General features: G+C 47.7%; 23 protein-coding genes, 2 long non-coding RNA genes and 4 pseudogenes across 35 annotated transcripts; 16 read left to right on the top strand and 13 right to left on the bottom strand.

Moving 5' to 3' along the window:
• The first annotated feature begins 726 nt into the window (after nucleotides 1-726).
• On the top strand, nucleotides 727-1143 carry LOC120702231 (zealexin A1 synthase-like). Its single transcript, XM_039985956.1, has one exon. It carries the CDS (start codon nucleotides 727-729, stop codon nucleotides 1141-1143), a length of 417 nt encoding a protein of 138 aa, XP_039841890.1.
• Nucleotides 1144-4492: 3349 nt separating this feature from the next.
• LOC120704023 (receptor like protein kinase S.2-like) lies at nucleotides 4493-7480 on the bottom strand. The gene has a single exon (XM_039988263.1). It carries the CDS (start codon nucleotides 7265-7267, stop codon nucleotides 4682-4684), a length of 2586 nt encoding a protein of 861 aa, XP_039844197.1. The 5' UTR covers nucleotides 7268-7480; the 3' UTR covers nucleotides 4493-4681.
• Nucleotides 7481-20516: 13036 nt separating this feature from the next.
• LOC120702230 (translation initiation factor IF-2-like) lies at nucleotides 20517-22852 on the top strand. The gene is made up of 3 exons (XM_039985955.1): nucleotides 20517-20565; nucleotides 20672-21343; nucleotides 22758-22852. Exons 1-3 carry the CDS (start codon nucleotides 20517-20519, stop codon nucleotides 22850-22852), a joined length of 816 nt encoding a protein of 271 aa, XP_039841889.1.
• A 4831-nt stretch (nucleotides 22853-27683) lies between these two features.
• On the bottom strand, nucleotides 27684-29535 carry LOC120704022 (ent-cassadiene hydroxylase-like). Its single transcript, XM_039988261.1, has 2 exons — nucleotides 28582-29535; nucleotides 27684-28492 (listed from the first exon to the last, which is right to left on the bottom strand). Exons 1-2 carry the CDS (start codon nucleotides 29482-29484, stop codon nucleotides 27869-27871), a joined length of 1527 nt encoding a protein of 508 aa, XP_039844195.1. The 5' UTR covers nucleotides 29485-29535; the 3' UTR covers nucleotides 27684-27868.
• Nucleotides 29536-53345: 23810 nt separating this feature from the next.
• Nucleotides 53346-55825, bottom strand: LOC120704021 (zealexin A1 synthase-like). The gene is made up of 2 exons (XM_039988260.1): nucleotides 54747-55825; nucleotides 53346-54409 (listed from the first exon to the last, which is right to left on the bottom strand). Exons 1-2 carry the CDS (start codon nucleotides 55641-55643, stop codon nucleotides 53759-53761), a joined length of 1548 nt encoding a protein of 515 aa, XP_039844194.1. The 5' UTR covers nucleotides 55644-55825; the 3' UTR covers nucleotides 53346-53758.
• Nucleotides 55826-58934: 3109 nt separating this feature from the next.
• Nucleotides 58935-62629, top strand: LOC120704019 (elongator complex protein 4-like). Of its 3 annotated transcripts, XR_005687363.1 has the most exons (9): nucleotides 58935-59148; nucleotides 59934-60187; nucleotides 60276-60351; nucleotides 60840-60996; nucleotides 61111-61255; nucleotides 61393-61552; nucleotides 61632-61723; nucleotides 61798-62176; nucleotides 62289-62629. XR_005687363.1 is itself a non-coding variant. In XM_039988257.1 (8 exons), exons 1-8 carry the CDS (start codon nucleotides 59001-59003, stop codon nucleotides 61960-61962), a joined length of 1197 nt encoding a protein of 398 aa, XP_039844191.1. In that variant the 5' UTR covers nucleotides 58935-59000; the 3' UTR covers nucleotides 61963-62219. The 3 variants fall into 3 exon arrangements, 2 of the variants coding, with proteins under 2 accessions (XP_039844191.1, XP_039844193.1); XM_039988257.1 differs by lacking the exon at nucleotides 62289-62629 and having other exon boundaries at nucleotides 61798-62219; XM_039988259.1 differs by lacking the exon at nucleotides 62289-62629 and having other exon boundaries at nucleotides 58936-59148; nucleotides 61177-61255; nucleotides 61798-62219.
• Nucleotides 62456-66199, bottom strand: LOC120704018 (E3 ubiquitin-protein ligase KEG-like). Its single transcript, XM_039988256.1, has 5 exons — nucleotides 65859-66199; nucleotides 64992-65359; nucleotides 64789-64880; nucleotides 63956-64429; nucleotides 62456-63674 (listed from the first exon to the last, which is right to left on the bottom strand). Exons 2-5 carry the CDS (start codon nucleotides 65355-65357, stop codon nucleotides 62714-62716), a joined length of 1893 nt encoding a protein of 630 aa, XP_039844190.1. The 5' UTR covers nucleotides 65358-65359; nucleotides 65859-66199; the 3' UTR covers nucleotides 62456-62713.
• Nucleotides 66200-76898: 10699 nt separating this feature from the next.
• On the bottom strand, nucleotides 76899-86607 carry LOC120702229 (methyltransferase-like protein 22). The gene is made up of 12 exons (XM_039985954.1): nucleotides 86484-86607; nucleotides 81010-81207; nucleotides 80819-80893; nucleotides 80671-80741; nucleotides 80482-80584; nucleotides 80296-80346; nucleotides 79568-79721; nucleotides 78657-78801; nucleotides 78420-78525; nucleotides 78098-78336; nucleotides 77294-77994; nucleotides 76899-77035 (listed from the first exon to the last, which is right to left on the bottom strand). The coding sequence occupies exons 1-10, from the start codon at nucleotides 86605-86607 to the stop codon at nucleotides 78185-78187; spliced, it is 1179 nt and encodes a 392-aa protein (XP_039841888.1). The 3' UTR covers nucleotides 76899-77035; nucleotides 77294-77994; nucleotides 78098-78184.
• Nucleotides 86608-95457: 8850 nt separating this feature from the next.
• LOC120704017 (APETALA2-like protein 4) lies at nucleotides 95458-98750 on the top strand. Of its 2 annotated transcripts, none has more exons than XM_039988254.1 (10): nucleotides 95458-96160; nucleotides 96316-96341; nucleotides 96460-96490; nucleotides 96568-96685; nucleotides 96799-96944; nucleotides 97028-97072; nucleotides 97183-97274; nucleotides 97382-97500; nucleotides 97615-97785; nucleotides 97911-98750. In XM_039988254.1, the coding sequence occupies exons 1-10, from the start codon at nucleotides 95793-95795 to the stop codon at nucleotides 98142-98144; spliced, it is 1350 nt and encodes a 449-aa protein (XP_039844188.1). In that variant the 5' UTR covers nucleotides 95458-95792; the 3' UTR covers nucleotides 98145-98750. The 2 variants fall into 2 exon arrangements, with proteins under 2 accessions (XP_039844188.1, XP_039844189.1); XM_039988255.1 differs by having other exon boundaries at nucleotides 95462-96160; nucleotides 96598-96685.
• An 850-nt stretch (nucleotides 98751-99600) lies between these two features.
• LOC120704016 (probable E3 ubiquitin ligase SUD1) lies at nucleotides 99601-105748 on the top strand. Its single transcript, XM_039988253.1, has 9 exons — nucleotides 99601-100032; nucleotides 100818-101495; nucleotides 102007-102774; nucleotides 102882-103093; nucleotides 103182-103553; nucleotides 103904-104061; nucleotides 104177-104340; nucleotides 104481-104627; nucleotides 104749-105748. Exons 1-9 carry the CDS (start codon nucleotides 99796-99798, stop codon nucleotides 105262-105264), a joined length of 3252 nt encoding a protein of 1083 aa, XP_039844187.1. The 5' UTR covers nucleotides 99601-99795; the 3' UTR covers nucleotides 105265-105748.
• A 2054-nt stretch (nucleotides 105749-107802) lies between these two features.
• On the top strand, nucleotides 107803-111420 carry LOC120704015 (leucine-rich repeat extensin-like protein 3). Its single transcript, XM_039988252.1, has 7 exons — nucleotides 107803-108028; nucleotides 108171-108275; nucleotides 109823-109949; nucleotides 110036-110107; nucleotides 110175-110223; nucleotides 110300-110678; nucleotides 110777-111420. Exons 1-7 carry the CDS (start codon nucleotides 107995-107997, stop codon nucleotides 110812-110814), a joined length of 804 nt encoding a protein of 267 aa, XP_039844186.1. The 5' UTR covers nucleotides 107803-107994; the 3' UTR covers nucleotides 110815-111420.
• A 23162-nt stretch (nucleotides 111421-134582) lies between these two features.
• Nucleotides 134583-138352, top strand: LOC120704014 (probable LRR receptor-like serine/threonine-protein kinase At4g37250). The gene is made up of 2 exons (XM_039988251.1): nucleotides 134583-136950; nucleotides 137433-138352. Exons 1-2 carry the CDS (start codon nucleotides 135087-135089, stop codon nucleotides 138146-138148), a joined length of 2580 nt encoding a protein of 859 aa, XP_039844185.1. The 5' UTR covers nucleotides 134583-135086; the 3' UTR covers nucleotides 138149-138352.
• A 2093-nt stretch (nucleotides 138353-140445) lies between these two features.
• LOC120704012 lies at nucleotides 140446-149416 on the bottom strand (annotated as a pseudogene). The gene is made up of 12 exons (XR_005687362.1): nucleotides 148434-149416; nucleotides 147300-147360; nucleotides 146940-147057; nucleotides 146535-146831; nucleotides 146221-146327; nucleotides 143496-143760; nucleotides 143201-143245; nucleotides 142833-143120; nucleotides 142607-142743; nucleotides 142045-142522; nucleotides 141330-141948; nucleotides 140446-140975 (listed from the first exon to the last, which is right to left on the bottom strand). The product of XR_005687362.1 is annotated as a glycerophosphodiester phosphodiesterase GDPDL6-like (transcript).
• Nucleotides 149417-149671: 255 nt separating this feature from the next.
• Nucleotides 149672-152763, bottom strand: LOC120704013 (UPF0047 protein YjbQ). Its single transcript, XM_039988249.1, has 7 exons — nucleotides 152386-152763; nucleotides 152184-152244; nucleotides 151161-151255; nucleotides 151034-151067; nucleotides 150636-150690; nucleotides 150517-150559; nucleotides 149672-150016 (listed from the first exon to the last, which is right to left on the bottom strand). The coding sequence occupies exons 1-7, from the start codon at nucleotides 152728-152730 to the stop codon at nucleotides 149945-149947; spliced, it is 705 nt and encodes a 234-aa protein (XP_039844183.1). The 5' UTR covers nucleotides 152731-152763; the 3' UTR covers nucleotides 149672-149944.
• A 938-nt stretch (nucleotides 152764-153701) lies between these two features.
• On the top strand, nucleotides 153702-156796 carry LOC120704011 (protein TIC 21, chloroplastic-like). The gene is made up of 4 exons (XM_039988248.1): nucleotides 153702-154053; nucleotides 154937-155194; nucleotides 155665-155868; nucleotides 156297-156796. The coding sequence occupies exons 1-4, from the start codon at nucleotides 153793-153795 to the stop codon at nucleotides 156396-156398; spliced, it is 825 nt and encodes a 274-aa protein (XP_039844182.1). The 5' UTR covers nucleotides 153702-153792; the 3' UTR covers nucleotides 156399-156796.
• On the bottom strand, nucleotides 156759-165016 carry LOC120702228. The gene is made up of 11 exons (XM_039985953.1): nucleotides 164847-165016; nucleotides 161638-164753; nucleotides 160345-161532; nucleotides 159857-160061; nucleotides 159612-159759; nucleotides 159103-159187; nucleotides 158652-158739; nucleotides 158299-158569; nucleotides 158178-158220; nucleotides 157980-158083; nucleotides 156759-157507 (listed from the first exon to the last, which is right to left on the bottom strand). The coding sequence occupies exons 1-11, from the start codon at nucleotides 165014-165016 to the stop codon at nucleotides 157073-157075; spliced, it is 5853 nt and encodes a 1950-aa protein (XP_039841887.1). The 3' UTR covers nucleotides 156759-157072.
• Nucleotides 165017-170303: 5287 nt separating this feature from the next.
• On the bottom strand, nucleotides 170304-172312 carry LOC120705224. Its single transcript, XM_039989692.1, has 2 exons — nucleotides 171883-172312; nucleotides 170304-170504 (listed from the first exon to the last, which is right to left on the bottom strand). The coding sequence occupies exons 1-2, from the start codon at nucleotides 172246-172248 to the stop codon at nucleotides 170496-170498; spliced, it is 375 nt and encodes a 124-aa protein (XP_039845626.1). The 5' UTR covers nucleotides 172249-172312; the 3' UTR covers nucleotides 170304-170495.
• Nucleotides 172313-182597: 10285 nt separating this feature from the next.
• Nucleotides 182598-183984, top strand: LOC120704010 (transcription factor MYB44-like). The gene has a single exon (XM_039988247.1). The coding sequence runs from the start codon at nucleotides 182778-182780 to the stop codon at nucleotides 183705-183707; it is 930 nt and encodes a 309-aa protein (XP_039844181.1). The 5' UTR covers nucleotides 182598-182777; the 3' UTR covers nucleotides 183708-183984.
• A 4549-nt stretch (nucleotides 183985-188533) lies between these two features.
• Nucleotides 188534-190940, top strand: LOC120705223 (annotated as a pseudogene).
• Nucleotides 190941-191990: 1050 nt separating this feature from the next.
• LOC120705222 lies at nucleotides 191991-192723 on the bottom strand. Its single transcript, XM_039989691.1, has one exon. It carries the CDS (start codon nucleotides 192640-192642, stop codon nucleotides 192355-192357), a length of 288 nt encoding a protein of 95 aa, XP_039845625.1. The 5' UTR covers nucleotides 192643-192723; the 3' UTR covers nucleotides 191991-192354.
• A 9942-nt stretch (nucleotides 192724-202665) lies between these two features.
• LOC120702227 (collagen alpha-1(I) chain-like) lies at nucleotides 202666-203796 on the top strand. The gene is made up of 3 exons (XM_039985952.1): nucleotides 202666-203205; nucleotides 203429-203533; nucleotides 203617-203796. The coding sequence occupies exons 1-3, from the start codon at nucleotides 202666-202668 to the stop codon at nucleotides 203794-203796; spliced, it is 825 nt and encodes a 274-aa protein (XP_039841886.1).
• An 18775-nt stretch (nucleotides 203797-222571) lies between these two features.
• Nucleotides 222572-225359, top strand: LOC120704007 (biogenesis of lysosome-related organelles complex 1 subunit 1-like). 5 transcript variants are annotated; one of them, XR_005687358.1, is made up of 5 exons: nucleotides 222572-222752; nucleotides 222843-223048; nucleotides 223156-223454; nucleotides 224669-224793; nucleotides 224894-225359. XR_005687358.1 is itself a non-coding variant. In XM_039988245.1 (3 exons), the coding sequence occupies exons 1-3, from the start codon at nucleotides 222638-222640 to the stop codon at nucleotides 223243-223245; spliced, it is 411 nt and encodes a 136-aa protein (XP_039844179.1). In that variant the 5' UTR covers nucleotides 222572-222637; the 3' UTR covers nucleotides 223246-225359. The 5 variants fall into 5 exon arrangements, 1 of the variants encoding a protein (XP_039844179.1); XR_005687357.1 differs by having other exon boundaries at nucleotides 223156-224027; XR_005687356.1 differs by having other exon boundaries at nucleotides 223156-224793.
• A 1094-nt stretch (nucleotides 225360-226453) lies between these two features.
• Nucleotides 226454-229368, bottom strand: LOC120704006 (mucin-2-like). The gene is made up of 4 exons (XM_039988244.1): nucleotides 228471-229368; nucleotides 228158-228350; nucleotides 227456-227522; nucleotides 226454-226928 (listed from the first exon to the last, which is right to left on the bottom strand). Exons 1-4 carry the CDS (start codon nucleotides 228829-228831, stop codon nucleotides 226800-226802), a joined length of 750 nt encoding a protein of 249 aa, XP_039844178.1. The 5' UTR covers nucleotides 228832-229368; the 3' UTR covers nucleotides 226454-226799.
• A 594-nt stretch (nucleotides 229369-229962) lies between these two features.
• LOC120704008 lies at nucleotides 229963-231222 on the top strand (annotated as a pseudogene).
• A 3160-nt stretch (nucleotides 231223-234382) lies between these two features.
• LOC120704009 lies at nucleotides 234383-236696 on the top strand. 2 transcript variants are annotated; one of them, XR_005687361.1, is made up of 2 exons: nucleotides 234383-234870; nucleotides 235078-236696. It is a non-coding gene; the product is annotated as an uncharacterized LOC120704009 (long non-coding RNA). The 2 variants fall into 2 exon arrangements; XR_005687360.1 differs by having other exon boundaries at nucleotides 234979-236696.
• Nucleotides 236697-238366: 1670 nt separating this feature from the next.
• LOC120702226 lies at nucleotides 238367-244734 on the top strand (annotated as a pseudogene).
• Nucleotides 241416-244354, bottom strand: LOC120704005. The gene is made up of 4 exons (XM_039988243.1): nucleotides 243863-244354; nucleotides 243386-243688; nucleotides 243210-243293; nucleotides 241416-242804 (listed from the first exon to the last, which is right to left on the bottom strand). The coding sequence occupies exons 1-4, from the start codon at nucleotides 244030-244032 to the stop codon at nucleotides 241943-241945; spliced, it is 1419 nt and encodes a 472-aa protein (XP_039844177.1). The 5' UTR covers nucleotides 244033-244354; the 3' UTR covers nucleotides 241416-241942.
• An 807-nt stretch (nucleotides 244735-245541) lies between the features above and the next one.
• LOC120704004 lies at nucleotides 245542-251228 on the bottom strand. 2 transcript variants are annotated; one of them, XR_005687355.1, is made up of 6 exons: nucleotides 251000-251228; nucleotides 250543-250908; nucleotides 250322-250459; nucleotides 249386-249532; nucleotides 247719-247770; nucleotides 245542-245819 (listed from the first exon to the last, which is right to left on the bottom strand). It is a non-coding gene; the product is annotated as an uncharacterized LOC120704004 (long non-coding RNA). The 2 variants fall into 2 exon arrangements; XR_005687354.1 differs by having other exon boundaries at nucleotides 249386-249609; nucleotides 251000-251226.
• A 136-nt stretch (nucleotides 251229-251364) lies between these two features.
• Nucleotides 251365-254673, top strand: LOC120702225 (RNA polymerase II transcriptional coactivator KIWI-like; the record flags this gene model as incomplete). The annotated part of the gene is made up of 4 exons (XM_039985951.1): nucleotides 251365-251499; nucleotides 251598-251703; nucleotides 253534-253556; nucleotides 254404-254673. Coding segments are annotated over 4 exons (324 nt in total), but the record flags the coding sequence as incomplete, so codon positions are not given.
• Between the last annotated feature and the right edge of the window lie 25707 nt (nucleotides 254674-280380).

Raw genomic sequence — 280380 nt, 5'->3', positions numbered from 1 at the left:
TTTGAATTCATCTCATGATAGAAAAAGTGAAATAAAGTATTTATTACCCGGGCCATTTTATTTGACTATTGGAACATTCATAGACAAGAATATATTGCAAATCTGATAGATTTCTTTTAGAAAATCTTCAATAATCCCTGATTTTTAAGAACATTAATTTTATTTCTCTATCTATAACATTTATTTCATTGCTAATATATTTTTTCTTAGGTTGGGACATTAATTGCGAATCTAATAGATTTTTTTGTCAAGAATCTATGGACAAATACATATCATTTCTCTGAAAAAGTATATCTTATAGATAGATGGGAACATATTAGGTGCAAACCAACCTCTCCGTACAAATTATGGAAACTTCAATCTGAGCCATTAGATCAATATCCAAGGGGAGGGGTGCACAGAGGTGGGAGGGGGGATTTGCAAAAGTGTGATAACCCAATCCAAGGGCAGGTCCAGATTGTAAATATTACCCAATCCTCCATACCCCTTAGATGTTGATCCAATGACTTAGATTGAAGTTTCCATAGTTTGCATAGAGAGGTTGGTTTGTACCTGATACGTTCCCTAGATAGATATACTCTTCCTCATATAAGCATGCCAAACATGAGGCGCACACACACAAAAAAACGTGCATGTTAGCTGCGTTAGATGTCGTCAAAGCAATGGCTAAACTTTGTGCCCTATAAGTACTTCAAGTCACTCGCCACTGGAGGACCTATGGCAAAGATGGCGTTTCCGGTGTATCTGCTTCTCCTCCCTCTCCTGGCCATCCTTCCGTTCGTCTGCCTGCGCCGCGCCGTGTCACGCCGGCGAGGCGCCGATATTGCCCAACTGCCTCCATCTCCGCCCCTTCTGTTTCCACGTGAGTGCAGGAGCGCGTGCCAAGTGCTTGGATTCAGTGTTCCGAAGGGCGCCATGGTTCTCGTGAACGCATGGGCTATCAGCAGGGACCCCAAGTATCGGGACACGCCTAAGGAATTCTTTCCGGAGAGGTTCAAGCGTTCCAAGGTCGATTTCAGGGGAACCGACTTCGAGTACACGCCATTCAGGGCAGTGCGTCGGATGTACCCGGGCATAGCGTTCGCGTTCGCGTTCGCGAACATGGAGCTCGTGCTGGCAAGCCTCATGTACCATTTTGACTAGGAGCTACCCTTAGCGATAAGATCGATCGAGTTCAAATTCAAATAAGATGGCTGCAGCACGAGGAACTAAAAATCGGGCGCCTGTCTTACTCTCTCGCTAACGTATCAAGGCAATAAGTTGCTAACAGCATCCTGCACGCATGCAATCCTAGCTAGTCTCCAGGAGATCTCGAGTGGCCATGCATGGAATCTCGCCCAATCCTAACTAACCTAGACTGAGTTTACAACAGACTGTATCGATCGGAAGGCCTGAAGGTGAGAGCTTGTTTCTATGAACAAGTAATAAGACACTTTATTCATTTTTGTTTGAATATATATGGTTCATGCACCAATATTCGCATGAGGATCAATAGACATTGGTTGCTGCCACTGAAAAAACTAATCACCCACTCTAGACTCTAGTTTTTAATACTCTACGCTCATCAGTAGGCCTCAGTAGTGCTATTTTTTTTTGTCATGCCTTTTGTCATGCCAGCACCTATTTATTTTTGTGATATCTATTTGCGTTGCTCCCTTCTTAACTATATATGTGTAGATTATTTTCAAATGTATTTTTCTATAATTTTTTTTGCCAAAAATTGTTCCTTATGGTGCTAGATATATAATTAACAAAGCCTTGCATGTCCGTTTTTAATTATTTTTAGTTAAATATCTGTTGACAGATATTTTCAAGAATGTTTGTTGAAAGATATTTAGTAGTCAACAGATATTTTTGAAAAAAAATCTAATAGTTGTGATCCAATTGTTTAACACCTCTCCTACGAGGCCACGGCCCACGGGCTGCCGTTGCTTGGCATTACTGCTCCGTACATGCAGCCAGCAGACAACCAGTGCTGGCTACAGCGATCCAGCTACACTGGTTCCAACTTCCAACCCCTAAAAAAAAAAGCTACACTGGTTCCACTGCTATTCCTAATGCACTGGCATTCCTACTGCTCAGCGTCCTCTATTTCCGAAATGTTCAAGTTCAAGTCACACCACATATAACAAAAAAAAAACCTGTCCCTCTTCGTGGTTTTTAACAAGAGGACACGGCCGCATTATCTATCTTCAGAGTTCTGAGTGTATTAAGATGCGATCGGATGGGCTATTCAGATGATTGGCAAATTAGTACCCTGTCCGAAACCCGGACTAGCTTTAGTCCCCTGGCAAATGCCAGTATCCTGCTGCCAAACTCATCTCGGCAGAATGGCTTCTCGAGGACGAGGAGTAGGTCTGTTTGGGCTGCCCTGCCAAACACCCATTTTTGCTCCAGCTCCAAACAAGAAGCTAGACTTGGAGCCGTTCGCGGCTTCCATACGGGAGGCGGAGCCACATTTTCGTGGTTCCAAGCGGCTCCACCCCCCTCGGTCCCAGAATGCCCCTCCCCTAGTGGCAACGGACGGAGCGCACACACAAGGTGGGGCCTGAGCGGCCGGCGGCGGCAGAGGCAGAGGAGGATGCCGAGGAAGCCGGCGGCGTGGAGAAGGACGGCGGCGCACGGCGGAGGCGGGACTCGGCCAGTGCGCGCTTGAGGTGGCCGTGGCGGCAGAGGGAGCGCGCGCCCGGGGCGGGCCCGAGCGGCCGGTGGCGGCGGAGGGAGGGTGAGCATGAGGGGCGTGCCGTAGGTGATCTCGTCGGCCAGCCAGGAGTGCTCGCCGGACAGGTGGGCTGCGAGCGCCCGCGGCGAGCAGACGAGGTAGCAGCCGGGCTCCGGGCAGTGGCACGGGGCGTGCCCGCACGCGTCCCTGTGCTCGTCGTTGTGGAAGTAGGGGAGGAAGCTCCCGCAGCCGTACTCGGCGAAGTGGCACGACACGCGGAGGTCGGCAAAGAAGAGGTCGAGCCCCGGGCAGTGCGCGTAGGAGGAGGCAGCCAATGCCGTCATCGTCGCCGTCGCCGTTGCGGAGGGAGGAGGATGCCGGCGGAGAGGAGGGGCCCGGCGGCGGTCGTGGGGAGGAGGATGCCGGCGGCGGCCGCGGGGAGGGGCCGGGGGGAGCCGGCGACGCGGGCGAAGGCCGGGAGGCGGCGGCGCAGTGGAGATCGGGAGGCGGCAGCGCAGCGGAGATCCGGAGGCGGAGCGGACGAGAGGTCGGAAGGTGGACGATTGGATAAGGAGGAGAGGAGGAAAAAAAAAGAAAAGAGGGAGGGAAAAAAGAAAAGGAGAGGAAAAAGAAAAGATAAAAGAAAAATATAGAGAATGACAATTTAGACATTTCACAATCTCAATCCAATAATTGAAGCTATTTTGCCAAATGTTTTCCAAAACGGCTCCAGCTCCACCAGAGAAGCCGCTCCACCAGAGGAGCCGGAGCCATTTTTAGAGGAGCCAGAACTCTGCCAAACAGGCCCGTAATAGGTCCCATCTCCTCAATAATGGAGTAGGACAATCTTGGTGCAACCTACTCCCTAACTGCTAATCCCATGTTTCACGAAAGATCTATATATACCAGGGTGTAGACCCATAAGAAAGTTTGGAAGCAGTGTTTTCGACCCAATAGTTTGAAAAGCAGTTCATCTACGAGAACAGATAGCCTGTATTCACCTACCGCACAGGCTACTGCAACTGCAATGCCGCTTGATTGAGCTGTTATGTAACCCCAAACAAGTGCTTCGAACTGTGGCTAATGGCTAATCTTGTATCGCGAGATTTGAGTTATGTCTATTCTTCTTGAACTCGATTATCAGATCTGTTACGTATAAAGTATAACACCTTTTAACAGAGGTCATATGAAATTTCTTGCGAAAATGGAAAGAAATTCTTGCGGTGAATGGAAGTTTCATATTTCAAAGAAAATTTCAAACACATGCCACTAGCCACCAGAGCAGTAGCACGTTCCTGCAGACCGGACCGCTGATGATATTAGTGTTTTGTAATCTGGAGCAAGAATCAAAACAAGGTACTCCACAATAGCCATCAGCAGTACTTTTCTCTCACATCAAATCAGCACCAGCCACCAGCTAGCGAGCAGTACTTTTCTCTCACAGCAAATCAGCATCAGCCACCGGCCACATCCAGCCAAAATCTCCAAATTTCAGCTGTGCAATGAACGGGAATATTTTCTGGGCCACTTATTATCTTCTCTCCGTTCATCAGATATTCAGATCAATGGTAATGGCGCGACGATATTGCAAAAGGATCGATAGTGGCTTTCACATGACAAGACGCTATTGTTGGTTAGGTGGTTGCCTGATGTGATGAGTGGCGTGTTCAGTGGAGCTCAGCTAGAATTATTATTATTATTCGCTGGAAATGCCTGTGAGATAAATACTGTAACTGAATTTTGAATTCTCTAAACTTTTCCGCTTAATTTTCTGGATGTTTGGCGAGGATTAATTTATGTATAGTAGGGTCGAGGATTCGATTGTCTAGGAGGAAGAAAACATTCTCGTGTTCAGTACTAAATACAAGTATGGTGGTCTATTCATCAGCTTCATCCATGCATCAAGATACTGAATTGCTGACACATGAAACACAAATACAAACAGTATATACATCAGATGTTAAACTCATAGAAGAAGTTACATGTCTCCAGAACAACCAAAGATGTGTTTCAAAGCATTCAGTGTATGCCAAGAGCCTGGAATCTCCTTACCAAGGCAAGATTAGCAGCGTTCCTTCTCCGCCAGTCCTCTGCGCTCTCTTTCCTCTGCTCAAACTTGTCCAGCACCTGGTCGCTGCCGTCCAGAATGCTCACAATCTTCCTCATGCTCGGCCGCGCTGCCGGGTCCGACCGGGTGCACACGATTCCAAGCTTGGCCAACCGCACAAGCTCCCTGCGGTGAAACATGCCGTCCAGCCGCCTGTCCGCCAGGGCCTCCACCGGTCGGTTCAGCTGTTCAAACAGCTGAACCTTTCTGACAAGAAGAACCTCCGGCAACCTCCCGTCCACCGCCATCGTGCCGGTGACCACCTCCAGTACTAGCACGCCGAAGCTGTAGACGTCGGCCATGGTGGTCGCCTCGCCGGTCTCCATGTACTCCGGCGACATGTATCCGAAGATGCCCCGCGCCGAGCTGCTGGCAGATACCACGGCGTGGTGCCCGCCGTGCTTGTTTCTTGAGAGGAACTCGGCCAGCGCGAAGCTCCCGAGACGCGGGTTCAGGTCGGGGTCCAGGAACACGGCTGAGGAGGTGATGTTGCGGTGGATGACCTGCTCATCCCACTCCTCGTGGAGGTAAAGGATGGCCGACGCGAGGGCCTTGACGATGCTGTACCGGTGGCGCCACGGGAGGGCCGCCGCCGGCGCCGCGTCGCCGCCGCCGCGCCGGATCAGGTGGTGGCTCAGGAGGCTCCCCGGGGAGTAGTCGTAGACGACGAGCATCTCCCCGTGATCCGTGCACCACCCGCGCAGCTGGACGAGGTTCCTGTGGCGGAGCTTGGCCAGGTTGCAGAGCTCTGTGGCGAACCGGACCCGCAGCGCCGGGCATGTCTTGATGCCGAGGCGCTTGACGAGGACATGAACGCGGCGGCCGTGGCCGGTGTCCAAGAAGCCCTCGTACCCTGTTCCGAAGTCGAGCTCGGCGACCACCTGGGAGTCGGAGAAGTCGTTGGTGATCGCGACGATCTCCTCGTAGGAGATGGCGCGCGGCGTGTCTACGTCCGGGATCGCCACCGGCCGCCGGGTGTTGCCACCTGAATCGGCGGACCTGGAGCTGGATCCTCCATCTTCTGCAGTGTCGTAAATGGTATCTGCAGCAGCGGTGGCGTACAAGATGGGCTTGGATTGTGTTGTTGCCGTGCTGTCGTCGGTGGTGCCGGTTGCTGTCGTGCCGGAGTCGTCAGAGGATGAAGCAGTGAGAGAGAAGTATTTGGGATGAGCCGCAAACGAGGGGAGACGCGGGAGGTCGCCGGAGCAGCCGTCGGACAGGTTCTCCACCACCCATTTCATGGTTGGACGAGCCTTGGGGTCATGCAGCGAGCAGAGGAGGCCGAGATGGATGAAGCGCCCGACGTCGAACAGCGCGGAGGCGCCGTCCGGCAGCTTACCATCTGCGGCGTTGAGCAGCTTCCCCTCGTCGGAGTCGGACAGCCGCCGCACCCAGTCCAGCATAAAGATCTCGTCGTCGGGGTACGCCAAGTCGACCGCGCGCCGCCCTGTGGCCACCTCCAGGAGCACGATCCCAAAGCTGAAGACGTCGGATTTCGCGGTGCCCATGGCCCGGGGCTGGAAGCTCTCCGGCGGCAGGTACCCGATTGTTCCGCTGATCCGGCTAGTCGTGTCTATCAGCCGGAACTGATGATTGTTCGCCGATGCAGAGGACGACGACAACCGCAGGGACGGTGACACCACCAGGTTCGGCGGCGGCGGCGGCGCGCCGTCGGAGCACACCGCGTGCTCGAGCCACCGGGCGAGGCCGAAGTCCCCAAGCCGGGCGTTGTACTCCGCGTCGAGCATGACGTTGCTTGTCTTGACGTCCCGGTGGATGATCTGCTTGTCCAGCTGCTCGTGCAGGTAGAAAAGCGCGGCGGCCAGCCCGGCGACGACGCGCCGCCGCCGGTCCCAGCTCAGCACGGGAACCACCTGCTGCTTGGCGGCGGAGGCCGGCGAGAAGAGCAGGCGGTCGAGGCTGCGGTTGGGCATGTAGTCGTACACCAGCAGCAGCAGCTCCGCCGCCTCCTCGCCGCCGTGCACGCACCACCCGCGGAGCCGTACGAGGTTGCGGTGCCGCAGCCTCGCCACAGCCGCAAGCTCCGCCAGGAAGGATTTCTCGAACCGCTCGCCGCGGCTGGCGATGCACTTGACGGCCGCCGTCGTGCCGTCGCTTGGGAGCACGGCGCGGTACACCCGCCCGAACCCTCCGCTCCCGAGGATCTCCTTGTCGCTGAACCCGTTGGTCCCGATGTAGAGCTCCGAGTAGCTGAAGATCCTCGGGCCGCCGCCGGACCCCGCGAGCTGCTTCCTCCCTCCACCCGCATCCACGCCAGCGATATCCTCGAACGCCGCCATCCCCGGCGAGTCGGGGGCACCGGCGCAGGACCGGCAGCGGAGGCACGACAGCACGCGGCCGACCGCGCCGCGGACGCACGACCGAACCGTCTGGCGGGCCGTCACCCGGCAGCGCGCCTCCTCCTCCGCCGCCGGCGCCAGGACGGCGGCCTCGTCGACGTCCATCGGCAGCACGAAGCAGAGACGTCGCAGCGACATGTGCCACCACCGGTCCACCCACGCATGCTAATCGGCGCGCTTAGTGCGCGGGCGGGGAGAAAATAAAGCGCGGGCTGGTGCTGGCGGAAGTGGGAGTGAGGATGGATACGGAGGTGGTCGGGGCAGGTGGGGAAGATCGGCGTGTGAGAGCGAGGCGAGGTGGCGGGGAAAGATCGGCAGGTGGAGTAGGCGGCGGTTAGCGTGTGGATACGTTTGGTGGATGCGGCTGGTGTGGGTGGCTCGCTCGGTTGTCTTGGATGGCGGCTGGGCCCGGGATCGAGAGAGCATTGAAGAATTACTAGGAGCCCAAAAGCGTCAGCTGTTTTTAATTAAAAAGTCAGATTTTTTCTAGTACAAATCAAAAATCGCGTTGACCTTTGTTTTTACTTGCTTTTGAACACAAAAATTATCCACCTGTCACTAATTATGTAGATACCTATATAATTTTCTCCTTCTATTCCTCCCGCTTGCTCTCCGTCGCCGCGCGCCCTTACTCTGCTGCGGCACTGACGAGCTCCCCAAGGGCGCCGCCGCCTGTAGCAGCCACGTGCCGACGAGCTCCCCCCGGCGAGCACGGTGGGTGCAGCACGGCTAGCCCCGGTGCGGCGGCGGCGGCGACATGGCTAGCCTCAGCAACCTGCCCCGTGCCACCTCCGTGAGAGAGAGAAAGAATATTGGTGAGGGAGGAAGAAAAAAAATGAGGTGAGAGGTGACGAAAAAGTAATTTGTCTTTATGACGTGTGAGGTGTGCCTAGATTCTTAAGTGACTTTGTTTGTGTCAGGGTCCTGACCCTTCTTAAGTGACTTTGTTTGTGTTAGGGTCCTGACCCGGCGGTTCGGACCCAACTAGTAATGCTGCGTGTTTCCTCGTCCCAAATGTTGATGCAAGAGTCAACACAGTAACGCACGAGTTTATCCTGGTTCCGGCCGCGGGGTCGTACGTCCAGCAAGGGGGTGTGCGAGGGCACTGTATTATCTTGCACCGGATGTGCCTGTAGTAGGGGGTACAGGCGATGCGAGAGAGGGAGGGAAGCTCCCAAGTCTCTGCTAGAGGAGAAGTTGATTGATGCGAGTGCCAATATCGGGTGCTCAGTGATGCTGAGTGTTGCGTTATATCGAAACGGATCTGACTGCGCGACGACCCCCTTAAAGGAAGCTTGCCTCCTCCTTTTATAGACACAAGGAGGGACGATGTACATGGGCAGGGGATCGTGGAAGTCGTCGTATTTCCCCCGAATCGCGGGGGTGCAGTGGTCGAGCACTGTGAGAAGTACACTGTGGGGCATGGCGTCGGGCGTGGCAGTCGTCCTGGATACCGTCCTGGGTCTTGCGGAGATCGCGCCGACGTCCTGCTAGCCCCAGCAGGCGGCATGGTCGTCGCTATAGGATGTACCGTCTTCTAGATGTGGCATAGTGGCGTTCCGTGGGCCCTGCAGGTCAGGGTCTTGCATATATATGTGCGCCAGTGGTAGTGGGGCACGTGGCAGTCCCAGACCCCCCCCCCTCGGCGGAGTGCTAGCGCGTGCACTAAAGGGGTTCGGGAGTCACGTGGAGGCCCCGGACCCCTCGAGGGGGGAGGTCCAGTCCTCCGGCTGCTAGTGCTGAGCATCCCTTCTTGGGGGACACGTGGCGATGCCGGACCCCTTCCCGAGCAGGGGACGGGTCCGGGGCCGTTCGTGTGGTGAGGTGGGGTCCGGACAGTAGGAGTTGGCAGAATAGTGACGGGAGTTGTGTCGAGCATGTCTCGTACCGCGTCGCAGGTTCCCACAGTGTTATCACAGCGTCCGGCATGGCGGAGCAGTGACCGGAGTTGGCGGACGGGACTCCGGTCACAGCCACTGTGGGGAATGGCGGTCTGACACTGTCTGTCCTGGGCGCTGTGGAGGAGTGGTTGGCATTTAATGCCTCCGTACGACGGGCGGGTGAGCGGAAGGGTCGTTTGTCCTTTTTGTCGAGGGGTGGCCTCGAGCGAGGCGGAGACGATTCTCCTCCCCGAGGGTAGATTCGCTACCCTCGAGGGAGGCAGAGACGTGGGGCGCGGTCGAGGGTCTCGATGGGAGCCCTCGAGCGAGACGGAGATCACCCCGCAGGTCCGAGGGGGATGCGGATGGGCCGCGTGCTGGGCTTCTTTGAGTCATTTCCTTTCTTCCGGATTGGAAGGAGGTCGTAGGCCTTCGTGGGCTCAGTTGCTTAATATGTGTTTGCATTTTTAGGGTGAGTTTAATACCCCGATTAGGGTGTCCCTAATTGTGGTCCCCGACAGTAGCCCCCGAGGCTTTGGTCGAGTCAAGGGATTCGGCCAAAGGGTATTTCGGCGATTTTATCCCTTGACGTGATCGATCGGTGCTGCGCTCCTACCAGGCGCACCTGGGTGTCGGCCCAGCAGATGCGACAACTCGTCGGTCGGGGTAGTGCACCTGCGGAGAGAGTATTCCGAGGCGCACGCCCCCTCTTGTTTTATTCCGGGGACAAGACGCGTCAGCGTGCTGAGCGGGCCAGGGCCACGATGGCGCCTGTTGCTCTGCAGCCAGTGCTTTTGCCATGCTGTCCCGCGCTCAGGGTCTCGGCCCCGCTTTCCCTGGTCGCCTTGCGACGCGCCGTTCGAGGGCAGTCGGCCAGCGCCGATGCTGCGCCGCTCGGTGTCCAAGGGCTCAGCTTTGCTTTGTCCCGTGGTGTCTCAGCACGGTAACCGAGGGTAGATTCGCTCGTGGGCCGCGCCGTCATGGGCAGTCCAAGCCTTCGCCCTTCGACAAGCTTGAAGCTTGGCGCCCGACACAGCTATAAATAGGGGTCGTGGGACTCCCTTTCCTCTCCAACTTCCCTGCTCTTACTTCTAGCATCGCCTAAGTCTCGTAATATTTTCCTTTGCCTTTCACGTCCGGCCCCCAGATGGGGTGGCCTGGTTTTTTAGGCTTTGATGCTAGAAGAATGCTTGCGAGCGGCGGGGGAAAGCTGGAGAGGGCGTGCACACCATCCCTTAGCTTCAGTGGGACTAGCAGAAGAGCATTGGGCCCATGGGGTCCTGCCTCTGCGATGTCCCTCAGCCTGAAGGGGTGTTGAGACGCCTGACCACGGCGTCGGCGCCAGGTTTGGTGGCCGTTCTTCGCATCGTCCCTGTTGGCGACAACGTCGCTCCTGGGGAGATGGTGTGGAGGGTGTTGTCCGCCAGCTTGACCCCCCGCAGGGTATTTGGTGGAGGAGACGCTAGAAGAAAGCTTGCGAGGAGGGCATCCCACTGGACCTGTGCGGTCTGGGGGCTGCTCCTTGCAATCCTGAGCAGCCTGGCCGTCAGGCCGGCCAAGGACTCGGTGCTCTTCATCGGCGCTCGCTCCTCCCCAAGACAGGGAAAATTGCCACGCAGGTGGCAAAGCATTTGTACTTTTCGACGGCTTTAAGCCGGTGACCCTTTGTAATCGTTGTTCGTAAAGATCAATGAAGTCTCCTTCTCCTTCGCGGAGAGGGCGACCAAAAATGTATGGGTGGGTACCACCCCTGCAGGGGATTTTGGTCCTCGAATGTGTGAAGTTTCCTCCGTGGGGGCGCGTCAGCGCACCCGCGGGTGTAGCCCCCGAGGCCTTGGAGGAGTGTTTGCACTCGTCCAAGGGCTATAAACGTCGCTCCGCTTGGTTGATTCATTGAGGTGACCGTCCAGCGTCTTTTTCAGCCGGCATCGGCACTCCTTTCAGCCGGCCTCGGCATCGGCACTCCTTTCAGCCGGCCTCGGCGTTTTTCGTCTGGCACAACGACTCAGTGTCCGGCTGAACCATCTGGCAGGCGCGCGTCAATAGTGGGGGTTTTGGTTAAACACATGGGACTTCGTAATCGATGGTCGTCGACCCATTCGAGGGTGCGTCCTGAGCCGCGGTGTGCGAGGAGCCCCCGAGCCCCGGCCTACGTAAAGGCATTCGGGGAACCCTCGACTTTTGTTACGGCCCTCGTCGCCCTTCCGCAGGGAGGAGGGGTGAAGCGCACCATGCTACCCATGCCCGGGCCGCGAGCTATGGCTGCTTCAGTGAGCTGTTACCGAGTAGTTCAAGTGGACGTCCGTGCCCTGTTCGATAAGGGTCGGCTCGTGGTCACATAAAGCGCTTGCAAAGGTTCACTAGGCGGTGCTCGGACCCATTCGATAGGGTCCGAGGGCTCAATGCTCTCCCTCGATGGGACCCCCCTGCTAGGCACCCTCGACCGACTTTGAACACTGTGTAGGACGTCTCGAACTCTGTGTTTGAGGGTAGCTTGTATGGCACGTCCATGCAGTCCCTAACTCTGGCGATCTGGGGCGCCTGTCGAACCCTCGATGGGCCAGGCTTCGAACCCCTAATCAGTAAGGCCTCAGAATAAGGTTCCCTCGAGGGTGAAGAGCCCCCGAAAGGAATATTCCGTCCCGATTCGCAAGCAGCGCGGAGTCCTGATCGTGTGCTCGGGTCTTTCGCTGGTCATGGGCGACGTGGGCCAGTTCGTGCGGTGCTGTGCGGGTGCGCCTTTTCAAGCGACTACCTCGGGTAGACGAAGCGGCGTGGGCGGCGGCTGACGGATGGAACAGTTCTAGTCACGCCGCGCCCATCGGTTACCGCGCCGTAGTTATTGCCGAGTGCGCGCGTGGGAGACTCCACGGCCATGGGCCCAGCCGTTAGTGACGACAAAATCTACCGCATTGAATGCGGCGGATTCGGGCCATGGCGGTGTATCCGCGCGTCGTGGTGAAATAAAAGCGAGAAAGGGGGGATCGTTTGGGCTCACCTGGCCATTTGCCTTCATCTCCCTTGCCTTCTCCACCTCCCCTGCATCCTGAGCCCATAGCCGAGAGCGAAAGGAGGAAGAAGGAGAGAACGAGAGCGTACCTTAGGCATCGCAGAGCTTGCCTTCCCACACCCCCCCGTAATTCGAAGCAATGTCGGACGTCTGGGAGCCATTGCCGTGGTGGAAATCCACCGCCACAAAAGCGGTTTTGGAGCAGCTGGTCGCCGACCGGCTGCTACCGATGAACATCAGCTCGGAGCGGCCAGCGTGGATTCCCCCGCGGCCGGAGGAGACCGAGCCGAATCCCCCTGAGGGCTACGTCGTGAGCCTCGTATGTCTCCTCGAGCGGGGATTCGGCGTCCCCGTCAGTAGATTCATGCGGGCGTTGTGCGAGCACTACGGGGCGGAGCTGCACAACTTCGGCCCCAACTCCATCTCACAGGCGGCGGTCTTCGTCGCTGTCTGCGAGCGATACCTGGGGATCGAAGCACACTGGGATCTGTGGATCCACCTATTCCGCGGCAAGCTCTTCGTCGAGAACGTGCGGGGCCAGCCGAAGAGGTTCGCGCGTGCCGGCGGCCTGATGCTCCATTTGCGCCCGAGCTGGAAGAACCTGTACACCCCCAACAAGATGACCACGAACAACGCCGGGTGGTCTCGAGGGTGGTTCTACCTGCGCAACTTCGGCAACAGGCTCCCGGCATTCACTAATAAGGTGCTTCGGGAGAGACCAACGAAGTGGGACTGGGGGGTATCGCCCCCAGTGCACCAAGCCAGGCTCGGAGTGCTCACCGAGGCGCTGGTGCACTTGGCGAGGAAGGGGCTGACGGCGGCTGTCGTCATCGCGAACTTTCACCGGCAGAGGGTGATTCCTCTCACGGAGAGGAGCCTGTCGATCTTCGGCCTCACCCCTGGGGTCCCGGCCTCGGGCTCGAGGACGACGATGGTGCTACTCCCCCGAGGCATCGCTGCCCAGAGGGCGAGGAACGCGGTGGTGGAGTTCACCGATGACGCGAACGATCTCTGGGAGATCAAGATGCGCCCCGAGCCGGGGTACCTTTCAGTGGTGAGTCTCGGTTTCGATCCGTTGTCGATTTGTGCTATCACTTTCCCCACTCCCTGACTTTGATTTGATTGCATTTTGCAGGGGGTGAGCCGCAAGTGCCACCCCTTGAGGCCTCCGATCCCGGAGGAACGCGAAGTCAACCACCTGCACGCAGAGGCGGTGAAGAAGCGGAAAGAAGCAGCGGAGGCGGCTGCCGACAGGAAGAGGAAGAGGAAAGAGAAGCACGACAAGGCGTGCAAAATCGCACGCGCGGAGGAGAAGCCGCGGCCCGCTACGCCCGAGTCCACGGATGAGGAGGAGGACACCTCGGATGCCGAGGTCAACCTTTCGGGTGATGACGAGGCGGCAATAGGCGCGGATTCTCCGCTGATGCCGAGGTCAACCTTCCGGGTGATGACGAGGCGGCAATAGGCGCGGATTCTCCGCTGGCCTATCAAGAGGCTGGCGACGAGGACGCGCCAGTGATGTTGCGTGAGGCGAGGCTCGCACCGGGGTTGTTGGTGGACCCGCCCCTCGCGGGGGCGGAGCGGAGGTCGCCCACGCCAGCGGCGGGGCCAAGGTCGCCATGCCGGCGGTGGGCAGAAGATCGTCTACGCCTGCAACAGATCAGAAGTCGCCCTTGCCGGCGACGGGTGAGGGGATACCCGCGCCCGCGATGTCGACGGGCGGCGACGGGTCCGCGGCGAGCGCGGGGACGCCCGCGCAGACGGCCTCGAGGCTTCAGGCCGATCCGAGGATGACACCCTCGGATTAGTCGTCGAGGGGCGTCAGTGTGCCGCGGGCCCGAAGGAGCGGCACGGGCAAACGCAGCATGAGCGTCCGGTCCGGGTAAGAGGTTTTGGTTTTTTTCTTTGCGTTTGTTTAATCGATCCCCCAATCCTGCTAACCTCAGCCTTTCTTCCCCGATTTCCAGCTCCGGGGCCATTGCCAAGGATGCAACCCCGCTCGCACCGGCCAAAGCCCTCAAGACCGGGGCGCGCGCCACACCGCACTCGGCGCCGCAGCCCCTGCCCATCGTAGATATTGTGGCGGAGGCCGCGAAGCTGCGGGAGGCCATGGCTCGAGGGGCCCAAGTGGCCCAACAGGCTCGAGCGCAGGGGAATGGGGGCGATGCCCGCCAGAGTGGCGTTGAAGCAGCCTCTCAGGCCGACGCCGTGGGGGAGGCCGGCCGGGGCGGCGTAGATGACGCCGCCCGGCCGGACGTCGAAATCGAGGCCAGTCGGAGTGATACGGATAGCGCCGCCCGTCCGGTCACAGAGCAAGGAGCTGGTGGGGACGCGCAGGAGCGCCCCGCCAGCCAAACGGAGATGGAGACCCTCGTCCCCAAGCCCCCGAGGGCTGGGGTCTAGGGCGTCGCGGAGGAGGAGTCGGCGCCGAGGGCACCGGTGGTGGAGGAAACCCGCGTCTCGGTGCCTGCAGAGGCCCGGGACGAGGGTGTCGTTGCGGCAACGACGGCGCAGTTGGCGCAGGAAAGCATGGTGCCGGTGGTGCAGCTGCCAGATAGCAGCGACGAGTTCGGGGACTCGAGGGACATCGACCCCGCTGCTGCGTCAAGTGCCGCCGACAAGATCGCCGAGTTTACGTCGGCCCACGAGGAGGTGCTCAACGAGGGGACATCCGAGGGGCCCCATCACGGGGCAATCATCTAGTCCGGGTTCCCCCCGGAGTTTCTCCATGACGAGCGGGAGGAGGAGACCGTCTGGCAGGCGCAGATCGAGGCAGGCTTTCAGATTCTGAACCACCTCGATCGCACCCTGGAGCTCCATAGGACGACAGATTACCAGATCAGCCAGGTAAGCGGCTCCCTCCCGGGAATCGTTCATATTTTGGCCTTGATTTCATTTGTTTTACCCACGCCTTTCCTCTTGCAGCGGCTGAGGGACATCACGCGCAAAAAGAGCACCGAGATGACCCGGCTGTACTCTCAGGTGCGTTGGCTTGGGCAGCACAATGCTGGCTTGGTGCTCCAGAACATCGACGCCAACACCAAGATGACGGATCTGGGGGCGCGTCAGCAGGCGCTAGTGGAGGAGCTGGCGTGGGCCGCCGGTGAGCGTGACGTCCAGAGGGCCGCAGCGGAGCAAAAGGCTCAGGAAGCCGAGGCGCAAACCGCCGAGCTGTAGCGCACTAGGACGGCGCTCGAGCAGAAGGAAGCCGAGCTCCAGCGCAAGGAGGCCGAGCTCCAAGGCAAGGAGACTGAGCTCCAGCACAAGAAGGCAACCGTCGCCACGCTCACCGGGACCCTCGAGGAGAATGGCACAGCCCTCGAGGGAAAGGAGGTGGCCATCTGGAATGCTGAGGCCGCCCTCAAGGAGAAGGAGAACTCCTTGTCTTCACTCAAGGAGGCCGCCCGAGTCCAGCAGCAGGAGGCGCAGAAGAACATCGCAGGTGTGTGCTCGAAATTTCGCTGTTGTTGGATTATAGTTTTTCGCAGCTTATCTTGGTTCCTTTTATCAGAGCTGAGGCAGAGAGTGGCAGACGAGACTGCGGCGAAGGAGGCGGTCAACACCGCGCTCATGGCGGCGCAGGCGGAGTACGCTGACCTGGAGCGAACCGCTGTGAGCATGTGCCAGGAGATCGAGGGGGAGGGCGCCGTGTCTGGTAGCTCGGTGATCAGCCACCTGCGAGCGCTAGGTGGCCGGATCGCCGAGCATGCCAAGAGCACCTTCCGCCTCGGTGTCCTGTGAGCCCTCGTCGTGGCCTCGACGCACTATATCATGGACCTCCAGAGGGTGTCGTTGGGGTACGCCGTTCCCAACGACGCCGATGCGGACGCCGCGTCGGCCATCATGGACGACGCCGACGCAGCCGCCGAGGAGTTTGCCACAGTCCTGGCCGGGAAGCTCGAAGCTCACATCCCCCCGATAGCCGAATTCGATGCTCCTGCAGACCCGCAAAGGGGGGATGATAACCTGTAGGGAGACTGGGCCTCGGAGCCCATGTAATGAATTAGTACTTGTCATGATTGTACTTGTAAATTAAGAAATTCGTTATCGTTAAATCGACAGTGTGGCCCATCGAGGCCTTGTGCATTCAAGCCCTCATTTTCTTTACTCTACTTCCGTGTTCTCGTATGCGACTTTGGCAAACTTCTGCGAGGAATTTCGCGTTCATAAGTGACTTAGGCGTGGGGTGTTGAGGGAGGTGCCATATCCCGGAGGCGTAGGCGGCCCCACGACTCGTCCGGCCCCGTACAGTAGTTGCTTATGCCTCGCGTCCATTTTTTCCAAGTGTACGAGAAGCTTAGAAACGGAAATTTTTCGAAAAAACGTTGGCGATTTTTGGGGACGTTCGGGGGTTCCCCCCGTAGTAGCCCCCGAGGGAGGCTTTGCTTTGCCGAGGGTAAAGCCAGGCGTACCTCAGTGTTCGTGCGCATCCGAGCCCCCGAGGGTCCGGAAGGTTCCCAAAAAATAAATAAGTAAAGCATACTCCTTTATTGTTTTGGGAAATCGAAAATGCGAGTACAAATGATGTACAAATAGCTCGGAACTCTAAGGATAGAAGCGACGTAGCTGCTGTATGTTCCAAGTATTGGTGAAGACTTCGCCGCTCTCGTTTGCCGGCTTGTAGCCCCCGAGGGCGCCTTCGACGGTGTAGCCCCCGAGGGTGGCCCTCGAGGGTACATGCGACGGAGAGGGGGACCTGTAGAAAGTCGGTGGCTCGTAGAGCCCATGCAGTCGGATTAGCAATTTACCTTGAACATGTTTCTATGCGAGAAGACAGATTAATGTAAACCGACAGTGTTAGCCGCTCGAGGCCTTGTGCGTTCGTGCGCGCCATTTTTGTTACTAAGTTTTCGTGCTCTCGTATGTGACTTAGATAAATTTCTGCGAGGAATTTCGCGTTCATAAGTAACTTAGGCGTAGGGTGGTAGTGGAGATGCCGTATCCCGGAGGCGTAGGCGGTCCCGCGGCTCGGCCGGCCCCGTATCGTAGTCGCTTACGCCTCGCATCCATTTTTCTAAGTATACGAGAATCTTAGATACGAAAATTTTTCATAAAATGGCGGCGATGCTTTGGGGACGTTCGGGGGTCCCCCCCGTAGTAGCCCCCGAGAGAGGCTTGGCTTTGCCGAGGGTAAAGCCGAGCATACCTCAGTGTTCGTGCGCATCCGAGCCCCCGAGGGTTCGGAAGGTTCCCAGAAAATAAATAAGTAAATTGTACTCCTTTATTATTCTGGGAAATACGAGTACAAATGGTGTACAAAAGGGTTTGGAATTTCAAGGATAGAAGCGACGTAGCTTAGCCTGAACATTCGAAACGTTAGTTTTGGGCGTGGTTCGTCGGAGTAGCTGCTCTGGGCGCAGCGGAGTTCGTTGGTGGCTCAACTGGTCGGTTTGTCGGTGAGTACGCCGTGTCGTTTGCCGCGTCGTTGCCCCGCTCCGCCAGCTCGACCATGGAGAACTTCCAGGCGAGATCGTAGTCCTCCTCGCTGGAGTCGTCGGAGTAGGCGAAGCAGTAGTCTGCCGCAGCCTGGAACGCCAGGAGTGCTTCGCGATCGCGAACTCCGGAGAAGTCCGGGGCGACGCGTTCGCGCACGAAGACGTACCCCTCATCCGAGCAGTCGGGGTACGAGCTGTCAAGTGGCGGTGCCGCGAGGTCGTGGATCGAGTTGAGGCGATAGCCCGGCAGATCCTCGTGCGCACTCACGTTGGTGCTGACGGATGAAGTGTGGGTCACAGCGGGGTTGTGCGTCCCGGAGGAAAGGGGTGACGTCGCGGTCGCGCTCTCCTCGGAAGGCACCGTCGCTGCAGTCGGTGGTGGTGAAGTGGTGACGTCCTCTGCCACGGCGCCGGGCTGCGACCCGCCAGCCTCGACCCGTGTGGGGGAGGCAGGGCGAGCCATTCCCGCAGTCGGTGATGGTGAGGTGACGACGTCCTCCGTCGCGGCGCCGGACTGCGATCCGCTTGCCTCGACCCATGTGGGGGTGGCAAGGCAAGCCACTCCGCGCCTCGCCATGCGCACTCGCTAAGCGTGTCGGCGCGGGCGCCTCCCGCGTCGGGACGGTGGTGTCGGCGTGTCGGGGTTGGCTCCGGACGGGAGGATGTCCGTGCCGTGGCCATCGCCGGTCGCGACGAAGTCGAAACTCCCGAACCAAATCATGTATCCCGCTGGGAGCGGATCCGAGACGCCCATGGGGAATGGGTTGGATCTGCTCACCATCCCTGGATATCAAATGGGAACAAAAGAGAAATGTCACGCAGCGCTTCCCCTACCTGGCGCGCCAACTGTCGGCGTCCTGACCCGGCGGTCCGGACCCAACTAGTAATGCTGCGTGTTTGCTCGTCCCAGATGTTGATGCAAGATGCAACACAGTAACGCACGAGTTTATCCTGGTTCCGGCCGCGTGGCCGTACGTCCAGCAAGGGGGTGTGCGAGGGCACTATATTATCTTGCACAGTAGGATAGTAGGAGTTGGCAGAATAGTGACGGAAGCTGTGACGGACATGTCTCGTACTGCGTCGCAGGTTCCCACAGTGTTATCACAGCGTCCGGCATGGCGGAGTAGTGACCGGAGTTGGCGGACGGGACTCCGGTCACAGCCACTGTGGGGAATGGCGGTCTGACACTGTCTGTCCTGGGCGCTGTGGAGGAGTGGTTGGCATTTAATGCCTCCGTACGACGGGCGGGTGAGCGGAAGGGTCGTTTGTTCTTTTCGTCGAGGGGTGGCCTCGATCGAGACTGAGATGATTCGCCCTGCTCGAGGGTAGGTTCGCTACCCTCGAGCGAGGCGGAGACGATTCGCCTCCCCGTGGGTAGATTCGGTACCCTCGAGCGAGGCGGAGACGCGGGGCGCGGTCGAGGGTCTCGATGGGAGCCCTCGAGCGAGACGGAGATCACCCCGCAGGTCCGAGGGGGATGCGGATGGGCCGTGTGCTGGGCTTCTTTGAGTCCTTTCCTTTCTTCCAGATTGGAAGAAGGCCGTAGGCCTTCATTGGCCCAGTTGCCTAATATGTGTTTGCGTTTTTAGGGCGGGTTTAATACCCCGATTAGGGTGTCCCTAATCGTGGTCCCTGACAGTTTGGATTCTGTTTATGTGTTTTTTCTGGAATTGGTATGTTGCACTCGTGTTCTATAAAGTGTGCTAAAGTGGTATGTATGTGCCTTATGTTCTGTGCATTGCGGGCTTTAATTGTGTGATAGTTTGTTTTTCGGACAGATAACTAGTAAACAGCTTAAAAAAGAAGGTCATGTTTAGTTGATGAAAAGTTATTAGTTTTGGTATTGTGGCACATTTCGTTGTTACTTGACAAATAATGTTCAATTATAGATTAATAAGGCTTAAAAAATTCATCTCGTGCTAATCAGTTAGACTGTGTAATTAGTTATTTTTTCAACTGCATTTAATGCTTCATGCATGTGTCCGAACATTCGATGCGACGGATATTATAGAAATTTTGTTGAGACTAAACAGGGCCTAAGGCAAGCTCCAACGTAGTGTTAAAGCGAACAGTGAGGAGAGAGAAATAAGAGTGAAATCGATTTCAACGCTGCAGCAACCGAACAAAAAAGGAAAAAAAATTCTTCGGTTCGCATCTCAAACTCGGTTCGATGTTTGAGGGATGGAAACAAATAAAATAACAGCACACGGAGGAAGAGGACAGCAAATCGTGAGAGTGCAGATACTAATTTTTTTTTTCACATTGTCGTGGGTCCCCATATACCGAACAAACCACTAGATGCATCGAATAGATAACAGAATCGAATTTGATGGACCCACCAGTATAGTTCGGTTCCAACCAGCACTCGAGCTGGCCTAAGTGAAAGAAGGTTTACTCAAAACCAGCTGCTCAATCAAATAGGCTTTCAGACAATATTATATAGTAGTATTTAAAAAATTCACAGTTTATAGCAGTTTTTTTAAAAATCGCAGCCCAACCAAACACATCCTTAGAACATTTCCAACAATTTATATATTATGTTAATTAAATTTAAATATTGTATTCTTTTATAAAAATGAAAACTACCTAATTCTGCAGAATAATTCAAAAAACTAGGTAAAATATGATGGCTATATTCAAAATGAGTTCCACGTCATCTATTCCATCGGGACTCTTGCGATTCCACGCGCCCGCCGCCCCGATCGCTTCTCCACCCGCCGGTGAGCACTTCACGCCGCTGCCGCGGTCGCTTCACGCCGCCGCCCGATCGAATGACTCCGTCGCCGCCTCGAAGCTGCGACGCTTCCACCGCGCCCACGTCATCCTATTACGGCGCTCGGTGCCGCCGCCAACGCGTCCCGACTCCCGAGCAGCCTGGCCGCGCGCCATGTCCGCAAGGACTCGTTGCCTTATTGGGGAGGGAGGGGGATCGAGGGTGGGGGTGGGTATAGAAAAAAGGGTTTTTTTGATTGGTGCCATTACAATTTCTGGAGTTCGGATATATGCCATTACAATTCACCTATTCCGAACAATGCCATTACAATTCGTTTGAACCCTCAAACATGCCATTTTCTACGTATTTGATTCTCCTGGACCCACGTGCAGGCTCTGGTATTTTCGTATGGACCAAAATGCCCCTGCTGCCTCTCCACCCTCCACTCACTTACTTATGGGCCCCACATGTCAGCATCTTCTTCATCTTTCCTTTCTTCCCCAGCCGCTGTCGCCGCCCTCCACCCCCAGGCCCCAGCGCGCACCCCCCGGCCCTGTGCGCGTGCCCCGGCCGCATCGTCGGAGGTGGAGAAGACGGCGGTCGTCGGAGCGGCGCCGGCGCAGGCGCCGGAGAGTCCGCCCGCCTCGCGCGCGAGGTGGCGCGGGTACTTGACGACTGTCGCGCCTCCTGCTTCGTCGCGGCCGAGCGGGGCGGGGCCGGCGCGGCTGTCGCGGCCGAGCAGGGCGGGCGAGAGCGGAGCGGAGCGGCAGCGCACGGGGCAAGCGCGGAATGGCGAGGCCGCGTGCGAGCTCCCTCGCCAGTTCCAGCGGAGGCGGAGCGTGCGAGCTCCCTCGGCAGCGCAGGCGCGCCCCGGGGCCGCGCCGTTCGGGGTCCACGCCCGCGCTCCACCACGCTGTTCGGGGTCCGCGCCCGAGCTCAGCGTCCTCCATCGCCAGCGCCCCTCCGCCGCGCCGCGCCGCGCCGAGCTCGCCCATGCGGAGCCCCTCCTCCCAGATCCGCCCACGCTCGCCGGCGCCGTGGCCTCGCGCTCGCCGGCGCTGCGGACACGCCCGCTCCTCCCTCCGGCGCTCGCGCCCGCCGCGGAGCCCCAGCACGGCGGTATCAGGCAGCACGGTGGCGCGGAGCGGGGGCGGCGGAGCAGGGGCAGCGGCGCAGGTCGCGGAGCAGGGCAGCCGCGGAGCAGGTGGGCGGAGCAGAGCAGGGGCAGCGGCGGAGCAGGTACGCGGAGCAGAGCAGGGGCAGCGGCGCGGGGGCGGCGGAGCAGGGGCCGCGGCGTGGAGGGGGAGCGGGGGCGGCGGAGCAGGGGCCGCGGCGTGGAGGGGGGAGCGGGGGCGGCGGCACGGAGCAACGGCAGAGCCGGGGCGGCGGAGCCGGGGCGCGAAGCAAAGCAGGGGCAGCGGCGCGGGGGTGCGAAGCAGAGCAGGGGCGCGGAGGGGGGAGCGGGAGCGGCGGCGGGAGCAGGGGCGGCGCAGGGGACGGACGGAGCTGAGCAAGTATAGAGCGAGGGCATTTCTGAGGAAGGAGAAGAATGGATGGGGGAAGGGGATGACATGTGGGGTCCCGATGTCAGTGAGTGTAGAGAGAGGATTACAATAAGGGCATTTTGGTCTATACGATAATACGGACGTCTGCTTGTGGGCCTAAGGTCGTCGAAGACGTAGAAAATGGCATGTTTGAGGGTTCAAACGAATTGTAATGGCATCGTTCGGAATATGTGAATTGTAATGGCATATATCCGAACTCCAGAAATTATAATGGCACCAATCAAAAAAACCCTAGAAAAAAAGACGCGGATTCGGTGGGTCGACAAACTGTTTTTTTTTAGCATGTGGGTCGACAAACTGTTAAGCACGAACACGGACGATGGAAGAAGCACATATATCAAAGCACAAATCCAACGTTCTAAAATTCGATAAACTTTCTTCTAAGAATATCTTTTGACAGATATTCAGCAAAAGTCTAATTACAAAGATGTGTGGCCGTACCTACGACGATCAACAGTAAGAAGAATTCACATTATTATTAACCAATTCTGAGAATAAGTTGCAATGCTTGGGAGGCAAAATATGCATAACTGTCGACTCCAAATATTGGCATATCCAAGTATTACAGATGCCTCATGATTCACAAGTCGTTGATGCAATACCTATAACCAAAGCCATTATGTCTCCTCGAATAAGACATGTAGAAAAGTTTCTGAATGATATCTTACTATTACTAATGAGATTTACTCCTTGTCAGTCGGTTGAAATGTTGTTTATCTGTCAATCTCCGTTCGGAACCGCCAAATCGAGAATGGACGCTTGTATTTCATTGAAGTGTAATCCATGTAAACAGGTCCGCCTGTGTGAGTTGTTAGCGCCAGTTCCAGTGTTATCAGGTTGCTTGAGTGTTAACGGGTTTGGCCTGTTGTCTTCTCTTGTTTTGTTCATTTCCCAATTCCCCGATGGGCTAGGGTTCCGCTGCAGCAAGCCGCCGCCGTCGCTTCCTCTCCGGCAGCAGCACCCTTGATCCTGACTAGATCCAACAACCCCATGTTCTCCTCTCTTATTTCCACACTCTCATTCAGAAATCGTGCATGTGGAGGTGCCTTGGGTGACCTCGCTCATGTGGTGCGCCAACCCGTTCGTGTTCTGGATCCCCAAGTGTCCAAATCCTCTGTGATGTTGCCCTTGCGTTTGAGTTGGCCGGCGGCTGGGTCATGTCATACCAACGGCTGAACTCTTCGCCGTTTGCACCCCTGCTAGTGTCAACTTGAGCCCGTGGCTTACAGACCCTGCCACCCTGGTACGACGCCGTAGGTAGCACTATGGATACGTTGTTGATCAACCACTTGATGTGCTTGTCCTGTCTTCTTTTGAGTGTTTAATTTGGGGCTTTCTTTGTTGTTTTTTATTTGGTTCGTGGTCTATAATTATTCAATTGAATTATACAGGGGCTTGATTTTGTGTGTTTGTGATGGTTTCAACAATCCCCTCGCTTGTCTTGTGTGGCCGAGTTAGTAGGTTGGTATATATCCAATGTTCCTCCCTGATTTTTTTTATTTATATTTGACAGCTGCTTGCTTTGCAACTGCAGGTATGCGTTGAAGAAATTTGCCTTACAAGGCAGATACAGGGATGCCTCAAGTCTCCTCACCAAGGGGTCAGCAATTTTCCCTTATCTGCTTGCTCTGTAGAGCAAAGAATTTGCTAGGACAGTGCTAACTATTGTGAATAATCCACAAAAATTGCTGAAATATGGGTTCGCTCAACTGGCATTAGCTGTTAACTTGCATTAGCTGTTAACTTGCATTCAAACTTTGTTTTGCATCGAGATCTCAAGATCACTGACTATTAATATTGTACAATTTTCTTCTTTTTCTGGCAGTGCTCAAACATAGTTCTCACTAAAGAACAAAACAGTTGTGTTGGTTAATTTCTCATGCTAATTCGTAACTTCACATTACCACATTTATTTTGCAATGCATTATTTTTGTAGTTTTAATATATATTCCATTTCTAGGAGATTTTGGCCTAGCCAAGACTTCAAAAATAGATGATTTAGCCTCTTAATATTTTTCTCTTATTTCCGTTTTGCTCTTGGTTCAAAATATTTCTAGCTATGTTATGTTTGTTTTTATTTCATTTCATCCTACATAAGAAACTGAACCATATATTTGACTAATCTTTTGTATATGTTCTATTTTTATTATTTTATCTTCCTTGCATATCCTGGTAGTCTTATGTTCTAGAATGATGCTTCTTAGGTCCTGGGAACACCAAATTACATGTGCACAAAGATCCTTGCAGACATTCCTTATGAATTCAAGTCAGACACCTCAGATTCGGTCTCTTGGTAACAATGTCTAGTTTATGTAGAGATATTTAAATAAATCAATGTTATACACCTACTTTTAACTGATATATGTCTGTGCAGGATGTTGTATGTATGAGATGGATGCTCACGTACTCATGGACATGCTTTTCAAGGCTTTTTGTGAGTTCTTATTTGACTTGCACCCCTTGCATTGGTATACTATTAGTTAATACTTATCCAGAGAAGATTTAATATTTTGTCTGCTAGTGGATGCCTTAGTTGCCAACTGTGCTCAGGTCCTATTTCCAACAATGTTTCATTGCTTCTCCTTTGTATGTGGAGAGAAATCGATAATAAATTTTGAGACACATCCATCTATAACATGTAAATCAATCAACTAGGGAAAATGTGCATGTGTCATTATAGATTGATAGAAAATGAGAATCACCAATTGATGCAAAAATCCCTAAGCTGCCTACTCTTTATAGTAAATTTTTGACATGTGCGTTGTGTGAGAAGATTTCATTTGTGTTGGGAAATATCTACTTCTCATATTTACCCATTTTATTGGGTGGTGAGACAGCTAGATGAACCAATTTGTTGGACCAATGGGGGCCATCTCTTTTTTGGAGGATTCCTCTTCTTTGCAGTGACTAGCAGTATGCTAACCAATGAATCTCAAATATATCAACTAGTCACTTGTGCTTTAAAAATTTACATTATCATTATACTAAATTCACAGGTAAAAGATTTTATTAATTTCAATATTCTTCATATGTAAATTTTCTGTATTTATTAGATTTTATGTGTCTATTAATTATTTTGTTAAGTACTTATATCCTCGCCCAATCCTCTGGAAAACTTGCATGGTCGTTGTATTAAGTTATTTTTGTAGTGTTTTTTATCCCAGTTTTTGTGTATGCCTAGTAATTGTAGATGTTTCCTACATTTTTTATTACCAATTGTTATTTTGATATCTTTAACTAGAATTTTTTTCTTACATTATAATTTTTAACTTGATGTCAGATTCCTTTTTCTATAGATAACATTTGGCAATTAATTGCAATAAACTATAGTATATATTACTGGAGGGAATTTTATATGTTTTATAACATTTCTATCGTTAGTTGTAGGATATTTTAGTGTGATAATCTAATCAAGTAGATAAATGTATAATACCATACATCTAGTGCCACTATTTACGTCCTTCATTAAATCTATATGGAATGTATGGAAAGTGGACCTCCGCCTGTGTCGATTGAGGACCGTACCGTTGTTGGCACATTGATCGAGGATTGAACAGTACTAACCACATGCCGGAAGTTGGAGGTAGTCGAAACCGGTAAGCTGTAGACCTGATTTACAACGATAGCTCGAACTGCGACCTGCTACTCTGGGAGTGGAATGATGGCGGGTGTTGGAGTGTATGTCGCCTCCGGGTACTCCGGGAGTTCACCGAGAGGGGCCCTTCACCCGGGTTTTGCAAGCGTGGTTTAGGTGTCGTGGTAATGATGAGAACAGTTGATGCGTGTGGCCCGGCGTGGTTTGCATGTGTCGTGTGAGTTAGGTCCACCTTGCAAGGTTAAATCGGATCGATTCGCCATGACTCGCGGTTATGAGAGCCTTGATCTCTCTGTCACATTGTAGTAAACAAGTGGAACGAGAATGGCAATGTGATAAGATATGTTTATGATACTCAAAGAAAATATAATGTGATCAACCATGTTTGCTTTAGATGTTCAAACAAATCTAGTTGGTACTTATGAAGTTAAATTTAAGCTAAAATATTGAAAGTAAGGATCCACTATTAGTAGCTTTTCCACAAATTAAACTCCAGAGCCAAAAAGCTCACATGTCTAGATAGTGGGCTAAGTATACCCATGTCGGGTAAGTCTTGCTGAGTATTAGTATACTCAGGGTTTGTTGTTACCCTATTTTCAGGTAACTACTGCTGGCTGGAGCTAACCAGTATTCACATCGGTGGGCTCGATGTGACGTCCTCACGTCATCGTAGTAATCGTTGTTTTTCTAAACAACTTCTATTTAATTTCTGCTGCATTTTGAACTCTGATATTTTACATAAACTTGTTTGTAAAACTCCGTATTGTAAATTAACTTTGAGAACTTTTGCCTGCTTGTAATCATCTGTGCTCGTCTTCGTGCGAGACTTCCAGTGTTTTTTTATCCTTAACCCAACAGACGACCGGATTACATCATTTTAAGTACACAGTAACTTAATTAATCATTAAGATGATAGTTAGTGCACTTAAGCCGGTTTAATTTGGGCGGTTCTGTTACAACCCAACACCAGATCAACCAGTCAGACATGGGTGAGAGGATGGGGGGAATAAAGAGTCAAGATGAACCAAAGCATGAAATTCAGTGAAGATGCGCTAAAAATTTTGAGTTCTGTTTGTGTGTATGTGTAATATTTGTTTATGTGTGAAATGGTTGTAAAAATTGAATGAACATAAAAAATATATTTGTTATGCTATAGGTAGCTGGGACTGTTATTGGGTTCAAATTTTTGTACTGGCAGTGGCAGCATCAAACAGGTACAAAAACAGCCAAATAGCCTAAACGGGTCTGAAATAGACAGAGGACCCGTTAGTATTGCTCAACTCCTTACCGGCTTTGTAAACTACAAAAACGTGCCTAATATTTGTTATTTCAAATCTTTAGTAGGCGAGCAATAGTGAGTTTTGCGGGCCCGATAACACAGTGGAGCAAACAAGGGACATGCCAAGAATGTTGGACACAGTCTGAGCAAGTGATTGACAGATAACGAGATATCAATCGACTGATGTGGAGACACATCCATTAGTAATTGGATTATAGATGGAGATTCTAAAAATATAGTGAGGCCACCTATGATTTTAGGTGGACACTCTAAAAAATAGAAAAAATTTAGAAATTCTCACAAAAAACAAAAAACGGCCAATCGTCAATCCAACAACTCTAATTATAATAGTCATTGGATACGTTATCTTTTCTAATAAAGTACCCACAGATTAAAGTAACCCCTAGACATGTATCTAAAGTATCCACCTCTGCCATTATAAAAGAATCTAAAGTAACCTCCTAATATTCGTGTAGATTATCCACCTATGCCATTATAAAAATAATAAAGTAAACCCCTAAATTTACATATAAATTATCCAATTATATCATTATTAAAATTTAAAGTAACTTCTAAATCTAAATTATATAATTATAACAAAATATTAAAGTACACCAATATAAAATTGTAATTTAGTATTTAGATCATTATTAACAAATTATTTATGTTATTGCTTGTATAAAAATACTTTCTACAATATGTGTCACTATGTATTCATGTATGATGGTAGAGACAAGATAACCAATTCACAAATAAATGGTTCGATTAAATATATATCAAACATACGTGGAGGTGTGATGCAAAATGAAATCTATTGCAACTAGATAATGATAAATATGTATTTTAGAGTATGTGTTAGAATATTTAATTAATAAAAGAGGGTTAATAGGCTCATGTGGGAGCGCGGGTTAATAGGCTAGTTTATCAAATACATTATCGTTTCTTAATAGGTATACGTGGCCTAACAAATTACTTAAGCTTCTGCCAGTACCTTTAATCTATTGTCGTTGCTTGCATATTCCACTGATAAAACAAGTCATTAATATCTTAGGACAGGCAGTTCCGAATGCATAACTCTAAAAGAACACGGCGCTAAAGAAACTTAGCACATACTAAGGATTTTAGTGGTACAAATTATAAACAGGGACGATCTTATTAGTAGTTTCGGGTCTCATGTCCATACAAGAAGTGCATGCGTCTCCAAACGCCGCCAATGCTGCTGCTTCACCAAGAAACACAGAAGCACCACACCCGGCGAACCACTAGTCCACCGGCACAGGCACTCGGACGACGGGAACAAGCCGGAGGTCTTGAAGCCGTCGTGCTGTGACCCCCATTTCCTCAGCCATGTCCAGATCCGCCGCCTTCGTTCCAGGCGGCATTTCCCAGTCAAAATGGTAAAGGAGGCCGGCGAGCGCGAGCTCGACGTGCACGAGCCCAAACACCATTCCCGGGCACATCCTCCGCCCGGCCCCGAACGGCAGGTACTCGAAGTCCGTCCCCTTGAAATCCACCTTGCTGCTCTCGAATCTCTCGGGCACAAATTCCTCCGGCCTCTCCCAGTAGCTGGGGTCCCTCGCGATCGCCCACGCGTTCACGAACACGATCGTGCCCGCCGGCACGTCGAACCCTAGGACCCGGCATGTGTTCCGGCATTCCCGTGGGAGAAGAAGTGGCACGGGCGGGTGGAGCCGGAGAGCCTCCTTGATCACTAGTCGCATGTAATGCAGGTCGCCAAGGTCATCCTCTGTCGCTGTGGGCCGTCCGGCGAGTGCTCGCCGGACCTCGTCTTGTACCTTCCCCATCACTCTCGGGCTCCTCATGAGCTCCGCCATGATCCATTGCAGCGTCGTCGCCGCCGTCTCGCTGCCCCCGGCGAACATGTCCTGCACGGCACACACACACACGTAGCCAAATTTCGTTACTCTGCATCACTAGGGGGCAAAAAAAAAAACACCATGGCGCGAGTGCTTACTCCGACCACTGACTTGATGTTGTCAGTGGTGAGCGGAACCTGCAGATCACCTTGCCTCTGGATCCTCAGGAGCACGTCGAGCAGGTCCTCCTTGCCGTCGTCGGCTACCCTGCTCTCCTCGTGCTCGCGGACGAGGGCGTCCATGAACGCCACCGCCTCCTGCCGGTGCCGCTTCATCCGGCCGGGCATTCGGCTGACGAGCATGGCGAGGCGCGATGACGGGAAGAGGTCCGGCAGGCTCATCTTGGCGAACAGCTTGAGCCCGCGCTCCAGCATGCCCAGGAACGTGTCCCGGTCCTTGAACCGGCTCCCGATTATGGCGCGCACCGAGGAGTCGGCGGCGTACACGGACAGGAGCTCGCTCAGGTTCACCGCCCGCCGCGGCGCCGACGCCGCCGACGCCACGGCGCGGAGGAGCCGGCCGGCCTCCTCCTCGCGGACGGGCCTGAAGGACTGGACGCGCCGGGCGCTGAGCAGCTCGACGGTGCAGATCTTGCGGATCTGCCTCCAGCCTTCGCCGTAGGGCGCGAAGATGACGCCCTCGGCGCCGGCGGGGATGGCCAGCCGCACCATCCGCGTCACGGGGCGCGCCGCGAAGTCGAGGTCGCGCGCGCGCATCACCTCCCGGGCGGCGTCCGCCGAGGAGGCCACCACGACGGGGAGCCCGCCGAGGCGGAGCAGCATGAGCGGGCCGTGGCGCGCCGCGAGGTCGCGCATGGCGCGGTGCGGGAGCGCGCCCGCGAGGTGGTGCAGGTGGCCGATCACCGGGAGCGCCCACGGCGACGGGGGCAGCCGCGCGCCGCCGCCTCGCCGGCGCGACGCCGCGCGGTTGAGCCACCGGAATGAGACGGCGGCGAGGAGAGGGAGGAGGAGGAGGAGGAGGAGCAGCGGGAGCGCCGCCATGGGCGTTTGGCTCGGTGCTCGAATGATTGAGTGGATGGAGGAAGCAGAGCACAAGTCAAGTGTTGCCTTGACAATTATCCCAAAAGGCAGAAAGTCCTAGTCTGATGCAACTCTTTTTCTCACAAGAACAGGTCTATGATGTTGATCTTATTTTTACTCGCATATACTAGTGATAGTTTAGTTTTTTTTTTCATATTTAACGCAAAAGTTTCGTGTCATTTTAGCAGGTTTATTTGGATTGATCCCATTTCTTTAGATCATCTTGTGTTGAAATGCTTGAATCGGCTTTCGTTCATGTCGTAGGAATTTGATCGCAAAACTCCATTGTAGTCATTTTCTGTGCCTGTTTGACCAAGTATAATGGATTGATTGGGGCGTAAAATAAGCTACAAAAGATCAGATCAACCTGGGACGCTGTCCTCTTTTCTGAAGCCATGACATGGATCAGAGTTCACTGTTTAAAAACAAAACTTTATCAAGCAGATGGCACAAACGAAAATATTACGCACTCCGATTACATCTACGGGCAATCACTTAGGCAGAGATGACCAATCACTCGGCGTCAGCGCTCACAAGGGCATACTGAAAATAGTCTTGTTGCGTGGCTCAAAGGATCAGCCGTGCAAGGACATGGGGGGGACATAGCGAATCTGCAACCATCCGAACAGGGAGTGAAACTCTCTTGAAATCCTTGACTCTTTGTTGCGTACATCACCATTCAGTAGCGTTTCTCTCCTGAGTTTTCTTGCAACTTTTGAGGGGGCCATAACCATAAGGGTCTGAAAGTGATCGAGTACTCTAGCGTAAGAGGGGGGTGAATTAGTCTCTCTAAAAATCTTAACCTAAGACTCCAACTAGTTTGCACAAAAAACTTAATCTAAAACATACTATCTAGATGTACAACTACGGTTCTTCTAGTGTGAAACCCTCGTCCCAAAAGAGTTTTGCAACCTATAGCCAATCTTAGCAAGATACTACACTAAGAAAGCAAAGGCACACAAGATTGCAATATGAAATGCGGAAGCTTAAAGAGGGATTAGAGAAAGCAAACTCTCAACGCGAGAATTTATCACGTGGTTCGGATTTCCACCAAGGCGCCCCTACATCCACGTTGTTGAAGCACTCACGAAGACTATCGCTTCCAGCAATCAAGTCTCTTCTGTGAACATAATCACGGTCACCTTGATCCCGCTTTTCATTAAGGAGCTTGCCCATAAAGGAGAGGGAGTCTCCACGCCCCCTGTATAAAGTTGTCGTCGCCGCTCCACACCAAGCCGAAGGGTCGATGACATGCCGGCGAGCCACCAAATGCTCCAAGGGGCCGGCGCACCGAAATACTTGTTGGTTCACTTCTAGAACCAGTCACAATGCACAAAACCTTACTCTCACACTCTCTAGAGAGTTAATCCTAGCACTAACACTCACAAAACTTGTGCTAAGCCTAAGAATTTGATCTATTTGCTCTTGTATGGTTTGGAAGTGTTCTTGGATGTGTATGAGGCTTCTAGGAACTCCAGCAACTCCAAAATGGCCGGGGGGACCACATATATATAACCCTCAAACTTGAACTAGCCGTTTAGAGCTGTTGTCCAGTTTTCTGCGTAGGAATCGGTTCTTCCGGTGCTTGACCATCGGTTCAACCGGTCACACACAGACTGATTCTAGCCGTTGGCTTCACTGACACAGCTGCAGCAATTTCAGGGACCATCGGTTAAACCGATGCTAGGACGTCGGTTAAACCGGTGACACTTGATCTTCATGTAGCCGTTGCACTTGATCATTTCTTACGAACATCATTGCTCTGACGCTTGCTCCGATGGGGCATCGGTTAAACCGGTCTGAAGGCTTGGCTGCTGCGCACTTGACATCGTCTCTGGATAATAGTACTTTGATTACATCGATGCTTGTTTTTGATCCGCCGGCTAAACCGGTGCTTTAAGGTTGTCTTGACTTGAACTCTTCTGGCACCAAAATTTGCACCGATGCAGCCCCTCCACCTCGATCGATCTACGGACTCTGTTCTGCAGCAAACAACCAACAGTATTTTTCTCTCACACCAAATTAGCACCAGTCAGCTAGCAGTATTTTTTTTTCACAACAAATCAGCAACAACCACCAGCCACATCCCAAGCATCCATGCAATTCGGATTGCACGGCCAATTCCACCTGACCACTTCATCGACCGGCCGTGCTAAACAGTTTCAGGGATCATTGCGTTTCCCTCAGTTCTGTTTAGCACTGGCCAACAGTGTCCAGTGATCCATGAAACTGCACACCATGTAAGCTGATTGGGTAGTGTAGCGCGCCACTGGCCGTCTACTTCCAAGCAATTTGTTCGGTTGGTCAGGCAGCCAACGGAGTGTGATTCCCTATGTCCCAATCAAAATATCTCTGTTGGAATTGTTTCTGAAATTTCTGGAGGTATTCTGTCGTCAAAACTAAACAATCGTTGAAAAGTCAGTCCTTCTGAATCTTTGACTGGGATTTTAAGAGTTGAGGAGGGCCAAATGTGGACTTAAACTATAAATCATTTATTGTCAGTATCCCTCATGCAAGTTTTACATGTTTGACTTTGAAGGGGCAAAGTTTTCCATGTTTGCTGAATGTTTGGTTTGCTGAAGCGCATTTCATGGGTCTCTCTAGCGTCTAGCCTCGCTCGCTCTCCCGCCGCGATTCCATTCTGAGGATCGCGCGCTCCTTTGCTTCTCAACAATCGATCTGACACGCGTCCGACCAAGTTTGCTGCTCACGATGCAGGTTTTCGTGGCCCCCGATGCGCAGTCCCCACCCGCTGTTAATTTTCACCCCCCCCCACGTGAGTGACGTTATTTTCTCTTTTCATTTTTTCCTTTACGTTCCATAATTGTTGTTTTTTTTCAATTTTTTCTTTTACCTTCTATATGTCTGAAGTTTTCTTGACAACTTTTATATGGAAATTATACTAAAAAATTATACCAAGACTTTGTGCTTGGAAGTTGTATGATAAATTTGTGCGTACAAAAGTTGTGTGAGAAATTTTTCGGATAACATCTTCGTACAATTTGTGCTGAAAAGTTATCCTCTATAAGTTATTTTAGAAAACTACACATTAAATTTTGTATGCACTGTGAAAGTTGTGCTAAAAAACATTAATTTCAAATTGTTAAGAAAAAATTATACGTAAAAGTTATGTACATCATAAAAAGTTATGATAAGAATTTGGCTTCAGTGAAAATGTGCAAAAAAATTATACTTGCAAATTATATATATAGGTTATAATGTTCCAAAATTGTAAAAAATTGTCCGAGAAGTCTTCCTAATTATATTTTTCCATAGAAATTGTGCTGAAAAATTATCCTCTGCAAAAAATTTTAGAAAAAGTTATCTCGATAAGTTGTATTTTTATAAGCTTACGACGAACTTATGCCCCAAAGTTGTGTAAGAAGTTTTGGTGAAAGTTATGTTCAAAGTTATCATTTAGTTAGAAGACTGAAAAAAAAATTATGCGTAAAATTTGTCCCTGTCGTGTTAAAAGATTATCCTATAAATAGTTGGTTTGAAAAATTATGCGTAAACATTATAAGTATCATAAAAGTTATGCTGAAAAAATGTTATTTTGTAGCTACGTTGAAAAAATATCACTTGATATTTGTCTTCAAAAAGTTGAACACATATATTAGAATTAACTATCTAAAAGTAAAGAAAGAAATTTATTTGGAAAGAAAACAAGCGTCGTACGACTCCTGGCGGCTGGCGCGAAGCAAAAAATGGAAAGAAAATGACGACACGGAATCCAACAATGGAAAATTTTGCCCTGTCCGAAATCGTTTGTTAGTTTGGCTGCTGGGGCGCGCGCTCTAACTAGCAAGCCCGCTCTCCCGCGTAGGTAAATACAAGCGTGCAGAAGAAGATCCCTGAGCCGCTCGTTTCGTTGGCTCCGTTGGCTCCGCGACCGTTGCGCCCGCCTAGGCCGGCCGCCGCTCAACCACAAGCAGCCCTGCCGCTGCGTAGCCGACGCCTTGCCAGTCAGTCTCTTTCGCACGTCCCAGCCTCCAAGTGCGGAGAGGTCTTGCTCATGAAGCGCCTCGGTCTGGTGCAGTGCAAGGGGAGCATCACATCAGTGCTGACGCTCATGCCTCCTACGACCGCCTCTACAAGGGGAAGCTTCCCTCCGAAGGAGATGACTGCCGTTCGGGAGCTGTTCCCCGTTACCGGTCGCTCGCCATCCCGGCTCCGGCGGCAAGCTGCTGCAGCTTGGAGGCCACGCCCTCTTGCGTGCCTCGTTGTCTGGGTCCATGGATAATACAACTATCCTCTCATGGAATGTGCGCGGCCTCAATGACCGTGCGCGTCGTCACATTGTTCGTACTCTAGTTGATGAAGAACAAGTATTTCGCCGGATCTCAATTACGGTGATACAGGTTGTGGCTGTCTTCACACAGCATGGCCAGCTTTGGATAGATGCCAGAGCTCGGAAACTTGGTTGGTTAGTACGGGAGTAGTCAGCTTTGACGGGCCGATGGCCACTGTCCTTTTCCGGTTGTTGTTCTTGCTGTAATCAGTTTGATGTCACGGTAGCGCACTTGCGCGTTGTATGAAACCTTTTCTACCTTAATTGAAAGATACGCAACTCTCTTGCGTATTCGATAAAAAAAAACTGTGATGGCACAACTCCATACTATCACAGACTTCACACTTTCACAGTCGCTCGGCCCAAAAAAAATATATATACAAAAAGATCACACACTCTCTCCCACTTAGTATCTGTCTTTGTCTCCTCAAAACAAACTCATTAGTTGTTAATACTACGATGCTAGCAGTTGTTACAATGTACTAAAGTTTGATCAGTTACAAAAATCATGATGATCAGTTAAAACGAGTTCAGCAAAGTGTAAAGAGTAGCTACAAAGATAACTTCTTTGATAATATTCATGTCAAGCGGTAACCGGCTGCCGACACCGTTCTGCTTCAAACAAAGATGATGTCCCCGCCGCCGTTGGTGAGCACGCGCACGGTGGCGCCCAGCGGCCGCGATGCGAGCGCGCCGTCGTGCGTCTTCCACCACCTCGCGCGCCGCCTCCCGGCCGGGACGAGATCACCACGCCAGGTCCAGTTTCTCCATACAATCAACCAGAGATGGAGCCAACAACAAAAATAAAAAGTAGCAAATATATGAACGAAACATGATCAACTGCAGAAATAGAATTTCTCCACTGTATTTACAAGAAACAATTGCTGCAATACAGTAGTGGACGGATCACATCACGGCCCGTCCTCCTATCCTGAACTAGCGCACAAAGCAACATGCTTTACTGCATCAAGCCTTTGGTTGGCAACCACACTGAATCACTAAGCCATTGCAAGGAATCGAACGCATCGCTACCAATCGCGGCCTTGGCCATAGCATGGATCCGACGACGTTTCGCTCGCCGTAGAGCCGGCGTCATCGTCGGAATAGTATTGGGACCCGGACGAGGACTCACTTTCGGCGCCGCGGCGGAGGTACTCGCCGAGGCGGCACGAGACGTGCGCGTCGACAGCCGCATACCTCACCTGCGCTCGGGACAGCCGCGGCCCGTCCCAGTCGCTGGCGCCGATCTCCGGCCGCTTCCGCACCCCACGCATTCCGAGCAGCCTGGCCGCCATGTCGGCCAAGGACTCGGTGGCCACGCCGGCCGCGCCGCGGAGCTCGAGCGCGGACCGCACCACCAGGCCGTGGTGCGCGTGGAGCTTCCGGAGGTCCGAGCGCAGGTTGTACGCGGCGAAGGTGATCCGGGCGTCCGCCAGGAACCGGCGGAGGATCCGGGACACCGTGCCGGCCTGGGCGACCTGGAACACCAGGCAGGAGTCGCCCGTGCAGAGCTGAATCGTGCCCGGGCGCGGCTCCTCTCCGGCGGGGAGTCTTCGGAAGTGCGGCGTCCACTGCACGCCCAGGCCCACGGTGAGGCCGCCGGCGGAGCGGATCGCGCGGCGCTGGCGCCAGAATGCGGTGTGGAGCCACCTGCGCGCCACGGCCGGCCGGGCGGTCACCGTCGTCAGCAGGGGCGGAGCGTGAGATAAAATTAAGGCTCAAAGATCAAATAGCCGACATGCCGCACTGCAGGTAAAAAGAGCCACATGTTATGGCGCCCTAGAGTGCAATGGAGAGAAAACTTGGCGATGATATTAGATAAGTATACGTGATGCATCAAATAATATAAACCTAGCTACCTAAGCTTTTGAGGGTAGCAATTAGCATAAAAATCAAATTATCACAAAAAACTATGAATCTATGAATTTGCAAGGTTAAGTTTTAGAAAAGAATCGACAAAGGGACTAGCTGTAGCCCCTTAGGAGCCCTGTGCTCTTCTTCCTATGTCCAGGCGACAGTGCCCAGTGAGCTCCGCAGCCGGTGAGGTAGCAACAGCTAGCGAATACAATAAAAAGATAGCGTCGCGACGCATTATCCAGCAATCACAGTCAAACAATGCAAAATGCAAGAAAAACAATAGACATGATTGCACGTGGTCCTCTCTGCATAGTCCTGCAAGATCCAAGAATGAACTCGGATACGTGAGTTACTTGTAATAAGCGGACTACCAAAATAAACTAAAGCCTCGTAAATTCTTTGGGAGGAAGGGGGGCCGGGACCAGGTTGGCCTCCAAGAGGCTCCGCCAGTGCTCACTGGTAGCACTGGTGGAGAAGGAAGAAATCATTGCGACTTGCGAGATCTCTATATACGATTTGTGGACCAAACCGCGGGTGCCCGATAGGGCCACGTCACCCGCTAATTCTCTAGTCATCGGATCAAGCTATCAAGTGATCTGAACCATCAGATCGGGATCCTTGCCGGACTCGCGCCTGTTAAGCTGTGAACCGGGCGCTCGCGAATGCTCTAGAACCCGCGCCATCTCTGCCTCTCCGCCTAGCGCACCTCTCTCCTCACATTGGCCGCTAGCCTCCGCCCTGCGCATCGGGCTCCGGCGGCACGCTCGCAGCGAGTGCGAGGCCTCTCGGATTGGCGGCGCACGGGCAGCGACGGCTGAGGCTGCGGCGGTTAGCAGCGTCAGAGAAGGCGAGACGCGAGCTGCACGGCGAGATGCGAGCGTGAGCAAGTGCGACGAGATGCGAGAGCGAGCAGTGGAGGCGCGCTAGGAGCTGCAGCGCGGCCTTCACGGGGAGCAGCAGCGTGGGCTCGTGAGGAGCGGCGGCGACGGCGACGACGACGCGGGCTCGTAGGGAGCGGCAGCGGCAGCGGCGTGGAAGCAACCGTGGCGGCCTCGCCTGCTGGCTACAGGGGCTCGCGAGGAGCGGCGGCTGCTGCGCAGGCTCGCAGGGAGCAACCGCGAGGGGCGGCGAGCGGCGGCGTCGGCGTAGGAGCAGCCGCGGCGGCCTCGCCTGCAGGGGTGCTGCGGCGCAGGGGATCGGAGCGCGGCCTCACTGGCCGGCGCAGGCGCACGGCATGGGTAGCAAACACGCACAGCATAGGGAGCGGCGGTGGCGCGGCTGCGCGGTGCACGGGGGGCTGGCTATGGTGGCCGCGCACGGCGAGCTGCAGCGACCGGCACACGTTAGCTGCGGGGCGAGTGAGTGATGCACGGGCGGGCGGCCGCCGGGAGCAGCTGAGCAGACCAGCACAGATTGAAAACACCGCCCGTGGGGGATCAGCTCCAGGAGGAGAAAAGCAAAGAGGGATATGCAACAATATTACTGAAGAAGAAATCCATTGACAATGTTGATTGAACAAATATGCTTCTATCAGGAATTGGTGGGTAATGCATTGGTCCTGACAGCTAGAGTATCTCAACCATAGATATTTTTCCACTTCAATATTAGTACAGTTACGAGACTTCTGAATACTGAGTTTAGAAAGAATGTATCTACTGCTACATAAGAATATAATGAACATCTACAAGACTGTTGTTTGCTTCAGTTCTTTTATTACCATTTTTCATTCCTTCACAAACTTGAATAATCTCCCAGTCCTAAAGCTATTGAAGTTAAGTGACACAAAAAACCTATGCGAACTACACCACTTTCTACATTTAGAGATCTTTACAAGGTTAGTTCTTAAGCAGAAGTTGCATTTCAATATTTCATTATTCCTTATTCTTTAAGTTGAAGGATAGCTTTCAATCAGAAGTTGGTTTTCTTCTTCTTTATTTTAAGGGTATAATTTTTTTTGTTTATCTCATCACAGAAGGTCCTCTGCTAGCTAAATTTGAATTTGGCAATCCGTTTGCTTTATTGACCCTATCTGTCTAAATTCAGCAAAGAGAAGAGACCATCATCCATTTATTTGTGAACCATAACTATCACCTGACCAATATAACTTACATTTTTAGCGAGCACCGAATAGATGGGCTATACAGCCATGGTACAGTTTTTCATTAATCATCACGTGTCACATTGTCCTATTTGTATCACCCTTTCTAGGTTGTGCATGGGGACTTGACATCAGTAACAGGAGTACTGAATTCAGGTAAAAGCGAGTGCATAGCTGCGTTGTTGTGCAATATGAGAAGACAATGTGGGTGGAAATTGGTCCTGTGCCCGATGGAAAATATTCAAAAATCATGGTCTCTATCAATGAATAGCTTTATGTGCCATATTTATACATGTACGGATTCTCCAAAATTGTTTACCAAGAACTGCATATTGGCAAATACTAATATAATTTTACGTTTCTTCTTCACTATGACTAGGTGATTTATCCAAAACATGCCAAACCGGATGCACGGCTCAAGTAAGGGTCATCTGTCTATCACCAGGGTTCTAGAATCTTGATAAAATGTTTTAGGTAGGTTCTAAAGCTTCTCAGCGATTATGCCAGCCAAAATGCTACACTAAAACAACTGTAACTCCATGGGGCCAACCCATGGGCGGGACCCAAGGCCCGGCGACCCTGGTCACTAGCCTAGGCTCCATCGCCAAATCTGGAATAGGCTAGAACCAGTTATGTAACAGCTGCTAATGTTGCCATGCCAAAGGTCCGTACGTTGTTCTATGGTAAGTATGTATTTGATTTATACAATAGAGACCAAATCATTAGAGTCTAGAATCAGTTCTAACATCTAGAATTTAAATCACGGTTGTAATCCTCTTCGGTTAGAGATAGGAAGATAATTGTATTAGACTTGGCGCAGCCTCCATGCGCTATGTGGATCCGCCACTAGGCCAACCCAAACGGGCGCGGCGTTGCCGCGCCCAGCTTTTCTAGTAGGAGTACGATTACTCTTGGAGCAGCCCCCCTTGCTACTGTGCGCAAAGGTCTGGAATTGCATTACTACTGCCGCTTGGTTCAGTAACAATGCACACTCTTTTCTTCTCTACTACTAAGGGTGACTTTTTTTGGTTGGTCATCCGAATATTCCTTCGTTGATTCGTTCGTCCGTCCCCTCCCACCCGCGGCCTTCGTTCGTTTCCCCGCCCCCGCGGCCTGATCCGCACGCCGCACCCCGTCCGATCCGCGCGTCTATCGACGGTTCCGCTAACCCGCGCCTCCCCCTCCAACCTTCCCCGTCCGACCCACGTCTCTCGACGGTTGCGCCGACCTGCGGCTGCGCCCCCTTTTCCTCCTCCCTGTGCACCGCCGGCGTCGCCCTCTCCTCCCTATGCGCCACCGCCTGCCGGTCCCTCAGTTCCTCCCTATGCGCCGCCACCCTCCACGTCCCCCATTCCCCAGTTCCTTCACAGTAGTCGTGACGCACGCCCATCGAAGTGGAGCAGGAGGGAAGGGACGCAGCGCGCTTGTCATAGTTGTCGACGAGGAGTAGGAGGGCAGGGAAGCGGCCCTCGGATTCAAGCAGGAGGGGGAGAAGGTGACGCGGCACCACCCTCGGAGTTGAACAGCAGGCCGGCGGCACAGCTCCTCCACTCCGGTCATGGCTTCTCCCCCTACCTCCTGCCACGTCTCCAGCCGCAGCGGCGCAGCCCGGCGCGGAGGCAGACTGGAGCATCACAGCGCGGAGGCGGACTAGGAGGTGGGAGCGGCACGGATTGAGGAGGCAGCGCACCACAGCCGGTAGGAGTCAGCCCAGCAGCCGGCACCGCCATCTGCAGGAACAACAAGAAGCAAAGAACAACGGATCCTGAAGTGTAAGCCTTTTATCTTCTAAATTGCTTTTCGATCTGAAACTATGAGCGATTTGTTAGCTGATACAAATGGTAGCTGATTCGCATCTTCACCTAGACCTGAAAGCTCGCCGGCCCGTGATGTCCATGGTGGATGCTCGGCGTTAAGTTTTAGGGATCCAAACCTTTTGAGAGCCATCCATGGTATGAATAATATCCTTGGGCACCCAAATAGGCCGGTTCCATCCATATGTTCTCCACCCCATGACATGAGCCACCACCTTGCCATTCTTCTTCTTTTCAAGTATGTAGTGGTTGCTCTTTTGCTTGTTTTTGTGGGTGGGCTTGGTGTACATGTATGAAGCCTTCAAGTATGGAGATGTGTTTTTCTTGATCTCCTTAGCCTTCTTGTATCCCTTCTTGCTCTTGTTCAAGTTTTTGGGCTTGCCATTTTCTTTGCCCTTTGCTTCGCCCTCTTTCTCCTTGTATTGGTAGGACTTGTGGCCTTCTTTGCAACACTTGAAGCAAGTCACGGTTTCTCCCTTCTCAAACTTCTTCACGCCCGCGGAGGTGTTATCTTGAGAAGGTTGGACTTGCCCTTGTGTGCCTTTGTCTTTGAGCTGCCTCAAATCCGCCATTAGCCTTTCTACCTCTTGTTTGAGCTCATCATTTTCCTTAGCAATGAGATCATCACATGTTTCTACAATCACATCCTCATTGCAAGGGGTTAGATCACAAGAGGTAGACGCATCTACCTTGATGATAGGTGTTGCACAAGGAATATTGCAAGGAAATGATTTATCCGATGATGATTCACTTTTAGATTCAAGACTCTCATATTTCATTTTAAGCTTTTCATGCTCATTGTCTAACAAATTAATATTGCAAGTTCTTATATCTTGAGACAAATGAGGCATGCAGCTTTTCTTTAGCTTTGAGAGTTTTGATTTTCTTATTTTGTTTAATGAGATGTTCTTGTTGATTATGGAGGAGTGTCATCATCTCACTAGTTTCATCGGTTTCAACATCGGATTCATCATTTGAGGAGGAGTCATCACTCACATAGCTATTACCTTGTGCCATAAGACACATGGGTGGTGGTGATAATCTCCGAGGGCGACGCGTGGTGGAGCTCTTGGAATCTTTGATGTTCTTGCTTCTTGAGCTTTTACCACTTTTCTTGGGCTTGTGGATGGCGGAGAGAGCTTGAGCTCTTGACTTGCTATTTTTCTTTGCCATCTTCTCCATCCCTACCACACTCTCTCTAATGAGAGTTCTGTACCCAAGCTCATAGAGCTCATATACATGATTGACTATCTTGCGGTAGTGATATAGCACGGCGCTTGGGTATTCTTCATCCTTACTTGAACTTGATTCATCATCACTTTCTTCCTCATCCTATTCTTCTTGTTCACTTGAGCTTGATGAGTTTTGTCGCCTTGGTTGGTGCTTGCATGAGTGCTTGGCGGCGAGACTCTTGCAGCTTGAAGAAGAGGTGGACTCTTGCTCCTTCTTCTTTGTCATCCCCATACTATATTCATGGGCGATGATTTGATTAATAACTTGGTTTGGTGTAAGCTTGATAAGGTCTTCCTTTTGCAAGAGTGTGTTGATGATGTCGTAGTCAGGCTTACGAAGGCTTCGGAGAATCTTGCGGTTGATTTCTTCATCTTTAAGTTGATTGAGACCTAAGGCATTGATTTCATTAACAAGAGTATTTAATCGTGAATACATGTCATGAGCATTTTCATTGGGAAGTTGCTTAAAGCTACTTAGCTCCTCGCCGAGAATATGATATTTTTGATTGGCAACATCATTTGTGCCCTCATGATTCTCGACAATTTACTTCCATAGCTTATGAGCATTTTCACAAGCAAAAATACGATTAAAAACACTATCACATAAAGAAGACAATAAAATAGATTTAGCAATGGCATCATATTGCTTCTTGGCCTTAGTCTCATTCTTTTTGCCCAACTCGGTGACGTGCCAAACATCAAGCCCCCGGGCTTGAAGATGTGCTTGCATAAGCACTTTCCATCCTGGAAAACCCGTGCCATCGAAAAACGGAGCCCTATCGATACTCATCTCTTCCCCTGACATGATACTCACTAGACGGTGAAGTCGACACGTCTCCTACGAGCTTTCTCACAAATTTACTAATGGAATTAGCTAATCCTCGTAAGAGGTGTGAGACCAATCTCTGATACCAATTGTAAGGATCACCGGGGTGTCCGACCCTAGAGGGGAAGGGGGTGAATAGGGTCGCTAAATCGCTTTCTAACCTAGGGCTCAATCTACTTGCATAAGATAAACCTAACACGTCCTACACATGCTAGTTATGACTAAGGTTTATCTATGCTACTCTCTACTTACCCCAAAAAACTTGCAACCTAAGCCAATCCTAATCAAACTAACTAGGAAAGTAAAGGCACGCAAGATAGAGTAAATGCGGAAACGTAATATGGTAAGTAAATAGGTAAGGGAGAGAATATGCAAACTCTCGTGAAGACACAAAGACACACGATTTAACATGGTTCGGTTAGGACACCAAGTCCCTCCCTACGTCCATGACCACTTGTCCACCAAGAACAAGTGTGATGCCGAGTCTCTTCGCTTGATCATCATCTTGCGTTCGCCACCAAGGCTTCCGGCAAGCAAAGGCTAAGTGATGCCAAGTCACCAAGACAAGGCCACAGCCACCGTCTCTCTCGAAGCGTCACCAACGGCACCGTCTTCACTATCGGAGCTCCTCACCAAGAGGGGTCTCCTTCCCCGCACAAAGTGTCATTGCCTCTCCACACCAAGTCGGAGGGTCACACGACTAGTACACGGTTGCTTGCTGCAGCAAGACTTTGGTCAAGGTTGATCTTGCAAGATCAAGTCCTCTCAAGCACTAAGCTTCTCAAGCTCACACTTGCACTAAGCTATTCTAAGCTTGAATGTGGCACTAAGCTCAATATGGTGGATGGAGTTGATGTTGATCTTCAATAGAACTTCTTGAGTCTCCAACCTCTCCAAATGACCCGGCCTTGGGGGTATATATAGTCACATACCCCAAAAGAGCCGTTGGAGGAAAACTGACAGAAAAAGTACGTAACGCCGGTTAAACCGACGCTCCTCCAATAGCCATCGTCGGTTCAACCGGTGAATGTAAACTGCCCACTGAAAAACTATCCGTTACTTGTACGGGTAATCAACCGATGTATCATCGGTTTAACCAGTGAATGTAACTGTCCCCTGATTCCCGAAAAACCAACTCTCTAGACAATTACACCGACATTCACTTTTCCATCATCACAGGTTCAACCGGTGCCCCTCTGTGTCTGACTTCACTTCAGTCATTGCACCGACGTATGTCTTTTCTTTATCGTCGGTTTAACCGACGCAAAACCCTAGCCTCAGCTTCTGAGTCCATTGCACCGGTGAGTGCAATTTGCTCATCATCGGTTTAACCGGTGATAGCAAATTGTTCTGTCTTGTTTGTTTTGACTTGATTTCTTCACGGTCTCTTCAATTCTTATCCTTCGGGCCTAGATTCGCCTTCCTTCTATTTGTCATCACTTGAACCTAAAAGCCTGAGGATATCATCTAAACAATCGCATTAGTCCAGGTGTTGTGTTGTCTATATCAATCACCAAAACATTATATTGAAATGTGGCATAAGAGGCCATTTTTCCTACAGTGGAGATGAGGATGCGGTGGCTGGCGGTGCGGACTCGAGGAGGTGGTGACGGCAGCTGGCGGCACAGAGTTGAAGAGGTGGCGGTCGGCCCGGCGCTGCGGAGTCGAGGTGGTGGCGGCCGGCCCGGCGCCGCGGAGACGAGGAGGTGGCGGAGTCGCGGGCTCGCGGCAGGCAGGGGCGTGGGGCGGAGATGAGGCGATGGCAGAGTCGCGGGCTCGCCCTCGCGCAGTCGCGCGGTCTCACGAAGACGATGCGGCGGCGGGGTGAGGGGCGAGGCCGCTAGAGTTGGTGGAGCGTGGGGCTGAATGCCTGAATTGTTTGTTGGGCCAGCCGGGAATATATCCCGCTCCCCTGGCCTGGCTGTGGGCTTGGCAGATTTGTTTGTTGGAGTTAGCGGGCCGCCATTGGGCCGGCCTGCTAACTCCGTGCCGGGCCGTGCCAGCCCATGGGCGGGGGTGGCGGCCCAAGCCCGGGCACGGTTGACGTGGGCCGGGCCAAATTTGCAGTGCTTCGGGTGGATTATCGAGCTGCGGGCTGCATGGACAACTATAGTCTCCACGCATCTCGTGGAAGATGCTTAAGGGAGACATATATAAAGTCCAATAAAATCTGATTAGCAAAAAATTGACCCATTTATATATATTACACAACGGCACAGTACACATGGGACATATCTCTACATCATCTACTGCCGGTGTAAGATAAAATATAGAAATATATTTAAAATATAAATTACAGTCCATTGACATGACATAAATTACAGTCCATTGACATGAACACAACGGCACAATACACATGGGACCTATCAGGAGACATAAATTATACTTTTGTAGTTTTATTGCATTCAACATTTTAAAAAACTACATCCAACATTTTGTGGAAACTATTTCAAAAACTAAGTCAATATTCCACAAAAATGTTGAAATTGTATTTTAAATGTTGATTTTTATAAAAAAAAGTCAAAAAAATCAAAATATATCATATTGGATCTCATTTTTATTGGATTAATTCTGTAGAATGTGATGGTGCTAACAGATTTAAAAACATATTTACCTTTTAAGAGGAGAGTGTCGGACCCGGGACAGCGGGATTGCCCACAGGCACAGAATATTCTAGAATATGGAATAGCACATGGGTACGCCCTACCTCTTTTTGTATCTATCTGAATAGAAGTGGAACTAGTCGACGTACACGAGAACTAGTCGAATCTCTCGGACTAGGCCCCTAAACGCACTCGGCTAAGACTTTCCATGTAACCCTGCTCTCTCAGATTATATAAGGGCGAGCAGGGACCCCTCCAAAAGATCGAAAAATACCAAAGGGAATACAAACCACCACACATGACATAGGGTATTACGCTCCGGCGGTCCGAACCGGTCTAAATCCTTGTGTTCCTTGTACCATCGCTTTCTGATCTCGGCGAGTCCCTACTCATAACTACGCTCCTCGGGATACCCCTCGGAGAACCCGACGGTAAAACACCGACAGCTGGCGCCCACCGTGGGGCCTCTCGCCAACGATCCTCAGAAGAATTCGATGGCTTCTCTCGACGACAAACCTGCGCTCGAAAAAGGCACTTCCCTTCGCATCGGCTCTTGGATCTTCATTGCCGATGGATCAGGCGGCTTTGAAAGCTGCTCAATCGACCGGGATCCTCCAGAAGTTTCAGAAGCTGCAAAATGACGCGAATTCAATGAATTCATTGATCAAACCGAAGAAATTGGAGTTTCGGACCTCAACAACGAAGCCCGAATTCAACCCAAATTCGATCCAATCAAAGCCAAAAACACTTTCCGAATTGGAAGAGGATTTGAAGGAACTATTGGAAGATTCCAAGAAGGAAACTTCCATGAACGGAAAGACCACACTTTCTGATTGCATCCGCGTCTCCGAACCAAGTTTTCGGAAGAAAAAGTCAAGGACTAGTTTCAAGAAAACTACTCGCAAAAAGAAGCAGTTGAAAAACACTTTTTTAAACATCGATGATATCGAGGACAAGATCGAGCACTGCCTCCAGAAAGCAGAAGACATACTCAGCATCAACACTACTCTTGAAGAATCCTCCACTCAATGGACTCTCAACTCTGCAGAACTAGAACAAGACCAAGCTTTCATCAAATATCTTGAACAATTGGATGAACCAATTCCCGAAGACGAATTAGCTGATTGGTCACATGACATCGACTTGTTCATGGAAGGATTAAATAATCCTGACAAGCTTGAAACTCTCTGGAAGCAGTCCAAAGCAAAGAAGTTGTGAGATGACTCGCACAGGTCACTGGATCAATACTTAGCTCAAAATCACCCCGCAGAAGACTCTGTTTCAATCGAAGACTACATGTATCGTTGGTGCAACGCCATCCAAAACTCAAAATTCCCCAACTCCGCAAGAAGATTACCGCACACCATGGCTATTCTCTCCAAAAGAGCGGGACAATTTGGAAAAGAACAATAAATTCATAAATGAACTATCAGTTCGAATCGAAGATGGATGGCCCCCAGCGGATCACATCCCACATGACGAAGACCTTCTTCGACATACTCTCAGATCCTCTCCAGATTCGGACCAATTCCTTAAAGGAAACCAACTCACAGTACAACCCGATTCGGACAAGAAGACCGAATCCGACAAGAAGTCAACTTCCTCAATCAATACAAAAAGAGATCGACAGTCCGCAAACCAAAGAGAGAGGCAGCAATTCTCAGAAGACGAAGAACTACCGTTCCAGCAAGGCTTTCCACTCAAGGAAAACAGCGTCAATTCAAAAATTCGCAGCCACAATCGCGAAATTTTCATGGCTTTCCTTTCGGATGCTTCAAACCGAGAAAATGATTCGACAACACTGGAAGACTTGGACTACGACGAATTCCTCTCTGGACCGGAGACAACTGAAATAGCAACAGCCACCTGCAAAAATCCCCCTCCAGGAATCACAGTCACAGTCCATCTAGACAACAACCCGAAGCAGATTCTCAAGACAGAACATCAACAACAACTCGGCAACTCGTTCAACCACTCAAACAATGACTTGCACAATGTTATCAATGTTGGCCACAACGCAAGAACAGTCATCATCAACAAAAGAGAAGATCATGAGGAAGTCGAAGTCTACAATCCGACATCCAATTACCGGATACCTGATATCCAAGGGCACAATTCGCGAAAACGACGTCGCGACAAGGTAGCACCTCCTTCTCAACCAAAGCAGTCGACAACTGACTCTGCTCATCAGAAGATCCACTCAAAATGCTTCCTGCACCCAAAAAGAAAGCATTTGACCTTCCAATGCAGCACGCTTCGCAAAGCACTCGGAGCACCTCCAACTTCTGCCAACAAAGACAACAAAGAAAAAGTCAACACGAACAATACACCCTTCCAACAAGGAATTCAGCATGCCAGTTACTCAAAAGAGTCATCTATTGGGCTTACCACCGGTCTTACACCCAATAAAGGCTAGGATGGGTTCGCCCGAGCTCTGACTCGAGTCATCTATTAGGCTTACCCCCGGTCTTACACCCAATAAAGGCTAGGATGGGTTCGTCCGAGCTCTGACTCAACCCCAAAGTTACTCGCACTGGCAATCGAGTCATCTATTGGGCTTACCCCCGGTCATACACCCAATAAAGGCTAGAATGGGTTCGCCCGAGCTCTGACTCAGTTCTCCACTCGTGCTGACAGAAAGAAAAGACCAAAAGTGGAGTCATCTATTAGGCTTACCCCTAGTCTTACACCCAATAAATACTAGGATAGGTTCGCCCGAGCTCTGACTCGAGTTATCTATTGGGCTTACCCCCGGTCTTACACCCAATAAAGGCTAGGATGGGTTCGCCCGAGCTCTGACTCAATCCCTAAACTACTCGAGTTGGCAGAAGAAAAATATTTAAATCATTGAATGGTCTTACACCCAATAAAGGCCAAGATAGAAATCGAGTGCTGCTAAATTGAAGGAAAGAGAAGATCTCGTTGCCGGAGAAATGAGCTCCCTCCTCCCAAGGGGTTACTTCTTCAGGAGTCCTCACTCCATCAGTTACCTCGAATACCAACCTTTCTTTGTTCACTCAGAGTCAAAGGCACGGCGAATCGAGTAACCGGGGCTAAGGGACACGTGCCTTGCGGCCCTAGAGACAAGCTCTCTACCTTCAGGAGTAAAACCTATGAGACATGAGCTCCCCCTCCCAAGGGGTGGTAACTCCTTCGACTACCTTGAATACCAACCTTTCTTTGTTCACTCAAAGTCAAAGGCACGGCGAATCGAGTAGTCGGGGCCTTCGGCCCTAGAGACAAGTTCTCTACTTTCTCGTCCATGAGACGACCTAATCGACTACTGCGGTATTCGATTTCTGGATGGGACCAGCTCCCTATTTTTCTCGTCCATGAGAAGACTTATTCGACTACTGCGGTACTCGATTTTCGGATGGGACCAGCTCCCTATTTCTCTCGTCCATGAGAAGACTTATTCGACTACTACGGTACTCGATTTCCGGATGGGACCAGCTCCCTATTTTTCTCGTCCATGAGAAGACTTATTCGACTACTGCGGTACTTTATTCCTGGATGGGATCAGCTCCCAATTTTTCTCGTCCATGAGAAGACTTATTCGACTACCATGGTACTCGAACCCCGGATGGGACATGCTCCCTATCTTCGTTGTCTATGAGACGACAACTTATTCGACTACTTCGGTACTCGATTTTCGGACGGGGCCAGCTCCCCATTTTTTCGTCCATGAGACGACAACTTATTCGACTACTTCAGTACTCAATTTTCGGACGGGACCAGCTCCCTATTTTTTCGTCCATGAGATGGCAACCTAATCGACTACTGCGGTACTTGATTTTTGGACGGGACATGTTCCCTATTTTCCAAGATGAATTTCTTCGTCCATGAGGCGACAATTAATTCGACTACTTTGGTAATCGATCCTCGGAGAGAGCATGCTCCCTATCTCCCAAGAATGATTTCCGTAAGGGACATGCTCCATATTCCTACAAAGGAACTACTCGTCCTTGAGATGACAAACAAATCGACTACTACGGTACTCGAAGATATAATTTAAGACGGCCAATGACAAGCTTCATAAAAAGGCAACCAGCCAACCGGCCGTCAAACGAAAGGAAAAAGTACTATACATTACAATGATAAAAGTACTCCAGTAGACTCACATCTACACAAAAACCAAGAGGATATTACAACAACTGTTTAAGCCTCTGACAGTGGCTCCAAGCTACTGATAACCTTATCTGCGATGGGTTTCATCTCCGCAACATACTCAGAGAATTTCTCCTCCGAGTAGCCAACGGCAACCCCATCGCCAATAAAGGACAAGTTCACGGAAGGGAGAAAGGACTTAACTAATCCTAAGACATGAGCCAAGTAATCTCTAGAAGTGTCGGAGAAGAAGCTGTCGAGCCGCTGGGGGGCCTCACGAAGGCGATCTAGCAAAATCTTGCCACCAGCCTCCTCGGCCTCGACCATGTCGACGACTACTTTGGCAGCCGCCTCAAGATCAGTCAACTGCTGGGAGAGCTCCCTGATCTGCATCATATCACTGACCGTCTGTTTGTCTGCATCAGCTTTGATCATGGTCAGCTTCTCCACAGCATCTGCGTGACGATACATAATATTTGTCAGATCAGTCACATCATTATCCTTTCGCAACAACAAGCTCTTTAGCTCTGTCAAAGCAAAGAAAAAATAAGAACATAAGAAAACTACTCGAAAGACACAAAAGAAAGAAGAAAAATACCTTTCTTCTCCTTGGCAGCAGTCTTGACTCTCTCCTCTAGCTTGGAGGCCTTATCCTTCAGAGCAGAATTGTCCTGCTCCAAAGCTTCGACGAGGTCCTCCAGAAGCCCTTCTCCGACTACTCCCGAGAAGACTTCTCAAGAGCAGCCATCTTCTCAAGCTGCAATGCTTGGTCAGCCGTCAACTGGAGATCCTCTCCAGTCCGTCGAAGGAAGTCAGCCTGCTCCACGACTTGTTTGGTCAGATTCTGCCAACAAAGCATGATCAAGACAAGGTATTCGACAACTACACACAAAGTACTCGAGTACAAAAAAGCCACTTACAACGAGAGCAGAATGACAGCCCAGAATCCCCTGGGCAACACCGGTAGAATGACCGACCGATTTCTCCACCTCCTGCTGCGGCACACCTAGCGTGACCAGTCCAACATTAGCAGCAGCAGAGGGACTCTTCGGTCTATCCTCGCCCTGTTTGTCTGAAAGTACAAAGACATTAGCAAAAGCCCGATGAAGAAACCAGTCGATCGCAACCAAAGATACTCACCAGCGCTAGCAGCAGGAGGCTTCTTATCCGCCTCCCCAATGACTAGATTCCCCGCATCACCAACGGCAGAATCAGCCACCCGGTCACCCTCATTTGGCGAACTAGGAGGCAACTGGGCGATGTTCTTAAGTGAACCAAAAATGCCTTTCTCCGACTCATCAAACCCAAGAGCATCGGGAGTGCTACAAAAGGAAGAAGTACTCGACACCTCAATCACAGTATCAAAAGATCAAATAAGAACATTCGATCAACAGACACACTTACTGAGAGGAATGCTTCAGAATGAATCTCTTCTCCTTGACAAACTTCGGGACTACGGTCTGCCCCGAAGCGCTCTGCCCCCTAGCAGAGCCGCTCCCTCCGGACTCAGCCAGCGTAGCAGGAGTCAAGTCGGCAGGGCTCACGACAGAACCCACCGTCTGCCTCTTAGAAGAGAAAGGAGGCCTGAGAAGAAGAAAAGCCATCAAAAGAAGGCAGCAACTCAGAAGGGTACCAAGCCGTACTCACCTGTCAATACTCCCAGCAGAGGCGGCGCTCCGCTTCCGAGTCCTCACAGACTCGACGGATGGCTCATCCGCCGCCCGCTCCTGGACGTCCGACGTCGTCCGACTCGCCGAAGGACCTGCAAATAAGAATCGACTACGATTAAACAAGGACCCAAAGGCAATATCAAATCAGTATATAAGGCAAAAAAAAAGTCAAATGCACACTTGAGTCAGTATGCGCCAAGAGCACATCTTCAGGCAGCGAAGGCCTACTCTGATAATTTTCGTAATTAATCTGCATGAAAGAAACCAAATCAACTCGACTACTCGACAAAAAGTACTCGAACTACAACTTCAGTCGACTACTCGAAACAGTACCTCCCGAGGACGCCTGACAGTGCTGAAAGTCCCAGCAACATTGGCCGTCTCAGGGACATTCTTCAGCAGCCCCAGCACCCGATCCTTCAGATCATTCTCAGTAATCTTGGTTTGGGTATAACGGGATGGATCCACCTCTCCCGCGTACTGAAAACCCAAATTGATCCACCGCTGCAGCGGCTGGATCCAGCGCATCGTCCAGCTCGCAATCACAAATGCACCACAAATCTGGTGATCTGCCTTCAACCTCTCAATCTCCCCGAGAAGGAAGCTAACCTGATCCCCTCCACTCCCCTTGGAATTCCAATTTCGACTTCTTCACAGGAGGGCCAGGATTACAAAGAGGAAGGGAAGAAGAAAGATTCCTAATATAAAACCACATTGACTTCCAGTCGATGACCTTGTCACTCAAATCGTAAGGGATATACTTGGGTTTCCTCCCCTGATGAAACTGCAACCCGGCTCCCCTAACTGCATCCACCTTGGACTCATTGGGATGAGGTTTCAGATGAAAAAAGTACTGAAACAAATCAAAATGGGGCTCGATCCCCAAGAAGGCTTCACACAAAGTGGACAAAAATAGAGACGCGAAGGATGGAATTAGGAGTCAAGTGATGCACTTGAACCCCCCAGTAGTGAAGGAGGCCACGGAAGAAGTCAGAAACAGAAAAACCAAGGCCCCGAAGAACATGAGGAAGCAAAACAAAAGATTCGTTTCCCCCCTCATGAGGAAAAGACTCCCCCACGGATCCACACCAATGGATCACTTTCCGAGGTTGAAGAAGATGACTCTCAATCAGTCTCAAAAGATGGGAGTCGGCGCACTTACTCGACATCCACCCGTGGACCTCCGCCTCACCAACGGCAGCATCGTCCACCTTCCCCTTCGAAGCAGATCTCTTCGGCGCCATTGGAATGTCTCTCTCACCTCACGCCCGGGGGCTAGCGGTGGCTAGTTTCTCGCGGCACTCGAGGGCGAGAGCAGATGAGTCTTGCGGCGGCAGAGAAAGACGAGGCTAAGGAAGAGTGCTAAACCTAGAATTACTCAAACAGTTAAATAAGCAGAGCCAGTGGCAGTACGGTAAAATGACAAGAAGCCCAAACGTCGCGCACCGGCTCCAGAGTTATTTCAACCAATGAATCCTAGACTTCTCCACGGAAAAAGCGGAATAAGAGCAAATAAACAGAGATTTCCATTCTGGAATTACATTCCGATAAAGGAGAATACACAGATCTCAATGGTTTCACCACTCGAAACCACTCGATCCCAACTACAAAGGAGACAGCCCAAGGGCTGATACAAAATACAAAGCTTGTTACTCCCAAAAGGGCGTAATCTAGATACATTCAGGGAGAAAAAGGCTTGTTGTAAGAAGATATGGATGGATCTAGAACATCGCAAATCCTCTTCTTGCACCTGCTCCTCTCCCTGATATGTTTTGCTTGCAACAAAAACAATGCCATCTCCCCAGAAGCCATCGGGGGGGGGGGAGACAACCACAGTTCCCACCCGAAAAAAGCTTCTGACACGGCTTCCACCAGCTCACCACAAAAACAACTAGGATGACTGCGATATGAGGAGCAAAGGCGGCAGCCGGAGAGAAAAGTGTTTGTGCTGCTCGCAAACACAGGGACAAATCGAGTACTCTCATCAGGAGGTGTCGAGTACTCTCAAGTAAAGAACTCCACTTGGAAATCATGTCTGCAACTGCAAGGATGAAGACTCAAGCGCATCGGACCCTGCTTAAATAGAAGAAGCAGCAGAGCCGTAGCTCAGCCCGTGACATCCAAGGACAGGGAGGCTCACAAGCGAAATAGAAAAGATTCTACAAACAGTACTCGCCACCTGAACCCACTGGCAAACAGTACACCGCACGACCACCTTTTCAGAAGATTCGCTGCAGCACTGACGAGCTCAGAAAGATCGCAGAGGACACGATATTATCTCTTGGACCCTTAACCTCAAATCAATGATCCGAACTCAAGGCCGGGGGGTGCGGGATACGTATCATAAATTGCAACTTTTTCGAAAAAATTCCAAATTTTAGACGGAAGGTCGAAGAACCCAGAAGACTAAGTTGACCCTCAGACTGACCCATCGGTTCACCCTAAGGCTCGGGGGCTACTCCATATGGAGTGCGAGTCCATCGTGCGCCATATCAGAAGGAGAAATTCGGGGCAAGAGCACCTCATAGTCTCGACGCAGCCAAAGAAGTACTCGGAAGACTACTCGAGGCGCTCGAGGGACTCCAAACCTGAGCAATGGATTCCAGATGCACTCAAAGGCACTCGATGAACACCTTCAGAAGTACTCAACACCTGCACAACTCGACTACAAAGAGCTCGGGGGCTTGTCGGACCCGGGACAGCGGGACTGCCCACAGGCACAGAATATTCTATAGGGAATAGCACATGGGTACGCCCTATCTTTTTTTGTATCTACCCGAATAGGAGTATAACTAGTCGACGTACATGGGAACTAGCCGGACTTTCCATGTAACTCTGCTCCCTCAGATTATATAAGGGCGAGCAGGGACCCCTCCAAAAGATCGAACAATACCAGAGGGAATACAAACCACTACACAGGACATAGGGTATTACGCTCCGACAGCCCGAACCTGTCTAAATCCTTGTGTTCCTTGCACCATCGCGTTCTGATCTCGGCGAGTCCCTACTCATAACCACTCTCCTCGAGATACCCCTCGGAGAACCTGATGGTAAAACACCAACAGAGAGACCATTTAGAGGCTGTTTGGATCCTCTTATTTTGGAGGAATTAAAATCTACTTAATAAATTTGGCTATTTGACTTAGAATTTGACATCCCACCACATTCCAAAATCTAGATATAAGCCTACTCTAAATTCATAGGGTGGGAGATGAAAATTGATTCTATATAACGCCAAGCTATGTTTCTATTCTATAACTTATAGCATGTTCTTTAGTTCGCTCATCTATAGTAGAAACATAGCACATAAATATATCCCTCATGTGCCTAACAATAGTATACAAATATATTTAGTATGCAATTTTTTTTCTGGAAGATACACAGGAATTCTGGCTTGTCAGAGGCCCATACGGCCTGAAACAAATTCAATTCCATGCCGAGTTGGAAGAGGTCCACGAGCCATTGGACTTTCCGACCGCCACCTCCGGTCCACGCTTGCTCCAATCATTTAAAAGCCCATGTCCAAGTAAATCAGCCCATTCATTATCTAGATGGGCTTGGACCTATCAGTCTTGCACTGATGACAGGTTATAGAGCCGGCCCATGGCAAACAGATACCACTCCTACAGACCATGGCCGCCGCCGGTGTCCAAAACATCGGCAGGAGCACACCGACACACTGACACAAGAGACGAGCAATGAGCAATCCATAGCCTCGCCGGCGACGGCGACGGCGACTAGACACCGGGCACGGGCACGGGCACGGGCACGCGGAGGACGGGGCGGAGCAGGAGGTTGGCCTTCCGCTTCGCGGTCATGCCGAACGCCTCGGCCATGTCCAACTCCGCGGGGTCAGCCACGCCGGGCGCCTCCCAGTCGAAGTGGAACAGCAGGCTGGCGAGCGGGAGCTCGACGTTGGCGAGCCCAAACGCCATCCCGGGGCACATCCTCCGCCCGGCGCCGAAGGGCAGGAGCTCGAAGTCGGCGCCCTTGAACTCCACCCCGCCGGCGTCGGCGCCGGCCTCGAAGCGCTCCGGCCTGAACGCCTCCGGGTCGCCGGGCCAGTACCGCTCGTCGCGGCCCAGCGCCCAGACGTTGACCAGCACGGTGGCGCCCCGGGGCACGTCGTAGCCGAGCACGCGGCGGGGCTCCTGGCACTGCCGCGGCAGCAGCAGCGGCAGCGGCGTGTGCAGCCGGAACGTCTCCCGGATGACGAGGTGCAGGTACGGGAGCTCGCCGAGCGCGTGCTCCGACACCGCGCCGCGCGCGCTGAAGGCCCCGCGCACCTCCGCCGTCGCCCGCCGCATCGCCTTGGGGTTCCGGACGAGCTCCGCCATGGCCCACTCCAGCGTTGTCGCCGACGTCTCGCTGCCGGCGCCGAAGATGTCCTGCAGGGAAGAGATCAGGATTCAGGAGTGGTCAGCGCGTCGGGTCGCGTTATGCCGGCGCACGTGATCGAGTGTTGGATTCAGACAGAACATTGGGGCCTGATGCAGAAGGCCACTACAGTTGAATCTTTTGTTGCGTTATCACAGAGTTTTGTTTTGGACTGTAAAGATAAGATTAAGATGCATGTCTGATCATCAGCTGGGCCAAGCTCTCGCAAGCTGCCAACTGACGCGAGAAAGAAACATCCTTGTGATTTTGCCGCGTGCAGTGGCATCTAAATTCTGTGATTAATTATCACGTAATTGTAATTGGAACGAGTAAGCGAAGAGTGCTTACAAAGATGACAGCTTTAAGCACGTCCATGTCGAGCGGGATCTGGAGGCTGCCATCCTTCTGTATCTTGAGCAGCACGTCGAGGAGGTCCTCGGCCTCGCCGGCGCCGCTTTCAAGCGCCTCCAGGTGCTCCTTGATGATGCCGTCGAGGATCCCGTACACCGTGTCGCGGCACTCCTCGGCGTGCCGCACGGCGCCGCTGAGCCAGCCGACGAGGCGGGAGGACGGCCACAGGTCCGCCGGGTTGAACCCCGCCCCGAGCTCGATGGAGCGGTCGAGCTCCCGGATGAACACGTCGCGGTCCCTGCACCGGTCGCCCATCACGGCGCGCACCGTGACGTCGGACACGAGCGCCGACAGCCGCGCGCGCATCTCGACGGGCGCCGCGGCGGCGGCGGCGGCGGCGCACGCGCGCAGCATCGCGCCGACCTCCTCCTCGCGGATGGCGCGGAACGACAGCACCCGCCGCGCGCTGAGGAGCTCCGTGATGGCGACCTTCCGGAGCTGGCGCCAGTGCTCCCCGTACGGCGCGAAGATGATGTCCCGGCCGCCGTTGGTGAGCACGCGCACGGTGGCGCTCAGCGGCCGCGACGCGAACGCGGCGTCGTGCGTCTTCATCACCTCGCGCGCCGCCTCCCGGGACGAGACCACCACCGTGGGCACCTCCCCGATCCGGAGCAGCATCACCGGCCCGTGGCGCCGCGCCAGGTCCCGCATCGCGCGGTGCGGGAGCTGGCCCGCGAGGTGGTGCATGCCGCCGATGATCGGCAGCTGCCACGGCCCCGGCGGCAGCCGCAGGCCATGGCGGCCGTGCGCCTGGCCGCGCCGGTGCTTAGCGATCACGGCGAGCAGCAGAGACACCAGGGCCAAGCCGAGGTAGAGGTAGTGATGGTCTTCCATTGTTGTGTGCCAATGATGCTTCCAAGCCCAGCTATGGCGACATTGCCGGCTTGCCACTTTATGCTCGTGCTTGTAATAACTTGGGTGTCGCTGGGATGGAGTCTTCCACCAGCTGCTGCATGGAGGCCAAATTATAGGCCCTTGTGGTGCCTTTTTGTAGGGGAAGCACCCAAATGTTTGGATGATTCACAGATGCGTCGTGGAGCAAAGACAAGGCTTACACTTACACACATGCTTATCTTCTGTTTTATCTTTTTTGGGTTGTCATGGACAGAGTTTAACCACTATCTTCAAATAAAAAATATGTTTGTAAAATCAGTTTACCGGAGCAATTTCCAAAACCCGAACATATGATTTTTTTTCAAACTAAATAATTTGAAAATACTTGACGGCTAAAATTTAAAATTGGATCTAACAACACAGAAACATTGAACATTTACTAAGATCTCCGGTCGTCCCTTAAAAATCAAGGAATTTAGACCTCCAATGCCGAACACAAAAGGAGGCCCTGTATTCAAAATGCCCGCAACCAAAGTTATTTTTCATTACACAACTGCAACATACCTTCTCACAATAATAAGAAATGCATTAGGTGATCATGCTAAAAGAGTAAGGAAGTAATCTGCAAACAGTTATTTACTCCGTAACTTGAACTGCAAAACACCATCCCTTTGGTATTGAAATGAACTCTTTATTATACTTTCAAAAATTAATCGCCCCTCCGGCCCCAATTCGAGCTTTTGGAATAAAAAGAAGGAAGAAATGTACGAGGATGTGAGAGGATAAATCCATTGCCACCAACATTATCATTTCTCCATTCAAAATAAAACATTATCATTCTGGAAAATTAATTAGAATGGTATCAATAGGACAGAGTAACGGTTGGTTGAGCATAGACAGAAAGAGACTTGGAGAGACGAGGAGAGGAAGAGGTGGGATGGGGAAAGGTTTGACTAATGGTTGTTGCTAATCGGTGAGTGCTATGTGCTACAGTGCTACTGTCTCACCCAATTTTGAGGGCTTCAAATTTGGAGGCCCTTTCTTTCAAAAAAAAATGGAGGCCCTGGTCGAACTTTGGGAAGCTGCTACCCATATCGGCCTGTGAAGACCAAAGGGAGTACATATATAGGTCAATTTAGTAAAGCGGCTTATTTCTTTATTATTAGTACATTTATGTTCACAGCTATAATACATTGAGCTCTTTTACAATGATCTTCGTACAAATTTTATAGTATTTTGTTTGGAAAATATGTTAATAAGCTGTGACATGCATTCTGAATGTGCATCTCTCCCTCATTTTGTTTTCATTTAGTACATGGGACTTTACTGCACTGCACTATTTTAGTCGTGACAGGACCGTAATTGGTCACATATATTATCGGCAATTTTGTGTCTTGAGCAATTGTAAAAAATAGCACTGCTATAGCGTCCAAAAACAACTGTCGCAATGATATTGCACATTTTTGCGCTATGGGCGCTATCGCAGCTATAGCACGCAATAACACCGCTAAATGGAATAGCCTAGCGTATCATATAGCGGCGCTGCTACCTGCTGTGTACTGAAGTCTTTAAACTTTAGAGTTTTAATCTTTCTTAGTACTTTATCAGTTTATCTGTTTATCAGAACTTATTAGTATATGACTGTTTGACAGTTACTATAGTAACTGAGTATGAGTGTATGACAGTATGCAACTTATGAGGTATGTCGTTATGAAGTATGAATTATGTCATCTTATCATGATGATTTCTTAATTCTTAATTATGTAAAAAAAATAGCGTGTGTGGAAATAGTGCCGCTATAGCGGTCAGAAGCAGTTGGCGCTACTGCATAAAGCTGACGCTATAGTGGAGCTATAGTGGCGCTATAACGCCCACTATAGCGCCTATAACACTTTGCTGAGACTTCCGCTAAATTTAATATTCCGCAATTTTAAACATTGGTCTTGAGTAAGACAAGCTTCATTAGTCAAATGCAATCGTTTACGAAACGGTACCCGAAGACAGCAGGCATTGGCCGGAGTAACTGACATTTATTTTGCCCCCTCCTCCTCCAAAACGACAAGGTTTGGACGCAGTGACGCTCCAAGAATATTGCACCAAATAGATGCCGATTCGGACGACTAATGAGATCAACAGCAATATGCCACTGTTTATGCACGACAATGTGCTGGTTGTCGACTAAATTATATATACGCCGTAGCAACCACTGTACTGTCACGGTTGGCACCAGGGGCGGACCTAGTGGAGGCGAAACTGGACATCAACCACCTGCTTTCTCTACTCAGGCCTTATTTAATTGCAAAATTCAAAATTCCTAATCTATCACATCGAACAGAGTATTAAATCTAGATGAAATAAAAAATTAATTGCATATTTTTCTTGTAAATTACGAGACGAATCTAATGAGCATAATTAGGTCATGTTTAGACACTAAATTGCTACAATAATTGCAACAGTAACCATGAGCAAATAACGGATTAATTAGATTCATTAGATTCGTCTCGTAGTTTACAGACGAGTTCTATAATTAGTTTTGTGATTAGTCTATATTTAATACTTCAAATGTGAAAAGATTCTATTTTAAAAAATTTACACGTGCAACTAAACGAGGCCTCATTGCACCACTGCAACTGCAAGTCTATGTTTGTGTGTTGTCCGGCTGATGTCCACAAACAGAAATTTACAAGAGTTAGCTCAACTTGCCCCGGTTTCGTTTGGCTCCACGTTCCTCCACGCCACGGGTTGGCACACTAGGATTCGGTGAGGTGTGACCTCATTTTCTTTTTGTCACGATCCATGCGAAGAAGATGCCGAGCTGCGATTGTCCAAGGACACAAGAATCTTGGGCTGAAGCAGTTACTATATGCTGAGGGTTTTTTTTCACTACTAATGGTGGCTAAAGAGGACTGAATGGGGGAAAAATAAAGAGCAAAATTCACAAGAAAATACGCTTCATTTAATCATCTGATATTTAATATGTCTCGGTGGAAATTTTACGCGTGATCGCTGGAAAATCTTGGGTGCATAACTCGAATGCAGATGTAGGAAGTTGATCTTTCTTAATCTCAAAAAAAAAGTTGATCTTTCTTTTTCGTTAGAACTGGGAACCTATTTACTAAAAATAGAAATAAATTGATTTCATTTGTATTTTTTTTGAGAATTAATTGATTTCATTTGTATCTTCGCACATCGGCATTGTCAGTTAGAAGGCCCAGGTAAAAGGAAATAGGCCCATACTTTAGATGGGCTTGGCCCAAAACTAATCTGAAAAGTCCTACCCATCCGTCTGCCGGTAATGGGGCCCAGGGGCGCAGAGGAATCGAAACGGAAACCATCATCGCCGCCGCCGCCGCCGCCATGGCCGCCGCCGGTGGCCAAACCCTCGGCCGGAGCAGCTTCTCCCGCGCCACATCCAACCCGGCTGCCTCCTCTTCCGGCGCCACCGGCGTCAAGCTTAGCCCGAACGGCGTCGCCTTCGTCTCCTCCGGCATCCCCGACCTGGACAGTAAGCGTCCTCGTGCTTGAACTAAAAATCATCGCTCGCTCTTTTGTTCCCGGATGATATGTAAGATCTCCTCGTTGAGGAAAATTTCATCCTTTTGACACCGACGATGCTTGGGAGTTTCTTTAGATGTATGTTTGAGCGTTTTGACGGAAACATGCCAATTAGAATATTGTGAGACCTACATAAAAACTCTACCCGGGGGTGTGAAACGGACCCCACCGTTATTTCATTAAGAGGAAGCCTAACCGCTAGAGAAACCCCCCGAACTCTGGCCCATGCCCGAGAGGGCCAAGCCTTGCGGCGAGCACAGCGAGGGTTTTTTTTTCTCCCAGCAGCCTGAAATTCGCTTCTGATGAGATTCGAACTCAGGACCTGCTGGGAGCGCGACGCTACCGGGCCGGGCTTGCCATCTCAACCGCCCGGCCTTTCGCATTGTGAGACCTACATATATTTGCAAAATGTTTAATTTGCTCCCATCTTTATATTTTATAATCTGCCTTGCCTCTGGGCTTGTGAAGGTACCTCCAGGCTTGGGATGGGAGAATAGATATGCTTTTTATCTGGGATATATGTGGAAGTGGAACATTTGCGTGATGGAATTAGGATGGTAGGAATATCAGAATATGTAGAAAGAAAAGGTATCCATGGAAGTTACTTAACGTGATGAAGAGAGCATAAGAATCGAACTTAGAAAGTCAAAAGGAAAAGGATGCTCATATGAAAAGAAAAATTATGATGTGCATTGGTAATCACTGAATCACCATTTATTTGGCCCTCTCTTTCAGGGATTTTGGGTGGTGGATTCCTTCTAGGCTCAGTTGTAATGATCATGGAGGACAATGATGCACCACATCACCTTCTGCTTCTTCGCTGCTTCATGGCACAGGGTGTTGTGCACAAGCAGCCCCTGCTCTTTGCAGGGCCTATGAAGGAGCCACGGTTGTTCCTTGGTACTTTACCTGCTCTGGTTTCATCTTCAAAGGAGGATGGGCGACACATAGCGATGGGGGCCGGGGCAAGTAGTGATGGACGAGCAAATGTAGGTCTCTGGAATGATTTTATTCCACAATTGGAGTTGCCGTGGAGTATTCTTCTTTCTATATTGCTCTGAATTTGTCATTATGCAGGATGAGGGATTGAGGATAGCTTGGCAGTACAAGAAATACTTTGGAGATGAGAAGACTTCTCGTGCTGAGCATAAAGGTGGTCCTCCGCTCCCTCTATTAGTCTCCCATTTGTTCTATTGTTGGTGATTTTCTGCAGAACCATGCTTTGTTTGCAAGTTTTCTTGCAAGGATGTGATACAAATCTATTTAAAAAGAGAGAGAGATTCATCATTAGCACGCTGATCATTTCTTTGCCTTGTGATCAGCTCATTCCTGAGTATCATTGGTTGCGACCTGATGCTGACACTATAAACAGCTATTCTTTTTTCCCCTAAAAAAAGGTTCCCCTGCTTTTAAAGAAATCATATAGAGTTTTTGTTTATGATCTACTGGTGCTGGGATTACCAGCTTACAGGATAGCATCTCAGCAAAAGATAGTCTAAAGACAACCATACAGTACTAGGCACATAATATATATTATTTTGATTCTATTAGCAAAATTTCTAGTACTACTATTTAACATAAGCTTGCTTCTAGTCCCTCAAGATATTCATGAAAAATCTGATTCATTTAGCATCATTGCAGACAATAAGCAGGAATTTAGCAATGATTTTGATTTGAGGAAGCCCCTGGAAAGGCATTTACTTAATGGGCAGAATATTGAATGCGTAAGCACTCAAGAAGCAGACACTCTAAGCAACCTCCAGGATCGTTGTTCTGCTTTCTTATCCAAGCTCCCAAGGTGAGCTTAATTCGTGATTCGATGTTCAAAAATTGCATTCCTTGAGGAATATCATGGTATAGTTGCAGTGCCCTTTTATCAGCATCTGATATATCTATACTCCAATAATGATAGTTTGGTTCTACTACCATGCCCTGTGCCTAGTATTGATTCCGGACCTCTTTCGTTTTTCGCATTCAGAAAAGATGGTGGAAGTTTAACTGCTGGGAGAATTGCTATACAATCACTCTGTGCACCGCATTGTGGATACTTTGAGAAGGTAAGCGTTTAGCTCAATGATATCCATTGGCTGGTGACTGCAGTTTGTTGAAAATTCGAAACCTATTTTGGCTTCTTGTTTTCTATCTAGTTGTGATGATGTTGCAACTTGCACGTCATTTGATTTATGAACTATAGGACTGGGACATGGTCTCATTTATCAGATCAGTGAAGGCCATGGTGCGGTCATCTAACTCAGTCGCTGTTATAACATTTCCGAGCACGGTTCTATCAAATTCATTCTGTAAGAGATGGCAGCACCTGGCAGATACACTGCTGTCGATCAAAGCAATTCCAGGCAAGCTTGACCCTTTTTCATAACCATTTCTATCATCTAATTTATCCTGCCTTTTAATAGCCTGTTTACATGGTTACAGATGAGGACAAAGACTTGGCAAAACTCCTCACAGGATACCAAGATATGGTTGGTTTTTTGCACGTCCACAAGGTGGCGCAAACTAATAGCCAGGTACCGAAGTCTTACAACTGCTGTAAAATAAACTTTGTGCTTGTTTGTTTAACGATTTTTATGTTGACAATCAGGTCCCTGTGATCTTAGAGGCGTCCACACTTTCTCTGAAGCTGCGAAAGAGGAGGTCGCTGGTGCTAGAACGGTTGAATCAGGCTCCAGTGGACGGGTCAAGTGGGCCTTCTGCTGCTGCATCTGGCAGTTGCTCGTCGTCACAAGGCCGACAGCTTGATTTCTAGTTTGGATTCAGATGGTATGGCCGGTTCTACGAAGAGGAGCTCGGCAGTGTTTTGTACTTGTTACTCTGGGTAAAATGCAACCTTAGGAGGCTCAGGTTTTAGATAGGAGGCAGTTTGATGGTTCCCCCGTTAGTGTATCTATCAGCTTGTTGTACACCACTTTCAATAGCATTCGAACAGGCTAAAGTTGTATATTACTATCTCCTGATGGAAGGTAAATTTTCAAGTTAGTCGACTTGTCTCGACACGTTACTGAATTGTAGATTTGCACATGTTGTCTGTTTCGAACGATGATATTTGCTTAATGTGATAGCATGCTGATGCAGTTGAAGAATTAATGGTCTTCATGAAGAGGAAACTCGAGGAAGGAGCTATGACCGACTGCATATGTAATGCCAAATGCAAATGGCAGTTTCAGGCTTTCAACAAGACTCAGAATCTTCATACAGAAGCACAGAAGCATGAGATACCAAGACATAACACATGCCTAGGATGGCATAAACAGTCGACCAAATAGGAAATCTAGTCTATCTTCATATAATTGTATATTTAAGACATCTGGAGATGATTGGGAAGTAGAAGTACAGAATCCGAGATGCAGAGTTGCAGAAGATAGAGATATTTACAGATGTTTAGATAAAACATTTTAGGCCTAAATATGCACAACTAGGATTGGTTGCAGCGGTACATGATCCTGGATTCCCCATGTGATTTTCAGGATATCTCCATCTTTACAATGACCTTATGGTTCTTATCCAGAAGACGCAACACCTTCTCCGAAAAGCATGTTTGCAACTGGTGGTGGAAGCCATGCTGCATTGGCATTGTTTTGCACTACCTGCTGTTGGTGCTGGTAATCGTCACCCTGATCAGATATGCTCGCAACCTTCCGACTCCTTGGCCTCACAATGCTATTCCCAACAAACACACCCAGCTTAAGAGCGGTGAAGAAACCAATAGCAATGAACAGGGGCCTCACTGCCCAATGAAAGTCTTCCAGATGCTCATACTTCTTCACAATTCCCTCACATTTGTCAAAGCTCACCACCTCAACCTCAGAGGGATCTGCCAAGCAACTGCATGCTTCACCAAGGCTAAATTTGCCTGGGAATTTCACAACAAGACACCCATTCGGATGTATATGTGTAATTCGACCGGTAGCTAATCCTCCACCCCTTTTTCGCTGCCATTCGAACCTTGGGCTTGAAATGTTGGCTTTCAGCCTCACAAACTGACCTACACAGTAGGCTTCAGCCATTTGGAGATCTGAATAATTACCTTTCCAAAGGGTGTCCATTCCTATCAGACCAACAGTCACTGTACCATCACGGTCAATGCTATGAAGAATACCAACCTGAGAACGCTTCTTGTCCTCCTCCCTCAGGCGTACCCAGTCTCCGGCAGCAAAACCATATGTTACCCTCTCCACAGCTGAGCAGCGAACCTTCAAAGGGTCGTGTAACCCATGGACTCGTACAAGAATGAAACCATCACATTCCCCATCATCCTCCATGCCAACTATGGTTCCATCAGGGATTTCCATAGTTTCAGGACTACATGAGCTTTTAAGCTTTCTTGAGCGGACCTTGTCTCCCACTTGCAGCTTGTCCTTGAAGAGCAACCAATTAGTGTGATTTGCCATGGTTGGCCTGTCCACTGTTACATTTTCAGAATTGTCCCAGGCAGTGTTGTCATGATCTGCATCTTTAGCACTAAGCAATGAAAAATAGAAAATAAGTTAGGTCAACTGTTTCCAACATTTTGATCAAAAGAAAATAGAAGGGGACAATACTACGACAGAACCACCACAATACGTGAACACATTTCTATGCTTAACAAGTGAAAAGACAATGCTCCAGTAGAACTTAGCAGTCTTAGATATAACAAAAGCTAATCTTACAACAAACCATGCTGAAATTACTCATCTAGTTGAAATTCAAACAAAACCTGCATGATGCTGATAATGTGAAACCATGATGTTTAGCGATGTTACCTCTCAAACGCATGCAAAATATCTTCCATCGAGGGACGGTTTCTAAAGTCATACTCAAAGCATCCAGAAAGCACAGATTCAACGCCTGGAGGCAGACTGTATGGGAACATTGGTTTTTCTTTCTTCAGGACAACCAACTGATAAATCTCATCTGGTGATTTTCCACGCCACGGCTGAATGCCACTCAACATCTCAAGGATGCTGCAGGCAAAACCCCATGAATCAGTCTCATAACTAATCGGACCTCTGATGTTTGGTTGCCATTGTTCTGGAGCCATGTAATTTGGAGTCCCAAGCCTTTGGATAAGGTCAGGACGAGGCAACGAAAGTCCGAACAGCAGGGATGGGATTCCAAAATCCCCATGCACACCACGGTCATGTTCATCTATGAGAAAATTGCAAGGTTTAAGATTTAGGATCAATATTCCCCTGGTGTGTAACTCTAATACTCCACGTGCCAAATCAGCCCCATATCTGCAAATTTAAAAAGTCATTAGAAAATATATTCAAGGAATAGGCGAACAAAAAAATACACTGAAGTTATAGTACAATGAGAAAGAATAACTGACAGTAAGCCTGCACATAGATTTTAGATCCCCTACAATTGCAGTGTGATGGTAAAGAGCAGATGCCATGCTGCTTCTTCGCTTCTAGCCATCAACCAAAAGATTTATGCCGCAGATGATTTTTATAACAAATTTCTAAACTCTATAATACAATTATTGGTGCCTCATAGAAACTACTCGCTCAAGTGTAAAGGTTTTATATTCTACATATAGATGGCTCATGGTGTACTGGATGCGTAAATTAATCATTGGGCTTTTCCACCACACCTTAAAACTTCTGACAAAGAGAGCCTTCCACCTTTGAGCCGCGCCATCTTGTCTCCAACGGATCCTTCATAAAATTTCATCGCTATACAAATCTGAAAATTCAAGAAGCCAAATAAGCTGAGCACTAACCTTCATTACCAAGGCAACAACAGTGAGACTATGCATAGCAGTCTATACAGATCAGCACATTGCAACCAACATACCCTTCCATTCTGCGTGGAGATGCCATGCAGGAAGCAAACATTGCCGAGACCCTGGCATTTGCTGAAGATTTCATCAAACCTCGCTGAGAAGAGCTGCAGCTGGTCCTCTTTAATTGGATGCAGCATCTTCACCGCGACCTCATGGTACCGGTCGTAATCCTCTGTCCTCTGATGGTGAGTTGCTATCCAGACATCCCCAAACAGGCCTCTTCCAATCCGGTGCTTCAGGTTCAACACGCTTGGGTCGATCCACGGGCTTATATGGCTTGGACCAGAGAAGACCATCCGGTAGAGATCAGGGTCCTTCTCAAGCAGCATGTACTCAAATGCATCAGTGGGTTGGGAGTCGGAGCCTTGACCTGCCATTCCTGCAGAGCAAATTTCACCATTACAAACCCCAATAATTTTTTGAGCAGCAAAGTCTCGGCACTTCATAGTGTTCTAGCCACGCTTATGGTGTTCTATCTAATCGCCGAGATTTTCTTGCTCCGAATTTTAGTGGCGCTGCTAAACAGAAAAGAGTCGCCGTTTGCTGCTAATTGCAGTTGTCCAGTTGAACTAGCACCGTAAGCAAGCAGAAAGTAAAGGTTCCCAAATCCCAACTCCCTAGCAGTCGTAACATGACAAAGAACTGCACGAGAATGTAGAGATCTAGATACCCGCTGAACGGACCAGTATGACCGCGCAATCAATGGGCAAGAGAAGGTTGCAATAGAATCAAGAATCCAGCGAAGCAGGAATCACGCAATCTAATATGCAAGAATAACTGCAATGACCTAAATAAAACCGAAAATCTGATAGCAAAGAAAAAGGCAAGAACTTGGATCAGGAACAAATCAAGAATCCAGGAAACAAGCAGTTTCTCACCTGTCTCGTCTTCTTTCCGCCCCTACTTTTCCCCTTTTCCGAAGTGATGTCGACGAATTGGTTTTGATAGACCTATGAACTAACAAAAAAGCAACAACAAAACCTAGAGACCCACTATCTCAATGGCTACTGGAGCAATTTGCAGAGGAAGGGATTGGAAGAAACGGCGAGAACTCGGCAGTCCACGGGCATGTCGGTCGGTTGAGTGGTGTGCGGCGGCGGGAGCCTGGGAGGGGAAGCGTGCGCAAGGGAGCTGGGGCCCTGGGGGGTGAGCGGTGGAGAGCGGTTTTATATGGGAGCGGATTTTCTGCGATCATTGTTTCTTCCTCCTTCCCGTCCGTGCTTTTCTTTCCTCCGCATGGCCTTTTCTTTTTTGACAAGTAACTTAAACGGAATGAGTAGTTTATATACTATTTTCTTGTGTTTTTTTATGGTCTGCCGTATCTATTTAGTTACCTGAATTTTCGTTCAAAAATAATTTCTATTCATATTTAAATGTAGATGATTTTTAAGTACCAGGTCAAAGGAAGCCTAATTTTTATTTGAATTTTGCTCTTCGCGAACGTCATTCAATATAAGGAGATTTCAGATAATTTCTAAAAATTTGAGTGGGTAAGAATGCAAAACTAATTTAAGTTGTATAATAGAGCTAATTCAAAACTAATTTTATAGTTCCTTTTTTATCTACTATTATGATGTTCTTTAAGAGTTGTTCTATATATCTTGTGCTTGATATTTTCTTGTAATGAATATCAAATCTCTCGTTGCTATATAGCATCAACGGCATACTATATACTCCCACCTCTCATGAGAAGGTAGCCTCTGTTTCCTTCCAAAAAATGAAGAAGGTAACTCTAACTTTCTTCACCCACAAACGTTACAACAGCTCTCCTTAGAACATCTCCAACAGATTTGATATAAATGGATATCTAAATTTTGTTTTAGGTAAAGGATATATAGAGATGATTTAAATTATGATTTGTGCTCCCCTCCAACAGATTTGGTATAACTGGATACTTATAAAGTTTTTTAAAAATACTCTTATGTTGTAGGGATTTCGCAAAAAGTCCAAGGCATAAAAAAAACTAGAGTAAATTGCACCCCAAAACCCTAAATTTGTCTTCAAGTTTTATCTAGGTTTCTAAACTCTCAAATCGTCTATTTGGATCCCTAAATTGTGTTAAGTGGTTCATCCGAGATCCCAAAACGTGCCACGCCAGCTTCCGACACCGACGTGGTGGCATGCCATGCTGGCAAATAATTGCAAAAGTCCCCCTACTTCGGGACATGTTTTATTGAGAGTTTTTTTTTTCAAAACATCACCTGCACATAAAAATCCCCTTCTTCTCTCCGGCCAATTCCTCCTCCTCACCAGCCCCTCCACCTCCTCGCTCCCGTCGGAGCTGCGCACCGCTCCTCCGCCACGCCACGCCGCTCCTATACGTGGCTGTCGGTGCTGCTCGTGCAGCGACGCTCCTCCACCACGAGGTTGCCCACTAGATCCCACTGGCGTCCTACTCGACCTCTTCTGACAACGGCGTGTTTACTTCCCCCTCTCCCTCTCCCCGCGTTCTGCTTGGTCGACCCGCAGATCTCGACCTCCACCATGAATCGAGGTCCCCGCGGTGGAGCACGGCCGCGCTGTAGTGGAGGCTCGCCATGCGGCCATTCGAGCTGCTCGTGCGGTGGTGCTCCTTCACGTCGTCGAGCTCGCCTACGGGCGGCGCTCGCCCGCCTGGTCTCACCGTGGAGCTTGATGCAGATTTTCATGGTGCCACTGGCGGCCGGAGGCAAGGAGAACGCCGGCGACGCGGCGCGTGAAGGGGACAGAGGCGGCGCGGAAAGCTCCGACCAGGAGCTGTTGGCCTCGGAGCTGTTGGCCTCTTCCTACACGCGCCTCCAATTTAGCAATCCAGTCTTTGCTTTGGTATATTTGGTTTAAGGAGAGAGAAATTTAAGCAATTTGCTAAAAACATTTAGGGACAATTTTTTTTTGTGGATTTTAGATATCCTGACAGTTTTTTTGGGATAAATATCCATTGTACTAAATCTGCTGGAGATACTCTTAGACCAATCTCAATGGAAGTGTGATGGGAGTGTGGGCATTAATTTTACTGTCATTATGAAAAGAGAGCATGGGAGTATCATGAAATGTGAGATGAGTGTCATCACCATAACACTCTTTCGGCTCAATTATTTAATTTAGTGTATTGGTGACTGTATCGTGACACTTCTACTCGGACTGATCTTAGCTTTTCTTTTATTGTGCAAACCCTAACCTAGCTGTGTTTTGGTCTGTTGACAACTTCTCTGCCACCTCCTACTCCACCGCTCAAACAACAAGGAGCTACTGGCTGCCTCAGCACTCAGCAGTCAGCAGAATCCATCTCGTTACGGCGTTAACGCCACCACTAGCTACTCTAACCATGGTGCCATGTCAACTATCAGGCTTTTTTACGTCAACTGATGAACACATAGTCCGAGGAAAGTGTTGGTACTTGGGCCATATAAGTTTCCTATGGATTCCTAGAACGTGCTACCTCAACTTCTAGTCCTCATTAGTCTGTCCCCTCAAAGGGACAAAATAATTTCAAGGCCAATTGGCCAAATCCATAAAAAAACACTACGTGTTGAGGGAGAGATTGGCAAACAATTAAACTCGTAATAATCCAATTTTTTATAATGTTCGAATATGATTTAAAAAACATTTTTTTCAAAGTGATTTAAAAACCATTGCCGTTGGCATTCCCTACCATGTGCTCTGAACAGGTAGCACTACACTCTGTAGCACTTCTAGGTCGATGCCACCACAAGTGCATGCCAAAAGTCCAGAGGGCAAGCAACCATCTTTTCAGCTAGCTACCATCATTTTGGTTTGCAACAAAGTTTCAAACCAAAGCACCAATGCTCCATGCTGCTCCAAGGCTGGCAGCCACATTATTGCGTCCTAGAACACTGATCCTCTGGACTGAGACTTCATTGAGCAACCGCTCTCCCAGATGCATTGATTTGTGCAAAAGAAAAAGGGACAAATTATTCCTCTTATTAGTGGGAGTTTTATGGGCAGAATTATTTAGATTGAAAACTAGGTAATTGTGTCAGAAGAGTCACATCTCATAAAACTTCATCATTTTCTCTTATTGTCATATCAGCAAAATTGATGATATTTAATGTTATGAAATCTTCTATAAAATTCCCATTGAGATTATTCTAAAACAAAGGGACAGATTATTCCCCTTTCTTCGCACAGAATTGGCTCCTGATCTCACAGCAAAATTGTTAATTTCATAGCACAAAGCAAGTAATGGTCAGTCAGATTCAGCAAAACAAAACAAAACAAAACAGCTGCTCATTTGAATTTCGTCTGATGACAGGCACGATTACTGTTCCAACACATTTTATTGCCGTTCGCTCTTCTTTATTCCCACCTATCTCTCTAAAAAGACAAAGACAAACTAAAGGTGAGTCTTTCTCCAACCCCCCCCCCCCCCCCCCCCCCCGATTCATTCTGATTCTACCTTCAAAAATACCTAAGCATGATTGCTTGCGTTCGAAAGAGCTTTGGATTGGAGCCAACTGCGACAAGAAAGGGATCAACCCTACCCAGTCTACTCAACTGAACTTGAGTGAAATATTGAGGGATTTTTTTAAAATTCCTGCCACATCAAAAAAATCTTACTATTTTGGATTATCAAATAAAATCTATTTTTTTTACAGTTGAGTGCTAATTCACGAGACGAATCTAATGAGTCTAATTAATTCATAATTTGCTACAGTGATGCTACAATAACCATCCACTAATCATGGATTAATATATCTAATTAGATTCATCTCGCAGTTTAGCCCCAGAGTTCTGCAGTTAGTTTTATAATTAATCTTTATTTAATAATTTTAAATACTAAGATTCATAGACTAAAATTTAGCCCCCACAACCAAACAACCTGGGCAATCCTGAAACCAATTGGCCATTGGCCACTCCATTTTCTGCAAGGGCCCTGCATGTGCGGTGGGCAAGGACACCAGATGCTGCACTCTTCGGCAACAGGTTCTCTGCTAGGGCACTCCACTGGTTTCCCCTGCCTGCACGCCTTGGACCAGGACTCAGCTAGTACAGGACACATGAGGCATGCAGAAAACCAAGCCCTGGATTTTATATGAAAATCTTTTTTAAAAAATCTGAAAATACACAATAATGGATTATAGAGAGAAAATAGAGCACCAAAGTGGTGTAATCTCATCTCATGAGCTGCTGGAATCATGGAAAAAGCCTTAAATCATCAAAGTGGCAAGCCTTGGACATAGAGTCCTGATCCCCAATGGATAAGATGGGCAGTTGCAGCATTCCTTTCCTTTTTTTATGCTGGGAAAAGAACAAAGCACCAAGGTATCTTCACCTTTTTCTGCCCATGTTCGTTGCTGAGGGAGCAGGTCGGTGCCATAGGATATCAGTGGACCCTTCATCCTTTTGATTAGCGAAAAAGATAGTGAAGTTGACCCACCATCCATCATCAAGTGCGCTGCACGCACAAAAAATCTAGGCGAAGCCGTGTGAAAACTTGCAGGATTGCAGGTAATGTTTGGTTTTTACAGTAAATATTTCGCGAAAAGGGAATCTTATATGTATGAAGTAATAAATATAGTCTATTTGCAAAAAAAATTCAGAGATGAATGTAACTTTTTGCGACGAATCTAATAACGGTAATTAATCTATAATTTGCTACATTGATGCTATAGTATTTATGCTCTAGTCGTGCAATCGAAGGCCTCATTAGATTGGTCTCGCGAATTTACTAGGGTCCTGCAGTGGTTTTATAATTAAACTTTATTTAATACTCTAAATTAGTGGACAAAAGTGCAAAAAATTCTCGTGAAATTTTTTTCATCCCACACCAAACATGGCCGCAGGCAGGCAGGCAGCGCTGGAAATCAAGAGGAACAAACACATCCCTGGCTCGACGAGCCCAGCAGTTGCGGCACGCTTGTGCATCTGGACCTGGCGAGCCGAACGGGACGCAAGGGATGGCGAAGCCTTTGTCCGTATACGGTTCGGTTCCTGTCTCAGGTTTTTTTCTTTCGAAAGATGGTTCCTGTAAAAGTGAAGCTTTTGTCCGTACACGGTTCGGTTCCTGTCCAAGTTCAGAAGTCTCGACGAGCTCCGTCAAACAAAAAAGTACAGAGTACGTTGTTGCTTGCTTCCAAAACTCTGAACGCTGTGGACATTGCTCGAGCATCTTCCGGAGAGAAATCTTAGATGAAGAAGCTGCTCGGCAATCTGCGAGGAGACTCGTCTGCCTCGACGTCGTTCTCGCGTTTCATTCTCCTGGGCCACGAGCCCACAAGCCAGCCCAGCCTTGCGTGTCGCGGGCCGCGCGCCCAGGATGGCCATCTTGTAATCCATTGAGTTGGCAAAAAAGGACCCAAATCATCAAAGTGGCAATTTTTGAGCCAGCCCAGCCCAGACTTCCACGGCCTGTGACGGGCCACCCCATTCGAATCCAGGTTTCCCTCGACGTTTGTTACGAACCTCAGCTCTCAACGCGAGCTCTAGCTCTCCCTGCAAATCCAAAGACCTCGGCTACGCCGGCGGCGGCGCAATCTACGGCCAAAGTAGCCCATAATCCTCCCGAGCAGCAACCCGCGGCGGCCGGCGAAGAAGTCCGGGCCTTCGTGCACGGGCAGCAGCTAGCTAGCTAGCGTAGCGCACGGTCGGCGACCATGGTTGGGCACTGCGCCGCGGCGTGCCACTGCGCCTGCTCGGCGTCGTCTACCTTCGTCCCCGTCATGTACAGCCCGGCGGTGTTCTCCAGCTCCACCTCGTCGTCCACCAGAAGCAGCAGCCGCCCCGCGCGGCCGCCGCCGTCCCTCGCGGCCGCGGCGCCGCTCCTCGCGCCCAAGCCCAAGCCCAAGCCAGCCGTCGTCGACGCCGAAGACAGCTCGGAGCGCGGTTGCCCGGTACGCGTGTCTTCTTTCTTTCTTTTTTTGATCGACCGTCGGAACGCGTGTCATGATCCAATCGATCACCCTCGCCCCGGGCATGATTTTAATTTGTGTTCTTTCGATTTTGGTGCAGGGATGGGTATGCGCCGTAGGGCTCGCCGGCCTCGTGGTGGCGGCGGTCATCCTGGTTTTCTTGTTCATCTGATCAAATCCAACACAACATCAAATACTAACGTTCGCAATACAAAAAAATTAAAAAAATTGTTAGTTATCTGTTGATGACGAGAAAACCGCCGCAACATCTGTTTCATATGGGACGTTTAAATATGTCATTAAAGGCAGAACACCTAAGTAAACAATTGCATCATCCATATAAAACATTTACCATAAATGCAACAACGCAACGTTTAGATATGCTTTTGCAACATCTAATGAAGCACGTGCAATATTCCAAAAATCTCTACTGCAACACCATAATATACCTATTACAACATGACCATCCGGTGCTCGCCACAGCCTTCAGTCATCTTCAACCTCCAACAGCTGACTGCCATGGACGCCGCTCAGAACTCCTCCGTCGGCCTTCGTGGGGGAAGCTGCAGGGAGCGGTAGCCCGCCATCGGCGAGCTCCACCACGCCCGCGCCCGGACGCGCCCTGAGGAGGTTCTCCGCCCGTGTGGGAAGCAGCGGGGAGCGGCGACCCGTGTCCTTCCTACCAGCGAGCTCTGTCGCGCCCATGCCCGGTCGCGCCCTTAGGAGGAGGTCGTCGTGGTGGGTGAGGACGCAGTTGCCGGCCAGAGAGACGCGGAGTGTGGGAAGACGACATCGGAAGAGACGAGAGGCGAGCGAGCTGCGCGGATGAGTGGAGTTGAGGGGGCAGTGGAGGGCGGAGGCCGCCGCGGATCTCACACCGGGGCGCCGCGTGGTGGGTTGCGAGAGCGGCAGGAGGTCACGGCCGGCGAGCAGCAAGCCAGCGAGCGAGCCAGGAAGGGAGGAGAGTGCGAGCAAAAGATCGATTTGCTGATCTGGTGTGGAAGCGTCGTCCAATCTGGTGCCGCAAAGGCGGCGGCAGCGCGATCAGAATTCAGAGCCGCCACGACACCTCCAGTCTCCAGCCGAAACCCGCGCGCGGCGTGATCGTGTAGTGCTGCTATAATCCATCCCCGAAGCCGCAGCCCGCGGGGAGGGCGCAGCAGATCGATCGGCCGGCGCAGCTTCCGAAATCCCGGACCTCGGACCAGAGCCGCCATGGATCATCATCATTGCCACTGTCCGCCGACGGACCACCACGCCCCCCCGCCCTGCGAGCAGCCGCAGGACTCCTCGTGGAACCCGGCGCACCACTGCCACCCGCCTTGTCCGCCGCCGCCGCCGTGCGAGCAGGACGACTACTACTACTACTTCTGGAACAACCCGGCGGTGCGCGTCGAGATGCCGGCGACGGGTGGCAGCAGGGCGCCGCTCCTCGAGAGCAGCAAGCCCCGCGCCGCCGACCAATCTGCCACGGTACGCACGCACGCATGTATCTATATCTATCTCGATTACGATTATCTGCGATCTAGCCAGGCATGCGTGCGTGTACGCCGGCTGATCAATTTAACCTTGGCGCGTCTCTTTGATTTCCCGGCGCAGGAGGCGCTCCTCCTCGTGTTGCTCTTCTTCGCCGCCATCGCCGGGCTTGTCTACTGGTGCTGGTTCCGTTGATCGGAGCGCGCGCGGCGGCGCCGGCAAATGCGATTACGCGGAGTCAGACTTCAGATTGATCTTGTGGTTTATTTAGAAACTTGCTGTCGACTTGATGGCGAGCATTGAGAATTCATATCCAAATACTGAAATTTCTCCTGTAAACCGAACAGAGCACACAGTAAGATTCGATTTGTGGTGTCACAAACCAAAATTGAACCGAGTTTTCTATTCGAACCGTAAGCCACGAACCGATTTTTTGCATTTATCATTCTTGTTGCGAATCCCTTCGAAGCGATTTTGCACTGCAGCCTCTGAACGGTAGCTAGCTCATCAAACTCTGCTAGTTCAACTGGCGCAGCACTGGAACCTAAACTTACATACCCATAGGCATTGTTGAATTGATGCCTGATGGCGAGCAACTGAACATTGACTAGTCCAACTCCACGCACTATTTTTCCTTTTCCTTGTTCATGCTGTGTGTAATCCACGGCCCGCGGATCATCGGACTCCGACTCCTAATCCGACGCATTCGCGCGGAGTCCGATCCGGGTGGCCTCGACTTCCTCTACAAATTGCCGATGCCGCAGGCCGGCGGGGCACCGCAGCAACAGGACGCACCGCCTACACCGCGCGCCGATCCATCCATCCATCCATCCATCCATCCATCCCAATTCCCAAATAGGACTCACCACCACTGCCACTGCCACAGCAGCACGCCGGCGCCGACGACGACGATGTTCATCCACCCGGCGCTTCTCCCGGGGTCGAGCGGCTTCTTCTTCAGCAGCAGCTCGTCGGACTCCGACGACGTCGGAGCCGGAACGCAGCCCATACAGGTGCGCTTCGAGGTGCCGCCGTCGTCGACGCCGGACGGCGCGGCGCCGCTCCTCGAGAAGCCCACGGCAAGGCCCGACGCCCCCGGCTCATCCCCCGCGGTACGAATGCATTCTCTTTAATTTCCAGCTCGATGGATCTGTCAGTTTGCAGTTTGCCATCAGAGGACTGACCTCGGTGTGCTTGTTTTTCTTGACGGTGCAGGCTGTGGCCTTCGTCTTGCTCTTCTTAACCGTCGCCGTCGCGGGGCTCGTCTTCTACGGGTGCTTCTTCTGATTCGAGCGGACACGACGACCAACGCACATCCGGTGTTGATGCTTGATGGGTGCTCGCTCTGCTCGCTGCAAATACAAACACTTCTTGCGAGAATTGAGCTCAAGTTTAGTCTAGGAAAATAGTGGTTGTACTAAATCTTGTGAATGCAATTTCACTCTTCTCCCATGTCGTGCCTGTAAAGTTTTTTTTTGAACGATTAGGCAGGAGCACTGCCGATGCATTTAAGAGAAAAGCAGCAAAGGTTTACAGTTTAAACAAGTAGACAGCTAATACAGAAAAGATCAAAGAAAACTCCTCTTACACACATTAGAAACAAGTTAAAAAAGAGAGTGCCTGTAAAGTTTGTGCACCGATCAGGAGTTACATTACTGATAAGATTTATCAAAGGTCAGGGATGACAAATTTTCGTAAATAAAGACTAAACATAGCAAAGTGGCAAGACATGAAAAGAAGATTGAATGTCCAATGCATAGTCACATAAATCGGGGTCGAGGGTACCGTTCCTCAACCCAAAAACACCGATCTCGTCCTAGAAACGCGGGGTCATTTTCGTCTCCGCTTTGTAAAAACCTCTCACAAGGACTGTATCTCGTTCCTCGACCCTGTCCCTCGATTCCATCGCCCCCGAATCTTTGTGACTATGGTCCAATGTACTTGGGTGGAGGGAACTCAAAGTATATCACAAGAAGTTATATATATGAAATATTTTCCATTCAAAAATATAAACATGAATTTATCAAGACGTGTAATAACAATCGAACATCAGATATTTATGTCTTGGCTAAAGTCAAGATAAAAAGGTACTACCATGGATTAGCATTTGAACAGTACAGATAACCCAAACACTCTCTTTTTTAATTGATTTAATATTTCTTGAAAATATTGAAGTAGTATTAGAATTATATTTTAGTCCTACAATATATTTCAAATCTGTATCAATTGTTATAATTTGGGCCCATGTTGATCCACTCATCCACAATGTTGATTATTACTCTTTTTTGCACTAATTAACATGGTTGTTTCTTGGTTTGGAGAGTGAAGAGGTGGCGCGATTAACTTTAACTATAGTACTTGTATGTATGCATCCTACAGTGACTCTTAATTTATTTATTTTTTAAATATGAAATTCAAATAATTTTTTTAAATATTTTTAGTTTTTCAGTTTGGCTATTTATTAATTGCATTTCACATGAACTATTTATTTAGATATTTTATGCCCCAATCCAAATGGAGATCAATCATCAAACCACTAACTTTTATATTTTTATTTGAATCTTGCCTTTGCTAATTGTGTTTTACATGAAATTTTTATGTAGGTAATTTGTTCTGGAAAATCAACTTACTATGTCTTCCATATATTTTTATTATGAATTTATTTTTATTAATTATCTTAGGGATGGTGTCTTTGATACTCTTCACTCCTCACTGTCGAATTTTGAGGGCCTGTTTCGGAGGGCTCCGGTTCCTACCAAAAAGGGTGGAGCCGGAGCTGGAGCAGGTGGAGCTGATTTTTGTGGCTTCACCTGCTCGCAGGCAAAGCCATTTTTACGGCTCTCACATGCTACAGGGTGGAGCCGCTCCACCTTCAAACCGTTTGGTAGAGCTCCAGCTGGGGCTGCGGTAGGAGCTGGAGCATGGCCCTGAATAACATTGAGGAGTCCATCGGCTTTTTTCCCCTTGTAGATGGTGTGTGTATAATTCTGTAAACCCTGGTAGCTAGCGACCCATACCCAGGCCCAGGCCCGGCACGTCCGAGTCCGAGTGCCCGACACCGAGGACATGCGTCTTCCAGTCCGGCGCCCGATCGCGGACTCCGACGCCGAGCGCGATCCCGCCTCAACCCGTCGATAAAATCTCCGACGCCGCCGCAGCCCAGCCGGGCAACAGGCCGCCTACCGCACGCTGATCGCATCTCAAGAGTCAAGCAGACTGCTCTTCCTCCTTTCCTGCCTTCCTGGGCTCCTGGCACAGATGCCTCACCACCATTGCCACTGCCCGCCGGCGCGCCACTGCCACACCTACACGCCGCCGCCGCCGCTGACAATGTTCATCCACCCGGCGCTTCTCCCAGGATCGAGCAGCTTCTTCACCAGCAGCTCGTCGGACTCCGACGACGGCGCCAGAACGCAACCTCTGCAGGTGCTCGTCGACGACGCCGACGGCGGCTCCGCTCCTCGAGCCCACGCCCAGGCCCGACGCCGGCTCATCCCCCGTGGTACGTACGCGTCCTCGATTCCTCTCGAGAGCTCAGAGACGTTCGATCTGTCAGTTTATTTGCAGCTGGCGCTCGTATGGCTGACTTTGTTTCTTGGCGGCGCGGGCAGGCCGTGGCTTTCGTCTTGCTCTTGTTCGGCGCCGTCGTCGCGGGGCTCGTCTTCTACTGGTGCTTCTTCTGATTCGAGCGGACACAACCAGCGCGCATCTGATGTTGATGGGAGCTCGCTCTGCAAATACAAACACCGCTGCAGGAATTGAGCTCAAGTTTAGCTTAAGAAATACAGCGATTGTTGTAGTAAATAGGGTGAACTCATTTTCTCTCCTCGCATGTTGTTGCATGGAAAGTTTGTGCAGCATTCAGGGTTGCAGCAATCAGGATTTACATGACCGATTAAAAAAGGCCATGAACGAATGATAAACTGAATGTATATACCAAATTCAAACAGATTCAAAATAAAAAAAATTAGCAAGTCGATCATGGTCACCTATAAACAGGAAGCACCGGATGCATCTCCGACATCGTGAATTCGTGATCCGGAGACCACGCACGCGCGGCGCAATCGTTTTTCCATCCACTACAAAATCGGCGAGGCCGGGGCAGCCCGCACGCCGCGGCGACGGACCGATCGATCGACCCCGACGCGATCTCCCCCTCTCCTGCCAACCAGCGGCGGCGGTGCCAAGACTTTGGTTGGGTTCCTCCGGCCGGGCTCCCCGCCGCCATGCACCACCACCACTGGCACTGCCCGCCGGCGGACCACTGCCACGCGCCCTGTTCGCCGCAGCCGCCCCCTCCGTTCGGGCAGCAGGAGCTCTGGTGGGACGACCCGGCGTTCCACCCGTCGCCGCTCCCGGCGAGGTCCTGCAGCAGCTCGTCGTCCGACGTCACTGACGTGTCCTGCACGGTGCACGGCGAGGCGCCCTCCACGGCGGCGCCGCTGCTCGAGCCCAAGCCCGGCGACGGCGCCGTCCCCGCGCCGTCTTTGCCGGTACGCGCCCATCACGACTCGCAGAACCATGCCGCCGATCAGCCAAAATAGATGCGTATTCGCCGCATTCATGATCGATCTTTGGTGTGCTTGTCCCTCTCTTTTCCGGTGCAGGTGATACTCTACGGTGTGCTCTTCTGGACCATCTTCGCCTGGATCATCTACTCGTACTGGTTCTGATTGGAGCGAACACATGCCTGCAATTGCATTTACAGATTGCAATTGCAAATAATTATTGAGATACTGCTGGAATTGGCGAGTGAAAAAACAACCTCAAACGAGATTTCTGGATGTACTGACTAGATTAAATGAATTCAAGTTACTCTGTTCTCTTGTTCCTGTAGAATACTATAGCATGGAACAGAGAGTCGATGGCTTCTGCACAAGTTAGTGCAGTTCCTGTTCTGGACTGTACTCGATCTCCCAAATCTCCAAATCCTTGCCCCTCTCATATTCTCTGATATACTGAGGAACCTCTTCGAGATCTATCAGCTTTCCAACGAGACCTGGTTTATCTCCGTCGGGTGCACCCTCGTGTTCTGCAGATAAATGGGGTCAAAGGTATAGATAGCTTAGATGGTTTTGTTAACTGCAAGCAGAATGCTTTCGGAAAACAATTTACCTTGTTGAGTTGCGAAGAAACTTCGGAAGTGAGCATAACCATTGGCCACAACGTCTAGTTCGTCCAAACTGAAGTTGTATCTCTTCTCCAGGGCCAGGTACAGCACCTACATAATACAAAGAAGAACCTGGACTCATCCATTTTTTTTTTCAAACACTCTTAACTCCAAAGTTGGGAAAGCATTTTAAATCAAGACCTTGGGGCTGAATAGTGTATACATGCTGAATATGACGATACCTTCTTAGCACCACTTGACATCAGTTTCTTCACTGTGTCGAAGAACAAATCAGTGAGATCATCACTATAGATGACATCTGCTGCAAACAGGACGGTAGCTTTCGCAGCCTCCTCAATATCATCTGCAGACCATAAGTACCTTAAACTGCACAAAGAACATAACTTGAGCCCAGTGCCAAAAAAAATGTTTACCAAAACTGAAATAAAGCAAAAGGAAGATTATACAGAGGAGTTGGAAAAGTCCATCTAATGTTTGTGCACAAAATACTGTATTGGGTGGACAACCTCCCTGAGCACACCCTTTCCCAAGAGCGTGTCGGGTTCACAATAATTGTATCAGCTCTCCTTTGGTAGCCAACCCATGGGGGAACAATACTTTGTAAAGGATGCTTCTGCCCTGGGTTTAATCTGTCCACCGGGGCGTACTCCAGCCATCTTGTGACTATCAAATATGAATGAATATTACATCTGTAGCAACTCAAGTGCTGCTGTGCTGGAAAGGCTCCCATTCCCTAGAGCTAAAAGCCTCCAATGATTAAGCTGTGTGCATGTCAGAAGTAAGGTGCCTTCATTTACACCCTGAACTCCGTAAATTCCATGTCAATTTGCAGCCCATGCCCATCACACATATGATGCTAGCCTTTTGCTTCTGCGATCAATTTTACATCTACTCAGTTTTCCTGTGTGATGATGCTAGTAACTCTAACTTACACAATTACATTCATATCATGTGTTCTGCTGTATGGCAAATACAATGCATGAGCGTGGGATATTTTGTTCATAAACAGTTAGGGGTAAACCAACACGTGATCTGATATTCGGTGTCCACTCAAATATGCTGTTTATGGATCACTGTTGTCCGCTGCATCATGAACAATGATTAAACTGAGATCAATTGGTGTAAAGAAAACCTTGGATCAGAAGAATCATATGTACCCATGGGTGGAGGCCATGACATTTTCCAGTCCAGTTCCCGTACACAAACTTTAGCTTCATCAAACTTTAGCATGCCGGAGTTGATATGGACATTTGCCAAACAATTATCTAGGATATCAGCGCCTCTATCTGTTCATTCCCATTGGTAAATAAATTTTATAAGGACTGAAGACAGCAAAGTCTCAAAACATGAAAAAAAATGAATATCTAATATACTTGGGTATAGTTACTGGAGAGAACTGAAATTATATCATAGAATGCACAAGTTGTAACTAGAATTATTTTCTTCGAAAAGGTAATCATGAATTCATAAAGTCAAGTCATGTCATATCAACCCAACATTCAGATATTTTGTTTTGGCTAAAGTCATGAGAGCAATAGGTACTAACAGGGATTAACATTTCAACAGTGCAAATGACCCAAATATTCTCCTTTTAAATGATATTAATATTTTTTGAAAGTAATCAAGTAATGATGATCGTAATTGGAATCATAATCCCACATTGTATTGAAGTTCTTATTCCAACTAAATTTTTGTATCTCGAGATTGGATATCTCAATCAAATATATTTGCCAAACAGAAGCCAAAAGGATCAAACTACCATACACGTTTGGTTGATATGGAACATGAAATTTATTCAATGAGTCAGAAATGGGAAGCAAACAACTCTACCAAATTGGACTATAAAGGAGTCAGAAATACCTGTAATGAAAATCTTTCTAGCAACTCGAGCTAATACCAACCCTACCAAACCTGAGAAACACTGCTGAGTTAAGGGCAGATCATGCAGTGGACTCGTATAGTGTTTCAACAAGTAGTAGACCAAGAAAGGTACTATCGCACTGAAACCCCAATCCACTGGATTCATACAAAATCATGAATCATCACTTGTTCCAGCACCAACCTCTATGGCAGTAACACCATCAAAGTTGGACGATGTGAAGCTTTTGTGCAAAACAAAGTCAGCTAATAGTAAGGCAGCTTTCCAAACCTGCAAGCCAGTATCACCATTGAATCACACGAGTACACGAAGGAAAAGGACCACGCGTTCAATAAGCACCATCAACATTGTCCAACCTGAAGGCCAACGCTCTTAAGCGAGCTGGTAACACCATGCTGAATGGTGAGCAGATGGTAGTCACTTCTAGCTGCAGTCCAAAAAAGCTTAAATGAGCAGCACGCCAATCACATCAACACATTGTGTAGAAATCAGAAATTTATGTACCATATTTGTTTCTTCTCCTCCGGTCAAGAACGAGATCCCCATCCTCATCCACGGCAACAGAATAAGGCAAACCACCTTATATCACCACAAGAAGAAATTCGAATACATATACACCACATCAAACCTCTACGACGCCACGAACCACCGCAATGAAACATCCACTCTCACAGACTACAGAACCCCTCACTTACAGTTACAGGAACCGCTCGGCGCCGCGATCAGCGAGCTCCCGCCGCTGCCATCGCCGCCGTCGTCCACAGATGGACCTGACAACACCGAATCAAAGTTCAGGGCGGTACAAATCACGCCGTGTCCCAACAATCTCACCTCGTCTGGCACCACGAGGCGCTGCAGGGAAGGTGTACGGCGAAATCTCAATATACCATTCACGGATCAAAAGAAGGCACCACATCATGCCACGTCATCTAGAAAAATCGGGGCCGTCGATCTGGCGACCAACAGCCGGCGGCTGGCCAAGCCCCTCCTCCCCACGGCCAGCTCCTCGCGGCCGCTACCCGCTGGCCGAGGCCACCCTGTGCCGGCTCCTCGCAGCGCCGCTCGCGGCCACTGCCCGCTGGCCGAGGCCACCCCACGCCGGCTCCTCGTAGCGCCGGGCCGACACTCCTCGCGCACGCGGACAAGAGGACAGCGGCCGCGTGCTTCTCCCTCGAGTCTGCCAGCGACTGGGGCCGTGCTGCTCCTCGCGCCCACGCCCGCCCGGGGATGGAGCCGGCGGCCACCAGGATCCCCACCCTTGAGGCCGGAGGCGACGCAGATTGCGGGCTCGGGCAGTGGGGTTGCGCCGGCCCACAGAGAGGCCCTCGCCCGGCATCCGGCGAGGCCGCCCCAGATCAGACGAAGTACAACGTCGGCAGAGCGGGCTCGTCACAGGCAAACTCTAGCCACCACGGTATGGCCCCACAGGGCGGTGTGAGTGAGCTCCAACCCTGGCGCAGGCTGGGCTCGCGCGAGCTCCAACCCCGGCCACCAAGGGTGCTAGCAGAGATGAAGGCCAAGGCGGCGCCGAGGCTGAGACGGAGGCTGCCGATCACCACTGCTGCAGACTACACCAAGGGAGAGGGAAGGAGGAAGGGGCCTCGACGTTTTGCCGGCCGACGTTGTGAGAGAAGAAAGAGAGAAGAAGATGACTGAGTCTGGGACATAAACATGGCCTTGGTTGTTGATGCCCAAGCCACCGCGTCCGATTCGGTGGCCGCGCACAACAATCCAATCATCTCATCGCTCGATCCGATCTCCGCGCGCGCCCAGCTTCGTACTGCCGCCCCCGCCGACATTGGGGCAATGCTAGTTCGCGCACGCGTGCCAGCAGGAAAGCTAGCACACGATCGGACATCCTAACATATTCTATTTTGGGCATCCACTCAATTCCCTTTCCCTTTTCGGACTAGCCGCAAGCGCCCACGCCATTTTCCTTCTCCTTTCACTGCGCGAGTCCTTCTCTTTGTTGGGCCGTGAGCACAATTATCTTTCAGGTCGCATAATTTTTTTCGGGAACGTGGGAAAGAGGGAGTAGTATTTCGGGTAGGGGAAGTGAAATAAAAGTTAGATTCAAACCGAAAAATTATTTTTAGAAAAATAAGAAAAACAATAATTTTAGTAAAAACGTTATTTTCCATTTTTCCAAGATGCAGTAGAAAGTTACATATATAGGTTATACGAAAAAGTTGGGTAGACAAATTTTTATATAAATCATTCATTGTTCTACGTATGTAGCATAAGTTATATATCTAAATATGTTCGAACAAAAAGTTATATACATAAGTTTCTATTTTTTTCATGGATGCACTGCAAAAGGTAAAATATGGGTTATAACAAAAAGTTATGTATACAAATTTTTATATTAATCGTTCGCTGTTCTGCGTATCTAGCATAAGTTATATATCTAAATATGTTCGAAAAAAAAGTTATATACATAAATTTCTTTTTTTATATGCACTAGCAAAAGTTAATGTGGGTTATAAGAAAAAAGTTGTGCATACAATTTTTTATATCAATCATTCACTGTTCTGCGTATCTAGCATAAAGTTATATATCTAAATATGTTGGAATAAAAGTTATATACAAAATTTTTCTTTCTGGATAAGTTATTACATCCTTTTTGCATAAGTTTAATATATAAAACGATAACACTGATGATATTGAAACAACTTGCTGGCTGACATAGCATTATGATATATAAGTGCGTAGAGAAAAATAGGTACGCAAGTTTTTACAAAGTAATTACAAAACTTATGTGTATAACTATTTTGTAAAAAGCGAAAATTAGGTACGCAAGTTTTTACAGTAAAAAAGTTTGAATAAGAAAACTTTGCAAAAAATAAGGCAAACAACTTAGGTAAATAACTTGTTTATATATACGATGGTAAAACGTTAGTGGATTTGTGCTATATGTATAAGTTATGTGACCAATTTTTATGAACTTAGGTGTAAATCTTTAAATGAGATATATTTATTTTCAAAAAATTTAGTCGTTATAATTTGTATGAATAAATAATAAATTTTGCATTTTTTGGTGTAACAAAATAGCATATAATTTGCGTTTTGGGAAAAAAATAGATCCATCACATTCCTAAAACAGTTAATGGGAGAAAAGATCCAGGTGTATCTGCACCAACCACTCCCCACACAGGTCCTAACTCGTTGGGCCGAGTATGACAATATGGCGTGACTGACCCTAACCAGTTAGGACGAGAATGCCAGTATTACGTGACTGACCCTAATCAGTATGGCAGGTCATCCTTAGTATATAGAAAAAACCCATTATACAAAAGTATATGGGTCATGGAGTAGAACCCTTAAAAATCCAGAGTACCCTAACTCGTTGGGTCGAGTATGACAGTATGGCGTAACTGACCCTAATCAGTTAGGACGAGAATGACAGTATTACGTGACTGACCCTAACCAGTTAGGACGAGAATGGCAGTACTACGTGACTGACCCTAATCAGTATAGCATGTCACTATTAGTATATAGTTAAAACCCATTATACAAAAAGTATATGGTCATGGAGTAGAACCCTTAAAAATCCAGAGCACTCTAACTCGTTGGGCCGAGTATGACAGTATGACGTGACTGACCCTAACCAGTTAGGACGAGAATGGCAGTATTACGTGACTGACCCTAACCAGTTAGGACGAGAATGGCAGTACTACGTGACTGACCCTAATCAGTATAGCATGTCACTATTAGTATATAGTTAAAACCCATTATACAAAAGTATATGGTCATGGAGTAGAACCCATAAAAATCCAGAGCATCCTAACTCGTTGGGCCGAGTGTGACAGTATGACGTGACTGACCCTAACCAGTTAGGACGAGAATGCCAGTATTACGTGACTGACCCTAATCAGTATAGCAGGTCATCCTTAGTATATAGTAAAAACCCATTATACAAAAGTATATAGTCATGGAGTCGAACCTAAAAAAATTCCAGAACACCATAACTCGTGAAGGAGAGAGGGAGACGAAAAGGCCAGATGAGATGAGAGGGAAAATGAAAAGGCCAGATGAGAGAGAGGGAAAAGAAGGCACAGATTTCAAAAATCCACCGCCGTCCCTGTCTGTGGTTTGGAGAGCTAGATATTTGTGGACCCCACATATTTCCAATTTCTAATATCCCAAAAATCTGGGTTGTAAAAAATGAACTAATGACACACATAACGGGCCACGCCGGCAGCAACAAACTAGGCCAAAAAAATAAACCACATGCGAACTGGGCCAGACAAAAACAGAATAGTGGGAAAGGGAAGGAGAACGCGCTCCCGCGCCGGATGCCGGCCCGCGCCTGTGGGGACGCAGCGGCTGTCGGATCATTTGTTGGAAGGAGAAGTAGCGAGCGATGGCCAGAATGGAATCCGCCCGACATTGCCGCCGCCGCGGCCTCCTGGCTTCCGTCCTCCACGGATCTGCTCGCAGGATCGTCGGACCCCAGTGCCCCCTGCAACCCTGCCTCCATGGAACTTGGCTCGGACTCCTGCAGCCATGGAACACACCGACTCGACCAGATCGATGGGAGCCTGAGTTCTGGATCGATGGGAAGCTAGAGGGAGCAGATGGGGAAAAGAAAGTGTGGTGCGGTGGATAAGAACAGACTCTGGATGGTTTAGGAGGCGACTGGAAAAAGGAAACCAGATGCGGGCTATTTTTTACTCTGAAAATCTGATTTTTACTCCGAAAATCTGATGATGTGGGCCATGTTCAGTGGACCACAGGACTTGTGCGTGGCTTCCAGCTCCCATGGGCAACAATAATTCAAATATCTTGCAGTTGGTTCAAAGAGCTACAAAGGTTGATGTGCAAATCTAAAATCAATTGACGATTCAATCAAAAATTATTAAAAACATGTAAGCATGCATCATTAATACAAATGTTGTTGTTTACGGATGATTAGCTCCCAATGCACATACTTAACATCAGAGATATTACCGCAAGCAGGCCATTGGAGGTTCCCACCAGGATTATTCCAAATTATATTTATCCGCAAAATTAATTTTTGGTTTCGATATGTAGGGCAAACCATTTTTATTGGAAACAATTCTATAATAAGTTCCTTAGTAGCCTCCATAATAAATGGAATATACCTAATTGTGATCAAACAAATATTGCTAAGTCATGATATTTACTACCGCTCCAGGTTAGACCTACAAATCTCGGCGCCGGCGACCAAACAAGGGATGGGGATAGGGTCGCACTGACCTGGGCTACCAAGAATTTTGCGTTCATTATTGCTCCAACGATCCACCCCAAAGGGTTACATTTTGTTAAAATTTATTAAGATATGATAAAGTAGCTGTTTTTAGCACTGTTCTAGCCTCGAACAAATAGCAGTAAGTTGACTACAAATCGTGGTCATCAATCTGGCGACCAACAGCTGGCGGCTGGCCAAGCCCCTTCTATTATGAATTCCTTATGAACCTTCATAATAAATGGAACGTACCTAATCGTGATCAATCAAATATTACTAAGTCATATATTTACTACGACTCCGAATTAGACCTACGGCCTCGGTGCCGGCGACCAAACAAGAGACGGGGATAGGGTCGCGCTCACTCGGGCCACCAAGAATTTGCGTTCATTATTGCTCCAACAATCCACCCCAGAGGGTTACATTTTGTTAAAATTTATCAAGATATGATCAATTAGCTGTTTTTATCACTTTTCTAGCCTCGAACAAATAGCAGAAAGTCGACTACCATTCTTAGTTCTTTAAATTTTGTTTAGGAACACTCTTCTGCCATCAGCTACATATACCCAATCCATCTACAGGATAATATTGTGGGCACTAAAAAACTAAAATTGCATTAGATAAGTATTATATGAATCAGTTGAACAAAACAAGTTGCAAGTAGTTGTTTGAGCTTGATCCATATGCATTATCTCATAATCAAACAGCCGGTTGCATGTTACGATATTATCAAGTAGAGAGCTGACTAACCATATATTCAATTTATGGTTACTACTCTAGAAGTTCATGTGCCTTCTTAAATTGAATTTTTTTAAAAAAATCTCTTCATGCCAATCATCATAAAACCAATAAAAAACTTGTATATCTATACTTTTGTTCCCATCAAATATCATGTGTACATCCACCGCGGCAATAACGCGGCGTTTTCTAGTGCGCGCGAGGAGCGCGAGCTGCTGGTACCTAGGGGCCGTGAGGAGAAGCTGAAGCGGGAGACGTGGAGGCCGGAGAAGTGCGGCGGGCAGCCCAGGTGCACCTCGCTCATCACCTGCTCTTCCTCCTCGGCTCCGCCGCCTCCGGCTTCCATCGCGGGCGGCGGTCGCAGCGCAGGTGGTGGTTCCCCCTGAGCCCCTGACGTAGTGACGTGTGCGTCGTCTTTCTGATAGAAGAGCTGCAGACCACATTGGGCTTTGTGGGTTTGTTTTTCCTCAAAGAAAGAAACGTTGGGCTTTGCTTCTCTTGGGCCCAGTTATGGCTTTATGCTCTGGGTTTGTGCCCATGTCAGAAGCGATTTATTTTCATTTTATCTTTCTCATCTTCAAACTCATTTTTTAGATAAAGGAAAATCCAGACTTTGAATATCTACGGCCAAAGTATCTCCAAGACCTCTTGTATTTATGAATAGCTAAAATTCTGATATAGCTATTATGTACTCTCTCCATTCCAAATTATAAGTCATTCCAAGAATTCTTGGAATGACTTATAATTTGGAACGGAGGGAGTAAAACGAAATGGCTAGCGAAAAAGGGATGAAATCCAACAGCTTCTGCAAAAATCCAAAAAGGGATGGCTAGCGTTCAGCGCTAGGCAAAGATGCACAGTGGCACTCTCTGGATAGAAAACGAGGATAGAAGACGAGGTAAATAGAATTTCTGTTGGATGGATGTTTTTTTAGCTAACTCACTCAAGATACAAGAACTCTTGGAGATGCTCTTAGGCCTGCTCCAAAGGAAGGTGATGTGATATCGTCAGCTATTGATGAAGTGGCGGAGAGAGAATACCTAAATTTGATTACGCTAACTGCTATCCCATCGCTAGGTGTTGTCACATTAATCAAAGTCTATTGAGAGCGTATCTGCCGGAACTACAATTACCAAGGAGAGGAGAGAAGGATTTTTGGTTTCTTTATTGTCTGTCAGCTCCATCACAACCAATGATATCGCTGGAATTGTTGGAGGAGGTCTTACTATAGTTGTCCATGCAACCCGCAGCCCGTTGGCCCGCCCAAAGCATGGCAAATTTGGCCCGGCCCAAACACGGCACGGCTCGCTTCCCGCCGTGCCCGGTCCTGGCACGGCCCGTCAACCGTGCCGGGGCTTGGGCCGCCACCCCCGCCCGTGGACTGGCACGGCCCGGCACGGAGTTAGCAGGCCGGCCCAATGGCGGCCCACTAACTCCAACAGCCAGCCCAGCCCACAGCCCGTATGTGGCGCCCCAAACCCTACCCCGTCCGCGCAGCCCCCCGGCCCCCCTTCCTCGAGCAGCCGCGCTGCCGCGCAGGCGCATCGCCCACCTCCCCCAACCCTATCCCCTGAGGCCCCTACCGCCGCCTCGTCTCGCGCTCCGCCTTGCCGCCTCCTCGTCCTCGAGTCCACCCCGCCAGCCGGACACGGCCTCCTCATCTCCGCCCCGCCCCGCCGGACACCGCCTCCTCGTCTCCGCCCCGCCAGCCGGCCGCCGCCTCCTCATCTCCTCCCCCGCCGGGACACCGCCTCCTACTCTCCGTCCCGCCAGCCGGCCGCCGCCTCTTCATCTCCGCCCCGCCTGGACGCCGCCGCCTCAACTCCGCCCCGCCGGCCGGCCGCCGCCTCCTCAGCTCCGCCCCGCCGGGACGCCGCCTCCTCCTCTCCACCCCATCGGCTGCCACCTCTCCCCTTCGGGCGGCCCGGCTTTTCCTGTAGTACCGAGCTTTCTCGAGCCGGCCCGGCACGAAACAGGCCCACTGGTGCCTAGGCCGTCGGGGAAGCCCGTGGCGAGCACGGCACGGCCCGCTATGATATAAGGCCGGGCTAGGCACGGCCCGGTAAAGAGCGGGCTAGGACGGGCCCGTGCCAGGGCCGGGCCGGGCAGCTCGAATGACCATCTATAGGTCTTACAAGAGTTTTTAGACTCTAAACCAGATCTTTACACTCATAGTCATACCGATTCTGCATCGACTGGCGATATTCAGTTCGGCCACGGCCGAGTAGCGAGTACTGGCAGTGGAGGCGTCTCCGGAGCCGTGGGGTCGCGTGGAGCTCGAGCCGCCTTCCTCTGGCGCAGGGCCGCAGGTTACCCTTCTCTTCCATTGCCTGATCGCCCCCGGTTGTGCGCGAACCATTCGATGAAATGCCGCTCTCGACTGTATTCGTTTAACGGGTTTAATATAGCGCTACATCATCCGTGCTCTTGATCTAGTTGGCGTTTCCAGGGGACGATCTGTTCCATGAGATAGTGTTTGAATACTGTCTTCGAGATTGGTGGTGATCCGAGCCTGTGAGGTACGGCACCTGCCTCTTGTGTCCCACACTCCTACTCGGTACAAATGCAGGCTTTGAAATTTGCAGTTCTGGAAAAAAAAAAGATGTATGCGCTCCAGCCTTCAGAAAAATAACAGAGTATTGAGTATATAATTTTGTGGCACTTGTTTTGTGATTCTTTTTTCTTAGCTGTTTTTGAGGAGTCCGAAGTTGGATTTCTAGTCTTCTGTGGCCTTGCCTTGTGCCCTTAACTCTGCTGACTCTGCTGCACAGGAACATAACTGAATCTGATGGTTGATGCTTCCATGTTTTGGATTTTTTGAGTTTCTTGTTGATTAAGTGATAAAATAGTAACTTTTGTTGATCGATATTGCTACGGTGATGCAAAAACATTCACTTGTCGGCCGGGAGGCTCCCACCCAGGGTTCGAATCCTGGGTGCGGCACCTTAAACTTCAGAAGTCTCCCTTGAGGTATTTCTTTCGGAAAAAAAACATTCACTTGTCATCCATGGACATGGGAAACATATTCCCGTTCCTCGAAAGAAAAAAAGAAATATACTCTCATGTCCTTGTTGGTCCTCCCCTAACTGTTGTTCATTGTGCTCTTTGTCACTTTTTTCCTGGCTGCTGCCCCTGTAGGATTCTGAGGTTGCGCGACAGGGAGGACCTCAGAAAGTTGAAAACACCTGTTTCCATTTGGCATGCTTATTATCCTCTGTAACTGGTTCAAAGTGCATAGTGCTGATCCAGTGTCATCTGGTACTTTCCACAAGGCATATTGATGGCTACATGCATCATCTTTATGAATGTATGTCTAGTTCCTGTCCTGGATGGTAGCAAATTAGCAACACTAAGCTAGATGCTTGGCTTTTCCATGAGCACTGTAGGATTGAAGGTGCAACTAAGATCCAATTCAACGTTTTGCAGAGTGACACAGTTGTGGCCTGAACGTAGGGGACGACAGTGAACGCCCTGAAATCTTGATATCTCATGATCTTCGACTGACAGACGATGGCGAAGATATCAAACAGAAAGTGGTAGGCAACTGCAGGCCAGTCAAACCTTCTCACACGAATAGCAATTTTCAAAGGCATTCAAGGAGTTTCTCTGTTTTCTGTGACCAATTTGTTTCTCCTTGGCGCAAAACATCGTACTCATATGCTGGTGGCTGCAGATGCGCGTCAGGCCTCGAACTATTTTGCTGAAAGATGGTTGGTCCAGCAGACCAACACACCACGTGAGAACTCCAATGAGTGCTGCCCTGGAAAGCGGAAAATGCCGGTTTCCAAGATCCAACGCAGTTTGATTTTTTTTTTTTTTTGATAATGAGTAGGCTCTCCTCTCTGTCTCCTTTCATCAAAAGGGTATACATCGAAGACTAGAGTAGCAACTGGCAGAGCGTGTCATCTTCTGAATCTTATCGTTTGGTGTCACCTCCATCACATTCACAGGAGGCAACGATGCTGGCCAGTCACACGATATTTTGGGGCTTTTGATGGGAACGTTTTGGGGGCTCGTTTCTTCACTGGGGAATGCCGAAGGATCTAACCAGCGTCTTCCTTTCCTTGTGTGCTGCCGTTGGTCGTCCAGACGGCATCCGAATTTGAGAATTTCATAATTGATTTGCTCTGCATACCATGAGTGCTTTACTTTGTTTCTCATTAAAACAACTTCACTGAACAATCCATGCTGACATTTGGTTCAGTTAACTGGAACGAACGGATCTTAATTTAAATCCTGCACAATGTACTTGAACCGACCAATTTTAAATGCTTGATGGATGCCATCTCAGGCCTGTAGATCTCTCTTCTGTTTCAGGTTTGGCAAGCTCTGTGGAGTTGCACATTGTCCCTAACTCGAGACTTTGGACCAGCCTCTGCATCTCCCGAATCAGGTACCATCACTGTCAAGATCAAATAGTACACGAATTCAACTTTGTTCCGAATGCACCCCTGTGGGCACATCGGGTTTGGTGGCACAGGTAAAGGAGAGGGGGTCTCTTCAGTACTGTTGCATTGCATTGGCTACTTCCCGGGAGCTCCTCCCTTCGCCTCATTCGATCCTCGCATCTCGTGGCAGGGGGGCGCGTAAAGGCGCGCTGCTCCCCGGCTTAAGTGCCTGGCAAACTGTTGCTGCCCGCCCCGGCCCCCTGGCCCTCTCCACGTTCCAGTCCTGGATCTGACTCGCGAGGCAGCTGATGCGGAGCAGCGGATCCTACGAAATCCTTCCGAAAATGACTTGAGAACAACCATTTGGACAAAATTTCTTCTTGGATCTTGGTATGCTTGCACATTTTCTTTTTTTCCGAATACGCGCGCAGCGTATCATTGTATTAAGATGAAGAAGAAATTAGTATTCGGTTACAACCCAGATGGAACGGACTCCAGATGGACACAAGCCGGCAAGCTAGCTGAACACAACCCGAAAGATAAACTCCAACATAAACTACTCACATTCCGCACAACCTAACGACTGGCTCTGAGCGTAGCCCTCAGTCAACGCTCCATCCCACGAAGGGAGAGCTTTTGCTCATGTTCTTCAACATCGGAAATAAGTCATGCAGTGCGTCCACATGGCGCGGTGGAGGTTCGCGAAAGAAATTCTCCACCGCTTGCTCTACCGAAACCGCCAAGGGCAGAGGCGTGCCAACCTGACCGAGTCGGCACATCAGGAGCACCGAACCTCAACATCGGAAATGCTTGCACATTTTCAAAAGGGGAGATTTGATCTAGTAGCGTCTAGTTCATGGGACAGAGATTTTTACCATTCTATTCCGAATATCTGAGCCCGGGCACAACTGAAATGGGATTGAAGTGACTGTTGGCGCCGGCTGTGATTGTCTGATTGATGAGCAGTAAACTCGGGCTGGCCTGCAGCGACACCTTGCCAGTCGCCTCAAGGGAAGAGAGAGAGTTCTCCTCATGAAACACGCGCCCAGGCGCGTTCTAAAAAAAACGGGGGGGGGGGGGGGGGGGGGGGGGGGAGAGAACAGTGGATGGGGGGGGGGGGGAGAGAACAGTGGATGCAAGAAAAGGAGGAGCAAGGACCTACAAGGTACTCGTGGATTGGCCACTTATGGAAATACTCTGCTTGCTCGCATTTGATTCCCTACCCCCTCCTCCCCAGCTGTTCATGATGATGGATGATGGACACCCAGCACTGCTCGGAGATCCAGCACAATAAAAGCATCCGTCTCTCACACACACGGTAAAACACACAGGCCCTACGACTGCACAGGGCTGCCCTTTTTTACTCGCGGTCACTTTCTTCATCTCGCAATGTCTGTGCTGCGCCACTCTTGCGTAAATCGTGTTTGGCTTCTTCGAGGAAGTCTTGCACTGCGAAAAGGGTAAGGGGAGTTCATGGCAATAAGGCATGCCCTGCCTGATATGATTGTATTCTAGATCTCTTCACTGGCCTTGCATTTCATCTTGGCCCCTTTAGGCTACAGTAGTCATCTTTTTTTTTGCTTTTGGGGAGGACATAACTTGGGGCACCTACCGCAATGTTGACTTCTCAAGGTAACATTAAATCCCAAATGAGCCTTCATGGTTGCCTTTGGTTTTGGAACAGCAATATAAGAATCCCAACAACTTTGGTCAGTGGGCAGGGATTGTGATGGGTAATGGGTTGAGTAATTTGGTATCCCAAGTGGTATTTTTTTTCCTGCAATTTGGTATGGCATTGAGCCAACCACCTGCTTTTCATCAATCTTGTAGCTCATGATCTTGGGTTGTCCTGTAAAGAACATGGCACCAACTGTTGTCACTCCTCAACCACAGTAATATATCTGAGGCTATCCATGTTAGTTGGACAATTAATCCGCAAGCAATCTTACCTGTTTACCTCAACTCCTGCCCAAAGAAGCATGCTCTGCTCTTGTTTGGCAACGCATATACATCCAAGACACTTCCACCTAGAGCATCTAGCATTGTGCACTACTTGAGACACATGAATGTAGTGATTGTCTTTTTAATTCAGTGATTTTGACACAAGGATAGAATACAAAATACTAGCCCCTCCAATTACAAACAAATGCAGTATTGGGCATCGACACGATCCACGTATAGAAAAACTTTGGCTGCTAATATTTGTGAGTTTACTTTTATGGAACAACTTTTTTGATAAAATTAATTATACTCATACCATTTTCAAACATGAAACATGAATACATGATTACTGCATGCGGCCCAAATATCAGTTATTTAGATTGGAGGGAGGGAGTATCAAACTTCTAATGTATCCTGGTAGAAACATGCCAAAATATCACAACAATGCTGCAACAACCAGATTTAAAACAATAATGCTGCACCTGACCAGAATTAAACTAAGGGGCAACCAGGCAAGGACACAAGATCGACCTATGGAACTTTCTCCAGTCAACGTGTCTTCGGCAGGAAACATTAAAGCAGAAAAGAAATATCTCAACCACTTGCCTCATTAAAAAAAACTAGTTGCCTCTTTTAATTTGATTTGAAAAACGTTCGACCTCCTCTCTCTCTCTCTCTCTCTCTCTCTCTCTCTCTCTCTCTCTCTCTCTCTCTCTCTCTCTCTCTCTCTCTCTCTCTCTCTCTCTCTCTCTCTCTCTCTCTCTCTCTCTCTCCCCTTAAAACTAGCTCATCGATAGCTATCAGTAATTCAGTATCATGGGAAGCAAGGCTCAGATGCACGAACTAGCTCATCGATACGACACTATATACCCACATTCCTTTCCAAACTCTATCGCTATTTTTTCTGCAAAACATTTCCAAACGCTATCGACGAGCATAAGCTAGACAATAATACACCTAGGCCCTGTTTGTTTACAAGCAAAGATTATATAATCTAGCTTGTAGGTGATGGATTATATAATCCGGATTATATAAACTTGAGAGAATAATCTATGAGCTGTTTGGCAACATAGATTATTTAAGTTCTAGATTACTATAATATGAAATGAGCACGTTTTCAGCAGCTTATGGATTATTATAATCTAGGTGTGTATATTATATAATCTAATGAATAAGCTAGATTGTTTGTTTTTTCACGTGAGATTATTTTTCAGATTTTAGGCTGGATAATATAATCTTATAGGGGCGAAAGGGCACTTAGCCAGTGTTTACATCTCAGGTCCTGGTTCGACTCCCCGTGGGATTTTCTAGGATTTAACGGTGTTGTACTTTCAGTGGTAGGCGATGTTCCTGTCGACAGCGATGCGCCTACAGTGACTTCGTCAATCTCGAGAATTTGTCAGCTCAGTCTTCGAAGAGGCTTATAGAGATAGGATTTACGTACGTATGTTCATAGAGGTGAGCGGGCATGCGTTGTGTGATTATCAGAGTTGTACATGTAATGTGTAATTTTGAAAGATGTAATCTTACGGCAAATAAACAAACAAATGGGGCCTCATACGTAAGGATGGATTCGGATGTTTATTCGAATGTCAGATTTTTGATCATTTTTCTTCGATTATGGACAAATAAGATATAGAATTTACTATGTAAATTCATAGCCTTGTATTTAATATTGATCTTGTAAAGATTCATAAAAACTAAACCTCAAATTTATCATATATATTATCAAATAATAGATATAAAAATTCGAATACGGATCGGATACGGATTCGAATCTTTTTTCACCTTTTTAATTGTAGGGAGCAAATAATACATAAAAAATCTATACAAAATTTTATTCTTATGTGTAATAATATGCTTGATAATATAAAAAAATTAGCATAAAATTTTAAATATATCTATTTTAAAATATCAAATTTGTTCTAAGAATTCAGATGTCGAGATCCATCCTTACTCATACGGACAGCCGGACCACGCAATTAATGGCGCGCGGACACGCCATGCACGGTGCATGATGATGCCTTTCGATCTGGTTAACGTGGGACTCGGAGCCGGAGGTAGATAGGAGAGAGGAAGGAGATGATGATGATGCCATCTGCCACCGCATTTGCACACGCTGAGGCAGGCCAAACACATGGCCGCCGGCCGGGCCTTGCGCTGGTATTGAAAGCCGGCCACTTTCACCGGCGCAAGCAAGAGGTCGGGAGCGAGCGAGCGAGCGCGGGGGTGGAAGGTGGGGGGCCTTTACGCTGCGCTACGCGCGCAGCGAAGTGAATGCGGACAAGGGGGCCAGCAGGCAGGTTTACATCGGAATAGGCAGGCACTAGTGTTGGCCGAATGCCAGGAACCTACGACCTCTAATCCCAAACACTCCCTCTGCTGGCCATCCCACCCATGCCATGAGCAGTCCTTGCTTGCCAGCCACTACTGCACGCACTGGGTTTCGGGGGTATGATACCCTGACCCTGGTCTCCATTTGGCCAATGAAGTGAAGTCTTGTGGTAAGGTGAAATCCATCTGTCTGAACTTTTTTTTTTTGAAAAGGGCCTGTCTGAACTTTTGAAGATGAGAAATTGTCAATAGTACCATCCGGATTCGAGTCCTAAACTCGGTTCTTGGCGAGTATCATAGTGAATATGGAAATATCTTGTTTTCTGAATTATTTAAAAAATGGTATGTGTATGTATAGTTTATGTTCAGTTTGGAACAAATTGGCATGGATGTAGATGCTGTGGCATGCATGTACGTACACACTTACAAGCTAGTGGTATGTAAATGTGCACCATGAAGAGACAGACATGATGGGTGATGGTTAGGTGACAAGGCCAAAGCACATAGGTAGACACATAGAGGAGGGTGGTGTGGCGTGTGTGGGAGGGGTCCCTCTCGCTTGTGGCTGGACTGGTGTTCTCCATCCTTCCAACCCCCATAAAAAGAAGACGCATGACATGAGGGGATAGCCTGCAGATTCTTTGACAGGCCGCAACGAAGTGCTAGTGTTCAACACACACACGCACATCTCTCTCGCACACAAAGAGAGAGAAGCCGATCTGCTGGTATCATATCATCTAACTGCACAAAAGGAAAAGTTCCAATGATGCATTCCATCACATAGAGAGAGCCTCGAGCCAAGAACGCCGCGTGCTTGTGTGTGTGTGTGTGTGTGTGTGTGGGACTGTACGTGGCAGCACGCACGGCCATGGCAGCCACCAAGAGATCCTTCCACGGCGGCGCCGTCGGCGGCGGCATTGCGCGCGCCGTGGCGGAGGACGAGCTGCAGGCCGACCGGCAGGAGGAAGGCGCTGCTAGCTGGATGATCTTCGGCTTCCCGGTGCCCGGGCTGCCCACCACCGCCCGGGCGGCCGCCGCCGTCACCCAGCAGTTCTTCCCGGCCGCCGCGCCGGCGCCGCCGCAGGCGGCGGAGCAGTGCCACGTGTCCGCGTCGGCGACCGACCAGTGGGCGCGGTCGGCGTCGCGGAAGAGCCGCCGCGGGCCGCGGTCCCGGAGCTCGCAGTACCGCGGCGTCACCTTCTACCGCCGCACCGGTCGGTGGGAGTCCCACATCTGGTCAGTCCCCTGCACCTATGCGCGCGCTCCCCTCCGCAGCTGGCCGTGATAAAGGCGGAGATGCAGCAGCCATTGCAAGTAGCTCTGCTCTGCTGCGCGATCGATCTCCAATCTCCTGTTCCGTTTCATGTTCATGTTTGTGCTCTGATTGGCAGGGACTGTGGGAAGCAGGTGTACCTGGGTGAGTTCCTGTCCGTGAGAACACTGAAACTTAGTAGCATGATTTATTGGCATTTAATCAGGTGCCAAATCGTGTTCGCGGATGCGGGGTTTTTTACTTCTTTTCCCTCTTTTTTTAGGTGGATTTGACACCGCACAGGCTGCTGCGAGGTTAATAAAAACAAAAATTCTGCAGAATTTTTATCTTTCAAACTAAGAAGGAATTTGTGATTTTCATCTGAATACAGTTTGTTCTCCGGCCCCTGCCTTGATTCCAGGGCCTATGACCAAGCGGCAATCAAGTTCCGCGGCGTGAACGCAGACATCAACTTCACCCTGAGCGACTACAAGGATGAGATAAAGAAGGTGATCACTGATCAGATCAGAGGCCATCGCGAGCAGTAGTGTAACAAAGAAGATGCTCTGCTCATCCGCATCTCTCCCATTGTTTGATTCTGCTCTTGCCATGGCATTGCCAGATGAAGAACTTCAGCAAGGAGGAGTTCGTCCAGGTGCTCCGGCGACAGGGCGCCGGCTTCGTCAGGGGGAGCTCCAGGTTCCGGGGAGTCACCCAGCACAAGTGCGGCAAGTGGGAGGCCAAGATCGGCCAGCTCATGGGCAAGAAGTAATACCCAACAATTACTGCATAATCCTGAACTTAACTTGAGAAATTTGGCTTGATTTCCTTGTCATTGCATTGCATTGCAGGTATGTGTACCTTGGCCTCTATAACACGGAGATGGAGGCTGCCCAGTATGTTTGCTCGCTGCACTCCTCTGCATTTCTGTTTTGCGTCACTGACTGTTGCAGAATTGTTTTGTTAGCTTGTGCCATCAGTTTCTGGTTTTTCCCATGCTAATCAGGGCTTATGATAAGGCTGCCATCAAGTGCTACGGCAAGGAGGCAGTGACCAACTTTGAGGCCCAGACGTACGACGAGGAGCTCCAAGTGCAGCGTGAGTCATTCTCTTGATGTTGTTTTTCTTTTCCTTGATCGTAAATAAAATGTAATCTCGAAGCATACTCTTCAGGTGTTCTGACTTTGGATTGTCTGTGACTGCAGCTTGGGACGGTGAGCTTGACCTCGAGCTCAGCCTCGGCTGCGCCGGCGGCGACCCTTCCACCGTCGCCGTCGAGCCGTGCAGCTCCGCGCCGAGCAGGCAGAGGACAATGACCCTCACGGTGAAAAAAAAAACACACCACGCTATTGATGAGCTTGCTAATGTCCATTGATCACCTGACGACTGAACTCTCTCGGACACTGACACTGAAACTGTTTCCATGCCGGGAAACCAGCTCGACCTGCCGGAGGACGACGAGAAGACGGGCGCCGGTCACCCTCACGGGAGCATCCGCACCATGCCTTCCCCGGCTCCGGGCACGTTCCGGCTCCTCCCCCCGGCCGGCGATCACGCTCACGTCCCCGGCACCGGCGTCAGGGATGACACGGCGCACATGCTCCAGATGGTACGCCTCCCTTACGACCACCGATCGATCAGCCATGAAAAAAAGATGCTGCGATCTCGATCGCTCGCCCGGTTTCCTTTCCTGTGAACACTGACCGACCCGGCAGCACCTGACCGGTGGCGCAGGGCCAGGTCGGCAGCAGTGGAGGCGCGGCAGCGGCACACATGCGCTGGCCCAACGGCGGCAATAATTGGGCGCCGCCGTACGCCACCGCCCGGGCCGACGACGACGCCGCCGCCGCCGCCGCCGCTGCAGCAGCATCATCAGGATTCCCACCGGGGCAGCTGGGTCGCAGCCGCCCGCGGCGTCCAGGCCCGGCCGCTGCTGAGCGTGTCCAGCACCAGCAACAGTGGCACTGAGCGCCACTGGAACGGCCACACTGGCGGCCTGAAAGATTCTAGCGAGAGGCGCAGTAAGCCTCGGCCGCCGGGTCGTTCCCTTTTCCGGATAGGCAAGGGTGGCAGCGAGGCGAGCAGCCTCATCCCTGCGCGCGTGGCAGGCGCGGCGGCCCACCGCGGCCGGCCGGCAGGAACAATTCCGACGCCGGGATGTAGCTGGAGGGAAGACATGGGGGTCACTGTGGCTACAAGAACGCTGACGGGTCGTCAGGCTGGAAAGTTTGGAGCAGTTTTGAGCAACGAGAGCTCGAAATTTTCTGACCTGAAATAGATCGGACTTGGGTGACCGCCTACGTTTTTTTTTTTTGCAACTTGGCTTCAGTGATTCTACTAATCTAGTACTATTCTTACATGCGTGGTGCTGCTCTAGGGATGTTCAATGGATGAAATGGAAGTGGAACCCTCGGTGTGTCTGTGCCTCTGTGGTCCACGTTCAAAATTATTGCTACAATGCATTTAGACTTGGGGCCGGAGAATAAGACCAGTCTCGGTGTATAGTATTGCTTTTGTCGCTAAGACTGTGAACTTGATAACCAGTCTCGGTGTATAGTATTGCTTTGTCGCTAAGACTGTGAACTTGATAACCGACTTGGGAAAAGATAATCATCGCACGCGTCAGCTGCCTCGGACACATCGGAGAAGGGGTTGCCATAGCTCGCACGTCTTGTTTCCGTGGATCCAAAAAAAATGTTCTATCTCACAAATGAGTTATCCAAATTAAATTTTGATTGCACTATTGTGTTTCTTACGACGAGATCTTTAAAACAAGATCACACTTGATTATGTTTAGATTCGGAACAATTTCTATCTCGAGGATATTTTTATCTTGTTTTGAAACATTTTATTTGATTATGGAACCATTTCCATCTCTAGATTCTGGAATATTTTATGCGGGTTAAAGTTCTTGACTCGGCATGAGTGCTCACATTTTTCTAAATTTATTTTAGAATTTAACCACTGCTATTTTTTCAATGTAGACGACATGCTTGTTGAGAGCGAAACGTCTATGCCTTTATCGGCAATCTTAAAAATCTGCCGGCTTAGTCTCTCAGTAGTGCTAATAGGGTAGAGTTGCGGTATGCCATGGCACTATATTTTCCTATGTGATACCCCAACCAAAACTCAATTTCTCTCATTCTAAATTCTAAAGCCATGCCACTATATTGGTGTGGGGGGGGGGGAGCCATAACAGTTGCTCTATTGCTATTTCTAAATTTCTTTGCGAGAGAGTGGGAACGAGAACTTACATTACAACTAGAGGGCTAGCCCATGTTGACCCATGGAGGCCCATCAAACTCAGAGGGTGAAAAGCGCGTTGTACCAAGGCCCAAGCCCAAGCCCCCAATACGAAACGCTCGACGGATCGAACCCTCCGGAGAAGTCCGGATCTCCTCCGACCCCCACGGCCCCACCCACCAGAGGTCCAGAGCTGTCCCATCCAGACCCGCTAAGCCGCCCGCCACCGCCTCGTCACTAGCGCGTCATAACGAGGCTCCCAAAATCTCCACGTTTTACTCCTCGCCTTTTCCCCCATCGCCCTCGCCCCCACCCCTATCCGCGTCCCCCGCGCGATCGATCGGCCGCCGTCGCCGCCCTCCCCAGCGAGCCAGCCATGGCCGAGATCGCCGAGCGGGCCGCCGCGGGCGAGCTGCCGGAGGAGCCGCGGCCGCCGCCCGGAGAGGAGGAGGACGAGGAGGAGGAGGAGGGGGACGTGTGCCGGATCTGCCGCAACCGCGGCGATGAGGACCACCCGCTCCGCTACCCGTGCGCCTGCAGCGGCAGCATCAAGTTCGTGCACCAGGACTGCCTCCTCCAGTGGCTCGACCACAGCAACTCGCGCCAGTGCGAGGTAAAGACCGGCGCCCCTTCCCCCGCGCTCCCCCGTAGCCGGGGGGCGCCGCTGCGCTGTTGATTTTAGGGATTTGATTGGCTCGATTGCGTGGCGGAATCGGTCGATTGATTGTTGAGCTGGTGCTCTGGGTGCTAGGGTCACGTATGGCATGTAGGTTGGGGCAGGACTTGGTTAATGGCTAATATGCGTCGGTACTGGATAGGGCTAGTAATTCTCGAGTTTCTTTTTTATGGCTTTGAGTTGCTAGAATTAGGTGATTGGGGATGACAAACCATGCTGATTTGATGGTTTTTATTGATTATTCTGAAAACAAAATGAATTTCATACTGATGCATTTCTGTTGTTATATTTGAGCTTCTTCTATGGTTTTGAGCTGCTAGAATCAGGGGGCTAGGGTTGAGAATCACTGGCTTGCTGTTCTGCTTTCTGTATTTTTTCGAAGGCATAATAGTTCTGATAGCCTGCAACTGCACGAGCCGCGTAGCATCGAAACTAGATGTGGTGTTCACATATGATTTTTAGTTTCGTTGCCTAATGTCCTTTAGAAGGAAGCTCCTCCTGACTAATTTCTTGGATCTTTAAAGCATCTTACTTTCTGGTGGTTTAGGGTAAATGAGTGAACGGGTATTAGTTGGTGGTTATTCTAACTTCCATGGGAAACTCTAGGGCTGGGTGGTAATTGCTTGAATTGCAAGGGGAAAAAGTGAGAGGATGGTGTGTTTTGTTTGTCTTAATTCCAGTTTCTTTAGATAATTTCTGATCCACGAATCTGGGCACTGCAGGTTTGTAAACATGCATTCTCCTTCTCACCTGTGTACGCTGACAATGCTCCGACAAGACTTCCTTTCCAAGAACTGATAGTTGGTGTTGGAATGAAAGCATGCCATGTGTTTCAATTTATACTCCGGCTTGCCTTTGTTCTCTCAGTTTGGCTCATGATTATCCCATTCATTACCTACTGGATATGGAGGTTAACATTTGTGAGAAGTCTTGGTGAAGCGCAGAGGCTGTTCCTGAGTCACATCAGTGCTCAGTTGATCCTTAGTGATTGCCTTCATGGATTCCTTCTCTCAGCTATCATTGTCCTTATATTTCTTGGAGCCACCTCATTACGGGACTACATAAGGCATTTGCGCGAGCTTGGTGGACATGATGCTGAGAGGGATGATGGAGTCCGTGAAAGGCATGGTGCTCGGGCTGTCAGGAGGTTGGCGGGTCCTAATAATAGGGTTCCTGCAGATGGAAATATCGATGAATTAGCAGAAGCCCAAGGAATTGGTGCTGGTGAACTTCTGAGGAGAAATGCTGAAAATGTTGCTGCTCGATTGGAACGACTTGAGGCTCAGGTTGAGCAGATGCTTGATGGTCTGGATGATGCAGATGGTGCAGAGGATGTTCCTTTTGACGAACTTGTTGGTATGCAAGGCCCTGTCTTCCACTTAGTTGAGAACGCAATAACAGTAAGTACTTAAGTACTATTCTTTCCTGCAACACTTTTTGTAGAACTAATGTGTCTGCATGACTATTTTGAGTTTTGGAGTTGTGTTGCCTTGCTTTCTAATAAGTAGTCAAAACCTTTATTATTAGGGCCCACTGAAATTGAGTCTCAATAAGCATGTTCGGATATCATATTGTTGATAATTTAAGATCATTTCACTCAGATTTTCAATTTAAATAAATGCATATCATTTTGCCAATCCACTTGACATGTCTGATCTGTTGATTTTTATTTCTGAATGCTTTATTGGTTACTGTTGATTTTTATTTCTGAAATATGAAATGAAAGGGGCATGAGAGAAGCTTGATAGTCCTAACTTTCAACAGCATCTATGATCCAATTTCAAACATTGCAATTGGTGCTTTTAAAATCATTGATAGTCTTAACTTCGTTTTATTTTTGCGAGTAAATAACATAATTTTTTCTGGTCCTAGATTTGCAAAACACTGACAAGAATGTGTCTTTTCCTCCAGGTTTTGGCCAGCAATGCTATATTCCTCATTGTTGTGATCTTTGTTCCATTCTCATTGGGAAGGATTGTCCTGTACTATCTATCATGGTTTTTCTCTTCGGCCTCTACTCCTATGCTAGCAAAAATGATGCCCTTCACAGAAACAGCTATTTCTATAGCTAATGATACATTGAAGAGTGCACTTAATGTCGTGAAGAATTTTTCTTCCGATAGTAACAATGAAGGTGTTATTGGGCATGTGATTGAGGTTGTTACTCAATCCTTGAAGATAAATGCCACTGGTCTTAGTGTAATTCAAGGCACTGGAAAGAGCAGTCTGATAAAAGGAACAACCATTGGCTCATCTTATCTTTCCGATCTGACAACTCTTGCTGTTGGATACATGTTCATCTTCTGCCTTGTATTTTTGTACATCGGATCACTGGCTTTACTTCGATATGCTAGGGGAGAACGTTTTACCATTGGAAGACTATATGGTATAGCTACTATATTAGAGGCCATTCCATCTCTGTGCAGGCAGTTCTTTGCTGGAATGAAGCATCTCATGACGATGGTCAAAGTTGCATTCCTTCTGGTGATTGAGCTCGGTGTCTTTCCTCTTATGTGTGGTTGGTGGCTTGATGTCTGCACTCTAAAGATGCTGGGCACAACAATTGCTCAGAGAGTTGAGTTCTTTACAATGTCACCCTTGGCGAGCTCTTCTATCCATTGGCTAGTTGGGATTGTGTATATGCTCCAAATAAGCATATTTGTCAGTCTTCTTCGAGGGGTATTGCTCAGTCCACTTAATATCTCCAGCAACTGCACTCAGACATTTAAATTCTCCTATATCCTATATCCCATTTGTCTGACATTCTTTTTACCTTTTTGTGTTAGGTACTGCGCAATGGAGTTCTTTATTTTCTGCGGGATCCTGCTGATCCAAATTACAATCCATTTAGGGACTTGATTGACGATCCTGTGCATAAACATGCTCGACGGGTTCTTTTGTCTGTTGCCGTGTATGGAAGCTTGATTGTGATGTTGGTCTTCTTACCTGTAAAACTGGCCATGCGAGTAGCACCTTCAATTTTTCCTCTGGACATCACGTGAGTTAGCTTACCCAACATATTTTCTGGGTTTTTTTTTGTCACTTGGAATTTCAAGTCTAAGTCTTGTTTGCCTCTGGAATTGCAGGATATTTGACCCATTCACTGAGATTCCAGTTGATGTCCTTCTGTTCCAAATATGCATCCCATTCGCAATTGAGCACTTCAAGCCTCGTGCAACTATTAAATCTCTTTTGCACCATTGGTTTGCTACGGTTGGTTGGGCGCTTGGATTAACTGATTTCTTACTGCCAAAACCTGAAGAAAACGGTGGGCAGGAAAATTGGAATGGCAGGGCAGAAAGAAGAGATAGGGGCCATGGTGGGCGGGAAATGATTGCCCCACAGATTGAACAACGCATGATACAACATGTTGCTGCTGAAGATAATGGCAGGGGAAATGCAAATGAAGTCAATGATGTCGCTGAAGAACCTGATGTAGATGATCAGGGAGACTCGGAGTAAGTATTTTTATAATCTCTAGTTTTGTGTAAAGAATAAGTAGCATGGTCTTTCCCCCATACGTTATGCAATCCTACACATATTACATTATCAAAAGAACTAAAAAGCTTTGAACATAACTGAGTTTGTATAGAAAAAACTGAATACAACTGTGGCTCAGTTATCTGCACATGTTTTCTGAATTATAATTTGGCAAATAGATTATTGACATAATTGAGTTATTTATAGCAATTTATATAACAAATACTCGAGAAAGTTGAGTGTATGAGGTTCTAAATATATTTTTCTGAATAAATCAACATAAACTATGGTTTAGTTATCTTATCCCCCCCCCCCCCCATTTTTGAAGGTACGGCTTTGTGCTTCGGATTGTGCTCTTGCTTGTACTGGCATGGATGACACTACTAATATTCAATGCTGGAATGATTGTTATTCCTATCTCGCTTGGCCGTCTCGTTTTTGAGGCTGTTCCCCGCCTGCCAATCACACATGGCATCAAGTGCAACGGTGATTTACTTGTGATTCTATTTTCTGAATTGATGTTATGTAGCTTCTCATGTTTATGAATAACGAGATAAATTGTGTAACACATTTGCTGACACCCTTGGGCACTCTTGTCTAGATCTCTTCTCCTTTAGCATTGGGTGCTATATTCTCTGGAGCGCAGCAGCTGGAACCAGATATGCAATTGATTATATCAGATCGAGGCAACTAGGAATCCTGGTACAACAGATCTGCAAGTGGTGCTCTATTGTTTTGAAGAGCTCTGTTCTCTTGTCAATATGGGTAATCTTCTGGACTTAACTGTGCTGTTTCAAGTTTCTACTATCCACCTTTTAAATTTGTGGCATCTCTGTCCGAAGAGGAGTTTCCTGAGTACCTTTTGTGTTACAGATCTAACTAGTAGCATTTCTTCTTTCTTCCAGATCTTTGTCATTCCTGTGTTGATTGGACTCCTTTTTGAGCTACTGGTCATTGTACCAATGAGGGTGCCTATCGATGAGAGCCCTGTCTTCCTATTATACCAGGATTGGGCGCTTGGGTTAATATTCTTGAAAATATGGACTAGACTGGTAAGATTATAGATGACTCTGATTCTTGCCCCCCTGCCTTTTGTTTTCCAGTTGTTTATCAACCTTGCTTTGTACTAGAAGAGGTTTTGAGTTAATTAACCTACTTTGAGACTATTTCCAGGTTATGTTGGATCAAATGGCACCTTTGGTTGATGAAAGTTGGAGGTCAAAGTTTGAGAGAGTTAGAGACGATGGCTTCTCCCGCTTAAGGGGTCTGTGGGTCCTCCATGAAATTATAATGCCGATTGTCACCAAGCTCCTTACTGCTCTCTGTGTCCCATATGTCCTTGCAAGAGGCATCTTCCCGGTGCTTGGCTACCCTCTCATCGTGAACTCAGCAGTGTACCGCTTTGCCTGGCTAGGCTGCCTGATCTTCAGCGCCCTCTTCTTTTGTGGAAAGAGATTCCATGTCTGGTTCACCAACCTCCACAACTCCATCAGGGATGACCGCTATCTGATTGGCCGGAAGCTGCACAACTTTGGTGAGGACACACCTGAACCAAGCGAATCAGGAGCAACTATTGGGTCAGATGACCAGGACAGGGCACTAGTCCTGCAAGATCAAGAAGAGGAAGTGGGGCTGAGGCTGAGGCGCAATAATGTGCGCGCAAACCAACAAGCCAGGCTGGCATTTTAAGCAGGCTTTCGATAAACAGAGCATAACCCTGGTATAACCTTCACCCCGTTGGCCTGCTGCTTCTGCTTGTGGTTTGTCTTTGGGTTGTAGAGTGAGTTTGTGTGCTAGTGATAGGGATGAGTAAAGACCGTTGTACAACAAAGCCTGGGAGAAAGCTAAAATGATTGGCGACAGTAATACTGAAGGTATCTCACTTTCCTGTGGTAGTCTTGGCTGACTGTAAATATCGTTTGACAGAGCACTACCAGGCCAACTCAGTTTCATGTGATCCTGTTGTAATGGCTATTGAATTAAGTTATACTATATCGGTCTGGTCGATACAAGATAGAATATAGCATCATCGCCCTTTTTTGGATTGTGTGCCAATCTATTTCTTTTGGCAACTGTAACATTGCATTCTGTGTAGTGGTGCCCATATACTGATATAAGCCTAAGAGGTTGTCTCTGCAATTATTCAAGAGGCCACTCGGTGGTTTTAGGCAAATTTTCCTTGTTTCTAGAGGACACGTTTTTTTTTCCTGAAACAAACTGTACGCTTGGCAATCAATGTGATCCCATTTTACAGTAGTGAGTCTAACTGCACACGCTCCCAGCTTGATGCTGTGCATGTTCAGCCTTCCTGGCGTGGGAGGTTCCTTGCAGCCATGTGCTTGTGACAGTATTTTTTTCTCTCTATCGTAACTTTAGATCATTTGTTTTTTTTGTTTTGTACGGTCACGGTGAAGCATGTGATGGTCCAGATGGTGTTGATTTTGGCAACTTTCCTCTTCTTGGCGAGCACCCCAGGCCCCGCCGGCACGAAGATGGAGGTCACGAGGAAGTGGATCATGCGACAGTTTTCGTGGGATCCATTAGGGTTGCTCTCTAACGGCGCCATGCTTTTTTTTTTTTTGAAAAAAATCTAAATTACTCCCCTCAACTCTAGTAAAAGTCTGGATAATTTTCTAAACTATCGTTTAATTCATTTTATCCTCCAAACTATGCCCTTTGATTCTAATTACTCTCTAATACAATGTCTTTTTCATTTCTCCATACATAGATGGAGTTTTAAGTTGAAATTTTACAAGATTATAGTACAGATAACAACACATGTTAGAAAAACATCATAATTTTTATCATCATAATTTTACAAGACGATAATACACATGACAAACAACTGAAACTTTGACAGTGCAATCAGCAGCAATCTGCTGGCGCCCTCGGGAGAGAGGGGAGGGAGGTGGGATCCCGGCCCATGTGTACTCCACGTGAGGGCCCAGCCTAGACGGGCCCAGCCTTTTCGGAGACGCGAGGGGCCGGCAGCTGGCTGTGGTGGCCCAATAATCTTGGATAGGCCTGAGCTCCACCTCCACATAGTGGTGGGCTAGGGGCCCAGTTCAAGGTGATTGGGGGAGTGGGCTGTGCAGGAGAGTTCTCTCTCTCTCTCAAAAAAAGGAGCAATTTGAACAGAAGAGAAAAAGATGGCGTCGTCGCTCGCACGTGCGCTACTACTCGGTCGGGCGCATGACCGTTGGTTCCCGCGGTTGGTTTCAAAGGACTTGATGCAACACCACACAAGACACAACTACCATGGCGCGTGCGAGTCCAATCTTCCATCATTCTACGAGACGAATCCGATCCCGGTCTGTCCGAGGGCACCACACGGTTCCTCCTCGCCGTCCAAGTCCATTAATTAAGCACCGCAACGGCACTACGGCAGGGACGACGACGACGAACATGCTAGGCAACTTGAGCGTCGTTGCCATCCTCCGCAGACGTGCACGCATCGCATGCAGTTGGCCGCTGCTTGAGTTTGCCAAACTTCATTTAGCCTCTTCCCCTCTCGAGGTGGGCCGTTGATTAAAGGAAGCGGATCACAATGTTTATAGTTCTAAAAAAAACTTTCCTATAATACCCATCACATTGAATCGTCGGACATATGTATAGAGCATTAAATGTAATTGGAGCATTAAATGCAATTGAAAAAATAATTTATTACACAGTTTAACTGTAAACGACGAGATAAATCTTTTAAACATGATTAGTCTATGATTAAATATTAATTACCAAATAATAACGAAAGTGCTATAGTACAGTATTAGAATCTAAAAAATTTCGGAAACTAAACAAGAAATGAACAAGATTTGTTTGGGAGGGCACGTTGACCTTGGGGTTGTTCGGCTGATCCAATTTCGACTTGTCTCGGCTTATACCCTCTCACATAATACTATTTATTCTACCAGCCAAATAATATTCCTGTATCAGCCGAACAGACCGCTTGACCGGGGACACGGCTTTGTACGAGAGACGCGCCTCGGCCGCTGCCTGTGCACCTTACCTCGAGGAGCGTCGTCAGCCACGCACGCGTCTTCGCATAACTAAGCGTCACGTGCGGCAGGCATGTGTATGTTGCTCCGAAATGCGGAACGCTCCATCCGAATTTCATTTCCAAACGGCTCTTTATTGCCATGGCAGCTGACGGAAGTTTATTGGAAATTTTGTCCCGTCCCGTGGCATCATCATCACGGAGTAATAAACAACATGACGTCATCGGCCCTATATTTAAGACGCCACGGAGCCGGAGGGCATCGTCATCGTGCCCTGCTCGCATCGCATCGCATCGCATCGCCCAGCGTCAATCTCTCAACAGCAACCCGGTCTCCTCTCCTCCCGCCCCCCATTGGCCATTCCCTCGTTCCTCGGTTCCTCCTCCTCGGCCCTCGCCCAGCCCGGCCGGCGCCCGCGCTCCGCATGTCAATCCATGGGCTGATCCTGGAAGTCAGAGGTGAGCCGCTCCGCCAGCGCCCCCCTCCCCCTCCCTCAACCTCCCTCCCCCTCCCACAGTGGAGCCGGCCGGATCCCTCGGCCTTCGGGTAGGGCGCGGCGCCGAGACCTAGGCTCTAATCCCCCCTCGCGCTTGCCTGCAGTCACCGGGTGCCGGAAGCTGCGGGACACGGAGTTCTTCACCCGCCAGGACCCCTACGTCGTGCTCGAGTACGCCACCACCAAGCTCCGCACCCGCACCTGTACCGGTCGGTACCCACCTCTCTATCTGTTCGTTGTCTTCTTTTTTTCCCCCTCCATCTCAATGTCAACGGCGGACCTGATTGTGGTTGCGGGCAACCGAGCCTGAGATTCAATTTCAAACTGGGACGTGCTACACGGATTCAGACTGCGGGCGGGCGCCGGAATTCGGCAGTCGATTCACCTCAGCCTTTTGGGCATACTCGTTCAATTCGCCTGATTCAGAGGCATTGGCTGAACGTGAACTGTCGGTATTAACAAGGCCGTAGTAGGTGGGTGGGTGAACGGGTCAGCTGCTGCTGCTGCCGCTTCCCGTTAATCTCGATGTGGCTGCTGCCCGCTGCCTCCTCCTTGGTCACCTTACATTACATGACTCGGTAAGAAAAAAGAAATATTAGGGGATGGGAGCATTTTATAAGAAACCCAGCTAGAACATTACAGCCAAATTAAAACAAACGGCCAAAGGAAGGTGAATCAATGAACAGGAAAAGGCGGCAAAGCAAAGCAATAGCTAACGGGAGAATTCACAGCTCAGGGACCATAGGGAACAAATACCACTGATGGTACACAGCTTCGATACGGAGGCCAACAGCCTACCAGCTGGGCTGATTCTTTCTTACTTTGCGAGTAGCTTCTTTGTGCCTAAGTTATATGCCCTGTCGATGCTCTATATAGCCTTTAGCTGGCATCTTCCTAGAATCGGTATAATGTGCTTGATTCTTGATTAAAAAGGAATTCGGTTCGGTATGGATTTTTAATGTAACCTTTTGCTATTCCCACACCATTGTGTTTTCTAATCATTACTGGCTGACAACTATTACAAAGAGATGAACATACCCCGCTGCTGCTAGAAGCACTTGCTTTGGGTACTAAAATCCCTTGTTCCTTTTCCGTGTCTTGGTGTCTTTATTTTTCTGGAAGCTTGCTGTACGTGTTAGTGGTTCCATGGTCTAAAAACTAATTGCATTTGAACAACACCTAAAATAATGAAGATGCTAGAGTGTGATGAGTATATGCAAATCATGCCTACAATTTCTGTTGAAAGTTGAAACAGATCACTACTTTTTTGTCTGGCCATCGCCAATTCATCTTGGGTTGTACACATTTATGAGCAATTCGCACAATCATTTTTTTGTTTCTACTTCTTTGCCACAAATACAGTACATAAAGTTCTAGTTCAATAAAATCTTAATGCTGGAATAGGAGGCTCGATTGGAATGGATCCAGAATTATTTCCTCTAAGTGCAGTCTAGGATATTGAATTTAATACTATGGAAGAGAAGTTTTCTGAACACTGATATATGCACCCTTCCCTTGGTTCCAACACCCAATAAAGTTCTTAGCTTCATGCTCTTGTAATAAACGAGACTAATCTCCAAGCGCGGAAGTTATCAAGCATCAACAACAATGATAAAACATTTATCTTGCTGATTATTTGCCTCCAAAATCTTCCAATCTTTTCATACTAACAGGCGTCTATAGAACCACGCTTACTATATGATATATGTTAGTCTACTTCTCTTTTTTTGAACCTAAAATGTGATAATGATGACAGATGGGGGAAGAAACCCAACTTTCGATGAGAAGTTCCATATACCCCTCATTGAAGGGCTCCGCGAGTTGAATGTTATCGTTTGGAACAGCAACACATTATCCCACGATGACTTCATCGGCAGTGGCAGGTCTGTGCTCTTATTGTCCATTAGTATGGTAAATAGCAGTTACTGTTTAGTGAGTAACCATTGGCTTTGGCTGTGCTTTCTTGTAGAGTATATCTGCACAAGGTGCTCGCAAATGGATATGATGATTCCTCATGGCCACTTCAGACACGCCACATGAGGTACTCCTGTCTCATATACATTGACTGCACTGGCCTTATGAACTTTCTAAAAGCGGGAAGTTTGCAGATCTGCTGGGGAAGTGAAGCTCATTATGCATGTTGATGTCTCAGCAATGGTGAGATATTGATTTATTATTCCTTTTGCCTTCTTAGCACTGGTGTGTGCCTGATTGACTTAATTATGTCTGACAGAAGAACAAAATGGGTAAAAGTATCGGTGCAGCAAGTACACATTCTGTTCCTCCACCTTCAGTGCCAGCCGGAGTCCCAGTCCCAGCTGCAGCCGCAGCACCAGCACTAGCATCAGCAGTTCCATACACTGGGGTTCCACCCTCATATCCACCTGCTCCAGCATATCCTGCGGCATCTGCATACCCTGCTTACCCAACTCCTAGCCAATCACCATATACCACTACAGAATATCCACCACCTCCGCAGCAAGCATACCCACCCCCTTCGGCAGGATATCCTCCATCATATCCACCGCAGCCATATGGGCAACCATATCCGCCACAACCATATGGTCAACCATACCCACCCCCTCCAGAAGCACAGTCCCCATATCCATCTGGTAAGATTCAACTGAGCAGATATAAATTCACCTTTTTCAAGATATTAGTCAGTGCTCTAACCAGATGATCCCTCTTTGCCTCAATTGATCTTATGCAGCGCCTTACCCTGGTACCTATCCACCAAGACCTTATTGATGTATCAGCTTCAGTAACCACAAGCAGGGGCATCAAAAGCAGCAAACAACAATGGTTATTGCTATATGATGTGTGCCCGTGTTTGGGTTCTTTGTTTCTAGTTATTTGGTTATTCTTCCTAACTGAATTCTACATACGCTGCTGAACTGTTACATCGATCTCAAGTCAGGTAAAGGTCTGGATGGGAAATCAAAAAGGAATGTCATGAATTCACTTGTCTGAAGCTAAGCTTGGCTCAGTGCAACAGATGGAAATTGCTTCCTTTTTGTGAATCATGCGAACAGCCCAGCGACCATCACTCCACCAGTTATATTTACCCTCTCCAGTATGTACCATAGGCAGCTTGCAGAATGTCTCGATGAAATCCATCCTATAACCTATATTGCTCGCTGTGTGTTTGCCAAAATAGAGATCAGACCCAGCTTGCTTCTATCTTGGAGTCTTGTCTGACTGTTCTGTGTGACCAAACAATTGTACATAGTAGGGTATTTCTAGTAACTGCAGACACGTTAGCTGCGAAGATTGCAGCACCTCGTCTACTTGAAACTTGGGATGTATCTGTAACGGTCAAGATGGTGAAGATGTAGAGCTCTTTGATTCCTGCAATGGCCTCCTCCTTTTCCGTTGCTCTCAGCCTGGTCCTCTCGAGGCCGACACGCCGTTCCATTACGCTGTGTGCAATCCCGCGACCCTGAAGTGGGTGGTGTTGCCGGATCGCAGTTTGGCTAGTGGCCGGGGTGGCACAGCCCGCTTGGGGTTTGATCCGTCGGTCTCCTCGCACTTCCATGTGGTCGAGTATGTGCTGCACGAGGATGAGGATGATAACAGAGTCATAGGGGTGCAGATCTATTCATCCAAAACTGCATCATGGAACTTGAAGGAAAGCGAATGGGACGGCGAATTCTATCTAGATCCATTTGCTCATAGTTCGAGAAGTGTGTTTCTTAATGGCTTTATGCATATGATGCTCAATGACAAGACGATAGTGGTGGTGGACATGGAGGGAACAACATGGAGGACAATTCCTGTGCCGTCTGATGATGATGAAGATGTTCAGTCTGGCTGCATTGATCAAGCCGAGGGTCGCCTGTGTATTATTTATGTTCATGATGCTGATGCCGTCAAACTGTCGATCTGGATCCTTGAAGATCATGGTACTAATGAATGGACACTGAAGCATTCTGTCATGACTCCACAGCTGTTTCCACAGAATAATCCTCGACTTGCGGAGGATGCGGAGGATACGGAGGCGTACACAGTGATTGCAGTTCACCCAGAATGCAACAATTTGATTTACTTTGTTTATGGGAGGGTTTATGGGAGGGACAAAACACTGATGGCATGTGAAATGGACCGCCAGAAAATTCATGTCATCGGTAATCTCGGACATTACATGGAGCCCTGTCTTCCTTATGTTCCCTTGTTCTCGGAGGCATTAGCAGATGAGCCGTGAAACTGTTAGATTTACTGCAGCTATGTGTTTGTTACTGCAATGATGAATTCATATTGGTGCAGTAAGGAGTATGTGGCGTTCCTTCTAGTTGTCTAATTGTTCTAGCAATCAGTAAGTTTAGTAGACTGTCAGAAAAGTCAAGTTCTGTTTTTCTTTGTTTTATGCATATGAGCATGCATGTGTCTCTTGTGCTATTTTGATTTGGACCAATGTAGTTTAATTGTTGAGATCTCATGAACTGCCTTTAGGAAGGGTAACTGTGTATTTTTTCAGTTAAACAGCTATGTTGTTAAGACTAATTGTGCCACCAATGTTCACATTTCTTGCCCTGAATCCAAGGTGATACATATTTCGAACCCGTCCCGCTCAGGCCCCAGCAGGCCAGCACCCGCTCTCCACTCCTGACTCTCCTCTACAACTGAAGCTAAGGACCCAAAGCTAGCGCGCGATTCGCATTTCGCAAGGTGCTTGAGATCCTGCGGCCGGGCGTGGCGGGCAGCCGGGCACTTGCCTCCTCCTGGAGGCAAATCGTCAAGATTGGGAGGGATATCTAATCCCTAGGAGATCGATTTCACCAAAGTTCGCAGGATTCCAAATTTTTGTTAGATTTTCAGACGATGGTTCAAAACTGCCAGTCGTTGGTAGCGCTAATGCAATCTCAGCGCAGATCATCTTTCGTAATTGGTTTGTGCAAGTGTTTCTGTTCAGTTTATTTATAAGTTTGATTCATTTGCACAATTTATGTTTGCTCATCGTGTAGGGATGGACTCGCTATCAGTTTCTTCACTTGATTAATTGATATCTGACATGCGGTCATTTTTTTTTAAAAAAAATGAAGTATAGAATTCTCTTTCTGTTCGAAAAGTTCAAATCCAGTCGTCGGCCTTATTGACCTTTTCCACACTACAAAATCCTCTTATTTTCTCTCATTGTATAGTTAATTGCATATACTGAAGAAAAGTTCAGTATCAAGCATTGCTAGCTTGTTGAATTACTCCGAACATGTTGCCTCTAAAAGAACGCCTCGGGGTCAGTTGTTTGTCTTTCTAATTTTTTATTTGCTAAACTATAGATACTTGTTTAGTTTGCCAACATTTCCGTGACATTTTAAACTATTAGGTGAACTGCCAGTCATAAAATTCAACATGCCATAGGTCATAACAAAAAGATATGTCTACCTAGCCAAAGACTTGTTTCAATCAACAGGTCAGACATGGGTTTTAGACTTTTAGTCTTTAGATTTCAGCAATGATTAAGATTTCAAGCAATTTTGAGAGTCCTACAGGGGTGAGCGAGGGAGCTTTTCCGGATTTGTCAATTTATATTTGATAAAAAAAAAGTATGTATACTCAAGTAAATTTTTTCTCACTTATAGCAGATTAAGCAATTGATCTTGTGATTCCATCGGTGGCAAGCCATTTGTTATTTTTCCAGCAGTTTGGCAGTAGTTATTCACTCTCCTTTCAAGTAGTAGTTCCTTATATGCCGCTACCTTTTCAAACTTTCTAACATCTTTGCTTTTTCCTTGTTCTTAATGAAAGAACAGAGCTCTTGCCACATTGATCTGGACAAATCATAGGAAAGTAATGCGGTAGTTAAAGGTATTGAGGTTATACTTTTCTTTGTTATCGTTGTCACAGCTTTGATCAAGTCTAAGGTTGGTTGAACCTAGATGTAACTTTCGAGGGGAAGGTTGACATGATGTGGCAAAATCATCCATTTTTTTGTGAGAACCGCCTAATTTGCACTCGGTTTAAGTGAAAATTATTGATTAATCTATTAAGATTAGAGTTAACACGTGTCCGTCTCTCGACACGTCACGTGTTAATCCACATCTTAGAGACACTTAATCAACACAATTCACCTAAAACGACCGCAAATCCGGTATTCCCGGTACGTGTTTGCCACATGCCCAGGATTAAACACACGTACCGTTATACAAGCACGTACATTGTCGATGATCCACAAAGAGCAATTTTACACACTTAATATTACAAGTTTGATATAGGTGGGTTCAAACTAACTTCCAGCACAAGCCTTGGGCTCACGAAATCTATATTAAACAGAAACTTAAAGTTTATTGAATTTACATACTCTCACAGAGCTCGACTACGATAAAGACCTACTAAAATAATGATGTCTTGCTCAAGGACATCACCACAGTCGCAACGACCTACTCCTCCCCCGCATTGGGATCAGTGGGGTAGAAGTGGCCGTACACCATTTCCGGCTCACCTGCAACTAGGTTTAGAAAGCAACCTGAGTACAAAAGGTACTCGCAAGACTAACGCGATTAAATAAGCAAGGATTATGCAAAGGCTCAAATGAAAGCTTTAGGGTTAAGTAAATATTGCACAGCCAGAGCTCTCTACACTATCACCTAGCAAGATTAATTATTCTTGCCCAAACCCCAAAAGTTTTAGTTGATTAAGAGCATAATATGAAATACAATTGATTCTAGAAGCGACATGAACCATTTCCAACTGAACCGAACTTTCTACGAAGAGTTCAACGGACCAAGAGCTTGCTCATAACCGAGAGCGCGGCAATTCGAATTGATTTAAACCTTGCAAGGGTGTACTACTTTACCCACACGACGCGAGGACCATGCGACTCACCCAACCGATCACGCCGGGCAAAGGGGTACTCACGTCAACCGTTCCCAACAAAGCTCAACCGTTGAGGGTACGCCCAGCTTGCGCGTGGAGTAACTTAGGTCCACTGGAGACACCTCTAAACTTTCCTACACATGGCTCCAGTCCACCCGGGGACACCCCTAAGCCTCCCTGCATAGCCCGTTGGCCACGCATCTGGGACCGAGACTCAATAATCAAGTCAAAGGAGATAATTGGCTCATCCGTACCATTATTTGGATATGTGGTAGCACGGAAAGGTGCTCAAAGCCGATGTCATCCACAGACGGTCCTTAAATGATCCAAGCGGACTATGCCCATGTGACTTCATTCTCTAGGCCCTACCATTCCGCTCGAATCTTAATACTACCAAACCCTTAACCAAATCGAACCAGTGCGATCAAGGGTAACCGGTAAATGTGATCCTCCAAACTATTCCTGTCTAGCGAGCAAAAGAAGTACTCTAAGCAGGGCTAAGCATCTAGTCAGGTTAAGTAATTAACTAACTAGTGCCAAGAACAAGGATGACAAATCAAGAAAGGATAATGCACACAGATAGGTAGAAGAATGCAATATATACATACTATATATAACCCGACATTACCTGGTGAGATAACTAATTAAAACAGGTTAAATAGGAGCAAGAATTCATGCTTAGCTGCTTGCCTTGGTTAACTTCCGGCTCGACCACGAACGGGGCTCCGGGCTCGGGCTCAACGAACTCGACGGGCTCCACGGGTTCGACCTCCGACGGTTCGGTCACTATAATGCATGAATGCGATGCAAGAATTAAGAAATGAACTTACACAACAAGCATAAATCTCAAATTAAATTGAGCATGCAAAGAACATTACAAGGAACTCATGAAAATTGGTTTTGCAGCAAAAGCATTTTCCTATAATTAATCATGAATATATATTAAGTTTCAGCTATTCAAAACAAAATAAATTAGAAAAGGCAACACTTAACCAAATAAATCTAAAAAAATTATCATAGATACTAGGCAAGAAAAAAAAAGCTAACAAAACTAGTTTCACCATTTTGTCACTTTCCAGCCAAAAGTTCTGCATTAACTCATTTTCGAACAGAACAAATGAAAACACACTAAAACCCTAACAAACAGCAAGGAAACATACAAAACAACATTTTTCCTAAGTAGATCCCAGTGATACGAACCCAACAAAACAAGTTTTATAATTTTCGGAGCTATACACAAATTTCTAACCATTTTTTAAGATTGCAGATATAATAAACATCACAAAACCCTAGCTAAATTGCTAGATCCACCCGAATCTGGCCAGCCCAGAGGCCGACAGGTGGGCCCCATGGGCGGTGGCCCTCCCAGGCCGGGTCAAGGCGAGGCCAGGGGCCTTGACCCGCGCGGGAGCGCGGCCACGTCGCGCGTGGCGCGTGGCGCACGGCGGCGGCGCAAGGCAGCGCCGGCGAGGCGGGGCCGGAGAGGGGCCGGGGGCGCGAGCACGGTGTGTTCTAGGGCGAGGCGATGCTCACCCCGCAAGCGGACGGCGAGGAGAAGCGACGGGGAGGCGGCGCGACGGCGGCGGGCGGCGCCGGCGACAGGGCTCCGCCGAGGGCTCTGCACGGCGAAGGAAGGGGCCGGGTGAGGAGGGGAATGGGTCGAGGAGAGGTAGGAGATGCTTCCCCCGCGAGGAATCGCCCGAGGGAGGTCGCGCGCGGCACGGCACCCGTGGATGGCCGGCGCGTGGCGTTGACGTCCTGTGCGCGGTCACGGGATGGGCGCAGCTTGCCGTGGCTCGCTTGTCGATGCAGGGCAGGGCGGTGCATGGCACGAGGATGGCCGATGGCGGGGCTAACACGCGGCACGCCGCGATGTGCGCCACGGCGAGCTCACCGGCTCAAAACTTTGGGGCCGTGACATCTTTCTTCACACACCTTAAACTGTTATGATCCTGACATGATGGCCTGCGCTGCCAATTACAGGCTTTCTAACTAACCAGTTGATGAATGGTGTTAATTAAGATTTAAGAAGTTATTTCTACTATTTGATTTTCAAGGTTTCACACTGACTGCTGTAGAATACTACTCACGGTATCAATGAAAAGGTACTCAAAATCATGGACAAAGCACATCAGTACTTACTCCAATGCTTATTGGTTGGTGATTTTGTGTTTTAAGACAAATGTCTATGTTTTTTGGGGAATAGGAAAAATGGCTTCTGTTAGTGCGAGATACAGTTTGAGCTTTTACACTAGAAATATTATACACTGTATAGATATAGATATGTTGGTAATTTTTTATCTTGAAAGAATATGTTGTATCTCCATGTCTGTTTGCATTATATATCGGTTCCCTGAAACTTTTGATATACGGAGAGCTCTGCAATGTAAAGTACTTTCAGTAATGTACTCCTCTCAAATTCTGAACCCCCAATGGAGGTGCACAAGTCGATTAAATGTTATTTCTGTACAGTTGGAAATATGTTCTCACTCTATATTAGTTTGCTGCATCAAACTAGTACCTTCCACTGGATGGCTGCATTCTGCACCTATTTTCACCTGTTTTTGAAACATGCGGTGCCTACTCAAGTGACTTGCTGCATCCATGCCTTTTAGAAATGGGAGACACAAAGTAGTAGTCCACTAGTCCCAGGTCCCAGCATCTCAAGCTCCAGTGGCACACACATCTACAGAGATAAAAGGAAGACCCTCAACAGTTGAGATCTCACAAATGTAATTGTTCATACTGACTGGTCTGTCAATCATTACAAGTCAACCTTTCTCAAAGGATGCCTCGCAGCTTTCCCTCAGGTTTTGCAGGGCTGCTTTTTTTGGGTCTCTGGGTGAGTGCAGCCATTGCACGCGTGCTCAGGTAGTCAGTCACCGGAGCACAGGAAGAAAGACTCTGCGCTCCAGGGCTACACATAACAAAGCTGTGGTGGTTAAAATGCCAACGCAGACTTGGCCTGATTCTTTTCAGCCTTGTTCTGTCTATATGTTGAACTGGTGGTGATTGCTGAAGAACGAAGATGGTAGACTGACCTAACCTCGGAGCAGGTGGGGAAAAAATCATTTCAGCATGTAACATCATTGGGTCCGTCTGTTAAATTATTGACGCCTATATTGGTTAATGATGACTGATGAGTCGATGCAATTGCATGTGTGTTTAGTGTTTACACACTGTTCCTTGTGTTCTGGTGTCAAGTTTATAGGTGGCGCATTATAGGGGCTAACAAATCTGGGTAGGCTCTTGGGTGGATCTGAGTTGTTATATGTGACAAAATCTGTCTAACCTGATTGTCTGAACATGCCCCTGTTTTGTACTTTGTCCTTCCTTCCTTTCTTTTTTTTTCCCTGGGGGGAAATAGCTGAAAAATAGTAGGGAGGTGTGCTACTGTATGGTTCCTTTTATTTTAGGTAACAAATAGTATCTTCTCAAAGTCTTACTTCCGTATTTCTTGAACCAGCAGGACATGCCCAGATTAGAGCAGTACTGCCTCTGTTCAAAACAGAAAAAAAAAACAGGAGGTACAGTGCACATGCCTTGTGTGAGACTTGCATTATTCTTAAGCTAATTTCTTGAAAGATTTCATCAGCTGGTTCAGTTTTACTGAAATCCATGACCTTCAATTATTGTCTGAACATGATGGCTGGGTACTAAGCACTAACCAACACATGCCATAGAATGTAGATCATTAGATCAGGAACCAGGTCCTAGGAATTCAGCATCATGTCTGAACTCTGAACCAGGCTTACTTATAGCACTCAGTCTAAATCTATTCACCAAGTTGGGGCATCTCTTGCCAAGTTGCCGCCCACTTGGCGAGAGGAACAGAGGACATCAACTGGGAATTTGATAGTGTCAGTTGACCTTAACCATGCCGCTAGCTAGCTTTGCATGCAGTGCAGGGTTTGCAGCAGCACGACACATGACACCGAACGCGGTTGGGAGCAAAAGGCGCTGCCTTTTCCCCTGCGTTCTTGTCTATTGCACTTGGATGCTCGCCGCTGCCGTTTGCAAGGTCTCAGATGCTGCTGGCCTGCTGCTACAGCAAAGGGGAAAGGGCCATCGTGCTGGATGTGATCAGCATTATCCCCGGTACAGGTCAGCTAATAGTCTTTACTACGCCCTGATGGTCAGGTTCATGCTAGGCTGTCTGTTGCTGATCGCCTTTTAGCTTTCTGGCACTCGCCTTTAACCTTTGATGGTTGCTGCTCCTCCTGGTGTGAAGCTTCGTTCAGGCCCATGGGCCATGGCTGATGCGTCTTTGCGCTGCATGCATCTCACTGGTTGGTCAGAGTTGAGAGAAACGCGTAGTAGGTCATACAGCTAGGTGAAACGGGGACAATGGAGTTAAGTAACCTACTAACCTGCAACTAACCACTTAGGACCCCTCTCACCGATCATTTTTTTCCGTTTCTTTTCAACAGGGAAATTCTGGTGGGGTGCGCCCACGGACGCGTACAGTGCGGCACATTTACGGCGCTGACACCATGCGCCCTGTTCCCAGGACAGACGGCGGTGCCCGGAAGGACGAGCACGCCATGGCCGCCCTCACCGAGGCCAGGGTTATTGTTCTTGGAAGGGGTGGTTGCTGGCTGCTGCTGTGCCCTCCCTGTGCAAAGCTAGCTGGAGGCCACTGCTGCCACCGCTGCCACCACGGCAGCAATGCCAGTGATGACGCAGATGGAGATGGTGAGACGCTGGCGCCGACGGCAGCAGTAAACCTCGCCAGACGACGACGACGACGACGAGCCGGCGGGGACCATGCTCCATTTGCGCGTGGGTGCGCTAGCCTCGAGGAACCCGGAATGCTGAGGTGGCGTGTCCTCGTCCGATCCTCCATGGGAAAGGAGACCCCGAATTGATGCAGGCGAGACAAGAGGCAGCTGGAAGGGGATGAGAGATCCAGCCAGACCAGGACCACCGCGCAGGGACGGCAGGGTGATTTAAATTCTTTTTTTCTAAAAAAAATATCAGGATTCAACCTGCTGCACAACGTTTCAGACCGCCACCGTCTGGTAGATTAGATGCAGACCGAGGCAAGGTTAGTGTTGAGGTCAGTTGTTGTTGACGTTTTCAGACAGGGATTTTGACTTGTGTGTAGCCCTATTCCCTTGTCCGTTGTCTGTAACCTCCAGAGGTTTCAGACTTGAGAGACGGCGAGGCCGGCCGGGGAGGATCGCCGGTGGCGGCCAAGCGCAACGGGCAGCCCCGGCGCGGTGGCCTTGTCGCTTCCCCTGGCGCGGCACTGCCGGTCGCGGCCGCGTCCAAGCGAGGGCGCCACCGGAGCTCGCCGCGCGATGCGCGCATGTGACCAGGCCGCCGGCGTGCGGCCGCGGCCACGGACGGCCAGCTTAGCGTGCGGCCAAAGGTAAATTAATTAAGGTATTGAGGAATGTGTACGGCCGGGTGCATGTGAACTGGCTTTTAACCGTAGGGATCTGTCGTAACCTCGCATCGCACTGCTTGTTTAACTCGCTGGTACTGGTGGATGCGCTTGTCCGGCTCCGGCTCCAGGCCCGATCTGCAGGCTGCAGCTGGCGCCTGTCTGAATTCTTCGCTGCTAAGCGTGCAGGACAGGAGTAATAAGTAGAGTAGTCGCTAGATCTGAAAGTGCCGGTACGAGTGCTGGCCATGGGTAAACTCTGTACAGTGTGGCCGTTGATGTACTGCAAGGGCATTGGTATCCAGGGCTAGGTACAGTATTTTTTTTTCCTTTTTGACCATGGTAGCTGGACATGAGGACCAACATGCAGTGACTTCTTCTGGCCATGGTACTAGTGTACTGCTGCTGCTGAAGCAAGTTACCATGACTGGACATTAAATTACAGGATGCCTTCATACTCAAGGATGGAATGTGCTGGTTAAAGATCGTTTTAACCCTGCAGGTCCAGCAAAGAAGGTGGTCTTTTGGATAAAGCAAAGCAAAACAGGAGTAAACTAACAAAAGAATCTTTTTACCCTGAGATGAGAATGTTTGTTTAGGGCAGCTCTGAGTCCTAGCATGAGCCCACCCATTAACCCAGATTCCACGGCCGGGCAGTAATTAATCAACCAACCACCATCCCCACAGAGAGCCAATGATGAAACCCTACCAAGATCGATGCACCCTGCTGCACGAGTCTATAAAGATTTTGGAAAAAGAAAAAAAAGATGCATTTGCACTCGAGCACAGAAGGACAGCATCAGCAGTACATCATAGGAATCCCAGGTGAGATGAGCCACTTCTTCTTCTTTTTTTCACTCGACTTTCCCGTCAGACGATCCTCCTCCAGGCCAATATCGATCGACCTCACGCTCGCATCATGGTGACATGATGATGGAGGATCCCCCATGTGGCCCGTCCTGCACCTCATCACATATGGGGCCGTTTAGTTCCCAAAAATTTTCACCCAAAAATTTTCACCTCCCCTTTAAACACATGTATGAAACGCTAAATGTAATTAAATAAGAAAACTAATTACACAGTTTGGATGTACATGACGATACGAATTTTTTAAGTCTAATTAGTGCGTGATTAGCCATAAGTGCTACAGTAACCCACATGTCCTATAGATGCGGTCACAGGCCTCAAAAGATTCGTCTCGTGGTTTCCAAGTGAGTTCTGAAATTAGTTTTTTAATTAGTGTCCGAAAAACCCTCCCGACATCCGGTCAAACTAGCGACGTGACATCCAAAAATTTTTGTGTATGGAACTAAACGCCCCCATAATCACATGCAGCGCAACGCCCCAACAAAAGCCAGATAGAGGGACGAGAGCTGATAGAGGAGCATTGGTATGAACAGTACGTACCCCGATCCAAACCAATCATTTTCACACGCGCGTCGCACAATGTTATGTTGCCAAACTTTTTTTTTGAAAGAAAGTAATGAATGTATATCTCAAGTGAAAATACTTTATACATAGGTATTTATTTTTATTATTCTTTTTTTTTTTGAAAAACATTTTTATTATTCTTAGAAGACGTGCATGCTGCATGTCGTATATAGGACTTGCTGCCTCATTGCCACGTCAGTTTTTTTTCAGTTAGACGTGCCACTGACATGGGGAGATCTATCGACTGTATATATGTTCCTTTTCCTTACAGGTGATGAAAAAAATACTTTTCCTTTATTATTTATTGACCAAATGAATGAAATCTACCGAAATAACAACTCGTGCTTCAGTGAGTATACTAGAAATAATAACCCTGAAAAAAGAGCTGGAAGTGATCGGCCGGTGTGCTATTTTCTCCGGTGACACGTGCTTGTTTTCCAGGACAAAGATCCGATGGGCAAGAGTGCACGTCTCGGTCGTGTACCGTCTCAATCTGTACTTGATTTTCCTGTACACGTAGACACATACCACTCACCAAGTACCCACATGCATGCATGCATTGTAGTCCTTCCGAAAGCCGAGCAGCGACCACCACTGAATTTATATACAGGCCAGGCCACTGCACTACAGTGCCTTCGATGGTGACCATCAGTTGCGGGCAGCTAGCTAGCTCCAGTCCATTGCAGCATGATTTTCAAAATTCATTGTGTTCGCCTGCAACTATTTTTTTCTCACGTCAAATCAGCACCAACTAGTCAGCAATATTTTTCTCTCACAACAAATCAGCACCAGTCACCGGCGAGCAGGCCGAACAGATGATTATGACAGACTAACTACTGTCTCACGTAGCATCGTCATCTCACGTGCATGTATTCGTCCAATAATGCTTATTATTAATGCGCAGTACATATGTTTTGTCCACGCCAGCAAACCTGCTGTCCGTCCATGACGTGACGTACGTTAAATTAAACAAGCAACACACTTCAGCTGGGGGCTGGGGCGGTCACTGGATATGTATATATACATATATACAAAAGCAGCCCAATCATTTCCTCGACCATGAAAGCGACTGCACTACTACTAATACCCACAGCTAAACTAATCATGTTGCTAAAGACGACGCCATCCATCCATTACTCATTCATGCATTAGATGTGATGGGAAAAAAAAGTTTTTTTGGATTTCTGCCATTATAATTTTTTGATTTTGAAAGAATGCTATTACTTTTCACATTATTGGAAACTTGTCATTACAATTCTTCATTTCCTTGAATCATGCCATTTTATATGTCTTTGATGTTCTTGGACCCACTTGCAAACCTGAGTATTTTTGTATGGCCCAAAATACCCCTACTGCTTCTCTCCCACACGTCAGTGAGTGGAAGAGAGAGAAGTTGTAGGGGTATTTTAGGCCATACGAAAATACGCGGGTCTGCGAGTGGTTCCAAGGGCATCACAGACGTATAAAATGACACGGTTCAAATAAGTGAAAAATTATAATGGCAAGTTTTCAATAACGTGAATAGTAATAGCATTCTTTCAAAGTCAAAAAATTGTAATGACATGAATAAAAAAAACCAAAAAACGGAAAAAATGCATGCATGCATGTCGTCATGTCGAGATCGTATCGGTCGACCGAATCACAACTGATGGATGGAGATCGAGCACGCACTAGCCCGACCACCCAACAAGCGTACACGCCCATGTGACAAGCAGCAAAGGGAAGAGAACATGTGCCGGGCGTATGCATGCACCGATGCACGTACACGCTACGACAACAGGCAGTGATGTGCGTGGCACTACTGCTAGCTCGCTCGCTTCACTGTCGTCGCCGTCCCAGAAGGGGCATGAGCAGCTTGGCATGGAGCCAGAGCCATACATGGACGGCGGAGATGCATGCGTATGCATGAGGATGGATTCGATGCTCTCGTCTGGTCGGATCCTCCACTCCAGCGCCTTTTCACATTGGAGAGGCCACTGTAGCAGCTGCTTGCTTGCACAGGAATGAGACAGCCGAGTTTTCGTCTTCCTGCTGGGGACCCCGGCTGGTACAAATCATGGAGCATTGGGGATCATTGTATTGTTTCGCATTGATTGCGTGGATGAATTTGCATTATTGGGCCCCGTCAGGCCGCGTGCATTTATCCCCAAGGACCAACCAGTTCATGGTGGCAGTTGGCAAAGCTCAGTTCTGTTCTGTTCATTTGCTGGCCGGCCGGGGCCGGGATAACCACTGCACGTTCAGGTGCTCTACTGTTTCCCCTGCATAACGTATGTAGAATTCTTGGATAATCGACAAACTATACTTGTGCTTAAGTGTAGCACCGTCTCTTGGAAAATTTAGCGTCGACGAAGAGCTTTGACGGCGACATTTGGTGCGTCGGCCGGGTTCGTTCACGACTGAATCACTGAACACTGCAGCGGAAAGAGTTAGTAGAGGTGAAAATGTGTGTGTGTGTGTGGCTGATGAAGCAGCAGCTGAAAGCGCCATCCAGCCGCCCGGACGCCGATTTCCTTAGTTAGCACGCGTGCGCTGCTAGTATGTCACGGTGAACGGTTTCCAACAGATCTAGTTTTCAAGTTCTACGTCACGTGACTCTGTAAACAGATTAACTCCTTCGAGTGATGATCTTCTCACATCATCTCTTCCTGGCCTATTATTTTTCACCCTTTTTTCTTAGTTTTATTGTTGTGTGTATAATTTTTTTTTACGAAATACAGTATAGATGCAGACTTACATGTGTTGGGAAACGGGATAGGCTACGCTAGCATCACTACCGCATATACCCAAGATACTTGCGAGTAAAAGATCATAGATCGTTACCACTAGACGCGCAGCGGAAGAAGTCGCGCGTCGATGTAGAGGAAGTAGTTGATCACGTCCCACGAACCGAGCTCCTCGTACTTGATCTCAACAGCCGATCAGCGCAGCAGTCGCAGCAGCGCCTCCACGGAGTCCACACGTACGGGGATGAAACGCCGGGCGTCAGTGTGCTAGCACCGCACGCACGGCAAGGGCGGCGGCCGAGAGGGAGAGGGAGGGGCGGCGGCTAGGAGGTGGCGCGGCTCTCAGGGTTTCGCCCCCCTAGCCCCTCCCTCGTATATATAGGGCGTACTAATGGACTTCTATCTCATAGGCCCATTAGTAACCCTAATCCCTCTTGGATCAACATCCTTTTGGGCCTTTAAACCGTATTGTGATGATGGGCTCTTGGGCATATCACCAACAATCTCCCACTTGCACTAGAGACAACTATACATGCAAGTTTTCCAACATTCCAAACCCCTTAAGTGTGTGACCCGTTAGGTTCATGTGTAGGTGGTCGTGATCGGAAATCATTTCCGAAACACAAGTCAATAGCGGCACCTAGCAGGGCATAGTGACTCACAAATACACATAAAGATCATATCGGCCGAACCTTAGATATACTCATACACCGATCCCTTTGCCACACGATACCAGTCAAGCTCAAAGCGAGATGCGTGCCACCTTTGTGATAGCTCGACCATTCTCTCGATCTAATAGTGGATTCTAATCATAACTAACCTTTAGTCATCATGATTAACTCTTTAATCACTTTGGCATGGCCATGCACTTTCAAATCCAACTATCTCGAGGGGCCCAGAGATATCTCTCCCGTTATCTAGGAGGGGCAAATTCCATCTTGATCCGCTCACATCCCATTCCATGTTTCGTGACACACCTGTAAGCTACTTTTGTAACTACCCAGTCACGGAGTAGCGTTTAGTAGCCCCAAGATGCACCACTACACACAGTGAGAAATAATGGCGATCTCAGGTCTAAGGATCCAGTAGGTATAACACTCAAGAACAACTGATGGCACATACAAAATAACAATCCCAACATTGTCTTGGAGTGGGTCAATCCAACACCATGTTCACCAACATGTGTCCACATCATTAATCCGATATCTCCATATCCATGATCCGTGAAACATGATCATCAATTAATGCATGTGCTAGTCTCAACGTCGTTGTTGTCCCACACAACGACATAAACTAGGGATAATTTAGAATCATATCATTGTCAACAAAGAGTTTCAGGAACAAGTCACATACTTGATAATCAATGTAAAAATAATCATCCATAGAACAAATAACAATTATTTATCATTACATAAACATACTCATGACACAAAAATCTCCCACACACACTAGAATCACTGATGTAAGTATCTAATATCCATAGATCTCATGTGCGCCTCATGCTTTGGTTGTGGGAGAGGCTTCGTCAACGGATCAGCAACGTTTGAATCCGTGTGCACCTTGCAAACCTTCACATCACCTCTCTCAACAAAGTTACGGATGAGGTGATACTTCCGCAGTATATGTCTGGACTTCTTAGTTGTTCTAGGCTCCTTTGCTAGTGCAACGGCACCACTATTATCACAATAGAGGTCCACTGGACTGGACGCACTAGGAACAACACCCAAGTCAGAAACAAACTTTCTGATCCAAACAGCTTCTTTTGCAGCTTCGGAAGCTGCAATATACTCGGCCTCTGTCGTCGAATCAGCTACCGTATCTTGCTTAGAACTCTTCCAGCTCACTGCCTCACCATTGAGGCAGAAAACAAAACCGGATTGCGATTTGGAGTCATCTTTGTCTGTTTGAAAACTAGCATCGGTGTAACCCTTTACAAGGAGCTCATCTTCGCCTCCAAATATTAGGAACATATCCTTAGTTCTTCTCAAGTACTTAAGGATACTCTTTACAATTGTCCAGTGAGGTTCACCGAAATCTGACTGATACCTGCTCGTAACACTTAGAGCAAAGGAAACATCTGGGCGCGTGCAAAGCATAGCATACATGATCGACCCTATGGCTGAAGCATAAGGAATCGTACTCATCCTCTTTTGCTCATCAGGTGTCGTAGCACACTGACTCTTGCTTAGAGTAATGCCATGTGACATTGGCAAGAAACCTTTCTTGGAATCTTGCATATTGAACCGATTCAATATCTTGTCAATGTACGTGTCTTGGCTTAATCCAATTAGCCTTTTTGATCTATCTCTATAGATCCTAATACCCAGAATATAAGCCGCCTCTCCTAAATCCTTCATCGAAAAACTCTTTTTCAATGAGGTTTTAACGGCTTCAAGCATTGGAATATCATTTCCGATCAGTAATATGTCATCCACATATAGGACCAGAAACACAAGTGCGCTCCCACTAGCCTTTTTGTAAACACAAGGCTCATCTTCATTCTTGATGAAACCAAACCTTTAACTACTTCATCAAAACGAATATTCCAACTCCGAGATGCTTGCTTCAATCCATAGATAGACCTCTGAAGCTTACATATTTTCCCAGCATTTTTAGGATCGACAAAACCTTCAGGCTGTGTCATATACACATCCTCACCTAGATGTCCATTAAGGAAAACGGTTTTGACATTCATTTGCCATATCTCATAGTCATAATATGCGGCAATTGCTAGGAGAATCCGAACAGACTTTAGTATTGCGACGGGCGAAAAGATTTCCTCATAGTCAACACCTTAAATTTGTCGGAAACCTTTCGCCACCAATCGTGCCTTATAGATGTGAACATTTCCATCCATGTCTAATTTTTCCTTAAAAATCCACTTACAGTCGACAGGTCTCACACTGTCAATTTGATCGACCAAGTTCCAAACTTGATTATCATGCATGGATTTTAACTCGGATTCCATGGCTTCAAGCCATTTGTCGGAGTCGGGTCCCATCATTGCTTCTTTGTAGGTCAAGGGCTCATCATTTTCCATCAATAATACGTGGCACTCCTCCGTAATAAGGAGGTTGAGCTTGTCAGTAGCGCGACGTACCCTTATAGACCTTCGTGGGGTTGGTGCCTCAACTACGGGTTGTGCAACATCTTGCACATCCCGTGGATGTTCAGTGGTTGCTGAAACAGTTTCGGGTGTTTCTTGAATTTCTTCAAGTTGCACCTTGCTCCCACTAAATCCTTTTGAGAGAAACTCCTTTTCTAAGAAAACACCATTACGAGCGACAAACACTTTGCCTTCCGCCTTATTGTAAAAATAATATCCTTTGGTTTCCCTAGGATACCCCACAAAGAAGCATTTGTTTGACTTTGGAGTGAGCTTATCTGACATCAAACGTTTGACATAAGTCTCACATCCCCAAACTTTGAGAAAAGATAATCCGGGATGCTTCCCAGTCCATCTCATATGGTGTCTTCTCAACAGACTTACTTGGAACCCTATTCAGTGTGAACGCAGCAGTTTCAAGAGCATAACCCCAAAATGACAATGGAAGATCAGCTTGGCTCATCATGGACCTAACCATGTCTAACAAGGTTCAGTTCCTCCGTTCGAATACCCCATTCCATTGAGGCGTTCCGGGCGGAGTTAGCTGCGGAATAATTCCACATTGCTTCAAATGCTCAAATATTCTCCTCCACGATCAGATCGCAGAAATTTAATTGTCTTGCCTAATTGATTTTGTACTTCATTCTGAAATTCTTTGAACTTTTCAAACGATTCAGACTTGTGTCTCATTAAGTAGATATAGCCATATCTACTAAAGTCATCAGTGAAAGTAATGAAGTACTGAAAACCACCTCTGGCTATTGAGCTCATTGGTCCACATACATCGGTATGTACAAGTCCCAACAAGTCACTCGCCCTTTCACTATGACCAGCGAAAGGCGCTTTGGTCATCTTTCCAAGCAAACAAGACTCACATGTGTCAAATGATTCAAAATCAAATGAGCTTAACAATCCATCTTTATGGAGTTGTTCAATGCGCTTCTCATTTATATGACCTAAGCGACAATGCCAAATAAAAGTGGGATTCAAATCATTTGGTCTAAGCCTCTTAGTATTAATGTTACAGACAGATTTATCCTCAAGATCAAGAACATATAATCCATTCACCAATGGACAATGAGCATAAAAATACCATTGCAAAAAATAGAACAATGTTTGTTCTCTATTACAATCTTAAAATCACCAACTTCTTCCAAACATAAAGAAGAAATAATGTTCTTGCTCAAAGCAGGAATGCAATAACAATTATTTAATTCCAAAACTAATCCGGAGGGTAGAGACAAGTGGTAGGTGCCGACTGCCAACACCGCAACCTTTGCGCCGTTGCCGACACGAACGTCCAACTCGCCTCTTGCAAATCTTCTAGTCTCACTTAGACCCTGCAACGATTTGCAAGTGTGAATCATCGATCCAGTATCAAATACCCATGATTCACTAGAAGATAATGCAACATTTATTTCTATAACATTTATACCTGAAGTGGAAGTCTCACTTCCCTTCTTCTTCTTCTTTTCTTCCAAGTACTTCTTGCAGTTCCTAGACCAATCTCCCTTTTCATGACAGTGGAAGCATTCATCCTCAGAAGTAGGGCCAGATTTGACCTTAGGTGCTGGCTTTAGCTTAGAGCCCGAGGACTCACCACCGGAACTCTTTTCCTTGCCTTTACCTTTGGGATTAGGGGGCGTCCAACGTTTCCTCTTTTTGTTCCCTTTCTGAATCATCATCACATGATTGGGATTCTTCTTAATGCTCTCCTCTGCTGTCTTTAGCATCCCATGCAACTCACTCAATGTTTTATCCAAGCCATTCATCAGAAAGTTCATGATAAAAGGCTCATAGCTCGCTGGGAGCGACTGGAGAATAACATCAGCAGCCAAGTCTTGGTGAAGTTCAGAACCAAGTCTGTCCAAAGTCTCAATGTAACCAATCATTTTGATCACATGAGGACTGACCGGGCTACCTTCTGCCAGCTTGCACGCAAACAAGGACTTTGAGATATTGAACCTCTCAGTCCTGGCTTGGTTCTGAAACATCCCACGCAGCCCCTCGATCATGGTATGAGCATCCGCATGCTCATACTGCTTCTGCAGATCAGGGGACATGGTGGCGAGCATCAGACAGCTGACATCAAGTGAGTCATTGCAGTGCTTCTCATAAGCTCTACGATCAGCAGCAGTTGCATTGTCAAGGAGATCATCAGGATATGGCTGCTCAAGAACATACTCCTTTTTCTCTTGCCTGAGAACAATTCTCAGGTTGCGGTACCAATCAATAAAGTTTGTTCCATTCAACTTTTCTTTCTCAAGAACAGAACGCAAATTGAAAGCGGAATTGTTACTGGCAGACATGATCTACAACATTAAAGTAAAGCAAGATTTCAGCACTAAGTTTATGTAAAAGACTTTCATTAACTGATTTAACAAAAGACAACCTACTATATCAAAGTCATCTTCCCTCTAATGACATATAGTGGTTCAAGATCCATAATCACTAAAATCCTAGTGAGCTTTAGCATCACGGTTAGAAAAGTAGTGATACAGGTAAGCAACAAATTACTAATCACATCTCTATGCGACTCTTGTTTGTTGGGTGGCATCCAATGCCCCGGCCCCAACCCTATGCCTTAAAGCCCAAAAACTGTTTTGATAGCTTTGCTGAGTAAACCAATACTATACTTGTGAATGTCCGACATCCACCCTATACAAAAGTGATAGCTGAGGGTACTCTACTTTGATAAACCTACCACACAACGATCAAAATTTATAGGTGCAGCTATTGGTAAAAGGCATAAAAAAAACTCAACCTTTTCTGAGGGAAGCTATTCTATCATGATTAAAGCATCCACCATATGTAAAAGCATGAAAGAATAGTATGACAGGAAAATAAACATCACATGCATATAATCATATTATATTGTGAATAGTATGGCCTCTTGCATCACAATGGGCTCCATCGCCATGGCTCCAATGTGACCTCCATTGCCATCCGTCCTATCTTGTGGTGATCATCATCGCCATCATGATTGAAGCCTCCATGAAAAGATACTAAGCTACTATATCTAATAGCTAGTGAAATAATTACATGAGGATTCAAACATCACAAGTCGACACGCAGGTCGTTATACAATAATGGTGCAACCTCAACCCGGTTGTGTTAACTTGTGACACACAGGCTGCACAAATCATCACATACATCATCACATGACATTGAGGTCATACCATTCACATCACACCCTGCAAAAACAAGTTAGGCGTACGACGTGTTCTACCAAAGTAGCGCTTGGGAAGCCGCTACAGCGAGAAAGCAACGGCGGTCCTGCTGGCCGATCAGCGGGCGGGGGGTCGAGGGGGAGCCGCCCCCCGCGGGTCTCAGGGCAGCACCCTGAAAACCTCACGGAATTACACAGATCGCATCTATGGAATCTCTATGAAAATCTCATCAGAGTGATCGCATCACCTCAAATCCGAGCCATTCATAATGCCTCAATTTTCACTAGGTCAATCACATTGACCATGCAAACTTTACACTTGAGAAGACTGCATCTACACATGACCTCGATCTGTTGGTTCAATCTGCTGACTATGCACACAGTTAGTCCCGATGGTGATTCCAGCCGGTAGGGACATGTCGTATGCATAACAGAGAAAGAACATAAACTAATCTTTTGTCACATGCCGCGCAATCAACTCGCTCCAGTTTTAACCCCTTATGACCAATTGATCTAATCAAACCGTGCAAAAGTAATAGATCCAATCTACTACAACAACATATCACCTATATGCAAAAGATCCAGACCAAAAACTACGCAAGATGGCTCTGGTACCACTGTTGGGAAACGGGGTAGGCTACGCTAGCATCACTACCGCATATACCCAAGATACTTGCGAGTAGAAGATCATAGATCATTACCACTAGACGCGCAGCGCAGCGGAAGAAGTCGCGCGTCGATGTAGAGGAAGTAGTCGATCACGTCCCAGGAACCGAGCTCCTCGTACTTGATCCCAACAGCCGATCAGCGCAGCAGTCGCAGCAGCGCCTCCACGGAGTCCACACGTACGGGGATGAAACGCCGGGCGTCGGTGTGCTAGCACCGCACGCACGGCAAGGGCGGCGGCCGAGAGGGAGAGGGAGGGGCGGCGGCTAGGAGGTGGCGCGGCTCTCAGGGTTTCGCCCCCCTAGCCCCTCCCTCGTATATATAGGGCGTACTAATGGGCTTCTATCTCATAGGCCCATTAGTAACCCTAATCCCTCTTGGATCAATATCCTTTTGGGCCTTTAAACCGTATTGTGATGATGGGCTCTTGGGCATATCACCAACAACATGTATGTATAGTCGTATACTCGTCCAACAAATACGCGCACGCAACCTTTACCTCTATAAACACATCCGAGAGACTGTCCCAGCAGATCCCAAGACCGACGAAGTCACTACAGACATCTCATTATCAATGGATGCATCGCCTACCACTAAAAGAAAGCATCAGTATTCCTAAAATAAATATAGAAAAATGCGAGCACATATCTTAAGTTGAGGACTCGAATTTTGGATGAATACATTCCACCACAAACAACCTTACAAGCTGAGCTACACTCAATTCATGTGCATATAGGATTATGGCGGGCTCAAAGCTCTTTTATATACTTTCAATCTAAGTTTTTTTATATATTATTGAAAGTTTTAGAGTTTCTTCTTGAAAGCTTTCAACATACACGTCTAAACATTTATCCAATATATATTTTCTGGTTCTTTTAAGTGTTGGCTTAAAGTTTTAGAATTCACGTTTGAAAGTTTTCAACATATGGGATCAAAGTTTTATCTGATATTGGTATTCATGTACTTTATGTTCTTTTTGTTATGTAGCATTAAAAGTCAAAAGTTTCTCAATTTTAATTGCAAAGTCTCCTACATATACCTTGAAAGTAGGGAATACATTATTTCAATTAGCACATTTCAAATATTTTATCCATAAATAGGAAGGTTTGAAATATGTAACATGAGAGTTCAGGGTATAAAGTATTTGGTATGTGGTTTGAAAGTTTCACAAAATCATGTGTAAACTTTTGAATATGTCATTCAAAAGTTAATAAAATTCACATTCAACAATACCTTTTGGTCACTGAGTTTTTTTAGTTGTTAGCTTTCGGTTGTAATTATATTATCTAGGCCTACAGAGTTCTTGGATTTCAGAATTTAAAGGCAAGTTTGGTTGAGGCATACGAAAGTTTTTACATTATTAGAGTGAAACTAGCCTATATGAATCTACAATTTCAAAAGAAAGTTTTTATCATTTGTAGTGTAAAGTTTGAAATTACAAAGTTTTTGTATATTCATAGTACAATGTTTGAAATGTAAGTTTTGAATTTTGGAGTGCAAAGTTTTGAATTAGCATTTTTAACAAGTTTTTGACTAATGGCTTCGAAGTTCCTAAATTTAAAGTATGAAGTTCACAAATTTGGAACACAATGTTTTTAACATGTGTAAATTTTAAAATTGGAGATGTAGAAAGTTTTTCATCTCCGGTAACAAAGATTTTACAATATTGCTTAAAAGTTCATATGTACAAAGTTTTGATTAGTGTTCGACAAGGTGCTATTCCAGGCTCATCTAGGTGCATTTAGCAACCTTAATTTTTAATATATGATTTCAAATTTTTTGAACTATGGGTACAAAGTTTTTTACATGTAATTTGAAAGTTGGAGACGTAAGAACTTTCAATGCTGTCAATATATGAAGTTTGAAATATATTTTGAAAGATTTTTACTTCCAATTGCAAATATTTTAAAATGTTACTTGAAAGTTTGATATGTACAAACATTTGGACATATTATTTGAATGTTTTTTTTATTATGCATGCACTGGTTGACATGTGACTTGAAAGTTGGATATGTAGCACATTGAAAGCTAGGAATGTAGAAAGTTTCGAATATATAATATAAAATTCTTTCACTTTCAATTATAAAGATTTTACAATGTTATTTGAAAGTTTGATATGTACCAAGGTTTTGACATACGACTTTGAAAAATTGAGATGTAGAAAGTTTTTGAATACCCCACCCATGTGTATTTAAACTTTTTTTTGTCAATTTAAAGCGGTTATATATTTGGATGTGAAAATATTATAATACATATCGTATAGAGTTTTACTTTTTTTTATTAAAACTCACGAAGCTAATTTTGATGTTTCTTTTTATCTTGTTCGTTGCCGATTCTTCTTCTTCATATAGTTAAGATGATATATGAAAATATTCTTTAGGTTCTTCTACTTCCATATAGGTGTGAAAGCAATCCCCCGCCCATATTATCTCCCACACAACCGCTGTCCCGAAGGGAAAGGGAAAAAAAATCTGTCGAAGTGCTAAGAGAAGCTAGACAAGAGAAACTATAATCTAAACTCGACACAGAAAATGGAAACATCATCTGTTGTCTGTGCACGCACTCCAATTAGTTTGTATGTACGGATAGCTAATTACTGGGTTCGCGTGTCAGTAGTAGATCGCAGCATAGTATATCGTAGCACGCGTTCGCCGCAGACTGGTACTACCGCGCGATCGCCCACCAGGTGCCCCCCCCCCCCCCCCCCGGGACGCTTCAAGTAGGAACCAACCGTCCGTTTCCTGTCCAAAAAAGAATGGGTTCCGTTTTTAAAGGAGGCGACCAGCAAGTCCGGTACAGTACCAAACTGGCCGCACCTGGAAAGGGAGAAAATCAGATCACTACGTGTACGCCCGTCACTCTCGTTCCTTTTTCAGCGAGTAATTGCAGACAAAGACCACGTTAATCTCCACCTCCCTCCCTGAAACACTGGTGGCTTCCTCTGGGCACGGCGGCAGGCCGGAGCTCAGCGTCACGCTTTCCGGTGCCGCGGAGGCAGGCAACCAGACGACGGGCCCAACTACCAACTACTGTACCTTCCTGCTGCTGCGATACGTATCCATGGCATGGCATCGATACGGCGGGTACAGGGGAAAGGAGGAAGCGAGGTCGTCGGAGCTGGACAGCGACGCGCGCCCTTCGTGCCGTGCCGCCGGCCGTCCGATGCGCCCGTGGCCGGGCCCCGACTCGACTCCGTTCGAAAATTTATAGCGCTGGTGAGAGAGATAGAGAGAGAGAGGCGTGGAATCTGAGCCCCCGGCGTTTTTCCGGGCGAGCACGCGGCCGTCTCGGGCATCTGTCGCGGAGCCGCGGCCTCGTCGCCTTCCTCTCTCCGTTCAGCAGGCACACCACACCCACCCGGCGCGTCGCTTCTTTATTCCGCTCCCACCCAGGCACCCAGCCCGCCCTCACATGCCATTCTTGTTGCCGTTGCCAACCCCTCGCGGCCGGCCTCACTCGCTGCTGCTGCTGCTCTACCTGCACCGCCTCCCCCATCCCATCCACCACCTCCTCCTGCTGCTCCGCCTTGACGTGACCGCGAGGGGAGGGCGCTGAGCTACGCCTAGCTACCGAGGCAGCTCTCCTCCAGCTCCCCGGTCCGGTCGCCTCGGGTGAACGCGTGCCCTGTGCTCGCCCAAGGGCGGAGGAGAGGGGGGAGGCCTCCGGCGGCGCGGCGATGCCGGCGCTGCTGGGTGCTTGATTAGGCGTCTCGCCGCGGCGGCGATGGAGGAGGGGATGAAGCGCGGCGGGGCGGCGGCTGCGGTGGCGCTGTGGCTGCTGGTCGGCGTCTCGTTGACCGGCGCCGCGGCGGGGCTCAACGCCGACGGGGCGCTGCTCATGTCCTTCAAGGCCGCGGTCACCGCGGACCCGCTGGGCGCGCTGGCCGGCTGGGACTACGACGCCGCCGAGCCCTGCGCCTGGAACGGCGTCGTCTGCAAGGGCTACCCGCAGCCCGGCGCCGCCGCCGCCAACGTCACCTCGACCTCCTCCGCCACCGACGGCAACTCCACGGCGGCGGCCGCGTGGAACGGCACCGCGGCTGGCGGCCTCAACGCGTCCCTGGCGGCGGCCACGGTGTCGCGGGTCATCAGCCTGGTGCTCCCCGGCGCGCAGCTCGCGGGGGCGCTGCCGCCGGACCTCGGCCGCGTCGAGCACCTGCAGCACCTCGACCTCTCCGGTAACGCCCTCACCGGGACCCTCCCGCCCACGCTGCTCAACGCCACCGAGCTCCGGGTGCTCGCGCTCGCCGGGAACGCCATCTCGGGGGAGCTCCCGGACGCCGCGGCGGCGTACGCGCGCGGGCTGCAGGAGGTCAACCTCTCCGGGAACGCGCTCGCGGGGCGGCTCCCCGCCGCGCTCTGCAGGCTGCCGAGCCTCGCCGTGCTGGGGCTCGCCGGCAACCGCCTCGCAGGGGAGCTCCCCATCGGCGGGCTCGTCGCGCTGGAGCTCGTCGACCTCAGCGGCAACGAGCTCAACGGGTCGCTCCCGTCCGACTTCGGGGGGACCCGGCTCCGGCTGCTGAACGTGTCGTCGAACAGGCTCGCCGGCGCGGTGCCGACCGAGCTGGCCGCCGTCGTGCCGGCGAACGCCACGGTCGACCTGTCGCGAAACAACTTCACCGGCGCGATCCCGCAGGCCGGGCCGTTCGCCGCGCAGCCGGCGGCGGCGTACGAGGGCAACCCGGACCTGTGCGGGCCGCCGCTGAAGCAGGCGTGCTCCATCCCGTCCTCGCTGTCGAACCCTCCCAACGCCACCGACTCGCCGCCGGCGTTTGCGGCCATCCCCAAGAACCCCACCCGCGCCCCGCCGGGCGCCGGCGGGCAGCTGCAGGCGCCGCGCGACCAGGAGAAGCTTCGTCCTGCGGCCATTGTCGCCATAGTCGTCGGGGACATCGCCGGGGTCGGGCTCCTCTTCATGCTCTTCTTGTACGCGTACCACGTCAGGAAGAAGAGGCGGCAGCGGCGGGAGCAGGACCCGGCGCCGCCGACGATGCAGCAGAAGAGCACGCGAGGAATCGACGGCGGGGTCAAGACGCTTGACATCGCCGGAGGCAAGGAAGACAAGGCGTCGACGTCGATGGGGTGCTGCATTGGCCGACGGAACGACGGCTCGGAGGACAGCTCCGAGTGCTCGGCGTCGTCGGACGGCGAGGCCGACGACGGCGAGGACCTCAAGAAGCGAGGAAGCCTCATCGGCCGGAGCACCCCGCAGGACCACGGCAACAAGAAGCACAACCCGCCGCCGCAGCAGGCGCCCCCCGCGCCGGCGACGCTGGTCACGGTCGACGGCGACGGCGAGCTCGAGATGGAGACGCTGCTCAAGGCGTCGGCCTACATCCTCGGCGCCACGGGCTCCAGCATCGTGTACAAGGCCGTGCTCGCCGACGGCACCGCGCTGGCCGTCCGGCGCATCGGCGAGAGCGGCGGCGCCGACAAGCTCAAGGACTTCGAGGCGCAGGTGCGCACCGTGGCCCGGTTCCGCCACCCCAACATCCTCCGGCTGCGCGGCTTCTACTGGGGCGCCGACGAGAAGCTCCTCATCCACGACTACGCCCCCAATGGCAGCCTCGCCAACATCGCGTTCAGCAGTAAGTCCCTTCGTCTACCTCCCACCATTTCTCTCTTGATTATTACCACATTCAGCACTAAATTTTGCTCAAGCACTGGAAAGTTTCTCAATGAATTTGATACCGACATCTTAGCAGAACCAGTGATTCAGTTCATAATCTCGACCTTCAATCATTTGCAAAGTTTGGCTGCAACTGCAACGGCTTATTCCTATGAAAAGGTGGCATCTTTACTGATCGTACTGTGCCCGGCTTAAATGCGCATTAGTGGTACTAATCCATCTATTGTCCAGATCTTAATCGTGCTGGTCAGAGGTACTGATTGTACAAAATTTTGTCATTGATAACACAAATCGCTGCAATTCTTGATGACCTACAAACCAAGCAAAAGTCTGAAAGAACTGTCCTTGGATGCTCGAGTAGTTGCAAATTTACTCTGAATGCACAACTCATTGGTATTGTACTGTTGCAACGCTTAGTTGATTTGGTTGCTGCGTGTGCAGGGCGGTTCGGGGCGTCGTCGCCGCTGCACCTGAGCCTGGAGGCGCGGCTGCGGATCGCGCGCGGCGTGGCGCGCGGGCTGGCGTCCATCCACGAGAAGAAGGGCGTGCACGGCAACCTGAAGCCGAGCAACGTCCTGCTGGGCGCGGACATGGAGCCCTGGATCGGCGACCTGGGCCTGGACCGGCTGCTGTCCGGCGAGGCGGCCGGCCACCGCGCCGGCGCGTCGGCGCGGCTGTTCGGGAGCAAGCGGTCGACGCACTCGACGAGCAGCCTGCCGGACCTGTCCCAGATGCCCGGCCCGGGCGCTAGCCCCTGCGGGTCGGCGTCGGCGGCGACGTCGTCGGGCGCGGGCGCCCCGTCGCCGTACCAGGCGCCCGAGTGCCTCAAGAACCTCCGGCCCACGGCCAAGTGGGACGTGTACGCCTTCGGCATGGTGCTTCTGGAGCTCCTCTCCGGGCGCGTCTACTCGGAGGTGGAGCTCTGCCAGTGGCACGCGGGGCTCGTCGCCGAGGAGCACGGCCGCGTGCTCCGGATGGCCGACCCCACGCTCCGCGGCGAGGCCGACGGCAGGGAGGACGCGCTGCTGGCGTGCTTCAGGCTCGCCTTCGCGTGCTGCGCCATGGCGCCCGGGAAGCGGCCCGCCATGAGGGACGCCGTGACGGTGCTCGAGAGGGCGGCGGCGGCGCCCTCCGGCTCCAGCGCCGCCATTCCTTGAGAGAGAAACTGACCTTGGCTGTGTTTACTGATGGCAATAATTTTACTGCAAGGATGGTGGTGGCTGTAATCACTGGTGGCAAGTTGAGGTTTCTTGTTAGAGCGAGCGTGTAGATCTGTACTAATTTTTGGAGGCACCGCGAGATTAACCTGCTGATCCTTCGTTTGTGATTGTGATTGTGTTTATGAATCGAGATTTCAATGCCGTGCGTTCTACCCTGCGATCTCGCTCTCGCGCATGCCCAGAAGATCACTGACTGGTTGCCAGGCGCTAGCGGCCGGCGGCACCGGCATGTGTCCCGGCCCCAGCCGGGGTCCGGTGGGCACGGCGGACGGCAGGCGACGGAAATGGTGGTGCCCGCCGTGCATGTCTGGTGCCTGCTCCGCTCCTGCTTCTCTTCAGTGCTCTTGCCAAAGGACCTCTAGCTGACTTGGTTAGGGGAACCCAGCGGCACTCCTCAGGTCCTGGGTTCGACTCCTCATGGGAGCGAATTTCAGGTTGAGGTTAAAAAAATCCCCTCGCCTGCCTCATGTCCAAAGCACTGTGGAGCCCGGCCTAACTCACAAAGCGACGGGCCCCGTGTACGGGTGGGGCAGGGGTTCGGGGATTTTCTTGGCCTGCTGTGAGAAGGTCATTCTACCTCTCAAAAAATGCCGTGGGGGCGGTCTTACCCCCGGCAGGTCAAGTTTTTTTCTCTTCAGTGCTCTTTCTCGTATTCCTTAGCAGCACGATCCATGGTGGTGCCGTCGCCACCACCATTGCCCTTCCTTGTCCTCGAGATGGACCGCAAGGCATGGCAAACATTCTTTGGGGGAGGTTGGGATGGTGCAGCGTTTAGGCTTTCTCCAACCATTCCCCCCATCCAACTCCCCCCAAACGTACTATTTACTATATTTTACTACTTCCCTCCAAAAGATTCCTCCCCCTATAACTCCTTCTCTCCAACCATTCCCCCCATATCTATTCCCCCTATATACTATCACTCATTAACTAACTATTTATTTAACGTTTTTGAATTTAAAAAAAACATACAGTATTTATACTGTCATAATACGCATTATTATCGTGTTACGGGGCTCAAACGGGATTAATATCGTAAAGAAACAGTGTGATTAGAGATATAAGGGGAGTTTCAACTCCCCCCATACGTGGGGGGAGTTTCAACTCCCCCCAATATACAGGGGAGCCATGGGGGGAGCCGTTGGAGGGCTTCCTCCCCGCAAAGCTCCCCGTACGTGCGGGGGAGGGAGCCTTAGGGGGCTCCGTTGGAGCTAGCCTTAGGGGCCATTTAGTTCCCGAAATTTTTTGGCCAAAATTTTTTATCTCCCCTTTGAACACATGCATGAAATATTAAATATAGTTAAACAACAAAATTAATTGTACAGTTTGGATGTACACGATGAGACGAATTTTTCGAGCCTAATTAGTACGTGATTAGTCATAAGTATTACAATAACCCACATGTGCTAATGATGCGATCGAATGCCTCAAAAGATTCGTCTTGCGGTTTCCAAGCGAATTCTGAAATTAGTTTTTTAATTAGTGCCCGAAAAACCCTTATTCAAACAATCGATGTGACATTTGAATCAAAAAATTTCACTAACTAAACACGCCTTAGTGCTTCGAGCGGGCAGCAGCCGGCCGTGTCGGCCGGGGGTGGGTGGGGTTTTTCTGCCGGCTCGGCCTGCCGCCCTTGCGCTGCCCTGCTAGTACTCTCGTCTCGTGGCACGTGATCTCGGCAAATGGTAACAGGTTAACATCCAGTTCATGACCTCATATGCCCCTGGTAATGAGGTTAAACAAATGTGGTTAAAGACTTAAAGGTTCATGGCCGGCATGCGCCCCCAATGGCATGTTTGCTGTCACAGCTCACATGCTGCATTGCTTAGAAAAATGAGAGTCGTATGCAGTCAAGGCTTGTGAACCAAGCTACCAGGCTTTTAAAGCAGGTCAGCGTGGCAAGATGATCTGAAGGGGGGTGTGACAGTAAGAGCAGTGAGTGTGTGCATGTTTAAGCATGCTTCGGCCACACTGCTAATGCACATGCACAGCATTTGCTCCTGTGCGAGATGAATGTATTATGTGCTCGAGCAGCAACCTTGACTAGAATTTCCCTACAGTTTTGTGGCACAATAGAATCAGTCAAAACCAGCTGATATTTGTGTGCAATTAGATCCCCTAGCATTTGTGTGCAAGTGTGCAATTAGATCCAACAGTAAAATAGTTGTGTTAAATTGCGAGTGAAACAGCTGAAGATGGGGGGATATACTGGATGATAAGATAATGGATTATCATAGTGTCCGTCATGGCAAATCCAGCCTGCAGATCTCTACTATCGCATCAGCATTATCTTCCATTAGTTTACAAGAACTAGTACAGAAATATGAGTGATGAAGCTTAATCAGATCTCACACCATGTGTTAGTTAGCCACCCAGGGTGAGCAAACTTAGAGAAACAGAATAAAAAAAATCTGCATAAAAAAACTACAGGGCAGAACTCAAGTTCAGGTTTACCTATTACCTTGATGCAGACATTCTCCAGAACTCATTAGATAGCTGTCTGGTGTTACTAGATCCAGTGCTCCGTGTTAAACCTATCAGTTCAGTTGCCCAGGATTCAGAGAGCAGAAAATAAGCATCTTGCTACCAGGTGGTCAAACATGACGTTGCCTTGTCAGTTGTTCAGGAACTTCTGTTGGAATCATACTGGGATGATCTTGGATTTAGTACTTGATCACATGATGCCGCAGCCACGGCTAATACATGACCATGTGAAGTGCATCATCGTATGGGATGGGAGGCCACTCGAAGTGCTTCGAATCTGGACCTGCAATTTCAGATGGCACCTTATCTTCAATTTTTTTTTCCTTGGAGGTTCCTTAGTATAGTGTCATATTGAAACTTCAGAACAACAAATTGCTATCTAGTCGAGAGGACAACTACGAACAGATAGAATCACAACCAAAGAACATTCTAGTAACAGTCGTGATGCTAGTATGCTACTGATTTGCCAAGGATTACATGTCACTCTGTTACTCAAGATAAGCATACATAACCAGTGACTTGTGTAACATGATGAACTCTTCCTGACTTCAAAAAACTCTTAAGCTGGTATACCAGCTTAAGTCATTATTAGAACGAATACAAACGGAATAATAGTCCCATAGCGAATTGGGCGTACCTTAGCTGTCCACCTGGATTGGTAAGTCTCCACTCTACAACTCGGAGCGGCTCTTGAGATCGACATGGCTCATGTCTCAGGTTAGGATAGGGTGCTCGTGCGTGCACAAGAGTGTTTGCATCTATGTTTCGAAGAAAAAGTCTAGCATATAATGTCCAATCTCTAAATGCAAAACTAAGAGGTTGTCTAATCTCTGTCTATGTATATAATGTCACCTGCTTAAATTACATTATCTTGCAGAACGAAACAGCTCTGACGGGGACGTAAAAATATCCAAACAAACCCACAGTACAATTCCGGCACCCCAGGCTTCAGGGCCACCGAGAGCTCACTGCCATGAGCGCGGCGAGTCCAGCTACCAACAAGCAAAGGCCAGAGCTCGCGCCGGCGGACGTGGCTCCGCTCTTAGTGCTGGAATCATTTGAAGACGATGCAGCTCCATGACCACCAACGGTTACCGGCGGCAGCGGCGGATCCACGACGTCATCGGGTTCTAGCACCGGCGCCCGACCCTGTGCCGGTGGCAGTGCATGGGGGTCTGTCACGTTGAGCAAAGACCCGGGTCTTGGAGGCATGACCGTGTAGGTCAGGTTCTTACTGAAGTCACTGCATGGGCTCCCTGCATTGCATTCACAAGAGGGAGATTGAAGAAATGTGTAAGCTTCACGCTGATACAAATATGGATAATATAATGTGAAATGCTAGCAGTACTCACTGAAGTACTCGGCTGCTGTCGCAGGGAATTCGGTCACGATCCCATCAGCCATCAGAGATGAGTACAGCACGATCTCCGCCATTGGGTTAGCGCAGAAGTCAAATGCAAGGTTCATGAACTCATCCCTGAGCACCCCGATGTACACTGACAGGTTTGCGCTGTGCATCTTGTCGATCACATCAGTGAACCGCACAAGGAATGACCCTTGCGCCTCGACAACTGAGCCACGGCTGATGGACACAGCATCCGCAAATTTGGCCACCTCCTCCACAGACTGCTTGGAGGCGTCGCTGATCATGTGGCTGATCAGGAGTACCCGCTTGAACCCTGGGAACTTACTGAATGCTACAAGCACGGCGGAGTCGTTGGACACAATGAGGACCTGCTGCCTGGTCTCTTTGTCATAGCTGGCATTGACGAGTGCACTGGAAACAGCATCCACAATGCCCATTCCTCTGGTTGCTAGGTATGGAGCATTCTGCATTGACCACAACAGCATTCATCTAAAACTCAAAATGAATTAGAATGTCACGTAAGAATGGATTTAAGAAAGCTTGCTTACACGAATGTCAACTAGTATGCCAGAGACGTTGCTTCTCTTTGAGAAGGCCAGGAAATCAGCTAATGTCATGAGTTTCCCCCTGTTCTTTGCTGCTGGATTTCTTTTTAGTCCTTGATTGAACGGGCTAACAAGGTCAGCTGAAGGGACCAGAATGAAGTTGTTAGCATGGAACATGCTAGCATTTTGAAGTGAGAACTTGTGGCAAAGAAAATGGGATTATACTTACGCTTTAGGGTTTGGATCTCGCTCCATGAAAGATCAAATGAGAAGATACCAGACCCGTTCTATATTTCATTCACATTGGCAACTTTTGTAGTGAACATTGGTGCCGCTGTTGTGCCTTTTGTAAGATCTGGAGAGTCCATGCAAAATGGCACTGCATCCTCCGACATCTGTACTGAACAGTCAATTATATCTGTGCCGTCTTCCACTGCTTGTCGATATGCAAGGTCAGAGGCACCGGGGAAGATGCCACTTGCACCATTGTGGGTGATGATCAGTGGCCTGGTATCATCTAGTCAAGTTCAGATGTTAGGTCATTGCAAAATGGCAAAGTATCAATTATGACAGCAGGTTAGGGGACAGGTTTCTTACTTCTGGGCGGAGGAAGAGGGTTGTCCTTAGTATGTGCTAAACAGGCTGCAAAAAGAAAGACAAAGACCCTAAAAAAGTTAAAGAGTGCACAACAGAATCAAGGCATTCATTGTTTTCAATGATCATGTCAGATTACAAGAATTGTCTTGTCTCTCGAATACGCAGGAGAGCTGCGTATCATATATTAAGAAGAATTGTCTGTCGAGCATAACAACACGCAAACAATGTAGTAGTAATTGAACTATTCTACTTGTGAACATCAGTTTAGCTTTTCCAGACATGTAGTGGTCCTTACCAATGGCTGCTGAAGCTGTGGACGGGAAGTCCGTGAGGACACCATCAACAGAGAAGTCAGAATTATCAATTAACTGCAAATACTCGGCACTAGGATCATAGCTGTAGTTTTAACTTGAGATGACATCATTGGCAAACTTAAATGCATAGACCTCCAAGCCTAGGGCATGAGCATCTTTCACCAAAGTAGTAGCTGGCTGCAAGTACTGATCCTTGTTCACAGGCCAAATGTAATTCTTGGGGACGAGAATTCCTGAGGCAAAAGTCTTGACTGATTTCAATGTTACGGAGGTGGAGAGTATGGAGAACTGAACTGTCCGTATGTATTGATAGAGGCCCAAAGGGCAACATATATAGTACAAGAGGAGACCCCCAAACCCTAGATACTAGGATATTACCATTATACCCTTAATACCCCCTCTCAAATGCAACGTGAATGCAATGACGTTGCATTTGGAGAGTTGATACTAAGCACTAGACTCAACATAAACATGAAAATGATACATCCAAAGTCCGAAATGAAAGATGTCGTCGAAGCGTAAAACTCTTGAACATGTCGATGTAGATGATCTCCTCCACAAGAGGGTATTGCCTTCACAACCGTACTTCAGCAAATAGCCCGAGTCTTCACAAACCAGTACGTCGACTCTTCAACATGAACCTTGCTTTGGAGACTTTGAACTGAGCAACCGACGAGATTAGTGATGTGCCAAATCGAGCCAAATGAGAATAGAGATAAACCACATCTGCAAGACGGCATGCTGTGGTACTATCGTGTTGATGACTAAGAAGGCCACTTGGTGATGAAATATAGCAAGAAGGCTACGAAAAGGCCAAATGGCAAAGATGCATCAACCACGACGACGAAGATGGGTTGCCACACATCATGGCAAATCCGAAAAAGAAAATGATGGCTGAATTTGGCAACTAGGATGTAGGCACGCACGGCATTGACGAACTGAAGATATGCAATTGGACTTGGATTGATGTTGATGCAAATGACACCAATGCTAGCAGCTGATTTGGATGGAAACTGATGGAAATATGGCACAATATAGTAGATACTAGCTGCAGGACAGATGCTATATAGCAGGAGCAAAAGGCACTTTGCCTCAAAACAGCAGAAATATATGACAATATACTATGGATAGGCAGCAGCAAGCAGCAAGCAGCAAGCACAAGCAAAAGATGGATGGATTGACAGTGATGCAATGAAATTTAGGAAATTGGCCTTAACACTATAAGCACTTAAGCAGCAGCAATCAACAGGCAAAAGGAGACGGTGGAGCCTTGCACTAAGAGCAGCAAAGGACTGATGTATATGTCAATTGAACCAGCAAGCCACGAGAGGCAGCCCAACCAGCAGGAAACAAGACCAACCAGCAGCAGGCAGTAGCAGAACAGAGCAGTTCATATATGAGCAGAGCAGAACAGAGCAGCACAGCTGCACCCGCACCCCCTGTCTACACTGCAGAGGCCCCAACGGGAGGCTAGGAAGAAGACCTAGGCGGGCAGCAGCAGTACGTCCACAACGGGCGGACGGACGACGACGGGCGGCGCGACGGAGCGGACGGCGGCGCTGGACGGCCTCCGCAACGGGCGGAGATGAGGACGGGCCGCCGCGCGCCGATGGATCCGCGACAGGCGGAGACGAGGATGAACGGGCGGAGGAGAGCCGGCGGACGAACAGACGGCTCCGCGACGGCTAGGCGCGGACGGAGCGGACAGCGGCAGCGCGACGGGCGCGACGGACGGACTCCGCACGATGGGCGCGGATGAGGACGAGCTGCAACGGGTGACGGGCCGCTCCCGCGGGGAGGCCGCGACGGGCGGCGGTGGAGGGGCCGCGACGGCGGCGCAGGAGGGAAGGGGACGGCAAATCCGCGACGGGCGGAGGCCGGATGAAGATGGCGGCCACCTCCAGCCACCGGATCCGCGACGGGAGAACGGCCGCAACTGGCGGCGCGAGGAGGACGCAGGGGCGACGGGCAGAGGACGGCGGCGACGGATCCATGAGGGGGAGGGGCTGCTGCTCCCCTCCCGCGAGCGGATCGATGACGATTCGACGACTGCGGGCGGCGAATGGAGTGGTGGCTGCTGCTGCTGCTGCGACGACTCTACTAAAAAAACGAAAATGAGTTTGGGGATTGAAGGAGATGCTGCCCCCAGGAGCAAGATCGATGCTCCCAGGGGCAGCGCAGCGGTGAATCAAGGGTGGCGGACCGGATCTAAGAAACCTGGAGCTCTGATTCCATGTTACGGAGGTGGAGAGTATGGAGAACTGAACTGTCCGTATGTATTGATAGAGGCCCAAAGGGCAACATATATAGTACAAGAGGAGACCCCCAAACCCTAGATACTAGGATATTACCATTATACCCTTAACATTCAAGTCCTTTAGAATGGCTCCATAGGTTTGTTTTGTGGAAGGTTCGATGAGTTTCTCATCATGAAACCGTAGAACGAGCTTCACATTGCTCTTTCCCAGCTTCCTACCAAGGCTTTTCAAGAATCCAACTTCAGGTGAGGAGACATAATTGACCCCAAATTCTTTCACTTAAGATGATATATATTCTTTGATATTTAATTTGTGATCTAGGAAGAACTGGCCATACTACAAATGGGAAGGTAAGAACAGCTATTAGCAGGATCGTAGTTCAACGAGCGTGAACCCGCTAGTCTAAATACAGGGGAAGAACTATAGCTAGCAGCGAAAACATGCTTACCTGTACATTAATCCAAAGTTGAGCAGGGTGGAGTCCTACATCATCAACAAGGCTCATTCGCATGGTACCATCAAATACGCTCGGGCGAGACAGAACATTCTGGATCACTATGGGACGATCAGAGTGTGACATGCTAAGTCAATACTGATTGGAGTTAGAACAAGAGAAATTAAATATGGTAAGAATCCCAATCGTATAGGTACTCCATAACGGAAGGACATGCAAACAGTGACTTTCATGACTTTTGTGAATAAACAGAATAAACAAGACCATGACAAACTTTTTGGAAAGTTGCTCAAGTTATTTTTACTCACATGTGACGTTGTCCATTAACTGATTTGAAGTGAAATCGACTGAAAACCATCCATGCAGGTCTTCTCCATTCACTTTGTATGTCTTGGCATTATTAGGGAAGACCTCAGCTATTAGCATTGAGTTGTCAAGTGCCAAGCCAGTCGTGCAGAATCCAACGTTGTCGCTAGAAAGTTGCAGATCGCAGAAAAGAACAGCTTCAGGGAGACTATTTACCAGGGCAAACTGGTACGCAGATTGGCTTGAATCAGGGAACAGCCCAGAGTACCCACCACGAGCTATGACTAATGGAGGAGTACCTATAGAGTAAGAGGGTCAGCAATATCATGCTGTGCCATGCAATGACTGCATAGAATTGTTCAATCAAATAATTTTGTTTTAGAAATACAAGGCGTTAGCATATTTACCACTTAGAGTCCGCCATTTCTGCACTGGGTCCTTCAAAGCAGCATTAGCTCCGTGAAGCAATAGCAGGATAAGAAAAATATGAGAATATCTTACTCCCATTTGGTTCGGAAGGGCACCCTGCATTAGGAAATAACTCTGTGAGATGTACATATGGAAGAGTTGCGCATGAGAAGAGAAAAGCATAATGCACAGACATTTTTGCGATGACATCTAACAGATGAAAACTGAAACAATTTGCCATAATTGTAAACCAACATCTACTTGATGCAAATAAAAAAAATTAATAAAACAAGGGCAGCAGCATTCAGAATCAATGGAAAAACACAAAAGCTCAAATGATCGCACTGCAGGAACATAACCTCACACCGCATTTGAGGAATCCAAACAGCTGGGTGTGAGCCTTTCGCTTTTCACATTTTCCTTGTAATAAACAATTCAAAATTGAAGAAACAAGTAAATGAGAAACATAATCTCAGAATGTATGAAGAACTAAATAAACATGGTAAGGAAAGAAAAACTTTTATGTACAGCAATGCATATCAGAGGCGTCGTTGTGACTAGTACAGGGCACGCGCCCATGACGCCCAAACTGCTAGAGCAGTTGTATCTTTTAGTTTGAATTTGTAATCTCGAGTCAGTTATGTAAATTGGCCATAAAGGCCTGAACCTGAGACTAATGCAGTTATGTTTGGAGATCATTTGGATCTCAGGGCGTCTAGTCCTCTTGCTCAACCGTTCCCTCCTCACGCACACGCTCCTCTGCTCGACGCCGGCCGTCAGGACGGCGTCGCGCCCTCGCCGCCGTCGGGAGTCAAGCCCGCGGCCTCCGACATCCCACTCCTACTCCCTGCGCAACAGCAGTCCTGACAAAAACCAACTACGATCATGAGACTTTAACTTCTTGACAAAAGCTATCCACCAAACCCGTAAAAAAGGGCTTAAACTCTCAATGCTAGATTGTGGAGAGGAGGCAAAAGTGGAGGTTCTGTCAAGACCAACCAAAGTAGTGCTAAAATTATCCCTCTTAAAAGGCCACCCACCAGTTGGGAGCGTTAGCTTAAAAAACTAACTAGCAGAAATCGTAACTTATTTAGTAGTATTTTTGGCAGAACGTCGAAGTGATAATTATCTTGACAAGGGTGAGAAAGAATAACAGCTCTGTAATAAATACTTATGGGTGGTTTCTTTCTAAGGTGATTATGATGTCGGTCACAAAGAAGAGATAATTATCTTGACATGGGTGAGAAAGAATAACAGCTCTGTAATAAATACTTATGGGTGGTTTCATTCTAAGGTGATTATGATGTCGGTCACAAAGTTGCACAGTTTCTATTGTATTAACTCTCACCTGCTCTGAAACTCACATAGAATTACATGTTTCAGGAGCAACTCATGACTAATTGAATGTGCTCGTAAAACTGGCATAGAGAATTATTTTTCTCCTAGTAAATTCCTCAGACAAGTAAGAACGGAAACGCCGGAAACAAGCTTACCTCAATATATGGTTTGAATGATTCTTTAGAACCCTCAATAATTTATATCCTCCACATCAGCCGCCAGACTTGTCAAGATGGCTGCCACAGCCATGCTCCTCCTGAACAGGATCAACTGTCGGCCTGCTGTTACTGGCCTTGGTCATGACATCCCCATGGTGATGGCCTGGATCACGGCTCAATAGCCATCATCCTTGTTACTCTCTCCCAGTTTTCTAAAAACGGGAAATATCTGCAAGAAATAGGTGACCATACCTGTCCGCATGACCAGGACAAGAAGACTTATAAGTATATAACTACTACTCCTAGTAGATGGGCATTTGCTAGTTTTTAGAATATTGCACCCATCCTGTCACCAATGTCTCTATTGCTTTCAGCCAAATTTCCTCCAGCAGTGAGCTGCATGGTTGCAGCTCATCAACTATCACACTTTAGGGCTGCCTCCCATGGATCTGTAGCACTGCTAGCAACAATACATGGAGAAATCAATATATCCCAGATGTACAGCATTTGAAACATGTTGGACATTGTTCTCACGTTTGTATGGTATCAGGCCATCAATTTCTCCTTATTTTATTTCTTAATTACTTGTATACCAATTAAATAAAAAAAATCAGTGGAAGTGTTTTTCCCTAGAACATTGCATTAAGAAGAAGAAAGTATTGAAGTTCAACACATCCTAACAGATTACATTCGCACCACAGAAACACAATAATGACCTACAGAAACAACACTAGGCTAAGGGCCAGTCGCAGCTAGCTGCTATAAACCTTTCACCCCAGCCAAGCCCCAGAGGCGAGCTTCTTTGCCGGCGATGCTGAAAACCTTTTGAAGGCTAGGCACATCACAACTGAAAACACAGTCACAGTCACTTCTTTGATTCCAGATCAGCCAAGCTCCTAGAACAATCAGTGAGTTTAGCCCAGGATTCAACGGAATGTCAACCATGCCACTAATCTTCAAACACCAAACACACACTGTCATCAGGTTGTGGCGACAAGTCCGATAGGCAAAACCACCTAAACAAGAGGAAAAACCTGTCTTGATAAGACACGTGATGTCATAACATGCTGAATATTTGTGTCACTTGATCACAGATTGGCAGCATTCAGGATGCGGCAACCCCCTTCGAGCTGTCCAACCAAGAAAAAGAAAAAAAAATGGCATTTCCTAGGAGCCCATGAGTGGAAAAACTGTTAAACGAGCAGGATGAAAAAAAAAAGCAATGGAACTTTCCCTGAAACTAATAGTGACTTTTAGAACATTTCATTAAACCACCAAAGCATATCAGGAGAAGTCTATAGATGCCTAAGATAATTAAACAAGCCGAACTTGAGAAGAAGCATGCGAAGAGATTTTATTCCCCTTGTACTGACATGATATTAGAAATAAGATTATCTAATGGACCCCGTATCACAATTGGGACAAAAATCTCAATTTCGGTACATATGATATGATTTAGACACGTTGAAATCACCACATTGCATTTCCAGCACTTGATATTGATCCCCTTAGATCCCATTGAGTGTGATCACAATCTGGCGAGAAGTAGCATAATCTCGATGTTCACAGAGCCATATACCCTAAAAATTTGGAATGCTCAGTGTTAGGTCCCAAATATAGAGCCCAGGTGGCTAGGTTCATCAATAGAGAGAGATATGAGGGCACAAACACCAACTCCACCACATGCATACACATGTGAGCGCCTCCTACACATGCTAGGACAGTGATAAGGGGAACCCTAGGCTCCTGGTGCATGTGCGCGCGCAATCCCACTGACATGTACGCTTGTGTTTACCTATCTAATTGGTGCCAGTGAGTTACCTTGTAGATAAACACCAGTGAGTTTTAGTTGCTTTAATATTGACAACATGCTGCAGAGCCTTAAAATCAAGTTCAAATTCAGGTCAAATGTAGATAGATGGTAACTGAAGGACTGTGCTTAGAACTTCCCTACATTCTTTATCCGACATTATCATTGTTCTAGATAGGCATGTCGAGAACGAAACCTTAAACAGTGATATTAGAGGCAATTAATTGGACTACTCTACAAGTACATGCAAAATTAGATATTTTCATGCACCTGCCAAGTTCCCATGTTGAGATGCCCATTGGTGATTGGAATCCTGATGAATATGCCAAATGTTAAAAACATGTTTGGAGGCATAAAAAGTTATTTGGGGGAATGAAGGGGGTACATACGTTAGGGAACAACCAAACATTGATGACTTAATATGTGCTGGCATGTCATCAGGTCCTGCAAACAGAACCTGATAATTAGTGAGTGATCTAACCATGTATATTATGATCTCTGCATATACCTTACCAACAGCCACAGAAACAATGACACAAGTAATACACATCAGATGCATGGAATTTTAGGAAACAGCAGCCCCAAATAAGGTAACAGTTAAGTTTACTCAATGCTAACAGGATGGAACAAGCAAGAGTTTTTTAATGAGAAAAAAAGTACTAGTATTAAACTTATTTTTTGTTCTTCTATCCTCAAAATACTAATATGCACAATTCTATAACTGACAAAATATATAGTCATAAGAAATGCTTAAAGGTCCAGCCTTATCAGGCTTCAAAAAACTAACCTTCCATGGTGTGCCTCCATGGAGCAGATGGACCCTGATCAATGATCATAATAAAAACATGAACTGAGAAACCATTTTAGTTTGCTGTCCATGAAGAGAATTAAACAAGAAATATCATGACATTCACCTCTGGAACAATGCGACTAAGAAATGTTTCAGTGTCTGCCTGGACATCAGAGTCATAATTTTCATTGATAGTAAGAGAAGCGCTCGTGTGCTGCACTGTAGAATATAAGAATTTTACAGGTATTAAAAATTTTGAGAACTGAAATATACTCATCAGAGACTCCATAGAGAATAGCCAGCTAAAAATTCAAAGCAAATACAATATAGAGTTCCAAGGGTACATCTGTTATCTAAGTTTTATTTTCTTCTCTCTTACATTATAAACACCATGAAAATATGTGCTGAATATATTTCCATTACACACGATACTTCTTTAGCTTCATGTTTTCCTTCATAAAATTGAATGGGTGACAAGTCAGGTCGCATACTAACCGGTTTTTTTTTCTATGCATTGTATAAGTACTCAGATGGTGGATATAAGAATAAGCAATACCATCACTGCACCAACAAATCAAAATCATGTAGCTAAAGAATTTGCTACTGTATTACTCTAATATCATGCAGATGTTAAAGCAGACAGTTGGAAGCCACTCAGAACCTTCATCATCTTCATCGTGAAACTATAGAAAACAAAGCAACCACTTCTTGGAATTTCAAATTATGGTTGTTCTCATATGGTCCATGTGAATTCTGTCCCAAGCATATCCGCTCACAAATTATGGATTCATCATTCATATCATAAAACCAAAACTTTTCCATACTACGTTGACCAACCGGTTTGGCTGCAGGTTCAAGTCTGCTCAACATCAGTTCAGTTTGGTTTTGCGTATTCAAGAAAAAAAAAAGAACTGGGAACTGCAGACCAACTCCAGACATCAGTCACTCTGTTCGGCAGCTCCAGCAGCCTCCAGCCCAACAGTATCGACCTATACATCTTATGGACATGGAAAACCTCAGTGTTAATGATTACTAAGTTACTAACTGACCAAGTATTTTCCCTCACTGATAAAGTAAAATTGCCATATACAAGATCAATAATGCACAATAAAAAAATGGATTGCATACGGTATGAATAAATACATACAGAATAGGTGCGCCATGCCACACTTGAACTCGGCCAGGTCATCTCTTATCTCGTTTACAATCTGCGACAGACGAAAACAACTTCAAGAGTAAGAACAGCACCGTCACCGCACAGAACAGGCAACTCAAGCCGTGCACGAGAGAGAGAGGGTGGGGGTGGGGGGGGGGGGGGGGGACGCTTGGGCGCCTGCGCGGGGAGGCACCTTGGGGGTGATGAGGTGGCAGCCGCGGCGCTGCGGCGGGAGGACGACGGTCCTCTGGGCCCATTTGGCGGCCTGGGGGCCAGCCGCCGACGGCGCTGAGGAGGAGGCGACCTCGCACCGGACGGCGCCGCGCGCGCCGCGGCGGGACCGCCCGGAGGCGGAGGAGAAGATGACCGGGGCCGCGCCGCGGCGGGGTCGCACGGAGGCGGGGGAGAGAACGGCCGCAGCCGGCGCAAGTGCTGCCGGATGCATGGTCTGGTTGCGCGGCGGCGGTGAGGAGCGGAGCGGGGAGCACAGCGACGCTGCCAAGAATCGAATTTGTGGTGGCTCACCGTGCACCGCCATGGTAGTTTGTGGTTCGCACTTTTTTGTGTGGGCGTGAACAACGACTAGCCCGTGTATAATATGATTTTTTTATCGTTTAAATTTGATTTTGTTATAAAATTCATAAAGTTTAAAAAATTAAAAAGAAAAACGATTTGTGTTGGCTGTAAGAAATATTTCTTTCGTTCGTATGGAATCATACACGGGCTAGTCGTTGTTCCTCTAGGCTTTAGCAATCGTATAGTATTTTAACACTATAAGTCTGAACGAGGATAGATGTACAAAGTTGGTCTCAGAATTAAGATTCTTTATTATTTGTGATGATATATTAGTAAGATGACATGCTTTGTATCCACTTGTAAACAGGAAAAGTTAATGTTTTATGATTTTCTTACTAACAGTTAGTCAAACTCCACATCTAGTGTATAAAAGTTGCATCAAAAGACTCAAGTGATGATAAAGATTTTTTTTGTTATAATTGATAAATGTTATAAGGAAAATTAAGGATTAAAATTTGATCTGAATACTTTTCTTCAATCAAAATACGTAATGAATGTGGTTTGTTTTCAGATAGCCTTTTTTAAAGTTGCAGGTACCAATTGTGTTCGGCTTTCGATCAACCGGCAAATACAAAATGCTAAAATGAGAAATTGTTGACACATCGACCAAAGTCTGAACCGAAGTTCCGACACGAGCTTAAGTTAAAAAAAAAAAACTTGACCTGCGGGTAAGACTGTTCTTACGGTATTGTTTGAGAGGTAGAATGATCTTTTCATAGCAGGCCAAGAAAACCCTCAAACTCCTGCCCCACCCGTACACGGGGGCTGTTGCTCTATGAGTTAGGCCGGGCTCCACAGTGCTTTGAATATGAGGCAGGCGAGAGCTTTTTTTACCCGCAGATGAAAATTCGTCCCGACCAAAGATCGAACCCACAAGTTGCGGGGTACCGCCGTGACCAACTGGTCCGACGTCCTTCGCCTCACGAGCTTTTTTATCTCCGAGCAAAGAATCACTGAGAAAGAGAAACCCCGTGACCGGCAAGCTGCCCGACGCCGGCGCTCCTCCCCCTCCTCTCGCCGACAAATGCGGTCGCTCCTCCTCTCGCCGGCGCCGCCTAGGCCGCCCCTCCCGACGCTGAGGTGGCGGCCGGTGTCCTCTCCGGCGCCGAAGCCCCACTTCTCCTCTCCCAGCCGCGGGGCCGCCATAGTTGGTACTGGTACCTCATCTTATGCTGCTGGGCGAAGCTCTTTGCCGCGCCACCTCGCTTCGGCGGCGGCGCCCGGCACTTCTGAACCCACCCCTCCCCCTGCGGAGGATGAGGCCGAGCGCGCTATGCTTGCTAAGGTGCCAATCACTCGCGTTCTTGGTTGATTTGTTGAGCTCCAGTAGCCGCACTACTAGGAGTCTAGGATTTGTGATGTGGATGTCTGGTTCAAGGAAAGTTAGTACTTGGTCTAGTGCCCTGGTGAGATTGGTTCTGCAACCTTTCGCTCCTTGTTTCTGATTCCTGTAATAATCGGTCTATTAGGTGATGATGTTTGAGAGTAGTGCGCCTCATGAACGCAGGCACAAGGAAAATATAGAAGGCAATAACGCGGTAGTTTTTTTGTTCAGTTTCTCCTTTGAAGGACGCCAGCAGCAACCAAATGCCAAAATGCGTTCTGCAGGCTGGTGTTAAGGAATGAAGTAGTACTCATGCCTGGCACGTCAAAGTGTGCCAAAAGGACAGATTTTCTCGCCTAGTTAACTTCCTGTTGGAAACACTTCAGCGCAGCGTTTGATCAGGATTATAGAACCATACATCCTACTAAACTTTGTAGATACGTTGCCTTGTGCATCAGAAGTTTTCATACTGAGGTATCCTTTAGTTGTGCCATACCAGATAACGTATTTAATTTCACCAAAATCTCATGTAAAATGTGATATTTTTTCTATATGATTCTAGAAGTTGTCACTGTAATCTATTCCAAAATCCAAATCCATGTGGTAGCTATCGGAAATTATCTTCGGTTATCGTACTGTCATGCAGCTTGGTTAAATCATCAAAGTTTAATAGTGTGTTCTAAACAAACTTAAACATGGTGACTTATCTAGATTCTCCGGCTATTTTTTCTTCATCATATGGTTACATGATATACCAACACTCATGCTCAAGGACATGTTAATTACCCTGTATAATATGAGTCTCAAGTATTAGCCAATCAGTATTTACCTTTTCTTTCTGCAGGTTAGCAAAAAACTAGAGAAAACGGCACAGTATTTTAAGAATCTGGGTAACCTGGGATTTTGGTCCCAACTGGTGTGCACAATTGTTTCAGCTGGAATTCTCACATTCTCTGCAGTTGCTACAGGGGATGCAACAGCTCCCTTTACATTCTGTGCAACTTCGCTTGGTATCGTCGCAGCCTTCATCTCAGTATTCCGGTCATTTGGTTATATCCGTCTTTCTGAAAGGCTTAGAAGAACAGTAAACGAACCTGCTAAGGTACTCCCTTTGTCAAAAATAATTGTACAGATGCAATATCATTTTTTTCAATGTTATAAACAAGGTACTGCTCCTACACACCACTTACATTAGCCTTTGATAGTGGCACACCATCTTGTACCTGTCTACAGCCACCTCATCACCGCATCTGGATCATACAACCATGCACATACGTTATTTGTAGCTATTGGACTTGCTGTCACTAAATCTGCTGGAAGTTCATTGACTGGAACAGAATTCTCTCACACAAATTATTTGTAGCTATCAGACTTGTTTTCACTAAAGCTGCTGGAAGTTAAATTGGCTGGAAAGAATTCTTATTGAAGCTAAATAAGAATTGGAAACAAACTACCAAAACCAATTCTATTAGGAGCTAAACTGGGCCCAACAATATTTGGTGTGTGCTTTTTTTGCTTTTGCGTGGCATCTTGCTAAACTGTTTGACATAACTGGCTTTCTCCTTTTTCCAGGCTCCTCCTCGTGCTGACGTGGTTAAGAATCTGAGAAATAGTATCGTGTTTAATGTTGTTGTAATGGGTGCTGCAGTTCTTGGCCTGCAGGCAACTGTAGGCGCTTTGTTAGCCAAAACCCTCACTGCCTCATCAATGCCCTACTACCATGGAATACCCCCTGGCCAGAGTCCTGTTCTTGCTTTAGATATTTTTCTTGTTCAGGTACGCCACTATTTAGTTTCTATTTGATTGTTTGCTTTGCTTCAGGGGTAATAGGTTGTGTGGGTGTTTCATGCTTTAAAATTCCAAAGTTATCTGTTATATTTATACTGAGAAAGTATCCATGTATTTCAAAACGGCATGCACTATCTTCAGGAACATTGGAACATGCAAGGTCCAGCTGTCCAGGGAACTGAAAATCATTAGTCAAATCAAAGTCAATAGTATGATCATTTCCAATAGTCACTGGTTGTCCTCGTCGTAAAGGAAGTTCTAGTATAAACCCAAACGTCACCTGGTAGAAAATAACCAATACATGTTCTAAATTCGATTTTTGTTGGTCATGTCGATCGTAGCATGGTTATTTGATTTGATGCTGTTGAAACCCTGATTTTTAATTAGCGATAATCTTGAACGATAATCATGTGCAGGCTTCAGCCAACACAATTCTCTCGCATTTCCTTGGGCTATCGAGCTCACTGGAGCTGCTGCGATATGTAACAGAAGCTGCACCAGTACCAAAACCAGCATGAGCTGTGCGTTCAGTTCTCAAGACCTGAAGAGCTCATATGTTCCATTTTTTTGTTGTTTGTACATGGAGTTCCAGTGCATCTTTTTTGTATTCATCGATCTCCTTTCCTTCTGAATTGTGAGCTCAAATCGATATAGTTGCATTAGCTTCTCATATTTGTTTTGTAGATTCCAAACATATGAGAATGACCGTTCTCACAACTGAGAATAATGTCAGCCTGTTGTCATGTACAAACCCGTCGAAAGCTCCGGCGTACATTATTTTGGACCTAGGGGAGTACATTGCTTACGCTCGGCATCTTAATGTATCTTGGGAAAAAAATGCAGAAATGCAAGTATGTAACAAGATGTGCAAGACAATGTAAAAAAGAAATTTGCATTTCTTCTTTGCAACTGTAAATAACTATTTGTTACATTCAACTCTGGGTAATGTTGAAGAAACACAGGTAATATAGCAAGTAACTCTCACTGCTCTACCACTGGCATATCAACCTATATATTTCCTAAGACATGTACAAGATAAACAAAATCAAACCTTCAACCAAGCAAAAACTGATCGCCCTGTCCAAACCAGTCTTCAAGAGATAGACTCTCCTGTCAGCGCCTCAGCCTCTTCAAGTCTTCATGTACAGTATAATATTATCGCCCTGACTCAGTGGTAACACTGCAGCTGTATCTAGTCCAATGAAAGAAACCGTAAAACTCTTGCTGTTCTCATGATCCGAAGTGGCTTGATTCCTGCATCAAGACTGTCAGACTGCATCTTGAGATTCCCCGAGTCCAATTCCATCAGCTGTATATCATCTGACGCATCAACATCTCCATCAACTTCAATATCGGCACCAAGGTCAATGTAGTCAGCAAAGTCATCACCAGGGACTTGCTCCGGTTTCTGTCTCTCTTCTTCCTCTGAAGAAACTACCCTTGCCCCATTTCCATGGCCAATGCTTGTGTCAAAATACCTGCCCCAATTGTTGTTTTGGAGGGTGTCTACTCTGCTTCTCTTGGATTTGTTTTTCTTCTTGGGATGATGAAGTTTGCATCTTGATTCTTGTGGGCACTCTCCTGTCGCCTCAAAGACAGGGCATACATAGCTGTGCTTTTTACGACACTGCTTGTAACAGAGATTGTTTCAAGTCCATGAAAAGATTAGTGATCTTGATTCAGAACATGAAAAAGTTCATCTAAGGCACCCCAAGTTTAAAAGATGAGCAAGCTCTGTTTTCCAGCATATGTCCACAAAAAAAAGGGCTTGCTCTACTTCCATATTTCTAATCTATTTAGCTATATGAAGAAACAGTAAACTAAATTAGATTATTCAAACTGAAGAAATTAAAAAGATTTGGATATTTTGAGACATTTTTTTATTTTCTTAACCATTATGCTGTCGGAATAATATAAAAGAACATTAATTTAAATGCATTAATTATGTCACGGAATATTCTCTGCACTAAGTGGAAGCAATGGCTTTTATTTTATCCATCCAGAAAACGATGCACCTAGATACTCTCCAATTCACGGTAAAGGTCTGTAAATAAAAATTCAAAAGAAGATCAGTAGATTTCTAGTGACATCATAAATACCTCATCGCCATCAGCACAATATCCCTTCAAAAAATCTTCACAAACAGGAGCATTTGAGTTCACTTTCACATGCCTATAGGGACAGGCTGTGTTGGTACAAAGCCCTGCCAGCAATACCAAACACACATGTAAGCACACAATGTTTGCAAAAACATAATGATTAATGAACTTCGGTGCAATGACACTAAAGTGAATCACCTCGCAGAAAGTAAGAACAATCTGGCATTCTTTCTGGAAGGACCTGCAGGACAGATACTCATGATGGAAAAAAGAAAATTAAAAGCATGATTAACAGTAGAATCAAGAAGAAATATTTTACCTTGTGAGTTAGTTTGCAACTAGTATTAGAACACAAGCCTTTAAGAAATTTAGTACAAATAGCCACCTTAGCTCGGTCATGAATATAGGGACACTTGCCACCAGATTTTTTACACTCGCCGAAGCGAGTGAAGAATTGACAATATTGCTGCTTCTTTGCCAAGCGTGTTCTGACAGTGTGCAAACTCCATCGAACTTTCTCACTTGCTAGCATGCGGATTACTTTCTTCGGATTTCTAACCAGTTGATTACCTTTGTTAACACGCACATATCTGTTTAGAAAGACGGAGAACAAGATGTCAAATGCCCCTTTTCTTAATACAAATACAAGCAAAAGCATGGTGCAAAACATACTCATTGCAAGTTGATGACGCCCTGGAATCTGAAGATGGTCTGTTGTTATTTCTTAATTGATTTGCAGCAACAAGTGCAGAGTATTGATCTGGGGAAAAAAAAGAGAATCATGAACCATCAGTGAAAACAAAACAAATCTAGTGGGAAAATTAATGACAGATATGAGAATTCGGAGGCTATATACTGGTAGCTTTAAGAAAGGCAGTTCAAAATAATGTGTTTCAGCATAGAAAGGTATAATCATCAAAAGTAATTAATAATCAATCATGAATTTCCAACTGAGGCTCGTTGAATTTTAACGCAGGGAAGCATAAGTTATATGAAAAGAAGGAACAGATGCATTCAACAGAAGTATACAGTTATGTATCATGCATACAATTCAACCATACCAAGATGGTGGCTACAGAAGAGCAAACCATATCTGATAATTGATAATAAGTTAATGCATTACCAGTCCTTCCCTTGTTACGGAGAGACTGCCTCTTTCTCTTCTCTCTTTTCTTTCTTTCAACTTCAGCAACTGCCAGTGTAGCTTCCTGCGATCCAGATTAAAAAGTTGCTCATGTTTGATCAAGCAAAACTAGCGCAAAGTAGCAGCCCTATAACAAACTAAAGAAAATATTGTTTTTGTTGAAAAGCAAGATTATGCAAGGGTACCATTTCTATATAAGATTTTCAAATGAAACCCAGGAAACAAGCTAGCCATGTAGCTGTTCTTATGACTCCTGACAGTCTAATAATGTCAACTCTACAAACCAAGGAATCATTGAGGATAATCATTTACATTTGAGATCGGTTAAAAGATTTCAGTTAGAAGCTTCAAGAGCAAAAAGGAAAGTCCATTTATATTTAGTAAATCTATTCTCACATGTTTACAATGGGATCTGCATCTGAATATAATGCTATAAAGGTTTTCTCACTACATCCAATTCACATAGAAGGAAGGGTTGACTTCAGTACCTCATTAACCTTTTGAGAACGTTTCTCAAGGGACCTTGACCATTTCAAACTTGATCCGCCTAAACTTAACACTCCAGATTTCCGAAGAGAGAATCCATCAGTCGAGACAGTATAAATAGTACTTCTCTTCCTTGTTTGCAATAGTTTTCTGATAAATGGTAAAAAAGCATGACATGCCATTAACAAATTAAATGGATTGATTCTAGAGAAAAGGGGAAAGATCAGACCAGTCTGCTACTGATTACCTAACTATCCCTAATGAGCTTGTATTCAACAACGAAGAGTAACTGCTTCTGAGGTTCTGGCAGAATATTTTTCTTTTCCATGGAAGTATACGAGGGAAGACCTTCATATGACTAGTTCCCACAAAAGATTTCCTCCGCGGATGTTGTCCACTGAGTGTCCATACGTGAGAGAAACTTCCCACAACATTTGTCATCTGAAGAGCTGCTTTAGAGAAAAAGAAAATACAAAAATGATATTTCAGCTAATCTCAGATTTTAGTTATGGTTCAATCTTTCAATTTAGATGATGTCCTTTACACTGATGAAAACAGCTGATTTTTTTTTTTTTAAAAGGAAAGACAGGTGGAACCACTTGCTTGATAGATGTGAAATATATAATACGTAATTTCCAATCAAGTTCCAGCGTACTAGAGAAATTTGGCATGTTAACTAAATTGCAACAACTTGGTTAAAGGTATCAGGAGCAAGCATTTTGTATAACATGTTACCTTTGTGTGGTCTGTCCTTGGCCACAGTCATATTATTGTTGGAGGATGCAAACATTAGAGATTTACTCTCACCTGACTTTATATTCTCAGCCTGAGTAATATCTTTTGCACCTGAAACATCTGAAGTAGAGGGGCCCAAAATAATCTGATTTTTCCTTTTCTTGAAATAGAGATCAGATGTTGATGGCTGCAGCAACAAAACCTTATCCATCGAACTGTTACTTGAGTCACCAGGATGTTGTACCTGTTCAGCAGCTACTTGATTTGACTTTGGTCTTACATAAACTGCTTTACCAGCATCCAGGGGTTCAGGCTTATGCAAAATATTGAGTGGGCTATCAACACCTGAGTTTACCTGTGCCCTAGAATCTTCCTTTTCAGTTTCAGGAACCTGCTGCTTCTGCAAAGTCTGAGACAATGGCTCCAAAAGATTCGCAGCAGAACTGATGGATTTGGTGTGAAGCGGCAAAGGGGGTGTCTTGGGTCTTTCAACTGAAATATTAGTGTGTGCCACAGCGTCATTTGAATCAACTTTCCTGACGAAGTTCAAGCTTCTCCTCATAACAGGCTTACTCAACTTATTTTGAGCATCTAGGTTTGAAGAAGAATGAGGGTGATTTCCAGTGGCTGGATTTCTAATGAGGGCATTACCCTTGCGGATATAAGAGTTTTGACTTTTGCCATTCTTCTTTACGGGTAGTTTAGGGGGCAATCCTGAAGGCTGAGAAACATGCAAAGATGCATTAGAAGATGAAACATTGTCACGACGCCATGTCCTGTGCCTTGCACTCTGGTTTATGCAAGGAGGCTCTCGCAATGAACAGGGCAAAACCAACTGCTTAGTAGGAACCTTCAAAACTGTGGAGCTCGACTGCTTAGTAGGAACCTTCAAAACTGTGGAGCTCGCAATATTAACTCTGGGTGGAGATTTTACAACAGAACTGACTACTGAATCTGACACTGACTTCCTGCTATCCTCCTTTGGTGCTAATACCTTGTCTGGAGAACTGATAGAAGGTAGAGTGGATCTACATAATTGTTGTTCCTTTTTCGCTTCTGACACAATGGCTTCAATCCAGGAAGATAACGAATCAGGCTTTGCGATTGACACAGCCACAGAATCCTCAGCATTACTGTGATAGGTGTGATCTGGATCAACATATACCTGAGAAGAAGCTAACTCTCCACCTGGAGCATCAATGGCTTGTGAAGATAAGAGAATGGGTTTATCTATAGGTTTATCCACTGTGTGAATGCTGCATTGATCTAAAACATTTACAAAATTAACAGTACCTGGGAGAATGATCTCACTCTCATTCTCAACATCTTCATTTCTCTCTTTAGCTGCCAACAGGTCTGACTCAGGTGTATTTCTACCACATAGATTAAGGCTGTCATCCTGGCCAAACAAAGCATCAATACTCCCATGCTGCTTCATATCTGGCATACTATCATGATCCTGACAGGCAGAAGCCCCTTCATCCATAATCTGGTCCAAATTTAACCTATCAGTACTACCAGTAGCATCATTATTCGCATAACTGAATGTCAAGGGTAAAGTCAACCAATTCTGAACACCTGCATTGATCAAGTCATTCCCAGATTCACTCTTTCTTTTGTTGGCATCAAATCCTTGGTTTTCTTCCACTAGCTTATGATTTACCTCAGGTTGTCCCTCACCCTCTGCGCTACTGAAATACATATTATTACCAAGGGTCAAAGCTGTAGGAACAGAATGCTCACTATAACCAGATATAGATGGTGAATCATGGGAATGTAAGAAGGAGAAATTGATATCAGGAGACAGATGGGTTCTATGAAGATGTGCCAGTTCTGTTACTTGAGATGTATTCATTCCTACACCATTATTCAAACTAACAGCATCAGAGGAATCCTTCATACGATCATCATCCAATGATGGCAGAATTCTGCTCCCTATATCTCTAGATGGCCGCAGATCAGAGAACTCTGTATTCACAACTTCCCTGCGGAAATCTGACTTACTTAAAGCAGATTTTGCATCATGGAGCATGCTTCTATCTTCAGTTCTACCCTCTACAACAAATTCTGGAGCAAACACAGAGTTATCTGAAGTTCCTACATATGTTCCGGTTGAATCCATAGAGCTCTTGCCTGCTTCACTCTGTACTTCTGCTGTACTGAGAGGTTTGGGGCACTGTATTTTTTCAGATGAGCTTGAATAAATGGGCATTTGTATCTCCTTCTGAACATTCTCAATAACACTAACTTCCAGTGTATTCAAAGCTTTCACTTGTTGTGTAAAAGAAGCAGTAGCTTCACTTGGTTCAATGGGCATTCCACACTCTTTCATCTTATTCTTATTAACACTAATATCCAGAGTACCAAGGGCTCCCCAGGAGCTAACAGATAGCACATCCTTTTCTCTTGGGTTGTTCAGCATATTATCTTCTTCCATACGGGCACCCTGAGTAACAGCGGCTTCTGGTATATTGGGAGCTCCCTCAGAATCCCCTAAAGAAGCAACACATACTTCACTTGCACCCATCAGAATCATACCCTCTTTTTCATTGTCCACTGTCATGCGAACTTCATCTGTCATAGATCTTCTAATGGAATCATTAACAAGGAAATTCCCTTCTTCCCTCCTGCCATTCCCACTTCCACTAACTACTTCTGTATCATCTTTACCTCTATGAGGATTGTTTCCACTCAGGTCCTCTGGAACTTTGTTCTCAATGTTCTCCACTTCGCACTCGTGTGGTTTCACAGCATCAAGCATCCTTGGGGGGTTACATGTAACATTGAGTGCGCCTGAAACTGCCAGAATTTGACCACCCTCTTCCTTCTGAGAATCACTATTGTCACAAGGAAAACCAGCATTTAGACCACTTGGATCAATGAAACCCCCGTCGTCTTCTCTCCTAGGATGCTCACCAGTTGTGCCGAATGTTTTAGTAGATTCAATGGCTGATGAAGCATTACCATCAACTGAATTCATGAAGCTCTTACCATCTTCTTTTCCAGGATGTTCTCTCCTGCTAACACTCGCTGTATCAACAATATCCATAGCTGCAATGGTCGGAGCAGCATTGCTCTTGCTCAGATTCACCAAATCATTATTTTGTTCCTTTTGGACTTCCACAGTGTTACCAACTCCAGCTGTGTCACTAGTGCTGACCAAATTGTGTGCAGAAATAGCATCCTTCTCAAATGATGATGATGTGATCTCACCTTCTTCCTTCTCAGAAGTGTTTGCATTCGCATCAGTGCCATCCTTCTTTTCTGCCATGACAGGAATGGGACTACTAGTTTGTTTATCTTTGGGGCCAATCTTTCTAACAATCTTCTTGATGACTATCTTTTTCACTTTCTTCCCACCAGCAGTCGATCTCACACCACCACTAGTGAATACCGGCATATTTTTCTCAACCTTATCAGGCTTCTTGGTAACCTTATTATCAGACTTCTTGGTAACCTTACTAGCAGCTCTTTCTTTTTCCTTGGCCTCTGATGAAGGCTTTACAAGAACTGAAGCCCGCGCCTTCTCATTTGACTTCACTGCATTCTTCTTCATTCCTGCACTATCACCACTATCCTTATAATCAGCACCCTTTGCCTTGCAATCCAGTGAAACCACGCTGGACAATTCCTTTGTAGCGGACCCGGAGTTCTTGGTCTTGCTCGGTGAAATATGCACTTTCCTTGGAGAAAGCGGCGCATACACTGAGGGATTCTCCTCAATGCGCTGCCACACAGACACTCTCGCAGGGGCGACCTGTGGGGCGCGCCTCGGATACCCGGCACCCAAGGAGTTAGGCGAGCCAGGTAGCATAGCCGACGTGGCCATCGGCATCATTCTGTTACCGTTGTTACTGTCACTGTTCGTTACAAAGCCCTCGTGGCCGCTGTAACCAGAATAGCTAATTGCCCTATCTACAAAACTGTCTTCTGGAGGTGGCGAGTAGCTTGGGTGCAGCTGCTGCCTCTGGCGGCGTGGAGGCGGGCCAGAGCTGGACGTGCTCTCCAGGTCGCCCGAGTCGTGCATGGCGCAGCGGTACCTCTTGCGCGTGCCAGGCGGCGACATCCCCCGGAGCTGGTGGGCGGGGTAGCGCCGCCCCTCCTCCTCCTCAGCCTCCTCCCACGAGAGCGGCGGCTGCTGGTGGTGGTGCTGCAGCTGCTGGTGGTAGTGCAGCGGCTGCAGATGGTGGGGGTGGGGGTGGCTGGGGACGCGGCGGATCTCGTCGCTGGCGCGAAAGTCGTCGTCGCCGCCGTGGCGCTGGTGGTAGTAGGGGTAGTGGGGAGGGGTGGGGTTGCGGTGCGGCGGCGGGGAGTAGGGTTCCGGCGGGGCGCGGAGCGGGAGGGTGGCATAGTGGGGGCCGTCGTGGCGGTGGTGCGGGGCGGGCGGCGGCGGAGGGGACAGCGGCTGGGGCGGTGGAGGCGGCGGCGGCGGCGGCGGCGGCGACTGGTGGTGGTGGGCGCGCGGGAGGGAGTGGTGGGGGTGGTGGTCGGAGGGGAGGTACGGGATCGGGTGGGAGTCGTACTCGTAGTCATACCTCGACCGCGAAGGGGCAACGCCGCCGCCGCCGCCGCCGCCGGGCAAGTGGTGGAGGTGGTGCTGGTCTAGGTAGTGGTGGTGGGCGGGGTGCCCGCGGCGGTGGTGCGGGTGGTCGAAGGGCGCGTGCGGATCCATGCCGATCGCCGCTCGACGTGCCGCCGGGGAGCGGAGCGGGGAGAGGGAAGGGTTTGCTCGATCGATTCGGGCTGGGGCGAATTGAAATCGCCGCTCGCCGTCCTAGGGTTGGAGATGGAGGAAGAGGAGGAGGCGCGAATCGCGTGCGGCGGCGGCGTGCTGCTGCTGCTGCTGCTGCTTTGCTTGCTGTAACAACCCGTGGCCGCTGGTGAGATCAACCCGACGACGTGAGCAAATCACAAAGAAAATCGAGGATAGGATCTCCGAAGCGAGGAGGAAGAACACCTTCCTGACCCGTTGTTTCTGAATACTTTTCTGTCTTTTTTCCGTATTGCTGGCCGAGTCTTGTATAGGAGCTTCTATCTTCGTTGGTTCCTGGGCTGGGCTGTGTTTAGTAATTGGACTGATAGTGTTGGACTTTTTTTGGGCCACGTCTGGGTCGTGACATTATCGCCCCCTCGTAACACAGCTTGTCCCCAAGCCGTGGCCGTAATTATGCCTGGATCCCACTGCCCCTGAACTGAAAAATGTATTTTGCTTTGTAGCTCCTTGATTTCAAGATCCAAACAGTGGAATAGCATCTTCATGATCGCTTTTGAACCTGCACTTTCTTCAGCCTGAATGGTTAGCTCACCAAATTTACTAGGATTTGGCAAGTTGTGTTCAGAAACACCAAGGTTTAGAGTCAACAGCCTGTCCCGCTTGGTGATAACCTCTGACAAAAGACTGGTAGCCTTAGCAATGATCTGATCAGCATATCTCCAGAATGAGCCAATAATCAGCACTGATTTTGTGTGAATGAGCAGAGGTCTATGAATACCTGGATCCCATTGTCTCTTGAGCATCCTATATATCTCAAATTGTTACTGCTTATCCGCAGGAGTATGTTTGCTCCATGGACTGAACAGGCTCCAAGCAATTTCAGTATTAAAATGTTGAGGACTTATGGCCTTGAGCCTCCAAGGTGTCACTTCATCATATCTTTGCATTTGTTCCCAGGTGACTAAATTCTCACTGTCATATTTCCACTCTTGGCTAGAAGAATTGGTGTCTTTTTGTCCCTGCTCAATATTGAACTCCCATACAGATTTCTCCAAAAGATTGATATGGATAACTAATCTTTTCTCAGAGAGGCTTGGACTGATTCCTGCTTGCACCATAACTTGATTTGCAAAATTGGAGAGATCGCAAAAATCCATGCATTCCAGTCTCAAGATCAATCCCATGAAAAGATAGCTCCAAATTCTAGGATCCCATCGCCTACTAGAAATGATTGTTTCCTTGTGTTTCACTTCAGTTAGATAAGCATCGACAAATAGCTGTGGCTTGCAAACTTGATCACTGAGCTGCTTGTCATAATCAATGGTAACTGTTAAGCTGTCAGCATTGGTGAAAACATTTGCAAGAACCGTCTCAGTAATAGACTCTCCCATTTCATAATCTAAGACCACTCTACCCCAGGCCAATTGCTGTAATAAATCAGCATGTGTGTCAAGTCCAGATGTATAGTCCCCATCCATGCCAAGATTGGCGTGCATCTGATCCCCAACATGGGTAAGCACCTCACTGGTATTGAGCTCGACTATGTGAGTTGTCTTCTCTTCATCCATGTAGCTTTTCCCCAAGGCTAGTTGCTTCAATAGACCTTTATGCGTGTTGATGCCAAGCTGCTTCTCTGCATCCCATGTAACCTGGGGACACATACCGTTGAACACTGTATGTGCAGCAACAATGGAGGCTATCGGGACCTTGAATTTAATTTGATTAGCATGTGTTGCTATGTAGTCTGTGCCCTTACTGCCACATGCAAGTTGCTGCAACAAGTCACTAGGCATACCCATCTTAGACGACATCTCCTCATCCCAAACAACTCCAAGAGGCAAATTACTGGATAATTTATTTGCACTACCCATGTCAGACTCTCTGAGAAGGTGTCACTATCAAGAGTGGGTAAATCCTTGATGACCAGAAAGGTGTCACAAAGGAAATCGAGGATAGGATCTCGGAAGCAAGGAGGAAGAACACCTTTCTGACCCGTTCGTGTTTCTGAATACTTTTCTGTCTTTTTTCCGTGTTGCTGGCCGAGTCTTCTATAGGAGCTTCTATCTTTGTTGGGTCCTGGGCTGGGCTGTGTTTAGTAATTGGGCCGATAGTGTTGGGCTCCTCTTGGGCCATGTCTGGGTCGTGACACTTGCCTAGCCGGCAACGGCAGCGTGGACGCCTGATCGGTCGGCTCGGCCGGCTGCGGCTGCGCGTCGCGTGGGCGGCTGCGGGAATCTCTCTCAGGCCTGGGCTCCCGCCTGGATGGGGATGGGATGGATCTGTGGCGGGGCGCCGGTGACGTGACACCCTTTCGGTGCGACTTGATCGTGCGATCTGCCAATCCCACGTCTGGGTTAGGCCAGGAGGCGTAAAGCGCGCCGGCCGGCACGAGTGGAAGGCCCGTTTTTTGTTTCCGCCTTTTTTGAAGGCTGATGAGATCGGTGGTAGACAGCGTGGAACAGAGTAGGCCAACTTCTTTTTCGTGACTCGTGTCACTCGATTTTGTATCGGTAGTGTGTGCTACTTCTACCGTTCCAGGAGTACGTCAAAAAATTGGTGGCTGCAGAGATGACAAATTTAGTGATATCTCTGATGCTCTGGTGGCGTCCTCCTGCTCCTACAAGGTATAGTGCCATAAACTTCACCGATGATGTTTGTTTTGGTCAACTTTTCACTGTTGAAAAATAGAGTAGAGTAGAATCCCCCGGGTTTAATGAGTGACATGTCAACGTAAGGAGTGTGTGTGTGGCAGTAGATTCTAAAAAAAACATAAGTTATGTGGCACGGGATGAAACGCCATGTTCACACAGCAAATTGTTATAAGCCATCGGCGGTGCAGGCTATATTTTTTCTACCTGAACACGTATTTCATTAAGAGGAAAGCAATACGACCGATACAAACATTAATAGGCAGAGGCTATTAAAGTGGTTACAAGTACCACCCAGCAAGTGGCACGCGACTCCAACACAACACAAGAATAGCAAGAACAATGGAGGGGGAAACTCACAAACCCACGAACCTAGATCCGACCAAACAACTGAACCTGATAAAAGATACACCATCACCAAGAAAGCATAAGGTCTTCAAGCTCGAAGGTGGCAAAGCATCCACCTAACCGACAGACCAAGACGGCAAAGCATCCGCCCAAAACGATCAACTACCAGTGCGACAACGGTGGCAAAGCATACACCATGAAGGAGGGCGGCAAAGCATCCGCCAGACGATGACCCATGCAATTCGAACGAGATGGACGCAATAAGGCGAAGGCAGGCGCAGGAGCAGGACCTCCCAGACGAGAGTTGACGACCGCCACCAGGACTAGGCGAAAGGGAGGTGATGCCCATCAGCAACCAGCAGTGCTTCCAAGGCAACGCCTCAAAGAAGGAAGCGACGCCACAGGCGCCGTCGTCGTCCGACCACAAGGTCAAGGCTTTCGCCCATAAGCACACTGAAAATAAGGAAAATGGAAAAAAATGACTCCTTCAATAAAGTAAACGGCGCCCAAAGGCGTCGCTGTCATCGGCCCGCTACCAGGCACCAGGCTTTCACCTACATCCCATTCCCTAGCCAAAGCCGGAGAAACCACCGGAGTGCCACGACAGTGCCGGCAGTGGCGGCCGGTGACCGCAGGCCAACGCCCTAGCAAGGAGGCGGTGGCATGAACGAGCAGCGCGACACCACGACAGCCGACGGCCCCCCGAAGTGAGCCCCTGCAACGCCCAAGCGCCGCCAGCGCGTGGGCAACGAGGGAGCGCCCGCCACCAGTGGCCATGCCCGACGAAGGAGCGCTAGCCGCCAGTCGCCGCCGACGCACCCAGAGAGGGAGGACTGGCCACCAGCAACCGCGCCCAGCGAGGGAGTGCCGGCCCCCGGCGGCAGCGAGCCCCGGTGAAGGCCCGTGCCCTGGCCGAGGCAGGGCCGGCCACCGGCGGAGCCCCAGCGAGCAGAGGGCGAATGTGGCAGTCCCGCCCAAATTAATCCGGCTTAAGTGCGCTAACCATCATCAAAACGACAATCAGGGTTAACACGCACTTAAAACGGAGTAATCCGGTAGTGCTGTCGGGTAAAATCTCGATTAAACCACTTGAAACAGGATCGACAAAGCAGTTCAGAGCGTGCAACATTCCACAAATTTTATAGCACAAAGTATGAAATTGAATTATTATTACGAACCAAGTTTGAATTTATAAAAAGACAACAGAGTTCAAGTTGGACGAAAAACGAACGATAGTCTAGCGTCGAAACCAGACGTCATGATGAAGCCCGTACATGACGTCATCCATCCTCAAATGTTCCACCTGAAAAACAAAGCCACAAACAAGGCTGAGTATACTAATACTCAGCTAGGCTTACCCGACTAAGGGTATACTTAGCCCTTTATCTAGACATGCAAGGTTTTTGGCTTGAGGGGTGTGTTTTGCCGAAAAATAGTAAAGAGTAGATCCTTAAATTCAGGTTTTAGCTTCCAGATTCTAGTTCAATTACCATTCTAAGTGAGCATCTATCCAATAGCATACATTGTGGAAACAATTATCTTTCATCATCCAACCAACCACATTCATCATCATCTTCATATTCCACTTCTTACTCTATGTGGCAAAAGGGTTAAGCAGTCCAAAACCGTGAGAAGCAGACGATTCGAATCGAATTTGTTAACCTGGCCAGGCAGACCTAACACACACGCATGGGGATCGACGTCTCGCTTCGCCCACGCGACTTTTCCCCTTTCTTTCCGGGTTGTGGATCAGGGTCACCCACTTCGAGTACAAGAATACACGCCACGGTACGACGCCGGGTCGTGAGCCTTCTTGCACCCGCATGTGGCCGCATGAGAACAACGTTCAAAGAGGGTGAGGGAGAAGTCCACTCGCCGGGCCGATCAGGTACTTAAGCTTACCGATTACCATATTTCTCGGCATGTGGTTAGTACTTTCAAAAGCTTAACCACCACTACCACACACTGCGGCCTTATCCATTTTCACTAAACAGACGGGGCATCACAAGTACCACAGCCCCGCCCGTGAGCCTTATAGGTGCAGTATGTAGTAGATATTCAACTCCTATAATTCTCTCGAGTGACAGAAAATCACTCGACTTCTACCAAACCATTAGCCTAGCCATCTAACGACCTACACATACTAGTGTTCAAGCATAGGTACCTAGGAGTTATGCAGCTAAGGTTCCATGCAACTCCTGTAAACTTAAATGCGCAAGTAGATAAGAATAATAATAAATTGCATAAATTTAAAATCGATAGGACATGCTCCGGGGCTTGCCTGGGATTAACACTAGGTTAATGTTAGTTAAAGGATAATTGCTCAACGAGCATCTTCCTTCGGTCGTGCACATCGGGATCCATCCGTCCATCTTCTAAACGTGTCCACCATTCACCGTCTTCTGGCTCGACTTCAACATCACATCCTTCAAGTGGTACATCTATCGTACCTAAATGAAATGCAATAATGCATATGTATGAATGCATAGTTCCGAGTTGTTTAGCGATTTAGGTTTTATTATTTTTATTTTAAAGACAACCCACTAAACCTACTTAGCATGAATAGACCCGATTAAAGCATTACCTTACAAAACTTTAAGAAATAGCATGAGAAATATTTTACTGGGTACTACAGGTCATAACACGACTAAACCGACTGGTTTCATATTTTATTTTGCAAGTTACAGAGTATAGAAAAAAATAAGTCAAGCTAAATCTATATTAATCAAGATTTATTTATTCGGAGAGTTTCAGAATGTTTCTGGGTCTCAAAATATTTATCAGAGCCTAGACTAAGCATGATAAAACTACAGTAAAAATTTCAGCATTTAAAACCACTTACAACTTCAGTAATTCATTTACTTATGTAACATCATGCATAAATAATCTAGCTAGTTTCTTTTAAGTAGACATGTTCAAACTTTTTGTACAGCAACTACATATCTAGAATGTTATTCTCTGCAAAAAAAATCATATATAAATATGTAGCATAAAGACCAGAGCAAAAATGACAAACTAAACAAGGTGATATCAAGAGTAATTAACATCTCAGGTTCTACTCCACATTTGACCCTCAAACTTGGCATGCAGGTTCATATACCCAAAACTAAATAAGGGTATAAATTTCAGATTTTTCTAAGTACTAGAACTATTTATCATGAGATAGCACTATTACACATGGATTAAATCAAAACCATATCTAGAGACATGTGATGGCTTTCAAACTTTTACTAACTTTTACTGCACTGTTATTTAAGGATATTAAGTGTACAAAAAAAGTTCCATCCATAAATATTCATTATAACATCAAGAAGAAAAAAAATGCAAGGTATTATGCTAGATCCAACAAAGAGTAGGGTTTCATCTAGTTACAAGTCTTATATGGTGCTCAAATTTTTACACAGATCTAAACATAGTATGAAGTAGCTACCAACCAAAAATCACCCATATATACTGAGTAGAACTCCTAGAATAATTATAGCCTATGGAATCTAATCTTTTTCCTAGATTAAAATATAGGCCGAAAATAAATATGTGCATTTAATGAAAGTTGTAGATATAGTAACAAGGAACTCAGATCAATTGAGTTTGCATTTTTCTGATTTTTTTACGAATTTATATCGATTTTACAAGTTCACTGCTTTGGAAAACAAAAAGGAAAAAGGACCTATTTTTGCGCAAAGGCCCCTGGACTTCTGTTTCTTCTCAGGGAAGGTCCCTGGCAGACTGGACAGAACAGGGGAGAGGTTTGCACGGCGTTTTCCGGTGAGGTCCCTTGCCGGCGGCGAGGGGAAAGTTGGGGAAAAGGGAGAGGGGTTCGCGCCGCACCTTTGGGTGGTCTCGGGGCGCGGGGAAGTGCTCGGAGGCGGCGGTCTGCTCCGGCGCGGCGGCACTTCGGCGGCCATGGGCAGAGGTGTCTGGGCTTGGGGGCTCCGTTGGGGCGAGGTGAAGCCGTTCCCGAGGTTGTTTTGGGCGGAAATAGGGCGGAACGACGAGCTCGACGGCGAGCTGCGGACGGCGGCGATGCTGTGTCGCGGCAGCGGTGTTCTGGAGGCCCTGGGCGGCGGTGAGCGGGTTGGGGAGCTGCGCCACGGCGAGAGGAAGCTCGCTGCGGGGTCTACTCGGGCGGAAACGCGCCAGAGGTGGGGTCTCCGCGGTGAGCCCGAGCTCCGCGGCAGCAATGGCGGCGGCCATGGCCGTGGGTCTGGGCGAGCTCGGCTCGGTTTGCTTGGGCCAGAGAGGGAGGTTGGAGAGGGAGGTCGGGAACACGTGCTGCGTGAGCCAAAGGGGGCGGAGAGGGCCGAGGGCACAGGGAGCTGGAGAAGGGGCACACGGCACGGCTCGGCGCGTCGTCGCCGTGCGCTTCGGGCAGTCGTCCTCGGCGTGCGCGCCGGGAGATGGTGCCGCGTGGCGAGGTCGAGAAGCTTCGGGGAGGAACCGGGGGCACGGCGCGTGGCCGACCAGTGGACGGGACGCCGTCCCCGACGTTCGCCGGCGACGAACGGCGTCGTCACGGCGAAAAACAAAGAGGGAGGAGAGAGATGGAGGTGATGGCATTCCTGTAAATAGCTCGAAGTTCCAAAGTGCAGTTTGTAAATTCAGTTTTTCTCCTTCTACATGGCCCCAAATGAAAATATTTTGAATACCAAACTTGCTCAAAATTTCGAGATCTACAACTTTCGTTTTAGTCAAAAGTTCATTTGAGGCTTCGTTTGAAAGATAAAATTTGAAACTTGAGTACGTTTGAAAAGGTACTATATGCTTCGAAATTCAATTTTTTTCTCCCATTTTTGTGTAGCAACTCGAAAAACTTTGAACACGAAAGTTGTTCGCCATTTGAAAACCTATAATATTGTTTTTGGACAAAAGTTTATTTGAACAATGGTTTAAAATTTATTTTTAACACCCGTTTGTTACAATTGAAGGATAAATTTAAACATTTAAAAACTGTGATTTGGAGAACTCGTCATTTCATGCGCCAAATCTCATTTTCTCACTTTGACTTCATCTAGACTTTGATTTATCATGACGTTAGTGATACGCCAATGCAATTTCATATGCAAACTTGCATCATTTTAGAAATTATTTAAGTTTTCTCTCCTATTTTCAAATGCACACAGACACACAAACGTATCCGATTCCATTTTTCTTGGTTGATTATGCACGATGTCTGGTTTAATTGCTCTTGCTTAATATTTTAAAACCTGGGATGTCACAGCGAACCCCCGGCCAACCCCGCGGAGGGGGCCCAAATCTGGCGAAGGGGACGCCGGATCCGGCCCCTGGCGGGCAGCGACCAGCGGCGGCGCAAGGAAGGCCCAGGCGCGTGAGGTTGGAGGGAAAGGGAGGGGGAGAGAGTGGGAAGAGAGAGGAGGCAAGCGGAGGCCGGCTTCGACACAGATGCCGGGCGGCGGCCTAGGGGGCGGTGCGGGTGGGGTGCGGCGTCGCCCGCCGAGTCACCCCAGGGAGGACAACACGGGGGTCAGTTCCGTCCATGGACCGGATCTAGTCGGTGCAGGCTATATTCATACATCCAATTGTTACTAGGCATGTAAATCGAAATACTTGGATGATTAGATTAAAATGGCTGCCTTGACTTTGAGCATGAAAAATATTCGCTCATTCGAATCGATTGTTTACTCACGCCCCCACCCCCAGCGTCCTCCTAATCTATACTACTCATACATCATTGCTTTACTAATCTGACTCGGTCCACAAAAGGCAAATTACAATAACAACATTTTGCAAAGCTCGCAAAGATGTTTTTGAACAATCATAATCAAACTAACACAGACAAAGCATTTTATATCATAGAGAACTTGACATTTGAACATACACGGGTGGGGTCTTATTTTGAACTTCTTATGAAGAGAAACACAATGGTTCAGTTGGATTTTAATGCGAATACTTGGTTTCGAATTTATAGTTTATTTAAATTCTAGATCATTTTGCATGTGAAATGTGATGATATCATCTACTTGTACTTTTAGCTCCGCAAGTATGGTTGTCGAAGTTGGAGGGAAAAAAGTGAAGCAAGTCCAACATTATTAAGGCCTATTTGTTTGAGCTTCTATGCAGTTTTTCAGCGTGAAAACTCAGAAGCTCAAATAAAAATCGAATTGTTCACGCACCTTCTGGAAAGCCAAAAATTCAAAGAAACTGAGTTTGTATGTAAAGCTGAGAAGCTCAAATTTTAGCTTTTTGTAGCTTTTTGAGTTCAGAAAGTTAAAAGCATCATCTAAAGTTATTATTGACTCTTCAGAAGCAAAAGTTATGGGCAGCTTTTCAAAACAGCTCCAAAAGCTCCAGATTAATCAAACAGGCCCTAACTTAACTGCGGGAACCCTTGATTCATCAGACATGTTTCATCAAATGACGACTGCTGACTCTTCCACGTGATTGTACAAAAGGGATGGATGAACATATGGCAACATCACATGTGTGCAGACGAAACTTCTAAACTACTCGCATTCCAAACAAGCGTTTTTTAAAGTTTTTTTAAAGTCAAACCCAACTTTCTTTTTACTTCCGCCAGCAAATGCTACTAAAGTGTACTATCTTAAAACCAAACGATTGTGCATTATTAAAATATTTTCATTGTTAATAAATTAATGTTAACCTTTGTGATATTTGTTGTCGCAAAAAATGGACTGTTTTGCGGAGCATGACATGCTATTTGTCTAGGAGCTCTACTTATCTTCAGTGTAGATTCTACTTTTGAGGTTCATGGCGTGCCAGTCAATTTAGCAGGTAATCAACAAGAAAAAATTTAATCAGTAAATAACAAGAACTCATCGGCTGGGATTTCGAATAATTCCATGAGATTAGGCATCGGCCAAATTGTTTGATGCATAAGCAGAGCCATCGGCTATGGAGCCGATTTATGAATGATAATTGGAACTAAAAACAAATCTAATTGCAAAGAAACACATCCAGCTTATTAAACCCAACTTATCGTCACCGTCAGTCGGATCAGATCTAATTGAGACAACGCTGATAGCCAGGGCAATAAATTAACTAAAACTTGTTGATAATCTAGTTACAGTAAAATTTATTCTTAACTTGCATTTGTGATCAGCTAGAGCAGTCGGTTGACAACTCAAGTTACAGTATATCGAACCAAACAAATAAGATTTAATCTAACGCCATTATTCAGTGATCAGATCTAACCGAGATAGTAATGCCAAACTAAACGAATCACCCTCAGTCCCTCACCTACCTCTTCAATCTATTCATAAAAATAATAAAAATCATTTTGCCAAATATTTTTTAAAATAACTTTTTCTCTACTAAAGAAGCTGCTTCACTAGGAGCTACAGCTGGAGCTGTGTTTTACCAGGAGCCGCGGTCAAACCAAACGGGTTCTACGAGCTACTGTTTGCAAGAAAATCGCCATGGAGCGGATTTCACGTGCAAATGCAAAAGAATAGGTCGAAACTAGTAGTGTCGTACTTGAGCTTGTGCGGTAAGAAGTTGGCCCACTAGCGATTGCCTCGGCTCAAGGCCCTGCCCAGATAATACAAGAGCCCAAATTTGCCTGTAGCAAGAAAGACTGGGCCGCATCGCTAGTACAAAGCCCAGTGGCACCGTCCTCCTCCTCTACGCGGAGCGTAGGGACGAAACCCATCTGGAGCCCGTGTCCCGGTGGTGTGTCTTCAGCAGGGCTGAAGCCCAAACGGCGGGACGTCGTTGTCGCATCTCTCGCCCAACGGCCACACCGAACGAACAAACGCCTATAGATCCAACAGTTTGGTTCCAGCTGCTCGCCCGCATGTGTGTTCCGTTGGTTGCTCGGTGGTAGAGTATCCGAGGTTTAATAAACTGTTGGCCTTCCCGGAAGCTGCCTCCTCGTCCAAGCCTCTCCCTTCCCCGCGGCCGTACGTGTAACACCCAGAAAACTTCGGACGGTCCGCCCTGGAGCGGCGGACGGTCCGCCCTAGTAATACCTAGATATTTATTTTGTTGTGGGCCCTGGTTGTCATCTCCTCCTTCCTCCTCATCCCATCGATCAGAGACGAGCGGAGCTCGTCCGCTCGCTACACCGTTGCCCCCTCTTTTCGATCTCCTTCCTCCGGCCACTATATTTCAATTTCTTATGCGAGCACGTTCCCCAGCACCTCCTCCACCATCCCCAACCCCCAGCCAGCTCCTTCTCGGCCGGAATCGCCCCCGCCACCGCCGGTCAACATTGGAGCCCACTTGAAGCTTTGCACCACAGTCGATCCGCTTCTCCGATCATCCTCCGCCCGAACCGACCGCAAGAATGGATTCTTGGTGAGTTATTTGTGCTCTCCAGCCTTTTTCCCCTTCCGTTGTGCGCCGCCGGCGCCGGTGAACGACCGCCGCCGCCGCCGCAGCCGCGCTTGCTGCCGCCTGTCATGCGATGTTAAAAAGACGAACCGCGGACGGTCCGCTCAGGGGGGGGCGGACAGTCCGCAAGTTAGGATAGAGTTTGTCCAGATGCGTTGTGTTTCTGGTGGTCTCGCGTAAATGAACCGCGGACGGTCCGCCAAGGAGGGCCGGACGGTCCGCCGGTAAGATTAGAAATTTGTCCAGAGACGTTGTTGTCTCTGGTGGATTGGCAGAGTGAACTGCGGACGGTCCCCTAATGGGGAGCGGACAGTCCGCCATAGAGCTTGAATTTCGTAAAGAGACGTTGTTGGTTCTGGTGAGTTTGCAAAGGTGTACTGCGGACAGTCCGCTACCGGATCGCGGACAGTCCGCAATATAGTTTTAAGTTTACCCAGAAATGTTGGTAGTTCTGGTAGGTCGACAAGGTTGAGCTGCGGACAGTCCGCTGCCGCATAGCGGACAGTCCGCCAGCTAGTTCATTTTGAGTATGGTTCGTTTGTAAGTAGGGAATTTTAGCTGCACTAATTTGTGTCATATGCATGTGCATTAATTGGCATTTCATATATATTCATGCATATGCATTATTGCACCTCATTTAGATACGCTAGATGTACACGTGTGGAAGTGAAGCACGCGGTGTTGGAGTCGCCCCACAAGACGGTGTTCGACGGATATCGTCAGAAGATGGAAGGACCCGCTGAAGCAACCAAAGACCCGACCCAAGGTCGGAAGGGCCCAAGGCCTTAATAGCATTAACACTGACTTAGGGTTACCCCAGGTAAGCCCCGGTGCATAACCTACTATTTTAAATTATGAAATATTATATATCTATTACTTGTGCATTACGTTTCAGAAATTGTTTGAAATCTTAGTTGCATGATCCCTAGGTTCCCTTGAGTTTTATACTAGTATGTGTAGGTCGTAGCACTGCATTGCTTAATAGGTCTCGATAGAAGTCGAGTGATTTTCTGTCACTCGCGAGATATAGGATATTTTCAAAGTCGAATAATTTCCGATTACTCGAGAGATATATGATGTTTTTATATTTAATTATATGAGTCAATATATTCAAGATGGAATGAAGAAAAATTGAGACCGGACGAGGAGTGATGATGAGATGTAGGTATGGCAACAGGACAGAGTTACTGGTTGTCCTAGCCCCGTCTGTATCGATTGAGGACCGTACCGTTGTTGGCCCTGGTGATCATATTGAATTGTACTAACCGCATGCCGAAAATAGGAGGTAGTCGAAACCGGTAAGCCTAGTACTGCTTTGCTCCGAAAGTACAGGACTTCAACTCACCTCCTGGGGTAGTCGAGTAGTCGCGGAGAAATAGGATGCATGTACTTACTTTTGGTGGTCTCATGTTGAGCTCGGCTGACCATATGATGGTGGGGCGGTCCTGTAGTTCGAGACGGGGAGGGAAATGGTTGGTGCGTGTGGTCCGACAGGGCTTATACGTGCCGTGTTGGTTAGGTCCACCTTGCAAGGTTAAATCGGATCGATTCGCCGTCAGTCGCTCTCGGATATGAGCACCTTGATCAACTGCGTCACATTGTAGTAAGATAATATGGAACATGGATTATACTATATATTTGCTGATGTCTACTTTGAATTGTGATTAATATTCTACCATGTTTGTTGTAGTTGGTTTATGCCAATATTAGATAATGGTTAATCTATATACAACTTGAGCTAAAATATTAAAAATAAGGATCCACTTTTAGATGCTTTTCTGCAAAATAAACCACCAGCCAGAAAGTTTTGCATGTCTAGATATGTGGGCTAAGTATACCCAATAGTCGGGTAAGTCTTTCTGAGTATTAGTATACTCAGAGTTTGTTGTTTACCTTATTTCAGGTATAGGAGCTAACTAGGTGTCATATTGGTGGGCTCGATGTGGCGCTTTATCTTCACGTCTCGGTAGTTCTCGACTTATTTAGTTTGTTTTATTTATTCTCTAATAAAAATGCTCTGTAAGTTAGATTCTCTTCCGCTGCTACTTTTTCTTTTGTAAATTTTAAATTTAAAGCTGTTTGGTAAAAGTCTTAATATTATTTACTATTTCTGTAAAATTGTATCATGCTGGTACCTTCTACGCTCGCCTTCGTGCGAGACTTCTGGTGTGTTTCGATCGGCCTGTGGGTTGGAAACAGCCTGTCAAGTTATACTTAATTAAGCTAATGTGTCTGATGTGTTCAAATGATGGCGGTTACATTTAATTAAGCGTTTTAACTGGACGGCAACGCATCGTGAGCTGGCGGCCCGTGCGTGCAGGGCGATCCGGCGCATGCACGAGGCGGCGACGTGGCCACTGACCTGCTCCGCTCCATCGATCCTTAGGGGCGGAGCCATGATTTGATCATTGGGGGGCCAAGCAGTGATTGGGGGGGCAACATTCTCGTCGCAGGCTGCCGCTAGGATAAATTCCACTTTTGATAATGATACTATAATGGTGCTACGGAATCAGGCCAGGCCTCTGCCCGCCCCCTTGTCTCCGCCCCTGATCCTGATCTTGACCAACTGCCTGTCGTTCCCGCTCTCCTTTTCTTTTTCCACAAAAGCAAATCAGTCTCTCGACTTCTTTTATTCCCCCAACGAGACGAACACGAATCGCGACGCGAGCTGCTACGGAATCATTAGGGGGCCAGGCCTCTGCCCGCCCCCTTCGCCTTGTTCGGCTGGCTGGCTGGCTGGATGGCTGGCTGATTTCACGTGAGAGGAAAATACTGTTGGCTGGCTGGTTGGCTGGTGGCTGGGCTGATTTTGCGTGAGAGAAAAATACTGTTGTGGCTGGCTGAATCCGGCAGCCGAACAAGGCGCTTGTCTCCGCCCCTGATCCTGATCTTGACCAACTGCCTGTCGTTCCCGCTCTCCTTTTCTTTTTCCACAAAAGCAAATCAGTCTCTCGACTTCTTTTATTCCCCAACGAGACGAACACGAATCGCGACGCGAGCTGATTGCCTGACGCCACCTAACCTCAGATCTAAACAAACCACACTCCCCCCTGCTGCCCTGCACACAGAGGACACACAGCTCGCGGCTCGTGAATATACAAAGCTCGGGTACGATCAGAGCGGTGGATGCTGGGCTGGCTGCACGTACAACGAACCAACCAAACAGCCCGACGAGCAGTCTCCATGCGTCCACGCACCGCCACAATTGTAATCGCCGCCGGCCACGCAGCACAAGCAGGGACACAACGCAGCGCAGGCCGCAGGGCAGCGGCACACCGCACACCAACTGTCCACTGCTACAGGCCAAGAACCCAACCGCTTTGGATAGCTACGAGTACATTTTTGGAGCTGGTACCCAAACACCCACTTTGGATAGCTCCAACTCCAGTTAGAGCAGGCTCCATCTGGAGTTTCGGAGTGAAGTTGCTCTAGGTGGAGTTGGAGCCATCCAAACAAGCTTTGAATGTACTCGTAGACATGTAGGAAGAATTATTGGAGGCTGATGCTAATTTGATAGTTTGAAAATCAAATCAGGTGACGAGGGAAAACATTAGTTATCATTGAGCCTCAGTAGCCCGTTTGGCATGGCTTCACCATAGGCTTATGGTGGTGAAATCCCGCCAAAAGGCTCTTTAGAATAATTTCACCATCGAAGCTATGAAGAAGCTGCAAAACGACTTTGCCTGTGCGACCGAAAGCTACAAGCTGTGGCTTCTCACGGCTCTTCAATCCATTTATGAAAAATAAAAGAATCTGTTTTGACAAACGTTTTTCAAAACGGCTTCTTCTCCACCTAAAGAGCTGATTCACCGGAGGAGCCATAGCTAGAGCCATTTTAAGATTTCACGTGCAATTTTTTTGAGAAAATTCACGTCCATGTACTCCGCGAGAAGATCGCAATGGACCTGATTTCACGTGCATTTTTTTTTGAGAAAATTTCACTGTATCGTACTTGGGCTTGTGCAGTAAGATGTTGGCCCATTAGCGCTGGCCGCATCTCAAGCTTGTCCAGATATATACAAGAGCCCAAATTCGCCTGGAGAAAGAAAGAAAGACTGGACCGCATCGCTAGTAGAAAGCCCATCTGCGGCGTAGGGTGGAAACCCATGTGGAGCCCGTCCCGGTGGTGTCTTCAGCAGGGCTGAAGCCCAACGGCGGGACGTCGTCGTCTTTATCGCTCGCCCAACAACGGCCACACCGAACGAACGAGCGCCTACAAATCCAACAGTTTACTTCCAGCTGCTCACCCACTGTGTTGCGTTGCTCAGTGGTAGTCTGGTAGAGGCTTTTAATAAACTGTTGGCCTTCCCGGAAGCTGCCTCCTCGTCGCCACCCTCCCCTCGAACGCGGCCGTACGCAGCGCATCGTGAGCTGGCAGCCCGTGCAGGGCGATCCGGCGCACGCACGCGGCGGCGACGTGGCCACTGACCGGTCTCTGCTCCATCGATCCTGCGCCTATTCGGCTGCACTGATCTTATTTCGGCTGATTCACTGTAACTACAGTACACGCTCCCGCGTGTTCTCAAACCTATACCACGTAACCAGCCGCTACAGTACATAACCTCTCACACAAATCAGCCGCTACAGGAATAAGCCTGTCCAAAACAACAAGCTGAACAGGCTGCTGGTCTTGACCAACTGCCTGTCGTTCGTTCCCCTTCTCTTTTTTCTTTCCCCCAAAAGCAAACCGCCTGCTCGCCCGGCGGCCTCTCGACTTCTTTCCCCAACGAACGGGTAGCCCCACGAATCGCGACGCGAGCTGATTGCCTGACGCCACCTAACCTCAGATCTAACAAACCACACTCCCCTCCCCCTGCACACATGACAGAGGACACACGTACAACAAACCAGACAGCCCGAGCAGTTTCCATGCGTCCACGGACCGCCACTATTGTAATCGCCGCCAGCCACGCAGCGCAGCAGGGACGGCGACGCAACGCCGGGCAGCGGATCTGCGGGGCGGCTGGACGCCCGCGCCCCGGCCTCGTGCCCCGTGCGGGCGGGCCCGCGGACAGATATCCTAATGCGCAGCACGGGCGCGATCGATCTCTGATCAATCTCATGGTCGCCGACGCCGACGCCGACGGCCACCCCGCATGACAGCGCGATTAGGGCTGGGGGTCAGCACCCGCTAATCCCCCCTCTTGCCCAAAGCTGGGCGGCGGGGCACAACCGCCACGGCGCCACGCTGCGCCCGATCCCGCAGCGCAGCTGACATCGATAGTCGAGGACTGGCTCGCTCCATGGTCGTAGTATTCCAGTCAGTGGTCTCACAGTGCCGTTGCTTTCCGTTGCTGTGAGCGCCGCGACCGTCCTCCGTTCCAATGGGCGACCCGGCCGCAGTGTCACGTCTCCCCAGTCCCACCTCCCACGACGTGCATGAACGACCGGCGCGCCACCGCACACAGGTACCTGGCGCGCCGAGGGCACGAGCAGGGTTAACCATTTCGTTTTCCGGTCAAATCCCGGTGTTTAGCGGAAACGAAATTTTGTTTCGAAATTTCGGTAAATTTCGGCGAATTTCGTTGAATTTCGGTCGAAATTTGTTGAATTTTGAATTTGAAAACAAAATATACCGAAAAATACCGAAATTTCGGATCCCGGTAACTAGCGGAAACGAAAAATTTTCCGAAATTTCGGCGAAATTTCATACCCATACACTCACCCATCGCGTTGGGTACCCGGGTAAAATTGCTATCCCTATTTCCGTTACCGTTAGGCTGACCACAGCGGAGGGAGCAAGAGCAAATTTGCTCCCTCCTCGTTTCCCACGCTCTCTCTGTCTACAGTGCCAAACAATACATCTACAATGTCAAACAGTATATTTGCTCCTTCATTTCCTCCCTCCACTGTGGACGGTCAAACAGTACATCCCCGCCTGGCTCCCAACTGCACCACCGCACGAGCCGTTTCCCACTGCCCCACGTACGAGGACGAGGGCCGCAGCAGGAGACACGGTTCAAATTTCGAATCCCACCGGGGCGAACCGCCCCACTTCCCCCGGAGGGCCGAGGCCACATGGGTCAAACCGCGGAACCCTCACTGGTCCGCGGGCCCGGGGGCGCCGAGCCCCACATGCCATACAGGTGGAGAAAACGACAAGGCGCGGGGGCGGGCGCGTACGGCCCGGGTGAGGTGGCTCCGGGGCTCGCGACGCGTGCGCCGGGTGCCAGCTGTGCTTGCCGGTCAGGTCACCGGCCGCCGCGCCGCTATAAATACCCGCCGCTCCCCCGTCACTATTACCCCACCCCACCCAGGCCTCTCTCCCGTCCCATCTCATCTTCTCCACTGCCACCGCCTCCTCCACCACCACCACCACCGGTGACGGGACAGGAAACCGCAAGGATCCAAACGCCTTTCCGCTCCGCCGCTAACCGCCCAGTCGTAGTAGCAGTTGAGGGAGGAGGGGAACTATGGGCGCCGTGGTGGAGTGCGACCGGATCAGGGGCCCCTGGAGCCCCGAGGAGGACGACGCGCTGCGGCGGCTCGTGGAGCGGCACGGCGCGCGCAACTGGACGGCGATCGGGCGCGAGATCCCCGGCCGGTCGGGCAAGTCGTGCCGCCTGCGGTGGTGCAACCAGCTGTCGCCGCAGGTGGAGCGCCGGCCCTTCACGGCGGAGGAGGACGCCGCCATCGTCCGCGCCCACGCGCGCCTCGGCAACCGCTGGGCCGCCATCGCGCGCCTGCTCCCCGGCCGCACCGACAACGCCGTCAAGAACCACTGGAACTGCTCCCTCAAGCGCAAGCTCGCCGCCGCCGCCGCTGCTGGCGGCGCGGGCTCCGACGGCGCCGAGCTCGAGGCGCGGCCCAGCAAGCGACTGAGCCTGTCGCCGGACACCCCGTCGTCGGGCTCCGGCACGGTCTCCGACCGCAGCGACCTCAGCCACGGCGCCGGCTCCGGGTCCGGGCAGGTCTTCCGCCCCGTGCCGCGGTCCGGCGGGTTCGAGCCGGCGGACTGCGCGATGAGCCGCCCGGCCGAGGACGACGACCCGCTGACCTCCCTCTCCCTCTCGCTCCCCGGCACGGACCAGCGCTTCCACCACGACCGCGCCCACAGCCAGTTCCAGGAGCTCCCGGCGTCCCCGCCGCCGCCCTCGCCGTCCCCTCCACCGCCTCCGCCCGCCCCGTCCGCCCCCGCCGCCGCGGCGTACCCGTTCAGCCCCGACTTCATGGCGGCGATGCAGGAGCTTATCCGCGCGGAGGTGCAGCGGTACATGGCGGGCGCGGGCGTCCGCGCCGGGTGCGGCCCCGCGGGCGGCGCCGGCCTCTGCATGCCGCAGCTGGTGGAGGGCGTCATGCGCGCCGCCGCCGAGCGCGTCGGCGCCGTCGCGCGGATCAAGTAGGCCGGATCGATGAGTTAGGAGGAACGCAATCGAGTAGTAGCGTAAAAAAAAAAGGAAACTGTCTCGGGGTTTTTAATTTAATTTTCTCAAAACTGCTGTGGAACCGAAACAGCAGCCGTGAACTGAGGAGAGAAATGGGTCGAGATGCAAAGGCTGAGCAAAGCTCGAGCTGCATAATGTAAGGGCATGGCCGTTCGGCGGCGCTGCCTCCTCTGTACAGGAAAGGAAGACGAAATGGATCGCCGCAAAATCTGAACTCGCCATTTCTGCCGCACTATCTTGTACTTTCTTTCTGCAAAATGTTTGTCTTGCCGTTGCCCGTTGGAAGATGATTGAGGCCGGATTCGGGTTTTGGGGGGAATGTCGGCAGGAAACGACGCAGGTGCTGCAAGATCCGGCGCCTCCCAACGAATCCACCAAATCTCGACGCTTGGCAACTTGGCGATCCAGATCGGAGCTCACCCACCCAATTTGCCGTAGTGCGATGGAACGGCATCGCTTTCGCGCTGCAACATCTCGCCCTCCTCACCTCTCTCTTCCCGAATCCGGCGCCCCAACAAGCGTGCTTTCACGAGGCCATCGTCCTGCTGGTCTCATCTCAGCTCAACACATCTCTCTTCTCTTTCTTTTTCTTTTTTACGAATTTAGCAAATCTCCCCGCGAAGCACGCGCCGTCGATCAGACGATCGGCTTCGCGACGAGAGGTGCCCGGGTTTGCTTGCGGCCGGCAACGGAATCGGTGGGAGGATGCTCGTGCCTTGTCGTCGTGTGTGGAGAAGGCCAGAAAGGTCGGGTGGAGCGGAGCCGGAAACGGAACAGGCGTTTCGGTTCGCCTGTCGGCTGTCGGCAGGCCGGAAGTGGACAAGGGAGTTAGGCTGCCGTTAGCTTAGCCCTGACCACCAACGTGGGATCGTTGCTTGTTCCTGCCTCTGCTGCTCTGTTGGCTCATCGCCGTCCGTGATATTTTCGCTGAGAAATGGAGCCCACTTTCGGCCTGCAGCTTCTTGGAGCTCCGGCCCACGCGGCCTGCAGCTTCGGCCCAGCAGCAGCAGCAGCCAGCAAGGAAGTTGTTCTGTTCATCCACGCCACAAAACACAACCACCTGACCCCCAATTTCGCCGAAATTTCGGTATTTTTTCGTTTTCGCTAGTTACCGGGAACCGGAATTTCGGTAAATTTCGTTTCAAAATTTAAAAATTCAAAAAAAATTATAAGAAATTGGAAAAAATATGATAAAAAACTAGGTGTTTTTCTAAGCAAATAGGACTAGAACACACTCAAATCTAAGATCATTTGCTAGGCTAAAATTAACATTTGAAATCGTAATTTGAATGACTCGTCATTTCATGTGCAAAAATTTGTTTTCTCCCCTCGACTTCAACTAGACTTTGGTTTATCATGATGTTGGTGAGGTACCTATTCAATTTCATACGCACATAAATGCTTCTTCTTTATTTGTCAGGAATTTGCTTGTGGTTTGGACATGACATGGGCAGGTGTGCAATACACACGCACGTTTACTCTTTAATTATGTCGCTTCTGCTAGCTATACGCAGAAACCATGAGAAGTTGTAGTAATGTAGAATTAACTCTGACGATGAATCCGTTCGTATCATGCATGTGAATTATTTTTTTCCTGTAATAATATCTATATGCATGCTTTTCCTTAAAGTTAGCGACAAAATTTGTGAGAGACCGTAATTATTTTAGGATGGCAAGTAGTAGGAGTAAAACAGATTGGAGTATTTGAGAACTTGAAAATTTTAACCAGCTATTAATATGTTTTTCATGACCGAACTCACACTTTAAAATAAAAGTTTGTCTGGAGATTTGACTGCTAGGCTTGTACTATATAGGTTGCTTGCCTTGTACGCACGAATAAAGTATCTTTGTCCTATCAAGGATGGTAAACTACCGAGACAGATTAGATTCGTTTTCTTATTTTACAATGTATGCGCAGTCAACAGAATAATTTCTAACATTGTTACACAAATTAAGCTTCCTTGTCAGATGATGAATATATATAACAATTGGTGTACTCTGTTGTATTTAAATGCAGAGAATATGATACATGGACTTAGTATGGACTATGTCTTTGCCTCTGTTGTATCTTTGGATTGTAATAATTCTAATAGAATTTGGATGTATTGTATTGTAATAATTTATAGGCATATCCGCAATAACAAGAATAATAAAAGTCCAGTTGAGGCCTAAGAGAGAAAATGGAAGTTGTCACATGAAATGACAAGACTTTTAATTGGTAGTTTTTGAAATAATTAAATAACTTTCAAACCATTGCTCAAATGATAAAGTTCGTAAAACAAAAGTTGTAGATCTCGAAAAACTGAACAAAGTTGGTATTCAAAAGTTTTTCATTTGACCTCGGGAACAGTAAGAAAAACACAAATTACATAATTTTCCGGTCGTAAATCACCGAAATTTCGGTCGGAATTCATCGGAATTTCGTTTTTTGAATTTGAGGTCCCTTTCCGTTCGGAATTAGCGAATTTCGGCGAAATTTCGACCGAAATTTCGTTTCCGGCAAACGGCGGGATTCGGAAAAAAACGAAAAGGTAAACCCTGCCTGACCCTGACGGACGAGATTGAATTCGAATTTTCAAGATCGGATGTGGTTGACGCGGCACGAATCGATTGCGACTAGAGGAAGGCAACAGAGGGGCCCCTCGGGGCCGGTGCCGGGGATCGAACCCCAGGCACCGGCCTAGGGGATGTCTCTAGGAGCCACTCGGCCTTAGGCCCTGTTTGTTTGAGTTACTGTGAAGCTCAAATTTCGTTCAAAAAAAAACTGTGAAGCTCAAACAAACAGCGAATTTCTTGTGCAACTTTCGAAAAGTTAAAAGTTCAAAAAATCTAAGTTTATATGTAAAGCTAAAATGCTCAGTTTTCTAAGCTTTGTAGCTTTATTGAGTCCAGGAAGTTAAAAACGTCATCTAAAAGTTATTATTGAAAAAACCAGCAGCAGCTTTTCAGAAAAGCTCCAAAAGCTGCAGCTCGAACAAATATGCTCTTAATGTTTAGAAGTAGGTGTATTATAGAACAAAGGGAGTAATATCATGCATCAATTCGAAGCACATACACAAAAATCATAGTCAAGAGGAGAAAGCGAGAGTAGGAGCATTTGAGTGGACCACCTAAACTAACAACTGTTATACAGACAGACTGTTGACGATCAAAATTGGCAGACTATACAGACCGGTCAGACCGGTATGCACAAACCGGTCTGACCGGTCAAGGTGACTTTGCTAAAATGCAAATTGGACTTCACCATTGCGTAGCTCTCGTCGAGACGATCGAAATGCATATGTAAAACACCTAATTTAGAGTTCGGATGAGAGAGTTATGGCTTCTAGAAAATTTGACACAGGGTCGGACCGGTCAGACCGGTCCGGTATACCGGTCAGACCGGTCCAAACTGCACAGTCCGGATTTGGAGTTGTATTTTGACACGGGACCTGTATAAAATTAGACTCCTAATAGGGTACGACCTCCACTCCCTATAAATATAAAGGGTCACGGCTGATTGAGTTTTATCCAATCGATCAATCAATACAACTTTTATCTTTTTATTTTCTCTTGCCCTAACCTTTCCAATCTATTATTTGTTGTTTCTCCTTCGTCTCTACGTCGACTGAGGGCATTCTAGGTGGCCTACTGACACTAGAACAACCCTGCGTGCGCCTGCCCCGACGGGTCTTCCCGGACTAGCGTTCACATGTTCATCGTCGTTCTCGCCGGCGGCGACCAGTCTAACCGCTCAGTATAATCGGTCTGACCGGTCTACACAGGAGGCGCCGCAGAGAGCCCCTCTTCGTCCCGCACGTTTGAGTGCGTTCGTGTGTTGATCCCAAAATGTGTCAACATACTTTTTTGCGACTCTGCTGGGGAAAAGAATCAATCGGCTGCTATGGCCGGTAAAATTCCTAAACGATGTTGATGCCGCCAACATCAGAAGGCCGACTGTTCAGCAACTTTCGGCCGAACATCAGAAGGCTCTTGATGACATCCAAAAAAAGATCAAAGAGGAGAAGGAGAAGGAGATCCAGAAGCTGGAGGAAGAAGTCATGAAGCAGTACATCTCGCACTTTTCCATCGACCGTCAAGGGAAGGTCACACTGGATGCCGCCTTCGATGCTTCCCAGTTTGAGGTATAATTCGATGAGAACGAATAGCCTGCTCTTACTTTAGAAATAGCTAATGCTATAAATGATGTTGTTTCTTCTCATATTAATAATAAGTTGGAATTTATTGGTCAAAATATTTATAATATATTTGGTGATCGCTTTAGCCGAATAGAATCACATCTTGGTACGAAGCCTATCGGTAGTGATAATAATGCATCTACATCTAATACCGATAAGGCAATGAATGATTCGGCTAATTGCAAAACTCCAACTAATGCTTTAGTAATTAATTCGGCTAACCAGTGTAACCGAATTAATTATAATTTAGCACCTCATATAAATGTATCATATGGGATAGTAAGTTCGTTGCAGCATTCTACGCCGCCGAATTTTTTGTTTGAAATTTGAATTTGATCGGTTTTTTCTAGTAACCGATCAAACCGGTCTGATTTACCAGAACCGAAGGGCGACGGTTTCGTCGGACCGATCGGTAAAAAAAACCGTGATTCCAGCTTGTATACTAGTAACACCCAACGATCGACTAGCTGGCAATCGTAACGTTTCCCGACTGCCCCTGTTGGCCCGTGTATAAACATGCCACCTGTCGACTTGTCGACCAACTCAGGGCGCCTTTTCGGTCCTCAGATCTTCAAGGACCAGCTGATTAACTCCTCCCCTCTTCGCCGAGAATTCTCCTCGTCCCAGCCGGTTCCGGCGAAGATGGGCAAAGACGCGTCGGAGAGGACGGCCGTCGGGTGGGCGGCGCGGGACGCCGGCGGCCGCCTGTCCCCGTACTCCTACACTTTGAGGTGAAAACACAGACCATACCCTCCACTGTTTGCTGCTACAAATCTGAAATCTGCAGATTCTCCTGAGATCGTAGCGCGTTTGATTTTTTCTTTTACCGGGAGATTGATTGAATTGTCATTGTGAATCTTCAGGAAGACTGGCCCTGAAGATGTGGCGATCAAGGTTTTGTACTGTGGGGTTTGCCACACTGACATCCACCAAGCCAAGAACCACCTCGGCATGTCCAAGTAGCCCATGGTCCCTGGGTAAGTGCAGTTTCTCATACGGGGACTGGATCTCATCCTGTAAACGAAGTAAATCGGAAAAGAAAATCAAACGTATTCATGATGAAATCCTGCAATGTTTAGTAAATTCGCAATCCACTGTACTTACATGGTTTTATTTTAGGCAAAAAAAATATGAGGATGGGATTTATTGCGGTAAAATATCTAGCTTGATATTGCATACAATGTTCTTATGGCGTCGCCTAGGCGGCAAGGCGCTCCCCTATTTTGGCCCGCGTAGGTGTCGCCTTAGCCCGCTTATGGGGCTAGGTGGTGGTGACTCGCCACAACTCACCTTAACGCTGTAAGAACATTAATTGCATACAATGGTGATATGTTCTAGTTTTAGCTAGCTTCCAAGTGAGCAATGCAAGAAACGGTTCAGAATTTTTAACTTCAAAATCTGAGTAAAATGCGAATTGGTTTGTAGTCCAATGGTAGGATGGTCTAGTGGGACGCTACCCATCAGGATTCAAATCCTGGTGCTCGCATCTTTTTCTGGGATTTTTCTAAGATTTACCGGTGTTCATAGGGTGTGAGTGTGAGTGCGTGTTGTGGGCGTCTTCGTTGTACCGTGTGATTCTCAAAAAAAAATCTGAGTAAAATATTTCACCAAAGACAACAGGCATCAATAGTTTAGTAGTTTTCTTCAGATGTACTGTGCTCCTATGTAGTGCATCGTCATCCAAAACAGCACATGGATGCACGTAGCGTGTGGTTTACTATGTGACTGATTTCTTCGATCTTTGTTGGTGAGGCCAGACACGAGGTGGTCGGAGAGGTGGAGGAGGTGGGAGCCGAGGTGACCAAGTTCCACGCCGGCGACGTCGTCGGCGTCGTCCTCATCGTCGGGTGCCACCCCTGCAAGTCCAGCAACGAGCAGTACTGCAGCAAGAAAATCTGGTCGTACAACGACGTGTACCCCGACGGCAAGCCCACGCAGGGCGGCTTCTCCTCCGCCATGGTCGTCGACCAGAAGTGAGCAAATCAACCGAAACACAAGCTCAGTGTGTGATTACTGACGTGACAGACCTGTGGAAAGATGAACGAATGAGTAATCCGTTTTGTTTGCTTTTCTTCCCGGCCTGCGCGAAAGGCCGGGCGGAAAGTTGGCTAGCCCGGTCCGGTCCAGTAGCGTCGCGTCCTAACAGGTTCTGAGTTTGATTCTCATCAAAAACGAATTTCCAGCTGTTGGAGTAAAAAACCCACCTCGTTGTGCTTGCCGCGAGGATTGGCCCTCTCGGGCATGGGCCAAGATTCGGGGTTTTCTCTATCCGGATTAGTCGGTGTGACTTCCTCCTAATGAAAAAACGGCGGTCCCGTTTCCTCCCCGGGTAGAGTTTTTTTTTTCTTCCCGGCCTGCAGGTTCGTGGTGAAGATTCCGGCGGGGATGGCGCCGGAGCAGGCGGCGCCGCTGCTGTGCGCGGGCGCGACGGTGTACAGCCCGCTGAAGCGGCTGAGCATCGCCGCGCCGGGGCTCCGGGGCGGCATCCTCGGGCTGGGCGGCGTGGGCCACATGGGCGTGAAGATCGCCAAGGCCATGGGCCACCACGTGACGGTGATCAGCTCGTCGGACCGGAAGCGCGGCGAGGCCGTGGGCCACCTTGGCGCCGACGCGTACCTCGTGAGCTCCGACGCCGCCGCCATGGCCGCCGCGGCCGGCACGCTGGACTACGGCCTCTACACTGTGCCGGCGCACCACCCGCTGGAGCCCTACCTCGCGCTGCTGCGGCTGGACGGCAAGCTGGTGGTGATGGGCGTCATCGGGCGGCCGCTGAGCTTCGCGAGCCCGGCGCTGATGCTGGGGCGGAGGTCCATCGCGGGGAGCTTCGTGGGGAGCGTGGAGGAGGCCGAGGAGACGCTGGCGTTCTGCGCGGCCAGCGGCGTGACGTCGCAGGTCCAGGTGGTGGAGATGGGGTACGTGAACGGAGGCGCTCGAGAGGCTCGAGCGCAACGACGTGCGCTACCGCTTCGTCGTCGACGTCGCCGGCAGCAACCTCGTCGGCGACGCCGCCTAGTCCTTGATTTGCTGCAGCGTTAAGATTTGCCATATTAATTCAGGCGCCGCCGGCCGGCCGTGTCCATTGCTATTTTATCTTCGTGGTCTTGTTGGTGTTATTTCTAGTAGCTCGGTACGTAGATTGGAATTATTCGTGTTACTGATGAATCGTCAGTATGCGGCGCATTTCAATGAAATTTTCTCTATGCATCCGACGGGTGTTTACAATGGTATATAGAAGATCTAAAAATTAGGAAATTCAGAAACACGAAATTCAGAGGCACGTGAGGATTTGAATTGAACGTGCGGGCAAAAGAACCGTGGCGTCATCACTGCCGTGCCGCGCCGGATCTGTGGACTTCTGACCGGCGCGCCGGCCGGGCCGATCGAGTCCACCAACATACGTGTCCTGGTCCTCCTTGAGTGCCAGGAGTTCTTTCTGACGTGACGCGCCGTGGAATTTTGTACCGTGCTTTCCCACGTCCGTACGCCACGGACTGTTAGAAAATCTAGCATCAGTACCGATCAGCCGACCGGGCAGCTGACTGGTACCGCTTGATCGATACTAAATAGCACGTCATTTAGTGCCATTTAGTATCGGCCAAAATACCCGATACTAAAGGAACTATTTAGTACTGGTCGTGCCCAAAAATTAAAAAAAAAGTCACAAGTCATGCAAATTTCGCGCGTGTGCGGTCCATGGGAATCGAACTCACGACCTTCGGCCTCGCGTGAGCCTTCCTTACCATTCCACCTATGCATCACTTGTGATTGGATGGGAGATGCATTCCTTTTAAAATAACCCCTAGATGATCATTTTAGTACCGGGCCAAGCCACCGGCCGGTACTAAATGTCGCATTTTAGTACCGGCCGGTGTCGGAACACCGGCCGGTACTAAAATGCGACATTTAGTACCGGCCGGTGGCTTGGCCCGGTACTAAAATGGTTCTGGGAGCTTCTAAATTTGGATCCAGTACTAAAGTGGCGTCGAGGCAACTTTAGTACCGCACCAAAGCATGACTAGTACTAACGGCCGGGGACGAATAAGCCATTTTCTGGTACTGACGATTCGTGGAATACTCATTCATCACCTTATTTATATATGTACAAAACATTGATGTAATAGTATGTATCTCGATCATGAGACCATATAATACATATGAGGCTACATGTTACAAGATAATTAAGCTATTGCACCTGAAACAAGGGCACGACTATGTACTATGTACTATGCCGGTGCGCGGTGCTGGCTTCGTCATTAATTTGCTATACGTAAACGCCAACCGTACATAACAAAGAACAAACAAAACATAGTACTGTACCAAAGAACACGAGCCCCTCCGGCCAAGGATACTTTTTTTTTTCGCCTAAGCTAGACCAGCGCTGGGGGGGCATCTTGCCATTCCCTCGCGGGCGAGCGCAGCAGAGCCTGCTAGTGCCCCGCGCCGGGGCTCGGGCCGGAGTCCTTGATCCCGCGGAGCATGTCGATGCTCATCGCGAACTTGCGGCCGTCGCGCTCCGCGGCCGCCCCGACCACCGTCCGGATGCCGCCCGCCGGCGGCGGCTCCACCACCACCGCGTGCCGGGTGTCATCGCCGCCCTCCGACGACGACCACGGCAGCTCCTCTCTCCTCAGCGGCCTGGCGTCCGCGGTCGTCGTCGCCGCCGCGAGCACCAGCAGGCTCGCCGCGGCGAGGAGCAGGGCGAGCTTGGCTGCCATTATTATTCCTGCCGCCGATCAGCACCAGGCAGTAGGCACGTCTGTGTTTAGGCTGTCAGTGCTGGCCGTGCTTATTAGCTAGTTCGCGTCTGGGCCATGGCGTTCCGGGGTTTATATATAGGCGCGGCGCCCTGAGATCTGGAGTCTAGCTCGCCATGGACGGATATAGGTCGGAAGGAGACGTCCTTGGAAAAAAGGCAGTGGGCGATCGGAGACCACCCGGCGCTAGGAAGCGTCGTGGAAGCAAGCGGCACGTACGGGGTGGGACTTGGGAGGCGTACGAGGTCGCCGCCGTGCGCACGCACGTACTGGCTCCTCCTGAGAGTCTCCACCAGGTGCCGGTACGGTGGTGCGTGGCGCCGGCGGCCGGCGCGGTTGGAAGCTCGGGCGTGGAAGTTAGCTAGGGCCAACCGCGCGGCGAGGAATTCCGCGCGCGCGCTCCCGAGAGTGGACTTTGAACGCCGGCCGACGCCGACGTGACATGCGGAGATTCATTTGGCACGGCAGTGACAGCACCCCCATCTGCAGCACACCGCGGCAATTATTCGTTCGATCACGGGTGAACAATCAAATTATTTCCTTCGAAATTCCTATTCGGCCAGCCAAGATTTGCTCGTTTTTGTCGCGTTGAAATCTCTGAGCCCTGTGCCACTGTATGTGCAGATTGATTATTCCAGGCATTATTCCTTGGACTGGAGGAGGTTGTCGTTCGATGTCCGCGCAAGCTCCTGACGAGGATGAATCTCTGAAGATGGCTACAGGGAAGGATCGTCGTTACGTTGAAAGCTAGGTTGGACGGGTGCAGAGGATTCGTGGACTTATTGTTTACAGGTACTAGTGTCGAAAGCGACCAAAAGGTGAGGCGAAGTCAGCGCCAGAACGTGGGAGTGAACGTGTGGAGAAGCGACGTCCGGACCGGACCCTGGCGGATGCTGACGCGTGTGCGTGTGGTGCGTGCGACCGACCGGGCCATTCCTGACTCGACCGGTTGCGGGTCTCTCCGGGTCACCAGCTCACAACGGCTCAGCATCATCGTCCCGTTAATGATCAAAGAGATTCACACGCACACGGCCGACGTCCAGTCCAGTAGTGGTTTTGGCCTTGATCTGATCAGGCTTGTTTAAGACCTCTCTGCAGTGCATAGATGAAATAAAGATGACCATGGCAAATTAAAGTGTGTGATTATTTGTGATGGCTGCTGGCGTTAATTACCAAGCTCATTCAACTAATCTGTTACTACCCAATCCTAAAATATAACAATATGCATTTAGACTTGGTCAAAGTCAGATACATTTTTAACCAATAACATCTTCAAAAGTAATTACTTTTAAATAGAAAATGTTACATGTTGTGATGGTTGGTTTCATTATGTGATAAATTAATAGGCACCGTATCTTATGAAAACTAAGGTTCTCGTGGAAACTTTAGAAACTCCAATCAAGACCACAAGATCTTCGTCCAAAGGCTATAAGCAGAGGTGGATTGTTTTAGCACTTAAACACTCCCACCTCATCCATCCTAATCTCAATTTTCCCAAATCACCCCCTAATCAAAGTAGCCCAAGTGCCCAACACCCTTGCGTCTCGTCGAGACGCCGCCAGAGGCGGACGGACACCAAACCCTCGCCCCTTCGTCGCCAAACAAGGGTCCCAGGCGCCGCCTGCTCATGAGCCTGCGGAACGTCGTGAGGCCGCCCATTCGCCTGAGGAACGTCGTGAGGCAACAAGGGTCCCGGCGTCGTGAGGCCGCCGCCCGCCCGTGAGCCTGCGGAACGTCGTGAGGCCGCCCGTTCGCCAGCAGAACGCCGTGCGCCGCTCGTTCGCCTGCCGACGTCGTGAGGCCGCCGCCCGCCTGTGAGCCTGCTTAACGTCGTGAGGCCGCCCGTTCGCCGCTCGTTTGCCTGCCGAACGTCGTGAGGCCGCCCGTTCGCCAGCGGAACGCCGTGCGCCGCTTGTTCGCCTGCCGACGTCGTGAGGCCGCCGCCCGCCCGTGAGCTTGCTTAACGTCGTGAGGCCGCCCGTTCGCCGCTCGTTTGCCTGCCGAATGTCGTGAGGCCGCCCATTCGCCAGTGGAACGCCGTGCGCCGCTCGTTCGCCTGCCGACGTCGTGAGGCCGCCGCCCGCCCGTGAGCCTGCTTAATGTCGTGAGGCCGCCCGTTCGCCGCTCGTTTGCTTGCCGAACATTGTGAGGCCGCCGCCCGCCACCCTTGCATCAGGCCGCCGAGGTACGAGCAGGGCGCGTTGAGTTAGAGCCTGCCTTGGATGCCGCGATGCCATGGAGTCCAGCGGGCAAATTCCTTTCCCTGTGCGCGTGCGCGAACGCGCTCAGTGGTGTTACCAGAGCGCGGGCAGCCTTGGCGACAACCTTGCCTGAGGCAGGCTGGACGCCGATGACGACGGCGGCCGCCTTCATGCTGTGGTGCCCGGCTACCTCCTCGGCTCCGCTCTCGGCGCGCCCTGCTTTTGCATCGTTGCCTCCGCGGCCGCCTTGGGCCGAGCTGCGGAGGCCTGGAGGCGGCACACGCGCAGCCGGTGGTCAGCGCCAGGCGGCTCCGATGGCGGGCGCCCAACGCGTGAACTGCAACCAGGCGGATCGGTGCCTGTGGCCATCCGCCCGTCCAACCAGCTGCCGCTGACCGTAGGCACCGCCGGAGAGCGACGAAGGCGGCGGCACGAGACGACGACGTTCTAGACCAGGGCGGCGGCGTGAGAGCGGCGGCCTGAGACGAGGGCGGCGGCGATTTTGGCTTCGCTTGCCCTCTGGTGAATCGACGAGGGGGGCGGCGATGTGGCGTCCGTCTGCCTGGCCTCTGGCGGCGACTCGACGAGACGATGAGGGTGGGTTGGGCGCTACTTTGATTAGGGGGTGGTTTGGAAAAATTGAGATTAGAATGGATGAGGTGGGGTTTAAGTGCTAAAACAGCCCACCTCTGCTCATTGCCCTTGGATGAGGATCATGTGGTCTTGATTAGAGTTTCTAAAGTTTCCACAAGAGTCTTGGTTTCCAAAAAATACGATGCCAAACTAGTATCACTTTTATGTTTCTTTATAATTTTTTTTCTACCGTCCACTGTTAAAGTTTAAAAGATTTGGCTCGGGAAAAAGAAATCTAAGAATAGATATATTCCGAACAGAAGTAGTAGTTGATTAACTGAAACTAGGTACTATACTAGGTATACAGAAGGGATTTAACTGAACATTAGTTGATCCTGTTTAGATCTATCCCCAATTAAGATTAGCTAGTTGAGCCTGACAAGTTCGGGAGCATCCATTTTAAATTCTCCGAGTGGAGGAGTTAACCCTAGAAAAGGACCCATATAAACTTCACGTGGTCTTCAAGGGCTGAAAAACCGGACCTTGGCACCTTGCAGCCACATTAGATGCATGAACCAGGACGGGCGTACGATTCCCATGAGTCAAGCTAAACGGCTTTCTGCTTTGCATGACCAGCACTATGCCATGTATGTGATGGAACGTCTGAGGCTGTGGGCAAAAGAATTATTGATGCATTTGCACACTTGGCTAGTGTCAATGAAACTGAGAAAGAAGAGGTTTAATTGCTTGTGATCATGAATTGCACCCCGGAGAATTTGTATGGGCTACGGCTTATGGGAGAGGGCTCCCAATAATCAGGTGGTCGTCGCCACGACGACGAAGCACACCGGCCGGCAACCGCACACGTCGCGCCGCCCGCACTCGCTCTGTTGCCAAGTGAGCTTGTCGGTAGTGGCGGCGGGGGCGGCGGCGCTTGGCTCGACACGCCACGGGAATTAGGCTGCCGGTCTCGTGGAGCTGTGCGCTCGATCGTGCACCGTGACACCGTCAGCTTCTGCAGCATCGTTGTCGAAGCTGCGTGATTCAAGAGGTACTTTTAGTGTTGGATGATTCATTGGGTCACCACTACTTGTTGATTTTCTCCGTCCTGAAATGTAGAGCATTTTAAACTTCAAATTTTGTACTCAAATGTAAGACACTCTAGGTTAAGAGTGAATCAAATCATCTTAAATATGCATAGTTTTCGGTCTTTCCCAATAGAAAGACGTGCATGCAACCATGTAGTGGGAGGTGCATGTGATGTGGGGGAGGTGCATGGGAAAAAGCATGCTACTTTAATTAGCACATATTTAGTTACCCAAATAGAGTCACAATATTTAATAATTAGGGACAGAAAAATCTTTTCTCCATCTCCATAATTTGCTGAAAAAAAAAGATTCTAGAATGACCTACATTTCAGAACGGAGGGAGTACACAGTTTTCCTTTTCTAGGCGTACGTGTAGTATGTGTAGTAAACTTTCACTGAAATACCCCTTTTTTGTTTATAATAGAGAAAAAGAATAGTATGAGTATATGCCAAAACGTATTTGGGCCTATAGTTATATAATCGAAGGCCCAATAATTAGTCGTCCTAACAACAGTTTGAAGGAGCCATCTAAGCTGGACCAGACTCAGTTCAGCATTCATATATACTACACAAAGTATATATGGAGTATAGGCATCTGGAGCAGGGTCTTGAATCACTGTAGTTCAGCCTGAATACACACGATTATACTTCAACTAAACAAAACAAACTCTATTTTTCACACAGGATCCTACGTGTATATGCCTTTTTGCTAAAATCCACAAAAAGCAAGCTGCAGCTTCTCCGCTTTTAGTCATGCTGCAAGGGGTTCGGAGGAGCTGCAAGCTGCCTTTTAGTCCAAATTGTGCACTTAAAGGATCCAATGCAAACTAAATTTTTTCTCAACCATGTTAATAAGGCAGACAGTTAAATTTAATCAAATATGCATGCACATACAGCTATTCTGACAATTTAGGCCATTGCTCAACGAAAATAAAATGAACTATTACTGTTTTCCTACTTCCACTCAACTTCGTCTAGAAAAGATAGACACCACCCTGGAGTAGTCACTCAATATAACTTTTTTTGGCAAATAAGAGAAAACATTGTACAAAATATTTAATGGCCTATAATTAACCTCAAACACAGATGTAAACAAGAAATAAATTTCCTATGTCAACAATCCATACTACATGTAACATTTTGAAATAGAAAAAGGCGTCAAACATATTTTAGGGCAATGTCTCAAGAGTTCTTTTTCAGAAAATGGAATATTAAAGGTCCCCGCCTCTACACTTTTTTTGGGGGGCACAAACACTACGAAATATAGAAGATGAATAGGTGTATTGTCAATAACAATAGGACTAATTAAATTTATATTGAAACTAAATAATATTAGTAATTGTGTATGGTCAAAATTTTGGTAAACTAGCTTACCTCCGAATCAAAAATGTGCCTTACAAAAGTGGATGCCGAAGTTTCATGTTGTCATGATTATTAGTAGATCTTTCCTTGCCCTAGAGAGAAATATTATTGCCAGCATCTCTACCTGCTCACACCCATCTTGGCCTCAATTTAGCTCCACCCCTCCTCTTACCCACTTCACGTCCCTAAATGCAATCATCTAACAAAAATAAAAGGGACAAAACAACCATAAAACAGAAGGCGAACAATTCATTATTGTATCACTACGTCTAAGTGAAATTTCCTCATGGAGAGAGAGAGAGAGAGAGAGAGAGAGAGAGAGAGAGAGAGAGAGAGGGAGAGAGAGAGAGAGATCTGACATTCAATGACATATCACCATCATTTACAAATGACTTTCCTTGCAAAACAAATTAAGATTAATAGTTGTTCCCTCAAAATCCAAATGTATGTCGTCGTTTAGGAATTTTACAGTCTCCAATATGATACTTTGACTCAAAGGCTTTTTTTTGGGGTAAAAGTATATATGCTATATATTTTAAATATAGGCAGTTATTAGATACCACGAAATTAAAGTATCTTTCATGGTGAATCTAGTTATATCAACCATATATGTGGTATCAATTCATGCAATCTTTTCTACATTATATTGATGGGTACGTCAAGTAGAAGTTTGATGACCGAAGAGTTTTAAAACGACCTGAACTGGAATCGGAGGGAGTAAAACCTTATTCTTGTCCCACCAACTTCCTCCCCCTCTCCTAAAATTTGTTTACCTGGAACCATGTGATTCCCTGTTCATCCTCTGCAACATATAAACTGAGCATCCATGGTAAAAGCACACAATCTGCCGCAGCTAAGCGCTGTCGCAGAGCTGAACCTGAGGATCAAATATGACACTTTCAATTCACTAACAGCAGCTCAGCTTGTTATATATGGCAATTGTTTGCTTGTTTTTGTAACAATATAATATGGCCATTCAACTAGCAGTGCAGCGAAACGAAGGTTTGATAATCAACTTCACGCATGTATATAAGTTTAATATAGGTTTTGATGGGGGCATAGACTTTATATATAGACTAGATTGCACCTCTTCAAGACAGCTAACACATAAAAAAGAAAAAGAAAATCATGTGCGGATTGAACTAATTTTTTTGCGCACAGGTCGAGTAGTACTAATGTGATGCCATGAATACGGGAATAATCTTGCACCAAAAATATCTTCAAACAACATGTAAATGAGACTCTCAAATAATATTCCATCTTGAAAATTTTGACAATGATGTATTAATAATCATATTTTGTGGATACAGAGAGAGACAAGAAGAAGCAAGTGTACATCTGCGTGCTTATACCGACTGTACTATATCATAATTAGCGAGGAACAGTGGAACAAAATCTTGAAGAGATATGCATTAACCTTGACAGAATGTACTTCTCTGTTCAGTGTCAATTCATTCATAAAGGTAAACCCATCATCGCTTGCCAAAAATACGATGATATGCATGTAATAAGTTGACTAGTTGAGGTATACGGGTTATCTTTCACTTAACTGTGTACAGAAATACATAGTTAGCGGCTTTAATGAAAACAATGCCGGTGACATGGATAGGATATGCTGGCGCTGATGGGCATGCCGTGAACATACCTTAGCACGATTCAGAAGGAAGAGAGAGGGCAAACGGGCGGAAGAGATATTGGCGCGGCTCAATCAGATACTGATTTTACAGCTTGTGTAAAACCTACCATCGGATTGAACCTCACCAATATCGCTCTTTCCATTGATCAACCACGCACACATAGATCATGCACGATGGAGTTCCTGTTGCAGGTAGCTATATCTATATGCATGTAGTGGTAGGTTTTCCACTCTCTCATATCATCACCTACAACTTCGACATGGGAGTATGGGACACATCAAACACTAGAAATCTAGAAATCAGGAGATCAAGCTCTTCAACAGATCATAGTAGATCGTGTATGATCTTCGTATCAACAAAAGGGTATTTATCATCTGAAAAATAGATAAGAAGGATATGTACATACTAGATCGATCGAGATCATCCTGCTCTCTCTACGATCAGAAGTGAATGCATCTAGAGATAAACCACTCGGCTAGTGGTGGGGGATCGTCGAAGGAAACTTGTTAGCAGTACGTCTCTGAGTATGGCTAGGGTTAACTGGGATTGCAAATGGTATACATGTAGATCTCAGAGGAGATAACCAGATATTGCTACACTATACTGAGCTATTGGCAGAGATGCCAAGGTCGATCAGCCATGCAGGAGCTATTAGATGCACGGCAAGGCCAGGAACACGGTGATGAACAAGTGAAGTGGTTGTAGGGCAAGGCAAGGATTAAGAGGTTGAGGAAGGGCCCCGGCCGGGCACACATTGGAGGGGACCTAGCTAGCTAGCGTGCGATGGGCTTTTATGCTTGGCCTCCATGAGGGAGGGTAGTGAGCAGAATGATGAGCAAGGGCAGATCAAAAGATGTACCTCTCTCTCTCTCTCTCTCTCTCTCTCTCTCATTACACAGTTGCATGCATGCAGGGTCGGCATAGAATAGTGGGGTAGCTAGGTCGAGCGTTTTGCGGATGAACGACACCATTCATGCGGTTCAGTTAGTAGTAGAATTAGTGGAGTATACATATTAGAGGCCATGTCAATTAATTATGAGGAATTTCATTAGGCTCGGCAGTGAATTTGCTACAGTTATCGCGGCATTATGACATGAGTTATCCTTTTCCGTTTCTTCCTTCAGAAAGAGAGAGAATTTTCAGAAAGAAGTCCGGAGCGAGGAGGATGGAGGAAGACGACGCCGGCCGGAGGCGGAGACCTAGCTGGGTGGGCAGCATCGGGAGCAGGAGCGCAGAATGTGTGTGCCTAGAAAGAAGCCTGGGAGGCCCGTACAAAAGGCTCGGAGTTTCTTAATCGGGAGCACCTTGCACGTAAATCTGTCTGCAATCTGAACCCCCAATTTCTTAATCCTCCTCGTCTCTCCTTTACTTAAACCAACAACCTTCTCTCTCTCTCTCTCTGTGTGTGTGTGACAGTGTGTGAGATAGTACTAGTAGTAGTAGAAGCAGCAGCCGGGCGGGCAATCAGAACAGCTGCTGCAAAGCGGCGGGGACAGCGGCGGCAAAGCGGCTCTGCCGTGACACCGTCGCAGGGGACACGCCCCGCATAGGGTTGCTCTACCTGATCTCGTCTTTCCCCTACCATCATCATCATAATAAATAGTAGTTTTCTTTTCGCCTCGTCCGTCGTCATCTCTCCCCTTTGGCTGTTCGGCATATGGCTGGGCAGAAAACCCGATACCCAATACCCGAACCCGAAAAACCCGAGCCCGAACCCGAAAAGTCCGAACCCGAAAAACCCGAACCCTAATTCGGGTTCCAACCCACGGTACCCGAAATTAATACGGGTAGTTCGGGTATTGGGCCACGGTACCCGAAATACCCGAACAACCCGAAATGATTTGTTTTTTCATCTATGATTTGATTTGTGTGCTTCAAAACTATGTTTATTAATTGTGATATGTGAAGTGTGAACTGTCACGGTTTGGACGTGTGAAGTGTTAGTTAATTTCGTTTGAACTGTCAGTTTGGACGTGTGAACTGGATGTATGGTTGGGTGTATTTGATTTGATTTTATACTGCATATGTGGAGTTACAGAATTTCGGGTAATTCGGGTAAAACCCGAACCCGAACCCGAATTTTCGGGTACCCGAATTTTCGGGTTCTTCTTTTTCCCAACTGATTTCGGGTATCATTTTTGGAAACCCGAAATTCCTAAAACCCGAACTACCCGACCCGAAAATTTCGGGTAACCCGAATGCCCGGCCCTAGTTCGGCACCCATCTCCCTGACTGCATGCACATCCATCCATCCATTGAAAGCCTCTTTTCTCTGTGCGTGCATGATCAAGCGAGCATCTTTTACAGTACTACTACTATTTCATGAATTACAATGATAATAGTAGCCTTTAGTTTCCTGCACCTCCTACACATACATAGTTACAGGTCAATTTCATGGCGAACCATGGATGTGTAGAGCCGATTGGAACTGAGTAGTGGGCCCTGCAGGTAGGGTAGGTCTCCATGATTATGATAGTTGGTGCTTCCACGCAGACAAAGCGCGGAAAGGCGGTAGCTAGGCTGGTTGACGTGATGATAGGAGGGCCGGGGGCCTCGTCAGGTCAGGTGGCCGGCGTGCCAGCCCCTCACTAATCAGATTCCCACGCGCTAACCCAACAAAATCATCCCCTCTCCCCCCAGCTTTTTAACCCCCGCCGGCAGGCCTAGCTAATTACCAGCCCCCGCGCGGTCAAACTTGGAATTTAACGGCATGCTTGCTTGCTTGCTTGTAGCCATACGAATAATCATGATGCGTCGTGTACGCCCTTTGCGGGTTCAGAAATGAAGCCGGAATCTGCCCGCCATGAGTGCTATTTTTTTTTGGGTTTTTTACAAGCCTCCCCCTAGTTGAGCCCTCCTCCTCATCCCTACCCTTACTTCCTGAGACTCCTCAGTCCTGTCCTCCCACGCGTTGCGCTCATCAGTTTTGCCCTCCCGCGCCGCTTGAGCCGCTTCCGTTAGCACAGCCGTGAGCTCCGTCCCGACACGCGGGTCCCGCGCCACGCGCTGACATGTGGGGCCCACACGCCCCCTTCCCCATCCATCCCATTCGATTCAGCTCGACGCCCCCGTGGGTGGCCGCCGCCAGATCCCCATCCGCGCCTACCCGCCGCCGACGCAGCCATGGATTCCATGCCCCGTCGCCACGCTTGCCCCAACGCCGTCCAGGCCGGTGCGCCGCTCCCTGCCGGCGCTGCCATGGGTCTGGATACGTCCCGCGAGGCGTTTGTCGGCGGGATCCGGGGCCCTGCCGGTGTGGTGGGGGCGCAGCCAAGGCACGGCAGCATCCAGGCCGGTGCGCCGTTCCCCGACGCCGCAACCATGGGTCTAGAGGCCTCCCGCGGCGCATCTTTCGGCGAGATCCCGGGCCCTACCGGTGTGGAGGGGGCGCGGCCAAGGCACGGCAGCCTCCAGGCCGGTGCGCCGTTCCCCGCCGCCGCCATGGGTCTGGAGGCCTCCCGCGGCGCGTCTTTCGATGGGATCCCAGGCCCTGCCGGTGTGGAGGGGGCGCGGCCAAGGCACGGCAGCCTCCACGCCGGTGTGCTGTTCAACCCTGCCGCCACCATGGGTCTCGAGGCGTTCCGCGGCGCAGCTTTCGGTGGGATCCTGAGCCCTGCAGCAGAGAAGGGGGCGCGTTCAAGCTTCCTCGGCAGCGGCGTCCAGGCCGGTGCGTCCGACCCCGCCGTGCATGGCATGGCCGGCCGTTGCAGTAGCCTGGCTCGCCATATCGTTCATTGGGGGCTCCATTCCTGCAAATGCCGTAAGTCCTCGTTACTGTACTCTGGGAAAACCATCTGGATCCAATCAAGTACTGCAAATTACATCCTGGCAGCTAGCTTGCCATGTTATGGAGCTAAATTTTCCAATGTTGGTTGCATATATGCAGAATCCTGAGCTTATTCAGAAAAGAACAATGGGAGCCCTGGCTGCCTGTATTATGGAGATGCAGGACAACGCCGAACGGATGAGGAAGCTGATGTCACAGTACCAGGTGGTGCACGAGTTTGTTCCGCGTCATGTGGTGAATGAGTTGTTTGTTAAGCTAGATGAAATGGCTGAGTCACTCGAATACAGATCTCTGCAATGCCAAGAGGCTTAGATGCCAATCCAAGGTCGCCATCGGAACCGGAGGACGAATTGCCATTTGATGGCTGTGATCAATGGGAGGAAGATGAGTACCTGCAGGACGATGCGTCATGGTGTGCTGAGAATGACATTGACTTTGAAGAAATTTTAGATCGCCACATGAATTGATTGTGTAGTACTAGTTATCCAATGTTGTTAGTGGCTGTGGCTTGTTACATGTATTGAGATGCTTGTGTTGTTGTCATGTATTGAACAAGATTAACTGATGTATGTCATCCTTTTGTTCAGTTGTACTGATGTATGTCATGTTTGTCATGTTTGTCTCACTGCTTCTTTGTTTATTTCTCTACACTTATTCCTGCTGGACATTGATTGATCTTAGGCTCTTTACAACACCTTGGGCATGCTTGTTGTGTGAATGTTAGTATCTGGACTTTGCAATGTTGGTTATCTTCTAGCAGTGCATATACTTGTTCAACCAATTGTATTTGCTCAAGAAATCTGTTGCACATTAAGGGAAGAGCACTGCATATTGGCCGAACTAGAGCTTTAGATTACCATACAAAAGACAACCTTGATACCCACGCAGGGGTCACTTAGAGCTTACAAACTCCTTAGAGCTCAAAATACCCACGCAGGGGTCACTTAAAGATGATTGCCCTACAAATATTTAGACATTACCAGCATAGTCATTGGCAGAACTATCTAAGGTTTAGATTAACATACAAAAGATGGCCTATTCATATAAAGAGTTCCACATAGGCCTTTGGAGTTAAACTAGCTAATTTTGTTTGCAACATATAATAGCTACTAATTCACTTCATCATCGCAAAACTCAGATGCTTCTTGAAGAATGTCGCGAAAAGTATCCATGGCACGTGCAAATTCATCAGCTGTCTTGCTCTCCTTAGTGACATCATGCAGGTAGTTTGCCGCCCACTGCATCTTTTCCTTAGCATTTCTCACAGAACCCTGCAGCTTATCGATCTTCTTACAATGGTCGCTGATCTGCAATATGAAATTGTATTAAGCTAATTGGCAGATACAGTCCACAAAGGCGAGGAAAACAAGGTAGTAGTTTTTGGTGGCACCATTAAGCAGCATGATAGCCAGAGCCGTGGCATTTGTAATTGGGTACCCTTTGTAATTGAGATAGACAGCAAGAACCAACTAAGCAGCATTGAGATAGCCGTGGCACCATTAAGCAGCATGAAACCATGTATACTTGAGTAAATATGGATTTATAAAGGGTATCAAGGTACTATCAGGCAAAGGAAAAATGTAAAGACTCAATACAGTACAACATAATGATCTCAGGACTTACTCATTCCATAACAAAACAAGAAAGCTTTAAGGATCCATTTGATGCTCCTATGGAGGCGCCAAATTCTATTTTTGGGAGATTTTGCCGAGAAAAGTATCTGCTGGCTGTAGCCAGGAGTATGGAGGATTCCTTCTTGGGAAATTTGGATCACAGAGCATTTGTCGAGAGGAAGCAAAGTTTGGGCATTACTCACAGTTGCTCGTTACTTGAAACCAAGAGCTGAAATGTTCTTCTTACTGAACACCGGTGTTCAGTTTCAAAAGAAGCACATGGAAAATATTTTCAGTGTTCCGATCTTTTATGAGTCATACCTTTGTTACAAGAAAACTTCATATTTTCCCCAATTTTGCGCCGTGAGCGGCGTCGGTGGCAACGAAGGGAGCAAGGTGGCGGCTAGGGTGAGCGGCGTCGGTGGCGGCATGGGGAGCAAGGTGGCGGCTAGGGTGAGCGGCGTCGGTGGCGACGAAGGGAGCAAGGTGGCGGCTAGGGTGAGCGGCGATGGTGGCGACGAAGGGAGCAAGGTGGCGGCTAGGGTGAGCAGCGACGGTGGCGACGAAGGGAGCAAGGTGGCGGCTAGGGTGAGCGGCGTCGGTGGCGGCATGGGGAGCAAGGTGGCGGCTAGGGTGAGCGGCGTCGGCGACGAAGGGAGCAAGGTGGTGGCTAGGGTTTAGTGGGGAGGAGCAGAGGCGGGTGTCTCTAGAGGGCGGGCCACAGGGTTTAGTGGGGAGGAGCATAGGCAGCCCGCGCGGTGGCCTTGCAAAAATTTGGATTTTGGGCCCGCGCGGTGGCCTTGCAAAAATTTAGATTTTGGGCGCGCGCCCGCGCCGGTCAGCGTGGCCCGCCGGTCAGTGGGCCTGGATGCGGGGCCCGGGGCGTGCGCGTGGGGGGCCCGCCGGTCAGTGGCTCGCTGGACAGAGAATATCAATTACCTTATAACACGCAAAAAAATTAATATATAGCAAACGTGCTCCAAAAATTATGAAATTTTGCATGGAGTCATATTAGCATTAGAAGAGTTTATGAAAAAAAATTGAAATGATTTCACGATTGTTGATGTGCACTTTGTTAACAAATATAACCATCCACCATGAAGGTACCTACTCATTCACAATGAAGTTAACAAATGGAATCATCCACCACGAATTTTATTATGAGATTTTGCATGGAGTCATATTACCATCAGAAGAGTTTATGAAAAAAAATTGAAATGATTTCACGATTGTTGATGTGCACTTTGTTAACAAATATAATCATCCACCATGAAGGTACCTACTCATCCACAATGAAGTTAACAAATGGAATCATCCACCACGAATTTTATTATGAAATTTTGCATGGAGTCATATTAGCATCAGAAGAGTTTATGAAAAAAAATTGAAATGATTTCACGATTATTGATGTGCACTTTGTTAACAAATATAATCATCCACCATGAAGATACCTACTCATCCACAATGAAGTTAACAAATGGAATCATCCACCACGAATTTTATTATGAAATTTTGCATGGAGTCATATTACCATCAGAAGAGTTTATGAAAAAAAATTGAAATGATTTCACGATGGTTGATGTGCACTTTGTTAACAAATATAATCATCCACCATGAAGGTACCTACTCATCCACAATGAAGTTAACAAATGGAATCATCCACCACGAATTTTATTATGAAATTTTGTATGGAGTCATATTAGCATCAGAAGAGTTTATGAAAAAAATTGAAATGATTTCATGATTGTTGATGTGCCCATTTTTTGGAATTTCGGCAACATGTACCCATTTTTTAGGAATTTCGGCAGCATGTACCAATTTTTTTGGAATTTCAGCAATTTCAATATCACAATAATCCACTACACAACTTCAAATAACATAAATAATCCACTACACAACTTCAAATAACATAAATAATCCACTACACAACTTCAAATAACACGTCAAGTCCAAAGTTTACATCATGAAACTACAACATCAAAGTCCTACAAGTCCAGAACAAGTTTCTTCTTGATCACTCGCTTGGTCCTCCTCGCCACCACCTCTTTTTCTTTCTTTCTCTTCTTCTCTTTTGCCACATCCTGGTCCTCACTTGTAGCTGCCACCTCTTTTCCTTTCTTTCTTTTCTTCTCTTTTGCCACAACCTGGTCCTCACTTGTACCCGCCACCTCTTTTACTTTCTTCATTTTCTTCATAACAGAGGCAGCAGTGGAGGGCACCGTAGAGGCAACAGAGGATGGCATCGTAGAGGAGGAAGGCATAACAGAGGCAACAGTGGAGGGCACCGTAGTGGAGGGATCTAGTGGCCCATCTGCATTTTCTGCACCCCAATGCTCATCCTCTCCGAAAGCTGGATCTACTGCATTTTTACAAATTCTTGCAATATGTCCTAATCCTCCACATCTTTTGCATTTTCGCTTCCTTGGTCCAAGTCCACTGCCCTCAGAACTTGATCTTATTCTAACTTTCCTGGGCCTTCCTGGTGCCCTTCCCTGAACTGGAGGCTGGAGCATGAATCCAGGATCGACAAAGTCCCATTGATGTTTGGACTCTATAGCAGGCACATTGTCCACACATGTAGCATTAAACCGGGCAACTGAGTAGTAATCATGTACATATTGATCAATTTCTCTAGCCCGACCACTAAGGGATGTAATGAAAAAGAGGGCATGGACACACGGCACTCCAGTAATCTGCCACTGTCTACAAGAGCACGTCATCCTCTCCAAGTGAACCACGTATTTCCATTCCCTCTTCTCCCTATCCAATGCAGTCACTTCAGCCTCATAGGGGTTGCGCCGAACGAGTGACATTTTCAAACCTCTTGTTTTATCATGCAACCTTGTCATCACCACTGGAATTATCTTGTGACATGCAAATCTTTCCCTTGCAATTCTTTGGCGCAACTCAAACTTGGCCATAATCATCACTCTAATTCTATCCAACAAATCCACCACATGAAGGTCCTTGATTTTCCTAACCCATGCATTAAAAGACTCCGCCAAGTTGTTGTTCACATAATCTACCTTACATAATTCATTGAACTTGCTTCTCATCCATATCTTTGTGTGTTTCTCATCCATGTAGGGCTTCACTTTTGGCTTCCTGTACATTTGGCTCACATGGTAGTTATGTTTCTTGAGACTATATGTCAATGATGCCGGCCATAAATTATCGTCAAACAACTTTCTCTTGAATCTTTTGCCAAAGTTTGCAGCAAGATGGCGCATGCACTCCCTATGTTCCACTCCAGGGAACACCAAGTCTACTGCAATTTCTAATCCCTTGCAAGCATCTGTATGGATAACCAATCCTTTCGGAAAGCCCACAACCTATTTCAAATTTTGAAGCCACCATGTCCAGCTCTCGGTTGATTCAGTCTCTAGCACACCATAAGCAACTGGAAAAAGCCAGTTATGTGCATCAATTGCAGAAGCTGCAACTAGCTGCCCTCTGAACCTTCCATTTAGAGCAGTTGCGTTGTGACAGAACCGCCCAAATTAAACCGGCTTAAGTGCGCTAACTATCATCTTAAGTGTTAATCAAGTAAACACGCACTTAAAACGGTGTAATCCGGCAGCCTGTTGGGTTAAGGATCGAAAACACTGGAAGTCTCGCACGAAGACGAGCACAGATGATTACACACAGATAAAAGTTCTCAAATTTAATTTACAAAGCGGAGTTTTACAAACCAGATTACGCAAAATATCAGAGTTCAAAATGCAGCAGAAAATAAATAGAAGTATAGTTTAGGAAAACAACGATTACTACGATGACGTGAGGACGTCACATCGAGCCCACCGATGTGAATCCTGGTTAGCTCCAGCCAGCAGTAGTTACCTGAAAACCAGGGTGACAACAAAACCCTGAGTATACTAATACTCAGCAAGACTTACCCGACACGGGTATACTTAGCCCACTATCTAGACATGCAAAGCTTTTTGGCTCTGAAGTTAGTTTTGCTGAATGGCTACTAATACTGGATCCTTACTTTCAATATTTTAGCTCAATTTAAGTTTATCAAGTACCAACTAAATTTGCCTGACATCTAAGCAAGCATGGTTGATCACATTAAACCTCTATTTAAACCATTCAAACGTCTTCAACTCATTCTCATTTCATCCTTTACTACGATGTGACAAAGAGATCAAGGCTCTCATAACCGCGAGTCACGGCGAATCGATCCGATTTAACCTTGCAAGGTGGACCTAACTCACACGACACATGTAAGCCTCGTCGGGCCACCCGCGTCAACTGTTTCCACATTACCACGGCATCTGAACTACGCCTGCTAAAACCCAGGTGATGGGCCCCTCGCGGTGAACTCCCGGAGAACCCGGAGGCGGCATCCTATCCAACACCCGCCAACTCCCACGCCCAGCGTAGCATGACGGAATTCAAATCACCGCTGTAAAGTGGTACACAGCTTACCGGTTTCGACTACCTCCTACTTCCGGTATGTGGTTAGTACTGTTCAATCCTCGATCAACACTGCCAACAACGGAACGGTCCTCAATCGACACAGGCGGAGATTTCTTTTCATCCATTCTATACCATTAATCCAACTCATTTCCGCCCGGTCTCCATTTCTCTTTACTCAACAATTCATTTCAAAACCAAAGCTAAGTGATCAAGATCCTAAACTCGCGAGTGACCGTAATCACTCGACTTCTACCGAAATCCTATTTAGCAGAGCATTTCTATCGACACCTGCATACTAGTATAGGCCCACGGCACCTAGGGAAAACATGCATACTATGGTTCCATTCAACTCCTAGAACATAAATGCACAAATACTTAAATAACATTGAATAATTTAAATTATGGTTATGCTCCGGGGCTTGCCTGGGATTAACACTAAGTTAGTGTTAGTTAGATGATACTCGCTTGACGAGCACCCTCTTTCGATCATGCACATCGAGATCCATCCATCCATCTTCTGGATATGTCCACCAAACATCATCTTCGGGTTTGGCTCCGACTTTATCCTTTAGTTCCACGCGCCGTGCATCTAGCGTACCTAAATGAGATGCAACAATGCTGATGTATGAATGCATGGACGATGCATCAGAAAGGCAAGAAGACAAGCACAAGGGCATTATTGCATGTGCATGAGCGTCCATAAGAATGAGGGCTAAATAAATCATACAACTTAACATGTTAAGATAGCAAGAAGGTGACCCTAAGCATACCTATGAATATATTAAACAAGCCAAGCCAAAAGCAACCATTCATTTAGTACGAGCTAATTAACTTAGCAACACAAAAGAAGTACGAGGGTTGTTATTGCTCACATCAATTATAGCCAAAACAAGATCATATTGCCATACACCAAAATAATCAGAAACAACAAGCATAGGACTGCATGTTAACCTAATTGGATTAACCCCCAGATATATTACAAGTGATAAGATAACTCAGGTGAAATACTTTAACATCACAAGAACATACGTATGCTTGCTTACTGCTAGATTCTCATTAATCTGTGATATAATAGAACCTATATATATTACTTATAAATGGTGTTGCAAACACACAGCCTGGAGCTGAGATTTTTATGTGTGGTCGATGTTATCAAAGCATGGCTATTTTACAAAGATTACATTTTCAGATTTTATAACTTAATTATTGCAACCAAAACAAGTTTTTAATTGCAATTAAGCTTGTGAGAGCTAGATAAATCTATAGATCACTATTTTCTATAAACATATTGACAATTAAGTGTTTATAAGACATAAAAGCATTATACAGGGGCAGTAGAAAGATATTTTGTATATTTTTACATATTCTATTATTTATAAGCTATCTACTACGCATCAACAAGTTAAATGAATAACTTGGTCATACTGCAATCAATGAATTTGAAATTTTTACCACAGCTCAAACATCATATGAATAGCCTACCACAAAAATTTCATAGCAATTAGAGCAGTACAACTAAAGATATAAATTGCACTAGATCTGAAACATACTAGTACCACTAACACACATCACTACTTAGCTAGCTTGTACTGTTCTTCTCCTTCCACCAGTCGCAAGAACACAGAGAGCGGATTGGAATAGACCTACTGCTGCTGACTGCAGATGGATATGCTGCCGTGCTGGAGAGGAGCACCAGCACATGGAGAAGGCGAGGAGCCACCGTGCTGGAGCATCTTGTGCTGCGGCGATCGGAGAGGGGCGCATGGCGGCGCTAGCGGCTGTGCGGCGGCAGCGCGCTTACCACTGCCGGTGAGGACGCAGCAAGGGGCATGGGACTGCAGGTGCTTGCGCAGGACAGGGGCTCGGGTTCCGGGGTGCAGGAAGGAAGCAAGGGGGCACGGCCACGCGAGCTTGGGCTCGGCAGCCATGGCAGCTCCAGCCGCGGCGGCGAGGCCGCGTTCCCGGCGGCACGGCGAGCAAAACGGCCAGGGGAGGTGCTGGAGAGGTCGAGGGTGGTGCGGTGCTGCTCACCGTCTGCTCGATTTGGGCGGAGGAAAACCGGAAGGAGGGGATCGACGGTGGGGGCGGAGCTTCGGTGAGGCTCCAATGGTTGGCGGCACAGGGGAGCCGATTCCGGCAGAGGAAGAGGTCGGCCGGCCTCGAGGAGGGGCCGTAGAGAATGAAGGCGACTCGGTGGAGCTCACCTGGGGCTTGAATCAAGCGGAGGAGGTCTGTCGGGAGGAGCTCGGCGTGCGGGGCGGCGGTCCGGCGGAGGGGCAGGGCGACCGGTGGTGGCGGGGTCCGATTTGGCCGGGAAATGGCTCAAACGGGTTAGGAGAGGATTGACGAAGCTGCGGGGCAAGGCTAGGAGGCTTGGGGCGCGCCGAATCGGGGCGGGATGGTGAGGGGTGGCCGGAGCGACGCCGGCGGCGGCTCTGCTCGGCTCGGCTCCGCCCGAGCTCGAGAAGGACGAAGGAGATGGGGAAAGAACAGTTAGGGCTCGCGCTCGGATAAGGATAGGGCCCAACGGAGGCCGAGGTTCGCCGGCGTGACGCGTTGAGTCACCGGCGCGATGACACGTGGGGACGGCGGCGAGCAGGCACTTGCCGCGCGTCGCGTGACCATGGGTGGCGGAAGGGAGCAGGTGAAACACAGGGAGAAGAAAAAAAATGGTTCAACGAAACTCAGCTCGATTTTGACCGTCCAAAACTCAAAACTTCACATTGAAACTTGAATTTTGGCCAAAATAAAAGTTGTAGAGGAAGAAAATGTCTACAACTTTGATATTGGGCACATCTTGATTTGAGTCTTGAATTAGGGAGAAAAACGTGATCAAAACTAGCTAAGGTAGAATACACTATGCAAACTTAATTAGCGCTAATGACAAGCTTAGGCCCATGATTAGCGAGTTAAGCATAAAATTAACACCAGGGTGTTACATGCGTCCACTGCCAGATAAGGCCTGCATCCAGCCCTAAACCCTTTCCAACAAGCCTCGAAAGAAACAAAACACCTCCTGAAACATTCCTTTTTCATTGTCTTGCCTTTCACTCTATATGACACTGTTTGGTGGTCAATCTCTACAACACTTCCTGGAGATGCCTTCTCCACTTCAGCTTTGTATGTGTACAATAGGTTGAAACTATCCTTCCACGGACCAAAAATCTTGTCGAGGGCCATTTCCTTGCCATAAAACACTCTCATATAAGGCACCCTCATATTATACTTCTCATGGAGCCTCTTTATCAGTTCAGATGGACCAATGCTTGGGTTCTGTCTCACCCATTCCAACATTGCATCGGCACACCATCTGCTTTTAGCTGCCTTTTGTGCATCTCCTGATCTTACACACGTATGAGGAAATGGGTTCACTTTGACTTGAACAATTGTGCTATTCCGCATACAGGAAGCATGCATCCGCCACTAGCACCTCCTGTCTGGACAGTGAACAGTCAATCTAGTGGGCTCACTCTTATCAATCACAAAATCACATTCATTTACTATGCAATAAGTGGCAAGTGCATTCCTGCAATCCATCATTGATTCGAATGTGACACCTTCTGTGAGAGAAGGATTATATCTGTCATACTCAATTCTCAATCTATCCGGAACCTCTTCATTCTCATCCACTCCCATCTCATTATTCTCCTGATTCTCTTCTTCACCAATGGGTTCAAATTGTGCTGATATGACAACATCTCTCTCAGATTCCACATTATCAACATGTCCCCATAATTCAGGGTACACCCTCTCTTCCTCATCAGCTGGTGCAACAACCTCTATTGGATCACCAAGGTTTGGCAAATCATCAGGGATATTTGCATCCATCGTAATAGCAGCTGCAAATATCATAAATTGTTTTGAATAGGGATGCAGGAAGAGGGATACCATGATAACAATTCTAATTTAACATGCTAGATAGCTGCCCAATTCTAATTTAAATGCTAACATGCCGCTGAATGTCACTGGGCACAATGCCGCTGGAATGCTACTAAGGACAATCATATAACTGAGCACAATGCCGCTGAATGCCACAAATAAAAGTTGCAACAATGCCGAATTATACCTTAGGGAGGCCTTCACCTTAGCACAGCTGCTGCACTGGCCGCAATGCCGCTGGCCAGGGTGTTGTGGCTGGGGCAACCACACAGCACTGGTCGGAGGGCGCAGATATCAGGGCAGGGCGACCACTCAGCGATGGCCAAAAGCAGGGCACAGAGAGCAGGACAGGGCGACCACCCAGCGCTGGCTGTAGGGCGCAGAGAGCAGGGCGTCGCTGGCCGGAGGAAGCGCGTCGCGGAGCGCGGAGGAACGGCGTTGGGGCCGGCGCGGATGGAAGCGGAGCGGATCCGCCAGCCGCGGAGGGGGAGCAGTGCGTCGCGGAGCGCGGAGGAACGGCGTCGGGGCCGGCGCGGATGGAATCGGAGCGGATCCGCCCGCCGCGGATGGGGAGCAATGCGTCGCGGCCGCCACGAATGGATGCGGTCCGGAGCCTCCGGCCGCGGATGGTGGAACAGCGTCGCGGAGGGGGTGCGGCGCGGATAGGGATCTGGCGGCGGCCACCCACGGGGGCGTCGAGCTGAATCGAATGGGATGGATGGGGAAGGGGGCGTGTGGGCCCCACATGTCAGCGCGTGGCGCGGGACCCGCGTGTCGGGACAGAGCTCACGGCTATGCTAACGGAAGCGGCTCAAGCGGCGCGGGAGGGCAAAACTGATGAGCGCAACGCGTGGGAGGGCAGGACTGAGGAGTCTCAGGAAGAGGGTATGGATGAGGAGGAGAGCTCAACTAAGGGGAGGCTTGTAAAAAACCCCCAAGCCCTTAATTATATGTGCGTCGGTCGATCGATCATATACAGTATGATTGTACCAACCTAGCTACTCGGCCACTGTTGGACTTTGCGTTGAAAAAAGAAAGCAGTCGACATGAAAAACAAAGGAATGCCTGCGGGTTGGTCGCACAGGAATCACGCGTTTCAGACCATGGATGGCCACTGTTGTTGTCGATCGAGTCAAGGCAAGGCCTGATTGCCGGCCGGCCGCCGCCCTGTGCGACTTTGTAAACAAAAAAGGGCACTATTCCATGCATGCATCCATGTACTGTACACCACTGACTGCTGCGTGGGAACACTTGGACCGACCTCTCTAGTAAGAAGTATCCAAGCAAGCTGCAGGCCGACACGGTTACGCAAACCTATACCATTCCTCTGCTACTTGCTGTCTATGTTGCCCATCATTCTGAATCCACGCGTACTTCGGTGCGGATAGCATCTGATGATAAGGTTAGTTTCGTTGATCCTGCGAAGTTAATCTGACTGCTGGAAGTGGAATCATCGTTCTGGTCATCCACATCATACAATTCATTCATGCTGCAGACATGCATGCATGGGCCATGGTCAATTTTGTGTGGCACTGACCTACTACTATTCAACTAGCTATAAAGTCATCTTTCAACTTTACAAGCATATCATACTATATGTCCTTAATAACTCTTTACCACGTACTGGGATAAAATATGCTATGCCCCCATGCATGCTCTTCTTTTTCTAAAGTCGTCGAGCATGGTTAGTTATCACCATTTGTTTGCCACAGCTAACATACATGACCAGGAGTCAACAGTCTCCATTCTCAGAATGTTTTCCTTCAAAAGTTAATTAAAGTTGTGGGAATAATATGACAAGCATATATAGATCCACATATTCAGAACAGTTCAACCCTGTGAAGTTTCTACGGTCGGTGCATACATACCATTCAGAACTATCTCTGTATGCCATTGTTTCATTGTTTGGTAAAAAAAAATTAAAGTAATTAAAAATAGGTATGGTTTCAATTTTCCAACACAGGCCAATAATCCCCTCTGATCTTGAAGTCATGCATGGTCACTTGGAAATTGGAATAATTAATTATTCTAGACTTGATGTCTCTGTCTTGCTTCTAATTCAAGGGAATTCGAAGGATTGCAAGGTTCCAAATGGTGTCTGCTTTTAACTGCGATCAGTGTAATCAAGCTTTGTCAACATCAGGCAAACGGAGATGATATTTAACTTCAGTAGGTTTTGCAAGTACATCACAATAAAAAAATGATGGTACTAATAAACAGATATATGTGCTTTTCATCTCGTCATGGCGGTACTAAATAGATGAAATGTCGCTGATTGCCAGCAGGCGGGCCGCCTGCGACTTTGGAACAGGGCATCCATCAAAACTGTAGACTAGTGTAGTTTAGGACAGCATGAGTTGTTGGGGTGGTTCTGGTGAATGGGAACGCTTGGACTGCCTGTAGGATCAAACCAAAACTACTGGTTGGCAAGGTTCTGTTATAGCTGCTATGCACGTTGCCCATCGGTCCATCTGGATGTAATTTAAATTTTCTTTTTGGGTAAACTGATGATCGGCACTCTGTTATGAAACAACACGGCGAGGTTTCACCATTATGTATCCTATTAGTTTCTGCCATCCCATTGGATTAGCGTTTGGGAAATTTCTAAACAGTCAAGCTTGATGGGGACAAGAATTTTCTAGTGCTGGCCTGCTGGAAGCATTCTAATCATCCACCTCATGCATGCAGCAGCCTTGCATATGGACCATGGTCAAACATGTTGGGCAGTGACTAGTCAGCTACAGATTCTCCCTTCAAATTCAGTACTTTACAAAGGAGTATTTATGATGAAGGGAAAAAATATTGTTTGTGATGGAACGTCTTCCGGGAGATCATATGGGTTGTTTGTGATGAAAAAGTTGGGCCCGATGTGTGACAGGGGAGATTGTTAGATTTAGTCCCACCCGGAAATTGATGGGGAGGAACTTCCGTAGTCATGCCCCGAGGATGTAGCCACATCGCCGAACCTCGTTAAAAACATCGTGCCTCAGTGTCGTTCTCGTTTTGTGTGATCTTGTGATTTGGTTTTGCGTTCTTGGGTTATCGCTTCCGCGCAATTATTCTAACAAGTGGTACCAGAGCTAGATCTAGCGAGAAGATCCACGAGGAGGCGCGTTGGGTATGTTCCACACCGCGCAAGGTCGCACAAGCTGTCCGAGGAGGGACAGGGCGCAAGGTGGAGCATGGCGGCGATCAACGACTCGATCGGTGGTGTTGGACACTTTGACCGGGTGGCTCGAACCGTCCAATGAGCTACAATCAACAGTGATGCGTCCAGACGTGGAGATCGGGTTGATAGCGGCTGGTGGCTGCTGTTCGATAGGGGCCAGTCAGACATGATGGCCAGGTTCGACAGTGCGGCTGGAAGACGTGGTGATCAGGTGGTCGTTACAGACTCGTATGGAGCAGCAACGATGGTGGCGTAAGCCATGGTGAACTCGGTATGTTGATGAAACGGTTTGTTTATGTGATTGCGAGATCGCAGGCGACGATATGGAGCAGGAACGTGTGGCGGCTCGAAGGCGGCGTGGGCATGTTGGATGCGGTTTCGTACCTTGCATGTTGGATTATTTTTCCTTTTGCTCGTTCAAGAATTGGACTTGGTTACGTACAACAGTTGTTACCCGGTGGGCCCATGGTGGAAGATTGAAATCTGATGCATGAGATATGCTACTCATGGAAAGAAAAAAAAAGAACTCCTGCATGTATACAACAAGAAAACGGAAAGGCGGCGGCAGGAGGAGTCCGTATGGACTTGTGTCGTGCAGTATTCAGTCTCCATATAATCAACACATGAGCACACGAGATTGCAATACGGAGGCAATCTAATCTTGCTGTTCGTAAACCGGTGCTTGCGACGGTTGACAGCGAACGGCAGGCGACACTCTCGGACGGGTCGGCGACGTCGTGGGCGACGGCGTGGAAGGCGACGGGCTCGCGAGCGGCGTGGCTGTACGCAGGTGATGTACGGCGGCGGTGACACATAGGCAGCAGGACGCGCAGGCGGCGTGTGGAGCTGGGCGACGTGTGTGCGCAGCAAGGCGTCCAGGCGGGACACAAGAAGGAACACGTGGTCGGCGTGTTCGACACGGCATGCAGGAGGTACGTGGATTGTTCGTACAGTGCACGTGTGTGAATTGATTGTTCGGCGATCTGTGGCAACAGGCAGACGGCGTCGATGGCTTCCAAATTTGAGGTTGCGAGGTTTGATGGCACCGAAAACTTCGGGTTGTGGCAGACGAGAGTGAAGGACTTGTTAGCTCAACAAGGTATCTCGAGGGCTCTCAACGAGAAGAAATCGGCGAAGGCGGAGGATGATAAGTGGGAGGAGATGCAGGCGCAAACGTGTGCTACTATAAGATTGTGTCTCTCAGATCAGATCATGTACCATGTCATGGATGAAACATCGCCGAAGAAAATTTGGGACAAGCTGAAAGAGCAATTTATGTCCAAGACATTGACCCGGAAGCTGTACCTGAAGCAGAAATTGTATGGGCTGAAGATGCAGGAGGGGTCAAATCTTGCTGAGCATATTAATGTCTTCAATCAAGTAATTGCTGATCTTGGAAAGGTCAATGTAAAGATTGATGATGAAGACAAAGCTATTATTCTTCAGTGTTCGTTGCCGGGGTTTTATGAGCACTTGGTTACTACACTGATGTATGGCAAGGAGGATGTTAAGGTGGATGAAATTGTCACGGCTTTGCTTGGCCATGAGCAAAGGAGGAAGAACAATTTATCTAAAGATCCTTCTGGAGGTGCTTTTACAGTCAGAGGTGGTCATAGTGGTGAGAATAAGAAGGGTAACAAGAAGAAGAAGGGGCCATAGTGCTACAAGTGTAAGGGATGGGGACATATAAAGGCTGAGTGTCCGGAACTGAAAAAGGATGGAGGAACCGCAAGTGTGGCGATTGCTAGGAAAGATGATTCGGATAGTGATGGTGACGTTCTCACAGTATCAAGTGAAAAGTCTTGTGAAGCGTGGTTGTTGGATTCAGCTAGTTCGTTTCATGCAACACCAAATAAGGAGTGGCTCTTGTCATACTTTGAGAAAGATGGTGGTCTTGCTCACTTGGGAGATGATTCGGCTTATCGTATCATTGGAGTGGGCGATATCAAATTCAAGATGTGTGATGATCAGGAGGTGCTACTCAAGAGTGTGAAGCATGTGCCAGGACTATGGAGAAATCTAATTTCGCTTGGGTTATTGCATGATGAAGGATGGCTGTATCAGGCGGCGCCTGATAAGAAGACTTTGAGGGTCATGCGGGGAGACAAGACAGTCATGGTTGGTGAGAAGTCAAGTGCACAACAATACAAGCTGAAGGGAAGCGTTGTTGAAGGTGAAGTCATGGATGGCAATGCAACTGTGGCCGTGTTCTATCCGAATGTCGGCGAGGTGGCAGCGGCCTCATCGGGCTGTTCTAAGTGAGCAGCAATGGAGACAACTCAAATTCGGTACACGGAGATTCGAGCATGGATGGCTTCAAGGTGACGTGCATATTCACCAAGGTGGAGTTTGTTAAATATGTGTCGAATATGTGTACAGTCCGGTTACGATTGGACTTGAGTTGTAATTGGTAGGTTAGGGATAGAGTTTGGGTCGTACTTTATACCCCTTGGGCTCATAAATATGTGGGCACTGCTGTTATAACCTAGAGACGACAAGACGGCTGGTGTGGGCGGCGGCGAGGCCGCGGTGGTTCCCGGATGCTGGTGTAGCTGGTGTTGATGGAGAGGAGCGCCCGTAGTCATGCCCCGAGGATGTAGGCACATCGCCGAACCTCGTTAAAAACATCGCGGCTCGGTGTCGTTCTCGTTTTGTGTGATCTTGTGATTTGATTTTGCGTTCTTGGGTTATCACTTCCGCGCAATTATTCTAACAAATATGCTATCTCTCATGCTCTGTTTCTGTACATGGCCAGGAGTCAACAGTCCCGGTCTGAGCAGGTAGTTTTGCATCAAACTTGTTGGGGGATAGGACAGGCATATACATGCACAAGATTGGGAAAGTTGAACCGGTGATTTTTTTCTTCTAGTTTCTACGATATAATGCCTGGACAGAACCATTTTGCTTGCGTATGTTTCTGATTTTTTTTTTTTGCTCAAGGAATATGGTAAAGTCATTAGGTAAGCTACACTGTTCACACATCCAACCACCCTCTTGCATTGGGGCTTGGTCACTTGGAACTCAAGCAGTAGCTACCTAGGCTTGGACTGTTAAATCCTTTCCTACAGTTTTAGATTTGCTATCTACGTGTCTTGCTTCTAATTCAAGGGAATCTAAAGGTGGAAACGATCAGGGTGTCTTTATCAAAAGGTACATATATTCTTGTTATATATTTTAATGTCAAGTAGGCTTCTACAGATAGTACATCACAATATGAAAATTGATGCATGGTTCAATCAATCATGTTTTGAGGGCAGTGAAAAGTTATAATATGACAGTTATTTGTGTCTAAAAGGAAGTAGCAGTTTAGCTTCACAGTGAGTTGCTTTTTGATAATGGAACAATAAAGCTTGCTTACATAGTCTTAAAATAATTGTTAGCTGCTTCTGGGCACGAAAGTGGAACATCTTTAATTATTTTTCTTTAATTCGTGCCACATGGTATATACTGGAACTGTTGAAAGGAAGGGATCATCGGTGGAGAAGGCCGGGTTAATTTCAATTTTATGACAAAGATAGACTAAACCGAACACCCAAAGTGAGGCGTAGAGAACAATTGATCATGCACGCATGTTGTTTGCTCTCATTTTTTACATGAAAGGATAAACAAGCTATAAAGTAGTATCTATATGTCTTGACCTCCTCAGCTCGTTGGCCTGATGACGATTATTAGTAAAAAAACAGATGAAATGTCGCTGACCTGCAGAGATTTCGTGTTGATCGATTATTGGTACGTTCATGAATAGCCATCACGTATCGTGGTAACAGGTGTCTGCGGGTGACCGGTTTAATCATCTGCAGTTTGAGATCGAGCACTACAATACAGATAGGGATCGAATCCTATGTGCTCTCATATATGCTGTTGTTTCTTATTAGCAATTTAATAGCCACAAATTTGCATTTCTAGCTAGCATGGTAACATATCATGACTCTAGTGCTCTCTTCACAATTTAACTTGATTTTTATATATTTTTAACTTAAAATTGTATAAAATAAGAGTTCGGACTCTTTACCACCCCTGACTGTACATAAGAAGGATGAGAGTGCACCGTAGCTTAATTGGAGCTCATGCTATCTAAAAGATGGAAAGGTGGATGTGGGTAAATAAATTTTGATCGAGTAAGGTAAACTTGCTTCACCAATAGCGAAATCGAATATTCACGCAGTTAATAAAGAACCGGGCAGCTGCTGCATGCAAGATATATGATGGTACATTAATTTTCAGGTTCCATGCATGGATGTGGACATGTGGTGGTGTACGTGTGATTTTTTTTAAAAAAAATACAGTATAGGAGACGCAGGCGTTCACATATACGCAGGCACACTCACATCTATTAATACACGCACGTAACTCTACTTTTATGAGTATCTTCATGAGATTGAGCTAGCAGATCCTCAAAATTGACAAAATCATCACATATGTCTCGTCGTCGATGAATTGCCAAGAAACTTTACTAGCTGAGTTACACTTAGTTTGCTGTTGCACGTGTGACCTGACCATTCATACATCTCAAATCTTTTTGACCTGGTGAGCACTGTAGTAACTTTTGGATATATGAGCTAGGGGGCAAAACCGACCGACAGTAAGGACTTTTGTATATACAACCTAACCTCTTTGCGTGCGGGCTAGCTTAGGTTATATGTATGGCATGCAGCTGTATAGCGTGACTTTGACACATTTTTGACGCCAACCGGCCAGCCTTTAATTTGCTGACTTCACTCTCATGTTTAGTCAATAAGCAAATTTGTCAAAGCCAAAACTCAGCGACAATCAACAGTTGACAACAGCGGCGCTTTGAAAAAGATAGCTACTAGCTCTCACCTTAAGTACAAGTTACTCCCTCCGTCCCTTTTTAATTGTCGTCCGGGAAACATGTTTGTGAGAAAAATACGGTTTTCTAGCGACAGTTATTTAGCGACTGAGGGAGTACGTACTCAAGTATATACTGCAATCAAATCAAATTGAAACAAAGTTGAGAGATCATTGGGTGTTGTTGGGCGCGTCTTTTTTATTTTTACATTTTTCAAAAAAAAAATTACAGAAATATATTTTGGTTTTCAAAATTTACAGTTCTATACCCCTACCGCCCGGCAGGGGGGCGGCAGGGGGCCTACCGCCCCCCTGCTGGGCGGTAAGGACCTCTTTGCAAATAAAAATAAAATTTATTTGTGAATAAATCCTTGGTGGGGGCCTGCCGCCCCTCTGCCGGGCGGCAGACCCCCTACCGCCAAGTGGTGGGGCGGCAGGTACCTACACCTAGGCTATGCACTTGAAAATTTTTTAGTGGAATACACATGCAAAGAGTAGGCTACCACAAAATTTCTAGAATTTTTAGACAAACAGAACAATAGATACAAAATAAACTAGATTAAACACAACCTAAAATTTTAACAGGGGCAAAATTGACATTTCACATGCATGAGTATTTTTTCTCTGTAGATCTTGATTTAAGAAACCTAACAAAATTTAGTTTACATTTTTCTAATTTTTCTATGATTTTTAATTGAATTTAGCAGGTACCTGCCGCCTGATGGCGGGGCGGTAGGCCAGATAAAAGTTTATTTTCTTTTTAGTTTCCAAAACAGTGAATTTCTAAATTCAATTAAAAATCATAGAAAAATCAGAAAAATACAAAATAAATTTTGTTAGGTTTCTTAAATCAAGATCTACAGAGAAAAAATACTCATGCATGTGAAATGTCAATTTTACCCCTGCTAAAATTTTAGGTTGTGTTTAATCTAGTTTATTTTGTATCTATTGTTTTGTTTGTCTAAAAATTCTGAAAATTTTGTAGTAGCCTACTCTTTGCATGTATATTCCACTAAAAAATTTTCAGGTGTATAACCTAGGTGCAGGTACCTGCCGCTCCACCACTTGGCGGTAGGGGGCCTGCCACCCGGCAGGGGGGCGGCAGGCCCCCACCAAGGATTTATTCGCAAATAAATTTTATTTTTATTTGCAAAAAGGTCCCTACCACCCGGCAGGCCCTGCCGCCCCCCTGCCGGGCGGTAGGGGTATAGAACTGTAAATTTTGAAAACCAAAATATATTTCTGTAATTTTTTTTTGAAAAATGTAAAAATAAAAAAGACGCGTTGTTGGGCCTTCTGAGATTAACTGAGCCGTGGCCCATTAACTACGCAGAAATCCTCTTATTTCTCTCCATCGGAGGGGAAAAAAAGAAGGGAAGGGGAATCGCTCCGGCGACCCGCGGCGATTGGGACGGGATGGACCGAGCCAAGCCGCCGCCGCCGGCGGGTGGTAAGCAGGAGCTGGAAGAGGCGCTGCTCCACATCATACAACAGCACCACCACCAGTCCCTCCGCCAACGCCAACAAACTGGTACGCCACTGTGTCCGATTCCTATAGATTCCCTTGATTTCGATTGTGCAAATTTCCCACAATCAACGACACACACACACACACACGTAGATAGAGCCAAGAACGATGCTTTGAGAAGCGCTGTGCGGGTGTCCGATCTCCTCGTGGACACGGTCGACGGCGGCGTGCAGGAGCTCTTCGTCAACGAGAGGCGCATCGAGCACGAGGCACGCGCGCTGCTCACCACTATCGCGCGCTACAGGAAGCAGACTGACCAGTGGCTGGCTGCCACCAACGAAATCAACTCGGTCTTGAAGGTGACTCACACTCATAGATGAACCGGTGCATAAAACTAAACATCCAATCCAGTATTGTGGCTTTTTTTGTTGTTGCTGAAACATCTGGTTTTTAATTTTATCTCTAGGAAATTGGAGATTTCGAGAACTGGATGAAGATCATGGACTTTGACTGTAAAAGTATCAATGCAGCGATACGCAATATTCATCAGTCATGACTCTTACCTGCAAACACAACTTTAGGAAGTATTCATGTCATTAGATGTGCTGATTCGAATTATGCGTGCTGGAAACCTTCTTGTATAGAACTTCTTCCTGTTTTTTCTGTACAAACTGTAGAATGAATCCTTGCCAAGCATCTCTGCTATGAATACCACCTCTGATCCCTTCAATTTCAAAGTCAAGATAGGTGTGGAAACACTGAAAGGTAAGACCAATTACTGTATTAAAAGTATTCTTTGTATCATTTTATTCCATGCACATGCATGCTTTGAAAGCAGTGAATACATCTTTGGAGTAGACTACTGCATCATGAAAGGGACACTTCCCCTTTCAATGATGAGTACAAGGTACTAAACCACACACATGCACAGGCAGCAATAATGTGAGTCCTAGTTTACCTTCCTGCAGTTTCTCCTTATCTGTCCACTTGATCCAGTGAGGGGACTAATGTTGCTCATCTTCACCATCGCCGCACTGAAATCAGTGAAGAATTTTGCCATGTTTGAAGAATAGGTGGTTGTCTGGGAGTCTGCTGAGCCTCCATTGAACAATTGCTGATCAGAATGCAGAACACCCTTCTTGTTCAGCAAGTTCTTGTAGTAGAAATTGTCAAAAACATAGGGTGTTGAGGCGTCAAGGGGGGAAATGTTATTGTCGCCAGTGTTGTTTGGACAATTTGATTTCAGCGATGTTACAAGGGATGTGTCAATGTTAGTTTCGCTGTATATGCGATTGCGGAAGTTGACACATCTGGCTTGCCCAATGGTGTGACCTCCTGGTAATTTTTGGTTTCATGTCAGTCTGTATTCAGTAGTAGTACTATTGGCATTCAAGGAACGAAACTAGCTTGGACTGATTTATGAACCAGGTCTATGGTAAATGACAAAAATTGCAGTCTTTCAGTACCTGAGAGTGCAATCATGTCAGTTGTACTCAGTCCTTTGTTTGAGAACAACTTGGTAAGATCACTGAGGTCAAGGGTTGGTGCTGGGATGTCATTGTTTGCAGCATCTAGGCTTGCTGTCGTTGAGTCCCTCCTCCCCTGATTGACAACCCAAGTAGGCCCTCCAAGCTGAAATAGAAATTGTCTTTAGTATTGTTTGTTTGTGTTGGAATGCGTGAAACATGATTAGTCAAAGAGTTGCTATAGAATCTCTGGATATCATGGAGTGTTGACTTTAGTAGCTTAGTTTAGTGCTTCCTGATGCCCTTTTTAGGTCTATGTTTATTTCAATTAACATAAAGAGCCTTGCCATGATGCCATCATCATTTCAGTTGAAATACGGACAAGCATTTCATTGTGGTTTGCTGCGTGTGGTTCAGAATCATAAATACTTCTACATTAATATTTTAAACTAATTTTAGATGTTGTCTTTTTGTTTTGGCTTACCGCAACAACTGAATCGCGTGCTGCAACAGCAAGGATGTCAGCGCATGATACCACCTGCGGGCAGATCCCCTCAATCTGTGCTTTGATGCTGTCGATCACATCAAATCCACGCAGGGAATTGTTGTTCGGAACAGCGGTCTTCTCCCCTGTGAAGGTTGGGGTGTCATCAAGCAGCACGGAGCCATCGCAACCCTGTATTTTTAGCTTTTCCATGTTAAATAATCCAGAAAATGTAAGTATGAAACTATCTGCAGATTTGGTGACACTTGCATTGACAAAGCAGTCATGGAAGTGGAGGCGGAGCAATGATGCACCCATGCGGTTTTCCTTGGCCACAGCAGATCTTACGGCTGTTTGGATGGTGTACAGTGCATTTGGGCATGACTTGTCATAGAAATTTGCAGTGAGCTGAGCTGAAGCCAAGCTTGCAGCAAAGAAGAAGGCCAAGACACTGCAAGCGAGGGGTTTATGGGAGGCCATGTTGCTCAGGGCTTTAGAGCAGTATGATGGCCAGTGTCAATGTGCGCAGATATTTATAGGCAGAATATTTGCGCATGCTAAGTTTCTAACTTTATGCTAGTGGCTTTGAATATTCCTTAATTTTCTTCATCGGGCTAAGTGGAGTGGTCTGTACTCCGAAAGCACGTTGTATTAACGGACGTGATTGGACAGAGGCATGACTACATTGACTTGTATATTATGTGGCTTACTCTGTCAAAATGTTGTTGAGTGGGGAGTTGTGTGGAAAATGACATGGCCAAGCAAGCCATTAACAAGAGTATTGGTGATTTAGCGCCGAAAAGCCAGAGAAAGCGTCTCCAAGTTTGAGTGGTTGTTACAGAGCAAGAGCATATGAGTGAGTCCTGAGTGTCGATCAGTTTGGCCATAAGCTCTATCTTATCTCAGGTGTGAACCATTTCGATTTGGCCGAATCTTGCTTTGTCAACAAACTGGGCGCAATAAAAAGTATGAGCGACCTAGTAAGATACTACAATGGTAGCGAATTTCATGCTTCGTGTCTGGAGAACCCCCAAACTATGGAAGCTTCGCTTGATTCTAAAATCTCTCCTTTTTTTTTTGAGAAACACAGTACAGACGCAGACACTCACAAACACGCGCGCACACTCATCCTTATGAATACACGCACGCAACGCTACCCCTATGACCACCTCCGAGAGACTGAGCCGGCAAATCCTCGAGATTGATGAAGTCACCACAGACACCTCGCTGTCGACGGGAACGTCACCTACCACTGAAAGCACAACGCCGTTAAATCCTAAGAAATTCGCTCCTACGGGAACTCGAACCCAAGACCTCAGGTGCTACTGAGGCTCTTGTAACCATTATGTTACAGACCCTTTCGCAAATCTATCCTTTTCTTTGTTTTCTCATCAGTTTTTGTCATAATATTTTGGTTTGGAGGATTCCCTCTGTAGTGTCACGCTTCTTTAATCCGTTGTTGTTATTTTTATGCAACTCTATTTTACTAAAAGAAATGCAGAACACAGAATGGCGGTTACCTATCATATTTGGCATCCAAAGACTAGCAACGAAGAAAAGAGGCCAGGCAATGCCTTCCCAGTGGTTACGGTCCATCCAACATTCTAGAAATCCTCTCTTTTTTTCTTGGCATTCTTCTTTGTTGGATCGATCATGGTAAGGTCACTGAGAAAACTAAGCCAAAGATGCAGGTTGGCTGTGCAGTGTTTACTTGACAGATCGCATGCAACACGTATATCATACCAAGACCAAGTAAATTTGCAATGACTTTGTTTACCCAAGTTCAGCTCCAACGGCAGAGTTGACGACACAAGAAGAAAACTATGAATAAACATGGACACAGATTATAATCCAGAGTAGCTGCTTCGGGACAGGCTAAAGATCGAGTACTGAGTAACTGGCTCATTTTCTAATGCAGCCAAAGCTTGCTTCGTTTCAGGTCTCAGTATTTGTCATACTAGTGTGCTACAAGCTTGGTAAAAGGGTCGTTGGTGGGCCAATGACCCCTTGATCACTAAAAGGTTACACTACCTCTTCCTCGTATTACGAGTGCTATACATTGCTACCATAACTCAAACTTACTACATTGTAAGCTTAATTCCAGTAAACTACGTCTGTACAGAAAAAAACGTCCATATATTCTGGGATCAGCTTCACCTTTCACTCCAACTCAGATTCCGAAACCTCTTCCTCAGGCAATTCAAACGCGTCCACATCTGCGAAGTACGCTCTCTGCTTCTTCACGAAGTCTTCTGGTAGCTTTGTTGTGCTGCTTGGAGGGGGCCGCTTCTGTTTAAAATATCGCAAGCAGTCAGAAAGCTCAACATCATTGGAAACAAACTAAAGCTAAAGCGATTAGTACGGTGTAAACTAGCTCGTTTTCTCAAACGGTTCAATGCTCCCCTACTTTTCAGACTGATAGCTTCTGTTTAAAACACTACAAGCAGACAGAAAGATGAACACCATTGCTATTGTCCCAGACACCGTTTCAGAAATATGACCTTTACATCCTGACAAAAGGATATGATCAATCATACAGGCAATGCAAAGCTAGATGATCCCTAAACTGTTGCTAAATGAGCATATTATAATTGGAATTCTGGCCATCATAAGGAGCAGATGCAAAAGAACTACATCTTACAAACACAGAATCAATCATCATACTTTAAAATTGCATACCTACAAAATATCCATGCATACCTACAAAATATCCATACATACAAAATTGCATACCTACACAATGATCTTAAGTCTTAACAGTAGAAAACATTGTTGGGCCCTTATGCATGAATACACTCAGATTGTGACACTCTTACCTTTTTAGCACCATGACAAGGAGCTGAAGAAGAAATGGGCCGAGTATCCTGAGCCATAGAGTTTTTCCTGAAATAGGAGCGTAATTCAATATTTCAGATACTGAAATGTACTCAGACTGTAACTGTGGCGAACTAAAGGAACACTAAAGTTTGGACTTCTTAATATCCTGTGCTTGTGAGTTCTGACATTATACGATGCGATAACTTTATTCTGCCAGAAATGTGAAAGACTTCACCCAAGTTCTTCTAGCCTAATCTATATCACTACATGGCATTTTAGAGCAAGAATGCCAGCATTCAAGGCGTAGAGTGCTACAGAACAGCGAAGACTTCAACTGCTGTTACTAACAAGCTAAATTGGTTGAGCACCATGTTAAGCCTGATGTGTGGCGACTCTCACTGATCACTAGACCATTCTACCCGTTCCAAAAACAAGCTATTAATTAATTCTTAGAGTCAATCAGGTAAATACATTCTTCAAACTTAGTTGTAAATGCCTTACTTCCACACAAACTAAAGAAAGCGATGATTAATCCAAACTACAATAGAGGTCTCTAGCACCCACAGAAGAAGAAGGTACCACTAACGGTGTCCAAATCTCACAATCAATTGAAACCAAGGAGAAGCAGGTGGACGGCTGAACCGGACACACCAGACACAGGTGACATTGTACAGGGATCAGGCAAGCTAAAGCAATTTCACCTGCTGTTCTTCCTTGTGGCTCTTCCAAGAGGAGGGCAACTCGCCGTTCCAGCAGCAGCAATGGGCTCCTTGCCTTTGGTGGTGGTGGTGGGGTTCGTCGTCGTATTCCTCCTCCCTTGAGTCTCAGTAGTCCCGCGCCTCGCGTAAACCGTGGAGATGGGGGATTTAACCGCACTGCGCTCCTCCTCGAGGACTGCGAATCAGAAGCATTATCAGAAATTCCTGGCCCCAATGGGGATCGAGGACGCCGCCAACAGAAGCAGCTGCAGCGAGATGGAGCACAGATGGGGGGACGCAGGGCAGGCTCACTCACCGGCGGCTGATGAAGGCTGGGGTGCGGGCGTGACCGATGCGGTGGAGAAGCAGGTCGAGGAGGAGTCGGAGGGCGTGGGGAGGGGCCGGAGTCCAGTCCTTCTGGGTTTGATGGGGGTCGGGGTCTCGGGGAGGAGGAAGTTGGTGACGTCGCCCAACGGCGGCGCCGCCTTGCGCTGCCGCTTGATGGCGGCGGACTTGGGGCTGGCGAGCGGCGCCGGGTCGGGGAGGAGGAGGTTGGTGACGTCGCCCAACGGCGCCGCCGCCTTCCGCTGCCGCTTGATGGCGCTGGACTTGGGGCTGGCGAGCGGCGGCGGGGCCGGCGAGCCCGGTGGCGTGGCGGCGCTGGTGGGGTGCCTCATCGGGCAGGCCGTGGATTTGGAGGAGATGGGCACGGGCGATGATTCAAGAGCGGGAAGCGGGGGGAGGGGAGGGAGGGAAGATTCCGGAAGGGGGAGGAGGCGTCGTCTTCCAAGGGAAGGAAGAAGGGAGGGAGGTAGACGGACCGGGCTTCACTTTGCAGATTGTGGTGGGCCTTGATTGGGCATTGGTTGTTGATGATTTTTCGGATGGGCCATGAGCCCACGGTTGGAGTCAGGTCCATGTGCCTCACGTCATTTTCGCAAAAAAAAAACTGAGGTGAGAGGTCTCTGTCTCTCTGGTAGAAAATTCATCAAGACTAGCTCAAAAACTTCGTTAGCTATTTTTATATAGTAGGCTTGCTTTGGAAGATCACATACCACGGTATCATATAATTTCCATATTACTGTAACGGTGTAGTAACACACTACTGTTGTAGAATCAACTAGTAAATGAGGTTGGCATTCAACCCAGAGATGGAGAATCGGTGGGTAATTTGCCGTTAGTTTCACTTAACTAGTCATCACAAAGCTAGCCAGGTTCCCGGAAAGAAGAGATCACCAACAGGGCAACAGGACAGCTAAGAGCAGAATAGGTAACATGGTTCGTTGCCTATATGTCAATCAGTCAGCATGGCCCAGATGTCTGTGTCTGATCGAGGAAAGTTTTTATTTTTTTGACCGGCAGCAGATAAGGTGGGCCCGCCTGAAACCTTGGGGCGCCTGCTAATCCGAAAGCGGCGGGTGCCCCCAAGAAGCAGCGAAGGAAACCAGCAGCAGGAAGGCAGGCCAGGACAGAAACAAGGCTGGGCCGTGTTTGGTTGCAGCCTGTAAAATTTTTGAAAAGATATCTTTTTATATTTGAAGTACTAAACATAGACTAATCACAAAAATAATTACAGTACTCGTCTGTAAATCGCGAGACGAAACTAATGAGCCTAATTAATCCGTCATTAGAGATTATTTACTGTAGCATTACTGTAGCAATTTAGCATCTAATTACAGCCTAATTAGATTCATTAGATTCGTCTCGCCATTTACAGATAGCAGTCGCAATGCGTTTTTTATTTCGTTTAGATTTAAATCTCCATGCAAGTGCCGGAAAAAAATTTTGGAATTTGGAACTGAACTAGGCCTGGGTGTCCCTGGTTTCGATCAAAACCAGTGGGCACAAGCACTCCACTCCTATAAGTATCTGACCAAACTCACCTGCTGCCACCAATTCCATCCACATCCAGCACTCCCTTTCCTTCATCTTTACAATCAATCTTCATCAAGCATCACCAAATCCAAAACACACACACAGTAGAGCATCCGATCCGCGGCATCGGCAGGCAGATCATCATCGATGGAATCAAAGATGGAGAGGATGAGCTAGTCGTCGGTGCAGTCCTGGGTGGAGGAGCACAAGCTCGCAACCATCGGTACGTCAGCATCCCATCCCCTCACCTGAATCCCTCCCTCCCTCTGCTTGCTTTGCTTAATCTGAGAGTGTTCTCGTGAATCAGGAGGCGTGTGGGCTGCTGCGGTGGGCGCGTCGGTGGCGTACAGCCGGCGGAGGGTGCCGCAGCGGGCGACCAGCCTGCGCCTCATCCACGCCAGGATGCACGCCCAGGCACTCACAAAAACTCGGATGGGGGTTGAAATGGTCCCGCCCACATTTCATTAAGAGGAAGCGACTGTCTCGGCTCTTAACTCCAATCGAGAAACCCTCGAACCCTGACCGACCCAGCGAGGGGGATTTTTTTCCCGCGACATCAGAAATTCGCGTCCCCCAGGACTCGAACCCGCGTCGCGGGGTGCCACCGGCCCCAGCCGGCCAACTGGTCGTAGGGGCCTTAGGCACGCCCAGGCACTCACACTCGCCGTGCTCGGGGGAGCCGCCGCCATGCACTAGTACAACAAGAGCAAGAGCAGCGCCGCCGCAGACAAGATGGACCTCGACTTCTACGCGCAGCTGCCGCCGGCAACCGACGCCGACGGAAACGAGAACGAGCGATGGAGCTGGTAAACTTGTATTTCCTCGGTTGCAGGCTGCAGCCGATCCATGGAGAGGAAGCAATGGGGAAAAAAAATCAAAAACTACTAGTAGTTGCAGCAATAATTGGGGAGGCAGGCATGACGTGGCGGGGTTTGTCCTAATCCATCCAGCTAAGACGCCCGTGGTTTCGTTTACTTTACATTATCCATCCACATCATGACCGGCGGCCTCATCGGCATCGCAGCCCACGGATTTCTTCTGTTTCGCCGGAGCCGGAGCCGACAAGACGATTCGATCGAGTGGAGATATTTGTATGTATATGGGCAGCTGGGTATGCATGTAGGTTAGCATTTCTCTTTCCATGGTTGAAGCTGAAGCAATGCAAGAAAGCTGCTGCCTTCTTCCTCCTCTACTGTACTAGCTACAACCATTTGATCCATTCGAAGTTGATCCATCCTTCGAATGGTGAGCGATGATGACGACGATAATGATAATGATGTTTTTCCTTTCTTAAAGAAACTGGTGAAATGCGATCGATGTTACGCACTGTGCTGCGATGTTGTGCCTGGAATCTTTAAGAATCGAAAGCTGGGCTCAAACCGAGCGATTTCATTGGGCCACATCACCTAAAATTTTCTCGGTCGTCCGATCTGGCATCTACGGTGAGAAGGCGGAAGCACTCGCCGTCCCTCGGCCAGCTTCTGGACGCGTCGCGCGGCCTCGTCTCTATCGCCGGTCCACACTACCTTTCTTCTCCATCGCCGTACGCTCGTACCCCCACATCGCCGCCGCCGTCGAGATGGGACTACGGGACTAGGAGCGTGGAAGGCAGAGGGATGCCGGCGGCGGAGGCTCCGCAAGACGACCTCCCGTATAGATCGCCACCCTCTCCGGCTCCCTGCACCACCCGTCTCCACCGCCGCCACCCTCTTCTGCCCCATCGCCCTCGATCCCGGCGACATCGAAGGAGTTGACAGGGTCAACGGCCTCCCCGACGACCGACGACCTCCGTCGTCGCATCCTCGCCCGCCTCCTCGCCAAGGATGTCGCACGCACCGCTGCGCTATCCACACGCCGGCGCGGCCTCTGGCGCACGGCGCACGGCCATCTGCTCCGCGCCTGCCGCAACGCCCACTCCTCCATCCGATAAGCACGCCATCCTCCATCCCTTCCCTTCACCTCCGCCTCGCAGGCATCGAGAAGGCTACAGCAACAACATGAACGGGCGCCGCCACCTTCTCTCCTTGCTGTAATCTGTAGCATGACCCTCGCAGCCTCGCTGCTGCTTCTGTCCGATGTCCCCTTCCCTTTCTTCCCCGCTGCTCTAAATCTTCACTTCTTCAGTTTACACGGCGTCGTCCCTGCTTCTGCTGGGGTTGCGCTCCTCACCTCACCTGCATTGCCTCCCTCTGAAAGACAATGTTGAGCATCGTGAGGAGAAGGATCAGTGTATGCAGTAGCGTCCTCTGCGTCGACTATCGGATACAGACACAGGGCGTCGGGCGGCCGAGCGGCGGGGCAAGCGCGGCTGCTTGTCCAAGCGACTGCTGAGCCATGTTTGTGCAAATAAACTGTATGACGAAATGCTACTAAAGAGTCAAGATGCAGCTGCTCTCACTTCCGTGGAGAGCAGGGCATTGCATGTCCCTAAATTTCCAATCTGAAATTAATCTTTGTGATTTTTGCAATCTCAATTCCTAATCTCTAATTCTTTGCTCCCGGTGGCTGCTTGTTGTGATTCGAGATGCCCATTTGTGAAATATTTCTTGCACATAAAGATCAAAGCTTTGATGCAGTAGTAGCGGTACTCTGCCTGCTTGCTACTTGAATAACAGTTAGCTCAACAGAGATCATTGCATTTTCTTTTCCCTTCCCTCGCTGTTAATTCATAGTTGTGGATGAATGTCTCATGTTTCCAAGGCATGTTTAATATTTATGTCATAGCAGTGTTGCCAGCAGGATATTATCAAATATACCAAGGCTCTGGGAATAATTTGAAACATATTAATCAAGAGCTCCATACTACTGTTGCCTCAGATTCAGTTCCTATCAGCAAGCTTGACGTTAATTATGTTTTTTTGTTCAGACATTTTTATATGCTAAATAAAGTGTTGCATGGAGACTGTTATATTTTGTGTTGCTTGATTATAGTCAATGAAAGCTTAAGGTTGCAATAGAATTCTGCACTAATCTTATGTTGTTGTAGTGATTGATCTTTCGTTCTCTGTGCAAAAATAGTTGGTAAAATAAAAAAAAGTTATCAACTTATGCAACGCAACATTAGATCTTCGTATTCATGGTTTCCAAAAACAGCATTATGGAACCAATCAAACTGAGTTTCAATATGCTCGATATATGAAATGAAGCAATTGTAGTACTTATTCATCTTCACATGCCAATCCTTGATTCTATATTACAACTTATGACCCAACACTTGACATTAAACCAGAGATATAGTTTTTACCTTGCTTGCTTATTTCAGACAAGAGTTTCCTGAAATGATTCAGCTCACTTCTCATGTCCTCAAGTAATTAACGCTTACTCACTATCATTAAACAGGTAGATAAATGGGCTTACAGTACTAGCAAAAGCACAAGCGCGGCAACGCCGCGCGTTGATTCTAGTCTTTTCTTTAAGAATCGAAAGCTGGGTCCAAATCGCGCGATTGCATTGGGCCACGTCACTGAAAAAATCTCGACCGTCCATTACCGTGCCAAGTTAAATCGCATCATCGGCATCTGGTTCAGCGCGTCGTCCAGCTCTAGCATTCTCGCGAACCTTCTCAAACAGCTCGCTCCTCCCGTTCCTGTCATACCGCTTGAGGCTGAGGCAGCCAAGCTCACACCCCACCCTCCGCCGTCGCCGTCTCTCTCGTCGCGGTGGCCATCGAGGGGCTCCGATCTTGCTCTTCCTACCACTCACCCTTTTCCATCTCTTGATCTCGCTGCTCAGACCCAGGGTTAAAAAAACCGGCCGGAACCGGTCCGGTAACCGCGGTTACCGGTCTAACCGGCCCGGACCGGTTCCGGTTCCGGCCGGTTTCAAACCGGCCCAAATTCAAATTTTAAATTTGAATTTCAAAACATGGAAAAATCCCAAAAAATTCTTTAAAATACTTCAAGTTGCGACGAATCTAATGGTGTCAATTTTTTTCAAATATTCATTCATTTAGTATACTTTGCGAGCATTTGAAGTTAAACAAAAAAAACATGCATACAAAAGTATACAAATACAATGTAAAAGTAGTACAAAAGAGGGTTGGAGGGTTCATTTAGACTAAAACATATTATGCAAACATTCATTTAGTATACTTTGCGGGCATTTGAATTTAAACTAAAAAAGAAAAAAAATTGAATTTGGTCAGTTACCGTTCAAACCGACCGGTTACCACTCAAACCGACCGGTAACCGGTCAAACCGGACCGGTAAACCGGTCTAACCGGCCGGTTAGCCGTTCGAAACCGGTATAACTGCGGGTTTTGAATTCAAATTTGAGTTTAACCGGTTTTTACCGGTAACCGGTCCGGTTAACCGGAACTGGTGGCCGGCGGTTCGGATAAAAAAACCTTGCTCAGACCTTCATCTGGTGCCGCACCTCCCTGTCCCCGCTCCGCTTCACCGGCGTTGTGGGCGCCACCTCGTCTCCCTCTCTCATGTCCGGACGACGACGATGGCAGCCTCACCTTCCTTCTCCGCAACAAATCCGGCTGCCCCGCCGCTCGAGCCACGCGCCCCTAGGGCCGCAGTCTCCGTCATCCTTTTCCTCGCGGCGATCTGATCCGATTGAAGCCGGTTCTTGCGTCGCCGCTGCATGAGCTCATCTGAATGTCGTCGCCGCCCCTACTCCGCGCGGGACCCTCGGCTCCCTGACTTGGCCTCGCTCTTCATCCGCCACAATGACCTCGCTACATGCCGCCAGGACGGTGGGCAGGGCTGTCGTAGACGAGCGCGCGCAGCACCTGGCAGAGGCCACGCCCGCAGAGAGCATATGCACGGAGGGAGGACCGGAAGTCCCGTGCATGAACGGCACAACACCTGCTCACCTTGCAGTAGTAGCATCAGGTGCCCCTCCTGCTAAGCCCAGCAGACTACTAGCTTGATTAATGATGAGCTCTGTCAATTGCTTTGCTAACGTCATGCATGTCTTGTGTTTGATGAAATGTGCACAAGGAGCATCGACCATTGTTTTCACGGCTGTAGTTCATCCAACATAAACCAAAGGTTATTTCAGCTCTGACAATGTTACTACATCACTCTGCACACACGCAGGAGTATGGCTGGTGACCGCATGCTATAAGTTCCTCTCCATGGCTAAGTGAGGCAGTACATGGCCAGACAGCTTGAGGTCGTGCGCTATGTCATGAAGTTTACTATTACTAGGGTATTGTGTTTCTTGCTGCTTGAATCTTCCCAAGGTGAATACTCAAAATTCTTTGCTGATAGCCTTACACTGGAGTATAGTGAAAGAATGAAACAAGTTTACAGTAAGGCTTGCAACTTAATGTTAGTGATGTTTAATATATATTTATCGAAAGTAGCACATCAAAAAAAATTTGTTCTTTCCTGGATGATTAAATTTAGAATTTCTACATTAATTTACTTCTGAGCGTATCATCAGGCGAGGAGGACAACTGAATCTGCTCTGTCAGTTGTGTCGAGCAATGGATGAATCAACAGTGCACATTATGGCCAAGTGCTCATATGCAGAAGAATTGTGGAATCTGGTGATGATACATAATCAACTGGTGATCCCGCAGCTGACTTATGTGCACCAAATCAAAAAATGGTGGGCCGGAATGACTGCCGCACATATTTGTACTTTTGTGCATAATCTTCTTTTTCTTTCGATTACCCAAATTGTAAATAATTTGCTTCCTACTACAATGCAAGAGCAGAGCACCTGCTATTTTCCTAAAAAAAAATCTCATTAAGAGGTTGGTACTGCCTGTTATATGTGATTCTGATATTTGTCCTGTTTATCCTTAAATTTTGTTTTCTTGGAACAATCTTTAGATTGATGTTAGATAAATTGCTCACCATTATCACCAAGAAATCATGCATCTGCATTTAAAAGGAAATATACATGCCGATGCATGATCCGTATGTGTTAGTGTTCCTACATCCTACATCCTTATATGCTTTCCAATATCATAGTATCTTTATGGTACGTAAGAAAAAATGATCTTCCTGTACTAATGTCCCATTATGAGCAAAACTTTCCAGTTCTGCTAGATAGTTAGTTGTACCAAATAGAATAATTTATTGGATCCAGGTTTTCACCCTAGTATACTCATATTTCTGCTTATACATTTGATGCATTATACATGTTTTTGCTTATACTTTTCTGATCTTTTATTCATTTATAGTGGAAATACCATTGAATTATACTTCATTACGCAATGCAAGAGTTCTTAAATGAATTCCATCATACAAAGAACATATACTGATACACCCATATTACCAATAATTAATCACAAGTGATCTACAAAAGTCCAGGCTCAACTGGCGCGGCAACGCCACGCCCCAGGTTTTCTAGTGGAACCCATAGCTGACAACACTCTTCTTCTCTTCGTTTTTACATCTCCTAAACGTGCTGTTCATTTTTCCGCCTGGATTTTTTTTATTTCGCACAGGACATTGGGTGGCCCAAAGCCTATGCATATGGCCCGATGCGCATGCGCACAACATTGGGCCATGGTCCATGACCATAAGCACCGCACAGGAGTCAGCCCGCGTAAGCTAAGGCCTGCTCTGCTCTGCTGACCCTGTTTTGATCCGTTCCTTCTTCAACATTTGGCTGGGTGATGTACCTGAACATGTTGCTGTAATGGTGTCCACTGACCTACCTGGACACAGTGCTTATTGGAAATATTTTCTATCTCAAAAAAGAAACTCTTGTCCTGAAGCAGATTTCTATTGTCCTCTACATGACCAGATCACAAAGGAAAACAGGGGGTGTATTATGATGATGAGCTCCACAATACACTCTATGTATTGCATTATTCTGATGCAGGCATACCCAAGCAGCACAAAAGTATGTACAGTAGTAGGTCATATGAAGCCATCCCCTGCAGGAATGCAAGCAAACTCTGCAACACCATCCATCAATCAGAGGTTTTCACACCCTGTCAGCAAGACTACAATGTACAAATAAAACAATCAGCTAATTATGTTGTAAACCAACTCAACAAATCCTAAAATTGTAGGAATTCTATATGTTGATTAGACTTTGGCCCTTTGTCAAATAGGTATAACATCATGCCTGTTAATTACTCGCATATTATTTTCAGCAAATTTTATACTACATGTATCCCTTTCCTGGGACACTTATTATTACACAAACTAACATGCCTGCTTTCATAATTAAAAAAAGCATGCCTTTTCCCCCTATGACACTAGTATATTCATGTATATTCTTGTGGTATACTAGCATGACATGATAGAGCTAGCTGGGGCCCTACCTGATGTCGGGTGAGTGGGAAGCTAGTGGTTAACTTGTTGACGCAGCATAGCCTAAGCGTGCCACCCTCCAAGTCTCCAACATCCACATCTTCCATTTCAGCTCCCCCAAACAAGTCTCTTTTAGTTAGCAGGTTACAAAGTCCCTCTCAACCTTCTGGACTGGCCCATGATTCTCTCCATTCATCTTATAATCATCTAATCATCATTTTGTCCGAATTAAAGCCTGATACCTTGAGAGGAAAAGACCGTAATGACCTTCCGTCTTCATTGACTCAACTTCCATTTAAGAAAATTATGGCAAAACATTAGTACTTAATTGGAGTAAAATTATAGAAGTGGCCAGAGTCTTCAACCGCACAGGAACCGTACCACTAAAAACACACTAATGAAATTTAGAACTTTGGTATCAGTAATCTAGTAGCGGTGCTGAGGATGTACTTTTGGGGCCAGCTAAGATCTTCATTTGCACTAATTATGTCGCAAAGCCCTTAGTTAGAACAATGACTAGCCTCTACGGTAGAGTGCATGAACAGGCTGTTCTAGGTACACAGTAGTTGGCTTATTGGCGAGCATTAGAAAATTGTACCTAACCTTGCACTAAATAAAACGAAAATCCACAGAGACAATGTCTTCTCTTGCTTTAAGCACCATACTTACTTCTTTCTGGTATGTAATTGAAATCTTTGTGCTGTTTTTTAGGACAATTGGCAGGTGCTCTGCCTTTTCATTAAAGGATCTGTTTGGTTCTTTACGTTAAATTTTTTTGGCAGAGAATCTTTCTATTTTGGAGTACTAAATAAAATCTATTTACAAAACCTTTTGCACGGATGGATTGTAAATCGCGAGACGAATCTAATGAGTCTACTTAATTCATGATTTACAACAGTGTTGCTACAGTAACCATCCGCTAATCATTCACTAATCATGAATTAATTACCATTATTAGATTCGTCTCGCGATTTACAACCCATCCATGTAAAAAGTTTTGTAAATAGATTTTATTTAATACTCCAAAATAGCAAGATTCTCTTTCCAAAAAAATTTGGTCGAAATCTTTACACCATCCAAACAAGGCCAAAGTAGGAAGCAGCAGAAATACAAGTAGGGTGCTCTGCCTTTGTGTTGTGTCTAACTGCAATACTACTCACATTTTTGCATGATTGGTTGTTGTACTGCTAACCTAACAATCATTCCATTTGAAAATGGAATAGACCCGGCCGAGGTCAGTTTAGTCGATGCACGTACCTGACACGAAAAGAGTGTCAATGCACCGACTACATTCATGCCTTGCACATTTAAGAAAACCAGGAGAAATTTTATTCCCTGATTGCCTCCGTCAGCAACCACCGCATACCAGTTCTGGAAAAAGAAATAGCAGCACACCATCCTTTCCTGCTGCCTCTTCCTTCCTTCGTTCTTATACCCTCACCCAACGCAAAGCAATGGAGAACGAGCAGCTTGTTGTTAGCATCATTGGAGTTGCAGAACCAGAGGGAGGAGTAGGAGGACGAAGCAAAGGAAAGGAAGGCAAGGAGGAATCAGCGGAGGTAGCAGAATCATGGATTGCTGCATCTGCAGCCCCATGGCCAGAATGTAAAGGCTTCCGAGGAATGCTGTTTGTTCAGAAATGCTAGAATTATATATCTGAATTTTAGCATTGGATTCCACCCTTTGTTCGTTGTAAGATGTGATGGTTCACTGACGTTCCGTTTGATAGCATTGTTTGGGTCCTAGTTAGCTGCATGTCACAATCGCAGGACGGCATATGCTTCATTTGAAAGGTTTTCTAAAATTGACGCGGATGTGAATGATTGCTTAAAGTTTGTTTCAGCAACAGTTTAGCCTCTGCTGCTCCGCAATGCAGAGTAGACTCTCCTTAATTATCATTCTCTGTTTTTGTTGCGTTCGGAACAGTGTCGATCCTTGAGAGTCTAAAGAACAGCTCTGTTTTTCAGCTTCTGCAATTTATTTCTGCTTGATCCATGTTCAAGTAGTAGCTAGTGTCAGTAAGGTCAGAAGTGCTAGAAATTGAAGGTATTTGCTGACAGAATTCATTTTTTGCTGATTGAATGCAGGGGATGAGAGATGCATGGGAGCAGATGAAGGAGATGAGAGAGGGCGGAGGAGACCAACCAGAGAGCCGCCTTCCTTGAACAAGGCTTTGCGTTGGCGTGGAAGGAGGGAGTCCACACCGACATCGTCGTGAAACCTGGCACTGGGCCCCCAATTCCAGCCCACAAAGCCATCCTGGTAATGCTGATGGGCCTCCTCTCCACTAATAAAGGTAGTTCCAGTTCAGCCCAACCCATCAATGGAATGGCATGCAGGCCGCGAGGTCGGAGGTGTTCCGGCACAGGGTTCTTTTCTTTTTTATATTTAGAAAAAATAAAAATTTAAAAAATATATGGTTGTCTCAGTTATTTTCGAAAATAGCCCCATGTTGCCCTTTGCCCTGGGCGACAGGCCCTTTTGGTAAAAAAAAATTACAAATAGGTCTCTGGGCACCGCAGCGCCGGGGCTCGGCGGTGGGGGGGGGGGGGCGGTCGCCCTCCCCTCGGGCGACAGGCTCCTCCACCCCCTTCCCTCCTCATTTGAGCCCAAAAAATCCACCAAAAATCCAGAAAAAAAGAGAGAGGCGAGGAGAAAGGAAGCGGCGAAGCTCTGCCAGATTGCGTATTTGTGATCTGCAGGTAATTAAATTTAACTTATATATTTTTGCATTGTTATTATAGAGTAATTAAATTTAATCAGTGCTATAGTAAAATCATTTAACTGGGAGTTTAAGGATATCTTAGTTACGTAGTAGTAAATTAGTTTAGGAAATTAAGATTATATGTTTATTACTACAATTGCAGTACTATTAGAGACTTGTTTATAAATTAGTTATGATTTAGACTAGAATTTCGGATATGCAATATAGAATTTGAGTGTTATCACGTAGTTATGAATACTTAAATGTTGTAGTTAAAATTCGTACTTAGTTTGTACGGATGATTGAATAATGTAGTGAAGTAAAGATTATGACTCGATAATTATTTGGTGATGTACAGATATGTCGAGCAAGATTCAGTTTCACAAATGAAAGGTCAAACGTTAATACCCGCAGATCACAAATGCGCAATCCGGCAGGCCTTCGCCGCTTCCTTTCTCTCACCTCTCTCTTTTTTTCTGGATTTTTGGTGGATTTTTTGGGCTCAAATGAGGAGAGAAGGGGGTGGAGGCTTATATATGGGTTGGGGGGAGCCTGCAGCCCGAGGGGACCTGTCGCCCGTGGGGCGGGCGACCGACCCTCCTGTCGCCCGTTGGGGGGCGACCGGCCCGCCCCACCGCCGAGTCCTCGCGCTGCGCTGCACAAGGACTTGTTTGTAAAATTTTTTTTACCAAAAGGGCCTGTCGCCCATGCAGAGGGCGACAGGGGCCATTTTCGAAAATAAACTGAAACGCCCATATATTTTTGAAATTTTTATTTTTTCTAAATATAAAAAAGAAAAGAATCCTCCGACACATGCATGCTGTCCGGCGACGAGCACTGCAAGGCCCCCGCCCGCGACTCCTTCTCCCTCCCCGAGCTCTCCCACGACGAGCTCTCCCTCCTCGCCTTCCTCTACACCAGTGCCCTCGACCGGGACCTGCCGGAGCGCCACCTGCACGCGCTCCTCGTCGCCGCCGACAAGTACGACGTGGCGTTCCTGCGGCGGGCCTGCGAGGCGAGGCTGGCGGCAGCCGTGGAGCCCCGGAACGTGCTGCGTACGCTGGAGGTGGCCGAGCTGAGCTCAAGCGCGGTGTTCAGGGAGCGCGCCATGGACACCGTGCTGCAGCACGCCGAGCAGGTGGTGTTCTCGCCGGAGTACGACGAGTTCGCCGTCAGGAACGCGGCGCTGTGCGTGGAGATCACCCGGGCGCTGCTGGCCAAGATGTCCATGTCCACGACCGTCCGATCCACAGATAAATCGGATCCCCATCATGCATAGCATAGCTAGAGAGCTCTTGCTTCTTCCTTTGTTTTTATTTTTGTTTTTATATATATATGTCGTCTGAAACTCTGAAACATGATCCATGATGCATTGCATTGCACCACACACAGACACAGGTCACAACATAACTGATGATGGAAAATGTACAGTACATATATACATCTTGTTCCGGCTATTTTTCACCGATGTAATTTACATTCGTTTGCTTACTTATCCCTTCCCAGCTTAATTTAGATATAAAATACAGTTACCACACACAGACACGTGCACATATTTTATTAATTATCTAATTAATGTGCCTAATGTGCACCTGTTGAGCAGCAACTTCATCCTCATAAAGCAATTTTAGATTGAGTACACGGGTGGACAAGACCACCAACAAGTGAGGAACGTCAATAGAGTAGCATTGGCTATGCGGGAGACCATGGACTAAAAACTAGTCAATGTTTGGATGTCAATTAGAACGACTAAACATAAGCTAATTGCAAAACTAATTGCATAAGTCACAACTAACTGATGTGTAAAACCCATTGATATTAATTAGACTTTGATTAGCTCATATTTACTGCTGACTTATGCAATTAGTTTCGTAATTAGCTCATATTTAGTTATCCTAATTGGCATCCAAATATTGAAATAATATTTAGTCGGAGGGCTCCAAACGGGAGACATCCCAGCAAACAACTGACGCAGCAATGTCACATCATGCCTTCAGCTCCACTGGCCACCTTCCCTTCGACATGGAGCTCATCAGCTGGTGGTGTTATAGAGGTTGAATTCCCAGGTGTTCCTGTGGTGACAGCAGCAGCAGCAGCCACCGCCAAACAGGTATACCTCAGATCATAAATCAGCCTATCTTGCTCTAACACAAGCTCGAAAACCCTGTCAGGAGCATATTGCAGTAGTGGGTAGAAATCTCTGGGTGTAAAACGTAGAGCATCAGCCTTCTTCAAAACCATGTAACCATCCATAAGGGCCCCTTTGCTTATTGCATCAAGAAAGATGTCAATCAACACAGTAATTGGTTTTACTTGACTTAAGCATAACTCTTTCACCTTTATTCCAATAGGTGTTGTCCATCGTGAAACAGAGGTCACTAAAGAGATGTTCCCACTCTGAATCTTGTTCAGGATATCTAGGCCAGACGATGGATCCACAAACACAGAAGATTGTGGAACAGAAACAGCATCATATCTGAAAGGTGCCATCTTCTTTGAGGGAGATGCAGTTGACAGAAAACTGCTATTTGAGGAAGATGAGGATTCAGGTGTCTGAAGACTCTTGGAAGAGTCCGTCACGTAAGCAGGAACAATCTCCTTCATGTCAAGTTCTTCCACTCCCTCAACAACAGCAAGATGTTTAAGCATCCATTTTGTGACTCTTGGACAAAAATTATGAGAACCGGAATGCTTGATGTGCTGAGCTATTGATGTAGCTGAATTACTAGCTGGTATGAGCCATTGGCAAGCTAAGCAGCTGTATCGCTCTACCTTTTGAGTCATGAAATGCCTTAGAAAACATTTCACAGATCCCTTTGGGAAAATGATGAGATTTGTCTGGCTGTACAAAGAATTAAAGAGATATTTCATTACCATATTGTGGCCACATAATTATTCTATACCAGGAAATAACTCTAAATTCATAACATGTGTGCATATATACAAGGCAATAATTCAATCTAACATAGTAATTGTAAAAAATTGGAATTAAGGTAACTTAGTAACTATTTTCATTTTAAATTTATAATAAGAGATAAAAGGTACATTTTTATACGTAAGATGTAACAGAAATGTTACCCAAAGCTTAGTCTCTATAATGATGATTAAAACAATTAACACAGTCAGAAATAGTCAATTCCAAATTATTCTCGAAAGAGACTAAAACAGGAGCATGCGACATTAGTGAATAGGTCAATGGACCTTTTCTAAATGGACTAAGAGAAAAAACAAACGAAGAGACAGTTACCTTAAAGATTCAGGAAAATAAAGCTGGATATAGTTGACAACAACCATTTTGTTATCTTCTTCAACAAAATCAGGAGGTAAGATGCTGCATAAAACATAAAAATAAAATTAAGACTATACATATTAATGCATAACTCTTATGGCAAGAAGAACAATTATGAAGGAAACTTAACATACCTATTTTTTATTATCTGCTTAAGCCTCTCTACACGGACCTCTAAATCAATTGGCCTATAGAGAGAATCCCCATCATAAGACAGGGGCTCAACCTTGTCTTTGAAAATATGCACTTCTTCCTTAACTTTACGTTTCTTAATTAAATCTGAAATACATGCTTCATAAACAGAGCAAAAGAGCCCTGGATGGGAGCGCACAATTTTACCATGAGCATTGGAAAGGAACTTGAACAGATAATATTCAAGCTTCTCCCACTCGTGGCAAAATATAAGATTTTCAACAATCTCCAAATCGAACTTGACCCTGGCATAAATGAACACATCAGGCAAAGGAAAATATGTAAAATAAGTAGTCATGCTACAAGATAAACTATTAACCGTGCTGGGCTGATTAACATGCATGCAAATATTGCACCAATGATGCACAAGTCAAGGTAATTAAAAGCACAAAAAAGCATGCAGTCGTCAATAGACTTACTGTGAATTCCACGAAGCGGTGGCGGCGGAATCCTTGTGATTTGGAATGGAAGCGACGCCTAGGGTGGACTGGAAATTCGAGGATGCCATGTCGTCAATCTCGACGGCGGCGGCCGCCGATGAACCCACAGCCGTCCTCGGCCTCTTGGTCCCTCTCTCTTGGTGCGCCATATCGATCTCCCGTCTCCTCCCCTCGGTGGCGGCGTTGAAACAAGAGGACGGCTCGAATTAGGGTAGGGATCCCCCTCGAATAAACCTCAACTCCTGCCCTGGGGTGGCCTCCGTAAATATAATATATAGCAAGTGATTTTATTTATTTCTTTCGGAATCGGAGGGAGACACGCGTACCCGCGTTTTTTCCTCCGTTTATCGGAAATCAACCTGCAATCAAAGAAAGCCTACGACGGAGGGATTGGCGGGGAGGGGCGGTTGTGGGGGGCGGCGACGGGTGCTGCGGAGCCTCCGGTCGCCGAGGGTAGGGGTGGTGGTTAGTGGCGGCGAGAGGAGGTGCGGTCAGCGAGGGGAGGCGCGGTCGGCGAGGGGATGCGCGAAGGCTGTCGGGGAGGGGAGGCGCTGGGTGGCCCATCAATGGTATGGAATGCAGGCCGCGAGGTCGGAGGTGTTCCGGCACATGCTGTCCGGCGACGAGCACTGCAAGGCCCCCGCCGGCGACTCCTTCTCCCTCCTCCTCGTCTTCCTCTACACCGGCGCCCTCGACCAGGACCTGCCGGAGCGCCACCTGCACGCGCTCCTCGTCGCCGCCGACAAGTACGACGTCGCGTTCCTGCGGCGGGCCTGCGAGGCGAGGCTGGCGGCGCGCGTGGAGCCCCGGAACGTGCTGCGGACGCTGGAGGTGGCCGAGCTGAGCTCTAGCGCGGTGCTCAGGGAGCGCGCCATGGACACCATGCTGGAGCACGCCGAGCAGGTGGTGTTCTCGCCAGAGTACGAAGGCTTCGCCGTCAGGAACGCGGGGCTGTGCGTGGAGATCACCCGGGCGCTGCTGGCCAAGATGTCGACGACGACGACAAGTCGACAACTAAATCGGATCCCCATCACGCATTGAGAGCTCTTGCTTCTTCTTTTTTTAGTGACACGTGTACATGTATAGTAAGTCTGAAACTCTGAACTCTGAAACATCCATGCATTGCAACACACAGGTGTGAACATAACTGGTGATGATGGAAAAATTCCAGTACTTGAAGGTTCAGGCTGTTAACTAGTACTCCTACCAATAGTTCGTTTGCTTATTATCCCTTTCACATCTTTAATTTGGATAGAAAATGCTATTACAAAGTAACAAGACTCGCATGCAGTACTAATGTTTCGTTGTGAAATTAATTAACCATGCTAAGGAACGACAGAAAACTATATCTTTAACTTGATGAATTAATTAAGGGAGTGTCTCCATATCAATCGACTGAAAAATAACTTATCCATCAATCACCGGATTTCACAATGGATAACTAAGTATATTCATCCGTGCCTTTTTTTTTAACAGACTTTGCTCTAAACGGTCCGTCGTGCACCGTGGCACGCCCGATAACAAGTAAAGGGTCCACCCGATAACAAGTAAAGGATCCACCGTGCCTCCGTGTGCATGCATGTTGAGAACCTGTTTGTTTTGCTATGGGCCAGTTTAGGTCCGGGTGTAGCAAACTTTGAGCCCAGTTGCACTACATGTTTGATAGCATTATGTTTTCAAATTTTGTTAAAAAGAGATGAAAGTTGTTTGTTCAAAATTTACACTGATTTCACACAACATATATGGAACAAATATAACATTTTTCTGTACCATTTGGCACACATATTTCACAAGCACTATATTCCACAAGCAAATAAAAAAGAACAAAGTGCATCTCTGTTGAGCTATTGTTTTTTTAGTAGCCATTTTTCCAACTAATATCACAAAGAAGTCATTAATTCCTTCCATTCTTGACTGTTCCAACAGCTCATCCATTCTGCAACAAGGAGGAATAACGAATAAGGTGCAGTTTCTAGCATTCTTTTTCTTGCCAGCTAAAGCACAAAAGTTACAAAAAAAAAGTAAAAAAAAAAGTTACTGTAAATTTTTTGGCTGACAACAAAATTATAGATAGAATTTCTCTGTGAAGCAAAACTCAACCTGAAAATTCACGAAACTAACTTGAAAGATTTAATGAACATAGTGATTCATTCCATATTCATGAGAACAAATTTCAAAATACTTACATGTAGATATAAGTTACAGTCAACTCGTATGAAAATTACATATAAATTCAGTGTAAATATAAGGGAAATGTAGTTTATAATATTAATATGTAATGCACTTGCATTGACCCTAAAAATCATATTTCTAGCAATCCTATTCTCCGAAGATAATATGGCAATGGCATCCTCGGCAGAACTGCACATATAGAGAAGATATCTAGATACCATTAATTACTCACTTTCCATAAGTTGTCCATTCATATTAGTTTAATTTCTCATTCGCACAAAAACAAATGCAGTTCTCTGTCAATATAATTTCGTCTAGGCTTCTAGCAAATTCAGAAATAGAAGACAAATTATGAGATTTGATGGTTTTCTACCGTGCAGGCAAGTAAAGTTGTAGTTAGTGTGACACATTTATGAGTTACTCTCCAATATGCGACACAAGAGATGAATAATTCCAGGAATTTGATGCGTTGTATGGAGGTAAACAAATTTGATGAGCAAATTGTCCATACGTTTTGCAAAAATAAAATGAAATTATGTATTTTCATACATAGTAATTCATACACCTTATAGCTTATATAAGAAGACAAAATGACATGAGATTGGAATAACATAGAAATAGAGCAACAGCTATTTTCAGATGCTAAGTCAATGCTATCTCAGGGTGAAAGCAACAACTACACAGCAGGAATACAACAAACATTTAAGGTATAATCAACTATGCTTTTTCCAATAAACTACAACCAAGTAGATGGGAAAAAGAAGGTATGAAAAATTAGTCATTTACTACATAGCCTTATTGATAGGCTCCAATAGGTTGTTTCATGCACATACTGCAAGTACCAGAAGACTACTAGTACCAGAAGACTACTGACGGCATATATGTGATAGCTTGGAGTAATAGTTGAGTATTGATAAAAAAGGAGGCTGTGAAATAACCTGTACTTTTTTAAAATTCCTACATACCAGTGCCCCAAAAGACCAGATACACAAAAGCAGGCTCCTAAGGTAACCCTAAAAATAAATGGCATACATGAAAGTTACAGCATAAAAAATCAATTCAAGAACTATTTCTATGTACCTAAAAAAATATTACACCAAGCTTATACAAAATTGCACAAATGTTAATATGGTAATTTAGCTGTATATCAGCATAATAAACCTTACAGAAAAGGAAAAGGAGCCCGATCGAAAAGAGTGTCATGAAAATCCTAGAAAAAAGGTCCCCAAATTGTGATGAGAGGTAGTCAACGCGGGGTAGTATGGGAAAAATGGAACCCCCTTAAAAGAGATGAAAATGAACAGAGAAAAGATACAGACACTATTCTTTTTGAGAAAAGAGAGTTTACTATAGCATTCAATAAAAGTTGCAATAAGAGAAAATAAAAATATAATGTCCACCAAAAGTGACAAATTAAGGCGGTGCTTATAATAAAGAGAATCTAATAACTTAAAAAGTAGCAATCTCATCATGTAGATGTAACTTAAAAAAAACTTGGAAATGGGAGATATGTAGATTTTATTAAATGTAGATGTACTCTCTTTCACTAAAGCTTGAAATAAAATTAACAGTTAAAACACAAAATATAATTGATTATAGAAAACCTATAATGAAATAAAATAGAGATTTTGTAGTCAGATTGATTAGTTGTAGCAACAATTACCTGGGAGAACTGAAATAAAGTTTGGGACTACAGATGAGATGATTTGAGAGATCTGAAATAAAAGAAGACAGAAGTCATGAAATGTAGGTGAGATGCATAGAAAAAAAAATGAGTAGGTATTGATGATTGATGTTGCAGAAAATAACAGAAAGAGAGGGGAATTTTTTATCTTTACCCAGAAATAAAAGAAAGAGAGTTTAGCCTACTAATATGGTTGGTGCTGCCAGTCTGCCACACAGTTGCAATAGAAGCCTGTGTTTACTTAACTGAGAAAAGTATTGCTAGCTTGAACTAGCAGTAATCAAGCCACATGATTACAACTAATTGTCAAACTGAGTAAGCGCAAAAAAAAATTTACAGAAGTTTGCAAAAGATTTGATACTACGTACTGCGCTGAAAAACGCCAAAGCAAAGGCAAGGTTCAGATCAGCAAAAGAAAAAGCTAACAGAACAGGAAAAATTAAAGTGCTACTGCGAGCTGGAGAGATGAGCTTGTCAGGCAAAGTACAGGAGCTTTAGCTGCCAACATGAGAAAATCACGGTGCCACTAGGCTGTTCTGATACTTCTGAATTCATTAAAAACCAGTTAGTTTGTCTTTTCAGTTAGCACTTTTGTAAATGCCCAGGGATACAATCAGCTTCCAAAGTGTCGGGGATTAGTGCGAGGTTAGTCCCATTTCACTTTGAATTTAAGTGGGATCCAGTAGCATCAGACCAACAAATCCTAAAAAAACGACTCAAATCAGACCACCGCGAATCAGCGATATATCAACTCTAAAAAATCAACAGCACCTACGTTCAAAAAAAAAAATCAACAGCACCTCCGTAAAATAGTACTTGTCCAAACTGTAAAAAGACAATCAGACCATAGATAGAAACTAAAATATGAACAAAAATAGTAGCTACAAGTACGACGAGACCAACATCTCATAGTAGCTACATGTGACCAAGGACAAATAAAATACATATATGTCTTTAGTATCCCCTTAAAAGCATAAAGATTTGTCAACACACTTAAAACAATGTTTGCCAGTTAGCTGTTGGATTTGGCTTTAATTACAAAATCAGTGGTGAAAGACTGATGACACACTTAAAACCACCAGAATGGAGGACAAGATTAGCTCTTAAAACATAAGTGGTCATGTATCCTACTGGTCAAAAGCACACTAAAAGGCTAGCTGCTGCTACTATTATTTTACAGAAAATGAATCAATGTTGAGCTGCTCTGAACTGAACTACTAGAAATTCATAGTAACAAAACCACAAAACCAGGCGAGCAATTGAATTCAAGTACTTTCGTGCATAGTGAAGAAATGGAGAATAATTTTGAATTTTAGCTGAGGCTACCTGATATGCAGAAATGAGACCCTCGTAAACTAGAAATCTCCGATTCGAATCTAACCAGACAACAAATCGAATACATCCATATCAAAAATCTGTACCACACCACTACTCCAGTCCATCCGTACCCCATACACACAACCCCCAAACCAAAAGTTTACTTAAATTTACAAAAACACCAAGAGCAAACCCTAGACACCAATGAAGATGCTAATCTGCACCGCAAGCCATTAACCCTACCCCCACCACGCACACGCACTAAACAGCACAAACAAAACCCTACAAAAGCAAGCTCATCTAGCTAATCAAGGGGAATGCCTGGTTACCTCGAGACCACTGAGAAGCCGCTCCCCAGCCCCCGGTACAGCGCCCCCGTGAGGCGCACAGGCACGACGGCCGGCCGGGATGGTCGCCGGTTCGCCCCCGCCCCCCTGCTCCCCCGCCCCCCTCCTCTCGATTGGCGGTGAGGGAACCTGCCACATCCATCTCGTCTCAGACTCCCACCCTCGAACAGACGATGGAAACAGGTCAAATGGTGGGCGGTGCTTGCCTTTGGAAAAAAAATGGTGGAGGGTTAAAGATCCGTTAACAATTATGTGGATCCGGTAGCGCGGAACCGGGCAGAAACAACATACAACAACGACCCGATAGGCTAAGATGCACAAAAATGAAAGATGATCTCGTCCATCTGTCTCAGATCGGACGCCACAGCGCGTCGATTGAGAGTTAAGCGGGATTTCAATCGGTTGAGGAGGAGTAAATCCCAATATTTATTTGAGACAACCCTATCTCTAGAAAAATGCATAGATACACTATTTTTTACAAGAAAAAATAAGCACAAAATGGTAATGCCTATACTTTGACTCACAATTTTTTTGTTTCTTTACCTTGCAAATAATCTAGAGAAATCTTTATTTTCAGCTGGACAGTGGCACATAGTATCATACAAGATGCACACGCTCATACCTTTATAAGCATAGCTAGCTTTTAACAAAGTTTGTTCGATGATGCACTTTTAATAGCAAAGAAAACTAAAAAGCTTTATGATTCATAGTCATTAATTAGTACTTGCATGCTATCCATAGTCAAATAAATACACATGATGCATTACATAGTTTTATTGTGCAAGTAATACACATGATCATCAGGAATATGTCCTAACCGAGATCTGCAAACAAAATTTAAAAGTTGCATCATGAACCACAGAAGCGCCTCAGATACTAAGTGCATGTTCATCAGATACTGAGTTCATGTTCAGATACCTCCTCTCCCATCCCTGTCTCAGTTCATGTTCAGATACATCACCATTCTCCTCCAGCTGATTACTTGAAGAATGATCAGAGGCAGATACAGACTGCTGTTGCCCATCCCAAATGCTACTGCAGCAACCACTTTCCTAGCTGGATTTAAGGTGCACAAAAATGTCAGCAGCAAAGCAAATAATCTATACCTCAACAACTTCGTGGTATAAATGCAAGCGTACCTCCCATTCCTATTTTCTAGATCGACTGAATGTACTGCTCCCTCTTCAAATCCTTCCCTTTCAGACAGTGTCGAAGATGCACTCGTCAAACTCGCAAAGCACTCCCTTGTTCAGATCGAAATCTGCAGCAGTGCCATGTTCCACACCGCACCACAATTTGATAACCGACGAAAAGCAGATCAATGCTGAGTGTCCAAACAAATAACCGAAGGAACGTGGTCGAGGAGAAAAAAGATGTAGGCATGCCTGCTGCTGTCCGCCAGGTTCCGCACCTCGCCGCCGTTCGCCGGTTCATCGATTCTGGGCGTCAGCGGGTCTTCCATCGCCTTGTTCAAATCGATATCCTCCTCGACGAAATCTTGCACTCTAAGATCCACCAAACCCATGCACATCGAAACCAAATCCATTGTAAACCGACGGACATCGAAAGCAAATCCACCAAACGCTGCTTCCTTACCTCAACCTGGACCTCGGGTCACCGACCTGCATAGCATGCATTCCACCCCTCATCGCCGATTCCTCCTCAAATGGACCGAACTCATATTGCAATCCTCCCATCCAGATCCGCTCCAGTCCATCTCCCCCAACAGCACAAAGATGATGAAGTCGGTGACCCTCGGATCCAAACAGCTGATATTTTTGGACGACGGGACAGGTGTCCTGTAAACTATATTGTTTATTGCTTGTGTGGGCCCGTATCAAACCCGTATTTACCAATTTAGATGGACCGTATTTTCACTTTTGTTGAAAATCTGTAGGTCGGTTCACGAATCCCGAACAACCAGCTCCCACGCCGAGAGGCAATCCGCGCCGTCCATATAACCGGCGCACCCGACGCCGGGGGCTCCTTTTAATTCCCGCGGGGGCGGGGGCGGGGGCGAGCCGGCGGCCAAGCGCCAGGCCGCCGGCGACGAGGGGCCCTCTGAATCCGCTGAAGACGGCACCGTCGTGGCCGAGGTACGGATTCCGCGCTCCGTGCCCACCCAAATCCCTGTTACAATGCCGAAGCCCCAGAACCCTAACTCGGTGTATCTTTTTCGGGTGGCTTCTCGCAGATATCGAAGAACAAGAAGGTGTCGGTGAGGAGCTGGAAGGGCAAGGTCTATGTCGACATGCGTGAGTTCTACGTCAAGGACGGCAAGACCCTCCCTACCCGCAAAGGTACCGCCAGCCCCTCCCCCCCCCCCCGATATTCTGTGGAATGTACGTATTTCCTAGCAGCGCCTGGCATTTGAGTATTGAGTAGAGCGCTCCAAGTCCATGAGTCTTGCGCGATTGTTGGCTTTAGATGGATTTGTTCTAGGGTTAGACAAAGGACGATGGTTGGTTTATTGTAGAAATCAATAAAATGTGATGAATGGCTTTGTTAACTTTCTCCCCTCGTGCTCAAAGATCATTTTGCTTTTAATAGATTGATGATGCCATTCTTATTTGAACCACCATGTGAATCTTTAACATATGCAATTCTAATATTTGCCGAGTTATTGTACAATGATGATTTATCATGTTAACTAGGATGAGTTTCAGCACTAACGTTAGTTAGATGAATGGGTCGCTCAGAGCAATTACTTCTTCCAATTCCATTGACCTTTTTATAGAATGATGGTATTATCATGAAACTGTTAATGGTCTAAACATGTATGCTTGTTGCTCGTGATGATCTGCCCATTCTCATTTGAGTTTGTTGCTAAAAATTATATCTCTTCAAGTAATCTCAATAAGTTGATGTTCCAAACTCAAGCTAGTTATCTAACCAACTATAGAATGGTCATGACATCTGTGAGGGGAAAAAATGTGCACTACCACATTTGCGACATTTGCTGAGAGGAAGCCAGCAGGTGGTTGACGGGACCTTTGTTGAGTTGTGCACCTGTTCTGATTTTCCTGGTTGGTAATAGTTGGTTGGGAATTCATCAACACTCACAGGAAATGGATGAATTACACTTGAACACCGTCATGCATTAGGATGAAAAAAATACTAACTAGTGAATCCCCTTGGCCGCTTAAAAAGTTCCATCAGTAATTGTTTTTAATCTAGTAGTGGTACTGTGGTAGTAGTGAACTTATCGAGGTAGAATGTACTGCTTTTCATCCTCAAACATTTTTCTGCTGCTGTCATGTAATTACGTGATGTTATACCCTTGCCTGTATCACTTGACATTGAGACAGTGTACTTTTCAGGCGAGTAATGAAGCAGCGATTTTTACCACATACATATGCATGTCTTTGTTGATAGTTATGAATAAGTTATGCAGTCAAATACTATGTTTTGTGGGGCAGTGTTTATTTGCAACTTATTACCTTTGAGATGGCGTATATTCCTTCTGTTCCAAAAAGAGTGTCATTCCAGCTCGTCTTACACCAAACTTTATAGGGAAGAATACCAGCATTTATGACACCAAATAGGAATACTATGAAAATATATTTCATGGTGAATCAAATGATAATTATTTGGTATAATAAGTACTCCCTCCGTATATGAAATAGAAGACGTTTAGGACAACGACATGGTCTCCAAAACATAACTTAGACTGCTTATTTTTATAAAAATATTTGTTGAAAAGTGATATATGTATATTTTTATGAAAGTGCTTTTAAAGACAATCTGTTCATATGGTTTTCAATTTTTCAAACTCAATCACTTAAGAGTTATTCATGATTTATATTCCCAATGTTTGACCCAAACCTTGTCCAAAACGACATATTTTTCCTATACGGAGGGAGTATTTATACTTTTTTGTATAAACTTGGTCAATTTTGATATAGTAATAGAGGGAGTACTATTTCAAACTTACATGAATTTAAAGTCTAAATATTTAACTGCATGGGAAGATTGGAGATGGTTGTTTATCTTCTGACTGCATTCAATCTGTCATCCAAAGGGGGACAGAAATTTTTTTCCCATCCAAAATTTGTGTAATCTGTAATCTTTGTTCAATACGATGCATAACTTCTATGCTTAGTAATACTATTTCCTTTTTTTATTATCAGGTATATCACTCCAGTTGGATCAGGTGAGTTGCATTTCAACTCTCTACATCTGCTAAGATGTTTAGAATTAATATATAAACATTAAGCTTGCTGGCATGCTGGCATGTTTAGATAGTTAGATTATACAAATAGCCCTTAAAAAGTTTATTTGACAAGCTGTCAGAGGTCTGATTGCGCAGAGCGTAGCTATGGCTTGTGGGCGGCTGTGGGCGGAAGTCTCGGCGGCGGCGTGATGGAAACGCCGTCGTGAGCGACGACGGCGCGAGGAACTGACGAGTGCGAGAACGTGGGAGCGGAGGACTCAGTTGGACGCCCAGAGATCCAAATGATCTCTAGCATAACTGCATTAGTTCCAAGTTTAATTAGGCCTTTATGGTCACATTACATAACTGACGCACACATTACAAATTCAAACGGAAGATGCAAATTAACGATACAAGTAGCTACACGCGACGCCTCCGCTGATAGACCGTGCCGTACATAACACAAGCATTATCATTCTTTTATGGATATGGAAATATCCTCTGCACATGAGGACACTAGCTATGCAATTCTGTAGTAAAAACATCTCTTTTTTTGGTCTTTCAAAGAAATATTTAGTTTTTGGTCTGAATAATCTTAATTCCGATATCCATATGTTAGGTGTCTGCTCAAGGAGCATAATTGCAAGTAGCTTTCCTGTTAACTTTGCAGCCATATGCTAATATCTTACCACTCAAATATGCCATGATTGTCAATATTAGCTGCTGTTGGGCCATTGGCAAATTTACAATCATTCCTATGCTAACAAAGCGCTCTGACCTTTCCGCCATGTCAATTTTTTTAGTTTAATAATAAGTTGTGCGTTCCTGCTGTGTTTTGCATCTGCAGTGGAAGATACTGAGGGACAATATCAAGGCCATAGATGAGGCCATCAAGGAGAACGCATGATAGGAGCCTCCGAGCTGGATCACATAGGGGCAATCTTTGCTTATTCTCTTCAGAACCCTGATGCACGCTATCTAGTAGGTCCCAGGCTGGTTTTTTGTTGCTCCCCATCCCCTATGCTGCAGTGTTGCACTTGTGCCGCTTGATCGCGTGTTGTTATTTCTGGTGGCCACATGGCAGCTTTGGGCAGCCAGATGACATGTACCCTTAATGGATGAGTTAGGGAGTTGACTTGTTGTTCCCAAGCCAGTTAATGCCTTCGTTACAAGTCATCTCATTTGTGTTTGGGGCTGATGGGGTGTGGGCAAGAATGGATCAGCGCACACCAGTGGATTCGCGAGAGGCGCAGGCACCTGAGGGAAGTAGGTCTCCCGTTCCTTTTGAGCCAGGCCGAGTTGGGATCGTGTGAGGAGGAGGCGTGGAGTGGTGGCGGTGGCGGTGGCGTCAAGGTCGTGGAGGAGGAGGCTGCGGCTGCTCGTCGAACGCTAGATGCGGCGGTCGTCCCCGGCGGCATCGGAGACAGGATTTGGGGATGGAGGTGAGACACGAGATGGACCTAGGAGGTGAGGCCATCTCCACCTCGTGAGCCCGCGAGCGCTCGATTGAGCCAGGCCGAATTCCTACGCAGGATTTTGGCGTAGCAATCGAGCCGGGCTACCAGCTGCTTTGAGCAGCGTGTGAGCCAGGCCGAACGACACAAAAACGCACCCAAACACGGGATTGCGCTCCCGAGGGCGCAGCCGAGCCCCAGGGCCACCCTACCAAACACGCCCTCCATTGTCGACGGGAGGGAGCTAGGACCGGTGAGAATTGATTTACTCCCTCCTTAGAAACTAAACTCCTGTGAAAACCAATGAAAACTATAGTAAAAAAGTCGTCTAAATTCACAAAAAAAATCACACATATAGATGATATGATGATACACAACCTTGTAAAATATCTTATCCAAACTCTACTTCGTTTGTGAGTTATAAAAATAACAAATTTCGAACAAATCATCTAGACAGCTTTCTGGTTTCAAATTTGTTATTTTTATATCTCACAAACGAAGTCGAGTTTGGAGAAGATATTTTAGAAGGATATGTATCATCATATCATCTACATGTGTGATTTTTTGATGAATTTAGACGACTTTTTTACCGTGGTTTTCATGGGAGTTTAGTTTCCACCTGATATGTTTCCCCTTTCCAAATGGTAAGTCATTTTACTTTTTTTATTTAATATAAAAGTTATGTATCTAAATATAGAATATAGCTAGATATATATAAAAAAAGCTAGAGTGACTTACAATTTAGAACAGAAAGAGCGTCATAATATAAAATTCTTTTTAAGAACCAGGGAGTAGTTTTGAGGACCAGACCGTCCACCGAACTTATGGGAGTTTTGGGTTCACGGTTTCTTTGATTCAATTGGCCCATTCGCCAGCTCAACACACTCAACATGGTTCAAATAGGCTAAGGGTTTTAGCTAAATCACAAACCAAGGTGTGGGGTAGTGGTGTGTTCCTTCGCTTCGGAGCCCTGTGGGTAGGGTTTGAATCCCTCCCACCACACACCCACCGCGTTTTTGGTATAAGAGCACCCACAGTGGTGAGTCGATTTATTTAGGAGAGAGGGTGCCACCTATGCTATAAATTGGTGCATGCAAAAATCGATTCATTGTCATGCAATGGCGAGTCAATGAGAGCAGAGACATGGGGCCCTCTGATGGGATAGCAGCAGATAGGAGGCAGCCAACCTTGGCCTTCTGTCGGATGATGAAATCATTTTTTATTGCTCATGGCCGCTGATGAATCGACTCGAAAGTTTGCATCGACTCTTCCTTTTTCCTTCATGAGTCGATGTAGTCCAGTAGATGAATCGACTCCTTCTATTGACAAGTAGGACGTTGAGTCGGTTTATTTTTACCACTGGAGAAGCCCTAATTTGCTCACTTTGCGCCCTATGTTCCCCTTTATCGCACATATTTGACCTGACTACCCGTTTTTGGCATGATTTTCCCACCTTGTGCCCTATGCTCCCCCTTATCACACACATTTGACCTAACCACCTGGTTCTTGGCCGATTTAATACCCCGTTTTCGTTTCGGCATATATTTTCCACCTTGCGCCCTATGCTTCCCCTTATCGCACACATTTGATCTGACTGCCCGGTTCTTGGCCGATTTAATACCCCGTTTTTCATCCGATTCAAAAAAACCTGGTTCACTTGCATATCGGTCTTTTATTCAAAATTGGACCGATCGAGGCTTTGGTTCTGTCTTTTACTAGTCAGACCGCCGGTCTGATCAGGTTTAAAAAACTATGGATTGTACTTGTTCGTAGGAGTTCACCATCCAACGCCCCCTCCCCCGCCCCAATCGCGAAAGTGCAAGTAAAGATCAGGTCGATGGGGCAGGGTGTCATCCTCCACAAAGTTCACAAAGTTTTCCCTCTTCAGATTCAGTGCACAATGCCACAAGACATTGGGAGCCGGTGGTTTTACCTGTGTGCCTATAGTAAGGCACAACGCCTGGAGGGCGTCCATCTCTTGTCAAGTTTTACATTTACTCTTATCCATATTGTTTAGCTTGTCTCTATCTAGTTGCTTAATTTGTTCACCTAGGATTAGTGTAATCTAGTGACTTAGCCTTGTGTGAAATTAGTGATCATAGCATATATTAGACTTTCTGATTTAGGTGGCCTGCTATCCTATTAGAGCACCGCATCATTTGGTACACCATTTGTTTTGCTAACGAGTTTGCTTCTCCCCGGCCGAGCACCGCTGCCATGATCTCACCACGTCACTAACAGCAAAGCATGCAAATGAGACTCACACTTAGTGGCACTAGATAACCATTGCAATTAAAGATTTCCCCTCTTTATAGTCCAGTTATCTATCCTAAACCCGATCACACACTCTATTGCGTCTTGACTGGTAAAACAAATATCCTATTTTATACCTTTGCCTTGAGCCCATAGGATTTTGTTTTTTCTCTTTCTTCTTTTCCAAATGAGGAGCACTTGATCATATTTTGGCCATCACCATCTCCATGACCATCATCTAGCTCCACCACTTGGTGTGTACCAACCTTTGCTAAATACACTCTTAAGCACAATGTTAATCCTAGGGTTTCATCAATTATCAAAACCAAACTAGAGACTTTCAGCATTCCATTTCTTTCTCCATCGGTGTTGATGCAACACATGCACCAACCATATCACAAATGATATGATCCACTTCATATCATCATGTGATCACATTGGTCCATCGATCTTGACCTCACTTGCTCTTCACCGTCGCGTCGGTCCATCGGCGCCAAGTCATTTCTCAACTTGCCCTTCACCATTGCAACCGGTCCGTCAAGCCAAGTCTTGTCTTGATCTTCTCCACTTGATCACATGACTCCATGTCATGTCACATATGCAATTAAGTTCCTTCTCAAATTCACATGTGGACTAATCTCCTGTGTATCTCACATATCACATTATTAGTCCACCTAATGTTGTCACTCAATTACCAAAACCAAACAAGGACCTTTCAGCTGTCTCGAGCGCAAACACTTGAGCCAGACTCAATTTCACCTCTAGGTGTGTTTATTCTTGCAATGAGGGGGTTACTATTCTTTGAAATTTTATGTTTGACGAAGACAATTCGTGGATGTTGAAGACCAGCTGAGCCTGCCGGGTGGTTCTCGCCGCCTGCGGCGTGGCAGCGATGCGGCTACTGCGCCGCAGCGGTTGGACGAGCGCTGGCGTCCTGGGGTTAGAGCAATTGCAGGGGTTAGAGTTGGACATTGTTGATCTTGAGAGCGGAGTTGAGGCTTTTGTTCAAGACACTGATCCAGAGCAGAGTTTCTCTTCTTAATGCTCTTTGTTTGTAGATAGATCATAGAAAGTCTGACAGCCTGTGATTAGCATCCACCTTTTACAGGATCTGCTGATCACCAAAACAATTTTGATGTAAATATGAGAGAAAGTATATAGAAATAAATTCAAGTTACATCAAAGAAAAATTTTGGTCCATCTTGTGCTGTTATATTTTGTCCTCTCCTTAATTTTCCTATAACTTGACATGGATAGCAGGTAAACGAAGTCACCTGAAACTGGGTGTTTGATCCTATGAAAAGTAATTTACTCTAAAGATGGTAACCATTATTGGCATCATGAAAGAAATTAGTACAACAGCATGGTCGTCGGAGTTGGTGGAGGTGACTCTTGTACCCGAGGGATGGGCGGCGACGACTCTGGGGTCGTGGTCGTCGTGGAGAGCCCTGTTGGAGCCACGCCGAGCCCTGTGCGCCCTTCCTATAGGAGCATGGCCGGCGTATGGGTTGGGCGTACCCATTGTACCTGGCCAGCGTGGTAGAGGTACGAGAGTTGCTGTGGGAGTAGACGGCTTCCTAACCCTTGACTTTCGTAGAGAGCTGAGGCTCGAATCAGTGAGCAGGGTGATTGTTCCGAGGCCTAACTTTATGAGGCCTCGGACGGGACGTAGCAGTGTGTCCATCAATGTAGCGGTTGAAATAGTGTTCGGTAAGAGCAAGTATAACAAGAGCTGAGAGCCGGCTGGAATCCGACGTGGGGAGGAGAAAGAGCGCGAGCGGGCGCCTGCCAAACCGCTCGCTCGCAGCCGGCGAAATGCCTCCTTCCTCTCACTGCAGCGTATTAATTCTCGGTGGGGTCTGCCACCATCCGCGCAGCTCCCAGCCGGCAGCGGGCGAAGACCATTGCCCTTGCTCTAAGGCGATGCAGAGGCAAAATAGTGGACCTGCCATGTTAGCGTCGTAGATCATGGGGTAAAAAGTAGATGGGACGCCGGTCATTTCCTCTGCGGGACACTTGAGTATGGCCTGTGGGATTCGAGGGGAGCAGGTGGCATTTAATGCGCTTATACTGGCAGTCGGAGTAGGCAGCCGAGGGGTACGGCTGTGGCTGGCTAGCCTCGGGCGAATCGGATGTTTGCCCGAGGCTTCAGGCGACTCGGGCGCCGGGCGCCAGCGAGTGAGTAGGTTGTTCGCCCGAGGGCTGAGGAAACCTCGGGCGTATCGCGAGTTGCTTCGGAGGCTTGGGCGACGTCGCGGAGATGATGTGTCGTGGTGCCCGTTCTTAGCATGGCTCGTTCTTGGGCCTTTGGGCCATGTACGTTGTCTTGGGCTTTGTTTTCATAGGTGTTTAATCCTTTGGTTGGGGTACCCCTAAATTTGGTACCCGACACAACTGTTCCTTCTGTCTCTTTTACTTTGGATGCTTGATTACTCGCCAATCTGAAAGGATCTTGGTGACGCCTAGAGGGGGGGTGAATAGGCGAACCTGTAAAATCTGAAAAATTCTTCATAGAAATTAGTCCTGTCGGAACTTCCGACCCCTGATCGGAACTTCCGACGATTTGGGAATTTCTGAACGAAATTCAAAATCAAATTCGAATATGCGAAAAGTGGCTGAATAGAAAGTTGAGTAGGGATACTAGGAACCTTCTGCAAGTGATCTTAGCAAGCACAGCAACATGAGAACGTAGATCGGGACAAACCAAGCTCTAGGTCAACAAGAACAAGATATGAACAATAAGAACTAGAGACACAAGAATTTAACCCGAAGTTCACTTCCACTAAGGAAGCTACGTCTCCGTTGAGGGGCTCACAAAGAGCAGGGTTGTCCACTAACCCTTTTCCTCACTCAATCAACCACAAAGGAGGATTGAGTCACTTCACTAAGAAATCCACAAAGGATGGGTAATACAAACTTTCCGGGGCGCACACACACGAGAGGACGCTCCACGGGCGACACCAAACCGTCTAGAAGCAAGCTTTAAGAGTAACAAACGTGAATTGATGCTGGAGATGCTTCAAGTGCCCTTGAGGAAGAGTGGGCTGCTCACTCACTCAAGGGAAAGGGGGTTCACTCTTCAATCTTGCTCTCACCCAAGCCCTAGCTCGAATCTATGGAAGGATTTGGCTCTTGGAGGGAGTGGGAGAGGATTTGGGAGCTCTAGAGTGTGTTCTTGGATGTGTAGTTCGCGGGGAAGCAGTAGCCCAAGAATGGGGGGGTCGAAGGGGTATATATAGGAGAGCTCCAAAAACTAGCCGTTGCTGTTCAGAAATGAACTGGTCGGAACTTCCGACCCTATTTTTCTGGATAGACCGAGAACCCCTTGTCGGCAGTTCCAAGGAACTTCCGGCCATAGTCGGAACTTCCGATCCCTGATCGGAACTTCCGACCAGGTTGTTTCTGGCTAGATAAAGGTTCTAACTAAAGGTTTTCTTTCCTCTTTAGTTTTTGGTTTCTCAACTAAGCACTCTAGCATCTCTTGAGCATCTTTTCGCATCCCTCTTAATAGTACGGTGATTCCTATACTCAAATTTGAAATAGAAAATATTTAAAGGTCTTCTTTTGAGCTCCAACACCATCTATCAAGTTAATTGGCGTCTCTTTACACAAATAATTCATTTCATTCAATCCTAACCTGTTCAAAACTCGATAAACACGTTAGCTCCTTAATTATGCATGTCATCAACACCAAAACCCACTTAGGGGGCCAAATGCACTTTCACAATCTCAAAATCTGAACCAAACATTTAAATATTCACTCGTACAAATGACTTCTCCACTTCTGAGACATCACACGTGGATCATAAGCTCCACTGCAGTTAGGGATGCCTGTCAAGCTGAAAAAAGGTACAACATGTCATGGAGGTAGCTACCTTTGTTGTGGCAGCATGAGACATTATTGTCAATTTGATTCTTGCTGTCTACAGCTACAGGGTCAGTAACTTCCCTTCATCGTGTTTCAGCATATATAGAGGCAAAACCATAGCTGAGAAGACACCCTTGAAGCAGCTCTCTTTTATGTCCTTCTATTATGTTTCTAGGGAAGAAAAATAAAGCAGTGTGGTTTCCACTGAAGCCATGGCTTTCCACAATTCCATCTCAGATATGCTAGTGTGCTCCAGTGTCATTGATGCGTTGAGGAACAGTTGCAGAGCTTGAAGACAAGCATATCTTTGCCTTCTAAGACCATTGGAAACATGTGCACCAGTTTGAGAAAGCATGAAGAAGTGTACAGCACCAAAGGTGACCAGTAGCCAAGTTGACCTAGTGTGCTTACCCAGTAGCCAAGTTTTTTTTTTGGAAATGCACACTCGCTTTAAGCTTCATTACGAGGCAAATCGCCGGAAACCAGTTCACTTACAAAAACAGGCACTTGGCTCATCAACATATCAGAGCCAGAATTCAACACACCCATTCCAATAGCAGCTAAAGTATCAGCCACCTTATTACAGTTTCTATTACAGAAAGAGACACTACAAGAAGAAAATTCAGATTGCATAATGTCCCTGATCCGGTACACCAGGCAGCTCATAGGACTTCGATCTATTCCTGCTGAAGTAAGGGCGGATGCAAGCACTGATGCGTCTGTCTCCAAAATAATCTGTTGCATACCCATCCATGCAGCTTGCTGCACACCCCTAAGTGCTGCTATCGTTTCAGCCTGCAGAGCAGACCCCACACGACAAATATTTCCTGCTCCAGCCATCAGCACTTCGCCCTTTGTGTTTCGAACAACAAAACCCCAGCCTCCAGTTCTTGTGTTTGGATCAAAAGCACCATCAGTGTTAATCTTGTAACACTCTGGTGGTGGCGGTCTCCAACAATGTCTGACATTACTTAGGATCTCCTGACTAGTATTTTGCAACTTCTCAAACTCCATTAGAAAGTAAGAAACAGAGCTTAGAACTTCACTTGTAGACTGCATTCTTTCACCAATATTCGCCTTATTCCTTGCTGTCCACCATCTCCAAAGAAAGACAATAATCTTCAATTGTTGAGCCTTCTCCAACTTCCATATCTTAATTATTGTTTCCTTTCCTGATTGGCAATTTGCTAATTCAGTTCTGATATCCTCCATCTCTAGTCCACTCCAACACAGTTTAACATATTTGCACTTAAAAAAGAGATGTCCACAATCTTCATCAAGTCTTTGGCATACTGGGCATTTGCTGTCTAATTCCACACCACGTCTTGCTACATTTCTCCTTACAGGCAGGCTGTTATGAGCTAAGCGCCACATAAATAATTTGACTTTGTTTGGGAGTTGAAGCTGCCATATCCTGTGCCATTCAAAATCACCATTGTCTCCCCTTATGCTCCCAGAACTTGAAGCATCATTACCTGCCTTTACATCCGTTTTCGACACTGCTACCTTATAGGCTGATTTTACTGAGAATAAACCCTTTGCATCAAAGTGCCAAGCCGGCAAATCCTCCATTTCATAATCGATTGGGATCTGAATTATTTCAGCTACATCTTCAGGCCAAAACGTATCCTGAATTAATTGCACATCCCATTCACCCGTCACTGGATTAATAAGCTAACTTACTTTTGTCAACAAAGAGGCTCCCTTGGGAGTGATCGGTTTCCTTGTGCTACCTCTAGGCAGCCATGGATCTTCCCATATATTCACCTTTTCCCCATTGCCGATTCGCCATATAAGGCCTTCCTTCAATAGTTCAGCCCCTTTTAAAATACTTCTCCATGTGTAAAATATTTCGCCTTCAACACTCGGCTACACAGCGTGTCAGGGCTAGTAAGCAATCTCCAAGCTTGACGACACAGCAAAGCCATATTAAATAAATGTAAATCCCTGAAACCAAGTCCTCCTTTCTTCTTCGATCTCGTGAGCTTTTCCCAACTTAACCAGTGAATTTTGTTCATTTTGTCCTGTTGGCTCCACCAATATTTTCCAATAATAGCACTCAGCTCATCACATAACTCTTTCGTAAGGTCGAAACATGACATAGCATAAGTCGGGATGGATTGTGCTACAGCTTTAATAAGTATTTCCTTTCCGGCTTTTGAGAGAAGTTTCTCCTGCCACCCTTGAGTTCTGCTCCAAATCTTCTTCTTAATATATTCAAAGGCTTTCTTCCTTGATCTGCCGACTGCAACAGGTAGGCCCAAATACCTTTCACTTTTTGCTTCAGCTTGAATACCAAGATTTACCCTCATTTGACTCCTATCTTGTTGTATTGTTTTTGGACTGAACATTATTGATGACTTATCTTTGTTTATCACCTGCCCAGAAGCTCGTTCATATATCTCCAAGATTTTCCTAAGATCTTTTGCATCATCTGCTCTTGCTCGCATCAATATCAAGGAATCATCAGCGAAAAACAGGTGGTTGATTCTAGGCGCCTCTCGACAAATCTTAATGCCCCCAATCTTGCCTTCCTGCTCTGCTTTTAGCAACATGGCTGATAAACCTTCTGCACATAGAATAAATAGATAAGGTGACAAGGGATCACCCTGACGTAATCCCCGTTGGGGAAAAATTCTGGTAGTATATGAACCATTAACTTTAATTTTGTAAGAAACAGAGGTCACACATTTCATTACAAGCTGCACCCACCTCTCATGGAAACCCATTTTCCTCATTATCTTCTCCAAAAAAACCATTCTACTCTGTCATAAGCTTTACTCATGTCTAATTTAATAGCAACAAGCCCCTCTTTTCCTTTCCTTCAAGAGTTTATGTAATGAATTAACTCATATGCTAGCAGGACATTATCCGTGATCAATCTACCTGGAACAAACGCACTTTGAGTTAGGGAGATAATATTAGGCAAGATTTTCTTCAACCTATTGGCAAGAACCTTTGAAATAAGCTTGTAAAGCACATTACATAAACTGATTGGCCTCAAATCTTTTAACATTTGTGGAGAGTTATTTTTAGGGATCAACACAACAATTGTATCATTCCAACCCTCTGGCATTGGACCGCCATTAAGAACAGCAAGAACTTCTTGTTTCACCCTTTCCCCAACCAAAGACCAGAATTTCTTGTAGAAAATTGAGGGCATACCATCAGCACCTGGTGCCTTCAAATCGCCTATGCTTCCAAGAGCTTCCCAGACTTCCTCTCCTGTAAATGGCTCCTGCAAGGCTTCATTCATATGTTGTGTGACACTAGGGTCAACACAGTTCAACACTTCATCAATGTGATTACCTACCTGGGACATAAACAACTGGATATATTGGTTAGTAATGAAATTCTTCATTTGTTCTCCAGCCACTTCATTTCCGTTCTCATCCTTCAGCCTTCTCACATAATTTCTCGCTTTCCGTTTTGAGGCGAAAGCGTGAAAAAAGCTAGTATTCCGGTCTCCTTTTATCAACCATGTGTTATGTGCTCGTTGCTTCCAATAAATATTCTGCTGATCTTGTAGATGTTCAAGCTTATAATGTAGCAAATGTTCCCGGTTTACTGATTCTTGAGATATACTTCGTCGCCTGCAATTCTCCAACTCCTTCTTGACTTTAGCAATTCTCTTTTCTAGCTCTCCTAAAATATTCCTGTCCCATTTCCAAAGATCCCCCAACAACTTTTTCTGCACCTCCACCATAGTGTTACACCCTTCCTCCATGGCTCTCCTCCATGCTGCCATCACTCGATCCTCACATTCGTCTTCTGAAGCCACTTGGCTTCAAATTTTGGCAATATCTCCACCTGCCCACACCATTCCCTCCTTCCCCTGCTACCCACATCAATTATAATTGGCCTATGATCTGAATGTCTGGGATCACCATTAGTAATCTTGACCAAAGGAAAAATGCATCTCCAAGCACAGTTTGCTACTGCTCGATCAAGTCTCTCCTTTACAAATTTTGCAGCCATATGATGATTATTCCGCCAAGTGAAAGGGTCCCCAACGAAACCCAAATCATGCAGGCCACAATCTTCCAAAGCATGTCGAAACTTTTGCATATTTAATTCCGCTCTAGGAGGGCCGCCCTCCTTCTCATAACTAAAAAGTATTTCATTGAAATCACCACTAGAGAGCCATGACAAATCAAATTTCTTCTTCAATGTACGTAATGTCTTCCACGTAATATCTTTCCCCTCACTTTTTGATTCCCCATAAATACCAGCGAATCTCTACTGAAGGCCATCCTCCTCTGTCAACACACAATCAATGTGGTATTTGGAAAAGCTTTTCAGTTGTACCTCGACACCTCTCCTCCAAAATAGAGCTAAACCACCACTTGGTCCCTCACTGTCCACTGTCACCATGTTTGTCATACCCAATTTCCACCTCAACCACTCCATCCATTTCCCATCATGTTTTGTTTTTGCAAGGAAAAGAATGTCTGGGGCCTCCTGCTTCTGGACATCCAGAAGCCCACAAATTGCCGGGTCGTTCCCCAACCCCCGGCAATTCCAGGTTATAAGCCTCATTTTTGCATGTGAGGCTGCACCAGTAGCCCCGCGTTTTCTTTTTTCATCTTTTTGGCACCCTCGAGATCATCACTGGCACCCACGTTTTGCCAAGTTACTGAGAGGAGGAAAGCAGTGGAGCAAGAGATTGAGCAATCGCTTGTCATGCTTGTCTCTGCATTACTAATCAAGAGAGCTTCTCCGAACTCAAGGAAACTATCTGTTAGAGGAGTTAAGGGCCTATTGAGTCTTAGCCCATTAGAGTTAATTAGTGGCTTCCTTAGGAGCTAAGTCAAATGTCTCTATATAATGTGAGGAGATGTATCAATTGGAAATCAAGCAAGACATTAAGAAGGAAACCCTTCTCTCTTGCCGGCCGTGGGCGAAGCCCCGCGGCTGACGTTCCTAGCACCCAAAACCCTAGCCGCCGCTCTCCTACCTCCCGCACCACGTGAACAGTACCCACGGCACTGTGGCGCCGTGGTACTGTAGCAACAACAGCCCTCAGCTCTCTCTTCCCCCGCAGTTCCCTCAGACCAACGACGACCATAACACTATCCTTGATCTGCAGTTGGTACTGAGTGGAGGAGATCATTCAGCTGTCCAATCCAAGATCCAGTCCTATACACGCGTTGCCAAGAAGGCACAGAAACAGTCCAAGAAAATCAGCAAGAAATCCACCACAGCAGATCAATAATTGCAGGGCAGTCAGGATGCTGTCGGAAGCCAGAGAGATTGTTGCTTCAATGCTGGAATCCTCATCGTATCTGCTGTTGAAGAAAATCATGATGGCGAATTCCAGCAAACGGTCTCTTTTCTCCAAGACATTCCAGAAGAGAAGTTTTGTCTGCGAGGAGGAGCAACTGCAGGAGGCCAGGAGTTAGAGCTGACATCATTGATCTCGAGAGCGAGAGCGGAGTTGAGTATTTGTTCAGGACATTAATCCATCCAGAGCAGAGTTTCCCTTCCACCTCTATTTCGTGTCGTCATTTCAGTTTTCTATTTGTGCAGAGAAATTTATTGCCTAATAGCGAAAACAATTTTTTATCTTTTTCTTTCTCCCCTTCTCTATCTCTATATCTCTACTACTAAAAACTTACTAAAGGTGACTTTTTTTGTCTTACTGTTACCCGTGCGATCTTCGTACGTCGCCCGCCCCGACGCAACAACTGCGCCTCCCAGCCTGGGTATTGATAGTTTACGGTCAATCGTACGAGAGGCTCCGTACGGTCGATTTTCCGGCAGCATTTTTTTTCTTTTTTAGAATTTTTTTTGCCGTTTTCTAAGAAAAATAAATTCAGACATTTTTTTATGAGTCAAAAAAAATTTCAAGTGAAAAATTAGTGGGTAGAAAAAATTTCAAGAAACAAATTGGTGAAATAAAAAAATTGCGAGAAAAATTTTGATAGAGAGAAATTAATCAAATGGAAGAAACAAAAAAATGTACATAAAAAAACTCAGGTAACATTTTTTTTAAAAAAAATGTATGAAAAAAGAATATCCAAATGACCAGATCACAGCGAAAGCTCCAGGAGCACCTGCGTCGCGGGCGCTAGCAGGTTCAAGGTGAGGAGCTGTTCTGCACTAGGAGCAGCGACGGGAGAAGCAAGGGCGCGCCACGACGAGAACTGCAGCAGGCACGGCGAGCAATGCCCCGGGCCCGCGTAGCGCCTCCCCGCCGGCGGCGCCCCTCCCCGCCCCGCCGCGCCACCTCGCCGGCGGCGCGCCCCGGGCCCGTGCAGCGCCTCCCCACCGGCGGCGCCACCCCCCTCCACTGCTGCGCCTCCTCCGCCCAACTCGGGTCCCCTTGCGCTGGATCTGGGGAGGATGAAGGAAGAGGAAGAAAGGGGAAGGGAAAGGAGCCGGGAGCGCTTGAGAAAAAGAAGGGGAAGGAGGAGTGGTGGGGTCCACTATGTGGTGGAGTAGGAGGAGTGGTGGGGTCCACTTTTGCAACTTAAGGTCAACCGTAATTTCAGCATCCGGTCCCAGCCTCCCCCGACGCAAAAACCAGACGCCGCTCCTTCCACACATTGCTCCCTTCAAAAAACCGGCAGCCGTTCAAAAAACTGAAATTTGCGTTCCCTTCCAAAACCAGCGCCCCTCGATCCCCACTGAACCCTAAAGACGCCGTCGCCGCGCCGCGGTCACAACGTCGCCGTGGCGTCGCCAAGTCGTCGACTCATCACCGCGGTCCCGCAGTCGCCGTCGCCGTCGCCGCGCAGTCGCCTTTCGCCGCGCCGCGCCAAGGTCACACCGTCGTCGGACCGCTGCTCCGTGCCGTCAGGAAGGACAGACGGGCCACTCCCTAGACAGGACGCCCTTGGGGCACTTGTTCATGTCCAGGCGCAGGTCTTCCAGCACGGCAGCCGGCGCGCCACCAGCACCGCGCCACTGCCATGGCGCAGGCAGCAGAACAGGAAGGGCGGCAGCACACGCCCAGGATCACGGTCCGTATAGGGGGAGCCGCGACGGATGGAGGAGGCGGTGCAGGAGGTCAACACGATGGCGAGAGGGAGGAATTGGATTGTGGCTTGCTTCTCTTGGGAAACGAGCGTCACCGCGAGCCGTCCTGTCGGTCGGTGCCGCTGGCATCACGGGCTTCTGTGGTGCCGGAGCTCACGCAGCCATGGCGCCGTTGCCGGCCGGTGCCGCCTCGGGGGTTCGAGCGCCTACTACTCGCGAAATTGGAGCTCCTTGCTTGGATTGGACATGACGTGAGCACAAATTGGAGCTGGATTGTCGTGGATTTGGTGGAGAAGGGGAGAAAAGATCTGCTTGTTTGCTCTGGGGGTGGGGGATGAGCTACTGCCATCTGAGCATCTCTGTTGCCGACAGAGAAAGGATGAGAAAAGGCCAGAGTGGCGCAGCTTGGAGATAGGTTGCCGCGTGTTCATAGAAAATACTAGAAAGAAGGGCAAAGTATTTTCTTAGCCTTGTTTAGTTTCTAAAAATTATCGTGGGCTACAGTAACTTCGAATGTTTGACCATCAATTATAAGTAAACTCGTTCCATAACCCCGGGTGAAATTGGTAGACGAATCTTTGAAGTCTAATTGGACCATTATCAGATAATGTCGTGCTACAGTAACAACCTCTAATGATAGATTATTTAGGCTTAATAGATTCGTCTCGCGATTTTCCGTTCATCCGTATAATTAGTTTTATAATTAGATCATATTTAATTTTTCTAATCTTTGATTGAAAATTGCTACAGTAAATTTTCTCAAAAAATTTCACGAACTAAAGGCAGGCTTCCATTCCTTTGATTCCCTGGTGGAAAAAAAAATCATGGATCGGACTAGCCTCTTGAGTCGACCTATTTTTCTATTGGCATGATTTGTACTTTAATTGGTGATGCATATGCTTCAATGACTATATATATGTCACATATATTCTTTTAAGCTGAAAATTAATGGAAATGGAAGAATTTTATTTTACCCATAGTAGTGTGTGGGTACAAATCTATGAAAGAAAGGGAAAAAATATCAATTTAATATTTGTGCTTATTTTTACATTATTATTACCCGTTGAATACTATGTATATTATAATGTAAATGTTTTGTGCCCGTAGCAACCATGGGTATTATCATATACAACTATAAAAAGAGGATCTAGCTCACATTGATGTGCAAATGACTCAACAATTTTAGTTCCTAACTCGCACCACAATAAGGATCTAGCTGCAAGGGATTAACATAACCGAAGGTTAATTCAATGTATATTGACATATATCTTAGTAAAGTACTACTTCGTTACAAATTGTAAGTTGCTTTGGCATACTTAAATACATAGTTTTTAGTTTGCATCTAGACATAGCGTATATCTAAGTGTGTGTGTGTGTATATATATATATAACTATATAACTGATTATGCATCTAAATATACCGGAACGACTTATAATTTGCAACGGAGTATGTACAATTTATACGAGTTAAATTGTTTTTCACACTTAATTCATACAAAACAGTTATTATTTGGTTTATATTTTGTATGCCCGTAGCAACGTACGGGTACGAACCTAGTCTACTACTAAAACGTTACTAAGGGTGACTTTTTTTCGTCTACATCGTTGCGTCCAAACTTCGTACGTCGTCGTGCGACCCCCGACGCCCTCCCTCCCGCTCGGACCAGGATCAGGAACTTTGACAGTCGCGGCACCGATGCCATCCAAATGTGATCTGACGGATCTGTGTAAAAGAGCACTGTTCGTCTTCTTCCTTTCTCCCACACAAGAGCTGGCTGTTGGTGTGAGGTTGTGAGATTCCAAGTGAAATTGAAGATAGGCAGCAGCGCAACAGAGACAACATCCGGCAACAAAAATCGACATCAAAATTAATCCCTTGCAGAAAACAACACCACGCGCAGCACACGAGCTCTTCCAAGTTCCACAGTTCCATCTCTCAAGCTCATGGTTCCCTGTACCTAATCATGCAAGTTTTCAAAAAAAAAACAAAACAAAACAGAGAGGATTCATCGACCCATCGTGAACAAAACATCAAGATGCTGAATACTTGGATAGGACACCCTTCAGATTTGAGATTTGCTCATGCATCTCTCGTTATTTCTAATACAAGTGATACTTTTTCTTTTTTGTTAAAATTAAATCTTTGGGTTCGTGGCCACTTCTGCTGTTCAAGTACCAACCACCAAGGCTGTTTCTTTAATGAGAAATATGGATTAAAGCTCCATTAGTATCTGATGGCTGATGACAAGATCTCTCTGGAACTGAAGGGTTGAATGCTGATACACGGCAAAGAAGAAATCCAGTGAAGCCATGCCTCCCGACCCCCACCCACCTCCGCCCCCCCCCCTCGCCACCCAACGCCGGCGAGCCACTCCCCCACCCCCCTGCCCAAGATCCTCCGCCGCCAACAGCCAACCCAACCGCCCCAGCTACAGATCCACCCCTCCCAGCTTTCGCCGGACCGGCTTGCCTGGGAAGCCTTCTTCAGAGACTCGCCGCCGCCCCCGCCTAGCCATGGACATCCCGTCGCCGACGAGACGGACTGGGTGCCCCCAACGCCGGAATCTGAAGCTGCCACGATGGATTCAAGCAACACCATGGTGGATCCGGCCCCCACCTACGCGGAGGTGGTCAGACACGGTGGATCTACGGCAAGATTTGCTCCTCCGTCTGGGTCGCCTGCTCCGGATTACCCGCCGGTCTCCCGCCGCCCATCCCATCGTCCGGTGACCTCCACTGCGCGGCGGCAACCCCCACGCCGAGCATTTACTATGCCGCGGCGTCCTCCGTCTGAGCTGCACATTTACTCCGGCCAGGCCACAAGGACGATGCAAGCCTGGATCCCACGAGGGTCAACTCCGGCGCCGCTGGATCCGGGGTAGACACCTGCGCGCGAGCGCCGAAAGCGGCCTCTGCACCACACGGCCATCTTCCAGCACCGAGGTGACGGCGGACATGACCGCCATTCAAGCCGCTCGGAAGGAACCCGCCACCATTCAAGAAGCTCAACTACTTCGCTCCGCGCATTCAAGCTTGCCACGAACGGTCGCTGCTTCAGATGCCTTGGAAGGGGGCACCTTGCAGCCGTCTGCCGTGACCCATTCCGCTGCTTCCGCTGTCACCAGTTCGGACATCGTGAACGAGAGTGCCGCTTGGGCAGACACCGTAGTAACCCCCCACCACCCCCGCCACCGCCACCGCCGCCACCTCCCTCGCCGCCACCGCCGCCACCACCGCCACCTCCTCCTCCTCCTCTGCGCCCTGGGTTCGTGCCCATGGCAATCGGCGACCCACACACAAGACCTGACGAGGACACGGTCTTCGTGCCAAACTCCTTCGGCTTGGAGCGTGACGCCCGCGACTGGGAGGCCTGCACACTTGTTCCCTGGGCCTTGCATCTGCCCCACGGAGCAGGGGCGCAGGACATCGAGGAGATGCTGCTGGAAGCCCTCAAGCTGGAGCGGGGTGCCGTCCCCGTCACCGTTCATCAGCCGGAGCCGTACCTCATCCGGTTCGAACGTCAGGAGCACTGCGAGAAGGCGCGAAGCTGTGGGCGCTTTCAGCGCCGCAGCATCGACATCTGCTTGAGGCGCTGGAGGAGCCTCACGCACGCGCTGGGGAAGCACATCTTCTACCGGGTGCGGCTCTACCTCGACGGAATCCCCGGCCACGCTTGGACGCCGGAGATCGTCGAGCGCGTCATCGGCCGTCGCTGCGCGCTGCAATGCATCAACACGGACTAGGTGCAGCCGCTGGATACTAGGCACATCGACCTGTGGGCCTGGACGGAGAATCCGAGTGCCATCCCCGAGAAGGTATGGCTGGCTTTTACCCATAGCCCTTCAGATACGTCTGCTGCCGTGGCAATCTTCCAGCACCTACCGGATCAATGGCAACATGGGGTTCGTTACGAGGTCTTCATCCATGTTGGTGTCGTGGAGGACTACACGGCGGCAGCGCAGGACCTTCAAGGAGCGATCTCCAACCCGAACGCCTTCAGGCCGGTCCGGCGTGGGTACGCCTGGCGCTATGGGCTGGCCGACGGCTCGCCTGCGGAGGCGCGCTCCAGGTTTCCAGCGCGGCTTCCCCTGCCACCCCGCGATCAAGCTGCCGGGGGGTCCGACCAGCTGCCACGACGCGACGATGAGCGGCACCGCAACGGCACGGCATCAGCACGGGACCACACTGGGCGTCCACGGGACCGCGATGAGAGCCGCAGGTCCGAGCGGCGCCGAAACGACGGCCGCACATGCAAGGATGATGGCTTCGTCTGGCCGGGGCGTCGCGGCGACGGCGGCGGCGACGACGACGACGACTACGACCACCCAGGCCGGGGCGGCCAGTCGCGCCGCTGGCCCTGGGACTCCGACCGCGACACTTCGGCGGCCACAAGACGGGAGCGTACGAGGTCGCCACGCCGCCGCGACACCGAGTTGAAGGGAGACCGGCGTCCGAGTCGGCGCTGCTCGTCACACCTGCCGACACACAGCTGCCTGCGCACTCTGCAAATGCCACATCTTGCCAAGCTGGATTTAGGGGCGTTCTCGGCGGCTCAACTCCGTGAAACCTTCACAAGGCAGGTGCAGGCTCTGAAGACCAACGTGATAGTGTCAGTCGGCGACGCGTCTGCCTTCTGGTTCCAGGATGCTGCCGACTACATCAACAAAGCTTCTCTCCTTCCTGACAAAATTGGTTTGGTGACTACGGAATCGGCAAGTGGGAATGGAGCTTGGTCCGCTCCAAAGGATTTTGAGCCTTTAATCCCTACTTCGCGTGTCTTCTCCAGGATTGCATCTGCTACGGCGCCTTCGATTGCGGAGGTGGAGCGCGCCCTGCAAAACTTGCAGGTTTCTGCGACGGCGGCGGCAGCAATGGTGGGGGAGGCGCTGCAACTCTCGTCTAACAGCGCTCCGAACCCCATCAGCAACGCTGGGCCGCGCCAGGACTGCCTTGCGCCCAGCCAGCCACTTCCGCAAGGCCCACCAACGATAGCTGTTGGGCTGGGGTTGCTGGAGGATGATGTGCAGGCCACTGATGGCCAGCTCCAGGAGCCTTCCCTGGGCCCGATGGCAGCCCAGGAGCCGCCAGCACACGACGACCTGGTGCCTGCCGGCAGCAAGACGAGTTTGCTTCATGAGGAGCAACTGGAGGCGGCCATCGATAATCTCTTCACGACGCCTGCACCTTCTCTGGTGCCGCAGCAGCAGTGGCGGCGTCCCCGACAGCAACGAACCTTCGACATGACTGCAGTTAGAAGGAGTGCCAGGCTTGCCAAGCGCCCAGTGCTGCCGGCAGTCGAAAGGGCGCAGCGCAACCTTTGCCGCAAGCTGGGGATCTCCGACGACGAAATGAAGCCCATTGAGGAGATTCTCCAAGACTTCATCAGCACCTTCTCAGGTCCCCTTCCTGATCACATAATGGCAGCAATGACTGCTCTCTTTGTAAGGATCGATGGACCAAGAGGGGGGGGTGAATTGGGCCTTTTTCAAAATTCTAAGATAGATAAAACAACCTTAACCTATGCAATGCTAGTAAGGCTCAATTCACCAACCGGCTAAACAAAGCTAACTACACAAGCTAACAAAGATAAGAAACTAAGCAAGGTAGAGCTAAGCTATGATCTCTAAGGTCAAGCACATGAAAGAAAGTATGAAAGTAAGTGCTTGAAATGAAAGAGAGTGCAAGAGACAACCGGATTTTTTCCCGTGGTGTCGATGTGTTGGCACACACCCCTAATCCACGTTGTGACACTCACTAAGAGTCTTGTCACCTCCCATGTCACCGAGACTTGGGCGCTCACTAAGAGTCTCCGTTCACCATCCCGGCGTGGTGGAGCTCAAGCCACGTACAATCTTCTTCTCCGGGCTCCCACAATCCTTGGCAAGCTCCGCGAGAAACACTTCGATCACCAAGATCGTCTAGGTGCTGCCAAACACCAAGAGTAACAAGCTCCTAAGCCTTCACTTGACCTACACTCAGTTGGCCCTAGCTCAAGCACACTTGCTACACTTGAAAAGGATGAGTTCTTCAAAGTTGAAACACAAACTAAGCACTAGATCTTCTCTCTTTTGCTCAAAGCTCTTTCTCTTCTTCTCAAGGGTGGCCTCAGGTTTTCAAGATGTCAAAGGCAACTGAAATGAACCAGGGGGTACCCTTATATAGAGTGGAGGAGGTCACATAGCCGTTGGAGGTTTTCTGCAGAAAAACCGTGACCACCGGAAGAACCGACGGTATAGAAAATATATGCATCGGTTCAACCGGTCTCTCTGTGTCAAAGAAGTAGCCGTTGAAGTTCTGACACAGTATCTACGCTTGCGTCATTACACCGGTGCATGCTCCGTAGGGGCATCGGTTCAACCGGTGCTGAAGAGGTTCGCTAATCAACTCAAACAAGCGTTCTGGAACAAAGTACATCCAATGCACCGGTGCTTTGATTCTGAACCGTCGGTTCAACCGGTGCTGAAGAGAAGTTGGAGTCAACCAAACATGCTCTCTGGAACAAAAGACTTTCATTGCACCAGTGCTTTGATTCTGAACCATTGGTTCAACCGGTGCTGAAGAGATGTTGAAGTCCACCAAAACATGTTCTCTGGAACAAAGGACTTTCATTGCACCGGTGCTTTGATTCTGAAACGTCGGTTCAACCGGTGCTTAACTTGATTTCTGCCTTCATCCAGAGAAGATGGACCGACAGGGCATCGGTCCTTCCGCCATGCATCGGATGCTCCGATGCTAGAGCACCGGTTCAACCGGTGCTGTTGATTTTCTTTGTTTTCAGCTGTTTTGACTTGGATTCGAATGTGACTTTGATTGTTTCTTCTTCCAAGAGTTGTGTTGACTTCTATTGACCATCTTTTGCTGTTTTTGAGTGAGTGTGTAATATTTCTAGGGCCAACTTAAGTTTGATCAAGCTACTAACTCATGAACCCCTCTTAATAGTGCGATCACTACAAAACTATAAAACCTATACTAACCTAAGTGTCCTTCTCAACCTTGTGACACTTAGGACTAGAAAGATCCTTAACCTTGACAAATATAAGTTAAAAGCCGAGATCGCCTTTTTGAATAACCGAAATTGAGGGGCCTCTTTTGACATATGACCAAATGAGCGATAATGATTTATTAAGCTGCACAAACTCATTAGTCACAATAATGGTTGTCATTAATCACCGAAACATACCTTGAGGGCCTAGATGCTTACAATCTCCCCCTTTTTGGTGATTGATGACAACACAAACATAAATAACGAGAGAGCGAGAAAGATACAACAGGATAAACACGAGCAAACTCGAAAGCAGGACCAAAGAGCTCAACGGCTCAAACGAAATCCATAGATATGTCTCAAAGAACGGCATACTCAAGCGACAAATGTACATATCCATGAATTAACACCAAATGAGATACAAAGAATCAAAGAACTGATAACTACGAGCTCTCTCTCTAGCTCTACCCTCCCCCTAACTCTCTACCCTCCCCCTAACTCTCTACCCTCCCCCTAACACCTCTCCCCCTTTGGCAACAAAGCACCAAAAAGGAAGGCGATCTAATCCTGAGCTGGAGAAGGCGGGGTCTTCCGGCTGGGTCCGGTGGAGAAACGAGCGGCGGAGTCGTCGACGTCGTCGTCCGTCCAGTCGTCGTCGACCGAAGAAGACTTCTGCTCGACCGGAGTCGTCGGAGCAGCAGAAGTAGCTGATGTAGCGGTAGAAGCTGGCGCGGCGACGATCGTGGAGTCCGTCGGAGGAGCAGACGTGACGGGAGTCAGGTCTGGCTGAGTGGGGCGCACGACGGACGGACGGAGCACCTCGGGCTGAGAAGGAGAGTCGAACGTGAGTGACTGAGCCGAGGGGTGCTGGAGCTGGTGTAGGATCTGCTGCTGTCTATGAAACTCTGCACGCTGCTCGGCAGTCCAAACACTAGGCTGAGGAGCAGGAGCCGGAGCAGGAGCCGGAGCAGCAGTAGGAACAGGACTGGCAAACATCCCGGTCTGAAGAAGTGGTGATATCGGGAAAGATGACAAGGGTGTCTGCATAAATCCGCCAGCAGGTGGAGGAGGAGCAGTGGGGTCGAACTGGAGCTGCTGGGGTGTAGGAAGCTGAGGCTCAGGCAGTCCAGTGTGACGATACAGCTGACCGAAGCATCCCGAAAAGAATGTGAACATCTGCTGCTGAATCTGGGACTGCTGCTGTAGCTGTAGCCTCATGGCCTCCTGCTGCTGCCGAATCCCCTCAAGCACTAGAGTCTGGGCCTCCTGCTGGCGAGCCTGCTCGGCTTGCATACTCAGCTGAGCTGCAGCAAACCGATCCTGCTGATCTGATAGCCGAGTAAGAATGGCAGCAAGAGCATCGGGCTGAGTAACCTGAGCAGTGGTGACTGGAGGAGCAGGGGCTCGTGCTGCACCAGAGGATCCTGCCTCATCATCATGAGCTCCTCGAGGGATTGTAACAGTGGGAATGAAGTCCTCGTCATCCTCCGAGTCCTCTGAGTCAGTGATCAGGTAGTGTGGGAGCTGAGCCTCTGCTGCTGCTAGTGAAGCGTCCTCGGCTGCTGTCGGATCGTATGCAATTCTGCCCTCAGCCAAGACACGCTCATCAAGAACCCGCTGTGCTCGGCGCTGGCCTCTCGAGCCACGACGACCGTCTCGAGGAGTAGCTGGTGAGTAAAAACTGAACTGTGTCCTCGAGTGCTCCAGCTCATCCATATGCTCATTTTGACTTAGCTGAGCCAGAATCCAACAGATCCAATGAGCAAACGGATGACGACGGTGAACTGTCATGCCATCCAGAATCACATCCTCTAGCTCGCAGATAAAGAAGTCGACTAGGTCAAAGTCACGACCTGTCATGATATAAAGTAGAAGCCACTGCTGTAGAGCTGTAATCCCCTCATTGTATCCAATCCGAAATAACAGACTCTTCCTCAAAGCTAGATGGATAGAGTGTGCCATGGGAGTCAGCCTGTCCGGAGTCCTCGGTGTGCCAGGCAGGAAGGGCTGCTGGAAAAGAACACTGATCTCCTCGTCAGATGGTACGTGAGACTCATGAGGACGTCGAGGAGGTACCGTGCTGCCATAAGCCTGATAGTGTAAGAAGTGTGGCTCCTCAGCAATCTGAACTCCAAGAAAGGTAGCCAGTCGTGCTCGGGTCAAACGATAGTGCCTTTCCTGGAACATGAAGTCAATAAATTGCCGGTCCTCCTCAATGAATAGAGTGGCGTAGAAGACACGAACCCACTCTCGAATGTACCTGGACCTCTCACTGAGTAGAGTAGGCAATCCAACATATCTCTCAAAGAGTGGAAGCACTGGAGTCCCACCTGCTGCTACACGCATAGCTACCCAGTGGAGCATCTTGTGCTCACTAATCTTGATGTCCAACTGGCAGTAGGTGTGGTAAAAAGATTCCTGAAGCAGAGTGTAAAAGCGACGATCAACTCCAACATCCCTCTGCTCGGGAAACCACTGCTCCGGGGTCACATAACGCAGTCTCTTGACCCTAGGTCCTTGAATACTCCTGAGATCGAACAACTCAACCTCGGGCAGCTCCTCACCACTGTCCTGACCACCTGACTGTGCCTGACTGACGGTGTGCTGCTGCGGTGCATGACCTGCTCCCCTCTGTGTGCCACCACCTCGAGTCCGTGGACGTGAGCGGGACTCTGGTGTGGCCTGAGCCGTCTGAGTACGTCCTGAGCATCGTAACTGCTGCTGTGGCTCCCCCTAAGCCTGAGGATCCCTGATCCTGAGCGAGCCCTGCCTGTCAGCTGCGTCTGCCACTGCCTCAGCCTGCTCTCGCTCGCGGTCCTCACGGGTGCGCTTCTTTTTCTTCTGCACAACCATCTTGCTCTTGCCCTTCTTGTCACCAGCCATTTGACATAGAGCCAAAACATGGATTCGATTTGAGCTTATGACAAGAAATCTAGTGGATTAACCTTTAAAAGAACAAACTAATATAGATCATATCGAGTCAAGGGCCAAGATGTGTGAGTGAGAGGCAAGGGTCATATGTGAACATGTGTGTCAGGGATAAGAAAGCTAAGATACAACACATGCTTAAGAGTGTGTAGGCATACCCTTGCAAAACAGGGACGAAAACGACGAAAACGGCCTAAGTGGCAATTCCTCGAACACTTGGCGTGCACTCAGACAAAGGGTGGAAGGAACTTCAAATTTGGCTTGTAAGCTTGTGCAAGGGAGAAGGAGTGGAGCAGTACTGTGGAGAAGGCTTGCTGGCGCTTGGAGAGAGGCCGACGGCGGTGGTGAGCGGCGGCGCGTGGGTGAAACAGACGCGGCTTGGGCGCGTGGGTGGCACAGACGCGGCTTGCGCAGGAGCAGCGTGCGCGAGTGTGGGCGAGCGCGGGCGGCGGCGCAGTGAAGAGCTCGGGCGCGGCGGCGGCTTGGAGTGGCGAGCAGGCGGCGCGCGAGCGGCGGCGGAGCGGCGTACGGGCACGGGGTGCAGGGCGGCGGTTTCGCGAGAAGGAAGAAAAACAGGGAGACTGACGCGTGGGGCCCGCGGAGGGGTTAAGTGAAAACAAAACAGGCGGGCCCGCCAACCCTAAGCACCGGAAGATCCGATGGTGCTGAGAAAATTGCGTCGGAGTAAACATCGGTGTAATGTTCACCAGATCTGAAAGAGAGGAAAACGTGGTCAAAAGGGCACCGGAAAAACCGTTACTTGGTCATCGGAACATCCGATGGGTGTCGGTGCAACAGCAGGAGTAAGGTCCAGAGACACTGCACGGGCCAAAACTCCACACAGTAGCACCGGTTGAACCGATGATTGACCGTCGGTTCATCCGCCAACCATCGGAAGCACCGGTGACCACCGGTGTAACGGTCGGAGGTTGTTCCAGAGGCGATGCAGAAACCGTGCCACGAAGACTTAAGCACCGGTTGAACCGATGAGGAGAAAAACAAGGCGTCGGTTTAACCGGTGGTTAAGGAAATTTTCTGCTGAACTATAAACTCTACTTCTGATCCAAAAACTCAAAGCCAAAGCCATAAACACTCAGTTTTGGACCATTTTCGAGAGACAACCTCACCCCTCAAACACTCAAACTAAATGCTCGCAAGCTTTTATATTAACATAGGCAAAATAAGATCCAAGCGAGGTTTAAACACAAAAACCAAATGTATGAGCCACTTTGCCTATGAACTTAGAGATTGAAACTTTAAGTTCGATAGGACGTGACTCAATAGGCATGAAAGCACAACATTGATCTTATCACTCTTGTGGAGATGATATATCATATTTAGCATGAATATCTTTCTCGAAGTGTGATTTGCTCCCTTATGATGCTACTAACGTGATGCAATGCCAATACAAAGCGTGAAATTAAACATGGATGCATTTTATATGACAAGCACATGCATTGCAAATTTTAAATCTATCTTGTCAAGTTTGAACCCTCGTCAAGCTTCTTCATGATGAACCATTCTTCATGCCATGAGCGAAACCAAGACCACCGGCTCATGCAAGACCCATGTTCATCACTATCTTGACAAGGTTAGACAAGCCCCTAGCACATGTACATATGAAATGCATCTATATGACAAGGCAATTATATGACGTTTGCCGCATCTAACACATTAAGCTCATTTCTTAGCCTAACAAAAGTACTCTCGTCTAATGGTTTTGTAAAAATATCCGTCAATTGCTCCTCGGATCTCACACCTTGAAGAGATATGTCTCCTTTGGCTTCGTGATCACGCAAGAAGTGATGGCGAATATCAATGTGCTTTGTGCGAGAGTGTTGAACCGGATTCTTGGCAATTTTTACGGCACTTTCATTGTCACAAAGGAGTGGGATCCTATCTAGTTTCACACCAAAGTCCAAAAGGGTTTGCTTCATATATAGGATTTGGGCACAACATGCACCGGCCGCTATATATTCCGCTTCCGCGGTGGACAAAGCCACGGAATTTTGCTTCTTACTCGACCAAGAAACTAGAGAACGCCCAAGCAAGTGGCAACCCCCGGAGGTACTCTTGCGATCCACACGGCTTCCGGCAAAATCCGAATCCGAGTATCCCAAGAGATCTAAACTAGCGCCTTTGGGGTACCACAAGCCTATGCTAGGGGTGTGCTTGAGATACCGAAGGATCCTATTCACAGCCGAAAGGTGTGATTCCTTTGGGTTAGCTTGAAAGCGGGCACACAAGCACACACTAAACATTATATCGGGCCTAGATGCGGTAAGGTAAAGCAAAGACCCTATCATAGAACGATAGAGGGATTGATCAACCGGTTTACCGTCCACATCCAAGTCGAGA

The sequence above is a fragment of the Panicum virgatum genome, chromosome 4K, assembly GCF_016808335.1.
Source record: "Panicum virgatum strain AP13 chromosome 4K, P.virgatum_v5, whole genome shotgun sequence".
Classification (NCBI taxonomy): Eukaryota; Viridiplantae; Streptophyta; class Magnoliopsida; order Poales; family Poaceae; genus Panicum; species Panicum virgatum.
The sequence above is the reverse complement of the archived record's forward strand: the minus strand, read 5'-3'. Positions and strand labels throughout refer to the sequence as shown.

Excerpts from the sequence above, each read along its gene's own strand:
- LOC120704021 (XM_039988260.1), bottom strand. The coding sequence starts at position 55,643 with ATGGAAGACCATCACTACCTCTACCTCGGCTTGGCCCTGGTGTCTCTG. Across the intron at positions 54,410-54,746 it reads TGCTTAAAGCTGTCATCTTT|GACATCTTCGGCGCCGGCAG; the intron begins GTAAGCACTCTT and ends TCTTCCCTGCAG.
- LOC120704014 (XM_039988251.1), top strand. The coding sequence starts at position 135,087 with ATGGAGGAGGGGATGAAGCGCGGCGGGGCGGCGGCTGCGGTGGCGCTG. Across the intron at positions 136,951-137,432 it reads CGCCAACATCGCGTTCAGCA|GGCGGTTCGGGGCGTCGTCG; the intron begins GTAAGTCCCTTC and ends CTGCGTGTGCAG.
- LOC120704013 (XM_039988249.1), bottom strand. The coding sequence starts at position 152,730 with ATGGCGGTGCACGGTGAGCCACCACAAATTCGATTCTTGGCAGCGTCG. Across the intron at positions 151,068-151,160 it reads TTAGTCGCATTGTTCCAGAG|GGTCCATCTGCTCCATGGAG; the intron begins GTGAATGTCATG and ends ATCATTGATCAG. Across the intron at positions 150,017-150,516 it reads TCAACATGGGAACTTGGCAG|GGTATATGGCTCTGTGAACA; the intron begins GTGCATGAAAAT and ends CCAAATTTTTAG.
- LOC120704010 (XM_039988247.1), top strand. The coding sequence starts at position 182,778 with ATGGGCGCCGTGGTGGAGTGCGACCGGATCAGGGGCCCCTGGAGCCCC.
- LOC120702231 (XM_039985956.1), top strand. The coding sequence starts at position 727 with ATGGCGTTTCCGGTGTATCTGCTTCTCCTCCCTCTCCTGGCCATCCTT.
- LOC120704005 (XM_039988243.1), bottom strand. The coding sequence starts at position 244,032 with ATGGCGCACCAAGAGAGAGGGACCAAGAGGCCGAGGACGGCTGTGGGT. Across the intron at positions 243,294-243,385 it reads AAGCAGATAATAAAAAATAG|CATCTTACCTCCTGATTTTG; the intron begins GTATGTTAAGTT and ends TGTTTTATGCAG. Across the intron at positions 242,805-243,209 it reads TATTTTCCTGAATCTTTAAG|CCAGACAAATCTCATCATTT; the intron begins GTAACTGTCTCT and ends TTCTTTGTACAG.
- LOC120704016 (XM_039988253.1), top strand. The coding sequence starts at position 99,796 with ATGGCCGAGATCGCCGAGCGGGCCGCCGCGGGCGAGCTGCCGGAGGAG. Across the intron at positions 103,554-103,903 it reads GATGATCAGGGAGACTCGGA|GTACGGCTTTGTGCTTCGGA; the intron begins GTAAGTATTTTT and ends CCATTTTTGAAG. Across the intron at positions 104,341-104,480 it reads CTGTTCTCTTGTCAATATGG|ATCTTTGTCATTCCTGTGTT; the intron begins GTAATCTTCTGG and ends TCTTTCTTCCAG.
- LOC120705222 (XM_039989691.1), bottom strand. The coding sequence starts at position 192,642 with ATGGCAGCCAAGCTCGCCCTGCTCCTCGCCGCGGCGAGCCTGCTGGTG.
- LOC120702228 (XM_039985953.1), bottom strand. The coding sequence starts at position 165,016 with ATGGATCCGCACGCGCCCTTCGACCACCCGCACCACCGCCGCGGGCAC. Across the intron at positions 160,062-160,344 it reads CAAGGACAGACCACACAAAG|CAGCTCTTCAGATGACAAAT; the intron begins GTAACATGTTAT and ends TTTTCTCTAAAG. Across the intron at positions 157,508-157,979 it reads ATTGTGCTGATGGCGATGAG|TGTCGTAAAAAGCACAGCTA; the intron begins GTATTTATGATG and ends TGTTACAAGCAG.
- LOC120702230 (XM_039985955.1), top strand. The coding sequence starts at position 20,517 with ATGCCATTTTCTACGTATTTGATTCTCCTGGACCCACGTGCAGGCTCT. Across the intron at positions 20,566-20,671 it reads GGACCCACGTGCAGGCTCTG|CCGCTGTCGCCGCCCTCCAC; the intron begins GTATTTTCGTAT and ends TTTCTTCCCCAG. Across the intron at positions 21,344-22,757 it reads GAGCAGGGGCAGCGGCGCAG|AAATCGTGCATGTGGAGGTG; the intron begins GTCGCGGAGCAG and ends ACTCTCATTCAG.
- LOC120704018 (XM_039988256.1), bottom strand. The coding sequence starts at position 65,357 with ATGGCAGGTCAAGGCTCCGACTCCCAACCCACTGATGCATTTGAGTAC. Across the intron at positions 64,881-64,991 it reads TCTCCACGCAGAATGGAAGG|ATTTGTATAGCGATGAAATT; the intron begins GTATGTTGGTTG and ends TTGAATTTTCAG. Across the intron at positions 64,430-64,788 it reads TCTTTGTCAGAAGTTTTAAG|ATATGGGGCTGATTTGGCAC; the intron begins GTGTGGTGGAAA and ends TTAAATTTGCAG.
- LOC120705224 (XM_039989692.1), bottom strand. The coding sequence starts at position 172,248 with ATGGCCGCCGCCATTGCTGCCGCGGAGCTCGGGCTCACCGCGGAGACC.
- LOC120704017 (XM_039988254.1), top strand. The coding sequence starts at position 95,793 with ATGGCAGCCACCAAGAGATCCTTCCACGGCGGCGCCGTCGGCGGCGGC. Across the intron at positions 96,342-96,459 it reads TGGGAAGCAGGTGTACCTGG|GTGGATTTGACACCGCACAG; the intron begins GTGAGTTCCTGT and ends CTCTTTTTTTAG. Across the intron at positions 96,686-96,798 it reads ACAAGGATGAGATAAAGAAG|ATGAAGAACTTCAGCAAGGA; the intron begins GTGATCACTGAT and ends TGGCATTGCCAG.
- LOC120704011 (XM_039988248.1), top strand. The coding sequence starts at position 153,793 with ATGCGGTCGCTCCTCCTCTCGCCGGCGCCGCCTAGGCCGCCCCTCCCG. Across the intron at positions 155,195-155,664 it reads CAGTAAACGAACCTGCTAAG|GCTCCTCCTCGTGCTGACGT; the intron begins GTACTCCCTTTG and ends TCCTTTTTCCAG. Across the intron at positions 155,869-156,296 it reads TAGATATTTTTCTTGTTCAG|GCTTCAGCCAACACAATTCT; the intron begins GTACGCCACTAT and ends AATCATGTGCAG.
- LOC120704015 (XM_039988252.1), top strand. The coding sequence starts at position 107,995 with ATGTCAATCCATGGGCTGATCCTGGAAGTCAGAG. Across the intron at positions 109,950-110,035 it reads GACTTCATCGGCAGTGGCAG|AGTATATCTGCACAAGGTGC; the intron begins GTCTGTGCTCTT and ends GCTTTCTTGTAG. Across the intron at positions 110,224-110,299 it reads ATGTTGATGTCTCAGCAATG|AAGAACAAAATGGGTAAAAG; the intron begins GTGAGATATTGA and ends TATGTCTGACAG.
- LOC120702229 (XM_039985954.1), bottom strand. The coding sequence starts at position 86,607 with ATGGAAGCCGGAGGCGGCGGAGCCGAGGAGGAAGAGCAGGTGATGAGC. Across the intron at positions 80,347-80,481 it reads AGAGGTTGGTGCTGGAACAA|GTTTGGTAGGGTTGGTATTA; the intron begins GTGATGATTCAT and ends AGTGTTTCTCAG. Across the intron at positions 79,722-80,295 it reads TAGAAAGATTTTCATTACAG|ATAGAGGCGCTGATATCCTA; the intron begins GTATTTCTGACT and ends GGGAATGAACAG.
- LOC120704023 (XM_039988263.1), bottom strand. The coding sequence starts at position 7,267 with ATGTCGCTGCGACGTCTCTGCTTCGTGCTGCCGATGGACGTCGACGAG.
- LOC120704006 (XM_039988244.1), bottom strand. The coding sequence starts at position 228,831 with ATGAGGCACCCCACCAGCGCCGCCACGCCACCGGGCTCGCCGGCCCCG. Across the intron at positions 228,351-228,470 it reads CCAGCCTTCATCAGCCGCCG|TCCTCGAGGAGGAGCGCAGT; the intron begins GTGAGTGAGCCT and ends TCTGATTCGCAG. Across the intron at positions 227,523-228,157 it reads GCCACAAGGAAGAACAGCAG|GAAAAACTCTATGGCTCAGG; the intron begins GTGAAATTGCTT and ends CTCCTATTTCAG.
- LOC120704007 (XM_039988245.1), top strand. The coding sequence starts at position 222,638 with ATGGACCGAGCCAAGCCGCCGCCGCCGGCGGGTGGTAAGCAGGAGCTG. Across the intron at positions 222,753-222,842 it reads CCGCCAACGCCAACAAACTG|ATAGAGCCAAGAACGATGCT; the intron begins GTACGCCACTGT and ends ACACACACGTAG. Across the intron at positions 223,049-223,155 it reads AAATCAACTCGGTCTTGAAG|GAAATTGGAGATTTCGAGAA; the intron begins GTGACTCACACT and ends TTTTATCTCTAG.
- LOC120702227 (XM_039985952.1), top strand. The coding sequence starts at position 202,666 with ATGGATTCCATGCCCCGTCGCCACGCTTGCCCCAACGCCGTCCAGGCC. Across the intron at positions 203,206-203,428 it reads TCCTCGGCAGCGGCGTCCAG|AATCCTGAGCTTATTCAGAA; the intron begins GCCGGTGCGTCC and ends GCATATATGCAG. Across the intron at positions 203,534-203,616 it reads AGCTGATGTCACAGTACCAG|ATCTCTGCAATGCCAAGAGG; the intron begins GTGGTGCACGAG and ends ACTCGAATACAG.
- LOC120704022 (XM_039988261.1), bottom strand. The coding sequence starts at position 29,484 with ATGGCGGCGCTCCCGCTGCTCCTCCTCCTCCTCCTCCTCCCTCTCCTC. Across the intron at positions 28,493-28,581 it reads ACATCAAGTCAGTGGTCGGA|GACATGTTCGCCGGGGGCAG; the intron begins GTAAGCACTCGC and ends TGTGCCGTGCAG.
- LOC120704019 (XM_039988257.1), top strand. The coding sequence starts at position 59,001 with ATGGCCGCCGCCGGTGGCCAAACCCTCGGCCGGAGCAGCTTCTCCCGC. Across the intron at positions 60,188-60,275 it reads GTAGTGATGGACGAGCAAAT|GATGAGGGATTGAGGATAGC; the intron begins GTAGGTCTCTGG and ends GTCATTATGCAG. Across the intron at positions 61,553-61,631 it reads GTCGATCAAAGCAATTCCAG|ATGAGGACAAAGACTTGGCA; the intron begins GCAAGCTTGACC and ends ACATGGTTACAG.